Genomic DNA, 288,358 nt, shown 5'->3' on the forward strand with positions numbered 1-288,358 from the left:
CCCGTCCACATCCCCGTCCTAATGTGAGAAGTTGAACCATCAGCAAAAGAAAGATTTTAAGAAGGTCTTACTCTTCAGAAGAAAAAAAATTCAAGCACCTCATGAATTGGTTAGTCTTTTGCACGCTTTTGTCATTCTGTGTTTTTAGTGAAAGAGAGATCATGAAATGTCCTCTGCGATATTGTAATGTAACAGGGGATGATCAGTCAACAGCAACTTGACCTTATATGTGGGAAGTACTTCAGACATGACATTTGCAGGGGGTCAAGGTGGACTTTGCAATGACAGTAAAACATTCGCGAGACTGGTCATACATCATACAATGATGCAACGGCATTATGTCCCTCGCTATTTACCAAATGATTTGTCACTGAAAAACGCTGTCGGTATTGTGTTGAAGATGTCGAAGATAAAGAAATGTACTGCAAGTCTCTAGGAAAGGAAGGGAGGAGGAAGGGAGAAAGAAAGTGGTTAAGATACACAACACAGTGAAATGGATAAAATGAGGCGTGTGGTGAGAGAGGGAGGGGCAGAGGAGGGAGAGATCAGGGGAGAGATGGAAATTGAGGCGATGCAGTGAATCAATGTGCTTGTCACATCTCCATCCCTTGGGATCCATGTTTTTTAATCTAATTAGCCAGCCGGGTCTTTGTGTTGCCTGTCTATCAGCAGGGGCGTCTCAAGGTCAGGTCCTCCTTCAGAGGTCTGAGTGGAAACACCACTCCTGTTGGTATTCAATTACAACTTAGCCTCAGATTCTCACCCTCCACATCAGACCTCTGTGTTCAGCAAAGGATCCAGTGGAAGCTCACAGTGTGTGTTCATATTCATTTCAACTCCCACACACACTGCTGATGCCCTGATTACGCTGATGCACACTCATTCCGGTTTCGAGGAATATTTCAGAGCTGCGCAGACATCTGCATTTAAAACTCAATCAGTCAGTCCGTCAATAAGTCATCAGCAAATCTACATTCACATAAATCTTTCTGTGCGTCGTTCTGTCATCGAATGCACGGATGAACACAATAATGATCGACCCGCTTGAAGATACAATAATCAATCATTGACCACAGAGTTCATCAAGACACTGCTGGCTCTGCGTACCGGTTCATCCTCAGTATTTCCTTACTATTTCTGTGTTGGCCAACCTCTTTAGATGCAGACATCCACAGTAGCTTCTATTGACAGTGTTGAGATGGCGAGGGTTTTTGATTGCCACGTGCAGTGAGACTGCGACTGCTTAAGGCACATTAGATGAGCCGAAGCATCGCTAAATGAAAGATCTCCTATTCTATCGATCTCAAGAGGGCGAAGGGGAGCAGCCAAACATCAGCTCTGGCTCCAGTCTGGCCTGGCACATCGATTTTACAAGTACCTAATACAATGTCCTCCATATTGCTGCCAAGCTGGAAATGCATCATAAAACAGTTACATTACGGGGCCATTTTCTGCCTCATGACGCCCTACTCCACTGATGTTGCCCTCAATGCTGACTAGGTCAGTAAAGATCTGCTCAACACCAGGAGACCAATGGATCAAACACCAACTCAAACGCTTAAAATACAACAGGGAAAGTAGCTTAGTGGATCAGCTCGGAGCCCTTTACTCGTATGATTAGATGAAACAATAATCCCTGTGAGGAAATCGGCTCGTTGTATTCGACACATTCAAACTGAAATAGGCGACCTCAATGCTCACCAAAACCTAAAAAAAAAATATATTTTATAATTAATTATGAGAGTGTAAGTAATGACTGAATAAAAGAAGAAAAAAAATCAAAGATACAATACACTACAAAGGTGTTACATATAAACAATATGTTTTAATCTAGAGTCACAGGTTTTGAAACAAACGGCACACGAGGAGGCCTGTCGTTGTGTCTCTGTCATACACTGAAACCTGCTGTACAACATGCTGTGAATGGCAGGTCAAAGGTTCAATCCCAACAGTGTGTCTAAGTAAGTGTCCTTGAGCAAAACACTAAAGCTGTTCATTTATACGAGGCTTACAAGTAAGAATGCGCCACTCTTTCTCTTTGTTAACATGAGACTCCTCCAGTCACAGCTCAATGTCTGGCAGATGTTTGTTCTGTTTGTACCTCCGGCAGCAGACTGCTTATCTTCAATCACTACCTGGTAAATTTGCTAAATACGGAATGCCCCTTTCTCCTCTAAATTACATCATTTTCCTTTCATCTTCTTCTGGCTTGTTCACTAATCACGCATCCTTTCTGTTCTACCCCTTTGTCCTCGCCTCTATACTTTTCATTATCCTTTACCATTCTAGTGTCACAGTCATGAGTAATGTGACCTCTGACCTTTGATTTCCCCACGATTGTCTGTCGTTGAACAAGAGACTAAATAACATGAGAAAAACGGAATTGATTGCAAATGCAATGTTGGTCGGTCCACCGCTTTAGCCAAAACATGAATATTATGCACGAACAACAACTTCCTGGCAAACCATCCAATAGTTGCTGAGATATGTCTGTTTCGCTGGAGGAGGAATTGTACAAATTAAAAGGTTGACTTTTCAAATGGAAACGCCCTTTACTGCCGTAAGCTAATGAATACGGTTATAAATAAAGTGAACGCTAGCACTAGCTGAGTCAAAGTTAGCTGTGCTGAGTTTGGAAGTTGATTACTGAAACTGAGAGCGCTAGTTTGGATTTTTCGTTGAACGCCTCTGCGTTCTGCGAGGGGAAATTAACAATTTTTGTCAATGGGGTCTGTGGCGTTGAAGAGAACGATGTAACGGCTTCAGTTCCCCGTTGAAAGAGGCCGTCTGACATCGAGTTAAAGTGCCTGTTTTTTAGCCATCTAAAAAACAAATCGACCCTATTTAAGAAGCTAACAGCAGTTTACCTGTACGCTATGTTGAGTCTATTTTCACGGCTTTAACTTCAGTCAGACAGTCTTTTCAGACAGATCAAAAGCCACTCCTGGTTTACGACTGAGTGTTTTTTCCGCTAAAAGATACAGTACATACTTCACATATTTCACTGTGAGGATTTGAATACAAAAGGAACACCACCGGGAAGCTACATAATAACATGAAAACTTCAAGAAACGTACTTTATCCTCTCGACAAACACAATAAACTGTGTAGGATCAAAAAGACAATGAGTGTAACCCATAGGCATGCCCATAGACTGTAGGTGTAACCGGCAAAAAGCCATAAACTAACCTCCACACTGCAGAGGAGGGATTGTAATTATCTGTAAACTCATACCTCATATTCATGGGCTACTTTATTGCTTTTGTAAGAGCCCTATAAATAGAGAAGTCACGTATTATGTGCACTGTTAGGAAACTATTGGATTTAGCTGGCAAAATATATACTCAAAAGAAGATCACCTGTTTCTAAAGCATTTAAAAGTGACCTGAACAAAATGGCTTAAAGTAGATCGCCAAGTAACTTGAACCTGTGACTACTTTTGACTCGTGAATAAATAATAAACGTCAATTCTTGCCAATTTTGACGGCATCATATATATATATATATATACACACACACATCGTCAATATAATCAGACTTGTAGAAGCGCTGTGCTTGCGCGCCCCCGTAATTATTCACTGATTATTATTCACTCTTGCAGAGTATCATCTATTAGTTTAGTATCTTCCACAACAATCATGTGCTGCTAACTTATGGACAGCTCGGAGACCGCCCGCCCGTCCCAGCCCTCCTCACTTCCTGCAGTTTGGCTGCAGTCATAACCCGGTGATTTGATCCTGTGGAGAAAAGAGGCGCAGGCAGCTGAATGAGACACTAATTAAGAAATTCAGTCATGTGTGAACGTGGCCATGCTTGTAGCATTCAGATGAAGTCACCGCTACCTCTCCGCCCCCGCCATATATATCAGATAAAGCCTGTGCCTCTGAAAGGTTGGGACATAGTGAAGAGGGATGCTGTACTACTGACTGTCACGACCACAGCTTTAGAAGAGGAGAAAAAGCCATACAACATTTATTCTGAAGAACATACAGATGTAAATGGCTAGTCCTGCACAGTACAACTTGTATAACGCTAAACCAAGTCAAAAAGTACAACGAAAACAAGGGAAGAGATGTCAAAGCAGGACTACAAACGTTAAAAGGAAGCCAACGATTACGAAAGTACAGCTGATTTGTAAAAACAGTGTCCAGGAAATGAAACATTAGAGCAGGAGATAAATAACACAACATGAGATCTGGCATGTTTGATGACAGATGTTAACGAAGAGTCAGCAGCCATGCTAGCAGCTCTCTGCGTCGAGCTACATGCTAACGTCAGCCTGCTGAACGCCAACATGCGGATGTTAACTAGGTACGATTTGTACCACGCTAACATCGTGCTAACAGATGACTTTACGGTCACCAGATGTCCGGGTTTGTGTGGCATTGTCAAGCTGGGTGTCCCGAGCTGATAGGAGCGTGGTTTGTTCGCTTTCAGAAACATGGTCGCTTGCTGTTAGGACACAAGGCTTTCTCCTTTTGATTCCTTTCCTCGGCACAGGGAAGCAAAAAAAAAGAAATGAGAACGGCTGCTTTTCTTTCACAATCAAATATTAATTTTCTTATTTGAGTATATAAATAAATATTCAAACTCAGAATATTCCATAACCTCCCTGAAATGCAGCATTGTGTAGTAGCTACATGTTTGGCAAAAGAGAAGTCGTGGGGCTGTGTTTTGGGGGTAGTTCACATCTCTGCAGAGCGTTAAAAACTGAATCATTTTCCAGAGCTGGTTGGCGTACAGGTGTGACAGGACAAGCCCGAACAGGATACATATTCATTTTTTTTCCCCAGCATTTGTGCTTCAACTCTAAAGGTAAAAATACATTTCTTCTGTCCTCTTTCATTTCTCGTGGTAACTGAGTACACCAGGAGCATGCAACTGTTCCTATTTGCAGAGAGCACTTACGCATTTCACAGATGATAACCTCTGCTTTAAAAAACACACTTCCCTAAAATGGGCATGCAAAATAAAAATTGGCGAGTCTGCAGGTAATATGTGCATTGCCATCGATGAATTATTGAAAACCTTTTTAGCTATAAAATCGGCTTGTTCACCTGTGAGCTTTTACGGCCACAGTGATCCTGGTTGGCTGTCAAAGCAGAGCGGCTAATGGAGATCACACACGCAACACGGCACACACTCTCCCTCTCTCTCTTTTCAGACACACACTTCTCTCTGCTCTGTTGCGGTTTTATTTCCTGCAACAGACCTTTGCTTTCCAGCCCCTTTGAAACAATGTAGAACCAACGTTTCATAACGGTTGGCCTTATTGTACCAGAACTAGCATTCATGAACGCGTCCCTCGCGTTTCCACTCCAAGAACTGTCACAGTCTTTGCTTTGCATTCCTGCCCGCGTTGATGTCATGGGCGTACCTTTATGTACATATTTTCAGTGGATTCCTGTAAAGCAATCAAAGCAATAATTGCGTGGCAGTGCAGCGGCTGAATCCTTTTGGCACGTGTTGCACGTGAGTCCTGACTGAACCCAAGGCCAGGCTGAACCACAGACTGTGTCTAAGAAGTGGACGTATAGTTACCGTGGCTTCGCCCATTTGTTTGTTAAAAAAAATTCATGTGTTTTTTAGAGATGTTACTGCACAGATGGAAGATGCTGCGATATTGAGGATTCAAGTTCCGCATTTTGGCCGTTTCCATTTCTTCAGAGAGAGCGCAGCGAAGTAGAATCAAAACACTGACGAAGACATTTTTAGGTGACCAAAATATTACAATTGACTTTCATTACCGGACGACAAAGGATTTATCTTTGTTGCTGTAGTAGCAACTTGTCAATCACAAGGTAGCCACACGCTAACCATATACCCTGCTTTATGGTCTGTTTGACTATAAATGGGACAATACGTTACGAAATGAACATCATGACTTGAAACTAGTGAGACCACACGCTCATGTTTCTCAAGAGAGAAGTAGAGTGTTTTTCTCTTAGACTTCTACAATCAGACTTCTTTGCATTCAGAGGAGTCGCCCCCTGTCGGCCATGATGTAGAATGCATGTTTAAAGCACTTCCGCATTGGCGTAGATTTTTAAGAAACAGAAGTTTGTTGCTCTGGTTGGACAACAACTCTTTTCCCAGAATGCCTTAGATGAGCTAATAAAACATTACCATCAAGTACTTGCCCAGTAAACCCAGGTTTATAGTTTGTTCTCAGCTGTGATGTTTTGTTTTAACCTGCTTGACGGTAAATGTATGCGCAAATTCAATATATTCATACATTCAGACTAACTTTAGTCATGAACGAGAAGACGCTCATTTATTCAACAGGACCAGTTGGATGTTTTGGCAGCGTCAAAAACCAGTTGAACCAGGCTCAAGGTGACGTCGTCTTGCAAAAGGTTGCATATAAACGTACGCAAGCACACCAACCTTTTCGGTGCTTCGTAGTGTAAATGCGGCCTTGTTACTATTTACTGCGAGATACAGAAGATGCATGAGCCTTTCCTTGTGATGTCCCCTGTTTGTCCCCTGTTATGTGTGTGTGTGTGTGTGTATGGGCGTGGCTTTCGGCAACTAGCAATCATCTCCACATCTCCGGCATCTGCCTTCAATCACATCATCAACTCCTCCCTGTTCAAACACTCTGTCTTCCCTCTCTTCAGTTGCCAGATTTGTTGCACCATTTCCAGAGGTACTTCAACCCTCGGCCTCTCTACAAAGCAGATTGACATACTTTGTATTGTGTCTTTCCTACTAACCCTCTATTCCCTGTGCCCAGGATTCCCGTATCTGCACTCCAGCTCAGCCGCCACCGCTCACGCCACCTCACCGGCGCTCTTCCCTCAGTCAAATTTTGTTTAAAAAAAAAACGTTCCCTCCATCCCACGTTGCCTCCCTGGCCTGTGCCTGGTTCCAGCAAAACTGAACCCTCACAGATGCAACGCGAACATCCACGAGTTCTTTGCTGCCGCTGTCTTTAAAGACTCTGAGTCTTTAAAGGGGGCTCGCCCTCGTCGAGCCAAAGTATTGCAAGCGGTCGCATTCTGTGAACATCACAGCAGGAGGAGAGACAAAGTGCATCCTTGTCAAAGACGTGCACCCACCTTGAACATTGCAGAGTGCAGACACAGCTGTCACTCTCACTGTACGGGGACCTAATGGATTATAGCAGCAGCCCTGGCAGCTCGTATAGACACAACACCTCCTGCAGGAGTCCTGCCGGAACAGTTTGATATCCACCGATCACACGTAGGCACGAGCGGCAAAGTCCCGTGACCTTGATTATGTGAGGAAATCAAAAGCTGCGCCACAGTTTGGCAAAAACAGACGTTTTTAATTGAGAATGGAAAGCACGAGTCGCCCAGTCGAAAGGAGGCGCGCGTCGTCCCGCGAAGGCTGTGTGTCACGCAACCGGCTCCTCGCCGTGTTCGTCCTGCTTTATTGGTTTTGACATGTGTCTGGGCAGAGGACAGTGGTCATGTGGTGGCTCAGGATGTAAGTGGAAAATTGGAGGAATTGGTAGGAACATCTGAAAAATGAATGCAAGAGGACATAAAAAAAAATACAAAAGCAGCATTTAAATAACACTTGGTGCAATGATAATGAATAGTTGAGGTCGTAATAGCAGGGTTTGAAAATACATGTTCATAGTTCTTTATTACTTCTATTTATTATCTTCAAACAAAGGAGAAGAGTTCACAAGTAGTACTGTTTGTGCTACATAAGTTAAGGAAGGATATCTGAGAGGAAGTTACCAATCCATTGCTGACGACACATCTTAAAATGAGTGTCACTGCGTCGCATTAAAAGCAGACTTACATTTAATGTTGAGGCAGAGATGGAATGAGTTCTACCAATCAGAGTCCGGATTACTAATATTTTACTGTGTGCAACGTTAAATGAAATGTCCTCAACTGATGAAAATGGCTGAACAGCTGACTGTTCTGTCTTTGAATGTCAAGTGAAAGCCAAAATGATTAAAAACGTCCAAAGATTGTGGTCGTCTGAAATGCTGCTCTGCAAATAAGCCCTGTTCCTGTATGTCATGTGTGCACTGTCATGTCCATTTAGTCACTTCAGAAACCATCAAATTTGCAAAACACCATTTGTACCAGTGTAACCACTGAACATCGTTTTGTTATTTTAATTTTGAACTGCGACGTAATCAGCTGTTAAAAAACTCTTTTTCAGTTTTTTGGGGGGTTTCATAATATGACCGGACAGCCCGGCTAATCCACCTGAGCAAATCAATCTCATCTGTTTCTAATCTCTGGAGTCGTGGCTGATGGTTCATAAATGTTCATTGAACTCACCGTAAGAACCATAAAGAAAAAAACGGAAATAGCAGCTAGTTAGCTTAAGCTCTGACACGAACAAAAGCCGTAACAATTTAAAAAATATTGTTTGTACATGTATGCTGGTCGGGTTGTTGGTCACCAAACAATCAAACACTCAAACAAGTACACCGGAGAAGACGTGCATACTCGCAGAATACTTGCAATATGAACATGCAGCCAAAATGCACTTTTCGGTTTAATTTCTACAGCGGCTTCAGACGCTGAAAGACTATCCAGCAGGTAGTTTCAGATTACAAATGCATTCTGGATGACAGATATCAATTCTCTTTTACCACCACACACACTGACACAACACGCATGCTTGACTTTGTCACCGTTTATACAACACGTGTCCTAAATGGTGACATTTCATGTTCAAGTAAGTGAAGCATTATTACAATCTTCTGATTTATGGCCTCTGTTGTGTGTCCATGTTTGTCTTTGTTGCATCGTCATAAAAGATGTGGGTGTAAACTCGTCCATTGAATCTCTAACGGCGACATTGCTCATCTCCTTTGTGAGCGAGCACAAAGCCGGTCGCTGTACCTGAAGGCAGCAAGAGAAGACTGTCATTTTTAGGGTCAACCCCTTCCAGTCCTCCATCCCAAGAACACTCGCTCACGATTCAAAATGAATATAAAAGACGTGGCATACAAATATATAATTCAATACGCATTTGAAGATATACAATTCTATTTGAAGTCATCTTCTAAACCCGCCCGGCATCCAAAATGTCCTGTTCACGTGTTGAAAAGCATGTACTCAGAGGTCCATGATCGCACTGAAATGTAACAGCACTGATTGCTTTTCATTCCCTCCCTGAAGTTCTCTGCATTATGTTCAATATTGCTCGTGGAAAAGTCGAAACAATTTCCCTCATCCTCTATAATTGAAACGGTTTATATCTGGTTCGACATTATATGCATGACATCAACAGTTGGTGCACAAAGTGTAGAGCCTTATCAGCGCTGCCAAAGAAAATGGAAAAGTTACGCCCGCTGATTGGAAAGTGCTACTATAAAAGGATTGGCATTTATAAATGGAACGCCGTCAACGCCGTATGTTGATTAAATATTTGAAAAAAATAGACGAACCCACGCGTTAAAGCCACGGTGTCCTAATGATAATGATAATGAAGAAAAAAAAACACATTTACTGGAGTATGCATATTGCATATGCGCACGCTGTGCATGCAAAGGTATCATTCATATGTCATTCTGTATTCATGCAGCGTTCACGTGTTTACACATATGAATGTTTGCGTCGTGTGTATGTGTGTGTGTGTGTATTGGAGCTATTTCTTGGCCCCTTTCATAAGCTCTGCATGTTCCATATTGTGCATAGCTGTGGAGGGCACTCCACTCTACAGTAAGGTTATTAATAAATAGGTAAAGCGAGGCGGCGCGGGGGCGAATGTTTTGTGGCTGGAATAAGAGCCCCCCCCCTCCCTGTGGTAAGACCTCGCCTCTGACCTCTGACCCGACAGCGGGTCCTCGTGGGGGCGGATACATCTTGCAGGTGACGCACTGCGCTCCGCTAACTAAAGGGGGCGGGATATGTTCACATCATTGAATGTTTCTGGTGTTCGTGTGTTTTGTTTCTTTTTCTGCCGTGCAAAACCTCCTTAGGGGCAACAGCATCTTCTTTTTTTTGTGTGTGCGATTGCTTCCACACTTATTCATCTCATTGTGTCGAACCGAATGAGAAGAGAAATAAGACACAACGCTTGGAGATGAACGTCTCACTTCAGCGTGGAAATAAAATTCTGCAATCAAAGCCGAACCTCCTCCCTCAAAATGTAATCTTTGCAATAAAATGATAAACACATGCACCATTTTAATTACTCTTTCACAGCACTGATGCCAGGGAGGATGACGGTGGAATATGTGACCGTGAACTCAATGAAACTAAAACATTTTATTCAAATTGTACACAAACAAACTGTGTTGTAGGGGATGCTGGATAGTTTATGGGTCTTGCCTTCTGTTGGAATCTTCATCCTCTGTCTCTACCTTTACCTCTATCTTCCTCTATCCCTACCTCTTCATCGATCTCTACTTCTTCCACTACCTCTTCCTCCATTTCTGCCTCCATCTTCACCTCTACCACTACCTCTTTCTCTATCTCTATTTTTTCCTTGACCACTACTTCTTCCTCTTCCTCTATCTCTACCTTCACCTCTATCACTACATCTTCCTCTATTTGTATCTCCACCTTCACCTCCACCACTACCTCTTCCTCCATCTCTACTTCTTATTCTACCTCGTCCTCTATCTTTACCTCTTTCTCTACCTCAACCCTTTCCTCTACCTTCACCTCTTCTTCTTCTTCCTCTTCCTCTATCTCCAGTTAACGGTATACTTTCACATACACCTACAGTACACGTGTTTATTGTCCTGTTATCTTTATTTTACATTATATTGTAAATTAAACATGTTTCTGTTTCTTGCACTGTGTTGATTGTTGTTGTTTGTCTCATGTATGCACCACCCGCCAAGACAAATTCCTCGTATGTGTAACATATCTGGCAAATAAATGTCTTCCTCCTTTGTCACATCTTCTCTTTCTACTTTTTCCTCTCGCTCTCACTGCTGCATGTTTTCACAGTTTTATCAAAAGAGGTCTATTTGTAGTGCTGACTGATTGGTGTTCAACAAGTGTGTTAGTTTGTGTGTGTGTGTGTGTGTGTGTGTGTGTGTGTGTGTGTGTGTGTGTGTGTGTGTGTGTGCGCAAGTAAATCTAATGTAAGAAAACGTGTGTTGAAGTATTGCAGACAAAGTGCCGAGCAGAAAAAAAGAGTACTTTTGGTGCCTTTGTTTAAGGCATTCACTTTCAGTTTTTATACAATTGTAAAAAAGTATAACATGATGCTGTGTTGTGTATAAGGCCTGGTTTCTTCCTCCAGGAACTAAAAAGTCTGTTTCCAGAGGGCTGAATCTTTCACGCAGCGTTACGGTCCTTACAGTTTGCTTCGGGGTCGAGCCCACGGCCTGTTGTAACACCACACACACACACCGTGCAGATGCAGAATGAGCGCACAGCGGGTCGTGAACTGTTGATCCAGTCGTTTTCAAACCAAGTTGAAAATGTATACTACCGTTCAAAAGTTTGAAGTCACTTAGAATTAGAAATGTTTCAAAGAAAAGCATTGTTTTTTTGAATGAAGACAACATTAAATGAATCAGAAATACACTCTATACATTGTTAATGTGGTAAAAGACTATTCCAGGTGGAAACGTCTGGTTTTAAATAAAATATCAACAGAGGTGTATAGAGGCCCATTTCCAGCAGCATCACTCCAGTGTCCTGATCATCGTCTTATAAGACTAATTGTGCAATGATGTCACAGCTGAAACAGTCCTGCTGGTGAGAGAAGCTGTAAAACTGGTCTTCCTTTGAGCGAGTTGAGTATCTGGAGCGTCACGTTTGTGGGTTCATTAAACTCTCAAAATGGCCAGAAAAAGAGAACTTTCATGTGAAACTCTCCAGTCTGTTCTTGTTCGTAGAAGTGAAGGTTAGTCCATGACAGAACTTGCCAAGAAACTGAAAATGTGATCCCAAACTTTTGAACGGTTATGTACCTCCAAATACATTCATGTTCATTCACATTGTCTCCGTTGATGCAAACGTACACATATTCAACGCAACGCCGTCACAACATCTACACGGGTTGAGAACAAAGCCACAACCCCTACGAGACAGATTTAAATAGATATAAAATGTGTCTACTGTAAACTTGATATCAAGACATAAGCAGAAGGACGTTTTCTGTGAGAGCTTGTTGGCAAAAGTTTCTAAAAGATCCTTTAACTGTATTTAAATGGATGGCAACACATGTGATGGGTGTCGCATTCATCTGCCTCAGTGATCCACCTGGCGCTCTGTGTGAATGAGGAGAAGGAAGAGTTCAGACAACCTCTTCCGACGCCGTGACTCCAAGCTATTCTCAGCCGTCATTGTTGTCTTGTTCTGTATTCCTGCATCTGTGGAGATAATTGTACAGCAGAGCGAAGGAACAAGTCAGACGATATTTTCCTAATAAGGCTCTCTATCAGCCAGAGGGAGCCGAATCTGCACCGGATACAATTTCTACGTTTTTTTTTTTTATCTCAGAAGCGCGTCTAATGACTCTTGGTATTCGGCCCCGCGGCGTCAAAGCAAACGCACGCCTCCCCGTTCAATTTCAAGCACACTAAGCACATTTCATTTAATGATAATACACATCAATAATCATTAGGGTGTGGCATCGTAACAAATTATCATCTGAAATTGGAGGAAGCTTTTCGGCATGCAGGGACACTGTGTGAGAGGGATGGATGTCGGACTGCCCTGAGGTGTAGTTGCAATGTAATAACAAGCAGGTAAGTCAAACAACATCAAATATTAGTGTACTTTATGTAAGTAAAGGAAAACAATAAAAGCGTATACTCAAAGAGTTCAACTGGGAATCATAAAACACAAGCACGCGTCACAAATTGCATAATTATATCTATATAAAATTATAAACTGAGCCAGGAGATGCTGTCCGATGGGAAATTTAAAACTGCAAAGAGCTCCATGAAAGCATGGCTCTGCTGCAGCTCTTTTCAGTGCACTTGTTCAAGGTTTAGGTGATATGAATTTGCCATAACTTGCCTGTCATGCTAATCATTTTCATCCCCAAGACCAAGAGTCTGCAGCCATGCAGGCAGCTCTGTGAGGCTGTGTTCATGCACGCTGTCTGGGTGCTTCGAGCTAATCGCTAACAGTGGCGACGCATGCTGACGTTTAGCGGGTCAAGTGTTCCCACGTTCACCACCTCCGTTAAGTGTGAGCATGCTTTTTAAGTAATTAGCACGAGACGCAAACTCATCTCTGCACCACATGACATGCCGTTTCAGGCGTTAGTGGAGATGTTTGGGCCGAAGCGGCGGACATATTGACCAACACTGCCGCTGCCAAGGCCGATGTTCCTCGGGATGGCAGAATGTTAAAAGTCAGTCTTTACAACAAGTGCAGTGTTTTGCTCCTGTCCAGGTGGGCGAGGATGTGTCTGAAAGGGAGGCAAAGAGACGACAATTGTGCCCAATCTAAGCCCATTTTCATTGCTGTACTTATTTCTTATTTCCCCACAACCACCCTGACTGCTTCTCAGTCGCCTCCTGTGCCACTTCATTGATAAAAAAAGAAATCCCTGAAGCGCGCCCGCATGGCGGTGACACTGGATATGCATCCCAATAACAGCTAATGCCTATTTGACAGTCGACATTTAAATCGCTAGATTACCAGTATAACAAGAAACCAATACAGTATGGAGGTCGTGGATAAGAGGTCACAGCAAATGTAGTATTCACAGCAAACAAAGGAGAAGGGATATTTCATAGGGCAGGGTTATGATTGCATTCCAGATAGTCGAGGTGGGCGAAAGGGAAAGGACATGTAATTTGGAGCAGGGTGGGACATCATAATGATTTTCCTGCTAATGAGGGAGAATAGGGACACTGCGAGCGACACAAACAGCCGCCAAGGCACTCTACTTCTTCACCGAGACTCAGTGAGATTCATATTCACAGAGGGAACGGGAAAGCCTGATGCGGCCCGCTCTCAGCAGCGAGCAGCCGGGCTGGAGTGTTTTGCTCGAGGACACTGCGCCAAAACACACGGCTGTTGATGGACGCGCTATACGTGCCGAGCGGGGGAAAAGACATAAAAGGCAGTGGGAACAGAGGAAAGATTGTACATGCGCCAAGGCAAGCACTATCTGAGACAATTAGCGAGTTTTATAATGTGTCAGTTTTTCTTCTTTGAGTTCATTTCCCGACAAATGACATCCTAATTAATTGCAGGCGAGCGGCTAATAATAATTTGTCTCTTTCCAGATTGGGATTTGTTTGAAATGTCTCCGGACAAACGTTTGATGTCTTATCAAGATCAGAGCTGTATGGCTGCAAATAATCCATTGTGCGGCGATGAAAGAGTGGCAAAAGCTGGGGACTGAATAAATGGTGAGAAAGTGGCGTCAAAAAGAATGGTATCTTTAATTGAGGGATTTTATACTGGAATCATTTAAATTGTATGGGGCGAGGGCGGGTGTAATAATTAGTAATGAGTTAAACCCTGCACTTCTTAAATATACTCATCATATTTTCTTTCTTTTTCAATTCCTGAAATGGATGCTTAAACGACCTGCATGCCAACATCAGATCCTCTCTTGATTGTGTAAAAGCACTTCGACCTTTTCCCTCCTCTTCCCACTGAATCACATCCCCTCATCTTCTCCTCGTAGTGGCTCTAATATGCTTTTATCTGGGTGGAATAACTCTCTTTTTTTTTTCCCTTCCCTGGAACTTCCCCCCTCGCATGATGGTCGGCCTCATCGGCCTCCGCGCCCTCCAGTAATGGAATACGTTATGACATGAAGTCCCTGAATATTGCAGTCATGTTCTCCATGTCGAAATGAAGCACACTTTACGCTCCCACTCAAGGCACTTCAGATACAAGTCAACCGACGATGAGCATATCAGTTAGTACAAAAATAGACTTGTTTTTTTGATGTTTGTATGCAATAATTAATTAAAATAAGGAGTCTTGGATTGGTCTGGTCCGCTGCCCAGTAAAACATGTCATTGCATTTTGGCCAGCCACACACAGGTGTGTGTGTGTGTCGGTGTGTGTGTGTGTGTGTGACCCTGAATCAACAAAGACAAACTGAGTTGGATCTTATATGATCACCTGAAACTACAAATCTTCTAAGTTGCACCGCCGCGTTTCTACCAAGAGTCTTTTGCGTTTCTTTGTGTCATCTGCAATCCGCAACACACAACAAGGCCACTGAATCCTCCACGCTGACAAGGACATCCTCCTCTCTAACCCCCCCTGTCTTACCGGTTAGCAGCAGCCGCTGCAGTGCTTCACCTATTTGACAGAATAATCAGACATTGTGGCTTGTATTTGCTTCCTTACAATAAATCAATAACACCCGCTTACTTAGCTTAGCTTAGCTTATCTTCACGATTGGAAACAAGGTTAAACAGTGCATCCAGACTCTGTCCAAAGGCAGAACTCGTCCCGGAGTTATCAATATGTAAATTGTTCATTTCTAGTTATTGAAGGCTGCTGCTTGTTGCAGTGTTACCAGACATTGTGCCGTCCTTGCCTTCGAGGGTTTGCCCGGTCTTAATCCTCAATATTTCATATCCGCAGATGATGATTTCACCAAGTGGGTTAATTTATCCCTTTCTGGGTTTTTTTGTTGCGTCATCATGTTCTTGGGAAATCCAAAGACTTTGTTACATACCGTTTTTAAATCTGAGAGCAGACCTGATGGGAACTCTGACTCAAAGGCCTTTGACTTGGACTTGCAGCTTGTGAGGGACGAGCGCTATCGACTGCCTGCGATACAACAGGTGCAATGAGACCAGAGGTCGTCGACAACACCTGGACATGCACTGTAACCCTGCTTTGTTTTGTTTTTTTGCAGGTTGAACGCAGGAAGATTTCTTTGTCTGAAATGTAGATGAAAGCAATCGCGTGTCTCTCGAACGACATTGTGTACGGGAAAAGAAAACCGGGCGATTATGTGACCCGAATCATCGCACTTAACGCTTTGCGCCGACAGATAAGCGATACAGATGATTGAAATTACAAATTACTGTCCTGATTTCATTATTGCTGACGTCCCCCCAAAAAAAAAAAGAGGTTCGTGAAACTCTGCGTCTGAACACCGGCTTCATCAGCGCGCACGACCGCAGATTCATGCATGAGTCATGGCAGGGTCAGCCACCCTCATTTTCCCGACTACTGTTCCAACTGGCGGCGGTTGCCCTCGCAGGGTATTGAGGTTGGAAGTGTGTGTGTGTGTGTGTGAGTGTGTTCTGCGACAGAGTCATTCATCTCACTGGCACCTGCCAGGACCCTGCTGACCTGCGCCCATACAAAGCTTTTTAGCGAACGAATCCATAATGCGGCCGCTCTTTGCCGAGGGCCGCTGAATACCCATCGCTGATTGGATGACCCCTCAGATCCTTTGTCATGTCGACCCGCGGCTCGCAGCAATCATCATCAGGTTGCGGCCGTGGTCAAAGAAGGCTGCACTTTTTCAGACGCACGAAGCCGCAGGATGCCGTCTTTATTGTCGCATCCCGGGGGTTTGAGTCGGGGCAGCACATCTACGTGTTGCTTATCAAAACAGCATTTTGCAGCACGGCCTTTTTTTTCTTTTCATAACGATAGAAAACCGCTTGTGTAGTTTGTGTGACTGTGGAAAAGCAGGAATCAAATCAATGACTGTAAAGTCCCGGGTGCAGCAGTGAGTTCCTACTTTGTTTTGTGTTTGTCACCAACATTCCCACTTGGCTCTCTTTTTGTTTTATCTTTGTTTTATTTCCAATCGCGATGGAAATCGCCGCGCGGTGAGGACATTCGGTCAACTATTTCAGCCCGGCCCAAAAAAAAAAACAAGGTTCAGGAGACTGAGAGACATTTCAGAGCGGTAATTCTGCCCCGCTTCTCTGCGAGCGGGTTACCTTTAACCGCTCTGTCAGCTTTCTGAAAAATCCTTGGCAGGGGGAACGCCAGCTATAAAGTGTGCATTAAACAAATCTATCACGCAGCCAGATCATTGGCTGGTACTGGCATTGCTGTCCAATAATACACTGTGCTTTCTCCAATTTCAAATGACACACATGGAAATGGGGACAATAAACACATTTTACCTCCTTTTTCTCTCTCTCTATCTCTCTCTCTCTCAGACGGGAGGATTTCTCTTGTTATGGTTTAATCATCACATCTATCTCCTTCACGTTGAACACGGAAGGTTTTCAATTTAGCCGGGCTATGATTATGTTTCCTATTTCTATTCTCATGAGAGGAGTGAGACAAAATCATAAGTGTTGATGGTCTGTTTTTGTTCTTTTTTTTTTTTTATTGCACCGCTGCACTCTCCCTCACCTCGCCACCGGGACTGATTTGCGTGTGAATGTGTTTTTATGTTTTACGATTTTCGTTTTCAGCAGGAAAACCTTGAGCCCTCTAAAATGGGTTCTAGAGAACATTTATAGGTGCGCTTCATAGACAAAAAAAAAAAAGAAAAGGAAATCGCACAGGGGGGAGGACAAAAGAGAGGCGCTGCTTCTTCCAGGCGAACGGAGACGGGCTGTTAGGAGACAGGTTGCTCGGAGAGCTGTGGGATTATTCCACTGTTTCATGTTGAACGCTATCATGGGCGGGCAGACCGGTGTGTGCTAAAACCAGCAACGCATCACAACACCTATCCAAGGTCAGGCGCTTTCTCTCCGTCTCCATCTCTCTCTCTCTCTGCCTGTCGACAGTCGTAGGGAGATTTGTTCAGGAAAAAGTGAGATGAAATGTCAAGAGCAGAGTGATTGCCTGGGAGTGGGGGGATCCTAATTAAGTCTCTCTGGTGGAGATCTCCCTCTGCCTCTCTCATGCCGCCGAGCCCCGTACGAATCTTTCATCTCGCCCTCCTCGCCTCGCCTCCGAGGACGCGGCCCCGCTCGCAAAGCCAACCAAAGGACAGATGGATACAACGAAAGCGAAAGGTCAAAAAATAAACAGTTCGGCTGTGAAAGACAGACTCTCTCTCTCGGGGATCGAGACGGAGAAGAGGAAAAAACACAACCCCTGCAGGAAGGAAAAGTGACATCAACAAGTGGCTTGTTGATTAAGGTATTGACCCATCTGTGGCTTCCATAGTCAATACCATGGATGTAATGCGGTTTGTTTTTATTTATTTGCTTATTTGCTGTATAATTAATACTTTACTTTGGGAAAGGCGTGAAGCAGGAATTGATTCGAGCTGAGAACATTCGCTTGTCAAGGCCTTTGCTATGTTTGTTTTTCTCCACTTTGTATATAAAAATACATTTGGGGGTTTTCTCACCTCTCACTAATTTAGCCAATGCTTCAAACCGTAAGAGGCGCAATTTTAATTACATCTTACATTATAATAAAAAAAACGAGCTGTGTAGGAGGTGAAAGTCAGTGGCAGTTAATTTGGTTAACCATTACTGTCACAGGTTACAAAAAAAGTACAAAGCAAAAACGCTGTTTGGTTAATACAGCCGCTCAAATTGTGTGTTTCAAACTACCTTTGTAGCTTTAACATTTGATAAAATAGCTAATGAGCTGAATATTTTTGCAATTCTAAAACATCTTCAGACTGGTGGCTCAATGGCTGTTAGCTGACTGGCTGTTCTCACACAGCTAAGCTAGCTAGCTGAGTATAGGACCGTTGGTCATTCATGTTGTTGCGCACACATGACAGACCGCCAGTAGAAACCTTTAAAAACATGATATATATAATACATAGATATGATTGATTTAGTTAGGATCTATAAAATACACTTACTACTACTTAATACTCGTGAAGCAGTCTGTCCTTTCCTTCTACAAAGCTAACCTCAACGTTAGCTTAAGCAGCAAGTACATGGCCGTCAGCTGTAACTTGGGTTTGTTGTTGAATATCAAACGTTGTCAAACGTGACATGGTATATTATCAATTATTAGTCATTAAAAAAAACTAATTAATGTATTTTACCACTGGCCAACCGTGTAGCAGTAAAGCGCTATACATGGTTGATTGTATGAATATCATTGACTGATTAAGTCTGCCGCTAATTTAGGACCTAACGAACGAGGGATACATCCGTCAATCCTTTCAATAGAATAATAGCTAAGCCGGTGGTGAGAACCAGGAGGATTTGGATCCATCGGAGGCCCACAGAGGAGGCCTCTCCGGGGATGGGTCATGAGCCGCCTCCTGCAGAGTTCAGAGATCAAAGCCAACCAATTATACCCAAGTTTACACCTCTCTGTATTCATGCTCTGCACTGGATGCCTGTAACTCCACCATTGCTACTGGATGGTGTATCCCGGGTATTTTCAGTCTCATCACTCTGTGTTTTACTACTCTCAAGGTATGTACAATTGCACCAGATGCTATATCTGTACATTAGCTTTGCAAATGAACACATTTGGCTGCTCATTTAGATGCTAACAGCCACCAAAATGTGTGTTGGTGTAAATAAGCCTTTGTCTAAATGATAGCGTGGGTTAAAACCATTGACCCGCATTTACTGTGGGTGTAAACGCTAATCTTTTATTCATCTTCTCCTGTTTAACATTCTATTCATCTTATGAGTTCATCTAATTCCATTCATTTAGCAACATGCTAATTCTGTCCACATAAATCTAAACAGATCTTCATTCATGCCCAGCTGAAGCTTTTGACGAAACCAATCATGTATTAAATTGATGGAGCCCTTCATTGCTCAGTATATTGAAGTGGGCCGTATCTATAAAGGTCAAGTGCTTCACTGAAATGTACTGAGGTGCCAAGAAGTCATCCATCACACCAGACATGGATGTGGCATGCATGGTTAATGAAGGCAGGCCAGCCGTCACATGTATCATCTGGGCATAGTGTTGATGGATGGGAGCGGCGCAGATGCCTGTAAAAAGCATCTTTACTATTATCATCATCATGATCATAAGTACAGTGGAGATTATTACAATGTAGACAATAGATTGTTAAAAAAAAAACGGTCTTATTTAATATGGGGGATCATATTTAGTTGCCATATCTTGTTGGTTGTATTGATCTGTGCCTCTGTTTGAATGGATTAACAAAATGCTGATAGAGAGTCATGTTTCTAAAAATATGCAGAGATGAGTCATGATGGATGAGTCAATTTTTCCCTGTGTGACTATTGCTTGATGCACATTAAGACAAAATCAACAGTAGAAACCCGGTAAACTACTGACCAGCTTCTGGTGTTCAGGACTTGATTGAATGAGATGCAGTCTGGAAAGCGAAGAGTCTTCCACTGATGTTTATCGAGGAGGATATTGAAACAGGAATGGGTTCTGTATTATTCAATTTTCTGACTAAGCCCTCCCCCCCACACACTCCTCTCTCTCCCTCTCTCCTCTCCTCTTGGTGAAATTACATTTTCCTGCAAGTGTGCATACTTTATCGGAATCTTGCCTTTCAATTTGTGTCAATGTCCATTTTCAGAGGCTGTGCGTTTACAGTAAGTGGAAGCAAAAGTCTCATTTACATCTTTTTAAAGTGTGGTCACGGATGCCTTTGCCAAACCATACAACCAAGCAGTGCCAGTTTTGTGTACATCATCATATGCAGTATTGTGTGCAACTTTAGATTTCAATATCCTCCTGCATTACAGTGCTCATAAAGAATCCAGACCGTGACGCGCGCCTGCCGTGCACGGTCACGCCCTGCAAACGAACGTACTGGTTAGATAAGGGCCTGCATTTACTAAAATGAACTTTTTTCTCTCCTTGAGAAAACATACTGATTTAACACTGAAGGAAAAATGTATCCATGTTGGCCAACCCTCGCTGTGGCCTTTGATTTAGGGATTCCCAATTCTCTCTGTGTCTATATTCATTTGTCTAAGTGAAGTACCATCTACAATTACGGCAGATGCAGTCCTTTTGGCACCGTGCCTTCCACTTCATCACACTAGTAGAGCCCAGTTTAAATTAACTCGACTATATTTGGTCTGCTGGTGGCTTTTAGATTAGAGAGTTGGACTGATGAGAATGTTGCCAATTAGAAAATCTGCAGACCAGCTGGATAAATGTTGGTACAGAAAGCAACCCTCCACCCCCCCCCCCAGCTCTTTTCTCACTTTCTGTCATCAAAGTGATTAAATCCAAGCAGGACAAACACTTTCATAATGCTTCATCTGCTCGTGTGTTACTAAGGTTTTTGATGTCAGTGAGGGACATTAATTACACCTTACAGAAACAAAAAACAAGCCGCAGGAGGTGAAAGTCAGCGGCAGTTAATTTAGTCAACCATAACTGTCACGGGGAAAATGTACTCAGCTGCAGCTAATCAACGTTAATGCTGTGAGTTGGCCAAGCTACAAGACGGAAACCCTCCACAATTGTCTGGTTAATATAGCCGCATTGTTGAAGGGCTTTTTGGTCCCCGACTTAATATTGTGTTTCTACCATTGCTGAGCCTGATTTGATCCTATTTGCACAGCAGCGGAAGATCTGCAGGGAATATTTAATATGTATCTGACACACTGAAGTAACAGGCTTCTAAATTTGGGACGTCTTACTTTTTTTGCACGTTTAATGAATACCAAAGTGGTCGCAGTTCCAAACTATTAACTTTTCATTTGAATTATTGATGTGAATGAAAGTTTAAGTTTAAGTTTAAAAGGACGTGACACGATCCACGAGAGACAAGATGTAGCGCTCCACTGTAGTTGTTGTAGCAACAGGATCACCCGGTCCAGAGCACAGACGCTGGCATGCAGAAAGCACACAAACAGTGGATGAGTGAAAATATGCAGTTAAGCAGTCGTCATATTTTTCCTTTAAAAGTCTTTGCCATTGCAAGAGATTTCCCTTTCTCTGTAAATTCTGATAATTCGCTGCTGCTGAAAATGGGTCTCTAGAAATGGGTCTTTCATTGCGCAACGTCAAAGTTCATACCTTTTTTCTATGGGCTGTGAACTTTTTTGAAGAAAGTAACTGAAGTAAGGAATAGTTGGTACACAATTAGTTAACACGTCATCACAACACCGAGAATGCAAGAGGCTGTGATGACAAAAGATGTCTCTGAGGCTGCATGACTTTCTGCCGCGCTGAACTTTTACAGCGGCAAATATAAAAGAAAGCGTGACAACGGAAGGCAAAATGGCGTTTTGAGTATGTGCGGATGGGATTGAAATGCAGACTGAGTCGCGGCGTTCCCATCCCTGCTGTAGTTTCAGCCCTCACCAGGGAGCACCGTCAAGAATCCGCAACTATCTTTCTTCCTTCCTCTACTTTAATCTCGACCTGAGTGTTTGGTTTAACAGTGAGTGAAGTGCATCTTCTAAGCCTCGGTGAAGGAGAGACAAGGTTCTTTGAGTCCCAGCAGATCTGAGATGTTTCTGATGAGGCCCCCTTAACAAACTACATCCTTATTTGAAGCTGCGCATTAAGCGGGATCCTGGCGACGGCAGGAGACGCAAAATATGCTTCTCCGTGAACTTCTTGCTAACGTTTCTGGGAAAGCAGTAATATTATTGGTTATTATCCAAGTTCAAGACAAAAGGACATTTGAAAGGAACAGCTTGAGTATGATTCCTTTCGAATACACTTTGAATGTGTTTTTTTCACATCATCCCCTTATGGTTCAACAGCCACCTGTACAGTTATGTTTTTAATATTGGATTAGGCACAACGGAAAAGAAGCTTTGACCTGTTAAGCGTCACATACGTCCTACCTCGTGACTTATTGCTTCTCTTTATAAAAGAGGAGCTCTCACATTAATGAGGTCTGTGTACCCAAGATGCCTCAGGGCAACACTGACTTTTAGCTGTTTTCTTGACCATTTTCCTCTGTAAAGCACTCAGGCCGGACAGGACTTTATGATGTCATTAAACGTTAGCATCAGACGGCTGAAGGACTTTATCTGGTCAGTGTAGCTGCGGGTAAATTACCAGTGACACGGACAATTCAAATAATGCACGGCTCCCAGCATGTGGAGGGACGAGGCCTTGTTTACGTGGTTCTATGTGGTTCTGCAGTGTTTATCTTGATGTTAAACAAAGAAAAGAAAAGGAGATTCATGGAACTTATTGAGGGCATTCAGGTGACTTACAAACCGGGCCAAAGTAAAGGTTAACGCCCTCGAAAAAAGAAAATGGTTCACTTTTATGTTGTTTTTTGACCAGTAACTGGCATCCGCAAAAAGAAATAATAGGATCCCCAGAGCAAAAAGATTAAATCAGATGAAACTTACGTGAACAGAACAGGGAGAGAGTACAATGAATAATGTTATAACCACTGCTCCAGAGATAGGCTTTAAAGTGGGCGACAAGTTACCCCACTTTACCCAGACTCGAGTCATAAATCTAGTTCATAAATGTTGTGAATCATGGTGTATTTGACTTTGGACTTGAAAAAAAACAACCCAACTAGACATGGAGCGTAATCCAAGGTTTAGCAGAATCCTCCAATATCGATGTTCTTTTCTGGCGATAAGGTTGGAAAAACACAAAACCCATCTCCCCCTGAAAGTCCTATTTTCCTATACAGCATATTCAAAACAGGAATGATATATTGAAGGAAACTACAGGGACTCAATATGTTTGTGTTTTCCCCCGGCGTTTTGATTTCCTCTCACAGTCATGAATATCAGATGAACAGTAAACTGTACATTCAGAAAATATGTGTTGGTCCCTCACCAATCCAGGACATCTTCTTGCCGCTTACCCAATGCATGCTGGGATATACTTATGATCAATGCCTTCCCACACAAAAAAACCTTAAAGCAGCGCAAAGAAATACCAAGAAATGAAGACGATGCCAATGAAGTAATCTTCCTCATTTACCAACCCAGCCAATCAGACTATAGCCCCAAAGGTAAGACTTAAGGGAATGAGAAAGTAAAGGTTTCTCTGTGCGGGTAGCTCATCCACTGCTGATTAAAAACACCGTTTGCATCTCATTTTTAATTATTGAATGTCATTTCCTGTGGGGAGCATATTATATCAGTGTCCATACCCGAATGAAATGCAGGCAAACTGGGTAAATCAATGGCATCTCAGTCAGAGGTATCGGAATACTTCTTGCCTGTTAAAGCCCATGCTTTTGATTTAACAAGACGGCTGCATGTATACATACAAATTGTACATGGTGCAGCTTTAAACACTACAAATATTTGAATAAAGTAAATCTTGAGAATCAGCTTTCATGTCACAGTGAAAACGCGGCATTCGCCCAATGCTCAGGCACCATGTCATCGAGAACGTGTTTTCCAGGTTGATCTGTTAGCAGGCCAGTCCCCCGGGCCTCTTCTGATGTCCCTTTGACACTATCTGCTATACTGCAGTCAGACAAGCAGACTACATGACTAGAAAATCAACCAGGAGACATTATTCACCTCCCTCCCCCCCTCTCCTGATACCATCTCCTTGCCGCTTTGCTAGCCGCCATAGCATTCAGCTGCTGCTATTCAGCGCTTCACCCCCATTCATTCACAACCCACAGAGGATAAGAGACAGACAGAGTGTGTGCCACATGCATGTGAAAGCAGCTGAATGTGAGGCTCATCTGATAATCCGCTCAAAACGGTGAGGGATAGGCCATGCTCGGTAATACTATAGCAGGTAATACTCCCCTGCATGGGCAGAAGTGGATAAAGGTATAGACATCCAGGCTGACACGCTGCAGCAAGAGAATGAAGAATAATAATACAGGATGGACTCTTTGCAATTTTTGAAACAATGGTTCCTTGTTTTCATGCGGAGGAAGACAGAAGCAGTTCTTTAATTTCTAAAGGGAGACGCTACATTTTGTTGTTGTCGCTAGCTCGTTAATTAAACTTAATTAAGCTGGGTGGAGTATTGTCTTAGCTGGCAAAACGTCAGTGTTTTCCTTGTTGAAAGTGCAGAAAGTATCTTTGAAGTATGATAAGGAAAAATGTAACATAAGAGTGCGATATTATCTACACCTTACTATTAATGTTAGTCCACAAAAATAAAAGGCTCCATTCCAGCTAACGTTGGCTATGGGCCGCTTACGCATAAAGTGCCCCAATAGTAGCAAAGAGCAGGACAGAGATGCTAATGCTACACTTACAGACTTTATATAGGAAGTGGGCGTACTCATCGTGACTTCACCCATTAGTTTGTGGACTGTTGTCCGATTGATTATGACCATAGACCCATTTTTACAATATTTACTTCAGTGATTTTCTCGTAGAATTCCAGTGTGAATGATTTTTGCATTCAGAGGACTCGCCCACCTGCCGGTCAGTAGAGATAATGCACGTTTTAACACACTTCTGCATTGGCTTTACTCAACAGAAGCGATGGTTGTCGCCCAGCTACGCTCCACGAATGGCTTCAATGGGGCTTTAAATTAAAAAAATATGACTTATAACCCAGCAAAATTGAGTTAAAATGCAGCTTAGCCTTCGAAGTAACGCTGGTTTAGGTTACTTCTGTACGCAGTAAGCTAGTTAGCTGGCCGCGCTAACCTTCGTAGCTTACATCTTCCAAACTTTTCGGATACCAAGTGAGGGTTTAACAAAAGGTCACATGCAGAAATGATACTCAGCTTCATTTATCTGGATGAAAAGAGTTTAAAAAAAAACACAGACAGAAGAAAAGGCTTTTGGAAAGCGAGTGAAGGAGATTTGTCTATTGTGTGTTTTAGATCTGTGGTGCACAGAGTCTCTAAGCCGTCTGCATTACCCTTAAAAGTGTCCATTGCCTTGAGGATTCCCAGAAGAGACATGTGTCTCTGGCCTTGCAGTGGCATGGGCACGAGGTTTTTGACAAGCTGCACGAGCCTCGAGGTTGAAAGCGCTGTCTCTCTTTTTTTTCTTCCCCCCTTCCTTTCTCTTCTCTCCAGATTATTTCAAAATTTAAGAAGTCATTGTTACTTGTTCTTGACAATGCTGAGAGCTCAGCATGTCTTTACCACTCGGAGAGCCAAGACCTAGAAGTTAAAAATACTCTAACTTTTTAGAAAAGGAGTGCCACGAACAGGATTTCAGTAATCGCAGAGCCACAGCAGGAGCCACGAGCAGAGCGTCACGCAGGCATACTTTAACCCCTCCACCTTCAAATGAAGGCACAAAATAACAGATTTTGGTGGGTTTTCTTTTTTTTTCTAAAGAGGGGTACACGACCCTGTCACTGTCACTCCCCTCTACGCAGACCCTCCCTCTCAAACTCATGTAAACTGTCTATCTCATCTCGAACCGACTCTCATCCCTTTGTACATCGGCATGTTTATTCATGACACGACTCTCACTGTGGCACATCAAGAGGCTGCTGGAGGAAGAGTGGCAGAGCGCTGTGAATTTCCATGCTGACAACATGTCAAAGGCAGTCAGACACAAAGGAATAAAAGATGCCCGGATTCAATTGCGGCACAACACTTGGGACGGCGATATGAAATGAACACTCAAGGCATTACACTTGATATGTGCAGAGGCAGTACATACAAATCACCTCATCCAGGTGACGGCTGGAGCGCGGCGGCAAATTTCGGAGGAATAAACACGCCGCGCTCTCCGTCGCCGATTCACGGAGACAAGTCGACGTGACAAAAAGACACGGAGGATCAAAGACGCGCAGAGCCACAATGTCACATCCTGTCGACAAATATGGCAGACCCCGGGACTCCACTGCCTGTGGCAGTGTATGCTATCTGTAGCTTAAGCTATGAAATTGTGCCTTAATTTGTCAAAAGGAGGGCAGAGCGTATACGGAGAAGGGAGACACATGACTCACAGTGGGTTCCCTCCACGTTGGGCCTGTGTTTGAACAGGAAGAGCTCAGGGAAACAGCTCCACTTCTCCAACGCTAATGGCGCCTGAGGTTCGACATGCTGAATAAGTAATGCGGGGAAAGTAACACCGTGGCCAGAGAGCATCTTCTAAGCCTCTATACATAATTCAATCCTAAAAGGAGAAAAAAAGGGGCTCTTTTCTTCTACAGAAGGTGCTGTGAGGTTGTTGCATATCTTCATATTCAGCAAACTTTGGCAGTGGCAGAACGCAGTATTCTCTCTCTTTTTGTTCTAACAAAGGGAAAGTTGGATTAAAAAATTCCATCTTTGAGGGCAGTTGAGGATAAAAGATAAAGGATCCATGTGTGTGTGTGTGTGTGTGTGTGTGTGTGTGTGTGTTTGGGAGGGGGGCTCACTGAGTCTATTGCACTGCTACTGTAATGCCACTGAAGGATTTGCAATAATGTCACAGCCGTCTGAGAGTGTGGGAAAAAAAGAGAAGTTTACAGTTAATGCAAAATGGTATTATTCTGACATAAACATATGCACACACACACACACACACACACACACACACACAGTAAATGTGGGTAAGACGCTGGAATTACTGAGCTGTGAGGCTATTTGAATTTAGAGCATGTCTAATCTGAATATCACCCAAAATATGAACCAGCGCCTTCACAGCCTTTCAGAAAGGACAGTTTTGCTGTGCACATTTACTCTCACACACACTCTTTCTCTCTCTCTCTCACACACACACACACACACACACACACACACACACACAGCATGGCAGAATCTCTAGCAAATGCCTGTGAGCTGCCTGAGAAATGATTTGTTGGAAAAAAAAATCCTAGTGTTAATGGACTAAACATCTTAAAAACACAGCACACGAGCAACGGGTGCTCCACTCCAAAGAGGCCGAAGAAAGAGAAGAAAAGTCTTCAAACATTATCATCATCCTCATCCTCATCATCATTCACCGCCCTCAAGTTAATTGGTTCTTAATCCTCCCATCGCACATCCATAATCCCAGACCAAAATGCCTTCATAGGTTGAAGGAGGGGACACACACTTAAGGCCATCTTAATTAGACTCCAAACTTTGGGGTCTGGCACAGGTAAACAGATTAGATTGACAAAATAAACAGAGATTGGACTTTTAAACACGACCTCTCACATGTCAAGACTGGATGGTCTGCGGGCTGCAAGAGAGTCAATGAACCGCTCCCGACAACGCTGGAGAGTATCCCTAACGCTGTTTCAATCTTCTGCTTCCCCCCCATGACCGACGCTGAGAGAGACACATGCTCCATCAAACCTTGAGTATTTTATTTTTACATAAAGTGTGCTCAGTGGCTGGCAGGAGGGGATTTAGTGCCAGGCTTCCACTTCACGGCGTTCGCCGCGTGCGAGCGCAGCCAGTCAGCCGAGTTTACAGCCGAGTAAACTTCACCGCTTTGTGGCAACAATTTGAATGAGAACAGCGGCGCTGGATGCTGTAACGGTAACCTGCACGACGGAGTGGGATCACAGGGGAAGTTTGAGACGGGCGTTCACATCGAAGCTGCGATCGCCGGGGGAGGGAAGGGGCGGAGCTTTAGGCCTCACAATTTACGGTCCAATATGATCTCCATTCAGCTGTTTGGTGGTCCAGTCAACTCAGTGGCCGGCGTACTCGCTGCTCACGCAAGCGTCCGTAAGCGCTGCACGCTTCATTAACTAGATCAGCTAATCATATTATATTAGCAATTGTAATGAACAAGAGTTCTTTAAAGCCTTTTGATTCAAATGTTGTAATGCATTTGTTTAAAGTGGCCACATATTGAAAACACTTGCTTTTCCTTAAAATCCCCCCCCCCTCCCCTCCCTTTTGCTTTATCTTCATTTAGCTGCAACCGAGCTGTCTGCACATTAATATTACTGTCTGTTGTTCTACAGATACAATGACATGTACACACACATGTATGTATATATATATATATATATAATTCCATCAAAACACATTGGAAAACTTATTAAGTGTGTTCAAATGCTAATGAGAATCTAGACAGTGATGTCAGCGCTCGCTGAGCAAAACCCACGCTCGCCATGTCCTGTCGGTGACAAAACCAACAGGAGGACATTTTCAGAAGGCCGTTACTGGAGAAACTAAATCCAAAGTTAGTGGAATGCGTTCATGTTTTGTGTTACTGTGGTAATGATTCATAACGCTGCCTCAGAGACATTCATCAAAAGACATAAAAAGTGCCCCGCGGGGTTTTAAGTTGTGTTTACTTTCAGTGTGTCTCACACAGATGCATTGTGTGTATCCTTGAGGTCTAACAAATGTGGTGAGTGCATTTCCTTCCTGATAAAACATTTGCAAAGCGAATTTTTTTTTTTAATAATTGAAATCTTTGCTTGCGGTCCTTTTTTTCCTCCACTGCCTTTTGTTGGCTCCTTTGTGATCAGAGGAGGCTGGTCCACAGGAGGACAGGGGAGGTTGCTCCTCCATTTGTCAAATATTCTTTTCACTCGTCTTTGGAAAAGAGAAATGAAATCCTGGTTGAGATGCTTCAACAGTTTACAGAGCATGCAAGAGGGGAAAGGGCAGTCTATGTGAATCAGTGATGGTGATGGTGGGCAGAAGGGGGAGGGGCTTCCTGCTGTCCCCCCTTAGGGCGGGACATCTTATATCCCTTTAATGTCATTCATTCCTTTTATGCTAATCTGTTATTGGCCCAAGGCAGGATGAGGGTGATGTGGGCTCTTTTCATTCCAGTGGAGGAGTTGAAGGCGGGACTTGGACCGCTGGGAGATACTGGAGTAGAGGAAGTATCAGCACTCCATCTGTGAGGATATGAAGGCATGGGTAATAGTGAAGGTGTGGGCAGGAGCAGATCGGAGCTGAAAGAAACTGGATTGGACGAGTGTGTTAAACTTGTTGCTGTCAAGTGTTTTGTTTCAGCTCAGTGAATATGTTTCGAGGCCACAGAAGTAGAGTCATGTTCTCATAGACTTCTATACAACCAGACTTCTTTTTGCAACCAGAGGAGTCGCCCCCTGCTGGTCAGTTGAGAGAATGCAAGTGTGAAGACCCTCCTGCATCAGCTTTACCCATCCATTGATCAACTCGAGTCATATGAGGGGCAGTTGGCTTCCAGTGATAAATATGACTATAAAAAACCTGCATCCCACATTTCCCAGACTGGAACCAAGAGCATCGTTTAATCTGACCCTCCCTCGCTTGTTAATTCCCATGTACATCAAAGTGCATATGTCCACTTTGTAACCCAATGTTAGCTTTCTGTTACAAATATGTTTGTCTCCAATCTCAAGGGAACATAACCCTGATGATGTCACCATCAAGGTTATTTTAGCAGACGTGACAAAGCTCCCAGCAGAGCCGCAAAAAGACGCCACGCACTCGTACGAACAGGCGGAGTAGTGCCTCTCATGACAAGTACACTGACCTTCATGCGCAAAGTCAGAGGAGTTCGTTTTAGCCTCATTTACATCGCACTCAGCTGTGGTGAGGAGGAGGAGGAGGAGGAGGAAGAGGAGGAGGAAAGGAAGCAAAGTAGGTTTCGTCCACAGCGTTGATGAACAGCTGAGATGGTATAGTGTGTCTGTCATATTCACAGACACTACAGTGTTTTATTTATTTAGCTGACATAGTTTTTATAAGCTAACAGCAAACAATAACAATCTCTCCTCACAAGAAACTATTTTTAATCTATATTTTGATTCCTTTATTGTGACGAAAGCTCACACATTTGAGCTTTTATTAAAAAAAAAAGAAAAGAAAGAAAAAAACGTTATAATTGTGTTTTGAAAAGTGTATTATTGCTACCTTGTTTTCTTCAGTCTCAAGGAGAGGGACAGAATGTACAATGTGGCCCGTACTTATCGGGAGATGATCTTCATCCCCAAACGACTGAGAGAATGGCATTTCGGATGGGGGATGTCAGAGTCGCTATGGCAACAGCTTGTGTAACTTCCACTGTGGGACCTGAGAGTATACGAAGAATATTAATTCAGTTTTGTAAGTTGACATGCGTGTTGTCAGCTGTAGGAAAATGGAATTTGGTGCATGGTGTGTGTGTGTGTGTGTGTGTGGGTTAATTACCAGACATATGGTGACACAACGGAGGAAAATAAAACTACAATGTCGGCAGTCTCTGTAGACCGGTCCGACACGATGCTCAACAAGCCTGTTGCAGTGGTGAGAGATGTGTGTACCCATGTCTGTCTGCATGGTGCACAAGCAGCAGCACACACATATTCAGTGTTTCACAATCAGCACACCGGCTGTGCTGATTGGAAAAGATGGAAGAATGTTATTGGACCGCAGGTAACCTTTATATTATTTTATTTCTGTAGCAATGTATAGTGTATAAAGATAAAATGAGTAATACTGTTATATTTTATCATAGCAATATTATTATCCTATTTGTATCATATTTTTTAATGTCTTTTTATATTTTGTGCCTTATTTTTAATTTCATTTTTAAATGTTTTATTATTTTTTATTTTCTTTATTTTTTTTAATTTTTAATTTTTTTGATTTTTAAATTAAAAAAAAATATTATTAGTATTTTTTTAAATTTACTTCTGTGTTAGGAGGACCGAGCAAAATAAGCTTTTCATTGTATAGAATAACATAGATCTGTGCATATGACAGTGAAAACATCTTGAATCTATTAATGTCCTTTGACAAAAAAATACAATAATCCATATACAAACACCCGTTATCATCTGCATTACTGCTGGTCATACTTTGACACAGAGAATCTAGTTAATTTTTCCTGGCTAGTTTTTGTCAGTGGGATCCTTTTTTGTCAAATTTCTGTCATGCTCTTCTTTAATTTGAACCCTGAAAACATTTCGTGGCTCCAGCCGGCGCCATCTTCTTATCTGTTCCGCGGCTAGTGGCAAAGAGCTGGTTTATCTGTCCGCACACAGCGCCGGCGCCGCTCTGCTCCGCGGCGACTCCACAGATTAACTCTCCTCAGTAAATCCAGTTGGCATTTCCCAACTGGGTGTTTGAACAGAACCCGCTCTCTCTTTGTCGTTCCCGCTCATCTAGCATTAGCATTAGCATTAGCCGTGACCGCGGCTCTCAAACCCTTCTTCACTGAAACACTTAAGACGGATGACATGAGGGATTTTTGTTTTATTTCAGCGTTAAATAGTTATCGGAGGGCTTTTGTGATAGCACTAACTTTTAAAATGAGGATGTTGCTGAGGATTATGTCTTAGCGCCAAGTGATGAAATACTTCAGAAGCATAATTTGATACCTGAGAATGCTAAATATTGGATCGCAACCATCTTGCAGTGAGCGTGACTGTGGTTACTGTGCTGAATACCTTGTGTGCAGTAAGTGTCTGATTGTCACCAAGTATTTTTGCGCCCTGATGATAGGCTGTGTTGAAAGATAAGCACTTAGCCGTGAAGCTATGCTTAATTTAAGGGTTAAGTAAATTCACCTTATGGTGTTTCTCGAAGTTAAAAAAAAAAAGGAGCTCCCGCAGGAGCAGCCGAGGTGATACGAATTGGGAAGGACTCGGGTATTGTTGGGTTAAAAAAGCCCCAGCCAGCCTCCCCAAGTTGCCCGGGTCCCTGCAGCAATGCTCTGATGACCATTTAAATGACAGGCTGGTGAATGAGAGGCAGTACCTGGGAGCCAGGGATCGGATCTGTGTGCATTCTAATAAGACACCGCCTTCCAGAGGAATTGCACTCACAGCAGTCCAAGGTTAATCTAGATGTCAACACCTGCTGAGTGTGCAGTGGTTTGCCGTGGGCGAGGGAGGAGGCATCCCCCATCTTCTCCTCTGCTGCGGAAGTTTAATGTGGCAGCTGATTTCGTCCTCCCTCCAGGAGGAAGTGCACGGGTCGGTGTCGTGCATGACTGTTCCTCCTGGCACTTTGGCTGCTGACCTGCTTACCGGCGTGTTAATTGTTTCTCAGCCACTCTGGCGACACTCCAAACCTGCTCCATGACATTCTCTCAGCACCTGACGCGTTCATCTTTCAGGGTAACTCTGGAAAGTATAAAAGAGTGTTATATGAATTCAAACACAATCCATGAGAATACTTTTTTTTTTTTCAAGCTGTGACCATTTTTGGTGAGTTCTGCTCGCCACGGTGAGAACATTGGGTGTGTCAAAGGAACGAAAGGACGTAGAGATGTCACTCACGAGGGTGAAGGCATGTAATGGCTCCAGAGAAACGATAAACACTCTCAAAATATGTGAAAATATTTCAAATTTGATTTGATGTGTATAAATCCACGAATTAAATGTAAACGGAAAGTTGCACAGTATTACCGCAGGGCATATGTGGGCATAATCCGATTTTCTTATTGATATCCATACACATATGGATATCAATATACATGAGGTGAATCATAACTTCCGTCAATGACAGCACATTTACAATAACACACGACATGTTTCAGAGTGATTACATTACATGAAAATCACAGCTACAATTTTTTAAATGGTGGTTCAGTTGCTGTCTTCTTAATTACATGTACTAACTTGTATAAACTTGCTAAATTCGCATGTGCTCGCATAGCGCCTTTCTACTAGACTTAGACTTCCGACCACTCACTTTTCAGCTTTATAATAATTGCATTCCTTCGAGTAATACACCAGCAGTTAATGTGCGGCCTGAAAATGTAGAAGATAACCTTTTAATACTCTACAAACTGCAGTTTGTGCCGAGTGAGGGAGCTAGTCATCAGAGCATCATCAAATGAGTATCACCCGCTAGAACAATTACTTTGTGTTTGACCAAACACAGTATTCAGGGGGCACATGAAGCCACTAAATATCATTTCAGTCGTAATTGTCCCCCCATTCCACAGCGGTGGACTCACTTAGCAGAAACCCCCTCCTTTGTCCTGTCACTTGCCGAATTCTCCACACCACCCCTTTTGCATTTTGTCAAAAGCCATTTATTTCCTCCGCAGATCAACCTAATTAGAAAGAAGGCTTGTGGTGGAAGTACGTCTTTATTGCTGTCATCATCAATATCGCTGTCCTTATCTGGGTCACTGCGCACCGATCGACTGCATGGCAAATGGGGTGGAAAGCTCCCATTTTGCTTTCGGAGCCTTTCATGTTTCAGATGGACGTCCACTGGGGAGACAACGTGCAGATTGGATATGTGTAAACAGTTAACGGGTCTTTTTTTTTTTTTCTCCCCCACACACACACACACGAAAACACCTTGGAGAGAAAAGCTACAGATGCAGAAATAGAAAATAGGCGAGATAAAGGTTAGCCCGCCTTCTGGGGACTGAAGACTATTCAATCACACTTGATAAGAAAGCCTTGGGGATTAGTCAAAGGCATTCTCCCTGGGTGGTGAGAAGGCCTCTCCGGGTTCAGGTACTCAGCAGAAACACTGTTTACAGTGCGATAGCGCCGGAGACTGCTTTGAGGCAGAACAGAAGATTATGATTTCCCAACTTCTCAAATGGAAGGAAACATTCTTGATCAAATAGCGGTGGGCAATTTTGCATTCAAGGCCAGTACATTTGCTGGCGTGTCCGTGGGTAAGGAAAGGTATTGGATTATATCTAATGAGCATGGGCGTAGCTTCTCTTCATGTTTGAACAACCTCTTCCTCACAAATGAGCTTGCCTCCTCATCTTTGCACCAAAGAGCGGATGCAGAAAAACCCTGAGCCCCCCCCCCCCCCCCCCCCCCTACTCACTTCCTGTCCTTGTGTTTTCTATCGCGCTGCTTATCCAAGGCGAGCCGACGCAGCTGAATACAGTTCAGGATTATTTTTGACAGAATGAGACAGACCATCTTCAGTGTGTGAGGGTGAATCACTCCTGTGTAGTCATTCTGTCTTTGGAAGACGGACGAGGGCAAGTCAGACTGAACAACGCGAAGGTGAATACACTTTTAAAAGCAATTACGGAAGAAAAAAGGCGCCTTTTCGGTACATGTTTGGATTTCCGCTCAAGCAGCTCGGCCGTGTCGCAGCAATTGATGCCGACAAACGAGGCTGGAACACCGAGAAGCAATCTGACGGAAAAACACAACAATACATTTGCTTTAAATACACACTCAGCAGAAGCTTTCGTGTCGCATGCATGGGAGACCGTTCACCATAACAGCTGGTATGTCGGAGAAGAAGAGACTCGATGAGCAGATACATACTTTTTGACAACTGGAGAACCAGCAGGAGCAGCAAATGAATTAGTAATATGAACGGTCTTCTTCACATACTCTTAATCAAATGTCTCTGTTGCTACTGCTGCTTCAGAGTCTGACACTGTGCACCCGCCCCTGCACTAAGTTTTGGAACTACAGTTTTCATAATTTGGAGGCTTTTGGGAGATGTAGACAGAAAGAACAATGGTACCATGGAGGCTAGCTGTTGGCTACATCTTGACACGCGTTTCTTCTTTTTGTACCTCCCTCCTATCGGGGCTGAGGTCCTCCAACTACACACACACACACACACACACACACACACACAAACACACACACACACACACAGCCAAGTCAGCAAGGGGAGGTGAACGAGATGAAGTGAAGAATACTCAAGTTGAAGAAAACTACGCTTGTTACTGTTTGTGCAATAAAACATTTTGGAGTAAAGAGCCAGTGTTTTATCAACACATCTACGGTGGCAGTCGACATTCGGATCGGCACCACCAAACACGCCCCTAATGAATACATGCATATGGTTCATAATTCAATCCTCCTGGATGTACTTAACATGTTTACATATGTGATTGTAGTCCATTCAAAGAAAATGCTGGGAAATATGCCAACATGTATTTATAGTGTCGGCAAATGGAGACTTGCTCACAAAAATATATTTGTGCTGCCCATTTGTAATGAGTTACTAATCTACAGTGCATTAAATAATATTTCATACCAATTTTGGATACACCAAAAGGTCTATTGTCATACTTTAAAGGATGCTAGTGCCTACAATGTTTGCCTGCCATACACTAACAAACAGTGCTACTATATGCATACTCATGAATTCGATGCAAATCCAAGTACATTTGGACCAAACTTCATTAAAACAAGATCACTTTAAGCAAAACAAAACAGCACACACACTTAAGCCAGGGCTGTCAAACTCATTTCAGCTCATGGGCTCGTGTGTGTGTGTGTGTGTGTGTGTGTGTGTGTGCATTATCAGTAGCCGACGCTTATGATGTGTCGCTCCGCCTGTACAAAACATGTTGGATTTATAATATTGTGTCTCGCATCAGCTCTTCCTACTGGGAGTGCGTGATACCCTGTGGGTGTATGGAGTAGTAGTGGATTTTATTGACAACCTCAACGACTGCTTTCTCGTCCCCTGTACTATATATCATGATGACTTTATGACTTCATGACATTTTTACAAAATACCATAAACTAGGGTTTATTGTTGTATCTGTGGTTGTTAAAACCACTTGTTTCAGCTCTTTTCTCCTCTCTGTTTGGATCCATGTTGGGCAGTGAATTACTGTGATAGGATTCTGATCATACGGGCTCTTTGTTCTCTGTGGCATCGTTTCGGATGTGAGTGGGTACGTTTTAATAATCGCCACGGTCTCTGAACATATGAGACATACTGGTTTTTGGTCCAGTATCTGTGTATTAGGGACATAATATACTATGACGTTTTTCTACATACTATTAACTAAATCACTTTAGGGATCTCTGATGAACAGCAATACTTGTCATACTTTAACCAATGAGAAGTCCCTGTTGACATCTTTAGAAGCATACATTAACTAAATGACTTTTGATGCGGAATAAAATGCAACAAATGATGCAAGATTATCAAGTTATGCGAGGAACACCTTTTTTTGGTAGTATTTTCAAAAAGTAATCATCCATCCATCCATCCATCCATCCATCCATCCATCCATCCATCCATCCATCCATCCATCCATCCATCCATCCATCCATCCATCCATCCATCCATCCATCCATCCATCCATCCATCCATCCATCCATCCATCCATCCATCCATCCATCCATCCATCCATCCATCCATCCATCCATCCATCCATCCATCCATCCATCCATCCATCCATCCATCCATCCATCCATCCATCCATCCATCCATCCATCCATCCATCCATCCATCCATCCATCCATCCATCCATCCATCCATCCATCCATCCATCCATCCATCCATCTTTTCTCAGCAGATTTAGGGACTTTTAAGACTGTTGTGTCCAGACTGACCAACCACCAATACGAACATTTTGGAAAACAAATATATTGTCGACGAATATTGATTTGGCCCCGCGGCTGCTATGCAGGGCGCTGCCGTTGTTATCTCAGAAGGACCACAGTGACACGGGTGTCACACGTCCTTCAAGTGTTCTGAAAAGTACTGAACATCTTGGTGGGTCATGTGACAGGGTCATGTGATTTTGTGTTGATGGCTGAACCAGGTTGTGACAGAAATGCTGCATGTAAAAAGCTTGTTTTTTGTTGTTAAAGGTAAAGATGTACCTGTTTAAGAATGCTAATGCTTAATTAACATGTCCTTTAATGTATTGAACCTCATGTGAGCGCATTTCTTGAAAAAAACTGATATGAAACAAATCAGATAAAAACGTTGTGACGCAACCCGGTGTGACATACATAGATGACCGTCCCGGACCACAGTCCCCCTCAAGACTCGCTCTTCATCGCTTCAGAAGTGGACGGAGGAGCAGCCGGTTGCACAACGCTCACCCAACTGAGAGATTTACATGAAGACAAGCTTTTCTTTTTGTTGTCAAATTTACACATCTTTATAAGACAGGACAAAATGGAAAAGGAGATCGTCTGATTGTTTGAAGACATTTTCTTAAGAGAGTCACATTAATACAAAGATCTATCATGGAATACCAGTATTTTATATACTGCAGTTGTTATACCACATTTTTATATTCTGTAACATGTGTACATATGCCAACTTTGCTTCAAAAAGTGTTCAGTTAGTTCATCCAAGAAAACAAAAACAAAAAACAAAACGTTTTAAACAATATTCAACTCACCATGAAAGGATTACAATACCCTGCAAATGCTCACGGTCTGTGTCATGATGTCTTTAAGCGTTTATCTTTACCACAAGAGAATACACAAAAACTCAAAGCTTTGGGTAACTCGTTGGAATTGATCCTGCCTTTCATATAAAATACTTGAAATAACTGAATGCTCATTAATGATTTACATAGTCCCGAGGGGGAAGAGAGACAACACTGTGATTCTGTGGGAATTCCTGTCGGGATAATAAGGAAGTGATGTGAAGAGTTCCACTCCAAAATGCTCTGTATCCAGATACCGCATTAAAAGGAAATCGTTGCCTGAGGTTTATCATTCGGTGTCTGAGAAATCAACACAATCCACTCTGAGACAATGAACTCGTTTTGAGCACTTAATTACGAACGAGTCATAAAAAGTCATTTTGTTTGGTTTTCGTTCTTTTTGTTGTTGCTGTTAAGCCTTTTTTTGGGGGCGAAGGGGGTCATTTTGGAACAAAACTCTTCATGATTTCCAGTTCATTAATTAAATACTGTAATGGTCCAAAAAAAAAAAAATATGGAATGAAAAACGCCACACAGTTAGCTCAACTCCAGTGATTATTACTTTTGACCATCCATAAATGAACACACGCGTCTACCTGCTTCAGTGGCTCCTCGCCGGTTGTGGCAGAAGAGGTTTTTCTTTTTTTTCTTCTTCAAATCGAAGCATCAGACGGGGTGCGAAACCTCGTCATTGCTAAACATGCAAAGGCCACGAGTGCGAGGGGGGAAACAAAAAAGAAGTAGCTGTGAGTCATGTACAGTTGATGGAAAACAAATCAGAACGGTGAAATGAAATTGTTATTTTTTCATTTTGTTGTGCTCAATGGCATGCGAGGGAAGAGGCCGCCGCGTTCCTTTTTTCTCGGCTCGTGAAGTGACAGGATCCTCATGGGGGATTGGCCTTAAACGTTCGGGAGGGAGGGGAAACGCTCTCATTTACTTTATTGAGCGTGAGGTGAGAAGATCAACAGCCCTCTTGTGTCTGTGCAGTAAATATGAAGCTACGTCCGACAGCCGGTTAGCTCCACTTACGTTAGCCCCACTAACGTTAGCTTACACTAACAGTGTTAGGTTAGCGGCAGAGGTGCTTGGGAGGTGGATTGTGTTACCTTTGGATGCAGCGAGGCCATTTCCCTGTTCCCAGTCTCTATGCTAAGCTAACCGGCTCCTGGCTGTGGCTTCACGTTGAGCTAACGGATGCCAGAGCGGTTTCCGTCTCCTCAACTTACGCTCAGCTGGAAGGTGAATAAGCACACATCTTCAAAATGTCTTCCTATTCCTTTGCGCCATAGATTTTCTGAGGTTTCGCATGAGACGCACACACACACACACACACACACACACACACACCTGCAGCTGACAAATGATTCTCATTTCCCCCTGATAAAAATGCTTCCGTCAAGAGTGGAAAAGCAGCTTCCACGCTGAAAAATGTCCACGCAGGTTTCTCAAAGCGCTTGCACGTGTTGGAGGGGTGTGGCGTTAGCTGTTACGCGGCAACGCCATTAGGAAGAAGAAGAGAAAAAAAAAGCAAATGAACTGGAAAGTGAACATGAGGCTTTCATCGCCTCTTTGGAAAAAGTGTCGCGTTGATGGCTCCGACTCGTCCCCACATTCTCCACAGTCTCTGTGATTCGGCGCCGGCAGACTTTTACAACTGTACTCACCTCTTCAGTCGCCACAAAAGAAGAATTTACCAGCGATGACGCGGGTAATCCCCAAGAGGAACCTCCTCGAGATTAGGATGAAAACAAATACCATAGCTTTATACTGTAGCCACCCAGATCACAGTCAGGAAAGGAACCAAAATAACACGCGAAAAAATAAGTTAACATAATTTTCGACACATAGAATTTTACAATATGTACATTATTTTTTTTTTGTTTTGTTAAATTAAAATAGATTTGTCGGTCGTCTGATTGGGTAGGTCCTCTACAGCGCGCTCCTTTAATTTCAACCATCCAGTGTTAATCCGCGGAAAGCAGAGTTCCCATTAAAAGCTCAGTGCCGGCCAATCAGAGCGCAAGTAAGGCTACCATTGTCAAGTCCCTGCCAATAGTTTGTCGGTGACGTCTTCAGACAGGGCCGAGCCCTTTGCAACACAAATGGCAGACCCCTTCAACATCCTGACAAAAAGAAATAAATATAAAATATATGTAATATTTCTATATATATTCATAAAACCAAACCCAGGATAGATTTTTAACTCTGATGTCTTCTCTCCATAATTTAATCAAACTGTGGTCATATTCCTATTGCCGGTCCACTTCCCGTTTTGTCTCCATTTTTTTGTGTATTTTTGCAGTTTTGAGAAAAAGAAAAAAAAAAAGAAGTCTTCTTCAAACCTGTACATCTTATACGCAAGTAAACAAAATGTAAAAGTGCGTGTTTTTTTGAATACGTTTTATCCACTATATCCAAAAGTGTTGCAGGCACTTAAGTCCTTCCCAAACATTGTAGGTGTTTTTTTCGACAGTGGAGTAGGTTGGTTTGGTTGTTCCTGGATTCGCGTGGGTCCGTCCGTCTGAATGCGTTTTGTTTGTCTGGCGAGGGAACGCCCCCTCCGCCCTCCATCCTGCGGGCCCGCCGCTAGCCCAGGATGTCCAGGTAGACCGGCGTGGCTTTGCCCATGGCGAACAGGACCTTCTGCATGTCCTTAATGTTCAGTCGCTGCTGCGGTTCCCTCTGCCAGCAGCCCAGCATGATGTCGTACACCTCTTTAGGACAATTCCGTGGCCTCTCCAGAACCCGGCCCTGGGTTATGCACTCAATAACCTGCAGAGGAGACACAGGGCGGTGGAGTGAAACGTACGATTTTCACCGACTGATTGCTTTGCTTCGGCCATAATGAGAAACCAGTGACACTGAGCAGACTGTCCTTTGAGGTTTGGACTAATGAAACTGAGATGAAAGAAATAAACAGCTCGCTTTCACCTTTCAAATTTGTCCAATATTAAAAAGGGAAACAAGATATTTTTATTCCACAGCACAAAAAATAATAATACTAAAAAATATGTGAGGAAGGATGTTTTGGATCTTACTAAAAAGGGGTATTGATCCTTTCTTTGTTGGATGTGTGCTGTAATTAGTCAGATGACTTATTGCTGTCTTTATTTATTGTGTAAATTCCAAGCTACAAGCTCGAGGGTGCTTTCACGCTTCACCTCATTGGTCAACGCCGTCAATCAAACCTCTGATGAGAACCACAACCGAACAAGACCGCTCGAAAAAGGCGTCAAAAGCGCTTCCAGGTCGACTCTAGTACGGTTCGCCTGTGATTTTATGACGGCAGATATGTGATTTCAGCATGATTTCAAAAAGTACATTCGCTAATAAATGCATCTGCTGATCGTGGAATGTGTTGAAGAAGCGGTCGTATAATTGATCTGTAATAAGCCCATGTTTAGACTTTATTCATGCGCATGACGGCGCAGGTATTACCCTGATAAAGAGGCTTCTATTTGACTTTTTGTACTTTCGTCAGCTCCTTAAGTCCATTAAAACATGTGTGACAGTGATGCCACAGCAATAAGACCCAAATCATTACTGTACAAGAGTTCTGATGCGCGTGTCTCTGCGCTCCCCGACCTCCGCATCAGTCATCGGACCGGAACAATGTATGATTTATTCCCTCGGCCCGAACCAAATGAAGTGAACTACAGGTTTTGAAAGCGCCCTGACATGAATAGGAATCTATTTGTGGCTAATGACTCGGCACTGAGATGAAAAACCACGCAAAAATAAAAGCGTTTCTTTTAAAAAAAAAACCTTTTTTGTTATTCTATTAATTGTCACCACGTACATTTTCTTTACGCTTTAATCTGAAAGCAGCTCAAACGTTACGTTCTTTATGTTCTTTTCAGCGTCTGAGGCGTAGAATAATTACCATAAATTTTAGTATCATGGTGTCGTGCAATTTCATGCTCTCGTAAGCTACAGTCGCAGCACAACACGGTGTCAGAACAAAGCCTTTGATAATCTACTGCTATCTGAAGTCTAATTTTCTGGCAAGCATGTACGACAAAACCTAATCTGAGTATAAATAAAAATGATTTCACTGTGGTTTTTACTCAAGAGTGCCAAAAACAGTAAAACCCCCAAACAATACAGGATATTACAATAACCAACTGGGAAACCCCTGTTTCATTGTTCCACCTGTTGCTTCTGTTTACCAAGGTGAAGCTCTGCTTTCCCTCTATTGTTACATAAACGCCTCGTCACCAAAGGATGAGACTCCAGACAGACTTGGAGGAGGGACATGTCGTGCCTCAGAAGGGGTTTGCATCGCGTGCGTATCAAACGGTTGATCACTGATAACGCAAATCTTAGATTGCACGAACACAGTCGTGGAGTTTTAATGCTGACCCCTATCTGTCTGCAGCGTGTGACCGGGTGTCACACACTGCGGCTCTAAGAAGGAGCAGTGTGTGACCAGTGATCTTCGAGCTGGTGATGAAAGGAGCACGACTCACCAAGCAACTCAACGCACAGATAAGGAGGCCGCAGGGTCACCGCTGAATGGAAGGAGGTTGACCCTCCTTGACCTCGGGTGGCAGATGGATATCAGCAAAGTGCTTCCACGTATTGTCTCCCCTTTCTGAAGTAGCTTCAGAGTTGTTAAAAACATCTCACTTCTGGCTGCCTGGCAGTATGCGGCTCCTCATTGAAGCGACGTGTTGTTTACGCCGAGTGAAACAACCCGCGTGTTTTCCTTTTTTTCCCCCCTTCTCTTTGTCTGCGCCATTCAAACAGATGCATTGTGCGTCATTTTATACGCATTCCTCCCAAATTCAGCCCGACGTCTTTGACATCTTTGGAAACTTTGCGATCTCCTCGAGAATTTGTCATAAACTTTTTGTGGGCTTTAACAATGTTCGGCAGCACGGCAGTTCTTCTTTCTTTTCTTTTCTTTCAATATATAACAAAACAAAAGGGAAAGCGCTGGAGCCCGGAGAGCCGAGTGGAGAATGAGGCCCGTTTGAAACCGAGTCCCGTCCCCCATTATCATTCATCATTGTCACTGATAGCCACGTGTAATTGTTGCTGTGATGTATCATTGTGTAATGTGTTGGACAAATCTGAATAACTGAAGTGCAATATTCCATTCTAACACTACCTGAGGACAAAATTGCACGATAGAAATAGCTTGTGGATCTTCATTTTCTTTGGCGACCACATAATACAGCGCTCATCTCATTACATTGTCAGAAAGTTTCAGTTTAATCAGCTGAGTGTTTCAGAGTATCTCAAAATCTTTCAGCTCCAGATACTCAGAAAAGAAGAACATATTGACGTTTCAATTGTGCGTCGCATGCCAGGTTATTCTTTTAAGTCAATTGAATTTTCACAATATGCTCGCTTTACAAGAGTAATCCTAATTGAATTTTATTGATTCGAAGCAGAGCCGCCCAATGAAAAACCAAACCAATCATGGGTGTTATGTAATGCGCCGTCTTGTCTGATGGCAAAGCGGCGTCAATTTATCACCTCGTTGGGCTCGCTATGGTCTCAGAGAGAGAGAAAAGAAACAACACGAGGCAGTGGATTAAGATCCAGAATGGCAGCGTTCAATTAAATCTGCTATTAGAAGGAAGGTCAGCGATTTGAGTCCCACTTAGAAATAAACAACTGGCAGTGAGTTTTATTTGTGTGATCTGAACCGCAACCTTTACCCTGAGCCAACCCGGAGCTGTGACTTTCAATGTGTGCACGACGGCCCCGCAGGTGCCGATTGTTGTTTATATACGAGATGTTTCTCCGGGCTCTTTGTACCTCGTTGTTTCCCAGCTGAAACCAAGGCTGCTTCCCGTAGGTGAAGATCTCCCACAAGATGACTCCGAAGCTCCAGACGTCGCTTTCCGTGGAGAACTTCCTGTACATGATGCTCTCCGGGGGCATCCAGCGAATGGGTAGCATGGTGTGTCCTCCGACCTGAGGAGAGGAGGAGAAGGGGAAAAAGAAAGGAGATCTTTATTGCGCACAAAATGTCGCTAAAAAAAAAAAAAAAAAAACAGATTAGAAAATTCAATCATCAACACAACTCCCGGGCGCCAGGGGATTAAGTGTCCTTGCATGTAGCTGATACCACGGGCTTTAACATCTCGTGAATGTCTGCTGTGCACTTGGATGGAGACGCTGATGCAATACGGGAAAACGCTGACTTATCCGCCACCTGCTCTGTGTGTATTGCATTGTGAAATTCCTTAGCTTGTGATATTATTGCACTGCCCCTTTTTGTTCTTGGTGAATAAAACAGCAATGTGCAATTCCTTCTCTGCAGAAGTGCCGGCACTAAGCAGAGGATCAGACTCGGGGCGAGGCACTGAATGTGTCCTAATCAGTGTTTCAAATAACTCTCGCTTTTCAACCAGAAAACCCGCTGAATGCATCCTCGTAGTAAAGAACTTCATGTGGCTGCAAATGCAAAATGTGAGTGTTTAAACGCCACACGGGCACGTGTAACCCCTCCCTCCCGCCTCCCCCGCATTCATATGAAGGTTTGTTTGAAGCAAGGTGCCAGCTGAGACAGGGGAGATAGCAGCTGTAAGCGCTTTAACGTCTTTAAACCCCCCCCCCCCCCTCCACCGAAAACCCATCGCGGCTGGGTATTAATCGATTAAACAATCGTCCATTAATCATCCGCGCTCTCGGCTCCCATTATTAGGCATTGTTTTAAAATCTATTTCCCATTCGTGTCGGTGACTGTGCTTTAATGAGCTGGACAAGAGCGATGTGGCAGCGAGAGGCAAAAGTATTGCAGGCTTCAGCTCAGGATGCTGACAGGATTCATTACAGGGATGATGGCGGAGCTCAGGAGTCAAAGTGCACCACTGCCGCAGAGTGTTATTAACATGTTGGCGGGATTTGATGTGACGCTCGCTGGGAGCCGCTGTCCATCTACAGAGAAGTGTTTTTAACGTCGACAGCAGAATGTCTGGAAAGTTGACCGACAAAGATTCAAAATAAATTGATTTTAGAAACCGTAACGCAACTTTATTTAGATTTTTTAATCGGTGCGACGGAGCAAACACATCTTTTTTGCGACTACACCTTGAATAAGGAAAGTAGCATCGCAGCAGCGCTTTAGTAGCACTTAAATGCCACTTACTGATAGCACTTTGAAATTGTACTTTCTTGATGCTTGTTGTTCTGAGTTTGTTCTCACGCTTGAACGCACTAATTGTAAGTCGCTCTGGATAAAAGCGTCAGCTAAATGAAATGTAAGTGAGCAACCTTCATCTACACGAGATGCAGTTTAAAGCCGATGGGGAAAAAAAAAACCCGTAAGTGAAACTTTGAGTGATTATTTTGTGTTTTTATTTTGTTTATTTTACGTTCCATACCCGTGAAATGTGATGGAAATAGGGAGAATAGAGCAATATACTGTCGGATCTACACACGGTGCCAATCCTACTGTGTATACATATATCATGTTTATGTGTTGTTGAAATAAAATGCAACATTTACAATATTTATTGCTTGGAATTTGTTATCCTATTGCTTCCTCCTTTTCCTGTGATTTACTTGTCTTTATCTGGTTCAGTTTTGGGGCTTTTTGCTATTGTTATCTCCACATTTTGTTCTAGATAACATTCAGATGGATTTTTTAAGCCCTTTTCAGGTTTTTATCTCCACGTTAGAAGTGCCCCTGCAGCGTATCAGACCTTCAAGTTACACTTGCTAATTATTCCCCCCCCCCAAGAGCTTTGGACTGTGTAACTGTGTGATCGCCTCATTGAGCACAGAGCAACTGAGCAGACCTCATCGACTGAGAAAGAGCTCGAGATGCAGTGGGAAGCCCGTGGGAAAAGACTTTTAGCATTTGTTATACAGTTCTCTTGTCAAGGTGAAGTTCAAAATCAAGTCAATTTCACCGCAAGAAATTAGACGTCGATCACATTTCATGAAACGGGAATAAGGAAAAACAAAAAAAGTATATTTTTGCTATATACTGTAAAACCTACAGTACCAATCCTCAATCAAACTATTACATTTCATTTTGAAGTGACAATGTGTTACCAAAACGCACAATATTTATTGCATGAAATGTGTTGCCCTATGACTTCCTTCCTCTAGTTTTCCTGATCTGGTTCAGTTTTTTTTTAGACTTTTGCTGTTGTGATCTTGACATTTTGTTTTATCAAGATAACAATAAGATGGATTTTTAAGCCCCTTTGAGGTTTTTTATTATCTCTAAGTTAGTGGAAACGCTCCTGCAGCATATCAGACACCCATTCATCATCCATCCACCATTACATCCACCCATCCATCCACTATCACACCCATTCCTCCATCCTTCCATGCGTTCGCTGATTCAGCCATTCATGCAGCCATCTATCCTTCACAGCTCCTTTTTTTTCTTCTTCCTGTGCTTAAGGACAACAAAGGAAATCAAAAGCACCCGCCGTCAGCTCTGAAATCATCATTAGGACAACATCTCACTGTAGCTGTGTTCACCCTCGCATGGCTCCTCCGCTCTGGTGTGCAACACAATCCCATTCATTTAATCATAATATACTCTTCTCCCAACTCTTTTTTTTACCAGCTCCAACATCTGTGGGCCTTCAGCTGGGAGCATTGTGCGGCATTTGGAAGGAAAAAAAAAACTCAACCCAAGTCGTACTAATTACCTCCGAGTTCCGTAGCTCGCTCATCGCATATTTCCTTTGAAAGTCAAACACAATCTCTGCGTGTCAGCTCGACGCGGCAGATGAATCGTCTGGATTTTTTTTTTTTTTTTAAAGAAACATGAGATTTGTCATTCTGCCAAAAAGGCTGCTCCTTCCTGGGCATTTAGAGAGAACGTCCTCTAGTTCGTACACTTCATCAAATTTAGTTGCTGAGTACGAGGCTTGTTTGTTTGCCTTTTTCTTGTCCTTCATCCGGGCCCATAACCTTCTCTGAAGTCCTCGGATGGGTCGCGCACGTATTCTTATGACAGCCATTACGAAGCCTATGCGTTTGTCCTTTTTATGTTCTGGGAAACGGTTCGCTGGTTTCAAAGTAGTGACTCATGAAATCCGGTTGCACAATTCAAAACATGAGGAATGTTTGTTTTCATGTGTATATCGGTTGATAAAAGCAAACAGCCAGTAACTTCTAAATGTACCTGTTCCAAAAGGACACATGGTACATTAAATTGAACTGCAAATATTTTCAACATTTACTATATTTGACCTGTATACATGACCAAATCATGTAGTTTAGAATGAGAGACATATTACGTTAATATAGCCGTCAAAATTTGGTCATATACCGAGCAATACTTTTTGGAGAAAGTAACGTCAAATCGTCCCAATTTGACATCATTAATCAGCGTTTTGATCAAGTGTGTCGCTCATATTCTGTTGCAGTACATCTTATACTCAGCTGCTGGTAACTCACTCTTCCTTTTAAAAAAGAACCGTCACATTCATCGCCAAGCCACACCGACTGCTGCCCGCAGTGCTCTAGTCAAGACCACCTAAACCCAGACCAAGTCAAGGTCAAGACCAGAGTGTATCGAGACCAAGACCAGAGTGTATCAAGACCAAGACCAGAGTGTATCGAGACCAAGACCAGAGTGTATCGAGACCAAGTCAAGGTCAAGACCAGAGTTTATCGAGACCAAGTCAATGTCAAGACCAGAGTGTATCAAGACCAAGACCAGAGTGTATCGAGACCAAGACCAGAGTGTATCAAGACCAAGTCAAGGTCAAGACCAGAGTGTATCGAGACCAAGTCAAGGTCAAGACCAGAGTGTATCGAGACCAAGACCTGAGTGTATCGAGACCAAGTCAAGGTCAAGACCAGAGTGTATCGAGACCAAGTCAATGTCAAGACCAGAGTGTATCGAGACCAAGTCAATGTCAAGACCAGAGTGTATCGAGACCAAGACCAGAGTGTATCGAGACCAAGACCAGAGTGTATCAAGACCAAGTCAAGGTCAAGACCAGAGTGTATCAAGAGCAAGACCAGAGTGTATCGAGACCAAGACCAGAGTGTATCGAGACCAAGACCAGAGTGTATCAAGATCCAAGTCAAGGTCAAGACCAGAGTGTATCGAGACCAAGTCAAGGTCAAGACCAGAGTGTATCAAGACCAAGTCAAGACTAAGACCAGAGTGTATCAAGACCAAGACCTGAGTGTATCAAGACCAAGTCAAGACCAAGACCTGAGTGTATCAAGACCAAGTCAAGACCAAGACCTGAGTGTATCAAGACCAAGTCAAGGTCAAGACCAGAGTGTATCAAGACCAAGTCAAGACCAAGACCTGAGTGTATCAAGACCAAGTCAAGACCAAGACCTGAGTGTATCAAGACCAAGTCAAGACCAAGACCAGAGTGTATCGAGACCAAGACCTGAGTGTATCGAGACCAAGTCAAGGTCAAGACCTGAGTGTATCGAGACCAAGTCAAGGTCAAGACCAGAGTGTATCGAGACCAAGACCAGAGTGTATCGAGACCAAGACCAGAGTGTATCAAGACCAAGTCAAGGTCAAGACCAGAGTGTATCGAGACCAAGTCAAGGTCAAGACCAGAGTGTATCAAGACCAAGTCAAGACTAAGACCAGAGTGTATCAAGACCAAGACCTGAGTGTATCAAGACCAAGTCAAGACCAAGACCAGAGTGTATCAAGACCAAGACCTGAGTGTATCAAGACCAAGTCAAGACCAAGACCAGAGTGTATCGAGACCAAGACCTGAGTGTATCGAGACCAAGTCAAGGTCAAGACCTGAGTGTATCGAGACCAAGTCAAGGTCAAGACCAGAGTGTATCAAGACCAAGTCAAGACCAAGACCAGAGTGTATCGAGACCAAGTCAAGGTCAAGACCAGAGTGTATCGAGACCAAGTCAAGACCAAGACTAGAGTGTATCGAGACTAAGTCAAGACCAGAGTGTATCAAGACCAAGACCAGAGTGTATCGAGACCAAGTCAAGACCAAAGTGTATCAAGACCAAGACCAGAGTGTATCGAGACTAAGTCAAGACCAGAGTGTATCGAGACCAAGTCAAGGTCAAGACCTGAGTGTATCGAGACCAAGTCAAGACCAAAGTGTATCAAGACCAAGACTAGACCAGAGTGTATCCAGATAAGTCAAGACCAGAGTGTATCAAGACCAAGTCAAGACCGAGCTAGTCTCGGTCACCTTCAAGGTTCTTTGGATCCTCTCGATTCTGGATCTGCACTTTGGTTCTGGAGCTCGAGAGTGTGACTTTGATTTGTGTGTCACGAGGAAGTCGATAACTGTGTGTAGTGCGGAGTGTTTACCGCACAGTCATATCACCGAGCGTCCTGCCTTCCGTACATTAACCACAAATCGACATTTCTACACATGGCCCGGAGGTCAACAAGACCATTAGAGACCGCTTTCTGCAACAACACCTCGATGCTGACAGGAAATCAAAAGCCCACTCCATTAACCTCCAGAATGTCCAACTTTTGGCCTTAAAAGTGTTTCAGCCACTATTACACTTCAATTCCTGCCCCACTGGAACGCTTCCTATCTAAACAAGTCAGTTAACGCTGCAGTCGGTATTTCACCGTTTCCTCTCTTCGAACAAGACGTGAGTGACAAGAATTAGACTAAAGTGGAACTAACAATGTGACCTCAAAAATTTAGCTGGTACATATATAAAAATAAGTAGACTTTAGGTTTTGAAATCCTATTTGTTATCACAGCAAAATGCAGTTCTGTTGAATCGCTTTACTCCTCAGCACAATATGTTTTATTTCCTCACATTTATCTTAATGTCCAGAGAGGGTTTGCCGAGCACAAACTTATTTTTCAGCCCCATCCTGCTTTACATTAACACATTTACACACACGTATGCCTCAGAGACACCCAGTACAACCCTCTGCTAATCCCAGCGAGGTTTGAGCGCCCCGCTCAGCTGAATCTCAGTCTATCTCAGGGTAGTAATGTGGGGAGAGAACACTTTAGTGTCGTTTTACCTGGATCCTCCAGTCAGAAGTCTGCTTCTCTGTTACTTGCCCAAGGGCACCTGAGGTGAAAGCAGACATTTTGAAGACAGAAATGTCTTTTACCTCCTACATTTTTGGAACTCCTGCCTTTCAGCTCACTCTCTTGCTGAGCAAGGAGCCCAAGACTAACTATGATACACCACCACCACCACCGCCGCCGCCACCCTGCAAGGCAATCGAAGCTGTTGGTCTCTTTTCATCAATAGGGTTGGATTGATGCAATGGTAATTAAGAAAATTATAAATGTGAGAGGTGCTTCGAGTAAAGTTCCTTTTCTCTACGTCTTAAACAAACAGTATTTATTGACAGTCCCAGAATTCATTTTGTGGCAGCGAGGTGGGTTTGTTCACCCTTAATCTTAAATACCGGGTTCCCACTGCGAGCTAATAGCCAAATGAACATTGACTGATTCTCCACCTGCTCTCATTAGACCTGAATTGCTTTAGTATTGTACACAACATTAAGCCAATATCGATGCTGAGACCAGTTGCCCCCGTTGTGTAAAACCTCTGGGTCGAGGCCGGCCGGGTGGGCTGAACGTAAGGTGCAGGAGCTGGTGAGGGGCTGCACACCAATCTGTCCCCCCGTGGAGCTTTATAAAGATTAAACAAAATTAATTAAGTTCCTGTTAGTCTAAATGACTTATCTGAGGTCCACCCAGGCCATTGCACGCAAGGCTAAACCTCATCAGATGCATACTAATGATTCAACCGCTGTTGCCGCAGCGAGGGGCATTACAACTCTCTGCTTCCCAAATGATTGCATGCTATCACCTTGGGTTTTTGTCACAGGGCCATGGTAATTAGCTTGGAACATGGGGGAAGAGGAAAGAAGAAGAAGAAAAAAAGGCTGAACACATAATAAAAATAAAATAATTGCCCCGGTAATTATCCTCATCTTTCTCACTCAATGTCACATCGCGAAGCTGGCAATGCTCTGCGGGGAGTGAGGAATGAGTCTGGGGCTTTTTTTTTTTGCTGTGTAAACTGGATTAGTGCTCTGCCTGTCCCACCGTGGCAGGGGAGTGATTGGATTAACGGCGTGGAGAGCACAGCAGCATGGCAAGGGGATAGATTACTGGCCCAGTTGGGCTCTTGGCTGGGCGCTCCGCGGCCTGCAGGGAGCCCTGGGAGGCCCCAGACATTTTAAAGGGCCCCGATAACCATCTAGACACACTCTCTCTCTCTCCCTGCTCTAACCCCACTGCTATCTCTGCTCTCCCAGCTCAAACAGCGGCGAACACAAGTTCACTTTTAAAGGCTATGATGTCTATTAGGTTTCTACCTGCTGCGCTGCTGCCAAGTGCAGATAAAGTGGTATCTACTGGCCGCAGTGTGCCAGTGGGTGGTGAAAGTTTCTGAAGGTTTTCAAAACACACACACACACACAGACACACACACACACACACACACACACACACACACACACACACAAAGCAATTGCGACCATGCAATTTCACATTCACATTCATAGTATTTAGCCTTGCAGACAGACATGTGCAGTACAATGTGGAGATAGATAGCTCCTTAGTGTCGTTGCTGACTTTGTACCTGCCGTCTAAATAGGAAATTACCAGCAGTGCATCCCTGTAAAATAGTAACCTCGTGCATGGGAGGGCCGTCTGCATGGATTGACTTTGCTGTTTAAAGAATAACAAGACAAATCTTCCATCCGGCGCAAGGCAGCACACAGCGCGACCAAAGCACTTTGCGTGTTTCGCGCCCGGCGCCCGTGTTGTGTACGTATCGCGTTCTCACATTTGCGCAGGAGTAGACTCGTTCCCTCAGAAGAAAACCGTTCGCTTCTCCAATCTGCCCAATCTGCCCTTTAAAAAAAGCAACGGCCCAGTTCGAAAAGCCCCCGGCTTTACAGAGGAACGGGAGCCTTACTTTGCGCCCAGATTATGCACCGTTAATCTAGAAAGAGTAGAGTCGGACAAGCCTTAAATCCACTTCAGAGGCTGCGTTTTGATGGTTGAAATAGAGCATTAAGAGTCCACAGCTATGCTAGCAGCTACAAGAGCTACAAGAGGCAGCAACGTGTCAGCTAAATGCTAACGTCAGTGTGCTGAAGAATGTCACACTCTGGTTATTGTATGGTTTGAATGAACGACATGTAGCATGTTTTTGGGCGCTTTAGACGTGCCGGGAAGCAGATTTCGCTTCCTTTGAACAGAGCAGGGCCAGCTGTTTGCCCCTGGTTCCAGCATGGACGCTAAGCTAAGTAAACTAGCCGCTGGCAGGAGCTTCGTATTTATTCTTCAGACATGAGAGGGGCATCGGTCTGCTCATCGAAAGCCTTGTCAGGAAAGCTTCAAAGCACATTTCCCACAATGTTGAACTCGCTCTAACGAATGCAGACAATACGAGAAATGCAATATTTCTTGTGCCAGACTTCCTCTGAGGTCAACCGTAGCACCGCCCTCATTTCTGAAGATTTCCTCCCTGTAAGACAGGAGTGCGAGGCGAAGAAGAGAAAACAAGGCCCGTGGGGAGAGGCAGAGTTTTTTTTTTCCCACCACTTCATGCAGCAGTAATAAATATGGCCTGTGTACTCATTAGCACCAAGCCGCATACAGTTTTGAGGAGCTTGTGCTTGATAAATAATGCAGCAGAGGAGTGTCTGTTTGATCCTTGGAACAGAAGAAACCTGGGGACCATTTTTCTTCAAAGCGAAGCAGTGCAGGTAAGCAGAGGCTTCCTGGCAGAGTCAAAAAGAACACTAAGTCCTTGAAACTGAGTCATTAGATTGTAACATTTTTGCAGTGTTTGATTAGTCTGGCTCTAAAATGCAGATTGTGGCTTCAAAACTATTTTTGTATCCTAGCCCAGTGTTATGACTGTAATTGTTGTTGTCTTCCTTTACCGAACTTGGCGAGACACACGCTTTCTGTTCCTCAGCACCGGCCTCCTTTACATTCAGACGACGGTACACTCAGTGAATTGAAGAACAAAACCCTGCCATTGCTAAATGAAAACTCTCAGGCTGCAAGCAAGCCTCTGGAGAGAAGTCTGGGATAACTTTGAATAGCAAAGAAGCAGACACTGCATCTTATCCTCTGACAGGAAACTATATGTCACTGTTAATATTTTGTCTGTAATGAGTTGTTTTGAAGCCATTCCTCTGCTTATCTGGAGGAACCAGGGTCTAACATGGCAGTTTACAAGCAGCTGCCAGAAAGCCAAACTGATCAACTTTTGTTGAACTTCTGTTTTCATGCCGCAAGGAAGTGAATTTAACACAAATGACTAAAAATGCAATTAGTGTATTAAATCAGGGAGCAGCTTTCTTGGGCTCTGGATTCAACATAACCAATGAATATTGCACAAACGATACTATACCGGCTATATGAGCAGAAAACAATGACAGACGAAAATTAGCTGTCAAGGGCCATCACATTTATTTCAGTGCACACTAGTAACTCTAATTTATAGTAAAGAAGAACACTGTCACTACCTTGAGTGCAAATAATTTATCAAATAATGACATTAGAGAAGATCTGCATATCTACAGACCCGACGTGAGCTCCCCTCCATGCCTCCCAGAGACGCTGTTCCTGAAACATTTCCGGTTAAACAAAAAAAAACAGCATTTCACTCTTCCTACTTTAATGCATCGGGACCTTTTAGAGCATTCACTGCCATTTACCTCCAACAAAATGCATAATGCAGAGCCTCGCACGCTGAACTCGGGAAAACAATCCCTGATATATATATATAGTGTGAGTCAGTGGTACAAACCACCCACATGGAAGGCGCCGCCCGATGGCGGCGCCGGTTCTGCGGTCGTCTCTTTTGAAACAACACAGCGGTGCATTCAGGGGCAGGCGGAGCAGGAGGCGGGGGGTGGGGGGGATATGACAGATGGATGGGATTTAGGACAATATTCATCTCATTCTTGAGGTTGTTCCCCCCCGCTGCAAAGAGTCCTGGGAGTCCCAGAGGGCAACAAGCGGCAATGCAACTCGTCAGCGATGGGAGGATTGTGTTGTTGGCAGGGTGCTGCTATTTATAATCACTCAACACAGGGAAAGTGTCCAATAGTGTTAGTAGCTCCTTATCTCTGGGCTCTGTCAATATTCCTGTGTGTAGGCGGGCAGTGATGCTATCACAACACGCACCAAACAGCAGCTTCACAAAAGGCATGCCACACACACACACACACACACACACCACCCTAAATAAAAACTGACAAACCCTTTAATGCAAACCCTTTTTGTGGTTACTGCCAAATCCAACATAAATATTTGCAAGAAGTATTTCTCACTGCAGTGTGTGTGTGTGTGTGTGTGTGTGTGTGTGTGTGTGTGTGTGTGTGTGTGCTGAATCAGTATATTATCCAATAAATTATTCAACCGTATAAACTTTCCTCAATAAATTCACCACTGAGTTTGACGGAGGGAACCCACGTTTGACTGGAGAGAAAAAAAAACCCACATTTTTCTTTTGCTGCACATTCCCCCCTTTTTTTTGGTGTTGGTATCACACTGCGGTCCTTTTCTACCGCTAACTGCATTGTTACCGCGAGGGCGGATTGTAAATACACACGGAGACACCAGCTGCTGAGCGTAATGGGCTCGGAGGTCCACATCTCCTCTCCACGGACGCCCCGAGCAACCAGCATGCGTCTCCAGAGTAGTGTCAAGGACATGATGCGTACAGATGTGCACAGATGTGCACAGATTGTAAAGCTCTCCGAGACACATTCGGATTTGTGATTCGGAGCGAAACAAAACAAACTGAATTGAATGATCCCTCACTGGCTTCCCACTCATGAATACGACTGTGGATTACACTGCGCACTTTTACCCCACACCTACCTGACACCCACGTCTTAATACACTGTGTCTTTGCTAACAGACGCTTTATCAAAGAGTTAATATAGACGTACAGGAACAGATGAGAAAACCAGGCTCGCACAGTTCCTCGTTTCCCTGCTAATTTGAATATCCGTCGAAATCCTGCAGCTACTCTTTTTCTGTCTCTTGAACTCGCACCCACCTTCATACTATATTAGGCGTATAATTGCTCAGTCAACAACAATCCCCTGAACCATTTAATCTTTAAACGGAGCAGTAGGTATCTGCCTGCTAAATCAGCCGTGACCTGGTCTTAGGCAATTAAATGAGCTATTGTTTGGGCTAAAACGTGGAAACACACACACACAGTCGTGCCCTTTGTTTGTCCAGAGGGGCCGACCTGAGCTCCCACTGGTCCACAGACACAGTGGGAGCCGCTCAGTACACCTGCAGTCATCCTGGTAGAGGGAACCGACTCAAGTACAATGCTGACAGACACCCTTGGGTGGGCCTGGCAAAGATACATACATCAAATGAAATACATTTGTTTGCTGGTCTTTTTCCAATCCAATTTCCTTCTTTTTTATATTGCTATAACAAAAGTAATGTACTGGAAACTACTCTATTAGATGTAATTATAAGCTCATGTAAAGAGGGAGAGAAATGCCAAAATACCTCAAGGATCTCTGAAGCTAAATGTAATCTAAATGTCTTGTGGAGGGTTTTGTTTATCAGCTTTTTTGGTGAATTGAAGGTCGGGGCTCTTTGGGAAGCTGCTTTTGGTAATGCAGAGGAGCGGGGAGACATGAACACAACATCACCCCGAAAAGAAGACGACATTTCGTCTCTGCAAACGTAAACGATAACCGCGACGAGCAGGGATCAGACTCGCACCTCGCCTCCGATGTTTACCGAGCTAAACGCGACTCGGCCCTTCTATAATCGATCTCAAATCAATTCACCTCACGAGTAAAGGCCACGTGGGCGCAAATGATGATAGCCATGTAGAAGATACACACAAATTGGGAATGACAGACACACACAAACACACGCGTACGTCCTCCCAATACTTTGGCAGAGAGGCAGGATGCTGCGACAGCCTGCGTGCAAAACACACAGCACCATATCTGCCGCGGTTTCCATCAAACTGGCCAACATGAAGCCGACAGAGACTAAACATCCAATTATGCTCCTCAACACGGAGTATTCAAGACGACGAGTAGCGTATTTGTACACCCTTGATGCCAAACCCACCGCGAAACTCTGAATATGTATGTGCGAACGTGCTCGGCAATGCACTGTTTTGGATTTGTGTGGCTGGATCACGGATATGCCGTTCAGCGATATGTCACAGGGGCGCGAGGGCAGCCTTTGGTATTCTGTAAGTTAAAGTTTCACAGTTTTAAATTTAGCCGTGAAAGTTAAGTTTCATGTTGTTTGGTCTCAGCGGCCCGCTGCTTTGTTGAGATCACAGAATTATTTACGACACTTTTACTAAGATAAAGTACTCATTTTCTGATTTCTACTCTCAGAGCCACAACAGTTACACACACACACACACACAAGCACACACACAGACAAACACAATATTGGCATCTTTAACAACTCAAAACTTTGGGATTTTGATAATACACACACGGCACAGATGGTGCGCATGGTGGAGCAATGTACCAAACACTGAAGACATCTCGCACAAATGTCCTCACAGAATAATTTAATGTGTGCAGAGCTGCTCACCCAGCAGGCAAGTGGTTCATAACTGCTGGCGTTGCCCCCAGCAAGGTCCGAACCGGCCCAGCTGCCACGCTGGGAAAACAAAATCAGACGCACCTAAAGTCATTTCACAGAGGCAGGCTAGTGAAGGGATCCAGATATGCAGCAGCCATCCCGCCATAATAACCACTTATTTATTCAGAGGAATGCTAAACTCCTCAGCCCGCTACATTTGCCGCCTGGTTTGCGACGTTCAGAGTTGCTAATCTCGTTAAACACGGGGAGAGGACATTAATCGTGAGCTACACAAACGAGCCTCTGAGCATCGGGCTGGAGGCTCGGCGGGTCCGTCTCCTGCGCCACGCTGCTAAACCTCTGCGTGAGACTTGGGCTGCACTGGGGAGGGAGAGCGGCGCACTCTCCGTTGAAAAGAACGCAAAAAAAAAAAACGGGAGGAAAAAAACTTATGCAAAACAAAACAAAAAAAGGAAATCCCAAGAGAGCGGCAGTCTTCGCCCGTTAGAAATACCGTGTTTCATTTAGCAGTCCCACTCAATTTATTTTGGGTATTTTTGGACCCAATTACAAAGTATTGTGAGCTAAAATGTCTCATTTATGTGTCAGGTGGAGTCTACCAATGCTCCTGCTATATGCGTCTTTGTGAAGATGTACAGGAAGAGACAGAAAAGTGGACTTGTTATGGACATTTCTTTCTTTTATGACCAGAATGTTAAAGCAAGACGACTAGGAAAAACACATTTGTGAGGCAAAGATGTACATTTCACCCATCTGAACCCCATTGGCCGTCTGAACTCTGAAACCTCTCTAGCCCCCTTTGCTTTGATGGCAAATGACAAGCACAAAACAAATAAAAAAAGAAATCGTGGCGAGGTCTTACCCTGTAGTAGTCACTGCTGTAGATGTCCCTGGACATGCCGAAGTCTCCGATCTTGACCAGCAGGCCATTGCCCACGAGGCAATTACGGGTTGCCAAATCTCTGTGGACAAAGTGCTGGGAGCCCAGGTAGACCATGCCCGAGGCGATCTGCGTGGCGATGTGCAGCATCTGGGAAAGGCCCAGCTCTCCGTTGGACTGCAGCGGCTGTCCGTCCACCAGGATCATGGCGTCTGGGCCGTGGGCTCTGCGTGGCAAAAAAATAAATGAATCTTACTGATTTGAGGATCTAATATCAATGATGGAGGTTAAGTAAGTCTCTATCAGACTGGATTGAAGTAAGATGTTTTTTTTTTTTTAATTAGAATTATTGCTGAGGAGTTAACCGTTGTTGTGCCATTTCTTACTTTGAACGTTACATAATCTCACTTGAACAACTGGATGAGGGACCATTTAACCTTTTGGACAGTGCGTGAAAATCTTCCCGCGGCCATTTTAAGTCCCAGCATGCCCCATTCAGACAATCTTTTGTCATAAAATACGTAATCTTTTTATTTTCAAACCAAACGACACAGTTTTTTTGACTTCCTAACATGCCAATGCTTTGTTTTACTGTGATTTTTGCTGCAGTTTTCGATTCTTTAGGTCCTAATCTTTCCAAAAAGTTGTCTTATTGATCGCTCGAGAAGGCATTTTTGGGGAATCTGGCTCATATCATGCTGGATGTTCATAGTTACAATCAAAATATCTTTTAAAAGTGATTTTTTTTTTGCAGATATACATTTGATTCCCAAGACTTTGCTGAACAAATACATACAATAAACACAGGTATTAGAATTAATTTAGGGACACAGGGAAAAGGAGCAATGTTCCCTCTAATTTTTTTCAGCACTGAGCAATTTTTTTTTTATCTGAGCGCACAATTCAGCACTGTGAGCAATTCGCAACCACGCAACCTGCCGAAAATGACCACAAGCCTGCGTTAGTCATATGGGATTCAAAGAGATAACAGCAAATGCATCAATATGTATAAAGGTTGATATTTATTCAATATCCTTTATAATAGCTGGACTTTGGGAACATTTTAATGATGGTGTTTTATCAGTTTGGTTGAACTTAAAGGATCTTTGTTGAACTTCAATCACTGGTACATATATATATATATATATATATATATATATATATATATATATATATATATATATATAAATATATATATATATATATATATATATATATATATATATATATATTAGATTCATTGCTGAGGAGTTAACCGTTTAACTTGTGAGAGGAAACTTGTGCCGTTTCTTTGAACGTTACATAATCTCCCTTAACAACTGGATGAGGGGACATTTAAAGCCCTCTCAGCATGACTGTGACCTCACTGCCCTTTTAATAAGTAACCCAAAGCTTCTGAGAGTGCTAATAAAGCCTTATACCGGCAGTATTGGGGGTCTTTTCAATTTGTTTTACCTACTCAGGAAATTAGCATCACAAAGACAGGGCTGTTAAATCATTAACAAATTGACTATAACCTGCAAGCGCTCAAGCAGCTTGAATTGCAAAGACAAAGTGTTTTGTATTAATTCCACGGCTGTTATCGGAGTCATTTGGTGGAGCAGTTTGGGCCACATTTCCATTTCCTGAAGTCCAGCATGTCAGGGACTTGCCCCGAGGCTTCATGAATGTCTTCGAGGTGCTCTGAGTCGTACATTTACCAGAACAAGTTCAGTCTGGGAGGAGAGCTCTTCCCCTGCTTGGCATTTGTGGGCGACGATGAGGAACTCATTTCCTGTGAGAAGTCCCTGCTGTTGTCCTCACCTTCTTGTCGCCGTGACTAAAGACTTTGTGCCTTGCGGGAACGCTCCGCCACTCCCTCCCAGGCTGCCATCCCTTTCCCATCTCTCAATTTGGGTACAATTCACCGTTCTTGGCTTCAGTGTGTGTGTGTGTAATAACTCAGCACCACTGTAGAGGGATTAGCAGTACTCGTTGTCTCTCTACCTCTATTTCACTTGAGATCAATCTAATGGCGGCCGAATGACGGCAGGTCGCTCTCCCTTTATCTGAAGAGGTCGAGCCGGAGCCGCACATCAGATGCTCGATTCATTCCTGCTGATTCCCCACACATCTCATTTGTTAAATGTGACCAATAGGGCCAATAGACCAGAAATCAGCCACGTCTTGCACCTTGCATGAAAGAATTTCATCATTCGCGACATTGCCTTTCATTTCAGGACTGATTTCCCAACAGAAAGTCTTCACGCGCTCTCGAATCCGCACACACACACACACAAATACACACACTCACACCAATCGTAACATGTCATCTTTTCAACTATTGCTTGAACTTCAAAAACAAGAGAGACCACACACACACACACACACACACACACACACACACACACACACACGGCTGCTGTCAACACACTTCTATCCCAGACTCATGCGCACACTGACATCAACTCCAGTGAAGCTTCCCATTACCAAAGCGCTCGCTGTACCGGCATCGTGTCTCTTTTGTTGAGGCTTATCAGAGGTCACGTCCCTCGGTACAGTCTGACATTACGGAACAAAAGCACTAAAGCACTCGTGTTTGATAACCCGGAAGGCTGTGAAGTTGGCTGGATGTTGTATCGGAAGCAGGAATTTGACGAAGCAATCTCAGTTTTCTTGTTTTCCTATTGAAGCTTCACAATTACCGGATGTCAATAACTCGGTGGACACTTTCATCTAAAAGTCAAGCCGGTACCCTGAGTGAAAATGCTCCAATGCACAGGTGCCGCACAAACACACACAAAAAACCACACATGTGTACAGTTATTACGCTTTTTACCCATTGCTCATGTGATGCATTTCAACGCTAGCCTGGTATATAGAGGTGTACCTTCAGTGACTAACCGACCTGAGGAATTTGTTGAGGTCTCCGTGCTTCATGTATTCGAACACCATGATGAGAGGGTCTCCGTCGACGCACACGCCGTAGAACTTGACGATGTGGTCATGCTGCAGATTGGTCAGCAGCTCTGCCTCCCTCTGGAAGTCCTTTCTTGCCGACAGGTTGGGATCTTTAAGTGTCTGAAAGGGAAGACATGCGTACGTCACCGTCACGCATTCAGGAAAGGTAAAGATTGGATCGGATGGTCGGGACAGTCCCAATGAGCTGACGAAGTCTTTGGCCTTGTCCAAGTTTGGAGAAAGCCACCAATGTGTCTTTTGCAGTTCTTTGTTCCATTGATCCAATCATTTGTCTGATGTTAAATTCCAGTGGATCATTAAAGGAAGCGAGATATACAACTCCAGAAAAATGGACATAATAGCAATTAACATTTCTAGTTGTCCGTTTGTTGAAGCAAAACAAGTTTCTCACTTTGTCTGCCACATGAGGGCAACTTCCTGGACTTCCCAAATAGACAATAACCGCTTGAAGGAGCCATTACTTTACCTCCTCTGTGTACCGTGTGTATACTACTCATTATATGAATAGTTTCTGTCCTATTCATGTCATGTGCTGTAACTCTGTTACGTTGTCACATGATGTCTATTGCTTCTGTCCATCCAGGGAGAGGAATCCTCCTCTGTTGCTCTCCTGAAGGTTTCTTCCATTTTTTCCCTGTGAAAGGGTTTTACTGTCTTTATTTGGGGAGTTTTGAGGTCCGGGCACAGGGATGTTATGAGTACAGATTGTTAAGCCCTCCGGGGCAAGTTTTGTACTTGTGATTTTGGGCAAACCAAAATAAACTGAATTGAAAAACTGAACTACTTGTGCTCTTTACGAGGTTAAGACCAAAACCTTGTTTACCATGAAGGGGGAATATAATAAAAGCTGTTGTTGGTTCAACCGAGTCAGCCTCAACCTGCGTCTGGCCGCTACACTGTGCTGCATTGTAAGTGATACCCTGGGCTCTTCTTCTTTCTCCTGCTTCCCTCTATCATCCAATTAGTTAACTCTTTGTTTTAAATCATCCATTCAGTGCAGCCAATTTGTCCGTCAGTTTGTAACCATGAGGCCTGACAATGCCTGTAAGCGTGCACCGGTCCACCCGACTGAAATATGTTGACAACTATTGGATGTGTCGTGCAGCCATTCGTGGTCCCCAGTGGATGAATCCTAACCTGATTTGCCAGATGGTTTTTTACACATTTGGAAAGTCTTTGGAAAAGGGCACGCATTAAAACAAAATCCTTGGCAGGTGACTCTCAGAGAAATGCGTTCTTTTGGTCCATTCACCAGTTCTGACATAACTGCTATTGCATCGTCTACCTTCTTTAGAAGCTGTCATTGACGCTTGGAGCGTACGTTTGCCTCTCCGAGACCTTTCTACAAACATAACCACGCCCGTAGCTGCCAGTAGCTCCTCGCTGGACGCCGACCGGCCGAGACACTGGTGCTTCTGACACAAAACACATTACTTGAAGCCTGACAAGATGGATTTTGGTGTGATCAAGCTGCCGTGCAAGGTTAGACGACGACTACCGCTAAGCACTACTACTACTATGACTACTACTGACTAGTTGATCACCTCATTTGTCCTCTAGCGCCAAAAGCTTGATAGTTTTTCCTTCAAGTGAAATGGTTTGACAGCTGCTGGATTATTACCACGTCATTTGGCACAGATAATCAAGGTCCCCAGTAAGTTTTTGGTAATTGCATGACTTTTCTATCTATCTACTGACACCAGCCGCTTTCAAATTCCTCCTGAACTCTTTCCTTCTACCCAATAATGTGTTCCCTTTCATTACTGCCTCCAGCTCCTGCTGATGTGTTTGCCCACCTCCTTTCCTTCATCATCAACAGCACCAGCAACAGCACCAGCGTGACTCCATGGGAATAGAAAGGATAACAGGGGAAAAACATTTGCTGTTTGATTATTGGCTTTGCCCGATAGTGGATGGAAAAACATGATTATGAGTTAATGCCACGTTATGTTAAAATGTCTCCATAATGATGAAGAGATCTTTGAAACTGTGAAGTAGTCTGTCCTGGTTGAACAGTATCTTTTACACACAGTGTGTTCATGTGGGTAAGGGGGGGGGCGGGGTGCACAAAACATGTTTATCTGATTGTTGGACGAATCAAGCAAGGAGTGCCTTGAACTCCTTTGAAGTGGAGTACACATGACGTCGAAAATCTCGATGGGATGTCAGTCGGCGGCGGTATCAGAAAATATCAAATAACGGCAATAACATGCTTTGTGTTGCAGCCTCTATCGGAGGAAGAAAAGACTCTTGACACATCCTCTGGAAGAAGAAAACACAGCAAGTTGCTGCTCTTGATCTCCTTGGCCCGGAGACCTGCTTTCTCAGCACGCTGCCGACGCTATTACAGATGGAGAGACCTTGGAATGGAAATACATTTACTCATATGTGCTGCTCTTGCAGTGAAGTACTGGAGGTGGTTAAGATGTACGGCAGAGTGGGTAAAATGGCCATAAAAATCTATTACCAAATCAAACCGCACTCTTAAGGATATGTTTCTTGTCTGGGCATCCTTCCAAAACAATACCTTCAAGTGCTCGACTACAATAAATTGAGGCAAAGCGCCTCGATGAATTTTCCCTTTGTTGACCTTTAAGTGTATTCAGAGAGCCCGTTTCTGCTTCATCACAGACAGGAGCATGTTCAGAGGAAAATGCACATTGCGTTAGTGTTTTGAAAATTAAGAGGTCATTGTTGAGGATGTTTATTATGAAGATAGTTTCTTTGTTAATCCTGGAATGAAGTAAGAAAATAAAGTGACAGACAGACACCCCGTCATCTTCATTTACAACAAGGTCAGAGCGGTTTTCCGATTGGATTCTTAATTTTTATTGTCGTTGGTTGAGTCTGCAACTTCAGGGTAACCCTGCTTCTCCGTCATACAATCGCTCGTGTTCACACTGGGAGCTGGTGAGCACGACTTAATGGGCGAGCGCAGTGAAAGCATTGCTCATACAGGGTCAATGCTTCTAAATGCTTTAAGCTCTTTAAAACAAAAGCATAGTTCTCCGGAGTATTGCTTGACAGTGATTGCCCGTCCCTTGGCTGATACTCATGGGCTGTTTCTAAAGGGGAACAAAGACGGATGGAGGTTGGGACGCACTGGCCCCGGACGGGAGCCACTGAAACTGAACACATTTTTTAAAAATCTCTTTTTCTCACATTTGATCACGTTTTTTCATATTAGGACATTTCGGGAAATTTGCTTAATCGTGTTGTTTTGCTGGCCGTGAGATGAGACGATCGACACCATCCTCTTAACCCTCGTATGGTGTTCATTTTCAACGCCAGGTGTTGTGGGTCTGTTGGACCCGCCGTATTTTGGGTTCTTTAATTCAACACAATCAAACAATTTAAAATGAAAATACTCAGCAGAAGTTTTCTTCATCCCAATTAGAAGCAATATAAACAGCAAATATGGTTAATAATTTAAATCAGGTACACAATTTCCACACTTTTATCAGCCCGAACACCCTTATTTTTGTTTTGATGCAAAATGGAAACGGGTCCCACAGACCCGAACACCAAACAAGGGTTAAGTGTTGAGTGTGAAGCTCCACCGAGGAGACAGTTAGCTCGGCCTATCGTGTGGACCGGTCTCCAGTCACTGCCTCTTACGTAACGCCCGGTGGCTGACTCCTTTGTGAGCAGTATTTTTTTTTTTTTTTTACTTATTCCTCATCATGTTTGCATCATCACTGACAGGAGTGGAGTTGTGAGGTTGCTCATATCAGAAGGATTACTAACCAGTGGCTATCTGAGATAAGCACAGTGATGGCGGTTGGCCTGCGGAGCCGGGCCATGACATTCACATAAAACTGATCTACGATGACGCCACGCACCGCAGGGGCTCGTGATAGGTCAAAACATCGTTCAAAAACGGGACTCTCCCAAAATTCTGGCACATTTCACTGCACAACTATCAAATGAGACTCACTGCACTTCATGTCGTCCATGAGATGGACACTACTTTTGTTTTTCGAGGGGCGCCACATCACTGTTTCAAGGCTTAGCATCACATTGAGTGGTGATCTTTTCATCTCACACTTCACAGTGAAAGCGTATTACACAAAATGTCAAACAACCCACACACACACACACACACACACAGAAAACATACCTTGACAGCCACCAGCATCTTGTCCTTGGTGGGGCAGAGGTTGTAACACTCAGCCAAGAAGACTTTACCGAATGCTCCTTCGCCCAACTCCCTCTTCAGGATGATGTCTCTCCGCTTTATATGCTGGACTACTGAACCACAGACAGACAGGCAGGGAGAGAGAAGGAGAGAGGGATGAGGGTTAAGAAGTGACATGAGTCATTTAAAAAAAACAATTTAAAAAAGAGGCTTTCCTCAGATGTTGAACATTTTTTTTGTGGGACAGAAAGCCGTGCTGTGGTTGCAGGAAAAAAAAACTTTTTGGAGCGAGATAGGAAGCAAAGAGCAGTGCGCTGGCAGCTGTTTGTGCTGCATTGTGGGTGCAGCTGTACTTCCTAGTGCCCTATTTCACATTCTAGTCAGGAGCTCGAGTTTGTATAGACACAGTTCGAGGACGTGTGTACAAAATGATGCCGAAGACATCTTTCATTTTCTCTTTGATGTATTGGTACATCCACGAGAGATCGAACACCTTGAATATTTCAGCGTTTCTCCGGATGTCAGCGCGATGCAGCTTCTTTCGGAGCAGGTACCGAAATATGAGCTCTTGTCAAAGTGTGAACAGTGTTGTTACTGTGAACTCTGAAGTTACGTCATCGGGAACTTTGGGGTTCAAGTGGTTTTGAATCTCCGAAGCGCAAAGGAACTGCAAGAGTCCGACGAGCCGCAAAACCTCTGATCTGGATTCCTTGTTTTCTACTGTCGGCACTGAAAACAACACAACGGGACATTTTCTAATGAGCGGAGAATGGAGAAATGTCTACTTCTGTAAAATCACGGTGAGGAAAAAACGAAACAGCCGGCTGAGCATGGTGAGAAATATCTCTCTCTCTCTCTCTTTTTCTCTCTCATTCTATTTTTTCCCCCCAACAACTCACTCCACGGGATCATTTGAGAGCTTGCAGGACAGTCACTTCCAATCAGTTTGGATGTTGTGACCTTCAACCTTTTGTGCTGTGTGTCAGTGAGCGAGACACAGCGAGAGGAAGAAAGTGTGAGAGAGTAGCGAGACAGAAAGTACGGAGGCGTCAGGGATGAACTGTTACACCCTGATACCTGGCAGACTCCGAATGAAAGAGTTGGGGAGCGTGGAGGAGTTGTTGGCTGAACTGAACTGCTGTGAATGAACATGACAGTTTTTAGGTTGACCATTAATTTAGCAGCACTTGTGTAAACATGTACACACACAGGCAGATCTATTTATAAGCAGATTCCCAACAAGCGCTATAAATAAAGATGAGAGGCAATATACCACCACAATATACATCAATTATGAATGAAATTAAACAAGCATGTTTAATGCTCAGCCACTGGAAACGCGTACATAGGTGAAGGTCCAAACCTAATGTATTACATTTCAAATCAAATCATGAATCCCAAATTAAATAAAACGCGAAACCGCTGGAATTGAATTGCATTCTAATGGTTACAAGCAATCAGTGTCCAATATTTGTTTCAGCATAACTACTTATAGAGTACATAAGGAGGAATGCCACCCATTTAAAGAAGCTATTATGTTAAGTGTTTGTGCCCCCGGGCCGATTATTCAGCGTCTGTGGACCACTGTTCTCTTAATCTGATCAAAAGCATTATGAGCCTAATATTTCATTACAGAGGTAAACCAGGGTTACACAAAAACAAATAGCACGAGGTAATAACATGAATAATGAAAAGATTGAAGCAGATTTTTAATTAAATTTAAAATCAAGCTAAATCTTTTGGCCCGATTGTCAGATTCGACAGTGAGATTAATAATTCAAGGCAGCGATAGGAACGATTGATTTAACGGCCCTGCGATGCAGCTGAGCCTCCCGCTTTCCGACACACACTCTCTCTTTAGCAAAGCCACCTATCCGACGTGCGCTTGGCAGACGGGTAAACTTCCAGCATCTTCATCCGTCCTCCATCTGTGCGTTATTTGAATACGTATTACAGAAAATATGTCACTGAGGACTCATGAGCACACAAGGCTACATGCAGAAAAAACACCGATGTCCCTGCAGCGAGAGCTCATGAGCTGTTGCATCTGTTGTCCCCGGCAAACATAAAAGTGAGGCATCCTGGATCTACGAGGCAGGTCAGTGTTGCTTCAGCGTCTCTCAACACCTACAGTATTGCTATTTGATCTCTTTCTGCAGAGGAGGCAGTTAACTTTCAGGAAGAAAAACACACACACACACACACACACACCGAGCAACGCCGAAGTGTGGCTCCCCTCAATGATTACATTTCTTTTTCTGCAGCCGGAAGGCATGTTCATGTGTTTCAGGTGGGAAGAAGTTCTTCGTAAAATAGGTCAGGAGACTCCGTTTGCTGATTGGCTGGGGATATTGTCCGGCTGCAAAAACTTAAAATATCCCAAACTTTTTGCAGCAGAATAAAACGGTTCATTTCCATGCACACTGCGTGGTAGCGTAACACAGGCCGGCGCTTGGCCCCATCTCTGGTTTGTTCTCTGCTTTTGACGGTGCGATCTGCGGCCCTGCCTCCCCACTCCTTCGTCACTGTTGCTCTGCCTGTCGCGCACGGTACATATGCTGTTTTCAACGACAATAGGAGCGAGATTTAGCACTCAAGATTCCAAGTAATTATTAAAACAACACAGCTACAGGTTCCCGACAGGCGGAGACAAAATGTGGCGGAAATCTCCAAAGAAAAAAACTAAACTTCTCCTTCGTAACCGGACTGTCAATTTTGTTTACCGAGATGACTTTACTACAGCGGTAGCTAGCACGCTAGATTGGGCTAGCGTTAGCTTCAAATCTCGGTCTCCAGCTGACTTTTGAATGTTTCCAGCTGAGTCGTTCTGAAACAAGAGTCCCAGCTAGACCATCATGGCTAAAATGCTAAAACACAGTCATGTCCACTAAACAATTGGTTTGCGTCTCTGCCGCCCCACTCCTCCGTTACTGTTGCTCTGCCTGTCGCGCACGGCACATTTGCTGTTTTCAACGGCAGTGGAAGTGTGATTTAGCCCTCACGATTCCTAATAATTACTGAAACAACACAGCTACAGGTTTCCGACAGGCTAGATTGGGCTAGCGTTAGCTTCAAGAGTTGGCAAAAAGAAATCTCGGTCTCCAGCTGACGTTTGAATGTTTCCGGCTGAGTCGTTCTGAAACAAGAGTCCTGGCAAGACCATCATGGCTAAAATGCTAAAAGACAGACGTGTCCTCTGTACAACGTCGGCATCCTCGCTAACGCTAAGCTATGAATGGACCCCCGCTGTTGCAGGGAAACCAATTTGGTTTGTCTATTTAAACCCTTACCACCTGTGATCCCGCTATGATAGAGATAATAAGTCACCTCTGAAATATTTCCTCATTCGCAGACACAGATATCACGAGTTCAGCCTGACCGTTCCTCCGGGTTCTTTTCCCTTTCTCCGTTTTCTTTCCTGCAACTTCTCCAAGACTCACCAGACCATCTGGCCGCGAACATGTTGAGCAGGCGATTCATAAGAAATGTCACCTGCTCCTCTGGTGTTCCTGTCAGCCGGTATCAGAACCAGCGTTGCTAAAAATCAGTGTTAAATATGAAGACATGTCCCAGTTTTTAAAGTAGATCAGAACACGAGTGTCTGCAGAAGCTGGCAGCCAGTTTGCCGGGTGAGAGTCCCACCAGGGACACTCACACATCAGTGCTGTCAAAGCTCCATCCTCCAAAAAGCTGCCCGCCAAGAGCTGAAAGAAAACATCCTTAAGTCCATACACATTTTAATTCAAAATGTGTTTTGAATGGATTTCAAAGGCCAAATGTGTCTGACACTTTCGCAGCTGATAAAGGAACAGAGATTTTGTCTTTCTTCCTGGTCTTAAGAGTTTCCAGACTTCACATCCATCCCTCGCTGAATCCTATCTCTACTGCTCCACTATTGTACTTTTCCTCGAGAAATATTAATCTTTTACTGTAATTCTTTTCCGCGCACACCTCCGACGTTCATGATCATTCAAGGATAAGCGTCGCCCTTATTACCGCGTGTCTGTCATGCTGCTGATCCAGGTATTGAAGCTTATACTGTCGCGCGCCTTTAAGCTCCTCCGGATGGGATGGTTGGTGAAATGCCAAAACTGTGGAACAATCTGAAGGTTCTGTCTTCTATCAGCAGGTGGCGGCTCAGAAACTTTTTTTTTTTTTTTTATAGTTTTTTTCACCACACAATGTCAGAGAACAATATCATTATTTTTCTAACTTCTCCTCATAAGTTAGCGTTTGATTGTTATCCCGACTTTCACTTGCGCTTCTTATCGTGCGCAAATTGGTCATTTGCATCCGTTTTAATCATATCTTATCAGCTAGATCACAATATCTAAAATTCTATCTTTGTCTTTATGTAAATCAACCAAACTGAACCACACTCACAGATAAACTCACGTCATTGTTTCAGAAATTCACTCTTTTTTTTTCCTGACATGTTTGCCTACTAATCGCATAAAAAGGTAATTTTGCCTTCACCGGATGCTTTTTTTTGCATCTGTTTCCCCCTGCTCTCGTTAAGAGATCAGAAGTCGCTGTGATCGGGTGTTTGATGGGTCAAATTTCAGTCAGAAAGCCCAAAAATAGTGCCTATTGTTATATGTAAATGAACAGATGGGAACTCAACCAAGCTTGAGGCCGCAGGACACTATAGTGTCACTTTTTAACGCTGCCCATTTAACAACTTGGTCACCAGATTGTGAAACTTTTCAGCCCCGTTTATAGACTTTATTTCTGGGGTAAACCGGCTGATCCACGAGACCACACTGACACACATTGCCTCCAGCAAAATGCGACGACACAGGAATACATTGTCACGCTGCCGGGAGAGTAAGAGCAAGACTGATGTTGATATAAAAAGGAACCCATCCATCAGTACGCTGTGATTGCACCGAGAGGTTTTACATACAGACAGATCCGTGTCGAGGGAGACGGGGGCGTAAATAACCTGCTGTTAAGGTGACGCCACCTCACTTTTAAACCTACACCACTGTAATTTATGATACTTACACTTTAGGCCAATTTTGCTGAGAAGTATGGCGGGGAGGAACTGTACAAACCTGCCACAGGTGGGAAAATATAGTCACTGAAATGCTATTGAAATATAGAAATTTACTTTAAGTGATCTAAAAAATCCCTGCACAGACACGTGAATGAGAGAAAACAGTGATTTCTCCTGAGGAAAGAGTGGAAACCACCACTCAACACCGTGTTTAACACTCCATTTGTACCAGTTGCCCCCTCTTAACCAGCTCCCCAGGTATAAATATGGCATCCGTGTTCATTTCTACAGCTGCTAAGCAGCTGCTGACCACCTCGCTCCTCTCCACTGACGGAAAGCAAGGAGCTATTAGGGAGCGAGCCTATTGACGGTGGCGGGGACAGGTCACTTTAACCTTCAGTTTCCTCTGCAGGAGGACCTGGGCTGCATCTTGCAGCCTATTTACCCAGAGTGGCACGCTGAAAAGCCCCGAGATTAGATCTCCATCCCCCAGCTCAGCATCATTCATTTGTCGTGGCTCTCCTGAGGCCTCGGCGGCGGCAGACGTTCTCCCTGGGGGACCGAGAGACAACGCTGCCGAGCTTTTACCTAGCTAGTCAAGTCAGGGGGGAACGCAGCTGTTTGAAGGGCTTTGTTCTGTACCTGCACGCGTGTGCGCGCGCGTGTGTGTTTGAAGATGTGTTTCTCATCGTCTACCTGCCAGCATTGCGCATTCATGTGTGCGTGTAGTTTTCTGCCTGACAGCCTCCCTGCGTGTGTGTGTGTGTGTGTGTGTGTGTTATGGTGTGTGTGGTGGGTCGATCGATGCAGGGCTTCTCCTCATTGACAACATGTCTTTTGCAGGGTGGACGCTTTACCGTTGAGGCTCGGCGGCGCAACCAAAAAATGCTGAGGTCATCTCCCCCCACCCCCTTCACATGAAGACCTATTAAATACATTACTCGGATAAATAAATAACTACACATTTTATTCATAACAACGGATAAATATTGTGTCAATCGCTTCAATCTCCTCCTTTCAAAAAAACAAACAAGGGGGAGTAATTACATCAAGATCAGTGTCATGCAATCGCAGCTGAGAATGCAGAGAGAGCGCCACGGGGGGGCGATGGTTAGGTGAGAGGCACTCATCCAGCATTTAATAGCATACAAAAAGCTCTCCGCCATCGGAGTCACTGTAGCACAGGGGCTGTTGGCATGGTTGTGCGGCTGCGACATGAACAACCAGCAGTTACTGTGGACTCCCAGCGGGAATCTCTCCCCCAACCGGCTGCGGCTGGATTGACTGCTGGCCGGCGTTTCTGTGGCTGCTGCCTGGCCTTGATGTCTTCACGCCTACTACTGGCTGAACTACAATAACTAATTCTCTCACACACACACACACGTTACGTTTATTTCAAGTTATCGTAAAGTCGGGTTACAAGCCGCTCCCGCCTTCGGTGGATGTCCCCGCTGTAGCCAGCTAGCGCTGCTGCTAGCGCCTCACTGGCAGCGCTAGCTGGCAACAGCGGGGACACCGACCGAAGGTAGTAGCGGCTTGTGACTTGACTTTTACGGGAAACATTTTAGGAATCAAAGACAAGCCCGTTGAATCAGCCACGTACGAGTCCAGAGATAATTCAGTGAAATAACATGTTCTTGTCTTCGCTTCGATGCTCACAGGCCAGGTTGATTAGCTGCGTTAGCATGTGAAGCTAAATGAAAGGAGTTTACAGCACAAGCTGGTCGGGTGAACAACGCTGTCTTTAAAAAGTCATTTTGAGAAACATTATGAAATAAAAATGCCTACGATGTATAAAAATGACCTCCAATGAAAAGCAGAATAATAAAATAAGAAGAATTAAATGTAATACCTTTATAGATACACTTTTTAAATATTCTACGCAATTTAACAGTGTCTTTTATTCATATCATGATTTCTTATTTATGTCATTTAAATTGAACACTTAGCGCCTCTATGCAACTACACTTATGAAAAGAGATAACATTGTGCATTGATTTCCCTTTGACAATGGCTTCCCCCTGAGCTCAACCTCGGTGTTATTGCTGGATTAAAGTTTAAGCATTAAGCACACTTAAGCTTTAAGTACTTCACACTTGCTGCTCAGGGGAGGTTTCTTTGAAAGGGTCTACCAACACTGACATCCCAGTGCGGCTGCTGGTCCTCAAAGATGAAGTATCAAATATGTTTGTAATAAAGCAGAAGAGGGCTACGAAAAAGAACAAATAAAACTGTCGGCTGGAGTCATCAGTGATGGGAATGAAGTTAATTATAGCGCTGACCTGTCGACACTCTACATTTACGCCCAACTTTAATTGGCAGCTCTTTGGTCCGGTGTAAATGCTAATGCGGGATGTGTTTGCCGACACACCGCAGCTCCATGTCCCGTGTTTGTAATGAAACCACAAGCTGGTCTCAGCTTCCAGTGGTCGGAGCTCTGAAATATGTAGCAACGGTTTGATGTTTTTAAATTGACTAGCCTGTTTTTTCTTTTTTTTTTTTTTGGCATATTGCCGCCACTCTAGTTTGCAAAAGTAATTAAGCGTGTTTGCAGAAGCAAACATTTCCAGTGTACTCTGTAATGCATTTCATTTCCAACGCTCACTGCTTCTTCGTCTGTGCAGTTGTTCCCCACATGGGCTGAAAAGGGCACATTTTTTCCCATCAACAATTATCTTTTCAGAGCTATTTCTCCCACGACGTTTCTACTTCCTTCCCTTCTAGGCCGAGCGGAAAAAAAAGAAGCTCATCTTGGACTTTGGTTCACGATTGTCAAACCCGTGGGGCTGTTCTGTTTCAAACCATAATTCATGCAATCATATAGCCTCAGAACACGATAGCTGCCTTTCAATCAATCTGCCCTACATTTCCATTCATTTGCCCGAGCTCTCAAGCAGCCAAATTAGTCACTCCTCGACTCTGTTGGAAACATTTTAATCTTCAAAAAGCATCACCTTGAGCATAATTACGTCTCTGTTACACCCAACACAGAGGGGGCGGAGTGGGGCGAGTCCGGACTGCGACCACGCGTGACATCCCTAATAACATGGATATAATGAAAGGCTACGCGCTACACTCCAACATCAAAAGCTATTGTCTAATTTTGGCCGGCGGGATGTAACAAATCCGTAATTAAAATAGCAAGCTGAGTGATAAAACAAAGCCACTTGCTGTGAGACAGCGGATCCGACTAGATACAGATCTGTCATTAGGCTAAAGAATTGTCCTTTGCCTTTTCTGCCTTCATCCCCCTAATACGGCTATATTTCCCCGGGATTGGTCCTTTTTTTCATCCCGGGCAGAGGAAAAGAGCTGATGTCTTTGAACGTCCTAATCAGTCACGGCTCGCCTATTTACCCCAACCAAAGTCGAGGCCACCGGTTCACCCAGGAGATGAGCCGATTGAATGGCGGCACTTCATGCTTTTTTTTAAATTGGCATCAGGATGACAACTGTGACAACACTTTTCCCGGTAATGCTCCACATTTCTCCGACCTGCGTGTGCACAGGTTGCAAGGTTCAACCAGAGGGCAACGAGGATTGGATCATATATATGAATATATATATACTTTTTCTTGCTATGTACCACAGCCTGACAGCCGAGATACTTTGCCAGCATATTGACTTGAAGATCAAACACTCATGAATAATCCATCTGGTGGGGCACACTGGAACCACTGGTGTGACTCTGCAGCGAGCCGCTTTCCCATCACATGAAGCTGTTTTAACGGAGGCCAAGCGCGGCAGACAGCGGCAGCAGACCGCCCCCTCCTCCCCGTTATGGTTGCTGGAGCTGGTTTCAAAGCCCAACAAACGCGAACGCCGCGCAGTCGACTGGTTGTGGGAGCGGACCGGGACCGACCGACACATTAGTGAACTCCTGATCCGCCCAGGGGAGGATGAGTGTGAGCGTGTTTGCATTTATGTGCGCCGGTCTGAGTAGCATGCAGTGTTTGTGTGTGTGTTTGTTTGCGCAAGCTATTCTCCTGGGATAAGAAGCTTTCAAGTAAATGAATGAATACATTATGGATCGGTGGCCGAGCGTCAACAAAGCCGGCCGTACTGTATGTGAGAGCGGAGCGAAGCTGCGGGACAGTCGGGCCGAGCAAGGCCAGCGGCGCAGTGGGCCAAAAAAGGTGAAGGGTGTGGGGGGTCTTAAAGGACCCCTGGCTGAAGACACTTATCAAACCGTAGAGGAGGGAAAGTACAGTGAGATATCGTCCGATCCACTCTACCCACAAGCCACAGATTCACTTCTCCCTGCCGTACACACATAGTGAAGATACACACAAATGGACACACAAAGCCTTTTCCTTTCCCAATGTGTGTCCGTGCATCCGTGTGTGTGTGTGTGTGTGTGTGTTTGTCCTGAGGGTTTAGCATACATTCACATTCAGCGAATGATCCTCAGAAGCCATTCGGAGCCATTTTGTTTTTTTTTGTCCCCCAGCCGCTGGCGGGAAAGCAGCGGCCATCGTGACCTTGGAGATGGATTCAGGGGTTAATTTTCTTTTTTATTCCCGATGCACGCCCGTAGAATTAAATGGAGAAAATAAATAATAGACAAGGGACGCAGCATCCATGAGAAGGAGAACGTTCTGTCAAAGCCCGCGTCAACGACGCCGCCGTCTTGCAAGGCCGGCCGGTCTGATTTTTGACTTCGGGCGCGGCGATAATCGGGAGAAAGTTTCATCCGTGCACGCTGTCATTTATTCATTAGCTCGCAATCAGATCTCCTGTGCAAGGCATGAGGCGTTATAAATCAGTCACCGGCTGGCCATTAACAATTCATGCGATTCATAAAACATAAGAGCCGTCATTTATTTATCACCTCTAAATGGGATTTCCTTCCCTCTCATTGGCTCCAGCTCAGGAGTCAACTTCTGTTGGCCTGTCCGACGGCCATTTTGAGAGCGAGCCAAGATCTCAACAACGCACATCCAGGCTAAAATGGATTTCGGTGAAGCTTGATCTTCGTGCACCCACTGACGTTCAGAGAGAGAGAGGAGGAAGCGGAGTGGCGCTTTATCCCCGGCTAAATCCGTCTGGTGCGCCTGGTATCGCGAGGAAGAGGATGAGGAAGAGGAAGGGGAAGCAGCAGGCGCCGGGCTGCGGCTGGCTGCTGGCACAGTTGTTTTTCTGCTGATTCTCTTGAGCAGTTGATGTAATTGTGAGTAATTAGGCCTTAAAGTGGTCTTGTCTTTCCCAAACCTGGAACATGAGTCCCTGGGGAGGGTGGAGTGAAGAGGAGGAGGAAGACGAGGAGGAGGAGGAGGGAGGGAGGGGCTGGTACACCGATCTTGTCTCAAAAGATCCTATATGAGGAGTCTGGAACGGAGCCAGCAGATGCTGACACCATATGATCACACTGACTCTGTTGATGACACTAAATTACACTATTGGCCCCCGGGGGCCCCTGGCTCTTATCATTGTTAAGATGTAAAGTAAATTACAATGGGGATGCAACAGTTGGAATGAGCCTAATGAAGAGGTTGTGTTTGATGTCTGCCTGTCTGACCGGCTGTCACTTTACAGCGCTCAATATTTCTGTGGGAGTTTTCTTAAGTGCCTTACAGTATTAGTACACTCAGCATCTTGCGTGAACATCAGTGGGGTCCCTCTTGCGGCTTCATGTAATCAGGTAACGTGTGGCGATGGTCACCGAGGGAACACGCCGACGTGACGGAGAAGAAGACGAAGAGGGACTCACGTGTGGTCGGCTTGTTGCAGTTGTGTCCGTGCCTGAAGTACTGAGGGTTCTCCACCACGGGAATACGAGTCATCCCTATGACGACCGCATCAGGACCCGCATCCAGAGTGCAGGGGGTGATTATCCCGTGGTTGACGTGATGAAGAGGGCTGGCAGAGTCTTCCTCGCCGCTGATCACAGCTACCGGACCTGGAAGGAGAACATGAGAACGATGAGACGTTTGACAATTTGAAGTCCAAATGATATCTGACCTTTATGTAAAACTTGTTCTTTGTCACATGCGACAACATACGCCAATGACCAACAGATAAATGAGACAGTTCAACAATAAGTCGCCCGACAACCTACACAAATGTGCTTGTTGTTACTTCACTGTGCAGAATGATGGATGTAAAGAGTTTTATTTGGTTTTCTCAGTCTGGAGGCCAATTTGATTCCAGTATGCGACTTACACAAATGCGATGAGAAAAGTAAAGGAATAAAAGATATCTTGTTTGTTTCTTCTTATATTTATATAAAATATAATAATTGGATATGCCAATAAACAAGAGGGAGTTGATGACATTTGTAAGAAGGTAACTGGAGTTTGTGGAGGGTAAACAGGGTATTTCTATGTCTTTAGACTAATAGTCAGCTTCATCAAATATGACATATGGGTAACTATTGGGGAGGTGGGCAGTTTGTTTTCAGTTTTCCCGCCACAGTGGCAGTTAGATTGTGAGCATGTGAACGGGAAAAGGGTGTTTAGTTCATGCTCAGTGAGCCTGGAGAGAAATGACTTCATGTTTCTATTTAAATCCCTGTGAACTCAAATCATAAACCGCAGCAAAATGAAATTAAAATATTTAAAAAAAACACAACAAAGAAGTGTAGCTTCTGTTATGTAGAAATGTTAGCTGGATGGAAGCCAGGATGAATTGACAGATGGCATAAACATCGTCAAGCGGAAGGTCAACCGAAAGTCAAATTTCTTTGTATGAAAATGTTAATTGTTTTCGTTTCAAGTTGAAACCCCACAAATAATACTTAGGTATTTAAAAATACCTGCAACTATTTCGATGACTTGTTAATCCTTTCTGTCATTTCTCAAGCAAAGATGCTTCTGCTTCCATCTCGTCAGATGTTATTACTTTTATTTGTCACCGGGTATCTTTGGGATTTGGACTGCATGTCCAATAAAACAAGCATTACTCTTTTTATTTCTTTCGGCAGGTTGGATTAGATTGCGACTAATGATGATCGTCAGCGCTGATCAAATATTGATCACTAATGACGATAATCATTAGTTTATGAAGTGATCCATCAATACATCCTGTCATCCGGTCTCCCTGGTTTTAGCATACAAAATGAGATACTAAATCAAAATTTCTATTTGCATGTAAAGCAAGGGTTCTCGGAGTTTTAATGACGGAGCATCAATTTCGGGAGCCAGCACAGGAGTGAGAGCCGGGAAGAAGGAACACACACATTTCAGCTCCGTTATGTGACGCAGGGAGCCGAGCAGTGTATTAAATGTCGTCGGTTGAAAGTGAAAGTAGTGAATCGGACCCCGGATGATTAGAAAATAACGCGTGCATGTCATGGCACGTTCGGGGAGGGGAGGGGGGGAGCACACAGTGTTCCTGAGGGCCGTCATTGGCCCACAGGCTGCACTTTGAGCGTCGTCTCTCTCTCTCTCTCTCTCTCTCTCTCTCTCTCTCTCTCGGCTGGTTGAATTTATGGTGTCATACAACACATTCCTGTCAACCAACCTCAATTCCCTTTCTTTAATCAAAATTCGAAAAAAAAAGACATGATTTACTGTCAGCCGGAGCGATCCCGCTCCCCGTTTCCTTTCGCCGGCGTTCCTCGAGCGACACGCGCAATCTTCCCGAGGAAAGAAGCGGCAAGTGGGTATAAAGTCAACAGTCGCTGATTCATCGGCGCTGTGACAGTCAATCTGTTTACCCACAAAGTTGAGTCCCTCGCTCACCTTGACAACACAGTAAATAGTAATCAAGAGCCAGTCATATCAAATTATAGACCCTGAGCCGCAGGGGAGGCGGGGTGTGATGAAGTGAGACATGTGAGCATAAATTTATTTACAACATTTGCTCTTATGCAGGGTTTTCATAGCTGAGCACCCACTTTATTGGAGCGATGTGCACGGCAGAGCACAGGTTCTTCCCATGGGGGGGGGGTTACTACGACCAGGCCACTGGGACAAGAGGCCCGCCGCCGCAGCACTAAATCTCTGCCCGTTCATCCGATCCTCCTCTACACGGCGCAGAGATATAAAGTAGACCGCTTCAAACATCACTACACTTTCAAATAATATCATTACGGAGAAAGTTGGGCTGGGAGAAATGGGAGGAATCTGAGAGAAAAGTAAAAAGATAGCTAACAAATGATCCTAGAATTATGCTCTGCTTTTTAATACAATATGAATTGGAATGAAAACCCATCTGGTCAGACTCCAGCGGCAGATCGATGAGGCTTTGGGGGAACGCCTGGCCTCCCGCCAAACGGGCGCGCTTAAAAAACGACCGCCCTCTCACTAGATTCTTTGGGAGATGAAGGTTTTCTCAGATTTGAAGGGAAAATTGTACTTCTGGACTTCAGAACATCCCCCCACCCCCACAAAAAAAATTGCATTTATGTTACCTGAGTGATGAAAGAGAGTTTTTTTTTTATCTTTGAAGCCTGTTCACAGAATGGAATTGGAACAGGAAGTAGACGTTGTCCCCTGAACCGTCTATCTGAGAATAAGGTTCCTCTCTATTAAACCAACTTTGATTTATTCAGTGGAACTGGGAAATGAAATGAGCCAAGTTTCGGCTATTTTGCCGGTCTTTTCATCTCTCACCTCTTTTCACAACTTTTTTTTTAGCAGTAATGTGGTTCACACAGAAGGTAACTTCAGCCGTGCTCCACAAGCGCTACTGGGGCTAATTCAGACCTTGACTAAAAACTTGTATGTTTTCTTTTTGGCTCAAACTTTTCTCTTCCTCAACTTGCGACAGTCTTACGACATACGATATGTGACGGCAAATATGTAAATATCAAGTCAATTTATTACACACTCTGAATTGTGTCTTTATTCATCAACGCGTCAACCATCTTCACAATGTCAAACAGGTAACTGACATTTTGGGAAATACTTGTTTGCCCAATATTCAGATGAAAGGATCGATACCAGTGTCATGCAAGACTGTGCCAGGATCACATTTCTAGGCTACAAGGGCTAATTTCAATAACTTCAAACCATGACTGCCTTTGTTTTTATTACACGGGGGAAAAAAAACTGAACAATGTATTTTACAAAAGCAGGTTAGTTGTAAAAAAAGTTGTAGAGAGTTGCCTGGACACTACTTTGAAAGCAGCACAGTGTCTGTTTCTGCCCTTCCATGTTATTATACATATGTTGCTATATTTTGGGTGTCAATAATTGTGAAGATAAAACAATTATTTGCACATATCCCTGTTTTTTAACCACGTTGTCATCGTCAAACTGTATCTAACAGAAGAAAAAAATCTGACCTGCCTGCAGTGCAAGAACATTGCAGTAAGTATATGGACTAGCTGCTTCCATCCTTAATGCTAAGCTAATTGGCGGCTAGTCGGCATATCTACCGAACAGACGTGCTCTCGATTCTCTCATGTAACTCCCAGCAAGAACAGCGAATCAGTGCATGAAGCAAATACCAAACCTTTTAGAGAACACAAGCAGGGAAGTCAGATACTTAAAATAACTCAATACTACACTATTTATAATACTATGAGTTCTATCAGACACATGGGGCTGGTTCCCCCGGCCGCGTCTCACACACAAGTTGGCAAGAATGCAATTGATCATCAAAGGAATCGCTGCCAATGGCAAAAAAAAAAATCTAACATGTTCGGAGTAACAGAGTTTTAACACCAGTTTGTTCAGGGATTCCCGGGGAACGTCTTAGATCACAGTGGCGGGCTGTCGTTTTGAAGGTTAGGTAATTCTCATCGCTCACATCCTTCTCTGCTTTGCCAGCAGATACGTCTCTCCCGCAAACATCTTTTTGATGAAAGTCATCCGTTATTTTCCGAGAGACGCGCCGCTCCGGTCGGCATCGCTCGGCGGTCGTTGGCGTGACGCTCTTCAGTCCGCCGCTGGCGGCGGCGCAAGCCGGTGCTTTATGTTCATGTATGGAGCGGCTCGCCAGGTGCATTAGCTAATTCAGCCAAATCAATTGATCAAGGTTGACATTTGCGTCGTCTGTTTCTCTGAGTTTAAAAGTCAATCTAATTTACTCCGCAGGAGCACAGACGGAGGCGCCTGGCCCCTCCTGGGTTTTCAAAATGGACCCCGTTCATTAAGGCTTTTGTCAGAGTGCCGGGGCCGGCGGCTCCATCTGTGGACCGGGCCTCAGTGGGGAATCAAAAGAGCACGCGAACCTTTGAACCAGCCACCTTTCAGACACCGGCCCACTTTGATCTCCGGGCCTCCGTCACCTTGTGGGCACGATCACATTAAGAGTGAGGAGTAAATAAATGATCTGCTAATGTGAACGAAAAGCTTTTAATGTCCTGAAACGCCCACACACTGAGCTATTTATACATGTTTTTCTACTATTACACAAGAAGCACCTCATGGAACCTGACAAACTCAGTAAAACGTGGCAGCAGGCTGCGGGTAATCGACAAGGGGGAGCCGTTAAGTGTGTTTTCGTGTGTGTGCGCGCCGTGTCATGCGTCACACATGAAGTAGCAATAATCTTGTGTATATAACGATGAAATGGACGCAGCTTCTTTCCTCTTAATGGTGCGTCCACACCAAAACACTCGCGAATATCCGCAACGCTTTTCCGCCTGATTTTACTCGCTCGACTTTATGTGGTTGATTTGCTTTTTCGCAACCATTCGCGGCAGAAAGGGGGCGCGGCTACGTTACCCCAAATTGCCAGCACATAGCCTCGCTAGCTAACGTAAACTGACCCGGTCACGTTCCTGTAAAACTGTTTTCATTTCCGCTATCGACCACGGAAAAATGAACAACTATTTCTGCGTTATTCTTGTTGTGGAAATACCACAAATGTATAATAATATATGTAGCCGCACACAGCTCCGACTCCTCCAGGATAAATGTCTTTCGCAACTCAGAGCTAAAAAAGCGAATATTCGAAACGCTTTTTCCCAACCAATTGCGTCTGTGCATTGACTTTACATGTAATCTACTCGCACGAATATTTCGCAACTCTTCCAGTGTGAACACGGCATTAGACACGTTGAGGACACTTCATACAAACACAGGACTTTCATCCAGGAGACCCGTGTTCATGACCACAGTGTCATGTTTCCTGTACTTATGTTTTGTTAACATTTTACTTAGTTCACATCATCATTTTAAGCCCAACCGTGACGTGTCCAAACCTAACAAAGTGGTTTGACTTCACAACGTGTTTGTTATACTGCCTGCGACCGTGCCGTCTCTCTGAAACTGCACCGCGTTTGTAGTTTTGGGTGCTTTTACGGCATCAATGAAAGAAAAAACCTATTGATGCATCTTTCTCCTCTCTGGTGACATTAGATGTTAGTGGAATGTCAACACCCCATTTTATTTTCCTCAAATATACCGCACCGGTCTAAAACTCGGCAGGGGACGTTCGTCTTTGGGGCTCCTTGATTGTCTGCGTCTCCGCTTCTAAAGTAAGGGCTGAAGGTGATTCTCAGGACAACATTTTTTTTTTAAAAAGAGCCAGCGGGTGACTCTGAAGGCTTCTCCCTGTGGTGGGGGGGATACACTGTGCCAAGTGTGATTGTTTCCGTTCCACCTCATTGTGGTAATTATTTCACAGATTCCTTTCAAAGGTAGTTAATTAGGACTGGAATTAACTTGAGGACATGTAAAATGAACACGAGAACACAGGAAGCATAACTTACTGAGGCAAGGCCACGCTTCTACTTAACGATGGATTTTAAATTAAGTCCATACGTGGGAAGCGTAGAAAACGGGAATCAAGGCAAACATCATGCTTGTGTAAGAAGGTGACACAAGATGGACCGACTGTCAGAGAGCTTAAAGCTTCTTCTATGAAACTATCAGAGGAGGTTTTTTGCCAAGCAGTGCAGTGACGACACAGCAGGTTAATTAACTGAACTATAGCTGTAAATGAAACCAGAACATGTGCAACATCTTAAAGGGACAGCTCACCTCAAAATCCAATTTCCTCTGGCCATAGTTTTTTTTTTTTTTTTAAATCAATCTAGGTTTCAGTGTGAGTTTCAGAGATGTTTGCCTTCTCTCCAATATCAATATCTCTTCAGTTGGTATCTCCAAAACGAGACAACTCACACCAAAACAATGTAGATTGATCAACAGCATTATAAGGAAGAGAAACATATATGTACTTTTGATTTTAGTCTGAATTGTCCTTTTAAGACCAGCCACCAAAACACAAAATCATTTCTAATGCCAAGACGAACTACTTAGTCACCTCACATGATTATCGAGAACCATTACGCTGCTCGCTTAGTCGCAGCACATTTTTAAATCCACACATTTTGTACTGTAAACATGAAAATAAAATGCCAGTTAATTGCCAAATGTCATTACCGTGTGAAGAAACCTTACGTTTTTGTGCACATCTCAGGCGATTGCTCCCCGCGCTGCGCTGAAGAAAAACATGTAACAGGCGCGTCTGACAAATGGCCTCAACTGCTCACTCAACCTCCCACTCGCAGACGTGCACGCCGGTCGGCGGCATCCGAAGAAAGCGGCCTCCGCGCGGTGACGCACCCCTTGGACCGCCCGCTGCGTCCACTCCAGTTGATGGTGACCGACTGTGGGAAATATTGAACGCTAGGACAGCCGATATTTATGGTCCATCGACAATTTACGGCCACCCCGCACGGCTCAATGTGCTCTCTCTTTATTGTGGTATAAACAATGGCGGCCACGGAGGGGAAGGACGGCCGAGTCGAGACAGAAATAAACATGCGTCTAAAATCTGCTGTAAACCCATCAGTCACTGCATGTGGAGCCACTCGTACGTCCTCTAAAACTAGGCGCCTGCACCGCGCCGAACATTATCTGCAATGACACAGCACTGAGCAAATTACAGTTTGCGTGGCTGTATATCTGTGGTCTTGATGCTCAGAATGATAATACAACAAAACAGGCAGATTGATATTCCGAATCTGTTCTCACTGTGCCCTATCAGCTTTTATATCTTTGACAACACATTTCTCTGTAAGCTCCCTGAAGACAGACAAAGTCATTTTACACAAGTCTGAAAAGTGATGGAAAATGACATCATACGACAGACAGATCTGTTCGTGATTGACGACCACGACAGAGTCAGGATCTTAACCAGAAAATGGGACCCGCATTGTATTGCCTGTTATGCGTCCGACAACAAACTGAAAAATACAAAACATACACCAAGTGTGTGAATATATCTGAAGCCGCGCGAGTCTCCGCCATATTTGCGGCTTCATTCTTCTCTCGCGGAAATGTAATCAGAAAGGGCCAAATGAAAAGCTTGTGGCGGCGTTGTTACAGAAACTACTTTGCATCATAAACCCAGCACTCAAGGCAACAGCCCATGCAAACACACACACACACACACAGTACAAACATATGCACAGCAGCAGCCGCACACTCCACGGCTATATTTCTTGTCATGGCATTAGGATATGAAACGATTCCCCAGTGTCGAGCATCTGGTGGAGTTTGCATTGGAAATCACAAAGGAGTGCCACATTCAGCCACTGCAGCCCACAAAACGGCTTGATGACTGTGCACGTCAGTGCTGCGGCTGAAGCCTCTGCATGCTAATGCATCCCACAATCACACTGAGATGAAACAAGTGTTTAAGTGGTGGGACGGTGAGGTTAGCAGGGAGGTAAATAAAAAGTGAGGCGATATGATATGTCCTCAATGTGGTAGATTCTGGTAAGAAATGTAGTGAACATTTTGGAGGCGGTTTACTTAACAGACACGCAGCATGTCATCACATTGATTTCAAAGGCAACATTGAACTTGAATAATTCCCGATCCATAAATATGTATAGCTGGATCGGTAGCCAGACAGACAGCTACTTCATTGTGCTCCCAAGAGGAGAAAAGAAAATGTTGCTGAGTACATCAAAATGTAGCTTGGAAATCCAGGCCCAAACCAGTCTGCAAAAATCTGATTGGACGTCAGGGACAGTGCAACGCTCACTGTACTATCTGTGAAACACTGCAGGAGAACAGACACAGCGGTGCTTTGAGCCTAATGATAACATCAGCGGTCTAACATGCTCCCTGATGATGATGCTAACATGCTGATGCTTAGCTTGTTCTCTTAGTTTAGCATGCTAACACTGGCATATTAGCACATCGTTCATTTGCTGGGTTCTTTGAATTGTTTTACCTAATTCCATGGTAATCCATTCATTTCACTTAAAACCCAAACTGCCAAGCTTGTGGTGGCACTAGAAGATAATTGGATCATTGACAAAGTTAGTGTGATACATACGACAATAAAAGCTGCATGATAGCTCCAGCTGAAAGTGTTGGGTATCTACAACTCATTCTGAGGGAAATATATGTACCAAATGTCACGGCAATCTATCCAATGGGTTATTAAAACAGACGTCTGCCTCACGGTGGGGCTTGATGGAAGATCAGAGGACCTTCAAGGTCATTAGGATACAGCTTCCAGGAAGCACAAATCTCTACACAATTAGCGAGATGAAAAAGAACAACTTTAGGATTCATCGCCTGGGGACCTCGGATATGTGAACCAAACTCAATGCCAATCCATGAGGTAGTTTATTCCGAAGATAATTCAAACAAACCCCCAAACAAAATGGCATGGTAAACCAACTGGTGTTGTTGGGATTTTCAAGTCAGGACCAAAGTATCAAGTATATACAACCGGCACAGCGACCCTGCTAACCTTCTCAAAAAGCCTGGATGTCCCAGGAGAGAAGCATCAGACTCTTGTGAAGCCGAAGTGAACAAGGCGATGGCAGTTTTAGAACACACCCGTGAAAAGCTGATTCATTTTGTAATCAGAGGTCTTCCCAGCTGGTCGAGGTAACAGAGGCAAGCAATCTGTAAGGGCTTGAAATGGATTGGAGGCAGCACATTAAGGTCATTGTTAACCACTTTCTTTGCACTTGGGTGCAATCAGGTCCCATTTTCTTAGCATTCATCCAGTCTCAGTCACACACACACACACGCAAACACAATCAAATCCCTGATCCACCGTGGGTTATCAATCGATCAGCTCTCTTGTTCACTGTCTCATGCAGTCATTTGCCTTCATTTTCTCGCCACCGTTGCCTTGATTACTTTATTTCAATTCGATGGCCTTTGTTGTCAGGATGTCTCCAAAGTGAATCAAAATACTAGCAATCATACTGATAATGATTAGAGAATAAAATGCTCCTAAATGACAGTAACAGCAACTGTTCAAAACCTAAATTCCTCAATCGGCGTGTTTTACTTGAACATACTGCTGCTTCAACTTAACTTAAAAGCAGCTTTAAAAAAAGACTCCCATCATTTATTACATCTCTCTCCATTGTTTCTTTAAGTCTCTGCGTTTTCTGCCTTCTTCCTTTCTTGTCTTTGAAGCCCCAGGGGTCTTGGTTGCTGCCTCAGTTCTCTCACAACTGCCTCCCTCCATCGTATGCTTCTCAACTGAACAGATTTGTTAGCCTGGGAGGCGGAGGAGGAGGAGGAGGAGAAGAAGAAGAAGAAGAAAAAGAAGAAGACTACATGAACTTCATACTTCATTGGGATTCTGAATCCATCACTCAGCAGCAGCCCATAGTTTCACAGATTGAGCATCAAGTCTCATACCAGATGCTAATAAACTACTGGAGACTCGGAGAGGAAATGGAAGAACCACAAACCCGATCAAAAGAAGATAGACATCTACAGAGTCTACTTGCTCCTCCTGCCTCTGGCTGTGAGCAGACTCCAACATGAAGAGGCTGCTGAACCAGACGATGAAGGGACTCGCCGTCACCCGGAGGTGAAGTGTGCAAGGCTTCACTGAAAGACCTGCAGGAGACGTTCTTCGGTATGGTGCATAAATACAGGACCCAGCCATCATCCAGTCTTTGCAAGCCCAGATTAAAGAGCTCCAGGTAATGGCTTTTTTCTGCAGCCATGTACACTGTCCACCTTTTTTTGTTCTCCCATAAATAAAGCATGACACCAGCAGCTGCATGAGAAGCAGGCGTAAAGCAATGCAGCAAAGTCCACTATCAGAACTCCTAAAGGCCGCACAGCGGCTGAGCGGTTAACACCGTGGCCTCGCAGCAACAAGGTCGGGCTAACACAGAACCTTGACTCTTGTTGCGGTGTGCTGTTTTTTTTTTCTTGTCTGCGCCAGCGTGGGTTTACTTTCGGTACGCCGAGGGCTCTTGTCGGGTTTTCTCCCACACTTCCAATCTGGACAGTAAAATGATGAATTGCTGGGAAATTCATAGATGGACCTCTGAGTGGGCTTGAGCACCTGATGTTTGGCCTCCAAGAGAAAAAGCGTCCTTTTGCAGTTTTTGTATTTTATTTTTAACAAAAAAAAATAAAGAAAATGTCATCGATCAATTATTGCTTGCACTCAGCCGGCCCTGTCCTGATTTATTCTTGAAGTGTTGTGCTTTTTTTCATCAAAATACAGTATTATAGCAGAACAAGAACATGAGGAATATTTGTGAAATACAAAATGAGGTATGAAAGTCCAGGGGTTTATACATTTCATTCAAAATGAATTCATCTATAATGTATGTGAATAGATGCCAGATGCACATTTAAAGTGGTTACTAACAAAAAGAAATAGGCAGGACGAGTAAATGATGCCGACATGTGTGTTGACTCAGCAGAGATAACAATAAATGAGATAAGTTGTTCTACAGGAGAACACATATTTGAAAGCAAAACAGATTTGACTGAGAGCTTCACTGTGTTATATTCTTATATTTTGAATGGTCAGCCAGCGGATATGTAGTGTTTTTCTGATCGAAAAAAAAGGCACAAATTAGTGCAAATAAATGTATGAAAGTCTAGAAAATGATGCCCAAATATGCCTGGGGGAGGACCCCCAGATCCTAAATACACACATGGCACCAAATCCACCTTCACACTCCTCCGCCTTATCACGACCTCCTTACTTTTCGTTCGCATCTCTACATAAAGGACACACTACTTCCGGCGATGGGATTGAAAGTTGGCATTGGAGTGAAATCACCAGGTGTAGAAATATGAGCGTACTACCTAGGGATGCTGAGGCGTTCCCGAAATGTGTTTATATGACTTGGCTGCTGTACCACAGGCCGCCCATCAGCCAAGCACTTATGGAGTCTGGTGTGCCGTAAGATGATCTACGGCAGGGCCAGCTGACTTCCATCTTCTTTTTGCCGCTGCAAGGGCACCACTTCCATAATAACAGGATGTATTTATACCCTCCATCTTCTATAAGCAACAAAGAGAATGCGCCGCGGGCAGGTAATGAATGTGTAGAGGGATGGATGTATCTATCAAAGGACTGATGGTGATACGAGCGTCAATTAAACAGAGAATGGTCTTCTGCTCTTGTTCCACTCGGTTCTCCATCCATTACATACCTACTGTTCCTATATGACATATACTGCACTCTGGTTGCTCCGTGGTGAGGCGAGCAGACAGGCTCTTTAATATTTCAGGCAGACTCCGACCAGACTGATGGCTTACAGGGGCAGCCATGCAGGGCGCATAGCCAAGGTGAGCTGAAACATCAACCTCCATTCATTTGAACCTGAAAGGACCGGGACGCTGCTTTTTCTGCTTCTTTTGGTTTCGGGTAAGAGTTCACATAAGGTCTCTAACATAATACAAAGCTGGTCAATTTTTGGGATCAAGCGCTGATGTGCTGTTCTTAGGAAACTCGTTTAATGTTGATCATTTTGGAAGCCAACACCACCATAAAAGGTAAACTAATACACTGTGACAAATTGCAATTGACCCTCAGCTAAACCCCAATACCATGACGCTACACTGCCAAGCTACCATGGAGCCCGAACTGTCACTAATTGCACTCCCTGAATTGTTATTCTCTATTTTTTTTTTAAAGCTAAGAGAAGCAAGAGTTTGGTGGTTATATCCAGGACGATTCAGCAGTGAAAACAGAAAAAGATCGAAGCTAAAGCCGACAGAATCACCGTCACACGATGACCTAGACAGACATTCAGTATAACTTCAGTCGCTAGCGTAGCATAGACGTGCTAACATTAGTTGATGATGTGCTAACGTGCTCTGCTAATGTAAGCTCCACAGGTTTTTACATAGAAAGGCTGTAGGAACATATATCTCCAGCCGACCTCTCTGGGTAACGAGTATCAGGATATATGACACAACGTTTAACCATGACTGGCTCGAAGTCCGCAAAACTAGCTTGAAAATGAAGAAAATCTAAAACAACTGCATAAGAGTCTTGGGGGGAAAAAAAGGATAGTTGTTATTGTTGGCGCTACGTCCCGTTGCTGTGTCTACGGTGTATAGAGCAAAAATAAAGAATACAGATTAAAAAAGAGTCAGCGAAATTAAATGTAATGTAATAATGTAAATACATTGAATGCAAACTCAACACTTAAATGCATTGCCAGGTTTAAAAATATAAAAGGAATTTCACAAATAGCACATTTAGTCTGTGCTATTTGGAAGTGTTTTCACCAAATGAAGCTAATGCTTTTTTTTCCTCTGTTTTGGTTGTTTGTATAATGTCGTAACTTTATACAAAAAAAGTCTTTATAGCACCATAAAGGCTAAATAATATAAATGAATGCACTGCATTTCACAGAGGACATTTCCCCCCAAAGCTCCAGTACAGAAAGTAAAGCAGTAAAAAACTAAAATGTATTGAAAACACAACGCCATCATTCTGGGAGCCAATCAACATTTTTCCCCCAAACATTCAAAGCCCTTAAAAATGATTGATTTGACTGTCTTTCACCACATGCAAGCTTCTTCCAGCCCAAACATATACTGCAGGAGATGTCACGCTGGATGTAAAAGAGCGCATCGGCATTTCAAACAAAGCAAACATCACAACTTCTCCGAGGGCGACTGCTGTGGGCGACGCGTTGCGAAACGGAACGCAGCGTTACCCACAGCGGGCTGTCAATCAGTGTCATGTGCATAGGGATGCATGCTAAATTTAACTTTCCCTGCAGTCCGTGTGAACGCATCCGTGGCAATGCAAAAATGCAAGGCACTGTGGACTTGATCTGGAAGACGGACTCATTTTGAGAGGAGCTGGTGTCGTTAGCGAGTAACCGGAACGCGTCACGAGGACGACTGGTAGGAAGGAATCCAGATTGCGGGGGAGGAAAATTAAAATGTAGGTCGCCTAATCCTTCGCACTGTGACTGGGGGGCACCGAGAAAGAAGAGGAGAAGCAACCCAACTAATGCAGCCAATTAAACTCCCCCACCACCACACCCTCACCGTTAGCAAACACTTCAAAGTGCGACGATCAGCGAAATGGCAATAAAGTGAACGAGCTGGCTGCAAATGGGCTTGGATACGGAGGCTGCTGAGGCAGGGGGACTGTCAAATGATGCTCATCACACTGAGAAACCAGCGTTCCCATGTCGCGAGAGCCAAAATTGGTGTCCGACACCCTCCACACAGAGGGAACCGACGCCACGATGTCTGCAGAATTACTCCGACAAGCGCGGCAGAAAATAGCAGTTTATTCAGCGGATGGACATTTCGGTTGATGGCCGACGGGGTCGATGGCGGTGTTTGTGTGAGAGCTATTTGAGGCGAGCTGCATTATTAACGCTCTGTGTCAGGGTGCCCCGAGAAGAAAGAGCAATCTCCCAGCAGGAGCTCTGAAATGACACCCTCTCCTGACGACCAGCCTGACTACTAAATCTAAGAAAATACAGAGCTTGAGTGGGTTTTTTTTTTTGGAGGATGGGGCCCAGTGTAAGCCGAGAACAGCCGGCTCCATGGGGGACGGGCAGGAGGAGAGATTTTTATTTTCCAGCTCCAGGTAACGCTATTTCAAAGAGCAGAATTGGGGCATCTCATTACACAAAATACGTTTCACACAAAATCCCTTCCTTTACATAAAACCCTCAAGTTTTTTTTTTCTCTCTCTATCTCTTATTTTTCTTCCTCTGTCCTTTCATAAATCTCTCTCTCTCTCTCTCTCTCTGTTTCCCTTCCAAAGCCCAGCTGTTTTGTGTCTTGCTGGGCATTCGCAACGGGCCGATTTCCACACCGATCTGAGCGCCATTTAAATAAACATCAACAGAAGATGTCAGAGGGAGCCTGTGAATAACACCAGAGGCTTATCCACTTCCACAGCTTTAAAGAGGCAAGAGGAGCCATCCAGTCCCTTCATTTCTCTCTTTCTGTATTCCGTTTGAATAACCAGCATCCTGCCACCAACGCTTTGGCTGCTACCACTTTGTGCCAGCCAGAAAAGGCCAGACGTTAGCTCCCAGTAGGGCCGGCTCTCCCCTCTCTCCTGGAAAGGTTTCTTCTAATAAAGACACTTCGTTCAATGTTCACTCGGATGCTTAGTGCCGTGCAGTTGGAATAGACGCGACAGGGAAGTCAGGCTTCAACATGTGCACCTAAATGCAGCGCGGCTAAGAATAAACCACTGTATGAAACTGTCTTCGTCCTAGGGTCTGGTGATAATCGATTTGGCAAATGTGAAAAGGCAACTTCCATCAGAAGTGCATTTTGCTTTGAAATAGAGCGGAGAAAAACAATGACTCAGCACGAAATGGGTCCTGTGGCTTTCCACTTGAAGAGAGTATATATTCACAAATATATAAATATATTCATGTAAATAAAACCCTCTCTCTGACATAAAAAATCTCAGGGCCCTTCCCATATCAATCAAAAGCACCCTAGCTGCAAAATAAGGACCTCCACACACACACACACACACACACACACAGACACACACACACACACACACGACTCTATCTTCCATCTTCTTTAGTATTTGCATTGCTAAGCTGTTGGCAGCGCTTGTCATTTTGTTTCATAAGTGATCGCAATTACTATTCCAGCACCTGCGATCAAAGAGACACTTAAAGGCGTTTTTTAGACAGCAGAAAACAGCAAACACTGCTTCCCCTCTTCTGTTTACACTGATAGAGGCTGAGGCCTCGGAGGCAGAGTGGCTGTGACTGACAGAATGGGAATACACCTCCTGTTTTTAATCCCAGAGAAGAGATAGGGGGTTGTGAAGATAGGGTGCCGCGGAGAGGTTTCTACAAAAGGGAGTACTGTACCATTAACCAGTGAGCTCCCCGGCGCTTACACTGGATTAGTTACATTACTGGTTCTTTTTTGGGAAAGCTGGAAGCATTGAAGCGTTCGATAATTGCAGCACTCGTGATGAAACAGCGGTGTCTTGACTTTGTGTAACGAGCCTTTTTTTTAAGATGCTCTCTGCGCTAAAACACAGAACAAACCAAATTGAACATGACCGCGTCATCGACAGTACACGTTCCCACACGTCTTGTAAATGAAACGGAGAGAGTGGGGTGTTCTGACACTCGGGGAACTTAGACGTTACGCAGGCAAGTACATTCGTGAAAGGTTGCCAGTTTGAATCCCAGAGAGATGGAAGAGGATGGAAAGCTGGGAATATTCGCACCATTTAAAAAAACGACAGTAAAGTGTTTTCAATGCCTCACAACTGTGAGAAAACAAGCACAAAAAAATTATTAAATCACCGAATACGATTCATCCTTAATGCTACCACAAAAATGTCTGAGAATGTACGTAATACATGTACAATACATATTACTGATGTAGCATGAAACAACATAGAGTCTTCAAAATGCTAGCAGTTTTGTGAGGCTGCATTTAGACGCAGCTAACTGCTAACGCCTTCATGCTAACGGGTTCATAATAATGACATTACACCTGTTAACAAGTTAAACATGTCCTAAGTAGCACTAAACGCAAAGCACAACTGACGGGACAATGTAAAACATTGACCTGATAGAAAATTTGATACAGTTCACAAAATCTCACGGCAATTCATCCCAAATCGTTGAGATGTTTTAGTCAGGAACAAAATGGTGGACCAACAGATCAAGTTGTTGCTTGCACTGTAGGCGCCGTGAGCGCCGTTAGCTGCAAATCTATCTCCATGTTGAGAGTTGTGTTGATGCAATAGATATCCTCTTAACTTATATTCATTATGATTAATTATATTTATTTGAATTTACCATCTCAAATGGATTGAGTTTGCTTCAATTATTGCACAGCTGCGGTTTGGAAGCGCTTCTCCTCAGTCCGTGACTTCCCACTGGAGACTTAAAACACATCGAATGGTCAAAACCTTTAGGCTAAACGATTCTTAGTTTCCGTTTCCAGGCTGCTTTACTTGATTAATTAAAAGGAGGGAACCTGCAGACTGCAGATGTTAATTAGTCCATGATGAAAAAAAAAGAAGCACGTTTTCACACCATAAATCATCTCAGTGGGCTAAGAAGCAGCTAAAGCACGAGCTCTTATCTCACGTTTCAGCTGATAAGCTCCTGTGTGTGCGGCGCAAGACTTTCAACCAGTAACCTCTTCTATTTGCGCTGATGTCCAGATTCTCAGTTTTTTAGTTTGGGATGCTCTTTTTTTTTTTTTACGACACTTTTAATTTCAGTCGACAAGACAAATGTTTTATCGTCCCAAAAAATCCTGACTTGAGTTGTTTAGCAATAGCGATGATGTAGGAGTTGAGCCGCATTCTGCTGACTTTAATAAGAGTGTCAGCAATTCAAATTCAAATGTTGTTTTTCTGGTCACGATACGTGTTGTTGCATTGTGGGAATTATCTGCAGGATGGTGACATGGCCCAACAATGTGCATCATCCTCCCTGGACACTCAGAGGACAGCTCCCTTGGCCCTCCTCCTCTCACTGGAATGGCGGTCGGATGACGCTTTTTTCTTTTTCCGCGTTTCTGCCCACATTAGCATCTCCAGTTAATTGGCACCATTTGCTCAATGGCATCGCTGGAGTTTGTAAATTACTTTCACAATTGTCACTAATTATCAAGCTCGACGAGTGGAATTGGCACGATTGGTCCCCAGTGGAGCAGAAACACAACAGGCAGAGGAAGGATTAAGACTCTGGGGGGGAGGGAGAGGCTCGCTGAGGAACACAGTAGCGCCACATGCTAATGAACAGAGGATTACATACAGATGCTACTGTAGCGCTGCATCTCCTTGCTGCACGCTTGATGAGCTATTCACTTTCCTCAAGAGAGATATCTTAAATTCAAGTTTGACCCCTCCCTCCTCTCTTCATGCATCGTCCTCATTTGTAAGTTACATGGAATAGTTTGTTTAAAAGCTGGCCCAGAGAGATTCATGGCACACATCTGAAGCGACTTACGCGCAAACGCATTTTCTAAAATAACTACCAGTCTAACCACAGCGTGCTATCCCCCGGACTGTCGTTATCACAAACATGCAGAACAGTTGACCTTTCGCGGAGCGAGCTCAGTCCCGGTTAGTTAAAGTTGCTACGCCTGCTCAGCTTTCTGTTCTCGCCTTCGGCTCAGATGTACGTGCAGTTTACAGCGTGAACGCTGGAAAGCCACCGCTTGAAAACCGAAGGGAGAAAGGCCGCCGACTGTCAATTGGTTCGGCCAACATAAAGGATTCCACTAGCATTTGTTTCATCTGGTCTGTGGTTAGTTATTACAAGTGCAAAATCCTGCCACTTCCTGTTGGTCTCCATTGGATCTTATTTTGGCAAAAATATATGTCTGGTTGTGAATGACGAGAGACACACAAATTATTGTGGCAACGACAAAAACGCGCCGCCGGACAGTTCCAATCCCGCCTGTCATTACATCTTACCCGGATACAAAAGATAGGTTTTTCTGATTGGCTAATCGTGTAGCCCATTCCTTTTTTTGATTGGCTGATGACTGGCACCTCGCGGCAGAACTCCAGGGGATTCGGTAGAGACGCGTTTGATTCCTGCATGGTGAAGGCAGCTCGACTAGGTCATGTTTGCGCGCTGCGGCACTTCAAATAGCCTAGAGGTTTATTTTTTCAGCAGTAGAAATACGATCTGTGGTGGGAAGACGTGACTTAAGACCAAAATGAGTGACAGTCCTGCTCAGTGCGTGACACTTGAGAGCCCTGAGAGTCGCTGGATAGAAGCCATCAAGTAGAATACTATGAGCATAGCTCAGTCACCGAGCTGGGTAGAGAGGCCATGGACGGCCGCGTTGGTGAAGGCATTGCGCGAGAGGAGAAATGTGGTTTACTGATGCCAAGATTTATAATATAAATATAATGACAAACTGTCTTGAAGAGAGAGGATGGACCGGCGACTTGTCCAGGTTGTACCCTGCCTTCGAACTTCACAGCTGGGATCGGCTCCAGCGCCCCCCGACACTGATGAGGATAAGCGGTTTGGATAATGGATGGATGGATGTCTTAAAGAGGAAAATTATTTTTAACTGTATATCGACAATCACATGTGTGATTCATGGCACAATTCAAACTATTGACTCCTGAACACATTTCTAAATAAGGTCTCGTGGGTGAGGCGACTGATCCTCTCTATGTCCTATTGTTTTGGTCAGATAGTGTTACTCTAACCTTTGAGCAAGTGCCTTTTCCCACCTTGAGTAACACAGTCAGATAAAGTCCAGAAGCAAATCAACAGCTACCCTCCCTCCATGCCTCCATCCCTCCCTCCCTCATGCTTATCTGCAGCAGATGACAGACATGCACGGCGCAGGGAGCATCCAGTTCAGAGAAGTCTAATAATTGAGGATGGAGCAGTTATCTGAGAGACTGTTTTGTCTGACGAGCTAGACAGTCCGGCCTTCTGAAAGGCCAGACAATTTGCGCTTCAAATGTCATGTTGTGAGAGGGCAAACATGGCCTGGTGGGGGAAGGCCACGGGGAGACAAAAGCCCAGGTTAAAGACGTGCCTGGCCTTATCGGACAATTATTCTGCCAAAAACCTACCGAGAGTACAAACAATACATTAGCCGCAACACTTTGTTTTACTAGAGTATGCAAAGGATAAATAGTCATCTCCTGCAAAGCATTAATCATTGATTAAAACATGTTTTGCTCTTCTTGTTTTGCTTCTTCTTTCCGTCTTTTCTTTCCGCAGTGAGGAGGAAATTGGATTTTGCCCTCTGGCACAGTGGCAGGATCAGATTGTGGGTTGCAGTGCCGTGGATCTTATCTCCACCGCAGCTTTGGTCCAAAACATATTGCGGCTGTTCTCTCGGTGGAAATAGGTTTCAGCGGTGTTCTGCTGTTGACAGAGCAAAGATACTGGACACACACATAAAGCGCCAGCACACAAACGAGGCCCGGTCTCCCTTTCTCTCTTTGTCTGCACACATATCGACATTCAAATGCGTTCGTGGGGGCGTGTGTTGGTGTGTGTGTTTGTGTGTTAGTGTGTAAGCCGAGTGTGTGTGTGTAGGGGGTGGAAGGAGGTTGATGTATAAATTCAAGTGATGCTAGCTCTCACATGACCCAGAAAATGCCGTGGTCTCCGTGAAGACGCTCTTAAATCAGAAATCAGTCCCCGGAGGTGGTTTTAAATCAAGTGTGCCCACACACACACACACAACGCACACACACATACACACTGCATCTCCAGACCTTTAACATGTGTAACAATCTGTGCACAGGATGTGAATATAAAGGGTCAGTTCTGCACATCATGCATACGATATGACGCAATCTAAACATACAGACGCTGTGTGTTTATTTGGACGTCGGCTTCACCCGCTTACGTGTACATTTCTGCGGCGCAGCAGTAATTATACTCGTTCGTGGCTGTTTTAACCCTCCATCTCTCAGGACTGGAGCCATTCGCTTGAAGAGAGCCCGGCTATAAAAAGGTATTGAACCCACGACGGTGAAAGGGCTCAGCCCGACAGCAACAGCAGAGTACCCATTAGCTAAAACCCAGCTGAGCCAGCCTGTCAGGGCTCCCTGAGCGCCTCCTCCTGCTCCCCTCATCCCTCCTCCCTTCTCCTCCTCTATTCCGCCCCCGTCGTTCCCCCTTTCCCTTTCCCTCCCCATGCATAAAGAACGTGCTGCGTTCAGCACACTGCGTTGTGCCGCGGCGCTGTTAGCCTGTTTGTTTAGCTCATCATCACCACGCTCCCCTGGGCCACATGGAGTTTATCTCGCTGCCAGTTAGCTGCCATGAAGCCCAAACACAGGAATAAAGCCGCTTTGCCAAGCAGCTGCAGCGCAATATTACGGGCCACAACACAATATCGCGGCATCTATTGGATTTTTCAGAGGGCTCGCGAATCGCACGGCGAGGGGAGGAGAAAGACGGGGGTCTCTTCTGGGAGTCTTTTTTTTATTATTATTGAAGAACGACTGCTGAACAGACGTGACTTCACTGGAGGGAGGAGGACAAAAAAAAATGTCCCTCTGACAGAGAGGTCAAGGTTTGGGTGGCATAGTTGAGGCGCAAGCACTCGAGGGTTTTCTTGTCAGTTTTTCCAGTGACCAGAGGTGAAAGCCAAATCGTGGCGCAGCGCTGACAAACCTTGCATGAAGCCGGAGGAATGCAGTGACATCAGCTGGAGATGGGACGCACTATGATCCGTGGACACTCCCCAAGATGGACGGGGGATCGGAAGAAAATCCTCTTTTTCTTGTTAGCTACTTGGTTGCGTGCGTCGTTCTTTTTCCGTCACGGCCGCGCGGCACCTCGCCACAGACGTCAAGGTCAAAGGTCAGCCATCAGCGACAGAACAAGACATGAGCCGAGTGCAGGTGGGCCGCCCGGATGCCGGACGGCCCCAAACGCAGGCGGCGCTGCCGGGCGAGCGTGACTCACGACCCGCCGGGTGCATTCAGCCATCACGCCACGTGTAAGCGCATAAAGTGTCAAGGGAGGGAGAGAGTGACGGCGAGCGGCACCCTGACGCCATCTGGCCGCGCGCGCTCGTCGCCGGTTGACGAGCCGTTTAGCCGCCGTCGTAATTCTCAGGACGCATTTGAACCCTGGACCCTCCTGGACCCATTACCAAGCGCTGAGGTGTCGCGGGGAGATAGAGAGAGAGAGAGAGAGTGAAAAAAATACAAAAAATAAATGCAGTGACCTGTAAAACCGACATGATCTGCCGGCTTTGGGGAGCCGGTAATGACCCCTCATCGTGGCGTGACACACTCTCCGTCTTCATTTCACACCCTCTTAGAGCAGCACAGATGGCCTTGGCATTTCCTTAACAGCCTCTGAAGTCTCTTTTTTTTTTTTTTTCCGTCCGCGGATCGTGAGCATCTCCTGTTGCTGCTCACTGGGAAATATCGGAAAAGCCAAACGCCGACGACTCTGGGGGAACCCGCCGCTCGGCGCGCAGTCGGTCGGGTAGAAGTCGTCCGAGTCGGCCATCAAGGGGAGCCAAGAGCGACGTTCACCTTTTTCCTTTTTTTTTCGCACGCCTCCGCTCCCCTCGGCCTCTTTTGCGACGCGGCGCACTATCGATGCCTCGCTCCGCCGGTTGGGGCACAGGTTAATGAGGTGGGAAGAGGCCGCTGTAAAAAAATAAATAAAAAAAAAAAACGCTGCTAAAGCAGCCATGCAGGATAATTTGTCTTGCCTCAGAAGTGTCAGCTACACCGCAGCTCCCTGCTCTTTAATTCATTCAAATGAATTTTGTTTTAATTGTTTCATCCTCTGTGCTCACTAACTCCATTAGTGTGGGAAGAGAGACGAGAGAGCGAGAGCGAGGAGAGGGGATGATCGAGAGACATATGGAAAGAAAGGCAGAGAGAGAGAGAGAGAGAGAGAGAGAGAGAGAGACCCAAATAGATACGCAGAGAGAGAGAGAGATTGGAGGAGATTCACTTTGTGTGCCCGTGCCTCGATGAATAATGAATCCCCGAGTTGTGATTACACAACAATTACTCTCCGGAGCTAAAACTTTAACCATCCTCATGAAAGATGGAGGCTCCCCCTCCGTAACACGGACGCCGCCGTCCCAGAGGTGCGTCAGCGCATGCTGGGGAGAGGCTGATGGGCGACACGGGCCTGATGGGAGAAAGCAGCTGATGGAGGGACGGCGCCGGGCAGAGTGATTTTTTTTTCCTTCCTATTCTTGTTTTTTCTGCCCAGACCTTTTCACTTTTTTAGAGGCCTGAACATGTGAAAGTTGGTTGACTCCCTTGCTACTTTGGTGCGTTCATTGTTGGGGGAACTTTCGGGGTCCTGACCCCCCACGCTGTGTTAATCGTTCTTTTAATATTAGAGCCGCTAAAATGATTCAATAAACAGCAATATCTGTATTCAGAGACGAAAAGAATCACTGAGCCCACGCAGTATGCAGCGAGTGTCCTGTGTTGTAAAACTGTATACTCCACTGTGATTAACTGCCCCCCCCCCCCCCCTTACACATTTTAACGGGCCAATTAAATATTTTATTAGTCCTCTTGTGCGTTTTGGCCCACACAGTCTGTAAATAGCTGTTAATATTTTAAGCCACGCCTCTTGCTGACTAATCACAACTTTTGTAATTAAGAGTCATCATTATTTATTCATCGACACGTTCGCTTTAAGGGCCGTCAGCACACGCCACAATGATGGTGAGTGTAACCTCAGATGAATTAAGTGTGTAGGTGCCGCCACCGGCAACACTTCCAATGAGGACGTCCACTCATAATAATAATAATATCCACTTTGCATTACATCAACAAGCCAGTTATGGAAATAGGACGGCCTCGTAGTGCAATGCCAGTTTAAAATATCCTATGGATCATTATCCTACCGATACAACTACGATATGGGAGAATAATGTAACTCTTATTTGTGCACAGTATACTACTGTTACTGTTGTATAGTAGTACAATCATGACACTATTTCACACAAAATGCTGTGACTGTACTGTTACTGCTTAATACAAGCGACAGTTGAATATACTTTTGGATAGAAGTGTCAATAATACACCAATTTCAAAGTATTATCTTATTTTATTACACCTATAACACACGATTGTGGTTTTTATTACAAGATTCAATGTGTTTTTACTGTCATATGCACAGATAACAGACAGTTATTCTCTACAATGAGTTTTGCTCGGCCCTTTAAACACAGAATTACAATAAACTTAAGGTAAAAAAATATAACAAAAAATAAAAGATATAACAGTATTGCACAAAATATGATAATCCTATTGCTATGATAATACTAGCAATATTACACGGAGGTATAATCAGTGTTGAGAATATTGTGGATTACTGTCATATAGCTGAATATTATTATCATTAATAAACATAACATAGGCGAACTGTATCTAATGTTTTTTATTGTCCTTTTATAGATGCATGTAATATAATGATATTATTAGCAATATAGTACATCTGTCACTGTTTCATGTATGATCATAATAACAATATTTTGAACACACACCGCGGCGGTGATGTCGTTACTGTAGTACGCTGAATCCTGACAAGAGCGATGCCATTTTTAAACCTGTGATGCAATTTGTACAGCGCTGTCGCCATTACGTGTGGATATGTTGTAGTAAATACACTCAGTCTTATTATATGGAATGCTGTCATTACTGAAACACACCGTCACACCGCCATTGATTCGCCGAGGAAATCAATTTCAGTGCAGTCGCTGGTATTTTGTTTCCGTCAGTAGAAAAGAATCACAATCCTATCCAGCGTGGGAGCTGAGAGCATGCGGCACCCTACATTCTGCGGTTACATAACGCGAGCTGTTTGCCGGGCCTGTGGCTAGAAATCACACTGAATAAACTAGTGGTCGCAGCGTGCTTCTGTTTTTCACTATTTTTCTTCTTTAAAAAAAAAAGAAAAGAAAAAGGTATCCAGGACTCTTATCTCAGACCCCGAAAACCCACCTCCCCCCACCTCTGAGTGGATGCTCTCCCGTGTGGTATAATAAGCCCTCAGAAAGTTGAAAGGCCAAACTGGATTCATGCCAAAAAAATAAATCTGGAGAGGAACAGAGGGCTGAAATGTTTTGCTGCTGGGAGGTTTACGACGGAGCGATGCACACCTCCACGTTGGGCCGCTTCTATTCCGCGGTGCAGCCGGTTAGCTGCTCGCTGAGCGCTGTGGTAGCAGATGAGGAAGCAAACTCTCATATTGGGGCCTTGAACGTGGCTTTTTTGTTCTTTCTTTTCTTTTTTTCAACAAGGCCAGCTCCCAGAAACACGTCCCGCTGACTCGGCCTGAGTCCGCCGAGGGGCCGTGTGGTGAGACCGAGCCCCTTAATGTTCGTTTACTCGGCGGGAACTCATCAGCGCTGTATACCGCGCCGGTCTATTTCCAGGCCCTGTGTAAAATTGCAGAACGTATGAGCGCAATTATCATTATGAAGTCCTCCAGGATGGTGGTGGTGATGGGAGGGAAGGGAGGGGGGATGTATGGTTGGGAGGTTGAACGAAAGTTCACTGTGGAAATAAATGCGTTTGTGATTATGTACGGAGCTCACAGAGATTATCTCGCCGCTCGCAAAAAAAAAACATAAACGGTAACACAGCATGAATGCATCATCTTTACCCAGAACGATGGCGAGTACAACGGGGGTGTCTCGGTGCTTCCACAGGTGTTCGGACATCGAGTCGCAGTCAGTGGTTAAGGCAGAAAAGATAAATGTACAAAATCTCCCAACTGTGAATTCAAGCAAGAACCCGGATCCTTAAAAAAGAAAAGAAAGGCTGAAGAGGAAGAAGAGAAATAACAGCGTGTGCTGTGCAGGACGGAAATTAAGAGATGTGCTGCCGCAGTGAGCTCAGTGACAGTTTTTGAGTGTGAAAACTCCAAAATGTTGCGACGGTGCGCTCGCTCTAACAATATTACACTTAATTGGACTGGCGAAGGAACAAAAAGCCCCGCGTGTACCGCTCTGGGTGATGTTTTCCTGGGCTGCAGCACACAGTGAGGCCGTCCGGAGCCGTCGTGGAGCTTCGCCTGATCGATAGTAATTGAAACATGGAGATGTAGAAGTTGTCCCTGATGCATTGCCATGGACCTGTTGTTCAGTAATAAATGCTTTAAAGTGCAACTACATGTGTATTCATTACAAGACTGAATGTCTTTCAAGCAGCTGGGCTCTTGTTGCTTTTCTGCGGCTGGAAAGACTAAGACAAAAAAAACAAAAAACGAGCGAACACGATATTTTATTTGACCGGTTCCTTGTGGGGATTGAAGCCAAAAGCAGCTCTGAAAGCCGGCAGGTTGAAAGAGCGCTGCTTCCTTCTCCGCTGCTGCACCAGTGGTCTGCCGTGTGCTGAAACCATTGTTAAACTCAGAGGACCCACGGCAACCTTCTGAACTATTGATAGCTAACCCTTAAACAAAACAAAAAAAAAGAAGAGAAGAGGTTTCCACACACTGATTCAAAGTGCATTTTAACAAAACCACTCAGCGAGGCCGGGAAGTTACTTTGCAATGCGCGGCACAGATAGAGCAGAAGGACACAGAGGGCACTTAGCTGTTCGCTGACGGTCCGAGGCTCAAAATAAAATACAATAAATAGCAATCCTATTTGTACCGGGAACACGAGACAACCCTATAGGCCACCCGGCACTGTATATCCAGGGACAGGCAACGCAGCCAAACTCCCAGGGCAGGCTCTCATGCAACTTTTAACTAAGTTAAATAAGTAAACAGGCCTCTTTTTTTCTTCTTTCCTCTTTTCATTTTTCCATACAAGGTGCAAAAAGAGCTGAGGAACGACATGTGAGATGAAGCAGCGGCTGAGAGGTCGCAGGCAGCATCTCAATCCTTTTAGTGTTCGGTAAAAGCGTCCGGCGATGGGCGGCGGAGACGCCAAGGAAAACAAACACGCCGATATGACGACAGACAAAGATGAACTTTACTTTCCACACACACACACACACACACACACACACACACACACACACACACACACATATACACACACAGTATGCCTTTTTGTTGTTTTCTTGGCAGTCCCCATCTGTCGCATGCACTCAGAAGAATGAATTACAGCCAATTAAGATGGCTGGCGCTGAAGCAACGGAGCAGAGGGTAAACACCATTTGCGCCGAAAAAGAGGGGAGGGTTAAGCTCCGTTATGCCCCCGCGTCTGCCGAGCAGTTTTATATTGGATGTTTTTTGAACATTGAAAAACTACAAATTCATTTCCATTGAGTGCTTTAGCGGCGCGGGCAGTGAATCAGTCTCGCAGCACGGAGGTTTAAGAGGTGTTTGAAATGTCCCTTCAACACGTTTTCCAGAAACAGGAGAGCTGAAACATTCGGTATCTTCCATTGAGACGTCTCCAACTGCACATGATTAGTAAGAGTGCTGATGGAAACATTCGCTCGATACCGTGGAGTAAATTCATTCAACCGAGTGCATTTATTCTGCGAAGAAGTGGCAGAGTCAGAAGTACACATCAGACAAATTGTCCTCCGAATGAGTGACATGTTACCTTCATGTCACATATGGTTATCAATACACGTGAGGACTTCATGGCTTCATCATGAGCTCTTCCCCGTCGTCTACTAATCTGGCCTGACACGGCAAAAACCACAAGACAACGAGGGTCCGTATGATCCGAAAACAGAGACATCCTGATACTTCGGTCTCGTGACTTATTAGGAGACACGGCAAGTCGGTGTGTAGATATTAACATGGGAAAGAGAGTTCAATGGGAAGTCATTGGCCTTCTAGTACTACATATAATAAATGAAACTAAGATATGATTCTGAATATAACAGCTGAACAGTACATAATCAAGAGTAAATAGGTTTTTCTTCCAACACCTTTTTTTTTCTGTTGCTTTTCAGGATCCCTGCATGAGTCGACTGACCGCGTTGTCCATTTCCACCGAAACAGGATCCTCACACGCCGACATGGAAATGAATGTTAAAATCAATTATGTTGTTCAACGTGTGAAATTATCTCCTTGCCCTTTAAATATCTTTACTAGCATCACGAATTAATGAAACTGGTGCTTAATATTTTACGCGTTGCTTCGGAAATAATGTAAATTTGCATTACTTATATATATTACTACATATATACATATATATATATATATATATATATATATATATATATATATATATATATATATTGGACTTCATGCTAGTTATTATGTAGCAGTTAAAACCTTAACCATGCAACATTTTGCAAAGTCATTATAGTGTTTTTTTCTCCCGTGTAAAATGTAACTGTAGTTGTCAGATACATGTAGTGGAGGGGAAAGTGCACCGTCTGCCTGATAGGAAGCGAAGTGGAACGTGCATAACTGCAGTAACTTTCCACCACTCCGTTGCATGCTCGCTCTGTGTTGAGCGGACTATGTAGATCCCATTTAATTGAAAGATTCTTGGCCGAGCGTGTGCTCGACATCCGTCCAGACGCGGAGCAGCAGTCCTGCCGTCTGTCTGTGGACGGACGCGTCGCGCCGCTTAAGGGGCAGAGAGCTCACTGCGGCCGCTGGAGGCCAAGCGAGGCAGTGATGCGGTAAATGCTGCAGTGTGTGTGTGTGTGTGTGTGTGTGTGTGTGTGTGTGTGGGGCCTGATCATCCCCAGGCCTGGTTCAGGTAATGTAGCGGAGAGGAGGGTAAGCCGCCTTGACACACACACGCCTGGATCACAGAGGCTATAGCAGGACGCCGCAGGGTAGGGATTGTGTTTGTGTGTCTGTCTGTGTGTAAAGCAATTGTGTGTGCGTGTGTGTGTGTGTGTGTGTGTGTCAGTGGGTTCTGGTCCTCTCTGGGATTGTCTTAAATGTCTATCTGCATGTCTGAAAACCTAAAAAAGACAAACTGTGAGGAAAGTCTTTAAAACGGGGTCGCGGCTTGACCTCACGCGGCGCGCCCCGCTGAGCACTCGAGTAACAGCGTTAGGCAAATGGCTCCATCTGATTAAATGACAAACAGCGTCTGCTCACCTTGAGTCACAGGTGGCCTCCTGCCCGGCCGCTCTGCCGCTGCTCCGTCTCACCCTGACTTTCTTGGCGCCTCAGCATTTTTTACGAGTGGCCCATTTGCCTCCGTCAGCGCTTTCAGCCCCATCGTATTTAAAAGAGTTAAGGACTGAGGGCCAGATTTCTTCCTGATGCATTCTGCATTGGGGGGACGCGCCGATCCAAGTCGTTCAGTCCTGATACCTGGATGTTGACACGGACTGCTAGATACCAGTGTTTAATTGGCGAGCTGTGACCCTCGCTGTGTCGAAGTGCCTGGGATCATTCCTTCTCCTCCAAGTGTAAGGCAACACTTAAAAACTGCTTTCCTAACCTGTAACTTGTAAGAACTAAACACATGGGTATCAATGTACTGAATAATAAAGTGCACAAGAGCAACTTGGTCAAAAATATTTGACAGCAATAACAGTTTAAGTGTAAACCTTTTTGAATGCAGCAACAAATAGGTCGCATTAAAAATCCCAGTATATAATGTGTGTAGGTAACGAATGCAGGTAACGTATGCCTCCAATAGGAAGCCATACAGCAGCTGTGCATTACCAAGACAGATTATAGGGTGAGACGTTTTAGTGGATTGGATTTGACATTAAAAAAAAAAAGGAAAGTGCAATAAAAGCAAGTTTTGTGTTTCAGAAAAGCGTACATCTGTGAGCTACTGATTAATGACTCCCCGTGTCCTGCTTTTCCTAAAATAAACGTCACCCTGTGTTGCCGTCTCCTCCATCATTTGTCACTCTCTCCTGACGTGTTACCTCCACCGCCTTTGTTTGTTCACTGTATATTTTAAGCCTTAACTCGGCAGTGACATGTAGCCAAAAATAGCGCCGGCATCATCTGCTCCTTATATAAACACACAGCAGCTGCCAACAACCAGTGGATGAGCCCCAGAAATACCCAGAATGCAGCACAATGTGGCATTGATTCCCCAGCCCTATTGGGAGCCTCGAAATTAATTAAAAAATGGTTTAATTTCCAAAATTCGGATCGGGGGTGAGTTACTGTGTTGTTATGGTGGCAAACAGTATTGAACAGAGAAGTCAAACGAGAGTTTGTCAGGTTTCTGTTTCTTCGTATTTTGTTATCATATGGATTTAGGTTTTACTCATCCCCAGATTTCCTGCAGTCGGCTACAGTTTTGAAAATGAGGTCTAATGCAGCCGCTCTTAAAAAAACACACAAAATGCCACGATCTCTGCTTTTTTTTTCCAGGATATTATATTTCCAAGACAGCGAAGGTGACAAAATGATATACACTTAGTTGTATATCGGCTGCACTTACAGCAGCAGGGGCGGGGTAATTTTCTCCCAGAACATAATGAAAGATGACGGGGGAGCGTGATACACATTACTGACATGTTGAGTATCTTTTTTTTTTCTTCTAAAGAAGCATTATTGATTCCCTTGTGACAAAAAAAAAAAAATCTCTGTGAAAGACACTTCAAACCCAGTGGTGTGATTCACGGTAAAAGATAAGGCCGATGCTTGGACGGCAAGATGCTTTGGCTGGGAGGCGAGTTGACAACATATTGATCGGAGCAACAGGTTATCTACAGTGAGAATCCATTTTCATGCGCACAGAGGGAACACATGCAGGCAGGCGAAGCACCTTTCATAAAACCACAATTACAACCACATAAACGGGGCGAGAGTATATCAGTCAGAGCGGTAAATGTGCGGCGGCCAGTGGACGGAAGTGGCAGGCGGGCCTCGAGATGCTGGCAAATCAATTGAATGTATAGCTCACAAACACACACACACACACACACCCTTCAGCCACATCGAGGAAAAAAAGTCCCAAAAATGGGTTTTTATTGGATGCCCAGAAACGGTCGGTGATCAAACTCAAACAGCCAAAAGAGCCACAGTGATTTAGTGGAGCGAAAATCCATTATGGCTCCAACCAAAGGTAATGACTTCTTCAGGCCATCCAGCTGATTCTCCAGAACAAGAGCGGGAGGGGGAAAAAACACACACACACACACACACACACACACACACAGATACGCCGGACAAATCAGGCTCTTGTAGAGCACAGTGTGAGGTCCAGAAAGAGTCCACACTGACATCGCCTCCCTTTCAGTCCTTTTATACCTTCGCTCACTCACAGGGGCAGCGGAGCGAGCACGTCTCCATTTAAACTGAAGTGGTTTATGTATAGCCACCGCAGTCTGGAGACACAAACCACTGCCTGCTGCAGAGAGCACGAAGGAGATGAGGGACCTAATGACTCCGATATTCATGTGTCTCGTTCGCTGAAGGTTCTCCGTGCGTTATTCAGAGCATTCATGTAGCAGCAAAAGAGTGTTCGCTATGTAAAGGCGAGCTAATGTGCCGCCACCCTGCACCACTCGCACTATACGAAGCCGCACATGCGCCACATAACATTGACCTTACTGCAAAAAGGTGGAGAAAAACAGCGGTGAGAGCGGAACATGGTGATGTGCTCCACCTTCAGCATGCGTTTCCCCCGCTCGCAACATCACAGCCAGCCAAACGACTCGGGGAAAGAATCCGAGTTGTGTAAAAAAAAAACAATACATGTAGTCAAAACGAAAGGCTTCTCCGTCTCTCGACAGAAAACGTCGAGGTGCCCTTGAGCAAAGCGAGCAATCTTAACGCTCGGCGAGATGGGCCCGGGCGATGCAATTTTGAAGGGAAAAAAAAAACGACGCCCTGCAGTGTCCAAGAGAACTTTGGACCTCGCCATCAAGGAGAGGAGTAACGCTCCTCGCCGCTGCAGCTCGGAGAGAGAGAGAGAGAACCCAAACTGCACTTGAAGCACCCTTCTGCAGAAGAGTTGAAATAACTCCCACGGTTAACGCCGGGCGCTTCGAGCATCCAAGAGCATGAAGCAGCGGCTCATTTTGTTGGAAAGCAAGTGTAAAAATAAGGCAGTGCTGCACTGCAGATTCACGGTTGATTTAGTTATAGCTGGATGTCATGAATATCAAACTAATCGGTATACTATACGACCGTATGGCGGAGTGTAAGACGGTTACCGCATCATTTGCGAGCAGCTGCGGCAGCGTGGGTTGCCTCATTGTGCGCACGCACACACACACACAAAGGGTCATACTGGCTCCGAGTCACAGAGGTCACTTTACTGCACGGGTGTAAAACATACGGCCCGCGGGCCGGATCTGGCTCGCGGGGAGGGGTCCAGTCCGGACCGGCCAGGGTTTCCAGGCGAACAGAAGAAAAAAATAATAATAATTCAAAATTAGCAGAGCTGGGATTCAAACCTCTGACCCTCTCCTTGGAAGACAGACATGTAAACAGTTGCCATTGATGCAAGCACTGATGTTATTGTATTCAAAGTCGTTAAACATGGATTTCGTCATGAAAGCGGCGTCCCAAAGCGAGGGAATCTGCAGTGGAGAGCCCAGGCAGATAAACAGAGGGCTGACGACTGAATTTTTGGTCTTTATGTTTCTAGTTAATTGTTGAAAGACCTTAAAATAGAGTTTATCATCCAAGAACCCTCACCAATGATTTAAACAGAGAAATTTTGTCGTTATTATGCTGTGATTTTACTGGTCCGGCCCACTTTAGATCGAAATAAGCGGCACGTGGCCCCTTCGCTGAAATGAGTTTGACACCCCTACTTCTTCCCAGCACCTTTTATTTCTTATCAGGATTTCACACCGTTGTTTCTCTCGGCGTTCGAACCGGCGTGTTCGTACCGGCTTAAATTCATATGACTCGCCATGACATTACAAACACGTCCGTAAAGCCTCATTAGCTGCTGTTTAAGACTCATCCTTGATTAGAGCCAGCTTTCGGGCCAATGCAATAATTGCCACCTCCCGAATAATTACAGCGGAGGGTTCTTTACCGAGGTAAGTAACGAACTCTAATCCTGTAAAGTAGGTAATTAAGGGGTGGCGGCGGCTAATGCAACTTTACGCCCTGCTCACGGTGTGATATGAGCAACGCGCTTTGGTTCGAGGCGTTGAGGTCGCGGCCGGCACGCCGCTAGAACGTCGCGCGGATGAAAAGAGAAGAAGAAAAAAGGGACACATGCTGGGAATCGACAGGAAAGGGGCCGGGATACATGGATGTGAGATGTATGGGTGACAAACAAATCCCCCTATTCCCCCCAGTAACAGACACCAAACACCAGCAAATGCCGCCACTCATCCCGCCAACTGATAAGAGCTGCAAGTCGTCCAGGCAAACACTCGAGACTGAACCGCAGGACCTGAGCCGCTATACCGCCTTCTCTCATCTCTCCCTGCTCTCAGATCAGCGCAGCGGCGGCTTTTTTTTTTTTTTTTTGCCTCTTCCCCAACGCCAACGCCAGAAGAGACGAGCAAAACCTGGAGCTGACACAAAATGAAAGCTCAGCATGCACAAAAGCCATGTTAATCCTATTGAATTTCTCAGCGTGATCGACAGCGCCGGGTCCGCTAATTAATTCGAGATCGCTCCACATTTGCAGACAGGTTGCATGCGTTTGGGGAGAAAGGCCTCGTTCGCATGCACGCATTTCCTTTTTGGTATTGATCCAGCTGTCTGTATGCCTGCATGAGCATGGGTGCTTCGCAAGTGTACTCGCACTGCTACAGCAAAACTCCAGCGTCCTGGAACAATCATCAAGACCATTAATAGTCCATCCAAACAGGGGAAAACCTTTTTTTCTTTCCAAAAAAGTCCTCTTGGGGATGTGACTCAAGTCGCGGTTCTGTAAAAGTGCAGTAAAACTAAGACTTCTACAGTAGCGGCATGTGTACATTTTCTGATAAACAAAGGTTTTGAAGAGAGAAGACTAGCCGGGGGTTTGGATCTTCCTGCACAATGATGCAACTGGCAGAAAGGCGGGAGAAAACTAAAGCTAACTGTCTGGCTGCTTATGCGTCCGTCTGCCTATTCGCCTGGACTTACCTTTCATACCGAATTTGGAGCGCCGGCCGTATTTGTTGATGAGAACAAAAAGGACGAGGAGGAGGACGCAAGCGAAGCCCGCCAAACCCACGGCGATGGAAACCTGAGAGGAAGGAGGCAGAAAACGCTGCGTCAGACTGCGCTCACATCGTAATGCTCTCCAGATTTATGATCACCTTAAACACTGCAAATCAGAGTTTAATCTCACTAGACTGTGACGACTGCTTTCACATAGATTACAGCAGTCTGGGGGACGAAAAGACACAACTCAATACCTGTCTTGGCTGCGATGCATTCAGTTGACAGAATGTAATTTCCATATAATCCTTGTGTTCGGCGAGACTTATTCTCAGTGCGGTTTTAAAATAAAAAATGCAGCGGGGACTTTAAAGCTGTCTCATCATCTTCATCGTCATTGCAAACATGTATTCTGATCATCAAGTGACGAATAAATACCGAAATCCAATAAATAATTGTTTTCTTTTAAAAAAAGGAAAATGATCCACAAACTAAGCCGTACACTGAGCCATCGTGACATTTGTTTTACTTGTTTTTCTCACTATGATCAGTCAAAATGTCCGACATGAAAACAGCAAGTGGGTTCTTGGGGCTGGGTTGAGATGAAATACTTTGTAACACCAAAAACACACTCCTTTGAAAATGTGTTTGACGTAAGCTTCAACGATTAGCATGTCCGGCTAACTAGCTTACATTAGACAGCGGCGTATGGCAAAATGTCGGCCATTAAAAAAAAAAAAAAACATTAGCATGTCTTTCAATCTACTGGACAGCAGTGTTATGACTCGCCCGCACTCGGGGTGAACAGAGTACATCATCAACATCATTAATGTCCAAACATACAGCTCTGGAAGAAAAAAAATAAGGACTGTGACATCGTTTGGTGTATTGTAGACTTTGTTCCTCAGCTCTGCGTGTCAACACACAGAACAAACCCCCTCCAAGGGTCCTCCGACAAAAGCAGTTAGGATTTGTGTCGAGATGCGCAGCAGCTCCGCCGAGACCAGGGGCAACGTCTTTAGCAGCTGTTTCATCAACATCATTAGGGAGAAAACTCACCCCAAAAGTGTCTTCATCTGGTCGGCCCGAATCACCATCTGACGGCGTCGAAGGAGCTGAAACACAGAAACGCACAAATTAGGCATCAGCGGCTGAGAATGAAGCTTTAATGGCTGTGGTTTACTCCCACACTTACAGTAAATATGTAGTAAACTGGGTTTCACACTCATGTGGGCTTTCTTATGGCAGCATGCACAGTGTATGCACGAGAATAAGCATTTTGTTTTCCTGTCTAACATCCACTGTGTGAACCTATTAATGCAATTATCATTTTCAGGATCTTAACGAGGCAAAATGTTTTTTATGCATGTTTTGCGATAGCGCTCATTGCCAGTTAAAACATATTAATTAGTGCTTCCGTCATTCCTGTGTCTTACATTTTTATATAAATATTTCAATGTACTCTTGCCGTCGTTGACTACATGTTAGTAGAAAAAAAAGATAGATGAATTGATCAAAACGTGAGACTCTGCGAGAAGAAAAAACACCGCGCTGCCATGTGTTAGCTCAGACATGACACGCTACTTAAGCAGGTGTGTTGGGATAGATAATCGGTAGGAGGAGAGCTAGCTTGGCTAAATAGCGGAGCCGATGGCAGATGCCAATAAAGATTCAATCGAGTTACATTGTGTTACATTCAGTCAGTCTGGGGACCTGTAAACCAGCTGCTTAGACCAAAAAAAAACATTGATATCTGCCGATAAGGCTCATCGACGATCTGCAATTTTATCGGCGGCAGAAAAAGTGGTTTTGGCATTTCGATGAATGGTTAATCTGTATGTGTAGATGCTGCTAAAGGGCTTTCAGTTTGCACAACCTTAAATGCACACCTATGTCTGACATCTGTCCACAGGTTTCAAACAAAGTCTTAAAGTGAAAGAAACAGAAAATACGTTGTGTTTGTGTTTTTTTTTGCACCTATGCATGCTCATGCTTGTACACAAAGACAGTATACACAAATATACAACCATAAAAACAGAAAAAGAAGTTACATACATATAGCCAAGAGCAACAAATGTTAAATTGGGTCCAAAGAAATGACACAAACTCAAAGTCGAACACACATTTTCGGACTGAACTGGATCCTGCTGGATTACATATTAGTGTCTCAAAAGGATCCTGAAGATGTCAAGAAGCTCCATGTCGCACCTCGACAAACGAGAGTCTTGGCAAATGGCGGAGAGTTTTGTAGAGTGCAGGCCAAAGAGCACAGAGACAAGAGCCATGAAACAAAATGAACTGGTGTCAGGGAAACTCCAGTCCGAGGCCTCCAGCCAGGACATCAGAGAGTAATTGTGGGCAAATTAATGGCCGCATGGTAGACTGGCTGCCACTGGCTCAGACACACACATAACAGTAAAGTGCATTGCTCTGCGTCTGAGTCTGTGAGTGTGTGCCCTAACTACCATCTATCTGTCCCTCCTTCCCAGCTTTCATCCCTCTCCTCTCCTCCCCCTGCCCTCCTCTCTCCTCAGCAGTATAAGTATCGGCCGGCCTGTCAGTCTCCTCTTCCACGGCTGAGCTCCCTCACACACTGCCGCTTTAATGTTTCACACTCTTATCACCCAAACGCCTCTCCCTCACCTGCCTCGCAGTGTGTGGGTGTGCACGTATGTGTGGCGCCGTGAAGTCCTCGCCCCCCCCCCCCCGCCCTCCATCCCCGATGCAGCTCCGCCGGCGCCCATCCGTTCCCATCGCCGGCCCGGCTGCTTTATAATCCATGGCTGATTAGAAAGAATGGCCCTTCATATGGAGATGGAAGAAGACTCTGACGAAGGTCAGAGATCAGACCGGCCCACTTAGTTTAAGCCGTCAACGGCGAGGCTGCCACAACAGCCTGAGGCCAAACCACACATCCCGGGCAGCAGACTAACGATGCACGAGCGAGAGAGCTGGCCAAAGCATCGTTCCAGCAGTATGACTGCACTGGCCGCTTCACAAGCATTCACACGTCACCAGCTAACGCGATGGGAAACTAGCTTGTTTACGCTGCTTCTGGCTTGTTGGGGGTTTTGTCAATACGGCGAGTTGCAAGTCCCACGACAGAGAATGACTAAAACTTGTTGTCCTCTGGGAAACTACCACATGACTGCTATGTCATAGTGAGTCTCTCTGACTTTTAATTTCTCCAAGCGGTGGTATTGAGGCATTATCTTACTGTTTCAGAATTTAAGCAAACGTGAGCGTTTTTGTCTTTTTCTTTATTCGATTCGGGGGAATTTTCATTTCTAGTAACCGCTACCGGCATTACCTGAGATATGGCAACAGCTTCTCAATCCAGCTCGTCACGCGCTGTCGCTTTGTCTGTCACTTTCCAAGGCAGCTTAGCTTAGCTTAGCCTTAGCGTACCGTCACAGTAAACCTTCTGAGTTCAAACGGGGAAATCCTCACGGTTGTGAACTTAAGTTAAGCCAACAAAACCACCTGGGTCGGTTTAGGAAGATTGCTTGTTTGTTTGACCCATTCACCTCTTGTCCTTTTCTGGCGTTTCTAACCAACTCATAGAGATCTCTCTTGAATAACTTGCTCATTGCTTCATAGATACGGCCGACAAATTGGCAAAATTCATGTTTGCCTGCTATAAGTGGAAGTGTGCCTCGTCTACCTTACAGTTTTGTCACTGGAAACTGTTTGAATACTTGGCAGGTGATTGGATGAACCATCGATCAATCTTCCTGTACTGGCTTCTTCCGGAGCCGTCAGTGTTGTTGAGCCTGTAGCTGCCAGTCGCTCCGGGACGTCGATCGGTCCGTTCTCTGGCAGAAGCATTACTCAACGAGACGGAGTTTTGCGTGATTGCGAAAAATCCAGGTGCCACGCAAGGTAATCATCTACCTCCATTAAAAAGAAACTTTGGGTGGTAAATCTACCGTCAACAGTGACTAAGCGTGGCAGGGCCCAGTGAACGGTTCATCGAGGCATCCGAGCCCAGCTGCTGGAGTGGAGGCGCCGCTTGCCAAACCGGCAGGAGTAGACTGCGGCAGTCGTACAGGTGACCTCGCTGTGAGAGAATATGTAAATGTGTGAGGGTTAAGCAGGGCTTCACTGAAGCATCATCTGAAGCATCATCTCTCCCCCATAAGGAAACAAAAAGACAGAACCACAAGCCACCGAGTGGCTGCTGCTGTGCTTTTGAGGGTTTTCAGGGTCCAGAACTTAACAGATTTCTATGAACTGCAACACAAAGTCAATAAATTTCCCCATGGTTACTATCTCAACAGTGACGATCCAACATTAAGTGGTGTGTTTGTGTGTGTGTGTGCGTGTGCATAATGATGCCAGACAAACACGTAGTAACAAAATAAATGAAAACCATATAAACTGCAGGGTTACATTTGAAAATACAAACACTCACCTAATTCCACTAAGTCTGCAAAAGAGAAGACAGAGAAAGTCACGCCGTGTCAATAAATTGACACGAGGGATTAACCTCGGAATATTGACCATGGGGAGAAATTTGCCAGTCTTTGTGGGTTTATTCCCCCTCCCTGTGAACTCGGAGTGAACTGCAGACAAACAATCTACCTGACTGAACTGTGTATGAACCCCAGCTGTGATCCAGCCGGCGGGAATCAGCTCCACAAACCTACGCCCTGCGCAGGGATATTTTAATAACAAGTAAAACCCCTCCGTGCTTCTTCCACCTATCGGGTGGAACCTGTGATTCAGACAACAGGTTGAAAGAAATTCAACTCGTCGAAGACTTGTTCCAAATCCTGATGCCTATTTTTTTTTTTAAATGGGCACCATGTTAGCTCTTGGAGGAATCGGGGAGTTACTTGGCAAAATGTCTTCTTTTCTCCTGTGCTTTTATTCTAATTTAAATCTAGGAGTAGGAAGGCGACATTCAGGCAGTAAAAATGTGTTAATAACCCTTGTAAAAAATAGCGTTTTCTTTTTCCTCCACGAGAATACTCGTGTGATTATGGGGACATCAGTGCTGGCCGCTGCAAACAAGTGCATAGTTTGTCAGCCACGAGCACGACGAGGGAGGGCTGCCCAGCGGGAACGATCCACTCACCTTCTTCGGCGCCCGGGGCCATGAGGAAGTGGCCATACACGGTCTTGGTGACCGCTCCCAAAGAGTTGCTGGCCTCGAGGGTGTAGTTGCCGTTGTTTAAGTGCGTTGGGTTCTGGAAGGTCAGGCAGCCCTCCAGGTAGTCCTGGTAAAAGTCCATCTCGGTTCTGATGTATTCGTTTTGGAGGATCTCCTTTTGCTTGTAGAACCAGCGCAGCTTGGGATGGGGGTAGCCCCGAACCGTGAATTCGATGCAGGTATCGTGGCGCTGTTCGGGCTCAGCCAGTCTCAGGATGACCGGAGGAACTGCAGTGGAGAAGAAAACAAACTATCTCAATCACGTCACGGATTCAAGGTACAAATCCACACCTAGCACGAGGGAAACACCAGAATGAGCAGTTCCTGGATGCCTTCGAAGCTTGTACTGCCCGTCCTGAAACCTTGAAGACAGGATTCTTGAGGGTTTGAGTCAGATTCTTGCGTTATAAAGTTCTACAACCTTTGGGCCGATGAAAACCTGACCTATTTCTTTGAAGGACCTCAAAAAGTAAATATGCAGCAGCCTACTTAACGCCAAGCTGTTCTGATTTGTTCTGGGAACTATGACATTTAGGAGACAGGGTTCCTGCCTGAGAGTGGCAATGAGCCTTTTACATATTGCAGCAGTACACGGAGTGGTGGAGAAAAACAAACAGATAGAGGGGCTCCTCTCGCCTGAAGCAGTCGGAGGAACCTCCGCGGCATAAACGAGCACAAAGCCTCTCTTCCCCGACACGCAGCAACACACCTCTGAGTCCACGACGCCGGCAAGCTGAGAGGCAATTTATCACTTTAATACCATCAGATACATTTCATAAACAATTCATACACTGATTTGTCTTTGCGACGAGTCACACTCGCAGCTACATCATCAAAAGGAAATATTTGGCAGTCAGTATTACCTGGCAGTCTCTCAGTGTCTGATCTACGTACCAGACCCCCGCCCCAGATACATTTACCCACAAACTCCACCGCTCACACACACACACACACACATTTGTAATAATCCATTGCTTTGTCTCTTGTTGGGCTTCGATGCCTGCAGTTTCTATAGGTGTGTCAGCAATCCTATTTACAGTACATTGACTAGATCCTCTTTGATGTGTGTTTACGCCGTCATTCAGACGACCCCGCAGCAGCCCAGATGAATCCCCACCGGCAGTTTCATGCGGTGTGCTAATGAATAGAACAATATTTCAGCTTATGATTTGAATCAAGAAATAGGCCTTGGGTTCGTCGCTTGTTAAGTCAAAATACCAAAGAGCTGACGATTACAGGCACCGATTGGGGAACTTGCATTGCCAAAAGTACCTGTTTGGAAAGCCCAATGGCAAAGGTTTGTTGTTGGGGCCCGAGACACTTACTTATGACCTGTGCCTCTTTGTGTATTGTGTATGTACCCTCCAAGTGTCCATTACTGTAAGAACAATAGCCTTAAGCAAAGCAGATTTCATAGCAGCTTCGTTGTTTCCCCGGACATGTGAAAACTCATCCTGAGACGACCGAGAATGTCTGAAGCTATCGTTTGGGCAATCACTAAGTTGAGTCATTTCAATCAAAACCACAAATGTCAACCTCTTGGTGGCACTGGAGGAGATCAGCAAAGTAAACATGAGTCTGCACAACATGTGGTGCCAATTCATCTTTGCAGATGTTGAGATATTCCACTGGATAAGTGAACACTTTGTGACTTTCTGATGTGGTTGTACAACATGTCGCACAACCCACTTCTTTTCCAGCACACCCAACTCCCTAGCTGTAAACACGACACGTGAGAGTTTCCATTAATGCAGCGGTAGACAGTGATTGACTAACTTATAAATGACTGTCAAATAACTTGATAATAAAAGTAACTGTCAAATGCGTTTTATAAACTGCTTTGGCGATATTGTTGCTGCTAGACAATAGTGACAATATAGTCATTCAGTTGCACTAAAGGCTAAGGCACGAGTGCGTGTGTGAGTGTGTGTGCTGATGGTGTGGGGGCGTGTGCAAAGCTGTGATTTGGAGCGCAAAGGAAAGATAAAAGATATGGATGAGAGAAGAGAAAGAGTGAGGAGGGAGGACGATGGGCATGAAGTGAAGGCGGCATATAGCTGTGCAGCATTAAGACAGAGACAGAGAGGGAGAGGGGGAAAAAGAAGAAATTCTCCTCTTGATGGACAGTTAGGGACCGATCCATTATCCCCTCAGCATGGCTGTGACCCCAGTCTCAGCCGGTACAACACAAGTCATTACGGCGCGCCACACTGGTCCGTAACAACATGGTGTCCTTGTGGCGCTCATCGAGATGACAGGCTTTGATAACGACATGCCTTTGATCCGCGAGGACAGCCAACGCGAAGGCTAGTTGTGCAATGCTATTGAGTAGCGTACTTCTAACTACCACGCTCCAGCCGGATAGAATATCATGGACGACAATGACAGAAGACATTCGTTCCCTCGAGGTTGAACCATATGGTGATGAAGATTTGAACCTGTGAGAAGCAGCATATATTACATAGAGTTTTCCAATCCAAATGGCCTCATGTGATGCCTTGCTCTAGCTGTAGAGCTACTACTGAGGGAAGATGACTTGTGCCTAATAGAGAGCTGTGCTTATATAGTAGGACCAAAGGAAAAAACATGGGAAGATGTGTGAGTACACAATGCTGTAGAGCTGCTATTGTTCCAGGCAGCAGCAGAACAATGGCTGGCAGAAATTGCTTTGTGGTTAATTACAGTTTCTCAACAAAAAAAAAAAAAGAAAAGAGGGAACTCATCTTTGAATGCAGAGAATGTCACTTGACGGCTGGTAATTTTGCTGTCAATCAGATTACTCCCTAATCAGAGCGGCAGTTTAAGCTATTTTATGACATTTCCAGAGACAATAGGCTGCGCAGGGGAGGAAATGTAATTACCATCGGAGCATGTGGTGAAAAATTAATAAGTTAATTTGCAGCACCAGCAGAGAGTATCAACAGAAAAGAAGGAGAAGAAGGAGAAAGAAGGCCTGGAGATGTAAATCCATAGAGTGTCCGTGTGGAGGAAGCCCCGAGGACGAGATGTTGCAAAGTCAATCTGTCATTCCAGCTCGGTCCTTAGCAGCGGCGCTCCGGTAGGGGAGTGTTTGAATTGGTGACAAATCTCCCCTGTCCTGCAGCGTGATGCATTGCAAACAGCTACAATAGGCCGCGCTCTATACGACAGCAGGCTCACTACAGAAAAGAAAAATGGCAGACACCTTTAATAAATACTGCCTTTGAATACAGTCTGTCCCGAATCTGCCCTAGGCCAATCCACAGGGTAAAGTTATCTAAGAGCTGACATATATATGTAGTGTAATTCATGGTCTGGATATGAGAGGAACATCCTGATGGTTACCAAATCATTGCTTTATCATTGCTAGGGGGATTTTAAAAAAAAATCTCCCTTTTCCCTCTTTCCGCTCGGATCAAGGCTGAGCGTTCATGTGGCCTGGAGGGTATATTCTTGCTAATTGGCTACATCAATTTCACTCGGTTTGTAACTGTGCAACACCTCATTGCATTCTAAATGTACCTGCATAATTTGGTTGTTCTGCTTGGTAAAGGAGATTTTTTCTTTCCTGTTGTAAATTATTCTCTCAGACTGGCAGCGTCGTTAATACAGGATATATTTCCGTCTCCATCAGAAGTCCATCAAAGTTACCACGAAAGACGCCTCGTGCAAAAGAAAGCTTGCCTTCAAGCGTCCTCACTGTGCCAGCTACAGCCGAGATCTTTTTTGTTGTTGTTGTTTTCCATTCCTTCGTCTATGCTGTCTGCCATATTTTGTACACTTGAACTAAAGTGGTAATATAGACACGTAACCATGTCTACTACATTTTACAGCGTGTTCCTTTGCTGGCGTATTGCAATAAGTTGCTATTGATTCAAGATACATTATGATGAATTAATAAGACTGAGGTGATACAATGAGTATGTCTTCCATTCATTGACCAGAAGCAAAACAGCTAAAGGCTCGAATACCTGGCTTTTCCTCTCGCTCCACCCTGTGGTTTACACATATGGCAGTCAGTGAGGTGTCAGGCTACATCGCTAGTGGAAGGATAGCTATTGTCAACATATGTGGACCAGTAGATCTACTGTCATTAAACTCCGCCAGGGCAGCTTGGCTTGGCTATGACTAAATATGTACAGTAGCTGTTGGAAATTGATGTGTTCCTTTCAGAAAAAAAATCTAATCCAATGTCTCTTCATCACTGGATGTTAATACCAGCATGTTCAAATTGTGCCGTCTTTTGGTGCACTGGGTTCTTCAAAACCAAACCAGCCTGGCTGCCAAACCACGGCAGTCCCCAGACAAGTCGATGGCCTTTAGTTTAATGTGGATGAGCCACCAGCTCAGTGGTCGGCTGAGATTACATTCCTAAACAATCACAAAACCAGCAGTGTTCGCTGATTAGCAGCTTCAACCACGGAGCGGCGTTGGATCACATTTAAAGCATAGAAGTCTTATTCAGAGCCTCCATGAAGAGAGAGCAAATAATAAGAAACGCGACGAATGTCGGGGTGACAGAATGGTTGGTGTTTCTGTTAAAGCGGAGTGGGAAACATGTCATTGAAGAGGTAAAGCATTGACGAGCAGAGTGATGAAGGTAGTAACTGAAGTGTGGAGAGAAAGAGGAGTGAGTTCCCATCGGAGCTGAAGAGGACCAGAAACAGTCCTCTGAAATGAACAAACAATGTGAAAGGGATTAGATCAAATAGAGTCCTTTCTCTGTTACAATGTCAAAGCACCTGGTGTCAATGTAAAGTTCCTGTGAACTGAGCACTGCTGACCCAGCATGCACTCAAGAGCAAACGCCATGACGTCCTAGGACCGTTTGCCTCGCGAGGGGAGGCAGTATCGCTCTGCCTGTGCACCTTTCTGCTCAACACCAAAATATCAGTCTTTTCCTCCAGTGCCACCGTAATGATGACATATTTGGCATTTGGTACAGACATTCACGTTCCCCTCAAATTGAAATGCCGTTCACCATTGTTGCTTAAAAATGTTTCCAATACTTTGGGTTTTACTTGTGGAGCTAACAACCTTCCTAACAGCCTCAGCTTTGTGTCTAGTGCCAATAATCAAATGTCAGCTTGCTCACACTCTAAACTCAGACATTTCACTTGCTTAACTCCTGCTTGAGCATCACCATTGTGAGCATGTTAGCGTGCTGGTTGTAGCATTTAGCTCAAAGCACTGCACAGTACAGAGTTGCTGGCCTGGCTGGAGCATCTTCGCTTAAAGAACTTAAACATCTCTTTCAACTTCATAAACGCTGTAGCCAAATGCACCAGCATGAACGTTTGGGCGGCCATTTTTACTTGCAAAGATATGCTAATGACCGCATTAACATAAACATTTGACATCCTAAAAATGGAGTACCTGGAATCGATTATTAACCCAGAGTTTAAATAAAACTAGCATTAGTCGCGGAGTGTCATTACTCAAAGTTAATGGTAAATAAACCCAGTTGCAAAGTTTTCTACTTTTTGTTGAGCGTGATTTTTATGTTTTTCTTATACCGCAGGTGTCCTGGTATAATTACTCAACTATGTTCACCCCTTGGGCCAAGATACTGATTTATTTAAATGAGAAGATTAATGAAATGCATTACTAAGAATATAAGCATGCATTTTATGTCAAAATACCTCCCTCCACTTAACACATGGGCGGCATTAGTATAAACTCTGGGTCAGAGTTTTACTCATTTCAAAGGCATAATTTAAGGCCTCAAGGATTTCTTTTTAATAACATACAAATTTAAGCAATGAGGTAGAAAAAGCAGAAGCAGGTAATCTATAAGGAGAAGCCGCCAGTGTACGTCTGAAAGGTCCCAGGAGAAGTGCGACTCACATTGCACGTTGAGCTGGATGGAGGAGTTGGTCATCCCCACCACGTTCTCAGCGATGCAGGTCAGCTGGAAGTTGTTGTCGTCCCGGCTGATGTTGAACAGCGTCAGGTTGATGGAGTGGATGTTGGGCCAGTACACATTGGACTTGGGAAAGAGAGACAGAAATGAGAGAGTTAGATATGTGAAGGATATACGGTAACAAGGGGGGGGGTTATATTAAAATACTAAAATTAAAGTGAATTATTTATTGATTAAATACAAGTTCAAGTGAAGGAGTCCAACCTACCAGCGTGCATTAATCACTGCGGTGATCTCGTCTGAGTCTATTACTGCGGGATTAGAATGTAAAGTGGGTCATATTGTACATTTTGGCACTAATGTGACGAACCGATTCCCAACTTTTCACCTTGAAATAGCTAAATACGCGGCGCGTGTGCTTCCCTCCGGTTGGCCGGGTTCCCCGACACCTCACTCATCCTGATGAGCTGTACAGTATCCGTCCACCCTGCCACGTCGAGCCCGCGGCTGAGGTGACTTTCATCCGAGAAGCCTGGCGGCGCTTTCCAGACGCCGCTGTTCTCGTCTCCTCGCTGTTTATCTCCGTTGTTATTGCCGTGACGTCTCTCCCTTCCTCCCCTCCCCTCCCCCCCTCAGGGGGCCTCCGGGTTTGCCGGCTCACTGCGGGTTCAACCCAGGACTCCAAGTCTCTCAAAAAAACATTTTGCACAGCGGCAGAGCGACACGGTGAGCTCTGCCGCCGTTCCGTATACGTGAATGAGTCACAATGACATGACACACGCCCGGATGCTTTTAATTCTTCAGAGCGGGCTTCCCATGTAGCCGGAGCTGTCGTCGTAGCAGCGAATCCTACGTTTTTTGGGGGGTTTTAACCTTTTGAAAACTTTTAAGCCTCTGATTAAAAATTGCATACCCAAACAAAAAAAAAAGGGTGTATCTCTGCCACCACTAGGACTATTTGAAGAATTTTGGTGTCATAATAAAAGAGTATAATGCGAGTTGTGTGTTCAGATGTGTAAATATCAGTCTGTATGTTACTGGTTATGAGTAATTTAAATGAATTATACAGTTTTTATAGCAATATCTGCCTCAAAGGGTTAATCCATTGAACCCATGTGATTTTTTTTCCGATGAAGCGTGGGGTGCTTACATGATGAAGCGAGCGACACAATACAATACAAATAGATTTACTTAAAAATAGAAGCAATCCATATTTTGGACGCCAAGAGGACCTGTAGTTCAATAAAGTCCAGGGGACGGCAACTTCTCAGAAGTGTGGATATTATCTCCCAGCAACCAGGTGGGTCATTAGTGGTGTTATGATCAACGCTTCAACAATATTTGTTTCGCTCTGGTATTTGCGGGAACCTCACCAACAGTGTAAACATCATCACTCACAGTGTAACCGGATTCACTTTCCATAAGTGAACGCATGAATAATGGGATTGTGGAACCGCTGTGGAGTGCAACACAACACCGCGCCAATAACAATGAAGAGAGTCCATTCACCCCAGTGCATGATGGGAGGGTTCCCAGCGGGCCTCCTGCACCGCATGCAGATGAGAGTGCATGTCGCATGTGTTCATCGTAAGTACTTCATGTATCAAAATAAGAGCTTTCGAGACACCTTTATGAGTTAAGTCACAGCCGTTTAAATGTGTGTGTGTGTGTGTGTGTGTGTGTGTGTGTGTGTGTGTGTGTGTGTGTGTGTGTGTGTGTTGGCTGACCAGGTGTGTGTTGATGGAGTGCAGGTCGCCGACGGTCCAGTCCACCTCAGGCAGCGGTGATCCAGATCCATTGCAGCTCACCGTCACGTTGTTGCCCTCCATCACCAACACACTGCTGTGGCTCACACTGATCTCTGGTAGGTCTAGAAACACACACACACACACACACGGCCACACACACAGACACGCACAGTGTAGGTCCGCGTTAATACACACCTGTCACTGCCTGTGTCTACTTATTTGCACACAAAATGAATGAATCACTTTTCATTAATGTTACAGAATGAGCACAAAGGAGGCAGAGGGACACACACACACACACACACACACACACACACACACACACACACACACACACACACACACACACACACACACAGTAGATGGCACAGGGATGAGTCACCACCAGGAGATAATACTGCAGTCTACAGCCTCTGTCAGAATCAACGCACAGCTCCTCACATCGGATTCGCCCTCTGAACTCTGTCACACCTCTTCCTCCTCCTCCTCCTCCTCTTCCTCCTCTTCCTCCTCCTCTCCCCACTCGTCTCCCTGCTCCTCTCCTCTTCCCTCCGTATCACCCTTAACCCCTTCCTTCCTTCCTGCTGCTTTTACTGTCTATTCACCCTCTCCTCCTCATCCCCAGCCCTCCCTCTTCTTCTTAAAAAAAAAGAGAACACAAAAAAATGCGGATTGCACCTTTTTTCTCCCCCTCCCCCACTCACCACAGTTGTGGATGTACATGTTGTGCAGTCGTATCTTGGAGGCTCCGTTCCTGCAGTACAGCTGCTGCGTGTGGAGCCCGGCCTCTCCTCGCTGCTGCCACAGCTGGATCCAGCGGATGTCGCAGCCACAGTCGAACACAACGCCGTCCAGTTGCCTGGATTCAGAAACAACAACAACAACAACAACAACTACATCAGTCTAATTGCCTTGGGATGTAACGCAAAGCTACTCTCTCTCTCTATCTCTCAACGCCACGGACATGTCTGGGGCCATTTCGCATGCTTTGTCATCCAAAATAAATGAAAATGGAAGCGCAATTGTGAATGTAAAATCGGTCTGGGCCACGAGCGCTCACTGGCTTGCGATTGTGCGATGCGGTGGGAGAAAGCAAAGATGAACTGAGAGATGGATTCAAGTGTCTTTGGGAAAAAGAAAAAAAGAAAAAGGAAGCTGGGGACAAAAAAATCTGAAAAGCTCTCTTTGCCTTTTTGCATTTCGGAGCTGGTCTCCCACTGCTACGGAGTTAAAAAGAGGCTCAGCAGTCAAGCTTCATGTCACACTGTGCAACAAGTCTGGTAAAATAATGTTTGAATCTATATCATATACATAGATTTATTATTTAGTGGAGGGAGACATGAGAGGCGAGACGAGAGAGAGCGTACAGCTGGATGTTTCAGACGGGGATTCGTCGATGGCCTATCGTCTCGGCGGCAGTGTTTCTGCTTCCACCGGGGCGCGCGCACACTTAGCCGTCTCCATTAGCAACAGCGAGTCAGGAAGCAACAACCGTCTTCGGCTGCACACCAAAACGCCGCGTTCAAGCGCCGTCCGGCGAATGAGAAACAATGTCAGTGCAGTTACCGCTGTCAATACCAAAACATAGCCAAACCAGCCTGTGTGTGTGTGTGTGTGTGTGTGTGTGTGTGTGTGTGTATTCAACATAGGTGCTTCTATTGAAATCAACAGACCAGATGGGAAACAACGAAGGCCGGCATCGCGGCGTTCAAATGTGAGAAGGTCAGAGGTCGAGGCTATCGGTTTTCGGGCCGTGTTGGCGGCAGACGGGACTCATCTGGCTGCGTGTCCTTCTCGCGGGCCGCGTGCGGCGCCGGAGTCGCTCCAATCCGCATCGTGCGCCTCCGCTGCGTTTTGCATATGTCCAAATTGGAGGCTGCGATTGGCCAATTTTGTCAAAATGAATGCCCGTCCAAATGTCCTTGACAAAGGTCACTGAGATATTGCAGAAAGCATGAATAATGCATGCGGTGCGTCCAGCATGCTATGTAGAGTAATGAGAATAGATCTCCGCAGGTGGGGCTCACTTATTATCAGGTGTGCTGATGGTGTATTTAGAGCGGGAACCTTTTCCCAGTCTCCAGAAGGCAGCGTTCCCATTGAGCCAACAATACTCCTTTTCTCTTTAATGACATTTTCAACATGACAGTTATTCTGCAGGTGCTCTCTGATTGCAGTCAGCGGTGCATTATTTATACCATTCATGCTGACACCAATGATTAAAGTCAAATTCTATATGATTTGAAGAAAATTGCACATCTAATCTCAAACCACCAATAAGATGCAGTCCACACGTACATTCATGGAGTTCTTTAATTGCGGCAATTTGTGTTTTCATTACAGAACCTTCATTAGGTAACAAAACCGCTTTTCTTTGCTGGTGAATGTTTTCATCTGAGATGAGACCCACCTCGAAAAAAAAACACAATTTAATGGTAATTTTAAAATGGAGGGAATTTAAAGGACGGCGAAAATCTTTTCGTCAGAACGGTAGGACAAAGGCCGTTTATTTACATGACGGCGCTCCAGTTATTATCTTGGAGAGAATGTAGATGAGGCACATTGAATAAATAAAGAAACGCTCACTGCAACGTGTCTCTTTCCCCCCCCCCCCCCGCATAATTTGTATCAGAGTATCTTTCCAGGAAATAAAATCGAAAAACAGGAAATATCAAGCGTTCCCCAACAAGGTCCAAACGGTTTCAAAGGCCTTCAAACACCCGCAATGGGAGCAAGAGATGGAGTTGTGATGGAGATATACTGACTCTCCCGTAAGCTTTTAGCCATGTTGTTGTTCTGAAACCTCCACGTGTCAATATGTTCGGTGTAAATTCCCAGATTTGTTTGAAGTGAAAAAGAATATCAGAATATCCCCCAGTGCACCAAAGCCACCTTGTGTGGACTCAGAAGCCTACTCTCAATATGTACATATGTATATATATGTGTCTGTATATAGCACAGTCCACTCCACAGACAGGTAGCTCCCTCCATGACGGTGCCGGGGAGAATTCCTCTGCTAAAAAAGATTTCATTAAACGCTGAGTAAGTCGAGCCACGAGGGATCAAAGCTCACCGGAGCAAGGCCCTCCCCCTTTTACACTGTAATTATGTTAATTGTTAATAAGAACCACCACCTCCATACATTAGCCGCTATTCCTCTGGGCAGCGCCGATCGGGGCCAACATGCAGCTAAAAGCATGAAAATAGCAGGTTGCAGCACTTAAATAATACAAGCTGCAACCCTTCGTTTCAAAAGGCCTGGAAATGTGTTTTTTTTCCACCATCTACACGAGCTATAAGATAAACAGAAGGAAGAAAAAAAAAAAACTGACAGCAGGAAGTTGATAAATGTCTGGAGGAGAGCAGATTAGACTTTGAAAAGAACAAAAGCAAACAGCAGTGTGACCCGAGCTACAGCGAGCTAACAGCGTGGCGTTTCCTTGAAGCTGGCTAACGATCCACCCCGCTACTCCAGAGGAGAGGTAATGATCACCACCGGAGGCTGTTTTTCTGAGAAATATACACACACACACATACACATACACACATACACACACACACAGGTGCTTCGGCTGAGGAGGCAACGCTCAGCCACACGTTGTTGCCGGCGCGCTTTTGATCTCAGCTTGAATGCGCCGCGTCCTCTCCTTATGCTGTTGTCGGGAATTATTTGAGGTTGTTAAATCCTGTGTGTTTAATAAATCTCCGTATTTACCACGGGGCTCCTGATCTGGGGTGTGACTGTGGGTTGTGTTTGCCGGGCTTTGCGGTACTTTGGCTGAAAGACGTGCGGTTTGTTGCTCCGGGTGTCATTTTTACTACATAACAGTACATCCAGATGTTCATGCATATTGATAAGAGAAAAAACAATTTGTGGATCCGTCCCTGACTAGTCATAAGTAGACTTTTATTTCAGAGAAGTTAAGGGGTATTTCATTAACTATGAAAGGTTACAACAGGGAAATTACTCTAAAAGGGACTTTAAGTTGCTCCAAGTCACATTTCTTCTAGTTTTTTTTGATTGTCAATATCATTCTTTTGTGATTGTTTGAGAAAAAAAACACGACGTCATCTTTTTGTATGAGAGTTCAAGTACCTTACATATTTCACGTGTTACACTGAATCGTGTTTTTTCCTTTAATTTTCTCCAAAACTGTTCAGTCAAGCGCAACAGTCCGGGACATTCGGGATGAGCCATCACGGGAGGGAATCTTCCACTTTTCACAACGCACATTTAAAGTGGAGGCAAATTTATATTTATCTCGCTTTGATGTTCCTCAAAAAGGCAGCCGACGCTCAAAATGACTTCACATTTTGCACAGCGAATTGAAAAGTCATCTGTTTTTAACAAGGTACGGCGGAGAGTCTGTGTCTCTGTGTCTCTTTGTGGTCATTTTGAGTCTCTGCAGTCGTTCGGAGCGTCTCTGTGGTCGCTCGGTGTCTCTTTGTAGTCTCTTTGTTTCTCACTGCAGACGTTTCGCATCTCTTTGTTGTTGTCTCGGCCTCTTTAGTGTTTCTTTGTAGCCATTTGGAGGATCTTCTCGGTTGGTACGCGTCTCTTTGAGTGACATTTTGATGGTGAAGACGTGCCTGTTCAGTGAACCGTCCATGTTCCAGACCGCACTGTGCAAATAAAAGCAAATGTGTCAACAATTGCTTTTGACGTGTTAGAATTTGCAGCCAGCAGACGAGAGGTTAACCCTTGATATCAACAATGCTGTTAAAATAAACAGCCGCCATAGGTACCTAATCCACGGTGTGTCTGCTGTAAAGTGATTGAGTGAAGACGACCCACACGGCTGTGTCCACAAATATCTGCACAGGTATCTCCAACAATGTGCGTAGGAACAAAATTATCATGGTGGTTTGTGCCACGTATCGGAAATTAATGTGGTAATTTGGGGTGGCATATCAATGACAGGTGATGTCGTAAGTGTAATTGTTGGTATCTGAAAGAGGAAATACTGATTGAATGTTAAAAAAGGGTTTAAAATACGCTGCTCTTCCAGTTCCAGAAGCTCTCCGAGACCAAGAAATGCAGATCAATGAAATCTGTCGCGTAAAGTCTCGTGATTTTCATTTAACGGCACATGCCTGTTCCACAAACACACCACGTCTCGGTCGTTTAGCGTTATATCGCGTCTGCAGCCGCCGTTAACCCCTTTTACAGCCTTCTGGTTTGTTGACAGTCATCATTGCCTCTGACAAACTCCACCGTCTTTGGATGGAAATGAGAAAAAACACACAGATTTTCACGCTGTAAATCTGCCACCGCTAGCATTGTAAACTTTATGAGGCATGTGCTGCTCTCAAGGAAATATTGACAGGCGACAGTAACTAAGGGCGGAGCTTACTGAAGAGTACATTTTTTTACTCTCAGATGGTGATGAATAGTATCTTTTATTGAATCACTCCACTCTTATTTTTTTTCAAATTGCTATTGCACTACACTACCCATAGATCACTTGTCAATCAAGCCTCGTGGCCGGCAGTTATTATCATTATAGTGTGAAAGAAAAAGAGCATCATCTGACCATCATGCCATCAAATTGACTTCCCAGCGTCTTGACGCAGTTCATTGACAGTCGGGATCTGTTTATCGGCAACAGGCTGAATTAACAGATGTGGCCCTGCGGTTGTGATTTTTTTTTTAAACTGCGTGTTAAAAACTGTCAGAAATGTCAAATTACGCTCAGTTAATTTTGCAGCATGTGATGGAGGGGGGGGGGGGGGGGGATAAAGAATAGCATAGATCAATCAGAGGGAATACATGCGGATAAAGCGGGGAGTTGACACAGCCGGTGTCACACTGAATACTCTTCTCATCAGCGGGGGCTTTTAAAGCCGACAGCATTTCCCCCCCTCTGATCCTCGCTAAATGCGCTAAACAGTTGCTTCTACCGCACCGTTTCCGAGTTGCGTATCATCGCTTCAGTCAGCCGCGCGGTGCTGGCATGTCGCCGGACCACCGGCTCCATCGCTCTCGCGCTGCATCTCCTCCGCTCGTGTCATGGATGAAGCAGCACGCCGCCAAGGAATAAATCACCGCATTGTCCCAGCGCTGCTTTGCTGCGAAGGTGGAAGCCACTCGGCCCTGCAGGCTCGCTCGCGGCCTGACTTTCCATTTTTTTAATATATATATATATAAATATATAGACCCCTTCTGCTTTATTTGTCTAAGGAGCCAGACCTGACCGGCTTATCGACAGCACCACCTGCACTGCAATCAAGTCGAGGAGCGATGGGAGACCCGAGTCAGGTTCAGGGAAAGCTGCAGGTAGGAAAACATGGACGAAGTGAGCGAGAGCCTCAGGCTATTTCCTCTTCACAGTCAAACCCCTTGGCCAGGGACAGATATACTTGTAATGGCTTTTTTTGGGGGGGGGGGGAATTTATGCTTTTGGAGGTCCTGTCCATTGTGTATTCAGGATGGATAGTGTACAATCTAAAACTAATTTCATTGTATTTATGAGATACTTAACTGCGATTTCATTGCTAGCCGTCGTTCTAATTTGACATTTCCTCATACTGTTTGGACTGTATTTCAATGAGTCATCCTCTGTGAGGCTGTTGCACCCGATAGGGCAGCAAGTAACTACACACAAGCTGCTGTGTCGCCACACTGAAGGATCTACTTTCTCGCCAATAAGAAGCACCTGAATTTGTGGCTGCTTAAAAAAAACAACAAGTATTTGATAAGGTTTCTTCTTCGCTTCGCCCACATCCAGTATTTTCTACCAGGCGGTCTGGATTTTTGGGATGGTGACCTCTGCGGCGTCGAGGTTCCTGCTGCCCCCCCAAACCCAGTGTCTTCTATTGCACTTCCTCATTTTAATTCTCCTTTTTCCCCTCTCACAAGTCACAAGGCCGTCTTTGATGTTTTATTCATTGTAAATGTCATGTAATCTCAGCCAGAGTTTGCCCCGAGTGCGTCTGGGCCGCTAATGAAATGAAGGTTAAAATTCAGTAATTTACCTGTCACGAAGCCGTCTGAAATGTAAAGTTTGATTCATCCTAATCCACCGGTGGTCACGTCAGAAGATTACAGGTTTTTGATCCGTGCATATTTCATCCATATTCAAAGAAAAAGAGTCCTTTTTGCTCCGAGAGGCTTCAATGTTTGACTTTGCATCGCTGCCCCAGCAGCGCCCCGGAGAGGCGGGATTAAAGAGTCAAGGAACACCAGACGCACGTCGCTCCGGGCAGATCGATACCGGCGCCGAAGAAGGGGAATGTTTTCCTCTTTCTGGTTGACCAGATAGAATGATAGATTTGGCCATCCTCTTTGCCCTCCCGATTGGCTGCTGCCTTTCAGGCCAAAGGGCACGCGGAACAAAGAGGCAGAGCCGATTAGCCGGAGGCCGACGCGCGACGGGGCCGCCTATTGTACAGCCGATACAGTGGGAAGTTTTCAAGACTGGATCATTGAGATCTCGCCGATCGCGTTGTCGTTTTCCACCAATGTTAAAAGATATCGCAGGCAGCGTGAAACGTCGGTGCACGCAACCTGCGAAACAAAAGCGACTGTTTTGGGCAGCGACACTCGGCTCGATAGGGAGTGCCGGATGAGGGGAATAAGAGATGTAATGCACATTGACTGACGGGAAGTTCTTTATTTCCTCTTTAACCGTTGCCTCGTCATCAGACAGGTCGACAGTTGTTCCCAAGTGTGATTTTTTAATTTCAGGCTCCTTTAAAACTACAGAAAGCTCCACAGAAGGAGAGGGAGAGGGGAGGGGGAGGGAGGGCGTCCTGTAGAGTATAGCTGGATAAATTATTCTTTTAACAGTTACACACCTCTTTCTATCGAGCGAAACGTGTTTTTAAACCAGCCTAGCGCTTGAAAGCGGGGAATGTTGCGTTTGATTCCAAACGTGGCCAATCGCGGCGCTTTGATGAACGCGCGTGGCGCTTAATGGGGATTTCAGCGGAGCGTCACTATTTTGGATTACCTTTTTGAACGCCGCGTTTGATATGTAAATCTGAACTCTTTTCCTCATATTAACGAACAGCGGATCAGTTTGTTCGAGACGTCTTTCTTTACTGTACGAACGCATCCTGATCACGGGCTTGTCGTCTTTTGTTGTTCTGCGTTTTCATAGCACCCGGGTTACGCTCACCGTCTGCTGTGCTGCGCCACAAACTGCCCCGTCGGGGACATTAAAGTCTCATTTCCACGCGCCACTGTGTGCTTTCCATTTCCTCTCTTACTTCCACTTCTTTTTATTTACACTTTTCACAAAGGAACAATGCCGCGGAAGCAATTAGAGAGCAGCAGTTTAACAAAACAATGGACCTTAATGAAACATACATTGAAGTAATCCTTAAAAGCATTGTTACCGTAGTGCTTTTGAAGGGCTTAACTCCGACGGGTAACTCCGGGCTTACAAAGAATAAACTATTCCCACATTTCCTCGTCGGCGCAGGTCACTGTCGCCGTGTTGCAGCTTTGAAATTGCTACTCTTTCATTGTTAAAATAACATGAAATACAATTACAATAACAGCGCCTAGAGTGACTGAGATAACACGGTGTAGCGCCAGCGTCGTGGCAAAGGGCCACGCTCCCCTTTCGTCACATGAAACGGAAATTACTTCAGCCGGTTTGATCTCGCTCTATTTACATAATATCCTCGTGGTTCAGCAGCACGGGTGGGCACTTATCATTGATACTGCATTGTGTATCATTCTAATAATTAAAGGCTACGGGCGCCCGGTGAGCGCGCTTCATTTGGCACGATTGAATGATTGGCACTTTCCGAGCTAATACGGCTCGGGTGAGCGCGGAGAGACAGTGGGGAGAGTAATGATGTCAGGGCCACGTCGCGGACTGCATGCCCATGATGGAGTGACTCATTTCCTGTTAGGGAGGCCTGATTCCACACGGCTTCCTTTCCTTTTCGCGGCGCCTCGGCCTCGGCCGCGTCTGTGCCGCCACGCCACTCCGACTGACACCTCTTAACCAAACGCGGCAAATTGAATAGACGCGAAGCCTCGGTCCTCATCAGCATTCCCCCCGGGAAAAGCACGGGCGTCACCCCGGCCCCCTGCTTTCCATGTCGAACAACAAAGGCTCCGTTTGTTCGCGTCTAAAATGGTCGCTCGGGGGAGAAATGGGATTGCACATCAGAGCAAGTCGTGCTCCGTGAGCTGCGACGGTGATGCAGTTAAGGGAGGATCTGCGCTAGTTGTTGTGTTGCGTGTGATGTACTCTGTCCAGGAAAGTATGGTCCTTTTAAATCAACATTAATACTGTGACTCAGTAGGCAAAAAAAAAAACCCTGATCTGGCTTTTCTGGTATGTTTTCGTGTCAAAAGCTGCATTAAATAGTTATTAAGGGTCTTAAAGTGTGTTTTTTTCTCAAAGTTTCACAGTTTTTGTCACTGTTGGTTTTCTGGATTTATTTAACCTTTTGGAAACCGTGCGCGAAAATCCTCCCGCGCCAATATTAAGTCCCAGCATGCCCCATTCAGACAATCTTTTGTCTAAAAGGGGCAATAAGTAATTTTTTCATTTTTGAACCAAACGACACAGTTTTTTGACTGAAACTTCTTTGTAACAGACCAAAGTTTTGTTTAATTGTGATTTTTGTTGTAGATTCCCATTATTTAGGTCATAATTTTTCCAAAAAAGTGTCTTATTGACCGCTTAAGGAGGCATTTTTGGGAATCTGGCTCATATCATGCTGGATGTTCATAGTCTAGATGTTCATTATCTCTTTTAAAAGTGTTTTTTTGCAGATATACATTTTTTCTCTGGACTTTGCTGAACAAATACATACAATAAACACAAGTATTGGAATAAATTTGGGGTTCCTACGACAACTCAAACACAAGGACTAGAGGTCTAGAGACAAAATTGGTTCCACTGTTTTCAACGGGTTTAAACGGTTTATTTTGGGGCAAAATTATGAATGTGTAATGTAGAAAAATAACCTTGAGATATATAACATATCTTTAAGTTTCAATTCGGTTGATTTTTTTAATGGAAGCCTTTAGTATTCAAGTTTCCATTCAAGCAAAGTGGAAAAAAGTTGAAAATCAAATGAAAATTCTAGTTTTTACAGCGTCTGGCTTTAAATAAACAGTGTATTTTTTGGGGGAAGGTGCGAGGAGGGGGGGGGGGGGGGTTCCAGAGGGTCAGGAGTGCATGTGAGCCTCAATATATTATTATGAGGTGTATGTATGTGTTATGTTATGGGATATGTGCAATACTGTTATGTAATTGTTGATGTTGTTCTGGCTGAGGATGGATTGTTTGTTGTCATTGTGACTGTCAAGAAAACAGTGTTCCTGAAGATTTCTGTGTGACTCATAGTGAAAACACATTTTCAGGGCCTTTAGGAATTTTGATCTGAATAATCTTGCCATCGCTAAATTGTATTACATAACACACTCTGCATATGGAAGCAAGGGATTCAAAGCTGAGGCACTGCGGCAGCAGCAGCCGCAACAAGAGGAGCTTTAGTTACAAAACTAGCTTCTACAAAGGCCGGATTGGACAGCTGGTGAGACAACAAAAGTACAGAACTTGTACAGTCCAGTGAAGAATGAAATTCACAACCCAATAACAGGCACAATGAGGGATTCAGAGACCCATCTGCCGCCGCTGAGGGCCCGCAGTGAGATGACACTTGTGCAGCGCCGGCATGGGGTCCGCCGCCAGTCGCTTCCTCCGCAGGATGGATAAGAACGGGTCCCCAGCTTTTCCTCAAGATTGTGAAAGCTAAATGCTGAAAAATGCATAAGTATACTGTCAACGTAAGCAGGGCTTTCCACTCTAAAACGTCCGGCGGCGGGACTAGCCCCGGATCGGCGTCGCGCGGCCCTCTCGGAGGACCCGCCCCGCTTCTCCCTCCATGGAAGTAGCACAATAAGGAGGCTTGAAATAGTGCTGCATCGCATCCTGCTGCACCTCCGCTGTAAAAGGCCAGGAGGCTCGCGCTGTAAGTCACAAAGCAGATTGGCGTCGCAGTGTTCTCCCTGGTGGCGAAGGAGCAAACTCTTTCTCATGAACACGATGGCCGCTGAAATATTCATAACCAACAAGAAAACAGCGGGGTATGGGCTCCTTCCTCCTACACCAGACCACCTCACGTCCTGTGTGTCTTCATTTACACTAACGTTAAAAATAGTCACACTATCGCTCCCGTCGGGTGAATTTCACCTGATATAATGTACCTGATAAAAATACTCATTGAAATATACTCGAATACAACAATACAAGGCAAGTTGAAGTACTCTTCTTTTATTTTACCCGATAGAACTTCTCATCAAACGAAAAACAGAAGGATCAAAATCCGGTGAAAAATTAGGGAATCAAAATATAAATGAAGGAGCGATGAACTTTTTATTTGGTTCACTTGTTCCTGGACATGTGAGTCTTGTTATGTGAAGGAAAAGTCTTCCCTCAATGTTAAAACCCATCAGGGAAACGTAACTAACGTAAGGTGAAAATCACCCGAATACGTACTTGTTAAAAAAAACTGTGATTGGAGCAGGAAGACACGCCCACCTTCAATAAGACACGCCTACATATATTTAGACACGCCCACCTTACATCATTAAGGCACACCCACCCTCAATAACACACGCCCACCTTCATTAAGACACGCCCACCTTCATTAATACAGGCATACCTTCAATAAGACACACCCACCTTCATTAAGACACGCCCACCTTCATTAATACAGGCCTACCTTCAATAAGACACACCCACCTTCAATAAGACAAGCCTACATTCATTAAGACACGCCCACCTTCATTAATACAGGCCTACCTTCAATAAAACACACCCACCTTCAATAAGACAAGCCTACATTCATTAAGACACGCCCACCTTCATTAATACAGGCCTACCTTCAATAAGACACACCCACCTTCAATAAGACATGCCTACCTTCAATAAGACACACCCACCTTCAATAAGACATGCCTACATTCATTAAGACACACCCACCTTCAATAAGACATGCCTACATTCATTAAGACACACCCACCTTCAATAAGACATGCCTACATTCATTAAGACACACCCACCTTCAATAAGACATGCCTACATTCAATAAGACACGTCTACATTCAATAAGACACGCCCACCTTCATTAATACAGGCCGACCTTCAATAAGACACGCCTACCTCCATTAAGACACGCCTACCGTCAATAAGACATGCCTACCTTCAATAAGACACGCCCACCGTCAATAAGACACGCCCACATTCAATAAGACACGCCCACCTTCAATAAGACACGCCCACCTTCATTAAGACACACAGACGTTCAATACCGTCAGTGAGCATCATGAAGCTAAAGAAAGACTCACACAACTCAGACAAAAGCATCACAGTGAAAATAACGTAACAACAATCGCTCTGGTGAAAAATCACCCGACGTGTTCGAGGGTTAAGTCAACAAATGACTTTTTGTGCGATCACAGTGCCGCGACGCCGCCTTTAGGATCAGACCTGTGCACCGCGCTCGGACACATTTTAAGGGCTTTTGTACAACAAAGAGAGGAATTATAATGGCGTGCAGGGAGGAAAATTGATATGGAGGCAGATATGTGTGCAGGGAGCGATGATGAAGCGCTCTAATAAAACACAAACAATAGCCAGAGAGAGAGAGAGAGAGAGAGAGAGGAGGACTTACAGCTCGGAGAGTTGGAGGTGCTGGAAGAGCTGCCACGACAGGGTGGAGAGAGGATTCTTCGACAAGTTTCTGCAAAGGAGAGGAAGAGAACACAGCGAGGGTTAAACGGGTTTGTTTTACACGTCTCCTGTTTGATGTCACGTCTGCTCCGTTTCGTCTCACGATCTCACCTTCTTGTTTTTCTTTTGATGTGCTTCGGATCCAGAAAACCCAATTAGCGAATCTTTCCCCGGGTCATTCTGTACTTTCTCTCTCGCTTTTTCTGTTTCAGTTATTTCACTGTTGGTCTCCCAACTTACTGAAATATCCACGGTCCTGCTTCGCGTATGTTTAAGGTTGAATAAACTACATTTCTGTGATGCAGCTCACCGAAAATATAACAGAGTGGAAGTCTGAATAAGCTCGTGGGGGCAGTGGATATACAGGCGTCTATGGCTGAAAACAAGTGCTATTGACAGGGAAGAGGGGGAACAGGCCTGGCTGTGTGGAGCTTCAGGGCTCGGCCAACTCAATAAAAGAAAGTTGACCGCTTTCTAGTCAAATAATTCAATTGACTGAAGGAACCCCCCTCCGGCTCAGGAAGCCACTAAATTCAATATACTCGCGAGTGATCGAACCAGAAGCGGTTTAAATATGGAGGGAAATACATTCGGTTTCTGCACTTCACGAATACAACATGAGCTCATCGACGCAGCGTCGCGTGTCTCATCCCGTCCTGCAGTCCGAGAGCGACGCTCCGCCTGATCGTCGGTATCCTCGACATGGTGGTGGGGGTGGGGGGGGGGGGGGTTTGTACGAACGCTCGGTTGATGACTCACGCGCTTTGCACATTACTGTGACTTTGAACGCAACACCAGATATTACAGCTCCCGGTGTCTACGAGGGCAGCGAGGAGTCATCCACTCAGCTTCTAATTGAAGTGACACTCGCGGGGACGCCGGCGCATGGCGGGGAGATAAGAGACGGTTTCGACCGCCGATCAGAGCAAAGAAATGGAAAAGCACATTTCGGCACACAGCGAATGAGCTCAGAGAACATGACGGAGGAGCCGGACGGTCAAAACTGTGACGCGCTACGAGCGCGTACGTTACGGGGCTTGTGGGGGCAGAAGGTAGAAATACAATAAAACCAATAAATGTTATGATATGTCATCAATTTAGAAGTGACCGTCGTGCCAATGTGGATGAATACGTATCGCAGAGTGGAGGGAAATAGGAGTAAATATGTGCCGCGTTTAAAGGAGTTGCATTTTAAGTGCAGACTCGGTGGCAGGTTAATTTGTATGGAAGACCTATTAGATACTCCTGTAACCAGGAGTGTCGCCATGGCAACAGGCAGCTCAGGATGTTGCAGGTCTTTCTTATTTCCTGTGATAGCACACACGCGCGCTCACACACACACACACACACACACACGCACGACTTCACATGCCAAACACACACAGGCATGTTTGCGCCGAGGCAAAATCCTATTGTCACCTTGAAATGCATCGCGCCAATGCATCGCCGCTCTGAGGGGGGGGGGGGGGGGGCTGCGTGAAGATGCAGCTCGCGAAGAAAACCCGCGGTCCCAAAGGGACTGAATTATACACAGACGAGAGAGAGAGAGAGAGAGGGAGAGAGAGAGAAAAGGTGGGCGAGCAAACAGCAGCTCATTAGGTGATGTAGAGCAGGGGCCGCTCGGCTCGCTCGTCAAATCACACACACCCCGAAATAGACACACATTTAGACCGCGGGTCTCCAAATGAACACGCGTCATATGACAGACCCGGGTAAAGATGTCTGAATAATCATATTTTTAGACCTCCAGACCTCCAAGTTTCTGTTTTTCTTTTTTTCCTTCTTCTCGTGAGTGAATAAAAAATCATTAAAAAAAAAAAAAAAAAATAAGTCACTTATTTTGTGAGAGAGCCCCGAGGACGCTGCACAGGACCCTGGAGCCACCTTCAGGGCTCCTGGAGACACCTCAAGGTGCCCTCAAGGACTCTTGACCAACAGCAGGCTAGCAGTGCTAGCCTTCAATAGCAATGATCATAAATAGCCAAAGTAGTGTCTCGGTTGCTGAACATACACGTCGGAGTCCATTCATTTGAACTTCACAAGTAGATGTCGGGCAGTTTGAAATGTGTTCGCTTCACTTTTTCAAGGCCATGTGCATTCTTCAAACCTTGTGTGGAGCGAGCCGAATGAGCTTTTGTAAATATAGAACTTGAAATTAAGCCTCCGCAACGCCGCGACCCCCCTCGGCCCCTGCTGCTGTCAGAGCTCACACTGTCACTAACTGCACTCTGTGCAGAGATAGTCTCATTTTGGGAGAAAAAAAAAAAGTGATTGTAGAGATAAAGATAAAGATAAAAGCTAAAGCCTTCAGATCACGGTGTTCCTGTAGAGTTATGAGATATGATTGACACCACTTCATGGGGCAGAATGGTTTTAATCTTCTTCTTTAATCTTAAAAAAATCAAATATACCTATTTCAAAAAAAAATGAAATAAAAGCAGCATTTGCTTTAATTGTAAAACTTCATATACTGTTCAACTTCTGATGTCATTTGAGGACGGCTCATTTGAGTTCGGGTGGGGCTGAAGAGAAGTGTTCGTTCCGACAAAACAAATCTACTTGAGACAGCGATACACGTTTGTATACACACATTACTGAGTGACAAATATTGTTTTTTTTTTAGCACCTTTTCTCGGCGCATACAGATAAGTGAGAGCGAGAGAGTGAGAACTCCTTCACGTCTCTCCGGCAGGAAGTGTTCCGTTTTTCAAAGGTCATCCTTCGCATCTCGACAAGAAATGTCAGCTAAAATTGGATCGGGAGGGGTAAATGAATTAATAAATATATAAACAAATCAGCAACTAAGGCATCAAAGTGAACCGAATGCCAAAAGACAGGAGGTGAGGACGGGGCATTGATTATTAAATTTAAAAAAAAAAAAAATTAGCGGTGTGGAAAATGAATTAGAAAGCCGGGCCCGCTCCGTTTTCCCCGGGCCTGGAAGGACGTAGACCCACCAACAAACATCTCCACACAGACCTCCTCTGCTTTCACCGCGCCGTGAAACAGACAGGGTTGGCGTTCAGTCACTGAGCCGCCCCCGATCGTCTCCAGACACTGCTCATTTGAATAAGGAATTATGTGATTCACATGAAATTTTCATTAGGTCGGGGTGGAAAATATGTGCTACGGCGACGGATGTATCTGGGCGTTAATATTGATGGCGGCGGCGGCGGCTGCTCCCCAGCCGGAGGGCGACGAAGTGAATGCTAAGCCGAAAAAACCCGGGTTTGCTCCTCTGCAGAGGAGGTGCGACTCCTCCTCCCTCCCTCTTTAATAATTCTGTTTGGCACAGGCGCCGTCGGGAGGGCCGGGCTACTCCAGAGGGTTGGCTAATTAGTGCAGCATCACTGGTGGCTACTGTCTGAGTGTGGGGGAGCGCCGCAGATTGACATTCAGGACCACGCCGAGGAGAACCAGACAGCCACCGAGCGCCGCGTCGCAACGGATCAGCAGCGCGGACGACCGGAAGCCTACCCGTCGTCTGCCAGGCTGAGGAGAGGCGGCTAATATTTGCCGCAGCGCCGTAAACTGATTGCTTCCTTTTCCATCTTTTTTTTTTTTTCATCCAGCTTTTTAAAAAAAAAAGTTAAATCTAGTTTTTGGACTTGATTTTTTTATCGCATTTTGTATCAACCGCGGATGGATGGATCTTGACTCGTTACGAGTGACGCCGGCGACTGTAAGCCGAGGAAAACAAAGCTAGAACAAAGTAGAACTTTTCAAATAGCACCGGTGGTAATCTGGAAGAAGAAAATAAAAGTTGTTTTTCTTCCGTTTTTAAAACGCTGACATTTTCGAGAAGGTAGTGTTCTCCCACAAAGCAGCCATGTGCAGTTTAAAAAGCCATGTTGCATTAATAATATACAAGGTAAAAGTACTTTAATCTAGGCCATCTCTTGTTGAAAACAGGAAAATGACGCGTGCGATTCAGCGAAGAGTGCGTCATGGATTACTTAAAGGAGTAAATACGGTATCACAGGAACTGCATTCAACGCTGTTCAATGAACAGACTCCTTCACTCGGCTTCTTCTAGAAAAGATCCTTCTTCGCCTGGAAACGAGGGAGATTATATGTCTCAAAGACGTTGTAATGTATTTAATGTCGCCAAAGGTATTCCCAAAATAAATGCAGAGGATGAACCCTGAGAACTCTTCCAGAGCTGAACGGCCACACGTCAAACATGTGAGGAGGACAAGTGTTATAGCTGCTGATAAGATCTGCTCGTGCAGCACTTCAGCGTCTGCCTGCTAACACCCGGAACTTATTTCATGCTCTTCATCCCACCCACTGCGACCGAGCGTCTCGTGATGCGCCCGGTCCAAAGCAGCATCCTCCTCCGCACAGCCAAAGACCTGCATGCATGCTGCCTGAGCGCACGTGGAGATGGAGCATCTGTGCGTTGATATGCATGTTCAGAGCAAAGCTTCTGTCAAAGGCTGATGGAAAAAGGCTCATTGGAGATATCTTAGCCTCCTTGGTTTGACATTATCTGGGGGAAGGGGGAGATATCTCCCTGGAATTCAATTCACATTTCAATGTAGATGACTGAGAAAAAAAGAAGAAAAAAACACATGGAATAAATCGTATCACATCACATATATCTGATGCTTTTATCCAAAGCAACTTTCATTTTTGCTGTAGACACAGCAACGAGGAGCAATTCAGGGTAAAGTGTCTTCCTCAAGGACACGTTGACATGGGTCAGCAGAGCCGGGGTTTGAACTCCTGACCCTCTGATTGAAAGACTGGAATGCTAAACGCTGAGAAACAGTCGCCCCAAATATCACGTGGGTCCTAAAATATATCTCATCTTTCATAAAACTCACGCACAACAACATGACATGTGTACGTCCTCACATCCCTCTGCACGCGTGTGTTTTCTCTCAGTCTGGCTGTTGCTCCACCTCAATGTGTGGATGCTTGTGGTATTGTATCGCAAACCACGTCTCTCTGTTCGCTGCTCAGGTTCTTTGAGAAACTCCTTCAAAAACGGCGCAGTCTTTTCAACCCGATCTAATTGTAGACGCTTGTATAACCGCTGCAGAAATGAGCCTCTCGCTGAACCGTGGTGAAAGGTGCGGCCGGGGTTAGAAATGAATTGGTGTGGTAGATATTTGTACAAAAATGAAGACAAGCTGAAAAAGAGACGGGACACATTTCTGGTTTCCATGCCCACCCACCCTGACCTTCACAGGTTTAGCACACTGAGCCGCGCCGCTCTCGCTGCTTCCTGAATGGGGATTGGATTGGAGGAAAATACAGTGTGCTGCAGAATCATCCCATGAGAGTGTGATTCCACGGGGCTGGATCGCGAACGCGTGTCTCTACATGACTTCAGTGGCTACCGAGCGCATCCTGAAGGTGACTGTGTGGAAGATGAACTACGAAACCGTCTCAGTGTAATGATGATGCCTCTATCTCAGTGTTTCTCTACCATTTTTGAGCCGCCGCACATTTCTTTACGGACAAATAAACACACGCAAAGTTACAAAATGTCACATTGTTGCATAATACAGCATATATGGTAGGTAAATATTGCACTACTTACTGGCACGGAAGAGTATTTAATTACTACGCCAGCCACTATTTTGCAGGCTCAGACAATTCAACAATGGAAAATGATTATTAAGTGAAATTGGACATTTTTCCCACGGCACATGACGATCTCTCCCGGCACACGGGTGTGAAAACTGCTCGATGTGACCTTCAAACTTCGAAGGAGACCATCAGCGAGAAGATTGGCTGCTTCTTCAGAGTTTTTATTACCGCTTGTCGTCGGGTTGGATTCCACGAAATGCAAGTGCCCCGTCGTAGCTTTAGAGGGGGTTAAAGTTCAAGCTTTAAACAAAAGCTCCCAGACAACGCTGTGGTAGCGAACTGTCAATCACAGAGTAGCCCCGCCTTAAAGCGTAATATTAAGCGAGAAATAATTTTCTCATTGACTTCTATACAATGAGATTTCCTTTTTTCAACCGGAGGAGTCGCCCCCTGCTGGCCATTACAGAGAAAGCAGCCACTGTGAGGCTTCAGATCGTTGATGACAGTTATGCAAAGAAGCTACAGATCATATTTCAGACCAATAGGCTCAGGACTGACACAAACAGACAACATATTGTCTTCATTTTTGATTTTTTTTCATCTGTTTGTGTCATACGACGTCGGGAATGCCGGTGAGAGTCAGAAGTAGTGTCAGTGTTGTCGGTGTCTTGTGTTGGTGTCGTATAGGAGATGTCGATGTCAGTGGACCTTTGGTGCATCTCATTCCCGTTCTGTGTCTCCCGTAGCGTCCTGTCATCTCCGTCCTGTCTGCTAGCAAAACATAAAGGCATGAAATAAATCTCATTTTAAGATAAAGCTGCTCTTATCAACATATTGCATGAAATGCCGACATGCATCGTAATCATGCAATGCCGCCAAAGTCAACACGATACGGAGACTCGAGCCTCCCCGAAGGATTTTCAGAAAACCTCTTTTGCCTTACAAAAGAGGATCAGCTGTTCACTTGCCCTTTTTCTGATTTGTGCTATGAAAAAAAAACAAACTATTTCCTTTTATGTTTGGACTGAAAAATTGCACATGATTTTGGCAGAACTGTAACATGGGGACACTTTGTATAAGACGCGGAGCAGAAGCTGACAGGCGACTCAGTGATTGCCTCATTTGTTTACAGTCATTTCCCAAATGTCTAAGAAAATCAATGAGGTAATGATTTATTAATGTCAAAATGTGGAACATAATTATACAATCATATCCCTCCCTCGTTACACATTCAGTACACGGCCTGTCATCCGGCGCCTGCGTCTTTGGGGCCGATCACGAGGTAGGAAACAATAACCTGTCATGGCGGGTAAATCTTCAGTTACTGCTCGTCCTCCGGAGGTTGTTTTCTTTCTGGTGAAACTCGTGTTAATGCGGAATATCTTGTTAATAATTCTACACTTTGGAATTATTTCCTGGATGAGACCTAATATATAATTAGTAGTAGAGCTGAAACATCCAATTAAACCTTTTTTTTTGTCGATTTTGTTTTATTTGCGTCTATTTTAATTAATTTTGTTGCTTTTCTTTGTTTAGGAATACAGTAATATATATATATATATATATATATATATATATATATATATATATATATATATATATATATATATGATATATACAAATTAACCTTTTTTAATGATATTTATCGACACAATAAACGTAATTTTCCTGCCTGGCGTGAACAATAAAGTTCTATCAAATGTATTATATAATTATTCAATTCTATCAAAAACATGTTTATGTCCTATTTCAAACCCGCTCTCGTGTCAAAACACCTCACGTTGCTCTACCACCGCACCACGAGGACAAGCTGTAAATCGTGAATGTATAAATACCAATAAGCACGACTCGCTCGTGCGTCTTCCTGATGGATGTGCTTCAGCGAGACATTGCTTGCGTAGCATTATTGACACAGGAATAAGAGGCAATGTGCTTAAAATCCCCTCCTTAGGCGGTTCAATCACTGGAAATACAAAGAGCGAGATCCATAAATCGTGTCGGAGCAACCGTATGGAATTCATTTCATCAAACCAGCCGAGGAGAAACTTCAAACGGCCACCTCTTCATTATAAATGGGAATAGTATTCGCAACCAAATCTGCATCAAGCATAGGTAAGAATGGCTCTGGGGAAGAGGGATAAAAATAGTCAATTCTTTAATCTCAGAAAGATCCTCTGGTTGTAGAATATGTGTGCATGTGTCACGCTAATCTCGCAGCAGAATTCCTCTCATCTGCCGTTAAAGCGGTTTATTCCCCCTCCGCTGCCGAGCCGGGTTAAATAACATGAAACTGGGACTCCGATCAAAGCGCCCTTGAGCAAGGTACATAACCCTCGGCTGTTTTAATGAGTCCGACTGTTTGTCAAACGTATGAAGGCAGCTTCGGATGACGAGCGGCAGAGCGGCGTGCATCACCGGTTTTTCGAGGATATTTTCGCCTGATTTTACGCACAATTTGGACCAAGTGCAACGGAGAAAAGTCCGGAGATCGCGAAGGCAACGCTCCACGAATCAATAACTATTTGAGAGAAGACGACTTTTGTCTTCAGCTTCATAAATCCTGTAAACAAAATGCCTCGTGGTGACTCGGGGAATTAATAACAAGCCGTAATATCTCTCACTTTCATTGCAGCAACGGCTGCGAGTGACGTGGAATGATTACTTTTAATAAGAGGCCTATTCCTGCCTTTTCTGTAGCGTTTCATGAATCCTGCTTTCAGTATAATAACGCCAACAAATTAGTCTCCCTGTAGCGCCATTGTTTGGCTGACTCTAATCTCTTAAGAGCAATTTTGTGCCGTTTCTGAGTTAGTTGATAGCAAAGCGTGGCTTGATGAATGCAAAAAAGGGGATGACGCGAAAAGGGTTCTCACGAGCCAACGGGAAAGGTCCAAAACCACTGAGTCACCGAGGCAGGTTAGCGCATCAGGAACTGGGATATACACTCCTGCAATATCATCCGAGCGGTTCAGTATGTCAGCGCAATTAACGACAGACAATATTGTACACAGCCGCTGCTCGAGAGGGAGAGACGCGAGTCGCGGTTCCGAGACACAAGATAACTGAAGCCTTTAAGCCACGACTCTGATTATTTTCCTTTTTCTCAGATGGAAGATGGAGATGTAAAAATCGACCGAGCAATTGAATGAAAGTTGTCATTAATCTAATGAGACAAGCCGAGACAGCAGTGCCACCGGGCTGACAGCACTGCCACAGGTACGCGTGCATCTTTTCGCCGTGATTCGGATTGCGTTTCGGTAATCAGGCGGATGAAATATGCCGAGCCTCAGACAAAATGGCGACGCAGAACACGTCTTCGCTCCAGGAGAGAGAAAGCAGTGGCGGGTTACGCGCTGGAGCTTTCTTTTTTCTTTTTTTCCTGGCATTGGGCCACGGTTTCCCACGGAGAGAAGTTCCCTGCTGGTTCAGCCGAGGGCACAGGCGGCCATCTTGTTCTGGCCCGCTGCTTTATGAAATGCCTCTTGCTGAAATCAATAAGAAATGTTAAAGTTGATTAAAACACCAATAAAGACACCCAGGAGACGTTTTCTAGAAACATGTTCAGCCTTTCTTCAGGCCTTTTTTTCTCAGAGTGCTTTCCCAGCGAACAAGCAGGTCAACAGAGCGCGATAACAATAAATATGTTCAATCGTTGGGTGTGTTTGATAAATAGTGAACTATCCGCGTAATGGAAGAGCTTTTCTCCCTCTTTTGTTGGGGCGGAGGTCATTTCTGTTATTGAGTTTAAACAATCATTTCCATCCGCGAAGAAAGTCAAGTGTAAGACATTAAAGATGGCCGCGTGTCTTTTGCTTAAAGCAGCACTCAATGAAACTGTGAATAAGTGAGTGAGTGAGTGCATCTTAGTCATAATCCTGAGATTTCAGAAAAATAGCTGAGGCATTCTCACCATTTGGACCTCAATCCAAATCCCCTGCAGTGTGGAGCGGGCCAGTCAGACCAGAGTGCAACACATGGTGCTTCTGCATGTGCCCATTTGTAATCCCACAGTCCAGAGGACTGAGGGAAGCATTGTCTCAGTTAATTAAAGCTTTTCCACAGAGCCGCAGGTTTGGCCCCTGCGTCCGTCTTTGCCAAAATGATTGTTTCTCTCCACCAATAACAGAGGAAAGACTGCCACGGGAGCTGCAAGACAATGGACATAACTCTTAAGAGCGCCGAAAGCTTCCGCAATCAAAGCTCTCATGGCCTCGATGTGGACCTGGGGAATCCTGTGCAGCTGTCAGAAGCAGCAAAGGTGAACTATTGGAGAAAACTCAGTTTTTACTGGCTCAACTCCAAACGTCCAAGAGAAATGGTCGTCCTCAGAAGTCATTGAGAGAGAGGGAAGGGGTGGAGGGTGGAGGGGAGGGGGGGGTTGTGAAAGAGTGTCTGTAGCTGCAGAACACTGAAAAACAGAGTTTAAAATCAAGTTTGTGTTTTCTACTTTTACTTGAATACTTTTCCCAACAACATATCCACAATATGTGGTAGCGGCTCTGTAAGGCGAATGCACAGACATGCTTTGAGCTATATGCTAACATGCTAATGTTAAGCCCTTTAACATTTACCAACGCAGCCACCTCAGCTTAGCATCTTATCACGTCCACGTTTGGTATTTAGCACTAAACATGAAATTCAGATGCGGCTGATGAGCACGTCGGGAGCTTTGCTGGTATTTGGTGCTAACAAATGCTAACGTGCTGATGCGAAGCCCTTTAATATTTACCAATGCTTAGCTTAGCATCTTAGCTTGCCAACGTTTTGTAATTCCCACTAAACACGAAACACAGATGAGGCTGATGAGCATCTCGGGAGCTTTGCTGGTTTTTGGTCGTAAAACAAAACTGCGCTGGATGAAAAGCAGAGAGATCACCAAAGGGAATTTCACACATTAATGTGTGAAATGACCAGCAGACCAGAAATGTTACTTTAGTAAAAGCAAAGAGTTATTTATATGTATAAATAATTAATGCAGAGAAATGGCTCCATCAGGTATAATGGGGTCATTATACCTTAAACATTATACTATTATGTCGCTCATAAGTGCATTAATTTCAAGTGGCATTTAACTGCTGTGCTATATCTAATTCAAGCCATACACTTATAGCTGTCAAACAGCTGTTAAAATGTATTAGAGGTACCTAAAGCCACCCGGCGCCTGATTTTCCAGAAAAAACTTAAACTTAATATTCTTAATTATCTATTATAAAAAATGAAAGTAACTGTTAAATTGAAGCGCTTACGTAACTCTGTGAACTTGATGCAGCGACCGTAACGTTTCATTGAACTCGTGATAAGTTCCCCTTGACAAAGTCGGATTTCACTAACAAACACATCCACGTCGCCGTGAGGCTTCTGGGAATCCAACAATGTCCTGATGAACCCTCTATTTGTACCTCAAAAGGTAGAAAATGGCCGTAGCTCTTCTTCTTTTTTCGCCGGCAGAGTTTTTTGAAGGCAGAGGCTTCCCTGAAGGGCGAATGTTTCTGCGTCCGGCTCGTAGAGCACCAGCAGAAGCTCCTGAAGATTTAAAGCCGTAACACGCAAACATCCAGCAATGTTTTCCCACAGAACAAGTAACTTTTCTATTTTTGAACCAAACAACAGGTTTTTTTTTTTACTAAAACACCTTCCCAATATGTCAAAGCTTTGTTTTGCAGGGATTTCTGTTGCGGATTCGGATCCCTTAAGTGCTAACCTTTCCAAAAAGTTGTGTTATTAGTATGTGGGATGTTGTCAAGGCCCTGAACCACGGAGTTGGAAAATCTCGGGGTACCGCTCCAGGAGGGATTCTTGGCAAATCTTTCTCATAATCCTGCTGGATGTTCATAGTTATGACCAAATCTGTTATCAAAGTTGTTGTGTTATTTGATATCATTTCAAGTATTCGAACTCATTCGGGGTTCATATGACGACTTGAACACGGGGGACAAGAGGGACGGAAGGGAAAACGACCCCAATTGGGGCCGACTGGGTTCAAAAGGATAAATGTACAGTCAATATATTCCCATCACTGTAAAAACTAACTTTTTCACCTAACGCAGCGGACATTTTCCACATCTTCACATTTTACATCCCGACACTAATGCACAGCGGGAAGTTACAAATGTGGAGACTGTCTTGTAGCATAGCTGTGTTTTGTGAATATTTTGTCCCTCATCAATACCCTAACAGCAACTTCCTGTCCAGTCATTTGAATGCGGCGTCAGAAGATGAACTCTCGAGGCGTGTGCTCGCTCGCTCGCTCGCTCGCTCGCATCAGGAACGCGATGCCAACGCCACGTCAGCGTGAGACATTGCCAACCGAGCGCGGCTGCCAGCGCTTTATAGTAACAGAGAACCTTTCATTCATGTCAAAAGGAAGCCATCTTTCTCTCTCTCTCTCTCGCTCTCTCTCTCTCTCCGTGGCCGCGGCGTAGCTTAGCATCTGGAGACGCCGTGTGAGCATCGGTTACTGTGGAAACCAGGAGGCCATGCAGCTGCGGCGGGAAGTGAATTGTTTTTAATTACACTTGTTGAAGCGTTTCTGAGACAAAACACGGATTACTGTTTGAGAGAGACGTACGTATGTAATATAAATACGATCCCCTCATTACGTAGAGGGTCATGTCATGAGATGAGCTCCACGTCTCTTCACATCTAGCGGGTTTTTCTGTCAGACTCCTGTCTTTCCATCATGAATTGTTCCTATGGTGATGCCACACAGCCGATGAGAGACTCGGTGAAGCGTCTGCTCGGTGCCGTCTTCCTATAGGATGTCCAAACAGCTTGTTAAATACAGCAACATGTGAGAGCACGAACGCCACTGGCCCGGGATGTCAAGCGTGTACGCTTTAGCGCCTTTCAAGTTTTTTTTGTTTTTTTTGTACAATCTGATGGATGAAATTTTTCCCGTCGCCACTCCTTCCTGTTTCATTAAAAGAAGAAGAGGCAAAAAAAAAAGGAGATGGAAAAAGAAGAATTGAATCCGAAGAGAGGTTTCTCCTTGACAGCCGAAAAAAAAAACACCGGGCTCAAGGACACGCTCCTTTCCTGTGCTTCACTTACCAACACAACCATGCAAATTTATGGAAATGTAGGTATGGGCTTGGGGAATGAAGATCTACCGCCGAAGCATCTTAAGATAATGTGTTGTTATCGTGAAAAAGTGATGGCCTGCCACCGACACCCTTGGCAACAACTGCAGCAGACATATAACATGGATTATGTATGGTGGAGGAGGGGGGGGGGGGTTCAGGGCAAGGAGATAAGGTTATACATGATACAAGTCATCTATACGTTGACATTGGTATCACAATGTACTCTGCCATGGACGTGTGTCACGTTGGTGAAAACGCAAAATGGAGCTCGGCTGCAGTAATCGCATTGATGTGGGTGTGCGTCGTAATCCGTGTACTTTTTTTTTGTTTGTTGCAGAAATGAATGTAAACAAGATGAAAGAACACATGTTCATGGCATCCTCTCCCTCCCAGCGTATCACATGCGTCCAAATCAATCTTTCACAAACTGCAGTGGTGACAGACAGCGGTCGCAGTCGTCACCGCACCACAAACATTACAGAGACGCAACAAGGTGGCCACTCTGAAAATGAGTCAGTGTAAATTATTTCAAGCCGGGCAACACCTCTGGAATTCGATATTACAGAAATAATTATATGAATCCAACGAGAGGCATTTTATAAAATTCACCATGGAACTGTATCAAAATGAATAATATTCCAGAGGCAGTCAATTGGAAGTAATTACTTGACCAACTCCCACAACAATACGGAGAATTGCCTCAAAAGCATAACAATAGCAGATTAAAGCGGTGGAAATAATTTACTCTGGTCCCGCAGTCTGACGCCAAAAGAAATACTAAATATGAAGGCATTTAGAGGACTTTAGTGAAAACACTAAGAGGGATTATTAAAGATGGCAGTTAACACGGACATCAAATGGCTCCTCCTCGCTGCACTCGGTCAATTTATTCTCCGAAAACAAAGAGTCTCCTTCCGAGCGGTCAGTAAATAGGAGCAGATTTAGTGAGCAGCAGCTGTTTGTCAGCTCAACCAGAGTTGTCGTGTCTAACATCTGCACAGCTGGCAGCTTCTCTGACGCCCGCGAGCCGAATGACAATGATGAATTCAGGTGGACGGACCTCGCGCTTCTGAAACATAACCCGAGCAGGTGACATCCAAATCACGGGCGCTCCCCGCCAGCAGCAGAATGAGCACGGCGACGTTCAGGACATGAAAAACGTCTCCGCCGCCCAGCCGGAGAGAGCTTCCTCCCGGCTCGGTTACAGCTGGCGCCACTCAGCGGGCCGCGGGTCGGGCCGCCTCGCTCCATTAGCCGGGAGGATGCATTTATCCTTTCATCACGCCGCACTCCTGCAAACAATAACAGCATACGCCTCGCCGCGCGCGGCGCCCGGTCGGGGGCGGCGGGCCGCGGCCAAGTGGCGTCTCCTCGGCGTCACCCGGTAACGAGTGATGGTTTTCAAGAAGCGGGGGGGAGAAGGAGGGCGGGGGAGGTAATCACGTCGACTCAGGTGCGAGAGGGTTTGAAGCCCCCGCTGCTGAGCGCGGCGGAGGCAAAGGCGGGCGGAGAGACGATGACGCGGGGACGCGAGATGAAAAGAGGAGATGATGATGACATCACCGGGGAGGGAATTTAGCATTTGGAGGGGTTCATCTTTCTTTCGTCTCACAATTGAAGCTGTCAACTTTTTGTTTTTGTGGAGACAAACAGTAACGACCAAATAAGGGCGTCACAAACTAAATAACAAACTGTCTTCACCTTTTTGAAACCGTGCGGGAAAATCATCCCACGCCCAATTTAAGTCCGAGCATGCCCCAAAATACGTAATTTTTCCACAGTTTTTTGACTGAAAGTCCTTCGTAACATGCTAATGCGTTATTTTGTTGTGTTTTTTGTTGCAGATTCCGATTCTTTAGGTCTGAATCTTTCCAAAAAGGTGTCTTATTGACCGCTCTTGGAGGCATTTTTGAGGGAATGTGGCTCATATCATACTGGATGTTTATAATTATTATCAAAATCTCTTTTTTAAAAGTGATTTTTTTTGCAGATATAATGTTTTTTCCCCAAGACTTTGCTGAACAAATACAGACAATAAACACAAGTATTGAAATGAATTTGGGGGTCCTACAACGACTCAAACACAGGAGAAAAGAGTCTCGAGACACAATTGGTTCCACAGTTTAACTATGAAAGCAACATATCGAATACTAACAAGCACAATAGCACAATGGGGTTTTCCTCCGGCCGCTGCACAATGCAATGAAAATTGCATTTAGGTATATAATCCAAACTTAATGCCATGAACAGGTATCTAAATAAACTCACTCCCCCTCGTCTTAAACAGCTGCACAGGTGCTGCAACCGTCTCACAACACGAGGTCGCACTCTCAACTAATTCAAGATCTGAGGCCATTGAAGTTTGTTTTTTTTCCCCCCTCAGAACTCAAATACTTTCCAGAAACGGAGCAAATCACAAAACAAGCAGCGTCGAAATCAAACCGCGGCAGCCCTCCGGTGCAGCAGCCCGCCAGCCCCTTTGAGCTGATGCAAAGCGAACTTGAAAACACCCCCGACCGGGGGTCTGTGTGGTGGAGCGGGGGGGGGGGGGCAGCTGAGAAGGTGCTGAGGTGCGTATGCGGTGTGTAACACCAGGCCGGGGCTTTCCTGGATGATTGCCACTGCCGCGCAGCAGCTCTCAGCATCTCCCAGCATCCCCCTCTGCCGTGGCTGTCATACACGGCCACCTGGGGCTGCCATCTTGACTTGTTTTGACGACGGCTGGCTGAGTGGAAGGAGGAGCAGGGGCAGATGGTACCGTTAAACTGGCAGGGGTGACGTGGCTGGCATGGAGCCGGGCGTCCCCCCGCGAGGTCTCAGACAGCAGGAAGCCACCTTGACCCAGCCGTGGGCTGCCAGAGCTTAATTCCCATCGCCCCCCCCCGGCCGGAGACAAAGGGCCGCGGGGCCGCGCAGATCCGGGGCCCAGCGAAGACAGTTCAGACAGCGTCCCCTCGGTCAGTGGTTAGCACGCTGCCAAACATCCCATTAGGGATAATTCTGTGCGTCTGAGTTCAGTTTTTCTGTGCCACTAAATGCAACAAATAACCTGATGACTGTGAGCATACTAATGTGATTTTCTTTTTTTAATGAAGAGGAGGCTGTGGGGAAGCGGCAGAGGGAAGGAAAGGTTCATGCGCAGGAACCTTAACAGGAAATGGATTCGGGGGAAACGAGAGCATCGGCGTGTTCAGGCTCGATAGCGGCTCTGCTGAGGCCAGTGCTTCTCAAACTTTTTGTGAATGTTGTCGGGGCCCCACCGCCCCGACAACGCTGGAACAAAATGGTTTTGAGACTCCTCCATCCGTGCTTTTTTAATTAATAGATTAAAGAAAATGAAAATCCCTTTCAAGTAAACCAAATTGCTCCATCTGACAGAAACTAATAACATCCCCTTTGTTAAAACAATGCAAATAAGGTTATATATGTGCGAAAAATAACTCACATTTGGCAAAAAGATCACCAAGGAAGCCGGTTGGATCCCTGTTTTCTCCCCATAGTTTCATGTTGAAGTGTCTTTGAGCAAGGCACTGAAGCCCCAGAGCTTCACAGCAGCACGAAGCTCCTTCATTACTAAAGATTGTCAAATGCAGAGAATAATTCCCCCACTGTGGGATTAATAAATATATTTCTTGAAGAATCGGCATCTCCCCCCGCGCCCCACCTGTAATACCTCCGCGCCCCACTAGAGGGTCGCGCCCCACAGCTTGAGAACCACTGGCTTAGACACAGAAGGTGCTTTGAGCTAAATGCTAAGGCGAGTACGGCAACGGGCTCGCACGTTGGCTTCGTGTCCAAGCGGCCGAGGCCTCGCCGCCGGGTCTGAAACCCAAAGCGACAACGCAGTCAGTGACGACATTTGGTCGTCCGCAGAGCCGGGCCGCGCGCAAAAAAGTGTGCGCGGAGCCACCGGCTGCGTCGGGTGAATGCAGTTACTCCGCGTTTCAAACAGGAATGCCAGGACACAGTGGCAAGTTGCTCCCCGCTGGAGTCACTTCCTTAAGGGAAAGAATGAAAAACAGGCCAATGAGGAGGGAGGAAAAAATCAATTCCTAGTCCATGTCAACCCTACCGGATGCATCCCCCCCCCCCCCTATGGTGGTCTTATAGGAACTATTTGTTTTCTTCTGCTTGCTTTACGCTGAGGTGTTGAGTGTGAAGCCAGAGAGCACAGACGCAGCCTCACGCTGCGCAGGAGGAAGTGTGGGGAAGCCGGCGTGTACTTTCCCACAGGAACACCATTCAAACCAAAGGCCAGAGCGATCCTCCGCAGTCCGGGTTCGCCAGTAAGCCGACTGCGAAGCCGAGGAAGCCGATGCCAATGTTTCGCTCTCCGCTGACACGACTAAATTAAAGTGCCGCAGCCTCTTTTTCTTTAACTCCTTCGGGTTTAATTGGATCATCAGCCGAGCAGATTTAGTGACAGTCAGAGCCGAACGGCTGGCATTAAACCTGCACCTGGAAAACTTCGTTAAATATCGAAAGATAGAGAGAAAATGGAGATGTTTGTCAAATGGACTGGCGACACTTCAGTGAAAAAGGAAGTGTTGTTCAAGGAAGACGTCAAATTTTTGGTGTTTGAAGAGGAATCTGCATTCTGATGCACGACCCAAAAATCCTGCAGGCAAAAAACACCTTTTTTTACGTAAATCTCCAACTGCTTCATGTCCTGTTCATGTTCCGCTGTATTAACAGTGACGTGAGGTACAAGAACAGAGGGGTGCGATGCCCTCATCAATCATATCCACGACACATTCATCTCTGACTGACTTACAAGTGGATTAACGTGTATTGTTGTTTGTGCGGCAGAGAATGACGCACGACTCAATTTCAATCGCGCGAATGAGAAAAACGCACATCACTTAAAGAAAAAAAGGATTGCTAGACACACACACACACACAACAACAACAAAAAAAAAACAAGTAAAGGAAGCGTAATTAGGGGAGCGCCGATGTGGACGGTGATAATGACAGCAGGATGTGTGCAGCGCGGCACGCCGGCGCTGACATTTATCAGAGAAGGCTCTCCTGATTACCAAAAGGGTTCAGCGAGTCTTACGCTGTGATTGCTAACATCACTTCAGAGTCTTTTAGACATTCGGAGAGAGAGAGAGAGAGAGAGAGAGCGAGAGAGAGAGAGAGAGAGAGAGAGAGAGGCAGGGAGTTAGCACCTCTGAGAATCATCGCTGACGCCAGCCCCTCTCATCTCTGCGGCTGCGACACGACGCTCAAATACAGGTCTTATCTTTTTTTTCTTCTTCTTCTTCTTCTTCTTCTTCTTCTTCTTCTGTAAAAATGCGCCGGCTATTTTTAAGATCAATCGCCATCTCGAATGTAAAGCCGTTTAATGTACAGTCTCAATAATCCATACACGCTCCGCCAGGCTCTTGAGGGCGCACTTCATTTGATGGCACTTTACATTTTCTCCTGGGAGTAATGTACACACATGCGACGAGTCGAGATCAAACAAACTGCAAAAGCACATGTTGGAATAGAGCGGTGTGGAATATAATGTCAGAGAACAAACTACAGCTGAGGGGTTCGAGGGAAACGTGGAATTGCTGTTTTTCGGACCAATATTTCAATTTCAATTAAGTGCAAGTGAACTTCTGAGTAAACCGCCGTGACTTCCTGTCAAATAATTGACTAATTTAGCGCATGTGCATGTGGACATGGCGTACGTACTACAGTCCGTGAACGCTTCATGATACCGACCGCGCTCGTTGCTTTAGAGACCGACAGGATTTCTGACGCCTCCAGGTCTCCATTTCGTTTCAGAAACTCACGATTAAACTTTCAAAGCGCGTCATTTAGTGCTCATTTAAGTGCTTAAGGGGAGATCATGTGTTACACCTGTTATCTGCCGTACACTCAACTACCGCAGAGCTTCTTTTCCACCAGACATGATCCCCCCGACGGGTCCAGTGATGTTCCCCCCTTTGACCAAACCACTTCGTCCGAGCGTGACTGGGTCGGACGCTGACCGGCGAGCCGCTAAGTCGCCGAATCACAGAGTTTACGTCGATTAACGTGAAGCAAATACAGCCGCGTGAGGCAGAATGAAGTTAAGACGGCGTTAATTATGTACCGCAGGTTCCAATGAGGGTGGCCTTTTTGGAAAAGTGTGCACTTTAAAACAGTTAAGTGGTAAGATAATTATGGCCAACAATGTTTTAATAGATTTAAATAGTTAGTCATGATTCTAGTTAAGAAGAAAGAAATTGCCTGTTATTAAAGCTGAAATCTATGATTCTGTGAAAAGCTTCAAACAGCGAGTAAATCTGATTTATTTCCTTTTTCACATTATCAAAGTCACTCATCTATCTGTTCAGTCTCACGGCACCGGCCAGGCGGCAGACCCACAGAAACCCCCCCCACACACCCCACACACACACACACAGTAAATAGCAATCTGCTCTGCTGAAGCCCTCATCCTCTTGTCCAAACACATGTGAGGGTGTCCTCGCCGGAGTCGTTTGATTGACAGCGGCCTGTGTCGAAGGGCTTGGCGCTGTGTACACCCAATGTCAGGCCTCAGCCAGACAACTGTCTGTCAGTTCACAGGTTGCAGAGCGAGCGGGGATTGATGTGGGAGGATGGACGGAGGGAGGAAGCGAGACGGATGGGAGGGGAGGAGAGGGGAGGAGAGGGAAGGGGAGGCCGGAGCAAAAGTGCTGCCTCAGAAATCAGAGGGCCTCATCCGCACCTCTGGGACTCGACTGCTGCTGCTGCTCCAGCTTTTAGTTTTCGGGCAGCGAACAGCAAACGCTGTGATGAGAGTGTGGAGCGGGGATCACAGCGTGCGTTCGAACCCCCCCCCCACCCTTTCTCACACACACACACACACACACACACCGCTCCCCACACCGCGAACCACCACTTGAAAGCGCCTCTCGGGTCGGAAAGAGGACGGAGAGCCGCACACCGCCTGAAACCAACGCTTCGCCGAGATGAAAGCCGACTGACTTCCGCTGCTCTGTCAGCTCAGGTAAACAAAAAAAATGTTCTCGCTCTCTCTCTCTCTCTCTCTCTCTCTCTCTCGCTCCCTCCCTCTGCCTGCGAGGTGAGGATGCGGTGAACTGTCGGTGGGAGGTTCGAGGCCGCCGGGCCCGGTAAGAGAGAGAGAGAGAGCGAGCTCAGTGTCGCGGGCGCCATCGATCCGGTCGCGCCAGTTGACACCGAGTCCCTCGAGACCCGACTGTGCCCGCACTGCAGATTAACCGAAGCCCTCGTCCCCGTGGCTCTCCGCGACCCGCGTGCCACCCGCCGCCGTCTCGGGGGCCGGCGGAGCCGTCATAAAGCATTAGGCTCCGTTCGACTGCCGTGATTGTGGATTTAAAGATCGCCCGCGCAGCCCCGGCGACTCCCTGCCTCTGGGAACGGGCCTCGAGGTTGAAGGCCTCCTTTCTCCCTCTCCGCGGTGCTTTCATGTCTAATTTTCTCTGTCTCCTGCTCTTTGCCCCCCCCCCCCCCTCACCACTCTCGTTGTTACCCGCCGCAGCTAACACAGTTTTCATTTCTAAATCTCTCTCGACTGACTTCGCCCAACCCGTCGTCTTCCTGTGACCGGCTCGGTCTCGCGTCAAATAGGGATCCGTCGAAACCAGAGGACAGTGCTTCCTGGTGAGTAATGCGTTGCTGTGTGCGGTGTGTGACAATCGTTACACATTGCTAATGTTTTATTATACATTAATGCCCCCGCGTTTCATAGCCATGCATCACTCCCACATCAATTTGTCCAGACGTTGACTGAGTGAAGCAAGAAAAGTAATTAAAGCCCTCGAGAAACACAGAGGGACTCTCGAACACACACACACACACACACACACGATCAAACACACACGTGCATCTAACTTCCATCTAGTAATTTAGCCTTAAGTTGCCGTATATTATTTTGACTTGGAGGGAGATGGACTCTAAAAGCAATCAGCGTATTATTGTTGGTTCTTCACATTACTTCGATTGGTTTTGGTTGTCACTGAGATTCGGGGACAATACAAAGCAGACAGATTTATTGAAACTCACACTCCCGCCAAACTTATTTGGAAGAGAGAACAAAGGCGAACGGAAAAAAAAACGGGTACACAAACCCCACTCAACTTTCACTTCCAAGTTACGGGATTATAAATTAGACGGTTTTTTTTTACGGCTGGCTAGCGCTCCAACTTTTTGTACGAGAATAAAGCATGCAAGAGAGGCAAAGAGGGTGTGATCCGAGTGTGTGAGGACGCTATTTATTGTGTGGTCTATTGTGTTTTTCAGAAAAATCCAGAGTTGACAGTCGGTTTCCAGCTCGAAAGAAGCTGGATGCTGATAAATCATTGAAGCGGAACACAACCCTAATGCCACAACAAGCGTGAAGTTAAATGATGGACTTCCCGTGAAAGCCTCAAGTCGGAAAGCGGCCTTTCGGCCCGTCTGACAAGGCTTCCTGTTCGAAAGAACACCGGAGACATTTTGTCTTGAGGTGCGCTCCCTTCGGCTTCGGTCTATCTGCGTTTTGCACAACCGCTAATCAGTTTTCTGGCCGCGCGGAGCTCGCACTATAGATAAACACGACCAGTATGGGGCAACTGATGCGTTCCATTCGCAAGCCGGCGAGAGCGTCCCGGCGGTCAAGCCGTGGCAGATAGTCGACCGGCGAGCAGCCGAGCGTTTCCGACCGCCGCCGGCAGTCCACACAGCCGGCGGCGAGCCCCCCCGTGCTCTCCATGACACCGCTATCAGAGGGTGGCAAGCTCTTCCGTGTTTGTGTTTACACTGAGATTATAAGCCACACGCGCGTCCAGGCACCGGAGCATGAGGATGGAATGTAAATTTGAACAGAGTATACATTTATGAATAAGCTGATTCAATTTGAAATGCTTGTTCGCTCTCCCAAACCACCGCGTCTGGGAAATAAGCCCTAGCACATGCCCCGTTTGTCTGGCTAATGTGTTCTTCTCTGTTGTCGGGATGCAGTTTTTCTTATGAAAAATAGTCCCTTCGTTTTTTCTACTTCTTTTTTATTTATATATATATATAGGAAAAATCCATTTCCCCCCACTCAAGAATACAAACTGGGAAGCCAAGCAGTCTGAATTATCAAACACCGTTTTTTGGTTCACCAACTGTAGCAGCACAGCCGCTGGCACAGCGTTTGATGGTCCGTTTCCCACACTGAAGAGTGATTTTGTGTGGTGAGTTGTGGGTGTCGAGTTGTGTTTTTTGTTAAATGGAGGGGGCGGCCTACTACAAAATCTAATGTTCAATTTAACACACTTGGAAAGCAGGAACGCGACCACGCAGAGCACGGTGGGCCGGAGCCGAGTGCGAGTGGGATCTCTGAATTACTGTCGATTCAAAGCGAGGATTCCTCAATGTAATGCAAGTTAATTAACTGTTGTGGGGCTGGGAAAAAAAAGGTCTTTATAGTTAGGTCCAAAAAAAAAAAAGCCAAGATGGCGACGACCAAAAAGCGTGACGGAGACGGCCAAAACACCAAAGTTAGGGCTTCAGGTTCGCAGTCCACAAACTAACGGGTGGCGTTAAAACGACTACGTCCGGCTCTTATTTACAATCTATCAGCTGATCGAGATTATGACTCGGACAGCACTGGAGGCCCAGGTAGAAAATCCACAGCCCGCCACTGCAATCTATGGTTCAGTGTAAGACGGTGCCCAGCTCTCGAGCTAAAATGCTAATGCTAAATTGAGAAGGGACAGGGGACCGACCCAAGACAAGACAATTGTGAATTGTGAATCTTGTAGAGATTGGTCTGGCTATACCAGACCAGAGCAAAATAAACATCTGTTAGCATTAATGCTATCGCACCATGTGTTGACTCCCACAGAAGCCGAATAGCTATCATAACCGTTGTGTTTCTTTGTGTTCAGACATCCAAACACAGACAGAAATATATTCCTCATGGGGGAAGTGCGTGTAATTCTTTCCTCTGAACATTTACTTTGTCGGCTTTTGATTTCAGGGATTGTGACGTGTCACGCATGAAAAGAGATCACAGCTTTAAAACTGCTAAAACTAGATGTGGCTAGTTGCTACATGTGTAGCTCAAAATGTGTTTTATCTTAAACTGATGTGACAAGGCTTTGTTCACATATCGTCATATATTGTAAAAAAAGAGGAAAAAAAAACACAAGATATTTCTGATTGAAACCGCTCCAACAATAGCACATGCATTACTTCATGTATTTTATTATTATTATTATTTCCAGGAAATAGAAGCTCAGCATGGATGCAGTCAAGGGTTATGGTGTATCAGCATGTATTTTAAAAGGAGTGAAAGGAAAACATGTAATACACACTCAACAATTGACCCGTCAACACTAGCATCATGGCTGCAGGAACCCGTCATGTAAAAAAAAAAAAAAGGTCTCAATTTCAGTCCCCCAAACGGCCAACGAGTCAAGATGGCGGCGCGTTTCGCTTGAGATGACCTCCGACATCCCACTGGACGGTTACGGCGTTCACCGGGATGGAGCGCCGGCCGGCTGCCTCCAACGTGAAAGGGAGATGCTTGACACAGACGGCGTGGGTTTAGCGATCATTTACACCTTTGAGATGCACCGCTCAATTTTCTTTTTTTTTTCATGCGCCGGCGGAGGCGGCGGGCGGAACACTACAGAGACCGCAGGTGTCATCTGGATAACCGTTTCATCTCCTCAGCCACCTTTCATCTCCTCAGCCGCCGCCTGAACTGAATAGGCTGCCTGAAGACCTGAAGGAGCAACTCGTTCAAAAAAAAAAAAAAAAAAAAAAAAGAGCAGGAGGAGGAGAAGGAGGAGGAAGGAGGAGGATGAGGGAGAAATGGGAGTCTATTTTAAAAGCAATGCCGAGGAGGCAGTTTAAAAGCCTGGCAAAGGTAAACAGATTATAATCAGACTTCTAATTATAGGTGGTCTTAAGCTGGGCGGCCAGCTGATCCGAGTATGAAAGTGACATTTAGGACTGAAAAAAATAAGAGGTAGCCGGGAAGATTTAATGAGGGAGAGTCTCTCCACTTCCTTCTCCCTGTGGGGAGTGACCTTTCTGGCTCCCCGGTGACAACGTTCCCTCCAGATTTATTGGGCATCTCCCTCGGCTGCACTGGAATAAAGGGAAGAGTTGCCACACCAACCAGACGCTGACCTTTAATTTGACACAGGCGCACAACGCCGGGCCGGCAGCATCAAACGGGTCGCGGGGACGGGGGAGGAGAGTTGAAAGCCCCGAGACCTTGCAGTGGCGCTTTTGTTGACCGACTTGGTTTCCCGTCCGGTACTTTGAGAGCTGGATGAACGCGTGGAAGAGACGAGCGACGCTGAGACGCATCGAGTCACGTTGCACGCCAGTCACAGGGCTCGCGTTTGTAGGAATGTGCTTTTGTTGCAGAGAGTTCGATGAGCAGATTGATAGCGCTTGGTAAAGAAAAGACTCCGGCACGCAACTCACTCAAGAAACAACAATTTGTTGTCTTGGCACCTTTTTCACGGATTAAAGAACTTGAGATACGACGTGTTAGTGAGCTTTAAGATGCTGGCGGGTGGATTTAAAACATAATCTTTGGACTGTTTTTAGAGTATCAAGCTCAGGATCAAACAAAACATCGGCACAATGCAGAGCAGCTTTTCGATCAAACGGAGATCTTCGTCAGGCTTGTTTCTTTCAGTACTCGTCTTTTTAATTTGTTTTACCCTTTACGTTGTGAAGACAATGCGTTTATTTGCCCAAATATTACACTGCCACATTGGACTGCGTGAAAGCAGAACTTATGTTTGCAAGAAACACAGAGGAAATGCTACAGAGTCCCGACGAGCGATGATGAGTCAGAAAAGTCTACCGATGTCTTCTGATTGCAGAACGAACCAGAAACAAAAGAAGTTACAGTTGCCACCGAACGTTGTGAGGAGGACCACGTCAAGAGTGCATGAGGAGGACCATGTGACCTGCAGACTGACATACTCAAATGATTTATTGTTTCCCTTTTTAGGTAGAGAATTGATCCTGAGCATTGTCTCAGGGAGACTTTCCCAACACTCTTACTTTTCCTTCAATACCCCTTTTTCCGGATACAGGTGTTGTAAAATGTGGGTCATCTAATAATCGCTGTCGATGTATTTTCCGAGTGACAAGCAGGCCATGAGTCCCAGCAAAGTCCTCAAGGCCTCATGTAAAAGGTCAATGGTCGTGGACACACACAATTATCACGGGACAAATATATCAGGGGACGCGTGTCCTCACCCAAAGCCTTCGGGGGAAAGCGCAGCGTTTCTAACAATCCTGCATTGTGCGACCATTTTTCAGCGGCGGCCTAACTTTCCTCCCACTCTGTCCGCCCATCCAAGGTCACAGCCCGACTTCCTGGGCGGACGTTTGTGTGATAGAACGTAAACCGAGCAATAAACAATTAGGATTTCATGTTTTTTTTGAAGCGGGAAAAAACCCAGCGCCGCCGCGCCGCCGCGCTAAAGATAACGCCGTTCATTCCTGTTGAAAAAAGAGAAAAAAAAGCAACGCGAGACACAATGTCCTTTTGCCGTGATCGCTGGCGATGATGCGGGAGGAGGCGCAGGGCGAAAAAACTTTAAGTGGCACCAGGTGTCTGTGTAATCTCAAAGAACATTCAGAGGGAGATTAAAGCTGCCGTACAATTACCATTATCTAAAGGCATTTCACAAGGGCCCTTGTCCTTTATATCTCCTCCATCACATCCAGCATGTGAGAGTAAAGCTCGGATAAGAGTCCGTTTCTGACACAATGACAACTACAATCGATTGCGGGCTACTGAACATCTAAGACGGCAACAATGGCATCGTTTTTTTTAAAGGGTCCTGGTTGGAGAACATTCGGGGGCGACCGGAAACCTCGCCTCCTCCGTCGAGCTCGGGAACGAAGCGGCGTGCGGCGAGCCGATCGTTTAACTGAATGTGATATTATCTGAGTCAACAGAGGCAATATTTATGTATTTGTTAAGTGACTAAAAGCCATCTGTTCGTGTCTATTTAATCACCCCAATGAGCAACATTGTGATTTAGTAGCGTTGGCTTCTTTCCTGTCATTTCCCCGAAGCTTTGTAAAATAGAACTGAATGGAGAAACTAAAAGAAGAAAAAATCTAGTACTTTTAATCAAGAATGATTAACCGCCACTTTAAGGAGATCTCACACCTCAATTACACAAAATTCAGACAATTATGCTTCATGCTAAACCCCTCAACCGGCCACAACAGCTAACCCTGCTTGTTCTCTCAATAACGTAACTCTTACCTCGTCTTACCTCGTCAACAGCCTGTATTATGGACTTTTTAAATTATAAGTATTAGCAGGAAGTAGAAAGCCCAACGTCTACAACCGCCTCAATGCTGAAGCCTGCAGATAACAAAGAGCCATTACTGGAAAACAGTCCCGTTTTGTTCCGTTTGCTGGTGTGAAATTAAGATGTGAAGCCACCAAGGGATCCATTTTCTCTCATCGTCTGGTAGCCGAGTGTCCTTCCACAAACGGGCGAATAAAACCCGAGCAAAGTTTGGTGGCAAACACTCGGGGAAGTCCGGGGAGCAGAGGCTGCACACATGAAATGAACGATGTGAGAGCGGGCGAGAGACGGCTTGACATCAACTGTGGACTTACCGGCCCTGAGTTTGGTCATTTTCTGCAAAGACGGTGCAAAACTAATACTGATTGTTCCTTTACTGTCGCCTTTAGGGTACTTAGGAGGTTCGAGGCGGTTTCATCAGCTCCTCCAGCCCCAACAATAATGGCGTGGGAGGATTTGCTGCTGAGTCACCGGCGCCACGATAATGTGTTTACTTGATGAGTTGCCTTTTTTTTTTAAGAGAGAGATAACCTGCAGAAATATTTTAAAGTTGCTGGGCTCGAGATAAGTTTTCACTTTGACATTAATAAATTGGCTCATATTGAGTTAAGTAAGAGAACACATTTTCTTCGCCCCATTGAGACCAGATTAGAAAAAAAAGTATGTTATAAGAAGCTGCAACAGCAGATATTTCTCAACTCTGACATGGAAAAAAAAAAGACCAGAGTACATGCCGAGCCATTAGAGAATAGTAATATGATTATTTATGACTTTAATATTAACTTAGGGCAAAACATTGTATTGGTTTGATGCCATTTCAATACTTTTGACAGTTTTAATATACGCCTTCCCACTTTATGACAGGAATAACACCGTCTGTTGTGAGAGGAATGACCCAACTGTTCACTCCATCACCGCTTGGTGACGACATTTTAACACGTGAACACACAGACAAGAGCCGACGTTTTAATGAGCGAGCTTCAGAGGAGATGATTAATCACCGTTGGAAAACTCCTGATCCCAGACTTTACGCTAAGCTATGCTAACCGGCTAGCTTTCGCCGCATACTCGCATGAGAGACTATCGCCAAGGAAGAGCATGAGCAAATGTTTGATCATTTCCAACTGTTCAATACTGGGACTGAGAGTGTTGGTCACAGTCAAGGTAGGAAAACTTAGTTTCCAGGTCTGACAGTTCATAGTTAAAAAAAGGAAAAAAAGCCATGTTGGCATTGTCGGTTTCTGCAAACCACCGATCACCGTCTTATGGAGACGGAAAGTGGATCTTTAAAGGCCGATATAATACAAAATAGCTCAGAGAGCGGGGAATTACTTCCAGAAAAGAAAAAGAAAATGCATTTATGGCTTTAGTCCAACGCACATTGCCATCATCGTTTCTGGCGACCGGGTTGTGCAGTTAGTGTGGTCTTGAAATGTCATCTCGTCGCACTAATGGTACATCATTCACCAGGAAAGCATCGTCTCGGAGTAAATACATTTGTTGACTTCCTGTTTGCATCCTGCAAGCACATTAATTCAGATTCACATTAATTCAGAGTGCTGCTCAAATATTTGTGTCATGAGTGTACGTTATGCGGCTTTAATGCCGAGCAGTTAACCAAAGTCTGGAGCTTTGCGTCGCCGCGCACAATGTCTGTTTACCCTCATGTCATTCTGCTGAGACTTCCGTCGAAGCAGAAGAGTAAAAGACTCTGTGTCTTGCTTAAGGACACATCAGCAGGGTTTAGGGTTATTAATCATTTTGGCTGCTGCATGGATTCAATATCTGCACCATCATCACGCTAATCACAATAAAGTCCTCTCCCAGGGTATGCGGTACGCTGTAATTAGCTCTTTTTTTTTGGCCTCAACCTAAAATAGAGCGTGACAAAATAGTTTGCCTTATAATCACAGCTTTGATGCTATGACAAGAGACCGTGAGGAAAATAAACAAGGCTACAAAACACAATTGGATATCGCGACTTTCTAATGAACCAGGCAGCCCGACTGTTTGTTTGTTTGTTATTGGTGTGGTGTGTTTTACACATAATTCAGTTTCTTACTGTTGTCATTTAATGTAAAAGCTTTACTTGCTTTTAGGGTGATGCCTTATTGGCTTTTATTTTAGTTGGTTTATTCCTCTTAACCTCCAGTCAGTATTGCTGGCTGGAGAAGGAAACACGAGTAAGAAGTCACGGCCCCGATCAGTGCAGCCGGCCGACGATAAAGAAACACACCACAGCCACTGCAGATGTCGCGTTAGCTTGATGTGTCTGTGGTTCAAATATACAAGAGGGCACTGATGTTGCAACTTATTAGTTTATGGATCTGTGGATATGGACAGGAACTTAAAACAATGTGTCGTTTTTGAGCAGCTTTCAAACTAAAGTATTTCAATTGGATCGCTTCCACGTTGTTCTTCTTCTGGAGAGACGACCCGGCACAAAACAAAAGAAAAGCTAGGTTTAGCCATGAAAACGATGCACTTGGGTTTCAGGAAAACGATGCGTCGCGTGACACCAGGCTCGTGGCGTTTTGGCCGTCGCCATCTTGGATTACGCCGGTCGCCATTTTGACCTCTTGTAACCAGTGAACGGAAGTGAGCTTATTTTGACTGCGGGGGATTGACGTTAAGACGCCGTCTACAGCTCTGCTTGGTTGTAGCAGCCTGCTTTATGGTCTGTTTGACTCTGAATGGACCATAATTTACTAAACGAACATCATGCTCAATTGAAGAAGACTTGAATTTAGACATTGAGACCATAAACTCAAGTCTACTGAGGTAATAAATCAAGAGAGATGCCATTTTCTTGTAAACTTCTATACAATCAGACTGCACTCTTCAGAGCCAGAGGTTTTATATATATATATATATATATATATATATATATATATATATATATATATATATATATATATATATACACCATACCACATGATCACGAACCTGTGCACGGCGCTTCAACGCGACAGGCCCGACGTGTCTAGTTACAGTTGCGACACATACGATTGTGCATGTGTGCATGATGCATGATGCAAGCACTGCGACGCAGCAGGCGGAGAGTTGAAAAGGGGAGTGTGACTGGTGTGGGTGTCGATGACGGTCGTACGCTGCACACGTACCTCCAGAGTGATGAAGCCAACGGCCTCAATTCTGCTCGTACTAAAAAGGAGCCACCGGTTGACGGCCGGGGCTTCAAGCAGACCCGTCTGCCACGGACACATCAATGAGGTCGGCCTTCTGAGGCTAAGCTAAGGCATAAAAATTCATCTTCTTTGACATCATCATCCTCGGTGTCACCTAGCAACGGTGCATCTCGCTTGGGGGCGGAGCCAGGCTGGTTACCGAGCAAAGGTGGGGGAAGTGGAGATGTGGTGAACTCACGTGATTGATCGCTTCTATTCGTAGAAGAGCATTTATCACGTTTTATTAGCCCGAATGTGAAGATAATTGCGCGTAGTGTGAGACCTTGGAAGAGGGCAAAACCGAGCATGACGCAATACTTTATTTTGCATCACACTACGAGAGACAACGGAGGAGGGGGGAAAACAAATATTAGTTTTCAGTCTCGTGTTCGTGAATCCGTCTTCTGGAGAAACAATTATAGAGAAGGTGGGGCGCGGGGGGATTTAAATAACTTTCATTAAATGTTGATGAGCTCGGTCAGCTCCACCAATCACCCAAGAGACATCACTGCACCCCGTGTACACCAGAGAGAGGTACACACACACTAAAGGGATGTACACACACACACACACGACTCCCGACTCCCTGAAGTCGGCTCGTACGGGAGTGAGTTCGATGGTCAGACCTTTCTGTGTTGCGTTCTCAAATGCCAAATTTACTTTCGCATCCACATTATAAACCACCGCCTGCTATGTCTTCCTCTCACACATTCTCACACACTCACACACTCTCACACACACACACACACACACACACACACACACACACACACAGTGCAAAGTGCAAAGATTCAAGTCTAACAGCAGTCATCCGCAGGAGAAAAGAGAGACCAAATTGCCTCTCAGCTGACAACTGGAAATTGCAAATGGCAACGTGTTCAGGTAAAAGACTGTGAGTGAGTTGCTCACCGTGTTTATTCCTGGAAAATTGGGGAATAACAGGCTGTCACGCGGTGACACATCAGCCTTTGTTAAAGAAATTACTTTGCTGTCCGCGTGGCTCTGTGATGCTCGGCCTCCCGGACAAATTGTCCATCTGGCGAGTGTGGACTAAATGGAAGTGCGTCTTTGGCATGTTGCTCCGCCGTTTGCACAAAGAAGCGGGGGCAAGATAGGAATCCAATTATCCGAGGCAAAGAATGGATGTCTCATTTAAGATGCCGCGACTCTCGCAACAGTAATGACTGCAGCGTTGCCCCCCCCCCCCCCTCTCTTTCCCCCTCTCGGCCCCTCCCCACCTCCTCCGAGAGCCACGTCTATCAACTGCATCATCTTCTGCTCAACACCGACTCTTCGGCGGCCGTACGCCGCGAGCTGTCGGGCATTACGGATCATAACAAATCTTTTGAAGGCACGGGAAACATGGCTGTCAGAGATAGACATATTTACTCACATGGAGCGTAGGTGTGGGTTCTGAGCGAACGCTCGAGCCTGGATCACCCTCAGGTTGCAATTCATGATCGTTCTGAAATGGGGAAGAAGAGAAAAAAGAAGAAGGATGAAGTCCAGATGAGACCTAGTGTGGGCACGCACAAACACGTGCACATAGCTACACATTTTTTCCGTTCTTGTTGCACGTCTTTGTGCTCGTCCAAAGTGAAGAAACTAGCTTCGAATGCAGAAAATGGTGGACTTAAGAATCCATCTTTTAACCCCTGCAAGGAGACAAAACTCAATCTGCATGTGCACGCCCTGCCGAGCTTTTGATTTGTGAACTTTTCTCTGTGTTCAACTATGAAGCGAGTGATTAGAGCCTGCACCCGAGACACATTTCTGCATTGTGGCAACTCGGTTGGAGTGAAATAACTGTGAAATTCAACTAATCCCCATTTTGCAGGGGGGGAGGGTGTGGGTCCCCCGTGGAATCCTCTCGAGGAGTCCCGGGATTGCCGCTGACCCATTTTGGGAGCCGCTATTCTGTTCTGGGGCCACATCTAATCTTGTAATCACAGATGCTTCCCAGCTCATCCGAAAGAAGTCGTCGGCGTCATGATGACCCACCCGTTGGCGCCAATTACCTCGTCAAAGTCTGATCACACCTCCGTGGTGTTCGACATATATGTCAACACCCCCAACGGTCCCAAAGTGGGGCTTTAGGATCTTGGAGAGTCCTTGAGAGGGTTTTTTTTTTTTTTGGGTCGCATCAATAACTTCTAATGGGGTCCCAAGAAAACTTGCGAACACTTCACTGTTATTTCACTCCATAGGAACCAGCAGATCAATGTAAGAGGATGACTTTAGTTGCTTACACCTGTTACATCTCTGTTAGAAGCAGGGATTTGATCCTTGCGGCATTTAATTTGGGGTCTTAAACAAGTTTTTTTATGTTTTGTAGGCCGGACCAAACCACGTCTTTTGATCTTTTGCGTCATTTGTTTTCACAAACTACCCAAAGAACCGACTGAAAGGCCACAGACCTTTATGACTGTGAGGGCAAACGATTTTTTTTAAATAAACTAGAATAAATAAACGTCTGCACTGGAAACAATTTGGTTACTTTACACAGGTTACACATGGGACACGGACAGCAGCCTCCTGGGTAAAAGACCCAACGTACGGCCCGTCCATTCACCTCGGCCTTCTCCTTATGTGGCGGTTGTAGCTCGTTACACTTCCTTGTTTGAGATCACGTGCTATAAATATGAATCTATTTGGAAGGATATACATATTGAATTGCGACCATTTTCATGAAAAGAGTGTATGAGAACTGCCAGTTGTGAACCAGCCTGAAACATACTGGACGGATCGAAACAGGGTTTGAAGATAAGAAGATAAGGAATAAAAAATGTACTTGAACGTGCGATCCCAAAAGTGTGGTAAATGTCAATGTTTTAGCAGATATCTACACCAATAACGGGGATGAATCTGGTTATATTCTACGTTTTTCAGCTCAGCAACAGCTACGCATGTGTTTTTAAATGAACGCGTGTTTCTCCAGCTGCACTCCGCCATCTCGCTCCTTCCTCGTTGTGAGCTCGCCGTCTCATCCTCCATGTGAACGCGGGGAGTTTCAAAGGGGAGGGGCAAAGGCTTTCACTTCATCCTCAGCTCAGGTGGCAATTACTCCACCATATCTTTATAGGCAAATAGTTGTTTTCTGCGATATGAATGTTCACAATCTCATATAAAGCGCCTTAAAGCCTACACTCGTAGAGAGGCACGGGTCATCCGTGGGGGCGCTTTTGGAATATATGAACAATAAACAGTTGAGGAGATGAAACCGTACAGCGGAGTAATATATTCAATAAGTCAATGTTTATTTGATTTAATTATTGAGTGCCTTTTCAATTGACTCCAATAAATATGAATTAGATCAAATGGAGAGAGAGAGAAAAAAAAAGAGGTGACTCCCTCGTCCCTCTACGGCGCTAACAGCCCCACGGGGGCAGCAGCCTTCCCCGGGAAGGCCTCCGACTCCAACCGGGTGGAGAAGTTCCCAGACGAGGCAGCGGGGGAGAGGTGGGGGTAATGAGAAAAATGCTAATTATGTGCTGGAGATATTGCACTTAGCCTCCCTGATGAGGAGGGATCAAGGGGATCATGGGGAGAGGCTAGCTCTGACTTTTGGAAGGCGAGGGAGAATACGGATGTCTGCGGAGAGCCGGGAAAGAAAAGAGAAAAAAAAAAAAAGGTAGAGGGAGGTCGTGAGGCGGCGGCTGAGGGGTGAGAGGAATGTAAAGGATGTGGCCTGGTAATGGAGGGTAGCACAGCAGGAAAGGAGTGTGAAAAGAGATGAAAGAGGGGGGGGGAAACGACATCATAAATCCCAACGCTCCAGCAGGGAACCTCTAATTCAATTTTCCCTGCTGCTTTTTAGCATTATTTGATCAGTAGCTAAGCAAAGGGAAGGGGATGTTCCACCGGCGTGCCACCGTCGAGAATTAGAAGGCTGTTTAAACATTGGCTCGCGTTAGGATCAGAAACACGGCCTTCACCGCCCCCGACTAACACCTCGTGATCTCGGAGTATTAGCCGGGGTTTCTGTCACATCCGGGGAAGCATCCCCAAAACCGGTGATGCCGCAACTCGTGTTCTGAGCTGAATTACGGCTGTGACATGGGCCGCTCGGTGGTAAACGAGGCGGGCGACAGCGATGCGTGCTCCAAGCCTGTGTCTCCATCAACCATCCTCCCCCCCTGATATCGGCATCAACACTCACAGTCTCTGCAGTCCAGTGTACAGCTCCATGTCGACGTCTCTCAGAGTCTGCAGACCCGTCCAGTTCTCTATGTGTCTGCAAACAAGAGAGAGAGAGAGAGAGAGAGAGAGAGGAGTAAATGAGAGGTCCCCCGATCATCCGGTAGGAGAACAAACCGGGGAAATGTGACGAGTCCCGAGTTAGCAGCGTGTTGCCAGTGCTTTTTGGAATCCATATCCATTTAAATTGCAATTATTGCAACAGTTCTGACAGAGCGTCTCTCTGCTGCCTTCTGATGGATTTAATTGCCAAGAGGCAGGTTTTGAGGGGTGGGGAGGCGGGTAGGGGGGGGGGGTGAGGATGGGGGGGGGGGTCAAATAAATACCGCAGATGACTCCCCAGGGCCAACTCCGTTCAAATTCGCTTCTGGACAAAAAGCGTTTGTAAGTTATTTGTTTGTTGTGGTTTTGGAAATGAAATGGGCAACACACACAGGAGGGCACACCGGTTTCAATTAAGCCGGTGGAAATGAAGAGATGTAGGAGGAGACACGGCGAAGGCTCCATGGCTTTGTTTTGGACGTTATTAAAATGCTGAAGGGGACATAATCCTGAATGTCAGATTTTCAAATTAGTACCACAAACAGAACCACCGGCGCTAAACATATTGATGCCTTTTACGTGACAGCCGACATAGAGACACATGAATCTGAATACGTGCAAATAGAATCGCGTGCCAATAATGAAGCCGACGAGCTGAAGAGATTTGAATTTGCACAACGCACACGTCACCAGTCAGTATCAGTCCCGCAATCAGATAGTGGTTTGTATTTTAAGACAACCGCAGGAGGGTAACATTCCCACGATTGATTTTGGCAATCGGGCTCCAGCAGCACATATTTTGACTCTTGTGCATCTGGTGTTCGACGACAACGCAGTCTGTTAAATCACCTGCTTTGGTGGGGCGGAGGACACAAGTCTGCCAAACGTTAGCGGCGCTGCTGGAACCCGGTCGTGCACGACTTTACTGTTGGCCGCTGGGCTGCCAATTTTTTCTTCTTCTTCTTTTTTAGGAGGGCTGGCCGGTGGGAGCAGTTAGCAGTAAGAGAACACGAGTGATGTCCTTTCAGAGCGTTTTTTATTCCAGGAAATGAGTCTTAAAACGATGATTATATCCAGAAAAACAGCAGTTGGGGTCGTAATGTCGGTCACAGGAAATTGAGTTTGGATTTGCCAAATGGTCTGGGTCAACCAACTCAGTGCAAACAAATGCAGTCTTGTGCAGGTGGACAGACCGTTTTTTTACATTGGGTTCATCTGAGCCCAACAATGGCCCTGTGGAGCGCTCTAGCAGTGGGTATTTAGTTGTTGTATGTGAATGTATTTTCATTTGTGTTCAAGTTGATCACAATATGTCCAACATGTGCATTTGCACCTGTACTGGTTTACACGTGGTCAAGCACTATCGGATCACCCAAAATGCATTTACTGCTAAGTGTAAAGGAGCTCTATATACACACACACACACACACAGACACACACACACACACACACACACACACACACACACACACACACACACACGTACACCACGGATCTGATTGCAATCCGCTAACATGGAAATCAATCGCAGCTCTACACCATCAAAGGAAAACGTACATACAACATAGCTAGCTACAACATAGCTAGCTAAGCTAGCTAAGTTGCATGTGCGATGTATCCATCTCAACACAAACTTGGATAAATCACTTTTATGAACTACAAGCGAGACAGATTGTCACATTGTCGTCTCGCTCACACAGATCAGTCACTGGTCAAACTGTTCAGGGATCAGTTCAACGCTTATGCTAACAGCTCAGACGCACCACAACGTCTAACATCTAATGCGGCTACAAGTGGGATTGGAATCCGTCCTTAATGCCTCGATGTCTTACGAATAGCTTTTCTTTTTAATCGCATAGCTATCTGACGCAGGAAGTCCGGCTCGGCCTCGCTCGCTCACAGGACCTCTGTGTTACCTCCTGGACTGGGTCGACTCAGAGGAAAGTCCACACACTGCCGGGTTTGTATTAATCGACAAGTTGCAGTCTAAATCGTTTAGGGTGTACTGCGTATAGTGGTAGGACATTTTGAGCATTTCCAGTTGGCCAAACAACATTTATTTTGTGAATCCGTTGGGGAATCATTGATTCTGAAGACAACTTGAGAGGAGAAGTCAACCGTAAAAAATATCCAGTCGATAAACATGAACACTGCCTGTGTCGGTAAGAGTGTGTGAAGTGACACGTGTTGAAAACATCCGTGGCGTTAAACTATTACCTTCCATATTCTAAATTAATTTTGAATGAACTCTAGCAATGCATTCGTACCCCTTAAACACGTTAAGTTTGTCACACGTGTAAATCATGTCAGACTCGAGTTAAATTAAAAGACAGCGACGAGATCCGAGCCTGCGCCTCATTTAACCAAGACGTTACGGCGAAGAGCCGGAGAATGGCAACGCATGCAGCTTATGCAGACGCCACAATATGTCTGAAGACTTAATTATCTAATCAGGACTAAACACACGTTTAGGATGTTGTACCTCACATACAGGCATGTCAAAATAAAAGCACTCAACAAAATGTTTGTATGTAAACAGAAGCTACAACACAAACCACCAGAAATAAGGAGAGTAGTTCAAAGAAAATGAAGTGATTTGAAGAAAAAACTACAACTTTATTGAATATCTAGAAAAATAGCCGTCCCTCTTTTGAAATCAAACATCTAATCAACTTATTTCCATTTGCTGGAGACCTGAGTGTCATCAATTCTGTCCCAGATTGATGTATCTTGATCGATGGGCCAAATCGGGGCGATATTTAGCAAGAAAAAAAAATACTTTAGATTTGTATTAAAGGAGATTTTACTCGCAAAGGTGAGCACACGTGCTACAGGAGGAAGATTATTGATTTATCTTATCAAAATAGTAGTTTTCTCAAAGGTGCACAATGGGACACAATGGTCTAAGTGGATTAAAAAGGCATTTTTATTTTACTTTATTTCAACTTCAAGTACTTTACAGGTGACGTAAAGCAACAGCGTGCTCGAACCACTTGAACCACGTTTCGTTGAATCATGTGCTGTGGAGGATTGCACAGGACAAAAACAAAAAGATAGGCGAATAGGAAACATCTGAGCAGAATTCTATCATTATAAAAGAGCTAATGTGCACCGAATCTTGTTCAGATATTAGCAAGTTGTTTGTCTCCACACTTGTTCAGGCTAACTCGATGCACTGTGACAGCTGACAGCTGTATAATGTTTCCGTCCTCGTTGGGAACGTTTCAACAGGAATTTGTCATCTCCAGTGATTAAATACACAAAGGCAATATGATCGGCTTGCATCAGTGGGACATAATTTCAACAATATTGTATGCCCTCGTAAGATACTGATGCAATATTGTGATATTGGAAGAAGAAGAAAAAAAAAAAGGTCTAATTTATGTCAGCACAAAATGTTTTCATTTGCCGCGCCGCTTTATGCTCTGTGATCAAATTTAGCACTATCCCCATTTCCATCATGCCGGCGTCAACAAACCGCACAGAGGAAGCGGGGAACAACCTCCCCGTGGACCCGAGCATGTTGTCTGCTCACAGCGTCTGATTGTCCGCGGCACATTGAATATGCATGTGGATCAGGCTGCTGTGAAAAGATGGATATGAATAACAAAGATGCTTTGATTATACAGGGGCGCTCAATCCCTGTCCTGTTATTCCCACATCCTTGAAGGAGCCGCCAATACAAAAAAAAAATGGCACCAAAATGAAAGTCAACATAATTAAAAAAAAAATAATGGAGAGGCTAAAACGTTGCGTGGCGGGCGTTGGAGTCGACGCTCGCATCACGGCGCTCACAATGAGCGACACGGCGCAGTCACTTTAAATCGCTGCTTTGTCAAAATGAATATTGCACAGATGAAAGAAGATTTGAGCAGTGGAGAAAAGGGGGATGTGAGGGTTATTTTTCTCTTGACAACACGATTAGAATGGAAGTCTGGGTCTCTTTTTTTCTGCCTCTTCTCTCTCTCTCTCTCTCTCTCTCTCGTCTGTCTTCAATTATTTGTTCTCTTCAAAGTATTTCATAACAATCCTCTTTTCCAAGAGGACTTTCTTCTCAGAACAAATTGTACAGGCGGTTCTACCAGCGTGATCTCTCGCATACCAGCCTATGGAATTAAAGCCACCATCCATCTGCTTTAGAAAATGGCCTCCAACAAAGTACAATCTGAACTGGGTGGCGGGGCGGCTGAGCGCTTGAGGAGAACACCCTGGAACCAAACAGTAACAGATTCGATCCCAGCAACAGCCATCTGTTGTGTTGAAGCGGCCCTGGGCAACGCACTGAACCCCTCCCTACCTGCTCTCTTCTTCTGAGCTCCTGTGAGTCTGTGCAGCAGAATACGATTGGGGAGGGCAGGGAGGGTCGTGGCTTTATAGGTGAAAACAACAAATAACAAAGGCAGAATTCGAAAGAAGAGGAAGTAAGCTGGATCGCTCCGGATTAAGAGAAGAAGCTCTTTGCTATCATCTAGCGACCGCTGTCGAGGTATGGAAGTTTATCAGGGATGAAACTGTTGAGCGGGCACAGAACAAATCTGAGCAGTAATGTGCTATTTGGACTTGTAGGACATTTAGCAAAAATGGGAAAAAATGACCGAGTGTATATGTCCAGGGCTTTTATTGTGAAAGGTAAAGACAGAAGCAGTGGATCTGGTATGCGGTGCTTTTGTCAAGGTTGCAAATTAGTATTCAAGTGTTCTGTCTTGGAGGACCCCAGGAGCACCCATGATAATAATAATAATTCATATTTATATAGATACAAAGACGCTTGACACTGGGGACAAGAGACAGAGACAAACAGAACAAAACCCAAAATGGAAAGACGAAGCAAACACAAACAAACAGAACATTTTTGGAAACATAAAGAGAACTAGAGAAGCGGAGTGGAATGAGTCACAGTGGAGGACACATGCAGGGGTTTAGCAGGTAAAGGGGCGTTTTGAGGGCTTGCTTAAATGACGATATGGGAGCTTGACGCATGGGGAGGGCGTTCCAGAGGAAGGGTGCAGCAGCTGAGATCCGGCGCTTGGTCCTGATGGTCTTCAGAGTGTTTGTACCGGCGGACCTGAGGCAGTGGGTTGGGGGCGTGGAGGAGGGGGAGGGGATAGACATCGTTTGAAGTCTATCCCGTACTTGGCAGTGGAGGTTGTGTAGTGCCGGGGTGATGTGGACTTGATAACCACATTGGAGTTGATGGCGTTGACTTGACTATGTCCATTTCACACAACGGGATCGATTGGTCGATGCCTTCATTGACAAAGTGAAGATTCAGAAAAAGTAATTCACGTATCATCCGTAACATTCGTCTGAGTGAAAGACTATTTTAAATACGTGTGTAGTTGCGTAATTGCAAAACAATGAGCTGAAAAAGAGCTCGGGGGGGAAACACAAAGTCAGGTGACAATTCTCACACATTACATTAAATCCATTAGTGGTCTTAATAATTGATCAGTGCATCGTTTGTCATGTGCCGTGGGTTCAAATAGCAGTTTTGCCATTAAAGACCTTCGGATACCTTTTTAGCAAGGCACTTCCCAAGGGCGTTCAAACCAACGTGACTTCAGTCTGTCTTGAGTACGACTAGACACCGAAAGACCAGCCCGTGCCATGAAGATGTGGTGTTGTGATCACCAGAATATGATTTTCAACGCCACATTTTCAACTGAACCCATCCCGCAGCGGAAATATGCGCTAATATAAGGACAAGATACACAAGGCTCCCAGCAGCACGACAACAAAATATCGTCTGTTTCTCGGTAATCTCCTCTGATTCCGCTCAATACCGCTGTCTGTCTGTGATTTACGACTTTGTTGCGATGATCTACAACGCTCGCGCCGCGGCCTTAATGGGAAAATGTTTAATAAAATAGAATGTCTCTGGTGTGTTTCTGGGATATTGATCTACATTCTGCCTCCCCTCTCTGTTTTCAAAGCGCCAGTCTTCTGCCCAAACACTTCAGTGCGGGGATGAGCGGGGTGAAGTAGCACTCCTCTAGATTAAAGCACACGCCTCACATCAATCAGATAACCTGGTTTTTTTTTTCGCTTAGTTGTTGTTGTTTTTTCTACTCCACCCATAAGTGTTTCGCAAGCTGCTTTGTAAAGATGGGGGTCGCAATTGAAAGGACACGGCGGAAGAAGCGATGATGAAAACACGGAGGGAAGGGAGCGATTTCCTTAAACATTTACCCGCAACGGGTAGACTGGAACTGATCATCCCCTGGAATAATCCCCAGGGACATTTGGCATTCAAAGCTTGTAAATAGAAAGCACGCATCACAATCGATGTGGTTTCTCACGGAGACCAACTCCACTCCTGCTACCTCCGCGCAAATGCGATCACACTGTGGCAAAGGCAAACAGATGCCCAAGGCCTCCTCCCTTAATGTTTGGGCCTGTGAAAGGATATCCGCCTTCCATCTGTTGGTCAGAATCTTATTCATAAAACAGCATCCAGCAGGATTCACACACAAAGCCGACGGGGTACTTTGTCTTTGTTTTTTTCGGAGCGGGTCGCTGGAGCCCCGCCCTGTTTCGTGCTGAGAGAGCGACGCACACTCGGAAGCTCTGCTGCCTTGCAAGAGCGCTCAAAGGATGACGGTAGCTCTTCCTCCCTGGGTTTGTCACAGGGCAGTTGCTCTTCCTTTTGATGAATAAAGTTTTGAATGCTATATTTTTTTTTGGTTCGGGCGTTCCTGTCGCCGGACGCAAACGTCACGGAGACGTACGGGCGCGCTGCTCCTTCTCCCCGCCGCGCTTTTGACTGGAAAAATATGAAAACCGGGCAAATTGTAACAATTTGTCTCAATTACATTAACAGCAGAGCTGGAGCATCTGATATCGATGTTAAAGTGACAGGCAGAATTGACCAAATTACAGCTTTATTAAAAACGATTCCCCGAGATGGATTCAGCGCTGAGGATGGAGCCCAATTTTTTTTTCTTCTTCCCTCCCAGCAACCGCATCTAAAAATCCATGGGGACAGATAAATGAGAGAGAGAGAGAGAGAGAGAGAGAGAGAGAGAGAGAGAGAGAGAGAGAGAGAGAGAGAGAGAGAGAGAGAGAGAGAGAAAATAGCAGGAATGACATTTCAATTGATTGCATCAGTTATCGGAGGCACGGCCCAACATATGGACCGATCAAGCAAATAGTTGCTTCTACTAAGTGCTGATCTCAGTGGACGTCATTTGGGCTAAAACACTGAGCAGCCATTTTTAACTGCACTACAAAGACTGTGTGTGGGTAGTCACTGTGTGCTCATCACAGTATATCCAGTGATGGCCACCTACACGTTCTCCCTTGCTTTGAGCGCCCTTAAGTGTCCGCCTGTCAATAACAATCAGGCGCTTTTATCCGAGGCGCTCGGCAGGTTGAGAGGGTGGAGGGGGGGGTGATGGTGGTGAAGTTGAGGTAATTTGGCAGTGACACGAAGGTGAACGGATTCAGTTTGGCCGACCTTTGACTCGGAGGCTGCGACGTCCATCAGACGGTGGAGCCGATGGGTTGAATCTCCTCGCGTGACCCCGTGGTGCGTCTTTTTGGCTACGAACGCGGCGTCTGTGGCGCGTTCGGTTTCAAGCTAATTGTCGTGCGCCTCCATTTAAAAGATAGACTTCGTAAGAGCAACAAATGCTACATTCAAACGCAACTTAACACTAGTCCTTATTTTCCATTTTTTTTAAAATTAAACCTCTATTCTTTGGCGCTTTTGTGGTGTTCCATTTTAATTGTTTTCTAATGTAAAATCCGTATAAAAGAGGATCATATTCTATTCCTGATTCTAATAATAATATTCTAGTAATTGTGTTGTCCCTGGTTATTACCTCAAGTTGTCTCGCCACAAGATCTACCCACACACACGCACACACACACACACACACACACACACACACACACAATGTTTGACCACTCATTTTGTGAAGAGAGCTTTGCATATTTCAGCCTTATGGCTATTGTCGTGGTGTGTTAGTGCATGCGTGTGTGTGTGTGTGTGTGTTTGTGAAAATAATGAGCTACGAAAACCCAGATACTTAACGCTTCATATTAAAGTCTCTGGTGATTGAATTATTCTATGTGCAGCTCTTTACAGAGTAAAAACAACTTTCAGTAAATTTAGCATTCTGTTCACTTCCTGCATGCGTGAGCGCCAACGCTGTTCTGAAGCCGCGCCAGAGCCATCAGCGCAGAGTGTTGTTGGTTTTTTTTAGACCGTCCCACGGCTGCTCCCGGACCGTTCTGTGTCACCGGTTGGCCGATCCAGCCCCGGGTGGGAAACTACCGAAGCCTCTGAGTGTCACTGTTCGCTACAGGCTCAGCCAATCCGCAGCAGACATTTGGCAGGGCGAAGCGTCACGGGAGCATCGGCCCGTGCTCTGAAAGGTATCAACACTTCACACATGACTAAGCTCATGTCTTTCTGCCCAAAATGAAAATGACTATAATTAGTGCGCCATTTTGCCAAGTGTCATCAGGCTATGATCCGCTCGGGATTCGGAAAAAGTTACTCGGCAGCGGCTCCGAAGGCGATGGATCTGCAGATCAACGGATGTCCCTTCGAACGCCTCGTACCGCCGTCTGTGCCGCACAACGAGCAGAGGACGTCGACACCGTGATCCCACTGCGCACCAGTAAAATGCTCCGAATGCATTTTGAGGACTCAATCGGCGATGAACTCAGCGTTGAAATAATTGTCGCTACCATGCTAATGCTGCCATTTGTAAAATATTGATAGGTGCAGCTTTCAGCTAACAACCATTCCTCACAAAACGCATATGTACAATTTTAAATCAGTGGATGTATCATTTTAAAATCGATTGGGGGAAATTACAAGGTCCAATGGTTTTGCTGCATTTGAGTCAAATGATCAGTTTTGGTCAGTTAGCAATGTTCACGAGGGGGAATAATAGTTGATACAGACAAGCAAACAAAAAGGACGTTGAAAGAGTGGAACTATTCGTGACTGAGCAAAACACTGAGAAAATATAAAACGTGAGGTGAGACAGGAAACGTTAAAAAGATCCCGATGATTGTAATTACATTTACATTATTCAAAGCTGAGCATGAGAACCTGTACGAGGAAGCGCCTTCCACTCGATTCCCGAGGCTTTCTGCTTCCGACAGCAGTTCTCCCTCAACCCTTGTTAGAGCTCCACTGTCCTGCTGAGCATGATCCTGTTTAATCAAATAAGTGATCGTATAGCATTGGATCTCTGCCAGAAAGGCCATATACTTCATGCAAATGTGGAAGCACGGAGATATGGAGTTTACTTAAAGTGGAGACATAATTATTGGAATAAGTCGGCTCTGCTTCAAACTTGGCAATTATCCCATATATATATATATATATATATATATATATATATATATATATATATATATATATATATATATATATATATATATGGTTATGATATTTCTGGTAATACTGTGGAAGGCAGGCTAAGAGATGCAAAACAGGCCTGTCAAGATAGGAAAAGATGTTTATGAAGTGCAATTTTTTTTTCTTCATTTTCTTGTTGATCAATGTGCTACAATCAACATTAAGTTGAATTCTGAATTCATTTCAAACTCCACCAGATCTGTGATTCTTTTCCATCCATATAGGCAATGTGGATAGAAACATCAAAACAAAATATTAAATCATTTTTGGACCATAATGAGGATACATGAGAGCACAATACAAGATGGCTGCCATCCTTATGGACACATGTGAAGGACGTGTCTTGACCAACTCAAACCACACGCAGCTACCAAAGGCTGTGAAAAAAGTGTAATTGTGCATGCCGATGAGATGGCACAACAACAATTCCCCCAAAGTCCCCTAAGCACCTGTTGCTCTTGGTTTAACTACTGCATGGCGCCATTTGCACGCATGTTGAAAAGTTGCCAACCCCTGAGATATGATATGATGTGCTGAGCTAAACTCGAACAAATAAAATGGAATATAGAACTGGATGGAGTAGGATGTATTAGAAAATAGGATAGGATGTGATGGTAAACAATATAGCATCGCATAAGCTTCAAGATAGGGCAGTAGAGGCTACTATATAGCATTAAATACAGGATAGGACAGGTAATAGGAATGGATAGGAGAGATTTAGAATAAAAGATAGAATAGACTATATGGGATCCTTTCTTAAGATGTGATAAGACAGGATAAATACATGACAGGGTAAAGGATTCAATAGGATAGATGAGAATAAACAGGCTTTGGCTGTAATAGGTAAGGGAATTATACAGTATATAAGTGAATCACAAAAGATAGAATATAAGATATCAGACGATACAATAGGGCAGGTAAAATACCATAGAATAGGACCGAAGAGAAACCAGGGCAAGGTCTGTATGCTCCATATGGAAACCAGAACGATGCACTCGGCTACGTTATCACTAGCGGCCCCTGCCGGGCCCTACCGGCCGGGGGCCGATCAGGAGACGTGAGTGAGGAGACTGCAGGCAGTCAGTGGCCGTATAAAACAGGCTAGTCAAGGCGTTTTGAGGAAAGAGTGAGTCACCGCTCAACGCTGTGGTCCTTGAGCGTGCATTCACAACTGGCAAACCCAAAATATAACGCAGTTTGCCACAGCAGAACGCGGGCGTAGCAGTGGACGGACACAGAGGTGCACACTCACTCACGAAGCGTCCACACTACGGATGTCACGAGAACCGATACTCGCGGTACCTTTTGATACTAAAGTATAAAAACACGGACGATGCCTTTTTTGAGGTATCGTAAGTACCGCAGCGCCTCTTCTGGAACTGATGGGGGCAGAATACGCTTCAGTGTTCGAGTCGACGTGTACATTCAGAAAACAAAGATGGCCGCTGCGGCTGCAGCGACCGTCCCACCGCGACATGTTGGCAAGAAAGGGGAGAGTAATTTACTTTGACGAGCGCTTTCACATCACTCCGCGAGCAAAATCCCCTCTCGCGCGAGCAAAACCTGCTTATTCACAAAGCTTTAAACTGCGCTTGCGTTTCTGTTGCCTGCTCTCTCGCTCATTTTAGATTTATTTTTGACAGTGGGCGGAGCCAGTTGTCATCACTTCTGGGCATGCACAACTCTCAACAGAGATGGAAATGAGGCGGGAGGACTCACTCCTTCGCTAATTCTAAATCTGGAAAGTAAACTGAAACTTTCAGTGACGTGTGGTGCAGCAAACGCGTCGGGTGTTTTTCCAAATATTTTCATAAAAAAGTTAACGTTTCAAGTTCAAGTACATGGAATATTTCTTTTCATGGTGGTATCGAAATAAGTATCGAGAATCGTGTGATTTTACTCGTATTGGCGCCGACTACTGAATTTTTGGTATCGCAGGACCTTTTTAAAAGAATGACAACGAGAGACAGTTTCTGTGAGTCATGGGACGTGACCATTGGAAATGACCTCCTGCAGATTTCCATCGAGCGCCAACTATCCGCCACAGCTGCCTCCTCTTTGTGATTCACCTACTTATCGGCACTCAATCTTCATGTCAACGAGACACCGCGTCCCACGTTCGACCACCTTCCTGATGAAGTGGCTTTGAAAAACAATCCCGCCGGTTATCTTATCTCCCGCGCCGAAACCTTCCAGCGCCACGACGCAGGGGAGGAAAGGGAAGTAAAAGGAGACGCCGAAGGTCTCACGGTGAGATTGGAAGTGGAGAGAGAGAGAGAGAGAGAGAGAGAGAGAGAGAGAGAGAGAGAGAGAGAGAGAGAGAGACATATTGTGCGAGTGAGCTGCATTTAAGGGGCTTTGATTACAGATTACGACGCCATCTGTTGCGAACGGTGGTCACACTGTACATGACAGGCGGCATATTCGATACGGGACGCGTGCACCTCCTGCCGCGGCTCCGGTTCGTTCTGGGCAACGTGGAATAAAGACACCCCTCTCTCTCTCTGAAGGCCAGTAGTCCACTGTGGGATAAAGTTAAGTCCTGGCAGGGGACGGCGGAGCTCGGTTTACAGCACGAGGAGTGGATTAAATGTTCCGCTCACGTCCTTCATGGAGCTAGTCTCCTCCAATTTCAGGATATGATATATATCTGCAGCTGAGGGGCATCTCTCCCAGAGAATTCAATTAGGTAAGAAAAGGGAAGGGGATCACAGCGATATTAGAGGGCTGATCGGAGAGCTCCTCAGCCCTCCCAGTAATGAACCGCTCCGTTCCTCCACCGTGACGAGATTGATTTGACTAGCCGAGCTCAGGGTTCATCCTCTTCTTTTTTTTTTTTTGAAGGGGATGGAAAAAAAAGGGCTGTCTGTCATTGTGGAGAGCAGAAGTTTGAAGTTTTTTTTTCAAGAAATGGATTGAAATGTGAGTGGCGGTTGGGATCGAGCGGGCCGTGGAGTGAAGCGTCCGTACGCACCAGACACCTGCCAGCACGCCGAGATGACCGCTGTGATCTTTCCAGGCATGGAAAGACCGATCGATGATGCTGCTCTGTAGTTCCCTCGCACCTCAATTATGAGTTAAATGTTCTCTAGAGATGGCCCGTCTGATTTCTGTCTGTGCCGAAGGAATGTATTCATGATTCACTGCTTATTACTTTTTAAAAACGCCGCATCTCGTCGCCATCGCCGACTCTTTCGCGTCTGGGTACGGCATTGACGTCGTAACGTGCGCATTCTGCCGGTATCGACGCTCTCCATCTTGAAGCTGCGATATCACTTTCGCGGGCCTGAGTGTGAGCCTCGAGGATGTGGCTAATCGTGCGAGTAGAAAAAGCGTGATTAGTTTTAATAGGATCTGATAAGAATCTCTATTCGTGACAATTATCACAATCATGAGAAATTAGCTCAATGTAGTATCTACTTCTGATACATCCCCCATCCGCTTGCTAAACTTTGATCGCTGTGTGACACCAAGCAATGCAGCTTGTTTAGCAAAGACGTCCACAAATTTAAGCCACTGTCATTTTGGCTAAATGCTTCACTGTGCGGTCCAAATAAAGCTTTCTTCTCCTGACGAAAGTCCCATTTTTATATGTTTTGTACATTTATTTAGGGACATAAAAGCTATGAACAGCCTCTCGGCTTCCTTCTCCAGACAGTCCCATCAGCTGAGGGAAAGTAATTACTGGGATTAGGTTGAGATACACTCTGCTGCACTCCATCACAGCATTCTGGTCAGATAGAAGTTTTCTTCCAGTTTTAGCAGCTAAAGAAAAATGAAACCTAAAGATCTGTTAATCTTTCATTTCTTCATCTGGCAGTTCTTCATCATTCATTTTGCATTTTGCGTCACATTTTGCTGTCTAGATTCTCTGACCTTTGACCTCTTTGCAACTGGTTTGTGATGCTATGAATGCTTTGCTGCGACTTATTTTAAAAACTCACCACATTTATGTTCAGCCAAAACGTATCCTTGTATCCCCGAGGAGTTTAACAGATTCATTAAAACAGCATAATTGTTTGTTATTGAAAGCTGAGCACAAAAATGATTAAGACTTCCTGACGCAGGGTGCTACGGAGTTAGACAACATTAGCGCACACTCGCAGCGGCAACACTGAGACGGAATCTGGCAGTAAACTCAAAGCTATCATTAAATGTAAATTTCAGCATTTTAAAGACAAGATGATATTTAAATGTGCGCAGAGGAAGGAAGTGCTTTATCTCTCAGAACGCACACCAGTTTACACCAACCGGCTGTTTTGTTTCTTTACACCGTGGGGCGGGAGAGCACCCCAACATTCACTGATTATACACTGACACGCTGATGATTATAGCACCGTGGCGGCAAAGCCGCGCAATAAAAAAATGCTTAAAAAGTGGTGAGAAGCTGAATATTCGTCTCCATTTCAGGTGCACCACTGACAACGTCGACTGCAGGTGCGGACAGGACAGCTGGTGCAACGGGAGCTTTTGCACCCCAACAGATGTAGGAAATATGAGTAATGATGCAAGAAATGGGCGGCTGTGGCTCATTCGATCGGCGGCTGTGGGGAGTGTGGTCGTCCTGGGACTGCAAGGTTCACGGTTTTAATCCCTGGTTTCCCTATAGTTTGCATGTCGAAGACACTGAACACACAGTTGCTCCCCAGGCGCTTCTCAGCTGCAGAAACCAAATAGCATGTATGTGAAAATACGTAGTATGACAAATGTAATAATTATTAGGAAATGTGTTATTCTGCATGTCATTGGCTGTAGTCCACCTGGATATTATATTCAGTGACAACGCTTTCCAAATTCTCTCTACAACCGTACGTGACGAATCAATCGTTAATTGCAGGCCGGTGACGAGAGGCGAACTCGTGCCCGACCCGCAGAAGAGCACGGGGACACTCAATTTAATATATGGGTATGAATATGTAGATATTTCGAAGAAAACAGCCTCGAAAATTGACACACAGCGAGACGACATAGCTTGAGAGGCACGGGGACAAACAGAGATGTTTTCCTGTGAATACCAGACGCGAGGCTGGAGGGAAATCAAAGCAAAAGGTTAAGCTGAATCATGTGTGTGACACTTCTCCACCTGAGTCCTCCTGCTAATTAGCGCTCGGGAGAAATTAGCATTTCCGTGTTGACGAAAGGACTCTGACAGGAGGAATTTACACACGCGCAGCAAAGGAACCAGGCTCACAGCTGGAATTGGATTCAGCCGCGGTGATATTTAGCCAGGTGTCAAAATAACAGAATGTTGTTTTTCCAGGAACACAGACACTGGTTAACAGGGTTGACAGTGAGTGAAGGTGTACTGTTTTGGGGAGTAAAACACACCGACGTGTACAATGAAGAGCGAAAAAAGAACAAAAAACGCACTGCTATGTCCTCAAAACAAAGGATGAAAGGCTTTGCGTGTGTTCAAGGTTTCGTTTATTTCAGATTTTACCTTAAAGAAGAGGCCATCATTAGATTTTTGACAAGCTGAATAGAGAAAGGAGTACATTTAAAGTAGACTTCAATTGTCAATGATTAACACTTGATATAAAAGCTCATGTTCTTCAACACAATTATATTAAATTCATCAAGCTGTGTTTTATCTCCAACCGCTCCACCAGTTCCACTTCTCATGGACGTCTAGTACTACGAAAACGCACGATGAATATGAAAATGTAATGTGCACTTTCATAGCTTGTTATTTTTGTAATTGTGGTCATTTAAAAAAATAATAGCAATCCAGCGACAATGCACAGCAGAGTATACTAGCAGAGGCTTTAAAACATGGTGTTTCCCTGCCTTCAAAGCAGTCTGGCGGTCCGACTATGTAATAAACTCCTGAGGAGTTTGCTTCCAAAATCATTGCAACATTGCAGTCTAACGAGAACAAAATGGTCAATTTGGTTGAAAGGAATAGTTTGATGTTTGGGAAATTTGCCTTCTTGTCGAAAGTGAGAGGAGGAAATTGAGAGACCTCGCGCCTGGAGTCAAATAGCTTAGCTTAAAGCATACAGACTGGAAGCAGGAGGGAAACAGGTAGCGCGGCTCGCTACGTAGCTCAACTAAACGTTTCACAATGAGCCAAACAGCACAAAGGGTGTTGGTGTGAGTGGCTGATTTTCTTTTAGCTACACCATGCTAGCTCTCCCCCAACTCCCTGTTTCCAATCTTTATGCTGGCAAAGCTAATTGGCTACCGGTGGTAGCTTCATACCTTACGGACGCAAGAGGGCTCCGTCATTCGTATCTGACAATAATTCAACTCTTGCCGTCTTCATTCACACCAAAATGCTTTCACAAATTAGGCTTTTTTGGGATTTGTGTGGGCAACCAATGTGAAAGATCTCTTGGAACTGTCTCAACAATGCTTTACATTTTACTTCAGTAGGCCCACATGAGCTGGTGCAGCATTAGTAATAATTCAAAAAGACGGACTACAGAATAGATGCAGTTGACACCGTTAGTGTTTTGCAGAAGAATCCTTTCATTACAACACAACGCAAAAGGAATAAAAAGATACACCTCTTCAATTCCTTCTCTGCGAGCAAATCAATAAACATCCACTTTCTGCGGTTTAGTGAAACGAGAGCAGGGAAGTCTTGGAAGGTTCTTGTTAAATTCCTCTCAAATTTGTCTTTTTGTCTTCTGACTGAGATGTGGTATGCAATAACATCAAGGCCCCACATACTAAGATTCTCACATAAGTCTACAGTGTCAACCAATTACTTTCAGACGGAAATACGGAACCGGTGAGAGACGCAGCTCAAGGTTGTTGAATATTTGATTGTTTGCTATTTTTCTCCATGCTTCCATTTAAGTGACAGCCTCTCTCTGGAAAACGCTCACACATTCTCTGGCTCACACAGCCACTCAGTAGTCTATCAAAATGACGGTCCATGAGCGACTCCAAAGGCGTCCAGCCAGACAGTGCAACCTCAGGACACGTCTCATCAGTCTACCTCGTGACATAAAGCCTTGGCAGTTGGCTGTCACCTCTCTGTGTATGTTTTACAAGTGCTACTGCACGTATTTTGATAAACTGAGACAAGTGTATAAATTACTGAAGCAGTAATCAAAGGGGACACGGGGGCCCCTGATGCCCCTGAACATTTCTTGTTGGACCGTCATTCAAATGACCACAAACAGACGCAAAACAAAGACGCGAAATCACAACATAGAAGCTCAAAATGACGACAAAGAAATGCAAAATGACGAGAAAGGGACGTAAAATGATGACAATGAGACACAAAACAACTACAAAGACAAGTAGACGACCACTACGAAATGTAAAACAACCAAAAGAAAGACACAAAACAACGTCCGACGAGAATGTAGTCATTTTTGTATGAATAACAATCTGTCTTGCTTGTATCTAGCAGGGGTGGTGGACCTTTAACACATCTGAACCCAGGGGTCCATTGTTGCAGAATCCATGTCGGCACGCACCTATTTTATATTTCTGTTAAAAGTGGAGGAATTATTTAGGAAAAATAATGTTAAGGCTCTAAAAAAAATTCACTTCAGCCGCTCGGGAAATCTGCCCACGATTGAGCATTCGATCCCTCACACTCCTACTGCGTCCTCTCTGGAATAACCAGAGGGGAACAGGTTGATCTTTCCAGTAACAATAAAGACATTAGTGATGCTTGACAGGTGATGGCTTCCTCTGGAAATAAGAAGCCTCTCCAGTTCACGGTGTCAAATGTGGACAGCTGCCACCACAAGTCACTTCCCATGGCTGACATGCCAGTCAGTTTTTCAATCATAGTCTTTTAAAAGAAGAGAAACCGATTCCACGTGGAGGCTAATTTAGCCAGAGCACCGGATTAGTTTAACCACCAAAGGTGCCACTCCGACCAGTAATATATTCACTCACGGTTTTTGTTGCTGCTGTTGTTGTTTAGCACCGTTGACTCGGTTGACATTGACTCACATTATGTGGGGACCTCATGTGAATAATAAATTTACAAACTAAATTTATGAAGTGCATGAAATATGGGATGATGAAATGCGCTGAAATATCCCGTGTCCTGATTCTGGCTGTATGAGGTCAACGTTTGCCAGACGTTTGTCTGTTGATGATTTAGCATTGTCAAATTGTTCACAGAAGGTATTTCAAAGTCATTGTTTGTGTTGTCATCAATAGATCCTTAAAAAAAAAAAAAAAAAGGACAATGAATGGTAAAAAGTTAGTTTAAACAACATTAGTAACTTTTACTTGGATTTTTTAAATTTAACAATCACAGCTGTTAATGCAAACGCTGCATGTCCCCGAATTGTAATCTCGCCAAAAACAAAAAGCTAATTATTTTGAACAAATCCAACGCGTCTTCATGTTGATGCCTCTGCTTCCACAGCCTCCTTCATCCCTAAAGAACATCTGAGTCATAGCAGCAGCTGCAACAATGGGTCCATTCAGCTTCATCAACAATGCTCGCTCTCCCAATTCACTTCATCATTTTGGGATGCAACTGAATAACCGTAATTCCCAGTTTGACAACAACAACACAAAACACTATTTCCATCATTTTGTACTATTTATTTTTAGTAACATTTCACCAAAAAAAAAAAAAAAAAGGTGCCGGGAACCAGTTAAACAAAAAAAATGAAATCAGATTTCGTGGAGAAGGGAAGCTACATGTACCTCTTGTGCCTAAAATGTCTAATGCAGCAATAATAAGGAAACATCTCTAAACAAGACACCTTCATTTTGCCAGTATGGACAGTAAGCAACCAGAAAGATAATTGTTTTCTTGGCGGAAATCAGACGAGAAGATTGATACCACACACACATATGTTTTCTAAATACATGGAATCAGCGGGCTAGCATAGCTTAGCATAAAGGCTTGTAGCATGGGTGTAACAGCGAGCCTGATTCTGTTTGAAGATTAACAAAACTCATCTACCTGCCACCCTGAAGCTCATTAATTAACATGATATTCTGTTTCAAGTCTTTACGCCGCTGACAAGTAGCGTCACATGTAGCATGTGACGCAAGACCAATATCCATGTTCCCATCTTACTCTCGGCAAGAGGCAAGTTAGCTAATTTAGCAGATCTAGATGGACTAATTATCCATAGTTTGAGGCTGTTGGCTTGTATAGGTTTATGTCTCCTATTATAAATATCAGTCATTTGACATATGGGATGTGCGGGTACGGTTGGGTGGGGTGTGCATGGTTTTAAGAAGTTGGTGAACCACCGGTCTTATGTGGAGTCCAAATTTGTTGGAGTGGAATATGAGAAATAAAGGCTAACTTGAAGGAGAGGGTATATATAAGGAGGGATATATCAGCAGGAAGAGAGGGTCATGTCAGGTACTTCTTCTTAAAAAGATTAGTCTTTCAGCCCATGAAGGAAGACGGACTTGGATATTCTGACTGGAGTAGCAAGGTCATTGCACCAACCGGGGAGCCAGTATAGGAAGGAGAGTTGGGTCCCTGAGGACCATTTACTTTTAATGTGTTCTCATCTGCCTCCACACAAAGCTGTCTGTGTCTTTAAAAAAAAAAAAACCCTCCCGGTGCTCTTGACTGCTGCCACCGAGAGTCCTCGCCTCACTGAGAATGATGGGTGAGTATGGCTGAATGGCCTGCCAGCTCCATAATGTTTTGATGTAGTGCAATACGCACCAATAGTCTACAGAACAGAGCAAATACAGATATCAGAGCATCTGAGGCAATCAATAACTAGAGGCTGCTCAGGGACAATATAAATATATATATATAAATATATATATATAGATATAGATATAGTTCTACTTTCTTGGTAAGGTGGATTCTGCTGCGAGGCTTTATTCTGTCCTCACCGCTCATGATGTTGGTGGTTGCAGCTAAACAGCCAGGACTGTACAGACGTTCATTCATCCTGAGTGTTTACGGCCCAAACATCAGCTCACATATCGCATCAAAGGGATCTCACTCATTCGTACGGATGGGAAGCTGATGGACGGATGAGGGCAGGAGAGGGCGGCTCACTGCGGGTAATGCGTCGCTCTGCCTTGTCGAAAACACAGAAAGGCCAAAGACACAAAATCTATGTTTCAGGAGGGCTGTTTCTGGTTAACCGACACACACCACGGCCACGAAAATGATTAATCTAATAAGAAAGGGAATTTGAATAATCTGGTGCAAAAATGAGATAGGCTCCATCCCTGAATTGATCCTGAAGAGAAGCCATGCGGGGTCACGCCGACACATGTTGAAGCGAGATTTTGCTGCCGGCAATTACGCAGAATACAGGAGGTCGGAAAGCACATAAATGAACATTTTCCTTCCGGGTCCTTGAAATAATAAGCATTTACTTATTCACAAGAAGAGAAGAGAGGGATCGGCGTGGAAATAGCATCCATCAACATGCGCGCCGCGTAGGAGAACATGGACGAAGCTCAGCGGGAACGAAGGGAGCTGCATTATTCACACGGCTCTGCCAGTCAGCGCTGACATGGAGGACAGTGGGGTGACTCCTCCTACTCGATAATACATGAAGACCGATGTTTTTTGTTTTTTTTTGGAGACACAAAACATCCCGGACGAATAATAAGCAGGTGCTTTATTAAGGGCCCGGGTAAAGCGAGGTGAAGGAGGAGGAGAAGGAAGACGAGGAGGAGGAGGAGGAGGTTTTTGTGTCGGTGATGTCTGGTGGGAGTCGGCGTCGGTGATGGACACCGTGGAGGTCAGGCACACATCCTCACCTGGGAAGAAGTGATCTCTGAGGAAATTAATGGTGTGTGAGTGTACGAGAGAGAGAGAGAGAGAGAGAGAGAGAGAGAGAGAGAGAGTAATTGACCGACAGAGACAGGAAAAAAAACACAGAGAGGAGAGAGGACGAGATTAGGAGAGAAAAAACTGTTTCCAAACCACCGCCATCGCGCATTATGAAGAGGGCGGATGCAGAGGAAGGAATTGGCGATGCTGCTGCTCTCAGTGTGGCTTCAAGACGCCATGTTTAAACACGGCCTCTGTAATAAACCCTCAGTAAAACTGTCTGTTCATCAGTAGATATCTAACTGCAGCAGGTGCTTGATAATTGTTCCTTGTACTGCTAAGCAATCACACAGCACGTTGCAATTTATAAAAATGCATGTAAATTCATGTAAATTGATGGATTATGCGCGAGATACACATTTCACTCGGGTTTATTTGGTGTTTTTTCTTCATGCGCAAGTTGTTTTTGTGTTCTGCTCCCTTCGATCGCCCAAATTCGACATGATAAACTGTTGTCTACTGACTCGTGATCTACTGTAGGAAAGCAGCAGCTTAACAGAAAGCCACTGTAAGGCCGCTGCAAGGCTTTAAAGGGTTCTTCTAATCCCGGTGAAACAGCAGAGCCTTCAGTATCTTTTATCACCCTCTTCACCCTCAATGTCTCGTTTGATTGTTAAAGTGTGTGTCAGTATGTGTGTGTGTGTGTGCTCATTAGCATCTTTTAGGGTGCAATGGCCGCCTGCAGATGCAGCGGGGTTGAGGTGGTGATACGGTGGGTGGGAGGGGGAGGGTGTGGGGCAGCGTGGGAGAAAGCTGGGTCAGTCACATGGCCCGGGTCTCCTCACAGCTACTCTGCATGCTGGAGGATCTGTGCGGAATAAAAACCCGCTGCTCGCTACTGCTAATTCTCAGATGGCAGCCGTGACCTACTTTCCACAAAGACAGGCTCATGCAAACTTGATGATATGCTTATAAGAGAAGCGCCCGCCGCACAGCGCCCGGGGTGAGCTTCGCAATGCGGAGGCGGCAGGGGGTCCGTGCCGTAAAGGACCCCGATTGGCAGGACGGGCGTTTAGCGACTCCGACGCGGCCGCGAAGACGCCGTCCGTGGCGCCGACACCGACGTAGGAGTTGCAGCGAGGGCCGCGTAAAGGCTGTCACCTGAAGCCCCGAAAGATAAAGCGCTTTCATCTCAAAGTGTTTTTTGTAGCCTCAAACGAGCCAATAATTAATAAATCCGTCTATGTCGCTCAACAAAGGCGGACATTAATAATGCTAGCATTAGCAAACATTGCAGCTACTGTAGACATTTCTGAAAAAGTGTTCGGGGCTGGGAAAGCAGAACAAACACTCTGTCTCATCATTTATTCTGCTACTTCTTACCAAATTCTTTGAAACTTCTAAAAAGCACAAAATTATTCTAAATAATTAAATTATTTGGTTGAGGCAAAATGCACCCATAGCTCAGAGAATCAAAGACTAGTCGGCGTCAACCGTCTGGCCAGATCTTTTTTCATCTTTTTTTCTTTAATTCTCAAGATTTCTCCAGTTTTGAACTATTTTTTGAGCTGTATTTACATGCTCTTTAGATTTGAAAACTGTAAGAAAAAGAGTTTAAGGTCCTAAAAAAGGTTATTTGATTGATTGTTATAGACATAAAAACCCATCCTGCTGCGTCCATCCTGCATTTCTAAAATGTCTTCATTAATTGTGATAATATAACTGTGAATCTGCTTCTTAGCAAACCATTTGCAAAATATTTAATTTGCGTCTTCTAAAGACTAAAATTCCAGATCGCATCTCTCAATTATTTGATCAGATTGTTTGTGATTTCCAATAAAAGCTTTGCCTGTTTCAGATGTTATGTTATTCGAGAAAACGTCTCTTTAGACATTCACCGTTTGAAAGGATTGATTTGCTTCTGAAAGGATAAGAAAGAAAAGGTTTTATTTTTCTGAAAGTGATGAATCCAGATAGTGTTTAGTTTCAGGGTCTTGCATCGGCACTAATCAAACGTTCCCCAGGCTTCTCTCAAAAGTAAATGCATCAAACATTTAACAAAGAACTAATAAGAGCTATCTCATCAAAACATAACCGGCGAGACGTTTCTGTGCTCAGATATGAAGCAGGTCTCCGAAGGCTGATGTCAGACAGAGAGCAGCTAACAGAGGGTAAGTGAGGTTTAGGTGTAATTTATTTGTGCCTTCAAATGATACTCACACGCGAAAAGAACGCACATCACACAGACTTTAACAAAAAAAAAAAAAAAAACCTCCTTAAGAACACCCTGAAGAGCAAAAATAACGAAACATCAAGGTGACAAAGAAAAGTAAATCAAGACGACAACCCGATACAGGTGAGCAGGGCATCAGAAACCCAGACATCAAAACAAATATCACACAGCGACGAGAGAAGAGAACAAAGACGTGGATGCAGAACAGGAGGAGGTGGAAAAATAAACACACATACTGGCAGAGAGGCAGGGGAGGCAGGAGTGCTGCAGACACACACAACGTGTGTGTGTGTGTGTGTGGATGAAGGGAGGGCGCGGGGGGCGTTCCAATCTGTACATCCATCTAACATCCGAGATTACGGGGCCAAACAAAACCCTTTGACTGGGTTCCAGCTGACTGGGCATGAAACCATGGAAGTTGTCAGTTATTTTCCCAAAACATATTAATCAGAATCTCTGAAATGTGCACAGCCTACGAGCCTGTTTATCGCCAATTAAACCAGATTACATTATCAAATGTCCAAAAAGTGTGCTGGCATTTTCTGGCTGGCACGTAGCATATCGAGGAGGGATGCCACGCATTTTTATTTTTCGGCGGAGAAATAAACATGATTTTATTAAAAAAAAAAGACGAAATGAATCGGATCAGTTTACTCGCCTGTTGAAGTGGAGACAAAGATTTAAGGAATTAACCCTGATGGTGTCATGGCGTGTCCCAAACTGGAGGTGTAAGGGTTTGAAAGAAACGCAAGAAGGGAGGGTGTGATGGAAAGATGAGAGTTGCATCATGGGAAGTAACAACAGCAGTGTAATTCAGGAGGACTCCTTCGGGTTCAGCCATCATTCTGTGTTTGTCCCCGACTCTAAGGAAATGCAATGCTAAAACGCTGGAGTGTCTCTTAAATACGTGATCCAAATGTTGAAACGCTGGTTTTCATTGTGGGGTCAACTCGTCCTCCGGCACTTCAGCAGAGACTCTCAGCCTAGCACAACGTTAACTTATCAATTACCATTCAGGAGCCGTCAAATAGCAGATGTGTGGATTTGAAGCTAATCATGGATATTCATGTTGCGTTCCCTACAACATCGTGAAATGTTAACCTCACAGTGGGGTCTCCGCCTCCTCCTGCACTGCCGTATTATTTACCGCCACAATATTTAACGTATTTTTTTTTTCATTGTGCAAATAAACCAAACTAAACTACCTTGGCGACACTCACACGCCCGTGTAGGAGCTTTACCTCGGAGAGAAAACGCTGCATTTAAAAAAAAAAAGAAAAAGGCACAGCGTGTCGGATCTGGCGCCATCTAGTGGCGACGTTCCAGATTGCAACCAAAGTGAAACTTCTCCCACATGCCGGGCACGTCGGAGAGCATAAACGGCGCTATCCAGAGCCTAGCGGTTGGTTTGTCCGTCGTGGGCTACCGCAGAAAGAACCCGCTCCGTTTGCAGATATAAATTCTTTCAGGTCGACAATTACAAAAGAAAAGTATTTGATATTAAATCCTATAATACCAGTAAAACTGTTTAAAACTAGAGCTTTAAGTAATGCAGCGAGGCTGCGCGGCCGAGCCAGGGGAAACTTGCAGCCCACACAAGTCACCTATGAGCGGCCCTTTGGAAACGATCCTGCTTAAAACAGGTTTCTTTGGCAGCATCAGCTCGCTGGAATGTTTTATATGAAATGGTATCTGAAGGTGTCCACAGATCGATAGTTTCAAGCGGAGCCGAGCGGTTTTAAAAAACTGAAAAAGAAAAAGAGAGAGAACAAACTTCTCAAACTACTTTTTAAGGGAGCAGAGGAGGCTGGCGTTGAGCCAGAGGTTTTATTTTTTGAGAGGGGGTAACTGTTAAAAAGTGAAGGTGAAAACATGCAGCTCACCGTCTTCAAAGTCTGACTTCCAAGATTAATTCTGCAGGATAATCAGTCAAACTGAAGCTCACATGATGATGCATTTTTAAAGGATGGCTTGAATCCCGGGAAATGAGATGACAGTGACTTTTATTGACTGGATGATCAAGATTTTATAGATAGCAAACGATTAACTTCAAGCCGCATTTGACAGAGCAGAAAAAAAAAACAAGAAGAAAAAACACTGAACCATTTCAGAGTGTGGAAGTCTCAGTTTGTTTGCAGATAAACAGATGGCAATTTTACAATGTTCATAAATCTCTTTGATTGAAGAAAGACGAGTCTATAACCCTAATAGAAATGCGTTCTCTTTTCAAAGGCAAATAGAGGACATTGGATTTTAAAACATGTAGTGAAGGCGAAGCCTTCTGATGAGTGTTATAAATGACATAGCACACGTAATGAGATTTACATTTCAGTGACATCAACAGACTTTTTCTGACTGCGAGTTTCCATAATCTGTCCATCAGATAATTTATCCATAAGGACGCAGAATCTGAAGATAACGGGTTTTGTTTTTGGCGTCGGCAGCAGTCTGGTTTTTCTGTTTTGATGTCGATCGAATCCGTGTAATGCGAGAAGTCGTCGGCTATCGTCTGGCTACGATTCAGCTTTTTATTAACTGGACCCTTGGACTCCCAACTCCATCCACGCGTCTCAAGTTGCTAATCGGACGAGTGGATGATGAATCTGAAGATCACAGGATTTTGTTTTCGCCGTCGGCAGCGTTATCCACTAATCACCTGTAGGGCAAAAAAACACGTAAAGCACCGGCTCCCGAAACATCCAAATGTAATGCGGGAACCCATCGGCTCTCGTCTGGCTACGATTTAGCTTTTTTATGAGCTGAAAAAACTCTCAGAGAGAGTCTCTCAACGCCATCCTCGCGTCTCAAGTCGCTAATCGGGACGCTGGTCTTGGCCCAGATATCTGCGATACGGATTCCCCGCTGGCTTCACCGCAGACCCCTAAAAAGATCTGCCGTTGCCCCCCAGAGGCTGAATTGCCGGCAGACGGCAAACCTCAAACCTCTTTTCAAGACAGGAACTTTACGGCCTCTCAACAGCCAATCGTGGCTCCTCTAATAAGGACTTCTTAACAAGGTAACTGAACCACAAGTGGAGACACAAAACGCGGTTTCAAAGATCCTAGCTTGTGTTTTCAGACATATCTGGAGGGAGAAGGGGCTAAAAAATAGCCGACAAACCACGTATAGTAATATATATACGATAGGCTTGGTGAATGCCGTCGCTATAAAAGCGGTTCAACATTCCTGGGAAAATGCGGGACATAAAAAATGACCTTAATATTATTTTTTGTTGCTAGATATGGAGATAAGTGGAACAAAAACACCATAAAATACATCCACAGAATATCTGCATAATCTTTGGACATGTGTAAAAAAATGTGTGCTTGTATTTCAAGTTTGGGTTGAACGCGTCGTCTCGATGTGAGAAAAGAAATGTATGTTTTGTTATCTCACGCGCTGAAGATATTAATACAAAAACATGTAATCTTTCTATTTTTATGTGAACAACTACTTGACAGTCCCTTTAGAATAATTATGGCGATATAACATGATACAATATTACATGATACGATATTACATTATACAATATTACATTATACGGCCAGTTTATTGTCATAGTGCCGTCAAAAATGGCAACTATTATGCAGTCAAAGAGGTCTGCTAACTCTCACAGATGGATTTAACACTTCATCGTTGACAGCGAACGCATGGATGCTGGCGAGCACATGGAATAAATGGAAAAGGATGAATGGAAGGATGGAAGGATGGAAGGATGTACTCAAGGGCAGAGGAAACAAGGAGGGGTGATTTCTTATGCATGTAAAGTAGAGATTGCACAGATTCAGTTATGACACTTAACTCTCAATCTTCTTACTAAGCACACTATCAGAAGGTGCGCACACACACACACACACACACACACACACACACACACACACACACACACACACACACACACAAAAGGGAAGAACAAAATGAGGCCAAGCATCATCACCAGAGGTGGGAACTGATTGGATTCTGCAAAGAGACGAGCACCTGCAGTCGGCGCTGCACTTACACAAACCTGTCAAACCTGCTTCACCTGCTCTCAGAGAGAGAGAGAGAGAGAGAGAGAGAGAGAGAAAAAAGCCAGAAAATAAATAAATAAAAAGCCAGTATCACAGCAAAGCCTTATCTCATCCACTTCAAGCAGTGAGGCCTCTTCTTGAATCTCTAATGTGAGAGAACTGGAAAACTGTTATCTGGACTTGGCCGTTTTCCTTTGGCTGGCCGATCGTCCCGCGGTTCCCTCTGTCGTTCTCTCCAAATTATCTCTCTCTCTCTCTCTCTCTCTCTCTCTCTCTCCATTTCCCTTGCGATGAGTGATATATAGTCCTGCCGTTTGCAAAAAAAGCATGCGCCCGACACCTTCCGAAGAGAGCGGAAGAGAGAGGAAGAGAGAGGAAGAGAGAGGAAGAGAGAGGAAGAGAGAGGAAGAGAGAGGAAGAGGCCCCGAGGACAATATGTGGGCCTCCATCACTGACTGTATCACTATGGTTACAGGTTATCATCTTTAAAGAGCATGCTTTTTTTCCCCGGACAGTTCATGAATTAGCATCCGGCGAATAACTACCGTTAACAAATAGTTCATGTGTTTCAATCGGCACAGTAAATATGAAATGAGTTCTACTCTTTGAAGCCCAGATAATCAACTGGTGCTTTTGAAGCGCATCATCACCAGATACAGAAGAGAACGTGTGGTCGATTAGGAGATTCGACGCAAATGTGTGTGTGTGTGTGTGTGTGTGTGTGTGATTTTTTTAGAAATGTATGAATTTCTATCAGATGTGTAAGCTGATGCGTCGTCTGTGGGAATCTGTCATTGAGCTGCTGCTGCTGCTGCTGCCGGATGGACTTATGTAAATATACAAGATGGCCCATGTCTGAGCCCAAATTCAAGAACAAGCTGCATGAGAACACCTGCAACATATTTATCTCCAACATTTAAAACCAATTAAAGTCATAAAAGGAAAAAAAAGTGGATCTTACTATCCAAAATGTAATCTCTTGGAAGAGCACAGTAGTCACCTATACATATATATGAGGAGGTCGTGCTGCTGGGTGGAGGTTGTGCTGTCTTTGCTGAGCAGCATGAAAACAAGCGACTTGCTTTGGCGAGGGGCCACGCGATGCACAATTAGTCCTGGGTCAATTGAATTAGAGTGTCTCAAAGGCCCCAAAAAAAAAGAAGAATCAATGTGTGGCTCTGTGCTTTTCATTTTGTGGGCCGCTTCGCAATGAAAATCCAGGGCGGCAGTTTATTCTACTGTCGGACGAGGTGCGAGAGAAGATGAGTGATGAATGAGTGGAGCAGGTGTTTACAAGAAGGGAACGCTTTAGCACCAACAGCGTGCACACGTGACCTCTGACCCTTCGTCTCTTCACCAGCCGCCGTTGCTTTTAAAGTCGCTGAGCGTTCAACTGATTTGACTTCAGTGGTGCAAAGAGAGCGGATTCCATACATGTGTGTGTGTGTGTGTGTGTGTGTGTGTGTGTGTGTGTGTGTGTGTTTACAGAGGGTAGCAGACTACCCTCTAGTGGCACAGTGAAGTGAAGAGCTGTGTGACAAAAATAAGTAGTTGTCGGCCTCAGACGGATAAAAAGGGGTAAACGGGATACCAACAAAAGGGGGGACAATATTATAAAATGGGGTTGGGGAGGAGGAGGAAGAGGGAGGGGGAGGAGGAGGGGGCGGTTTTCCAGCGCGTTAAGATGTGTTTACTTTATATGCAAATGAGCCTCATCGACACCAGAGGTCTTATTTTAAGGCCCGAGCTCTGCTGCTGCTTCTTTTTTTTTTTGCCTGACTTTTCAAGAAAGAAAGCTTTGATGTTGGCAGGAAGGATCGATGCCAGGGGAAGAGAGGAGGGGGGGGGGGGGCAGACTGAAAATGTAGGCTATAATATGGGGTGTGGGGGGGGGGCTCTCTGTTTTAACAAAATCCTTCATGGATCCTGTGAAGCCCTCCTGCTATGTCCGTCTCTTTGGATGCTGGTGACCCCCCCTCTTCATCTACACCCCCGGCGTCATCTCGCACATAGTAAAAGTTATTGTCCCCCCCCTCCTCTCCCGGGTCTCGGGCGGACATGATAACCGGTCGAGCCCACTGCGCCATTTATTTCCGTTTCATTTGGCACACAATCTGTCGGCGCAGTTGCCGATATGTCGCGAGGAGGCCGGCGCAACCGAGAGGATGGTCAATGTGAAGGGGTTTGTCCGCAACATCCCTCCGTCGCTTTTGGACCACGCAGGCCTGCAGGGAGCCGCTGCGGAGGGAGCAACTTTATGAGGGCACGCGCCCGCGCACACTCACACACACACACACACACACACAGACTCACGCAATCCGACATCCACTGCAAACACACACACACACAAATCAAGATCAAATAGTTTAACAAAAGGGTGCAAGGGGATGTGCGCGAGGGGAGACGGAATAAGCGCATTCAACCTCCATGCAAGACAGATTATAGCGGCTGTCATCATCATGAAGAAGAAGAAGAAGAAGATGATGAAGAAGAAGAAAAGGACCACTTAACAGACGGGAGGAAGTGCAACAAAAAAAGTCTCAGAAATAATCAGCCAACAAGTCAAATCAGAGCAAAGAAAGCAACAGACAGCCTCGCTGAGGAAATGAGCGATTCACGATTCAAAAGAAGAAGAAGAAGAAGGAGAAGAAGAAGAAAAGCGCACGCGGCGTAAATGCGCATTTACTTACATAGAGGAGATGTTTTTGAATAACTCTGCTATGTCAACACTGGTCCCATTGCTCCCAGTGTCTTGCAGGGCGAGTAAAGGGAAAAACCTGCCGTTGTCGGACTTATTGCAATAGATCTCAGTTTGAGAGCAGGTGCAGGTCGGCGGGCAGTCCAGCATGGAGCTCAGGTAGTCCTGGAAAACACTCATCAGGAACAAAACCCTCCACCAGCAAATCCGGATCGAATGAAACCATAGATCCATGTCTCCGGGTTGAAAGTGGGGGGGAAAAGGTGGGGGTGGGGGGGGTTCGGAGAAGAGGTCCCGATGTCCTCTGGGTTAGAAGAAGCCGCAAAAAAAATAAAAAAATAAAAAAATAAAAAAACAGGAGAGAGGAGAGTGGGAGGAAAGAAGGAAAGAGGAAGGTAGGTAGGTAGGATGGTGCGTCTGTACAGAGGAGGCTCTGTGTGAGCGTTATCCGCCGTGGATGGATGCTGTAGTGTCCTTGCGCGTCAGAGATTGGGTGAAAAGGAGAGAGGAGGGTGAGGGGAGGCACACAAAAAAAGGAGAAAAAAAAGAACACTGGGAGAAAAAAAAAATGTATCCGAAATCACAAATAAGGACGCGAAATAACGTGAGGTTCCGGTCGTCCTTTCAGCCCAAGATGCATGGCGTTTCCCCCCCGGAGTGCCGTGTTGCTGCTGCTGCTGCTGCTGCTGCTGCTAAAGATGAAGAAGAAGAAGATGATGAGGATGCCGTCGTCTCTCTTCCAAGCAGGACCAGGACGACTGACTGGGGCTGGAGAGCGGAGAGGCGCCGAATGAGAAGTTGGAGCATCAAGTCCCTCCTACCGGCTGCAGTCAGACTGACACCTGCAGCAGCTGCGCGCAGCCAACAGCGAGAGAGCGCGAGCGCGTACTTATAGGACGGGAATACAAATGATGACATTACAAAGAAGAAGGATGATAGGCTCCTTGCGTTGACAATGCAGTAAATGAAAGCCAGGACAAGTGGTATTATTGTTAAGAGACATTATAGTAGGTCTCAAGAATGATCAAGAATAAATGCATCATTCATCATTTAGAATAATGTCTCACACGAAATCACTCGTCGCGGAATTCAGAGAGCAATCAGGAAAAAAAATGAACAGAACAAATACCTCTTTTATGTCAAAGTGAAAACACATCTGACCAATGTGATCTAAATGAATGACAAATATAAAGACACACATCTACAAGAAAATGCGTTTGTATATATATATATATAGTGTTGTATATATATATATATATAGATAGATAGATATATAGATATAGATAGTTTAACATATACTAACAAACATACCCTTGTGTGTGTGAGAATATATATATATATATATATATATATATATATATATATATATATATATATATATATATATATGTATATATATATATATACATACACACACACACACACACACACACACACACACACACACACACACACACACACACATAAATAAGATGATTTTTCACTTATCCTTAAGTGTTTGCCACCACATCTTGTCAAGATATGTTAAACATGCTTTGTAAAAAATGTTAATCACCTTTTGTGTCACATATAAAACTCACACAGTCTAATCTGGCCTCTGTATTTAATAATCTATACGCTGGTATTACGAGCAGTGTGTAAATCCAAGAAGTCAAACTTGACAGGCCTGACATGTGCATGCTCTGTGCACTGCGCTGCTCCTCAAGATGATTTTTTAAAGCTTTATTTCTATTAAGAGTTGAATAAACATGCTTTGGAGGGGAAAATGTATCGCGGTGTAGTTTCACAGAATAGAAATCGGCCACCATAACTTCAGATTAAGAAGTCACAGTCAGCTGGAGCGGAGATCGCCCGCATGGGGGTTTTGATGGGTTTTAATAGCATACCTGCAACCTGGACAGGACAGTTCAGACACAGACGAGGTGAGGAAGATGAAGAAAAAAGCAAGAGCACATCTGTCAGTGTTAATGTGCCGGAGCAGCCGAGTCAGAGTCCCCATGCAACCTGGCAGAGCTGGAGTTATGTAAAAGAAGGGGGGGAATGCAGCATAGCTGATAAAGACTAATCCACACAGACTCAAGGCTGGAACTGCTGCGAAAGGTGAATCTGAATACTTGGAGATGGCCAATAGCACCACTTGTGCAAACGTGCATTTTGCATTTGTCATTCGGATCCTTTTAAAAGGGCTTTTTTTGTGTGTGCATGAAACGTGAAAACGTCCAAAGCTTTTCTCACTTTCCCACAAACGCACACAGGCGTTTAATCTAGAGATCAAAATGGCTGTTTCATGCTGTGTCTTTGATTGCTGATTTCCCTGATTTGTGTTTGACACAATCTCCCCTATCACAACTGGAAGTCAGAAACCTCATCTCCACTTATTAGTGGAGATGGGGAAGTTAAAAGCAGCTCAGCTGTGATGAGCATTAATATACAGCCGTGTTGACGTTTTAAGTTGCAAAGAAAAGAAGAAAAAAGCCCGTATCGTGATATTGTGAATGCAAAGTAATTAGAAAGAGTAAAGAGGGAGCATGTTGCGGCGGCGCTTGATGCTCTCTGTGTCGGATCCTGACGATGAGGAAACGCCGGCTTCAGCGGGAGGCCGGATGAAAGTGATTTAATGTTCAAATGTAATCATCAAGGCAGTTTTTAGACGAGATGGAATCAAATTAAATCAACGTTGGTCCTGTATTGTTTATCGGAGCCCTGCAAAGCGCCATTATGGAAAATTGCATTGGTGCGATCATATTTCAATAACCTATTTCCATTTTAACGGAAATAGATTTTTCCCTTTCGAATAATGTACAATATTTACATCCATTCACTGGAAATAAACACAGAACACGTGATCTGGAGCTGCTCGCCTCCACGCTGAATAATCTGATAAGTTATAGTGGCCAATTCTATTCTGTGAAAAGCATGTTTATTCAACTCTTAATAGAAATAAAGCTTAAAAAATCATCTTGAAGCCACAGTGCACAGAGCATGCACATGTCAAGCCTGTCAAGTTTGACTTATTGGATTTTTATTACATTTAAATACGTTTTCCCCCTAAAAGTTCAATTAACGTGCTGCTGCTATACATCCAGATGTGCTCGCAAGGTTCAAGTGGGCACTGCTGAGGTGCCCTTGAGCAAAGCACCGGAAACTGCACACTGCTCGTAACACCAGCGTATAGATGATTAAATACAGAGCGCAGATTTGACTGTGGGATTTTTATATGTGACACAAAAGGTGATTAACATTTTTTACAAATCATTTTTAACATATCTTGACAAGATGTGGTGGCAAAAGTTTAAGATAACTGAAAATGCATCTCTCTCTCTCTCTCTCTCTCTCTCTCCTCTCTCTCTCTCTCTCTCTCTCTCTTTCTCTCTCTCTCTCTATATATATCTTATATATTACATATTTATATACATACATGTATAAGAAAGAGAGAGAGAAAGACAGATAATGACATATCAATATTGAATTAAATATTAATACATTTTTACAGACTACATTCATCCTTATTTTTCATTTAAATATTTTATGAAGATGTGTATTTTTATGAATACTGTATTGAACCACTTCCAACATTTCATTTATATTTCAATGCATCAATATATTTTTGCTTTGACATAATTGAACTAATTTAAATCCCATTTAATCTCCTCTCAACCTGTTGAAACCTGTGCTCGATACGTCTCTTCCCCTCTGAAAGCGCTTGAGGGCGGGCAGCTGGAAGCTTCTGACCTGATATGAAAACAAATGTTTGTGTGGAAACCCTCCGACAACGGTCATCCAGAGCTGGATCCAAATCTGATCCCGAAGCCATCGCGCTGCTTGACATATTTCCATGAAGGAGGTTCGGAAAACCTGACCATGTGGAGCTCACATCCGGACCTGAAGCCAGACCATCTGCAGGCCTGCGGGCCCCGTCTCACTTCCTCCTGCTCAATCAATTATGACCCTTTGTTGGCTCGTCTCATTTAAAATGTGTGTTTGCCGTGACATCCCCCCCCCCCCTCCCTCCTCCCCCTCCCTTTCCCCTTCAGTTCTTAAGCAGCTCAGCTGGTCTGCTGGAATCAATCAGGAACACCCAACATGACCGTGCCGCCTTCAAAGGGTCCGGGGCCGAAGATGAAGGGCTGCGCGAGCAGAGCACGGAGTTGTGGAGGACTAATGAAGTGGAGGGAGCCTTTTCTGCCATCTCTCCAAACTGAGCAACTTAAAAGACGACGCACTCTCAGATCTCTCGCGACGCCGGTGAAAAAGGAGAGAGGGAGGCGAGCCTGCGCCGCAGAAGCGCGGCGACGCGTCAGACTTTAAGTTAGCGAAACGTTGTGTCCTGTCATCAGCTCTCGCAAACAAACTGCTTCTGGAGAAGCGCAGCGGTGCGTCGTTTCGGCCCAGAGTTCATTGTAAATGAGCGTCGACGGGAAAAGCTCGCGGGGAAGCGCTAGACGAAATTTTGGGACTTTCAGATTGATTTTTTTAGTCGTGAACAATTCTGCAGCACAACATACATTTTGCTCGTTGTCCCTTAGCGTCACATCGTCGACTCCAGTCTTCAGATTTTAAAGAGTGGTACGACAACATTTTTTAACACCCTCACAAGAGAAACATTTCCATGACACCAGGAAAGTCCCGACCAGGAAATTGTCCTTAATCACAATTTCTGTGGATTACGAGATACAACAGGATGATAAATGAGTTTGAGGCTCTGCCCGGTAGCCCGGTTTTGTTATCTTTAAGCTAACTTACAGCTAGCTGCTTCCACACGCTTCCAGTCTTTGTGCTAAACTATGCTAAGCTAACCGGCCCGCAGGCTCCAGGCGAGACGTGAATCGCAGTGCCTTTGCTCGAGCTCCTCATAAATTCTTTCCTCCCTTCTCGTAGCCTCAAAACGATTCATAACACATTATTATCCAGCTTTCATATATCCACTCAAAGATCCTAGAAATTAGTTGATAATTTGCTGATAACCCTGAGTGTTCGCCGGGAAGAGTTTTACATCATGACAACGGCGATACAGCTGAAGAAGAAGCTGATTGGTGCTTGAGAGTTGCAGTATGTAGTAGATATAAAAGAGGACACGATGGAGAAGCAGATGACATTCCCGTGTGGGTTTTCATATTTCATATAGGGATCTTTTGCAGCTGAAAATGTGTTTTATATCAAGCAATTTGTCAATGTTAGTTTTCTGGACTATGTGGGGGAATCCAAAAAAAACAAAAACGGGAGACTCTTTGGCTGAGCTGCTTGCAGAATAAACTACAAACTTAAAAAACTAGTTTAAGCTCTCAGCTGGCTTGGCGTCTGACCCAGCTGGCTGACCACAGGACTGATGCCTTTCCAGCTCCTACACAGAGAAGTTGCTGTTTTTTTGGACTTTGCGCATTGATCTTTTTTTTGTCCGTCAAACGGCAGCTCTCCTGGCCCGGCTTTTTGCAAACGAGGCTGTAAATCACAACGTTTTCACACTGGAGGTAATTTAACCCCACAAAAGTTACTGAAGAGGCAAATTTAATTACAAATACAAATGATCATTGTCCAGGTTTAACTGAGGGAAAAATGAATTGTACTAAAATAATGTGAGAGGGTGTACTTCACCGACCGTCCATGATATCTTTTGCTGACACGACAGTCTCTCTAATGAGAATGGATGGATTAAGAGCCAACGGGCCCCTGCACACAAACACAGTTTGGTAAAAGGCAACTCCCTTTTAACTATCAGAGCGCCGGCCTACATTGATTGCAGTCAATTATTGGAAAGTCAGGGCAGTATAATAACGAGTATAACAAGCAAGAACATCCCCTAACCTCTCGTGGGAGGGGCGGTGCAAACACAGGACTTTCACCCAGGAGTCCATCGTGTAGTAAAGTTTGCTAATTGTTTCCACGATTGTTTCAGAAAGGTCCACAGTCCACACAAAGCTCGTCGTCTTTGGTCAAAAATAGGTCAAACCTTTCTGGATGAAGATAAATAAACACACATATAAAAAGGAGATCGTTGCCGTTATCTCTGTTCACATGGAACGTCAACCTAAGAAGTCAATACTGAGAGTCTTCATGATAAAAAGGAGTTTTATTCTCTTTAAATATCTACCACAAGCAAACCCATCACAAGGTATTTCACCTCCAGTATTTCTACTGTGAATGGTCGCGAGCAGGAGACGGACCAGGCTGCTCCAGGAAAGCGACAGCTCGAGACTGATGGGAAATGGCAGCATCGTCGTGCAGAACGGACTTCGACCTTCCCCGGATGATCACATGCAAGCCCTCAAAAGTGGCAAAAAGCAACAACATGAGGGAGACGAACGCGATGCACCAGCATCAAGGGGAATATTTTACTGCCGCGTGAACTTGAACGTGAAGTTGATCATAGTCCCATCTGGTCAAGATTTCCATCAAATATACAAGATTAAGGACCGTTAGAGTGAAAGGACTTGTCCTGCTCCTGAACCACTGATAATTCATCAGTTTATGCATAAAGTCTGTTACTGTCAGGTGGTGATTTAAAGGAGGACCCAAACAGCTCAAAAAAGTAAATTTAATTTAAAAACTCAGGCCAAAAACACAAAACTCACACAGAGGAATGAACAGAGGACACATGGTAACACACAGTACAACTCAACAGGGGCAGGAAGTGCGGAGACACAGAGGACAAACTACAAAATAAAACAGGACCCCAGAAAAACCCAAACTGTGACAGTTACGGCTCTTTATCTGAAACTTTTGGGCATTTTTGGTATTTTTGGCTTTCCATCAAAGCGATCCATGTCCCATCTCGATAATCATGTGACGCCAATTGTGTTGTGTGGTATCTGTAGTATTAAAAAATGTTGCCTGAATAGAGACTTTCCTAAAATACGAGCGGCAGCGAGGACGAAGCGAGAGTCATTTTGTCACTTTTGCCAAAAGATTGTATTCCGTGACTAAACTTCACGACCAGCTGGCTATTTATGCTTTTGTGTGAGCTCTACGCTGCCGTCTTGGCCGACTCCGTCGGAAAGAGAGATTTTAAATCTCAATGGGGCTAGCCGGGAAAAACAAAGATTGAATAAATCAAAAATACAACAAAAAAAATGAGTAGTCTATTTTGATATTGCATTATCAAGATCATAATTTGTTTTAAGAGATTAAGAAATCCATTTCCCCCTGTACTGCTCAAGACTAATGGAGGAACTCATCGCATTCGATCAATGCACACATGCCAGAGAGAGAGAGAGAGAGAGAGAGAGAGAGAGAGAGAGAGACTTCCTGTTGCCCTCAACTCCATCGTGTTGCGTCTCACTAATTCACAAGAAGAAAGGGAAGCATGGGGACTAATGTTTTATTGTGCGCACTATTACAGGAAGTATGAAAAACTATTTACCAAATTGATTTTTGAATTTTTTTTTAGAGAGGCTTCTGAGCGAGACAGCCGTTTGTACGTTGGAAAAAGGGGGAAAGTGCGAAGAGAAACGAAAGAAAGACGAGAGATAATAATTGATCATGAAGAGTGGGAGGAAAGGGGAGATGAAAGCGGCGAGACGAATTGGAGAATTTGCAAAGAAAGGCCTCACTCACAGTGAGGATGGGAGGAAGGATTTCTTTTTGTACCCTCCGAGTCACTCCGGTTCTGTGGAGGATGTCACACACCTGTTTATCAGTAGATTTATACATTGGGGGAAAAGATGAGGACACGATCCTCCTCTTAGACAGGTTCGAGCCAATAAAATGCTACTAAACAGTGTATTAAAGAGCCGAACTTCCAGCTGTTCGGAGTGTTTTTTGGGCGGTCGAGCTGCGCGTTGAGTGGACGACTCCCTGCTGTCGCAACTTCAGCGCTTGTTACTTAACTTAAATAAATTTAGGAACGAGAACGAGAGAAAGTTGTCAAACTGAATTCTTCACGAGGCTGCAACATACATCCAATAATTATCACACACCAACAAGTCCATTAGTTAAAGTGCACCACACATTGTAACCCTAACCTGAGATTTACACCACCCTCAGTGCCTCTGCCAGAAGAAGGATGTAATCCACGGTGACAGTGATGTGAATTCATCAAAAGTCATCAAATTCGTGGACTGAGCGGCGTCGCACTGAACTGCGACCATATGGGGAAGAGCAGGAAATGGATTTAACAATGTGTTTAACTGCAGTAACATCCAAATGGCAGGATGTCCAGCTAACTATCTTACTATCCGAGGCAGTAACCACATTTTGCTTCCAACGTAAAGGACTCTGTGGTCGCGTCAGTGAGCGTCATCCGAAAGTGAATAATCAAATACACTGAGAAAATGTCTCAAGTGCATTTTACTACAAAGTGTCTCAGATTTGCTCTGTAAAATGCAGTAAAATGCTACTATTTCTTGAAGAGAGAAGGGTAGATTAAAGCAATGAATGGCGGTAGAACACAATCCTCCTGACGTGTTTACCGGGTCCGGTGTGACCATTAGCTCATGATGCATTTTCAGTGATGCCAGATTGGATTGACATAAAGGCCAGGCGAGGTGGTTTGGCACTAGAAAACTTGAAACAAGGAAGGTTGAAGAAACAGGTGGACAAGCAGGAGCAGTTCAAAAAGCGTAGTCGCATTTATCAACAGAAAGTTTTTCTGAAAAACGGGACAACAACAAAACTAAAGAAAACGGAAGAAAACAAACACCAAACGAAAGAAAGCTGCAGCCTCACAGCAAGCGGCCCACTCCTCTCTCTCCCCTAACTCCAGTGAATGGAGCATCACTTTAATGGGACCCACCAACCACGAGCCCAGGTATTGGCTCAGACCGAGGGAAACAGCAGGTTTCCAAATCATACACTATACTTAAAGTACCACCGATACAAGTCACAATGTATTCATGGGCACTCAATACGGACCGGCGGGCACACCAAATAATAACTGTAGAACCATCTTCCCATACATCTCAATAGTGCCTTTCCTCCATCCGGCTAAAGTGACATAGTGACACAAACCGGCTGATTGGCAACATCCAGGCAGAACAACCCAAAGTCCTACGAGCCAATAAAACAAGCTAACGAAACTATCTTGTGTCACCTTCGTTGAAAAATGAAGGAAATGTCGATATATTAGACACTGTTAATGTTGGGGAACAGGGCCAATAGCAAAAAGGGAGAAAAGGAACATTTTCGCAGAACCCCACACCAATTAGATAAAAATGTATGTTATTGGCAAGGAGACCGCCCAATCTGGCAACACTGCTGACGTGAGTGATTGAGTTTTCCAACTTTATGACTTGTGTGACTACAACCATAATTTTAGGATTTGCAGTTTTCTTTCCCCATTGATGGTGTTCAGCAATAGCTTCATCATATCTTATGAAAATATATACATTGTCTGTTTGTAAAATCCTAATTTGTAACGTAACTGCTATAAACTATAAACGTGATCTAAATGCAGTGGAGTAACAATTACAAGATGCCCGAGAGTAAAAAAGATGCCTGAAAGGGAAATACTCGAGCCTAAGTGCCTTGAATTCACACTGAGAGAACAGTTCCTCACTGTAAACTAGCCTTTTAGCACATCTTTCTTTAATAATAGAACAACTATTTCTATATTCAGTACACACTACATCACTGGGCCTCATGTTGCATTTAGCTCTCTCGTTTGCAACAAAAGGGGCAAAGGTTCCTTTACTTTTGAAGCGTCTCTCTTTCCACTGGAAGGAGGAAGACACTGGGGGAGTCTGTGTCTGTCACCTATAATTAGAAGCAATTCTCTTCAACTGGACGGTATCTCGCCCCCCTACTGTACAGCGACTGAAGGGAGCGCGCTGCTTTAAGGTTCCTTAAGATCAACCTACGCAAACCACACCACTACTATTAGAATGCATGTTGTTCCCACGCAGACAAATCCAGGTGTCAAATGGGTTTTTAAATAAGGTGAAATCATTAGAGAATCAAATTTTTCCGTCGTCATCGACCCAGGGCCCATCCGACAAAGGCATGACCAGCTGATTAAAAATGGCTTAATCCAGTTTGGTTATGGTCAGAACAGCAGAGAAATTCAATTTATCACCCGGGCCTGTTTAAAATGTAATTACATCACAAACGTTGATGGATTTGAACAAGGCACAAAAGGTTTTGGGATGTTTTCAAATTGGCAGGGCCCCGACACCGCAGCGCCAGTCACTCTGTTTAAGTCGGTGACAGCGGCAGACGTTCTTGCCAGACCTGTTGCCCGACAGCCGCGGGAGGTGTGAAAAAAGGGAAAGATTTGAAAATATCACTCTGTTTTACTTTAGGGATTAAACTACAAAAAAAGGGCTTTGTTCACCAAAGTCCATGTTTTGGCTCCGAAACTTATGAGCCACCGTACATGCAAACGTCGTGGTGCAAAATGGCTTCTGATTAGCCGGGGGCACTTTGTCTCCCGGCACAAATCATTATAAAACAAAGAAAGCAAAGAATACAGGGATGCAGAATTTAAAGTGATGTGATCATGGAAGAGTATGGTAAAGACAAATGTGCAAACCGGTTGGACAGAAGTTATTGCGCTCCAGCAGCTGAACGATAGCTTCTTGCTAACGTCATTAATTCGTTAGCTCTGTTTGGAACGAGCGCCAGCCATTACACCCACGTAATGAATTCAGTTTTAGTCTGAGTGTGCACGGTTTGTGCGTGTAGGAATTTTCCAGTCAAAATGTGATGCCGGTGCTGCACTTGGGTGTATTGTACGTTTCATTTACGTGACCATGAAAATAAGGTACAGAACAAGGCAGTGATTCAGCGTTCCAACCTCCCGGAAACAGAAAGGTGCACTTTCTTTTACAAACCATGTCCTTTGAAACGCTTTGCTGAATTTTCAAAGAGACCTTCTTGTGTGCCGCCGTAGAGAAGCAGCGACAGGAGGAATCTTTAAAAGTTCAACCCTGATTTTCTGATATTATTTTAAGACGGGGTGGATTTCCACCTGACGAGCTCTCTTTGCACTGGACCAACATCGCTTCGAGCATTACCGACACCGCAATCAAAATTCACCACGTTCACTTCCCGTCTCGGCAGGATTTGTGCCGCTCTTTATGCTTCCTGGGGGCTACTGTGGAGAGAGCGATAATACAACAAAAAAAAAAGAAGTGATTTTTAGATGGCTCACAATTAGCTCTCTGGCTGTGTAAATTGGAGTGAAGAGATCTCCGAAGCGCTTAAAAAGACGTGGGCTTGCGAACATCAGGTTGTGCGTTTAAATCCGAGACCTGCTGGGTTAATTTGGGCTGAAAAAAAAAAACTAGCGCAAAATGCCAGCATCATGCGCTCGTCTCCTGTCGAGGTGCCGTTAAGAGATGTATTTAACACTTAAATGACTCAGCTAGCAGCCAAACTGGGAGCTCACACGGGGTCACGAACTAAACGGCTGAGGTCACACTGGGTAGATGTGAAATGGTGGAATTGTTTCGTGAACAAGGGATGGAGTGATGGTTCGATGTGAAAGAAGCGGCGTTACTTCTCACTATTCTTCACAAAACAGATTTTTCAAGTAAAAGAAATTCACTTGAAGACAAGAGAACCGGGCGTTTATAAAAATGCTGAATCAAAGGACTCATTCCTGCAGAACTCTGTATGTTTGTGTTCAAACCTGTACCCCCCTCTCTCTGTCTGTTAGAGGATTTGGATCTTTACCACAATGCTGAATTCAGACTAATGTGCTGATGTGTGAGGATGGAAATCCTGTATTCATGTGCCAAACTCAGCTACCCAGTTGCTGAGATGCAGCGGTGCGATAACCGTTAGCCAAACTCCTCTGTTAGTTCCCAGCCAAATGGGCCGAGCCCGCTGGCAGCCACAGCGCAGAATTATACTCTTATTACGTGGACATTCTCACTGTGGGATGATTAGATAAATGGGAGAGCATGCACGCCACTATTGTTGCATTAATTATTCATTCGCTATTTTCTGCTTTTCTGTTAATATCCGTTTTATCCCCCAGGATCTCGCGTCTAATTTTTCTTCGGAGCGGGCGTGCACGTCCGGCGGCGGCACGGCCACTGACCGCGAGCGCACAAGGAGTCATCGATGCCGCACAAGTCGATGCCTGCCGACTTCTATCGACCAATTACTCGCCGGGTCACCGCCGTGAGAGCAGGCCGACTGAGTTGTCAGCGGTGCCCGCTGAGCAGGCTGAGCTGAGGGATCTCGCCGGGATTGAATAGTGTGGGGGATGGGGGGCTTTTCCATTGTGCCGGGCTGACAGCTCGGTGGTGAACATCGATGCTGCGGCCCCCCCACCACCACCATCACCGCTTGTTCCGCAGCGCCGGCAGGTCACTGCCAGGACCTTGAGAAAATAAGGGAGTCAGACTCCATTTGTTTTCAGTCTCCGGTCCCCGGGGAATCAAAGGGGAAGACATTTCCAGCCGTCCCGCCCGACTGCGTTCCGACTCACTTAAGAGGTTCCTCTTCGCCTCGCTCCCTCCGAGCTTTGTTCACACGTCCAGCAGACATGGCATGTGGGACAGTTGTGGCTTAGCTTGGCCAGAATAGCAGGGGGGAGCAGCGGAGGAGGCAGCGCTGGCTGGCGGGGAGGCAGCTGAGAGGACAAACAGCACTGTGGAGAAATGAGAGGAAGCATTATTAAAAAAAAAAGAAAAAAGGCCAAAGACCCAGAATAGGCCTTTTTCCTTTTTTTTATCAAGAGGAGAGAAAATTTGCTATGGATGTGTTTGCATTCATTGCTTAGTGCTTTCTTGCACAAGTAACGCAGCTACATGCTAATGTTTAAACCAACACGTTAGCTACTGCTTGTAAATTTCCGCTGGTGAAAAGGGGAATGGAATTTTCTTTTTTTTTTCCTCGGGATGGAGTCAAAGTGGAGTAGCAATTCAGCAAACGTCAGGGCGAAAAGCGTCTGGTTTCTACAATGATTAAGGGCCACACACTCCTGGAAACCAAAGGCAGGAAGAACAACTAGAGTCACAGCAGAGAGAGAGAGAGAGACGGGGAGAGATAGCAACTACCGAGTCGTTAGTGAGACAAGAGTACAGGTGAGAATGTGCTTCCAGTCACCTTCACTACACTTCAACGCTCAGAGAGCGACGAACGCGGACAGCTGAGCATTTACAAGGCTCTTTCCGAAATGAGATGTCCATCACTTTTACAAAAATGATACCTGCTCTCAAAGAATGACTTCTATTATGTAAGTCAGGCTTCCTTCAGACTGTTACTCTCCTTTTTTTAAAAAAAAAAGGCACATGCTTCCTACACGGGCTGTGGAGAATTTTTTCTCGAATAAATATGAACGAGAATTAAATGTTTCTTTTCGTGTCTTTGGAGAGTTATACAACGTTAACGTCTTAACATTCAACATTAGGTCAACATGACAAATGCATTTTGTCGAAGAACAATAAAACATCTGCGTTGTAACAGAATATTAAGTGTTCCTCTCATTTTAGTATTCAGGAACAATTTAAGAGACAATTTGTCACGGCACAGCAAAACCAAACCGCAATTCTGCTGCAAACAACCAGCATCCATCAGTCTGACTGACCCATCAGCCACGGGCTCAGGGGCCATCCGAGTGAGGGGACCTGAACATTCACAAGACGCAATAATGACAACGCGTTTTCACTCACAATCACAGACCGTACATAAAAAGTGGACGTAGTCATCGTGACAAAACCCTGTTGGTTTGTGGACTGCCACTATGAAGCCTTGAGTTAGACGATTCCGCCGTCGCCATTTTGGATTTTTGCAACCATAGAACAGAAGTTATCATATTTGAAATGCGGAGGAGAGAGCCCGCCCTAAAGCATACGCTGCTTTATGGTCTATTTTACTCTAAATGGGACCATAACTTACTACATTAACATCATGCTGTATTAAAGACGACTTCGATACAGTCTGACTTCTATTTGCAACCAGAGGAGTCGACCCCTGCTGGCCGGTAGCGAGAATGTGTCACGTCTTGGGTTTTGTTTTGTTTGTTCGCTGCATAGTCCCTTCTGTTTGCTTACCTGATCCTGTTTTCTGTTCCGCCTGTTCTCGATTTTCTTTTGTTTTTTCTTTGTTCTACATTTTTGACTCCCCTGTTAGCATCCCTGCTTTGTCGTGGACTTTTTTGTCGCTGTTGATTGAAATAACTTTTACATCGCTCCTCCGCTCTTTTGTCTCCCTCTGCCTTTGAGTCCACCCTCGTTGCCCTTTTTGCCCCCCGTACTCCCGGGCTTGACAGTACGAACCAGCCCTGGGGCAGGAGACAAACAGGGTTTAAATACACTGAGAAGCTGCAGGGAGGGAGATTCATTAGGGGCGAGGCAGACAATCACAAGGGCAGAAAGTGACGTGAACAAAGGACACAAGAGGCAGAGAAATTCTAAATAAAACAGGCAACAAACTAAACAAAACCCCAAGACGTGACGATGCACGTTTTAAGACACTTCATTGGTTTCACTCGGCCTACTCCAAACTGACAAACCGCTTGGCGTATGAGACATTTTAAGCTAATTCTGGTGTAAACCCATCCTGCAGCAGTATTAGAACGGCAGAGCAAAGTATAATGGCAGGACTTTCCCCCAGGGGACCGCTGTTCATGTCACCGGGGAATTCAAGTCAACATTGAGTCATTTTACCTTAGTTTTGTAAAATGGCAAATGGTCCCGTACTGGTACAGCGCTTTTCTCGTCTTCCGACCACTCAAAGCGCTTTACACCCATGACATCATTCACCCATTCACACACTGATGGGAGGAGCCACCATGCAAGGTGCCATCTCAATATTATCAACCATTCATACACATTTATACACCGTAAGCACAGCTACTGGAGAGTGTCTTGCTCAAGGACACGTTGGCGATCCACCAATCCTCTGATTGAAAGACGATCCTGCTCACCACTGAGCCACAGTCTGCGTAACTGCCAAACTTCGCTAACGCCCCTATTTTCTGTAAGAAACATACTTATTTCAACCCAAACCATGATGTTTTCCAAAATGTAACCCAGTAGTTTTGTGGCGCAATACGAAGGGTAGTGAAGGGTAATTAAATCTACGTTTGAAGTATATTTTTAAAATGTTGTGTTAAACTGACAGGTCTTCCAAATGAGACGCCGGAATACTACCGATATGGACTTTCCAAATCTGCTGAAAGAAATCATGAATCTGTACATCTCCTGACCACCGGATAGAGGCGACCTTCGATTTGGGACCTGATCCGGTTGCTGATGCTTCGACTCGATGTCGACACCGGCCGCGTGGGGAAAACAGCAGTGTCAGTAGCACAGTAGACGCTTCAGTCCTGCATCAGCACACAGGATGCGTTTTGGGCATGAGCCCTGAGTGTAGGTCACCCATGTTTTGGCAGCACTCGCAGCCCAATGCGCCGCCGCCGCCGCCGTTACGAGTGCAAAGCAGAAGTAAACAGACACGACGCCTGAAACGTGCATCCGTGTTCACAACTGAAACGATGGAACGGTTAGACATGCGCGAGATGGACGGCCACACAACTGTGTGTTGTTGAGAGGGATCGAAGTAAAAAATGTGTAATGCATTAATACCCAACAATAATTCATTCCAAATGCCAACTAACGAACGCAGAGGATCTTAAAAGGAGCTTAAGGCCACAATACTGTATTTATGATTTGACTTCCAACAGTCTTTTGGCCTACAGGTATGTCAAGCTCCATCAGAGGATTCCAGCATGTACAGCGTTGCTTCGCTAACCCCTGGGCCACCGCTAACTTCCTCCATGTTACAACCAGAGCTTGGCTTGAGGGTGAAATTAAGTTCATACGCGAGGTTATTTTATTCAACTTCTCTGTGAGGCAGCAAGCGCATAAACAGATGTCTAACCTCCCCGCTTAACTTTTATTTCTTTTTTTTTTTTTTCTCTCTCTCCAGCTTGTGATCTCATGCCAGGAATATAGAAATATGTATTACATCTAATTAAAGCTTTCTGCGGTTTGCTTTTGACCCTCATGCTTCGTGCTGTTTGTTTCCCATTAGTAATGATCGGAGTGGAGCGCATTCTTTTTTATTGTGGACGTCGATGCTCACTTGTAATATGGACTGAGTGATTCATGTTCACATTTAACCTTCGATTATTTCCCTCCCGCTGCCGAGTTGTGACGGAGGGCTGCCTGTCGGTCTTGCGGGACAATTTTCGCAGGTTGGAAAATGAAAAACGGTGACCTGGTTCCCTCTCAGCCAGCGTCTTCAGTAGTTTGGTGCGTCTGTATACTCGCAGCGCGGCGGGTGGCGTCCTCGGCAGCTCCCTGCAATTAGCCCCCCGTGCATGGCGGCACATATATTCTCTGTCAAGCGGATGTTTCATCAAGTAATGGGACATCAGTCTCAAAAAGGGAACTGTTATTTGACCCAGTGAAAAAAATGGGTGTGTTTTTGTTTGCGTTTGGACCTCCACCGACCAGTCTTTGAACACATCATACCCTGTAAGGTCACGTGTCCTGCCCCAAGTGCCCGGAAGAGTTATTTCATGACAATGGCAGCATATAATAAAAATAAGAGGTTTGAAGTTTGAAAAGTTTAGTGGCTTTTAGTTTAGTTTAGTGCTTTCGGAGATCCATGAAGGACAATCTATGCTTCTTTTTTTTTTTTTACCACAGTCAGCAACAGAATTAAGGGACCTGCTGAGGCCTGGAAATGGAAAGAAATAAAGCGTGCTATTATGGCCGTGTCACCTGAGGGTCGTACTGTCACTGGAATTAAGAAGAAATGGTTCAATATGACTTAAAGAAAACAAGCCATAACAGGTGATGTTGCACTTTCAGGCATGATAATGGATTTTCTTTTTCCCCTGGACATCACTGTGCATAAACCTGCATGTGAAGAATCGTGCATCAGTCTCCACTAATATCAGGACGCCGTCTAAAGACACGCTCTCTTCCACAAGAAGTCAGTCAGCCATGGTCACACTGCTCACTGACATTATTATTACATAGACAAATCAACGTTCAATTACAGCATCCTGTTTGTCGGTTCTCAGTTTTGAGACGTTCTCATTGATATTGAAGCCACTTAAGAACGAATCTGTTCGTGGCAGCGGGTTTCGCAAGAAGCTCATTGCTATCAGAAAGTATCGGGACTAGCGAAGGAGATTGCTTCGTATCAATCAGCCCTTTCATAATTATCCAGCGTAGACGGGCTATGTGTGCAGTAATGTTCAGAAAATGAGCCTGACCAGAAACGAAAGGATTGAAGGGAATAAATAGAAATTACAGTTTGGAAATGAAAAAGTCATTACTTTATTCTTCCAGAGGCGACATGACTTCTTGTTACTGAGACAACTTAAATTAGTGGCTTGTCACGGTGTGGTCAAAGAGTCCTTAAATGCAGAATCCAAGATTGAACTAATTCTTGGGTACACTCCTCCAAGGAGCTTATGTCTTCGGTTCGGTTTCCCAGCAGGATAACGGACAAACTACAGGCGGTTATGGTTAACAATTCCTACAGATAGTAAGCTGGTTAGCCGCTCGGGTCGGCCCGCTTCCCTGACCCTCTGCGGCAGAACAGAAATCGGCAGAAGGAGCCACACAAACTTTCCCATTGTACACATTTCAATTTCCGGCTTGAAAGAAGAGGTTTAATGTAATACCGCCAATTTGTGGGAACACAATTATAGTTTATAGAAAAAGGACTAAATCCTCAACACCTTTCACATAAATCCCGTTTTTGTGTATTTAAAAAAAAAAAGAAAAAGATGCCGCTCGCCTCATTTGCACCGCGGTGCCCGTCCAAGAGAGATGCTTGTTCAGCAAGAAGACGCGGCGGCAATTGGAGTGCGACATGCAGACAAGCAGACAAGGTGTAATCCATAGATAAACAGTGACAAGGAGCAGGCAAACGGATGGGGGGGGAGGGGCATGCAGGAGTAAAAGATGGCTGTGCCTACAATGCGGAGCGCTCGGCCAGCCAAGTCAAACAAGCCAGCTGGAGGGGTTTGCTGCCACAGCCCCATTTACATTACATTCTACATTCACTGGTTGATTGACATGGAGGCGCTCTGGCAGGGATAAAACAGCAGCCTGTGTGAGGAGCAAGGGCATGTTTCATGGCAACAAACATGATGCATTATGGATTACAATGCATTAAACATCGCTACTTGGTAGTCAGATGGACAGATAGACCGACAGACTTTTTATTTGTCCCTGAAAACCCCAAATATATATGTATTTTTTTGTCAAGACTTTAAATAACTGATTTTTTTTTCTTCTTTTTTTTCACCGCAGCCAGCAGCCATTTTCATTCTGCACTAGCTGCGACTCTGACTGGATAAGCTAATCAGCTCTCGCCTCAGGGATTACATTCCTTATCATATCTCTGCCACCAGTCAGGTTAAGCATGCTGCCACATTGTAACTCTTTTTTAATAAAGCTCCATTTTAAATCAAGATTTGGGTAAAGCCACCCACTCAGTTAATTGGTTTCTATTATATTAGGATGGATTGTATGGCAGCCAAGTCAGTAGGACTGGCTTGGGCTAAAGTGCGTGCCGCACTGCTGACTCACACACGTGCACGCACACACACTGCAATTTGCAGCATCATTGGAAAGTACTTGGGAACTACTTTAATGCACGTCTGATAAGTGTCGGGGAGGGTGCGCCGGGCTTGGATTTTAGTGAATGTCATCACTTTGGGTCACAGCGACTGTGTCGATGGATGGCATCAGCCCGGCTGCTATGATCCGAGCCCAGTGGATTGCATTACGATCGGATGCCATCTGTCCAAAGGCGACAACAGTTTGAAGTCTCCAGTGAGTTGTTCTGCATGTCCCGGCATTAGGGAACACAATATGAAATAGAAAAGTAGTATTCTGGGGTCCACACGTACAGGTTTACATTTTTCACACAAAACAAATATGGATTTTGTTTATTCTGCCGTTGTTTGATTGGAAAAATACAACCTCCTCCATCGTTTACAATACAACAGAACACCACTTCCTCTGGTCATTCTTCAGTCTGTTTTTACAAACATGACACCACCCAGTCTATTAACATTCACTTTTCTCTTTTTTTTTGGCTTGAAATCAAATTGAAACGCACATACACATAAATCTTCCCTCATCTGTACTTTTTTATTTTTTTATTTAGATATAATAAACAAACACACATGGACACACACCGTTCTTCCATACCTTGAATATATAATGTTATCTCACTGTTTTGTCATCCTCTTGGTGTTATGTGTATGTATTGCTTTTTTTCTTACAACATTTTCTTTTTTTTTAAATAAAAAAATGTTATTTTTCAGAACTAAAAGGTGTGCCATATTTTTCTCAAAAGCCAATCAGATCTAACAGGGCTTATTTTCCAGGAGGGGGTCCTTAAGACAGAGCGTTTTGGTCAGAGGCCGATACAGGTACATTCAGACAGTACTTTTGAGAAAAATAATGCTTTTTACACATGTTTAGAATAAAGCCGAAACACTATGAACCTGACAATTAGCACGATATGTCTCCTTTAAATGCTGCTGTCAAATTATTGAACCTATATCAAAACATCAGACACATAAAATCTAATAAAAAAGAAGTACTGCCCTGTTATTTGAACCGCCCCACACATCAGACTAAGCAGCACTCATGGTACCAGTGCAGAGTCTTAAAAGAAGTCCCTTAAAGAACCAGAACCAGTTACCGCTCGGCTCTTCCCATCACGCTGCACAGAGGACAACACCAGCAGTGTTAGTGTGTGTCTCTACACAGTCGTTGACAAAGCACCACAGGATACGCAGCCTTTTTTTTTTTTACCAGGAAACCTTCTGGCTGTTAATAAGAAATTAAATAGGGCATGAAATCAGAGTTACATTTTGCTGCTGATTTGTGTCAAGTAAGTTTCAGGCTTCAAGTTTCCAAATGTGATTACACAGTTGCAGAGGTGCACAGGGTGCAGGTCTGCTTGTCGGCGACTGTGTGCAGTGACTCGCTTGATTATGCTGTTCCTCTGAGATGTGAGGTGGGAGGAATAATCCAAACATTAAGAAGCTCCTACACAGATTACGAGAGGCCTCGTCGCTGCATGCTCTCTCAACAACTTTCAGCTGTTAGACAAGAAGAATGGCCGCAAAAATGAAAAACTTCCCTATCAGCATTATCACACAATGTATTACTTCTGCGCATGGTGCTATTTTCTCCACAATGAACCTTTTCGTGTGAAACCCTTCATTGATAAAGACAGCGCTTAGCTAGGTTTCAAGTAGCCTAGCTGTGCTTTTAGGTTGGCGAGGGAGACTGAGCTCGCTCCGAAGAAAACGAGCGCTCACCTTCGCCTCCTTCTCACAACCCCCAGCGTCCTTCGAGGGGATTAATCGTTTGCTCACAGCAGACAAACACAAGCCAGCCGTTCCCCACGAGCGTTCAGCTGAGCGTCCCGGGAACTCTTCCTGCGGCAGCGCTGAACATTTCAGACTTCCTTGAGCAAAGTGTTTCAAAATAGACTTGATTGTTGGGTTGTTGCACTACTTGTGCACTTAAAATATGAGAATAACATGTGTGTGTGTTGTCGTCACAAGATTAAACTCACCCCTGAGACGTCTGACTGAGCACCCTCAAAAAAAAAAAGTCTATTCAAGTTTGTTTCTTTCGTCGTACTTTAAGAAAACAAGCGAAAAAACAGCGTTTGATCGCCGCATGCCAAAGTAATTAAAAGGACATAAACTTAAGTCGATGGGTGAAATCAATGAATTAAAACGGCGAATCACTGGAGCGGTTTTATTGGTCTGCATGTCAGTCACAACGTGGAGGGGGAGGGGGGGAGGGGTAAAAAAAGACACCTCTCACTCCTGTCACCTGTCTCCATGCCCGCTCCATGAACAGCTGAGGCATGGGAGGAAAGCGAGCTGTAGGTGCCTTTATCACGCTCTGCAGCTCCTGCAGTCTGTCGCTGCTTTTAGTTGAGAAAAAACAACAACAACAACCCTCTTCTTACTAGGGAAGCTGGAATAATAGAATAATATCACTGTGAATGAGCAAACATAGCCAAGGGCATTATGGTCCCTGTCATCCAGTGGGTGGTGGGCATGGAGTCATCCTCTTTTGTCAGGGGTGGGAGAGCTGGTCCTAAACACATCCTTTTCTGGCACAGAAGGTCGTCACTATCTTTGTGTTCCAACTGCGGCTCCGGGGAGATACCAAAAATATCTGTAACACTGGCGGCACCTCTCTGCACAGAGCGCGCTGGCTTGTCCACTACACGTCTGCTTGGTGTTGAGGAGGGATGACTGCTAATGGAGTTTCACACCACTCTGTCCTTGGCACATTGTTTTTGTTTCTGCAGGTAAGGGGAAATGGCTGCAGCAATAGAATTGTTACTGACGATAAAACAATACAAATGGAAGCGGGATACTCTTTCATTAAAGTGCACCAATTCCTATTTCTGTCGAAATAAATCTGTCAGATTATTGAGTTAAATTAGAGGGCCTCAAAATGAAGCCACGAGAAAATTAGCACCTAATTCTGCAGTTTCCCTCCACTCTAGTGAGCGTCATAGCATTTTAGCTAACTAATGCTACATGTTCACCTTGTTTTCAACTGCTTTCCAGCAGGCATCAGTTTTCAACAAAAAAGAAACGCTCTAATAAATCCACTGTCCACTTCCTGCCAGACACTGGATTTATTAGAGCGTGCCACCTCGAACTGATGACCAGTTAGCGGTGGCACATTTAGCCGAAACAAAAGCCAGACATTTGCTTTCAGACTACAGGCTAAAATAAAGGTCGCGCCCACGTTACTGTACTCCGGGTAAAGATCTCCATGAAGAGGTGTCAACTGGAATTCCGTAATTCACAATGTTTTGGATTTTTTTCCTTCTGTGCCACCGGACCATCTGGTCGCAAACATGTTGGAAAAAAGGTGATTCATGAAAAACGCCATCTGTCCCTCTGGCGCCTTAGTCAGACGGTATACTTTAGCTATTTCTGACATCAGCGCTAAGCATGACAGATTCCTCCGGAACGTGTGAGCTTCCCACCACCTCCTCACTTCAGATCCTGAGCCCTTGCGGATGACAAATCGGACAGCCGTCATATCCGCAGCTAACTCTCAAACCCGGCACGGACACCAATGGGCTCCGTGCTAAATATGCGATATCAGGGTGGAAGGAATCTTTTCTTTTTTTTTTAAAATCAGGAAACAAAAGTCAGCATAGTCAAGTGAAAGTTTATCACAGCCCGTGACGACAAAGCATCGGCCTCAAAGGGCCGTACATATGATTAACAGTGATGTGCCACGCCCGGGTGTGGTGGGACATAAGCTTAGGCGCAGAGAAAGACAGGAAGCAGGTTTAGGGAAAAATCAAGGTTCACAAAAAACAGGCACAAAACTGGAACACTCGACTATAACACACACGGGTAAATAACGACGACAATCTGGCAGGGGACAAGGGAAAGCAGGGAAGTATGTATATGAGAGGGGAAACACCGGTGTAGGCCATAAGCAATGAGGAGACACACATGCACAGTCAGGGACAAGGCATTCAGGGGGCAGGAAGTGCAGAGACACAGGAAACAAGAGACAAACTACAAAATAAAACAGGGAGCCACCCAACACCATGAGTGTGTCTCTTACCGAACACTTTATGAAGTACACTGCAATGCAGTGCACTACAACACAGTGCACTAACACCTGTAGTGCACTCCGTCGCTGATAAGCGCTGTATCAAATGAAACACTTACGTTAACCACTTGGCGGAAGTGACGGACGCAAATCTGTTGGTGATACCCGCGAATCTAAAACTGACAAAATGAATGCACTTCTTGCCCTCTTTTTGTCCCTCACCTCTTTCTCCACCCCATGTGGAAACTTACTCCACAGTCGCGGCAGGAGGATATACATAAACTAATGAAAAGCTGGCAAAAGGGCTCCTCCTCTTCCGCTACGTAGCCAAGATGGCGCCCGTTTAGTGCCAATAGTTTCCATTGTTTTACACTGAATTTTTTGACCGTTTGCAGTGAAAGTCAGTGCTCCAAGTGTCTGATAGTAGACACGGCCCACCACGACATGATAAGGAACAGCAGAAAAGCAATAATACAAATGCATCATATTAGTGAGAAACTGCTAGCGACGTATTGCAGGAAAAAAAATCGGACACACAATAAAAACAGTAGCAGCATTAGCTTAATGTACAAAAACCTAATATAGTGTAGCGACCCTGTACAGGTATCTGTTGGGCGGGGGGGATGTTCGGACAGGGATCTCGCTCTCTCTCTCCGGCCAATCACAGGAAAGCAGCGTCTGTTTGGTGGGGTTGTGGCCTGTGATTGGTGGAGCAGGGGGAGAGGCGGGTTTTTCGGGGCTAGTACGTGTGTTGTGGGTTGCTTTTAGGGGTAGTGTGAGGAAAACGCTTAGTGATCTAGAGTTAGCGAATAACACCATTACCATATCAGTTGTGTGTGAACCTTGGTGTAATAAACCAAGAAGTGAATGAGACTAACGTCTGTGAGTCTTCCTGGCGTGAACGTTACGGGCCGAGTAAGTGAGGTTGTAGGATGATGCTAAAAGATGTGAGGTCAACTGAGGTCGTCAGAAAAGGCGCTTGGTAAGAGAAGGCCCGACCACCTGCTGATGTTTTTTGTGTCTTTACCTGGAGACATTTTGAGATTGTAAATCCCGAGTAGGTCTATGTGGTGAGAAGTACGATGGTGAAAGTCTGTGTCTGACCTCGCGCGTAATGAAATTAGAGCAGCGGCAACAGGATCAAGTTGTATTTTGTACAAGTCGCAGTTTGCTAAGAGAAAAGAGAAAAGTGTGTCGCAGTAATAATCGTGCCTGAACGGGACAAATGCACAAACGAGTGTTTCAGCGTCAGCCGTGGGAAGAATGGGATGAATCTTGACAAAGCTACGGGAAGTGGAAATATGCAGTCTGAGTAATATTGTTGGTACATTCTTCAAAGGAGAGATTGGGATCAAAGAGGACATTGAGATTTCTAATACTTCGGCTTTGTGAAATTGCGGAACAAGTCGTGTTTAGAGTGAGATCACAGAATTCATTTGTTATCTGCGTCGGACCCAGAAATAGCATTTCAGTTTTTAAAAGAAGGAAGTTTGATGACATCCATTGTTTGATTTCTGATATGCGGCACACCAGCTGATGAAAAAGCTGAATGGAGATATAAAGTTCATCAGTTCATCTGCACGGACAGAAGCTGGTTTGTAACTGCTGATGAACGTACCGAGGCCGAAATAGAGAACCGAACCCAGAACAGTCTCCTGCAGCACATAGCTGGCCTTCCTGTGGTCGGATGAACAGAACAAACTGATCTGTGATATGAGCATGATCTCAACCAGGAGGGAGGGAGCAGTGGCAGGGAAGCCAAGATGATCCAGAACAGCGGTTCTCAACCTTGTTTCAGTGATGTGAAATCTGTGAAATGTGTTTTTTTTAGGCGAGGACCCCCTGACTGGAGCAGAGCTATTTGTGTTGAAAACAATCTGTAATACACAGTGATCAGCTGTGCCATCAGTCTGATTTATTATGGAATATATAGAATTCAGTTTATGAACTTACATTTGTCTTGTATTAAATACAAAAAAATGTCTACTTCATATTTTATTTTTAGGTATTTTTACAGTTTAACAAGATCCTTCAAAAGTAAAAAAGAATAAAAGAAATGAATCATGCATCTGGTCAAGATTTTTTTTTTAAAGCAAATAAATAAGTAAAAATAAGAAAAGAAAACAATCAAAACACTTCAACAACGCTGTCAGTCGATCAAGTCAACCAAAAATTCAGTCCAACAAACAGATATATAACAACAAACATATTCAAAGAGTTCTATTCACAGGGTTTCTTTAACTTAACTTTGACTTAAAAAAGATATATATATCTTGGTGAAACATTGTCTTTTTGCCTTTTTTACTGAGCCTTTAGAGCCATTTTGTCCATCGAGCTATGTGTGTGTCCTTTAAATAACATTTTTCAAAGGATTTTTTAATGGATGCTCCTTTTAAATATATATATTTTTAAATCTCACGTACCGCCTGGAGTGCCTTCACGTACCCCCGTGTGAGAACCACTGATCTAGAAGCACCGATACGGAAAGTGAGCCAGAATCTGAAAGCGAGTAGGAAGCTATTTACCACCTTTATCTGAAGCCGGACGGATGAGGGTCACACAGGTGAGAGGATGAGAGGCGATACTTGAACAAAGTCGAGTCCAGGTTATGTCTTTTTTTTTTGTGAGCCTCCAGATAACCCCTCTTTCTAAAAGATGAAGGCACAGCTCTGCTAATAAGAGAGCTGCTTTATTATCTGTGCTCTGAGAATTGAAAAAAGGGTCCTTAATTAACTCAGAAGGACTAAGGTTGAGTAAACAAGTAGTTGGTGGGGAGAAGAGCACCAGTTTAGAGAGTGTATCAGGGGGAGATTATCCACAAATGGCTGACTCTTTTATGCAAAATACAAACGCCCCATCATCATCATGGTTTTTTTTGTGGTGAAGAATTTCATTGACAGTTACAATTTTACAGTTTTTTAAGTTCAGTTACGCATTTAAGTGGTTATTTTTTTGTGATTTTTTGCATCAGGCCAGAGCGATACGCTGTGCTACAGCAGCAGGCTATGAGCCCACGCTTGGTTGGTGGCACAGGCGGGCTTGTGACCAGCAAAGCCTCTTCTGAGTTAATGTTTTTCGAGATCGAGCTGGCCGTGATCAGACTGTATTGAGCTGGATGAGCGCCACATCTGCGGTTTTTCCTCCGCTCTCTTTTTTTTTTTTAAAGTGCTTTTCATCTCGGAAAGGCAGTATCAATGCTATAAGTTTCTGGCTTCCAGACAGTCGCTTCCCCTTTTAGCATGCTCGACTGGCTCTCTGTGATTAATTCATTATCGTTTCCATGGGACCCCTGTTGATGAAGTCAGAGTTCCTCGTGCTCGTTCCATTATGGAACCATACGCGGCCTCCACTTTCCATGCAAACCATCCTCCGTTTGCACCGATTTTAAACTGGCGAGAGCTTTGAGAACAACATGAGTGGGCGTGTGTGTGTGTGTGTATAAAACTCCATATCTATGTGCATCTTTGAAGTGACCCGAAGGTTAAGCTTTACAATTTTCCCATAAACCAGATTTTTTTTATTCAGACAAAAAAAAACAACAAGCACACGGTCTTGAATCGTGGCTCCGGACCTCTCCAGTGTCAGGATGGAGGACATTAGGAGGAGAGGAAGTCGCGGGCGCTGGAGCGTAGGCCCGAAGGCAGAGTTGGGATAACGGAGCGGTGGGCCTCGTCTTCATCACGGCAACAGTCAAGGTTCTTCCAGGGTTCTTTGATGTGGGCGGCTCTGAATAAGCAGGTGGGTGGACTGGAAATGTGTTCATTAAACAGCACTGGAATGACTACAGCGAGGACTTTGATCTGGGGAGAGAGAGAGAGAGAGAGAGAGAGAGAGAGAGAGAGAGAGAGAGAGAGACTTGCCAAGAAAGTACTTTGTTTTGGAGAATTATTCAGTATATTTAGTTATTCCTTGTATTTATGTTTGTGTTAAATGTAGTTATTTTTAATGGGGTTTTAATGCTTTAATGTGGTCCTTTTACACTGTATGTGTCATCACTGAGGGCTTTTCCTCGCTCTTTCTATGTTTACCGTATTAATCTGAAAGTCGAGGGACTCTGATGTGAGCTTGGTGGATCGCTAATATGACACATCCAAAACTCCTTTTGGTTTTCTGTCCTTTCAAACAGACTAGGACAGTAAACCAGCGTGTATTTTTGTTCTCATCGTGAAACAAAGCCGACAGACTTCCACTGACCAAACTGCTGCTCCCCACTGCCTCGCATTCGTCCATCTGATCTCCATGTGTTGCCAATTTCAAAGTCCCCTGGCCAGTGAAACACAACTAGCAGATCAATAGGCGACTGGTCTGTGATGGCAACAACTTTGAGAAAGTTGGGCAGCGCAGGGAGGCAGCGGGACGCTCGGGTCATTTTCTGGACTATTTTTAAAAGACGTCCAGCAATTATTTTCCAGGAATCTTAAAGAATAAACACGCACACGCGTGAACAAATACATTGCCGGTTTTGTTAGCCAGCATGATTTCAATCATGGCATTATATTGAAGAGCTTGAATGTTTTTTTTTCCCCCCTGTTGAACATGATGCTGCGTTGCGTGCGATGCTCTCAAGGTGAGAATCAAACGCTGGAGAAATTGCTCTTGATTTACTGTTTTGCGCGAGAGGCGCCTTTTGACCCTTTTTCTTCAGCTTTCCATCTGGAAGTGAGCCGCGTGTTACCACATTACCGAAGGCACTTGTGAAACAGGGTATCCCTTCGTGCTGGAAGTATAGTATTCAGCCGCCTCCATAAATAGCGATACCGATAATATCTTGCGTAGTGTTCGGATATTCTGCCGCGAGAGCTGTGGGCGCGTGGAGCTCCCGGAGGAGGGGGAGGGGGGAGGAAAGTTTGTAATACAGCGTGATGTGTCGCTTGACTCCGGGAGATGATTAATGTGGATATTAATGAATCGACGACGCCAAAAAAAAAAGTGGAGTGACCGATAATTCTACTCATAAAAAGAAGACGTTAACCATCTGGTCGACTCTCAAGAGGGAAGCGTCGTCTTGTCGCTCTTTGAAAAGAGGGTCGCCTCACAATGTTGTATTTTTCTTCTTTTTTCTACAGAAAATCACAAAGTTTGTGCTTCAGACTGCAGTCATATCCACTACAAACTATCAACGACCCCTTCAAACAGCTCTACCAGAGTATACAAACACATAGAAACGGCTAGCTGAGTTGAATTCAGTTCAACTGACAGACGGAGAGAGAGAGAGGCGTGTAGAGAGACATCAATGTGACTCTGACATGGAAACAGGGAGGAGACTGATGAAGACAGACAGAGAGAAAGAGAGGGGGGGGGGGGGTGTTGTCGGGCAATTCCTGCATCGTCTGAGCAATCAGAGTAATGCAGAACGCTGCAGAAGGTGCATGCATGTGTGTTTTTAGGGGAGATCAGGTGGAAATTAGGTCATACTGAGATATTTACAACCCGGTATAAAAGTCCTGACCAAAAAAAAAAAAAAATGTAAGGCGCCACGAAAAGAAAATGAGGCCTGCTGACTTGACAAAATATGAAAAAAAAAAAAGTCTGTCCCTTCCCCAAAAGCCAGAGAGCAGCAGTGCCTTGATCCATCATCACCTCAGCGTGGGGAGATAATAAGAAACCTCATCTGCCCTTTCCCCATCCTCGGAAATCATTAACATAATTCCGTATTAATAAGCGCCCGCCTCCGCTTCTCCGCAGCCGAGATCTAAAAATGACCCCAAAAACTCTGACTTTGCTTCCTCTTGCTCTCTCACAGGGGGGGGACGGAGATGTGAAGGGTTTTGTTGGGGGTGTGGGAGGGGAGGGGAGGGGACGGAGTATCGGTGCTGAAATATCCCAAGGATTTGCCATCCCGCTCCTGGTAGGAAGAAGGGAAGCCTTTGGTGTGGCGATGGAGTCGTGTTCTAATGAGGCTCGTTACACAGCGATCTGTCCCTGCCAGACGAGAGGTGGCATCGCAGAGCGGCAGCCAAAACCTGCTAAAACACTCCTGCTGCTCCCCGTTTGCTCAGCCAGGTTCCATCGCAGCCAGCCCAGTGCTGCACTTTGTGGCTGTACGTCCACAGTTTCAATTATTCATCGGCCCGCAGCACCTCGCGCACAGAGTCGGGGATGCACATCAGCCGCTGTTAGCGCTCAATAACCAATTGTTTTGTTTAACCGTGTGGTTTAACCGGTTTGCAAGTGTAAAAATGCTCGAAAATCTGTCAACGCACGTCAATTATACATTTTAATTTGCTGCGCCGTGGCAGCGCAACTGCAGATGTTCAAGCACCATTAGCATCAGCGATGGCTCACGACAGACAATGCTTTAATTTATTCATTTATACACAAGTGCTGGTTTTGGTCCTGCAAGTGATACTAAAAAAAGAACACAGACGCAATGAAACATAATAATAGTATTTTACTTTCCGATGGCAAATGATATGGTTATAAGGTTTTATTTATGGCCCAAAGCCCAGGTTTATGGAACGTCCCCTTTTAAACCTCAGGTTATATCTTACAGGTTTTATTGTGTTGTGTGAATGCTCATACTTGTGATTCATTTCAAACATTTCAGATATTTTAATAGGTGACCGAGAGAGACAGGATTTGATCTGATGATCCATGATTGAGACATGTCAGCGTTTGCGATAGTGAATGCGACACATTTTAGTTTAGAAGTGTCAGAGATGTACAGCACAGGGCGTCCGCCGGGCCCTAGATTATCTCATTCCCGTGCTTCTGTGTTCAGACGTGAAATTCATAACATGCTATCTGTTTAAGCGGTGTCTTTTTGTCATCCGGGCATAAGAAATGTGAAAGTCCCACCGCCCACCTACTGCTGTATCCACAGGGCGATAACAGAAAGGTAATATTTGGCATCGGAAGTGAGAGACGGAGCGTCGCTGGAGGAGCACTGATGAAGAAAAGTGTATTTACTTGTCACAGTATGATTTCTAATTGAGGCGTAAATTATTGCCCCCGCTTCTCGAGCCGATCTCCTATTAAGCTTCACGATCAATTTCATCATTTTAATTCCAGGTTCTAATGTCCAACAGTGCACAAGCAATGATGGTTATCGCGCTCGCACAGTTTTTGAAGACGGACCTGGCATGAGGAGAATCTCCTGGTTAACTGCAGGTCGGTCCCACGCCGCAGTCAGTCTTTACTAAAGGTGCAATAACAAAGACGTCGCGCTACAAGCTCAGCTAATTGTTTGGAATAATGTTCACTTCCCGGCTCCTAAACGAGCAAAGTCATTGCATGTTCACCTCCTCGCATCGCTTCACTTTATTCGGAAGTGGGAACGTCGCGTGGGTGGATGAAAAACGATTCATAACGTATTTATATTTACTTTAGCTAAAAATAGATACAGCTAAGAGCCGCATTTACATTAAGCTAACGCTATTTTTCAAAGCGACTTATATTTTTGATCTATACAGCGTACACAGCATTTCATTCCCATGTCTGGACTCTGTATATATATCTGCATAGTACACACCATAGATTTTTTGGAAAAAAAGAGGATAAAAATGTATTTGTTTTGTGTATTTTGTGAATCCTGTACCTTTTGTAGCGGCGTTAGCAGGCTATCCGGGCTAACCCTCTAACGTTACACCAGAAACATACTCTTGTGTACTGCACAATAAATGCAATACACAAGGTAAGTAAGCATGATTCAAAACATTATATTTTTAAATCAGCTTTGCAGACTGTCAATGAGGAAGCAAACACGATGTTTGTCGACGATACACACACACAACTTTCATTTGTTTTGAAATCATAGTTCATTTAAGTGATGCTAAGTGGTGCTTTTAATAAGGCAAACACATCGTGAGCTCAACCTTTCTTTATGCATATCCAAGCTACGTTATGTTATCCCGTGGCATTTCATTTAGCCTCGTGCCGGGTTGAAGTGTTGATGTTAATAGGTCTAATTTACTGAGATTGCCCTCGTGACTTTTACATAAAAGTGACTCATGTGCTTATTGTAGATGTGAGACCAACAGATTAACTTGCCTTCACATCTACCCAACGAGGAGCGTGTCTGAAAAGGGGCTTGTGTTTCCACGGTGAATGGTAAAGCACCAATAAAGCTATTCATTCTTGTCAGGGAGCTCATCATGTGTCATATCCATTCTATTAAGACTGCCTTGTAGTCTCTAATTGATTGCTGCTGCCTGTAAGTTTGTTCGAGTTGCAATGCATTGTTCTCCATTTCTTCACGGCTCTAATACCCCAGACACCTGAGGTTAGTTTACAGTATTTCCTTACAAGAGAAACTGAGAGGAAAGGCCTCATTACTCCTGTGGACCAAACCACTGACACTGCAGTCGGGAGTACGATGAGCGATCAATGACCGCTGCATTAAGTCCACAAGTCCTTTGAGGGACAATTGGGACCATGCCACAGTAAAATGTGGAGGATGAGTCAAGCAGTGAGCTGACAGAGAATAAAGCAATTTATTAATGACTAAAGTTTAGTATCATATACCAACGAGCAGTGGCGAGCCGTCAGAGCCAGCTGGGCCTTCTCTGCTGGACTAAAAAGAATCAAAGTTATAGCTATTTTAGAATTAAATAAATACATTTTTTTTAATTTTAAGTTTCATATTTCATAATGTAATTGTTTTTCACAAATACTCTACATGTATTATAATTATTTTTTCCCAATTAGCTCATGTTCTCAATGAGCAGCCTGGCCTAGTTGGTCAAGTTGGTTGCGCTACTTTAGCTTTTAGAAGAAGAACACTCTAACTAGAAGAAGAAGAAGAAGAAGAAGAAGAAGAAGAAGAAGAAGAAGAAGAAGAAGAAGAAGAAGAAGCTGTATCTGGAGACTATTCCCTGTGGGCTCTGGCGGTGCATCTCACCCTGCTTGTGTGACATGCGCGATGGAAACTGGAAAGCCGGTCCTGCTTAGCTCGCCGTTAGCGCCTCCCCTCCATGCTCGATCAGCTCAGCAGGCGCGGTGACAAAACCCACGGCCCGCCACTGCCAACAAGTGTTGCGTTTCATTTCACTGGTTATTCGTATACTGTGCAAGCTGACTTAGGCAACGAGGAGCGACAGCACCTCACCCTCAACTGGAGCCCCCTCCTGCAACCAGACATGAGACCGGGGCGTCTAGTGGCCAGGCCTTGACCCGTGGTGAATGGTCGGGCATGATATATCTATATTTATCTATAAAATAGATGGATTAGACCTAAATTATGACCTGATTAACTTAATCACTTCATTAAAACTACTAATAAAGCCTTGTAGACTAGCTGCAGTCAAACAAAACAACCAAGGAGATCTGTATCTATCAATATGGATCATCAATGAACGGCAATTAGTTTCGGTGGACAAATACAACGTGATCTGGGATCTCCAAAATTAATATTTGCTCCCTTCTTTTTCTCCTTTCGTGATGATCCGAGCCGTCATAGGATCCGATCCGTGAGTGTCATGATCCTCGACGCAGCGCGGACGCTAAGACACGGCACTTGTTCTGGGACCGAGCTCCTGGAGAGGTGCTCGACTCGCCCTTTTTCCCGGCGTTGCTGAGGGTGAGAGGCGTGAGGATACTCTCGAAGCGACCAGCTTAGCGCCGCTGTGTTGGAGTTCTCCCCAGAGGGCGGCCGAATCGCCTCCATGCGAGTCGCTGAGAGGAAGGCTCAGACTGTCGTTTGTGCCTACGCACTACTTAAGAGTTCGGGTTCTTCGCTTGTAAGAAGGGAAGTAAAAGTACTTCTAATCATGTGGTTTGGGATACTTCAGATTTAATTTGTTGTTTGTGGATCGACTGTAAAATATCTTGGAGTCTCTTTGCAAAATGTTTCATATTTGAATGTAATGCCTTCCCATCACGATGAATCAAACCTACACTCTCAAATGATTTGACCCAATTTCAGCTTGGACTCTGCTAGTCGCTGTTTGCAGCGTTATTGTGTTTCCCCTTGGTTATGTATTGTGTTGTGTGATTAACTCTCTGTCAGAGACAATAAGGCATCGAGCCTGAAAGTGGGTCTTGCTATTTAGGCTAAAGGAGACTGCTGTATACCGCGCAACACTCGCGCATGTCGGCCATAAACACAATTCACAGAAACATGCAGATTTTACACGTCGATGTTGCGCATGTTAATCTGCATCTTAATGTCTAGTATGTGTCTATAATGTCTCGGTCCTGGCCATTGCTCCTGTTATCTCGGTCTGTGCGAATACACAAGGAGCTGAACGTGTGCGACATTTTATTAACGCCGTAAAACACACGCATGTACACAATCAGCTGGGAGCTGAGAGGTGATAATATAGGTGGAAGTGAGAGGTTATAGTGGACAGGATTTACCAGCAGGCTGCTGATTAGCCCCAGCATCACCCCTCTAACACACACACACACACACACACACACCTCATTTAATCACTCCTACATACCCATCTGTACTGAGAACACGGAAATAGATGCCAGATTTGTGCACTCGTTAGTGTGTGAAGTTCTGCACGTAACCGTATGTGAATGTACATGTGTGTGTTGAGCCGGATTTATAGATGTGCGTCAGAGATGTGGAATAACCTACAGTACATGTTTTTTTAATGCTGTTATGTCAAGATCATATATCTCTTTATCTCAGAAATTACGTCGTTATCTCGAGAATTTTTTTAATTTTTTATTTGAAGATGATTATATTATTGTCTCGTTATCTTGAGAAAAGAAGCTCTGTTGTATCAGGATAATGTGTTAATTGTTTCGTCATCAAGTTATGAATACAATTAATTCATTATCTTGTTTACTTTCGAAAAATAGATTTTTTATTTCAGCTTTGTTATCTCATATCTTGTCTTGAGAAAAACTTTAAGAATAAGCTTTGTTATTTTAAAACGTTAATTATCTCTATCGCAAAAAAAGGTGGGTTATCTTCAGGTAATTATTAATTTATCTCGTTATCTCAAGTGAAAGCGTGAGTGATGGCATCTTTTATAAACATTACAACGAATAAGAAGAAACAACCTTTTGTTTCCTCCAGTGACAAGATTAATATTAGATGATTACATCGTTATATTCAGATAACAAAGTTATTTTTCTCGAGACGGCAAAAGAACTAACTTATGATTTCAATATAACGTTATTGAAAAACATAATTGATAGCACCAAGCATCCGTACATGCTAGTTACAGCGGGCTAACTAGTTGCAGTAAGCTAACTAAAGAGCATGTTAAGTTTGACTCAATGTAGATTTAAAGAACAAAATAACGGGAGCAGATTAGCACTGTAATGTACTGTTTAACAGGTTTAAGTATATCAACGTTATTAGGTGATAATATGTCAAGGTTGTGCTAACAGCTTGTCGCAATGCCCCAAAGTGACCAAAAGCAGCGTTTACTGCCGGCGTTATTGAGATTAGCATTCGCTAACATAGCGCGCAAATCAACGGCGCTGCTGATACAACAATGCTGCAACTTCTCTTGCACTTCTGTGGGTTATCTGCCGCAGTCAAACCTATCCAGTAATGGTGAAATGAAAACAGAAATGTCTTCTTCTTCTTTTGCTGGATTAGGTCCCAGAAAAGGTTGCTTCTGCTTACAATGCAGATGAGTTAAGGTAACATTTACAAACTCAAATTATCTCACATCTCACTTTGGGAAACAAAGTGGGTGAGCAATGAAACTTTACCTCCTCTATCCCAACGCAATTATTACAACCCCATAATGGCAGGCATTTTAATTGGTTCCTGATAAGTAAAGTGCATTTTTTAAATTGAATTGTGATGCTTTAGGATTTCAAGTCGTGAGTCAAGCCCCTGAGCGCTGACGTCAGTCGGGCCGGGGTGATGATGTGTTTTAAGAGTGAAACAAATAAGTGATGGCCTTTTCGTCTGACCCAATGCCACCGTGTTGCCACAGGAATAAAAACGACACAAAAATGAGACCGCCGGTGGCTTCTGGAGCGATAAATGATGCGCGACAGAGCTATCAGGTGACGAATCTGATGTTGATTATTGTCACAGAGAGGTGATCGGGGGAAATGATGGCGTGAATTCTCACACTCTGCATTTTTAATTTCCGTAGCTTGCTCTTGATGCGGTTCCCGAAATGAGTAACACGAGGACATTATCATGTAAAATAAAGATGCTCCTCTGTCTGTTTTTCCACGGATCCCGTTCATCCTGATGCCCTCATTTCAGCTTCACTGAAACCTAAACAGATTTCAGAATCCATTGTGTACAAAAACACCTCCTCGTCTCTCCTCCACACTCTTTATTTCCCATCGGCGGATGAATAATTAATTCCTTATTCAAAAGGAAAAGGGCAGGCAGACTCACAATATTGTCTGAACAAGTGCTTATAACCCACAGACCATTGTCACGTCCATGTCTCCCAGGGGAGCAATTCCAACACAATTTACAGAGCATGAACATTAGACTGTCAGAACGAGGCCAGAGCCCCTGCTTTCCCAACACAACAACTCTGGTCAACTAATGCACAGGGGAAGAACAGACATCGGGGGAAGGCTTTGCTTTCAGGTAATGGCTCTTAGCGACGCCTGTTCATTAAACAGAGTGTCTGAACAATAGCGCTGGACGTAATGCATCTGCTTCACACATCCTGCATTATTCATGAGCGCAGAGCAGCTTTATATTCAGAATGGGTTAAAAGCTTGAAGATTGTCGAGGGACTTGTTTTTCTGTTCAACTCGGAGCAACCGGTGCAATGGTGAGATCCTGAAGGGACGCTGATTAAAAGCTACAATAACCGCATTTTTCACAGTAACAAAGTAGCGATAAATACATAATACATACTATATTCTCATATTGCAATCACCCTGTGCCTGTCTGTCACCCCAGTGTGCTTGTTTATGTGTACGCTCAGGCCCAAATCTTTCTGTTTGCCTTCAGGTGACGGTATGCTCCATCCACTTAGCACGACGTGCCGTCCAACTGTGTCTGAAGACAAGTGTTTAAAAAGCTGTTCAGCCACACTCGAAAGAGCCTTAAAGTGAGTGTATGTGTGCGTGTGTGTGTGTGTGCGTGTGCAAGGGGGGAAAAAGAGAAGACACGATAATCATTCAAAATTTAGGATTACAGCACACACTTTAAGGACAATATTTCCTCGGAGGCGTTGGTGTGGCACTCGGCGGTTCACAAGAAAAGAGAAGGAAGTGGTTGAGTGGGATATAATATAATCTTTTAGGAGAGAAATCCGGCTCCTGCGTTCTTACTAAAGCTGCAAGATGTGGCCCTGCTGTTCGGGTCGTCTGTTTCCGGAAAGAGGTACAGAATTTGTTGGATTATCCGTCCTGATTTCTGCTTGTCGAGCGTTGTTGTGCGACGTAAAATACATGTCAATTTGTGTCTTAAAAAGAAATTCAAATGTCCTCTCCGAAACTTGTCCGCCTTTAGCTTAGTGTTGGCGACGTGCAACCGTAGCGTGGTTCGTTTATTGCGTAACCCGGCGATTTCATTCACGCCTTAAACATCATAAAAGTGGTCTGAAATACATAAAAGATATCCTGCTGAACAAAACACAGAACTTATTCTCTGCAATAATCCAATATCTAACTAACGTTAGAAACGAGTTGTTGAAAATATACGAAAAGACTTTCAAACTGCTTTCCACCATTTTTGTGTTCAGGATTCTTTGGACAGGCCTGGAATCATAATCAAACAATCAAAACAAATTTGACCACAGCAACGACACTCCAGCCTACAGTTTGCTAGCCGTGCTGTCCAAGTCCCGGTGGGCCACCACATTTGTGGAACGGTGGACAGTCCAAAAACTTGACACTTCTACCGCTCGCCCGGCCTTGAATGTCTCTTTTCCTGCCGACTTACTTTTCCCCCCGCCAAATTTTTATTTTCATCTTTCAAAATTTGGCTGGTTGGTTAATACGGCATCTTTCTCACTCATTTCAGCCATGGAAGAGAGCGGTGTGGGTATGTGGCGCCAGGAAATAATCTTCCTAAACATGAAAGTTTTGGCATTTCAGAAATGGAAAACTCACTTCCTAAATGCCATCTTTCAATCTTTGAATTGCGTGAACAAAGCCTCCAATCTTTTTCGCAAGTGGCCTCTCTCTCCTCTCTTAAAACAAAAAACACATTCACACAGCCTTGCCTTAATTCAATTCATCATAGATATAACCTTTAAGCTAAATGCAAGAATAAAATGGAAAGTTTTCCAATTAATTGCTTTCATTTTCATAGCTAGAGAATGCACATCTCAACAGCTGTTGGGTTTCTGAGGCTTCCAGGTGAACAAAACAACAAATGGTGGGTCTACCTGGACATTGCCCGGATTACACAGTAAACTTGCTTCATGTGATGCATTTAAGTCTTTCAATCACCAGAAACTCTGTGTGGACAACTTTTGCATGTAATGACAGTCAAACATCCAGCTGACAATAATCACTTTTTGTTCTGTTTTTGGTCTCCACCAACTCCTGAGGGAAATATCTGACTCTTTAGCAGCTAAATGCTACATTCACTAACAAAGACAAACGAAGGACAATAGCGACGCTTTACAGAAGGTTTATTGCGAGAGGGTTGGATTAAGGAAGCGGAAATCGGGTTGAGGAAGGAAGGGATGTGGGTCGAAAGATGAAGGGGTGATGGGAGCAGGAACAAGAGGGGTAGAGGGGTACGCTCAGAGAGACCGCTGGCGTCCGGTGGCTAGCAGACAGAGAGAGAGAGACAGAGAGAGAGAGAGAGAGAGAGAGAGAGAGAGATGAACTGAGTCCAAGAGGAAGTGAACGGGTTCGTTGTGCTACTTAGAGCGCGGTTAATTGGCTGAGTTCGGCCCGTGGTCTTCGTCCCCAAACTAAGTTTTCTTACGATACTGTATTTCGTTGCTAACATTGACGAGTCGCGTGGCGCTGAGCAGGAAGTGAACAGTATTTTGATGGCCCTGCTGCTGAAGACACGGTTGACCGAAGACTGGACTAAAACTGTCAAGTTGGCTTTAATGCCAAAACAAAGCGCCGAAACACGCTAAAACAGAAGAGTCAGGTGATAATCCTCCAAGGGTTTGCAACTTTAACCGATAGCGTACACATTGCACATTGTTATGTGTTCTTTACTCGTCATAAAAATGCTTCAGGCAGCTTTAAAAGACAGTTGATCTGCAGCCGACTAGCGGCTAGCTAACAATCCAGCCGCTGATCAAAAATGTATTGAAACGTTGACATTTGCGGTAATAAATTTTGCCACAGTGCTTCACACAATCTGGACTTGTCTGATCTTCGTCCCTCACGACCGCTTCGTGCAATGCGGGACGTTTCCTGCGCCGACAGGAAGCGGTGAGTCGCCAACAGCGCCGTCCTTGACCAGCGTGGACGCCAGGAACCCCGATTTGTAGGAGAGGGATGGCAGCGGCGCACGTGGGTGGTGGCAGGGTATCCAATGTAGGCTCACTGAGACCAAGGGAGGTGAAGAAGGATAGAGGAGACAGGGCTGACGAGGAGGAGGAGGAAGAAGAGGAGGCGGTGGAAGTGGTGTGTTTGTGTGTGTGTGATGGTGGTTGTAGGTTGCCAGAGAAATTGCACAGCGAGATGCAGCAGAGGACTATAAATAAAAAAACCTGCTGCCAGCACGGTGGGCAACCTCCAGCCAGGTCGGAGTCGTTTCCATAGCAGTAAATGCCATTTATCTAATGTATTGGCCTATTACGACCTCTCCTTTATGTGTTCCCGCTGAGGGATCCCCTGCAGTCTCGCAGCAGGGCCACCGGCGCACAATTGATTGGGGAGTCGTTCTATTTCTGCAAGCAACCCCTCACTCATGCTTCTGCCTCTTCCTTTATCCCACCCTTCCCTCTCTATCTGTCTCTCTCTGCCTGTTCCTCTTTATCTCCCTCCATCTCTTCGCCTTTTTCTGCCTCTGTCTCCTCCCTCTCTCTCTCTCTCTCTCTCTCTCTCTGAGGACTGGCCACAGGCCGCTTCTGCAGGAGAGAAGAAAAAAAAGGAGAGAGAAAAAAATCAATAATATCATTCTAATTCAAGCTGATTTTAAAAAGGCACAGGGCCAGCAAACCATTTCTCCCCAGACTTATCATAAGCCCGTGTTTTTCCGCGCCGCTTACTTCCTGTCGTTTGGTCCCTTCGATCTCCTCTTTAGGGCTCTCCTCTGGGCTCCGCTCGCCCAGCTCGTCTGAGCAGAGTTGAGACGGTACATTTGAGGCCGACAAATTTGGCAAAGCAGCCGCGAGTACGTTCAAGAGATGTCCGTGTCTGTGATAAGTACCCCAGATGTTGGCATACAAAAGCACTCCTGCAACAACACGGGCAGAAGCCTGCCTTAAACGTAATTTGAATCTTTCATAAGCTAGGCCAAGAATAAAACAAGTAATTATGAATTCTCAGAAGCCCAATTCCTTAAGAACAATGCAAGGGGGATGGGAAGCGTAATGCAGCGGTCCATTAAGCACTCATGTTTATTCCATTTTAAGTCAGCCAGTATCACTTTCGTAATGTAATTATTGCAAATAACCAATCTCTCTCCCCCTCCGGCTATACCAAACCACTAACGCTAACCCCCCATCGCGAAGGAAAAAATGCATATCAGCATGTTTTGTCCAATCACAGAGTCATTTGTGACGCTCAAACGCAGTCCAGTCGGATGTTTGAGGCCTGGAGGTGCCGTCGCAGTTCAATATTAACGAGATAATTTGATCAAGCGAGCGCCAACGCAGACGTTTTGGGGTAGGGTAACTCAGTCAGTATGGCTTGTAGTTGGTTTTCCAGAAGCCTCTTTGGAAATATCGTCAGCTGCAAACTTGTAACGTGCAACGCAGCGAAAAGGGCGCTCTTAACTATTTAGTACTGTATTTCAAATTCCAACAACCTTTGTTTATAAAAGCATTTTTAAAAAGAGTCCGACTGCTTTCGACAGTTTCAGGATGTTTTTTCGAGTACCAGACTTTTACGTACATTAGGGGCCGATCACACCAGACGCGACTCTCAAAAACGCGCCGCTTGCGAAACCATTTTTTTCTGACGGTACGACGCTTTTCAGGCGCGTCTTTTTAATGCCACGCGTTGCGTTTTTCTCGCTTTTTCGGCGCGATTAAAAGTTTAGATATTCTTATTATATATGTAATATACCTTTTAGGCGCAAGGTGTGGAGTCCCACAGCTCATCACTGTCACGCTCAGGTAAGGCAGCCAATAGGATTAAGCAAGCGGCGGGCTTTATTCCTTCCTGTTTGTGTGGTATGAACAGCGGGGAATTCAAAAGAAAATGGCGACCTCCGACGAGGCGCTGATATTACCAGTATTTAATTATGAAGAGCTTTATAATTCTAGATGGAAACACTACTCTACTGGTCAGAAGACGCTCAAACTGACTCCTGCTCAGCCGAAAGCACAACTGAAAGCACTTGTCATCGAGACGCAATTCGTGGAATAGATGGTGGTGAATTCGCCGTACTCTTTCCAGGTCCGCTCCACAGGCGCGCCGGACAAAACCGCCTCGACGAAAAGACGTTTTTGAAGCGGCGTCTGCCGCGATCGGCCCCTCACTCGACCTGTTTCGAGATATCGCCCTGTATTCCTGGAAAACGGATTTTATTACAAGATGATTTGCAGGTGAGAGCTGCAGTTATTTAATGAGTAGTTGTAATGTTCACAGGGCGCCACTTGTACTTCATCTCACATGAAGTCGCCACCGATTTGTCGTCTCTCACATGCACCGAGTCGGCCTGAGTCGGTCGGTGTCGGTTTGTCCCACTGCGAGCTCGAAAAGCTTAAAAAGACACGAGAGGCCGTGTGCTTGTATCACGCGATACATCTGAGGATAAGGACTCAGTTGGTTTTACCACAATTGGCGAACATAACGGGGTCGTCCCTGCGTTCCCTGGCTCCTCTCTGTAGGAGATTACCGTGGGTTAAGGCCCCGGGTCGAAAGAAAGAAGAGAGACGGATTCACGGATGATAAATGCTTCAAATGTATTCCGCCGCTGTGGAGGTAACAATGTCGACCGGCAAGAAAACTGTCCGCAAAAGGCGAGAGTGTCGGTTTCATGGAGTACGACAACAGTGTACTCCATGAAAGTCTATAAGCCGTCGGTGGGTGATTGCAACACAACTGACCCAGGGAAAGGCATTGAACCACATTGATCCGAGAGGGGAGGAAAGCATCGCTGAGAACATAAAACCCTTTAAGAGGAGCATACTGAGCTGGGGACCAGAGGACCCAGGGAACAAAGATACGCTCCAAACAAAAGCAGCACCGGCCTGATTGTTCATGTTTGACGTCTTAAGGCTGCTGTGTGGATACCAACACTTGGAGTTGGCACATTGGCAGCTAATTTGGTTAATTAAGATGATTGATAATTAATTCTTCCCTGCTGCCAAGTTGACGCGGCATCGTGTGAACCAAACTGATGATGTAATTATTATAATATTTCATTATTATTGTTAATATCATCATTATTATTATTATTAGAATCAAAAGCATTTTAGTTGCCAGGTATGTTACACACACGAGGAATTTGTCTTGTGTTGCATATATTAGACAAACCACAACAATCAACACAGTGCAAGAAACAGAAACATATGAAATTTACAATATGAACAGAAAACTAACAAATAAAAACATAACTAACAAATGATATTGAAAGGGTGTGAAAACAAATTATAGGAGCAAAGAAGACTGGCCCACAAGACCTAATTCATTTAGACGGAACAATTGTTATTTTTGCCGGATTATGAGAAGAAATCCAATCTGTTTTCTTAATGTCTTTTTTTTATTATTTAGCTTTTGTATATTAGTACGAAGAGTAAAGAGAAACCAGAGTCAAAATCCTTGTATGTCAAATTTACATGGCCATTAAAGCTGATTCAGAGTCTGATGAAGGTGTTTACCTGCGCTGCAGTCAGCTAGTTTCTTTACATTCGGCTGGTGCACACGTCTGGATATTACAAAACGCTCTTCTCTTCAGCCGTGGAAAAACACTTATTAATTAAATGCCAAAACACAGGCGGATGTTAAAAAGGTTAAGTTTGCGTCTCTGGATTTAATTATTTTGGATACAAGAACACTGCTTACGAGTAAGTATTTGTATCCCACACTACTGTCACTTCCAGTGATCTGTACATGTGAAGAAGGAAAGAAGACTCTTAGCTCGCCAATGAAGCGTACACATGATGAAAAAAAGCAGGTTTCTCCAGCAGAAGGTGGACACGTGGGGTTCTCGGTTGTTTTCACGTTGCCAGACGATTGGACTTGAAGTTAGGTGGGTCTGCTGGAGTTGACCGAGGTCAACAAACTGCCAGGAGATGATCACGGCGCCACAAAGCTAATGTGTTGATCAGACAGATTTCAGTCCGTGCAAACCTACGCACTCCTCTCAAGACTAATCAGGCATGATAATTAACACTACCTGTGGGGGTGGACCATCGGTGCAGAGGCCCTTTAAGAAAACCTGGTTTCTCCTTTTTCCATCAACAATGAATGGCAAAGTAAATCAAATAAATGGCAAAATCAAACTCCCCCCCCCCCCCCTTATTGCTATCCAGTCTGAATAAAAGTAGTTTTGTAATTTTTCTTCTTTTTTGCATGCTTTTTATCATCATTAAACTCACTTCTGGTACATGTTGAGGCGAGAAATCTCCTTTAAGATCTAACTATGTACATTTAGAGTATTGACAATATTACGAAACAAAGTTTTCTGGCGGATTGACAGTTTGCCTGCCAGCCAGTCAGGCTCACAGACCCTGCTGTGAGCTCGCTGGAGCTCTCTGACGCTCCACATGAGGCCGAGTGGATCTATAGCGGTGGAGCGAAGCACAGTGGGGCTCGCTTGAGGCTGTTAAGGGGCCGTGGGATAGAGACAGGGGGCGAAGAGCATTTTGGAGAACCAGAGGACTTTTGTGTAACGGGTCCATGCCTGCTGTATCGTCCGGCCTCCAATGTTCCCGCACCTCTGGATGTACAGCACTCCAACAAGCCCTGCGGCCCCTGACTCTCCTCTCACCAGCTGGATCGGCGGTCCAGCCCCCCCGGTGAAGCCTCCAGTGTTTTTCTTTAATTTAACACACTTGTGAGAAGAACAAGAAGGATTAGTGGTTATTATTATTATCATCATACATTTATATTTTCGTATTTATAAGAGGCTAGCAGGTAGGTCATTTCTTGCCGCAAAAAATGATCAGACGTAAATTCAATGATAATATGAGAACATTTAAAAAGAAGCTAAACAAAAACTACAGTCCAACTAGTCCTCTGTTGTCGGGTAGTCTTCATTTGGACTATGACGAGGAAAAACATGAGCCGCCGTAGCCGAGTCGCCCCGTTTAGCTTGTAACGCTGGTTAGCAGCATAGCTAGCCAGATGTTAGCCGTTAGCAGGCCGTAGCCAACCAGAGGCAGATGGGCATTTTTTAAAAATAAACAGATCTCCTTAATTACACTGTATCATGTCTTTTAATAATTAATGCATTCACTGTATGTTTCCGTATCTTAATATATTAATATATATATATATATATATATATATATATATATATATATATATATATATATATATATATATATATATATATATATATTAATATATATATATATATATATATATATATATATATATATATATATATATATATATATAGAAGTATGTGTGTGTGTATAAAGACACAATGAGCAATACTATTATCATATTTTGTGCAATACTGTTCTTTTATCTTTAATTTTTTATATTTTGTGCCTTGTTTTTTTTTAAATTTACCTTAAGTTTATTGTAATTATGTTTATTGCAAAATAAGCTTTTTATTGTATAGAATCGGTGTCTGTTATCTGTGCATATGGCAGTAAAAACATCTTGAACATCTTAAAACAGTGACATCATAACTAAGGTCAACTTGCGTGACACATCATTACACTATGGTAAATTGCTTGGAAAGTTACGTGTTTGTTTTACTTTGTTTTTCCCTAAATTACCGTTTTTTTTATCTGAATTTAATCATGACAGTAAAAGTTAGAAGTAAAGCAGTGGGTCGTGACTATTTCTAAAGAAATGTTGTTTTTTTTAGCATTAAAATTAAATGTGTATTTTCCCACCTTGCTTGATGGAGTCGAGCCGCCGCCTGTGAGCAGTGAATTATCGGTCCACTGTCCCCGTCTTCATTTCGATGCGTCAAAGAGTCCAGGAAACATTTTAAGTTTTAGATGCAGCCGCCATTAATTATTGCTGACGGTAAACATAACACATTCATATGTTAATGGCGTTCACGATACTCCTCAAACACTCGCCTCGGCCATTAGTTTGGCCGAGAAATGAAGATGAGCTGTGCTGAATAGAAAATGGCCCGCGCGGACCATCGCTCTCCCCGTAGATGACCCCGAGAAAAACAGCCTGACAGCCTGTTTATCTATCGCTTCACTTTAATAGTCGGCATTTACCGTCTTCCTCAGACATGTTTTCCTCGTCATATTCCCCAATAATTGGCAACCTGTTCTCAATTTGCATGATGTCTCGACGGGGGCCCCTCGAAGGAACAGACAAGTTCTTAATTTTTTTTGATTCATCATTTTTTATATTACATTTTTTTCAGACTGCTCACATGTGAGACAATTTCTGGGAAAAACAGACAATTTTCTCATCTACAAGGAGCAACGTTCACTTCAAAACTAGAGGGAATGTCTGTTGAGAGAAAGTGTGGAAGCCACTAAATCTATCAAAGGAGGGGGACTAAAATCTTACGTGGTGTATGAATGTGGATAGTCTCACAACGAGAGTATAAAAAAACATTTCTTACAGCGTATATGTGGATCCTGTGAGGAGGTGGAATGATGATTAATGACTTGTTTACTGCTGACTAACTGCTCCCTCACCTCTTATTTAACCCGTTTTGTTACCTTAATTTCAATAAAATCACATGTTATTTGGTGTATATAGTGTATACTAATGTTTCAGCATTTTGGATGCAGTATATTCATGTTGTTGTTGGTCAAGGCAGAAAAACACCTTTGTTGAGGTTATGAAACGAAGCATTTTTGACAAGTCCTTGTCTCTCGGGGAACGCCGTTCCTTGCCACATTATCACAGTCATCTAATTAACTTCCTCTCGGTGCAGGCAGCTGTTGGTGTGAAGTGGGGTGGAGGTGATACCACGAGAGAAAATGACGCCGACACAAACCTCGCACTCGCCAGCCGCGTGCACGGCGCTGCTGGATTATCCCTGCTAGCAGCCACCTCGCATCACGGTCGATACCAAGTTGAGCGAGTGCACATTTTCCTTCCGAGCAATTCTCTCACCACACCATTAGTTTGTCAGCATTTTGATGCTCTCTTCAGGCTGGGATTAAAAACGGGGGGGATTAGCCTTTGCATTCGCTCGCTGTGACTTTAACTTTGTTTTACCTCCGGTTAGAACGAAGAGCTTTATCGTGGTTTCACCAGAGCTCTGTTTGTATTTATTTCTTTATTTTTAAGATTTACGTGCGCTATCGAGTACACGAGCTTGATACGACTGTTTACACCTGCATGACATGTAATGACAGGAATGACGGAGTCCTGCATCTCCTGGAAAGCTTTTGGCACATGCTTCACGAGACAAACGGCCACAAAGTATTTAATGGCTTTTCATTTGTTAGCCACGGAGAGAGGCGCTTTCAGTCTGATCTCACGAGGAGCACTTTGAGAGATTTGAGTTTAACGTCGCAAAATGCCTTCCAGCCCACAAAATCTGATATACCAAAAAAAAAAAGAAAACGGGGCCGCGGTGACGGATGTCTGTCTCTCCCCTAGTACTTGCGTACCCTGCCGCCCCTATCAGCAATATGGGGGCCATTAACATGACAAAAGACTCCCATCTGCACAACAAAGCACGCTGCAATGATACCCCATTATGACCTGCACATTGTCCCGTCAAAGACATCCAAATGCACGCATTAGTGTAGAGACACAAACAGATTTAGCCCATATGGGAAGATTTTGAGCTATTATTCACTATTGATTTATAGAACGGCCTCCCGTCTCCCAACACGCGATTCTCAACCCGCCTTTCTCGATCAATCATACCTGAGCGGTTACCAGCTACAGGTGTTGCTCCGGGCCAGCGGGCTCTGCAGTTGCCATCTGTTTGGTTTCTCCTTAACCTCCCTACAATTCATTCAATTTAATAAGCCCGTGCCCTTTGCGGTGACAGTGTTATATCCATCCATGTAGAACTCTGCAAATACAGATTAACACAGATGGCTCAAAGCTGTAAACAAAAAGTCTCTTCCTTTCACCTGAATAAAAACAAAAACAGGACGCTACTTGGAGAACCATCTGTCTGATTGGATGCTGCTGATGACAAAGCAATATACGATGACGACCAATCCCCCCCCCTATCAGTGTTCATTGATTAATCGGCCGGTATCGTGCTTGTCAATGAACATTGTGTGGAGCACAGCTTCTAAATTGGAAAAGAAAAAAGCAGCAGCAGTTTGTTGATCTGTTCGTTCTTCTGGCGACAAAAGTTGGAGGCTACTGTCCGACCCCCACAAGCTATTGAGTCTGCAATGTACGAGCTGCGGATGAGCTTTCTTTAACGGTCCACCAACGGCCATATGCCAGTTCATCCATCACCCGACTGTCCCGACAGCCTCCAGAGTGAAGCTTTCTTTTTAACCTGCAGGACCTGCTGTTCAAAAACCTCCAGCAGACGTAATTAGCGGCCCTGACGGCCTCTTCTTCTTCTTCTGCTTCAACCCGTCCTCGTCCTGTTTCACCTGTCAAACCGCCGCGTTCTCAAGGCTCAATTAAAAAGGACAAAGCTGGCCGTGTTCTGTCTTTAATATAGTCAACAAACCACATTCCTCGATTACGTGTAGCGCCCTGAAATGTGTTATTTTATGTGTTTTACTGTGGATACAACTGTGTCCGTTTCTAATCATTTACTTTAAATGTGTGTTTAAGGTTGTGTTTCTGGACAGTTTGTTTTAATGCTCTTCCTGTTTATTAACCCTCCTATTACCTTTGGGGTCAATTTGATCCCACTCAATGTTTAACGTGTCTAAATAAATAGTTGACATTGGGTTTTTTGTGCTTTATATTTCATGACTTTTCCTAATTTAATGGGGACAACTGGGTAAACATCAAATTAACATAATGATATCTTTTTAATGTCCTGTGTTCTTCAGGGTCAATTTGACCCCAAGCTTTTTTTTCACTATAAGAAATATCAACATTGTTTGTTTTGGATGATATTGAGGTCACTATAACATACAATTGTTTCATCTTCAGGAGGTTTTAGGGCCCTAACCTTGCAGAAAGTGAGCATTGTTGTGTTTTTTGTGTGATATTACTGTTGGAGTTTCCCACGACTGCTCATTTTTATTTAAAACATGTGAAGCATTGCAATAAGGGATCGATGTCAGAAAGTAGTGTCCATGCCATTGAGAGAATGTTCTGCTTACATCACAAATGAACCTTTAAAAAATGGCCAACAGTGAGCAAAATCATTGTAGTTTTTTTTTATCAAACGTTACTCAAACGGGAGTAAATCCAGCATTTGGGAGGGTCTATTTTCAGCTGCGGATTAATACACATGTGGTGTCCTGTGAGTAATTCTGGCCATCAAGACCGTACATGTGGGATTGAAGATAAACTGCAGTGCCCGTGCACGTTCGCAGTAACAAAGAAACGTGTCGCCCGCTGCAGCGGCTCGGCTCATTGATCTGTCGTGCATTGTTTTCGGAATAATATTGCAAGACATATGAGAGAAGGTATAGTCTAACTTGCACAAAAGATAAAATGTTTTTTTTTTTAAAAACAAACAAAGCAATTGTCATGTTCCTGTAATCATGTCTATGTTCAAATCCTGTCTTCAGAGGCATAAAGAAACAAAAATATCAGGGTGAATACATCACAGTAACAGAGCGACATGAAAACCTTTTTAAGTTTGGAAGAATGGTTTCAGAGAGAAAAAGTAAAGGACAAAGATTCAAATAAGCCATTTAGGAGGAACTCTGCATCAAAACAATCAAGCAAATTAATTAAAACCTCATCCCTGTCCTCTGAGCTGCGCGGTGTCATCATGTGGCCCCTGCTAATTCAGATAATCAATTACTTTGATCTAACACTTACGTTTGTCACTTTTGATAGCCATGAATGCTTAATCACTGTCGCGGCGCTCGGGGACCATGAGCCCGGATCATCATTACGTTTGCTCGCTTGTATTGTTGAGCGTCCGCGAGGGCATTCCACCTGAGGGATGTCGCTCCGCTGTTAAATGAAATGGGAGCGTTAACAACAAAAAAAAAAATGGGGGAACGCAGTTAAGTGTGGGCACAGAGGGGGCCCCCCGATAGCAAAACAAGCCACAACGCTGAGTGGATTTTAATGCAAGCCACAGTTTAGTGTGCATCTAATTGCTGTGATTACGCGGTGATTGGGTTATGTAGATTACACACCTGTTTTGGCGCCCCCACCACGGCCAATTGGTATTCGAGCGAGCGGCGGGGAGTGACTGACTTTGATTCGGGTTTAGTTGAGCTTTCTCTGGAACACAGTCAGGGATTGGCACTCTGAGCCTGTGGGGTGTTTTGGAAACTGCAATAAGGAAAACCCTCAGAAGAGGATCAACCGGCGCTTGCTTACTTATCCTGATTTAACGTCTCTCTCTTAGGAACATGAGATTTGATGCATTTAGTTGTTACTCAGATCGACTTGCAGTGAGTGGGCAAAACAGAACGAATGTCGAATTTGCACAAATAGGAATGCAGGACACTAAGTAGCCTGATGATATTCCTGGGACAGATGCTCTGAATACATCAAGAAAACCCAGCAGAATGAGTAAGGTAGTTAGGCTATTTCTTTCACGGAGTCAGAAACAAGGAGGAAGATGTGGGTGTGGGTGTGGGTATGCGATGCAGCGCGGTGATTCACTGGTTCGCTGACCCAGTTTGGAGGAACTTCAGCATGTGTTTCAACAATTCACCCTGACAACCAACAATATGACCAGCTCCAAACTGGTCACACTGTAGAGTCTGGCTGTCAGGGCTGTGAGTGTAATAATGGTCTCTGTCTCTGGGTTATGATGGATGGAGCGCGACACACACACACACATGTACACAGGCTTGTGTGCGAGTCCAGTTTCCAGTCGGTATCAGGGGTGTCAGTCCAACAGGCATTACTTCCTCAGGCGTTGCTGTTCTGGCTGCGGCAGCAACGCAGCAGAATGATGCTGATGGCGTATCGCCTCTTCGGCGGCACTAGCCATCAACTCAGCTACTTACAGTTAGCCGGGCTCCTCCTACTCTCATGTCCACAGCTGACACTTTAAAGGCTACATGGTGGGCAATCCATTCCCGCTGTCCTCATTAAATAGACTGTGCTGGTATTTTGCTAACACCGTGACAACTTCCAGGGCGAGCTCGGTCTCCAACTGGACAACGGGTTGCTAGCGGTTGTTTTTTTTGGGCTCCATCGTGAGTCCTTTTTACATCGATACCTGGTGATATCGTGTCCAGTAAAAGCATGAATGACACAGTGTATACAACAAAGCTCGAACCTAAAAGAGCGTCCTGGGATGTTTTTGTTCTTCCAAAAGTTGCTCAGTGTATATATGCAGTGAATAAATGATGAATTAAGTGTCTGCTACACTGAGGTAGCATGGTACCCTTCTAAGTTAGGCACGCCTTGTTTGATCCAAATGCCAAAATTGACTATATTGAATTGAAAAGAAGACGCATGCCTGTGTCTGAGTCGCAGCGATCACATTTGGCGCCGTCGTTGCTATGAATGCGGGTGTGACAGCCTTTATGGCGGTTTTGCCTCTGTCAATTTTTAAATTGCATTTCTGACCAAGTGATCCTTGTCAGAGGATGGGACAAGTAAAAAAATGCACAACGACGAGGGTCTGCTCAAAAGGGGAAAGTCCGAGAAATGGATCGGTACTCAGCTAGCTAACATAACATGTTAGCAAGCGAGCACAGGCTACATATGAATACTGAAAAAACACTGTTAGATAGCGTAACCCCAGCAGTGTGGTAATAAATCTATCTTAAGAAGAAGGAACCATGTCGGCTGATGAACAAATGCATGTCGAGGATCTTCAAAGCTGCATTCAAAAGCAACATAATGTATCTGATTTAAAACTTTCCGAAAAGGCGCAGCTGCATCAACTTTACGTTAAAGTTCCTCTCTCCCAGGACTCCTGAACTACCCACTGCACTCTCTCTCCCTCTCTGTAGTGCACTTGGTTAACATGATTTGATCCAAACAGAAAGAACGTAAGAGAGCCGCATTCGGAAGAGAAGGACGCAGCTGAAAGGGAAATGAGTCAAAATACAGCTACGTTAGCATTGAAAGAGAGATGGGGCTTCGCAGGAGTTGCAGAGCGCTGTTTACTCGCTCTGCCGTAAGGCCGTGATTAAATATTGAACCAGATATCTTGCATGGCCAACAGGCTTGTCATCAGAGCAGAATCTGTTCCCCGGCCTGTAATGAGGCCTCCGAGGTGCCGACGACCACGACGGGGACGCACGGAGGACGGCGCCCCGACAAGCATGGCGGTCGTGGGCATTGCGAGGTCATCTGCGGATGCTCTTTGCGGGTGTGTCGGCTCCAGGGTCTTGCTGCCAGCTTAAGGAAGAGATCTTTTCACAAATAGCAAGTTGCCTTCCATCTTGGACTTGTATGAAAGATCTCTGCAGGGCCCTCACACCCTGGACACAAGCTGTTCCACATCCTCCTCTCTGGGGGGCGCTACAGAGCACTGCACGCCAAAACCAGCAGACACAGGAACAGCTTCGTCCCACTGGCCGTCACTCTGATGAACAATTAATCAGACACCTCCACCCGCACTATCTGGACCACTGTTTACTAATTTTCTGTGTTCTTTAATGTCTTTTTCTGTCTTTTTTATATGTATCTTTTGCTTATTGTATACTAGTGTGTGAAACTAGCGTCAAATTCCATGTATGTGAAAATTTACATGATGCTGATTCTGATTTCTTTCCAAAATGGAAAACTCATTTTTATGTCTATCACAATTTATGTCTGATTATGATCAAACCCACTCACTGGCTTAGTTCCCACACTTGACATTTCCCCGCCACAACCAGAACACAACAAAACTTGAGCTATTGTGTGTATCCCTGGATTAAACTACACCTGCGTCGTATTACTCCCCCTCCACCCTCTCCCTCACTATTATCATATTCCTTCTGGTGGGACGCCACAGGACGAATATGATAACGGTCATTGTGAATTTATTTGCTGAAGAAGCGTTTGCAGCCAACGGTGCATAATCACTTGTGATTACAGGCGGAGAGCCGTCAGGGCTGCTGGCGAGGGGATGGGACATTTGCATAATGTCCCAGAGCATGTAGCACAGGTGAAGAAGTCAGTCATTTAAAAATGGACAGAGCTTTGGAGACACTGTGATCGCAGGCCGCATCGCAAGAAAGATGGATGGGGCCTCATTAAGACCTCGCCCGTCATATACGCTGGCTAGCACAATAAATGAACCATTTTCTGTCATAGTACAAATAATAATGCTTTGTCCCAATTCTCCCACTCAAACACTCCCCCTTGTTTGAGAGAAAGAAAGAAAATAACAGCTTTTATAAAAGTAAAATAACTCTACTATGGAAAAAAGGATTTTAATAGATCATTATAAGCCAGCAGCAAAACCAAAAAACACGTTTGATGACGAGCGTGTGGAGGGCCATCGTGATTAGCTGCAGTGCCAGTTGCAATGCTGGAGGCAGAAGGCAAAGTTGTTTTTATTAGGACACATTTTACATGCTTCAAGTGGTTTACATAATCAGAAGAGGACACAGGTTAGCAGAAACAGGATAGAAGTAATGCTCAAATAGAAAATGGAACCCCCTAAACAACACGAGGAGGCCTTTAGACAGAATAAACACGGCGTAAACAAATACCTCGGACAAACGGAGGCAAACAGAAACTTGTGTCGGAGGGAAAACTGTTGTTTTCAGGAGAAAAATGTGTGTTCTGAAGCCGTCAGCTGCTGGAGAAACTCCAAAACAGAAATATGTTCGGAATCTCTTTAAAGCTTGTTAGAAGCCTTGCATCTTGCCTACATTTTTGGACGAGCCGCAGCTCGGAGAGCAACCTTTGATTTAACCCGGGGTGCAGTTTGCCGCAGTCCCCGAGCGTATAAACAAGATGGGATAAAAGTGTGGATAACAGTCTCAAGGTCTGTAAAAGATTTTTTTTAGAGCGCTTTTATCAATTATATGATGCTAAAAACAAGACTGAACAGCCCTATTTACTTGAAACAGCAGCATACACATATGATTTTACTAAAAATGTCCATGGACGTGTTAAAAAGCATGGCTTGTTGCGTTGCTGGTGTTAAGTTAAGCTTGTTAAACCCGGTGCTAGGCAATTGAGAGGAGAAAGCATTTTTTTTAGAGCAGGAGAAATAAATAATAATGTCTCAAAGCTGAAGATGAATAGAACGAGCTTGAACCGCAATGCTGAATAACTGGAAATACTATAATTTTCTCTTAACCTTTAAAAACAAAAACAAAAGCGGGAAAGAGATGGCCGTCAATCACATTCCCATGTTTGACAGGAAGAAGAAGACAGGGAGTCAACAGCCAAGCCAGCAGCTATATGTGACTCCACTAGCAGGAGCTAAATGTCACAGTCATTGGTTTTGTATGGACCAATTGAAGTGTTTCACCCGATGGTTGCGCTGTGTACGTGTGGACAAAATTTCACGCCGTTCCAGCCAAAATGTGCCAAGATCTTTCACTCACATCCACGGCTGTGAACCTTAGGGTGGGTCCGGAGGAGGAGTGACTAAGTGAGGAATGTATGAACTATGGAAGGAGATGTTGACATGATTGAGAGAGCTTTGACCTGCTGCTGGCACTCGTTAAAGTCATGGGCTTCACCAAAGGTTGTTAGGATCCAACGTCTGGGAACCATGAACGTCTGCAATTTTATCAACGCCACGACAGGAAAAGTCAACGGCTTCCTCCTCTGGGGACAACGTACAACATGTAACAGCTCCTCCAACGGTCTGAACCAACCAGGAACAACATTGCCATCCCTAGCACAATGCAACTTATTGCAGGGCTTTAATGTATCGGGACATTGGCAGGCATTTCTTTTATGTGAAGGAAAACTGTGTGGTCTCTTCTCCAAAGTTTCAGGTGGATACAGTCCGGATTTCTTTGTGAATAACGCTAACACACAAAGGAATTGTTCCCGGATTTAAACGGGATGAATGCAGGAGAAATTAGTGTCAGACAATTGTCAAAAAATTAAAGTGAGAAGAAGCGCGAGCGACACGATAGTGAGGAAGAACTTCTGGTTTAATAGAACAGCACAATGATTGATGGTTTGATATCTCGGCTGAATAAAAACAACAACAACAACACAGGCATCATGGGGCCATCAGTATACAATCTTCCCTTCTGTTCTTCAGCCCCGTGGCCCTATACTTTCAGGATTTGAGAGTGCAATAAAGAGACCATAGATTCAAGGTAATTTGCTCCACAATGAGGTGAGACCCAGAGCGCTCGCGGAAGGCTTGCCACAATGCCAGAGCAGTTAACCTGTTCATCGGTCAAAACAAACAAGCCACAGCGTCAACTTTTATCAGCCGAGTATTTTATAACCTCGGCGCAGAAATAAGAGCCTCTCTTAGTGGTTTATAGGGAGGCCGTGTTGAATGCTGGGAGATGCGGTAGCCCGCCTGAGCTGCAATCGCTCTGATCTACAGCAATCTATTGATCCGGCAAGCTTGTCCAATCAATACAAGGGAAGAGAAGGGGGGAAACAACATTAGAGGAGAAAATAGCCTCTTTAAGGAGGCTGAACAGCGGGAGAGGGGGCTGCGTACACATTTTGATAGGACAGGTAGTGTATGTGGACGCCGCGCGCACGCATATAGGGCTTGATGAAAGGAAATGCATTTTTCCACGGAGACCAATAGAAAAGCTCTGTATTATTTCCTTAGGAGTGCCAGGAATGTAATGAGAAAACTAGCAGAGGGAAGGAAAGAAAAGAAGAAAAAGCAATGGAGGGGCTGGTTGTGATGAGATATGAGATGAGGCAATGAAGCATGGCCGCCGCGCCGCGATTGAGTCATCCGAGTTAGGTGGACATACCGAAATGCGTTACCGCTCCCGTTGGAACAAATCGGGGCCGTCGGGGCCGCGCACAGATCTCGAGGGCAACGGGACGACCCACCGGATGAAATTAGATTAGGATTGTAAAATCACATGTTTGATCCACGCAGCAGCCGGTGTTTCCACCGACAGCCGTGTGCACATGGGTGTGTCACGAGGAGGAGCTCGCCCGTCTCCTACGGATTTAAAACAGCTGTTGGCAAGACAACCTTTTTATACTGAGCGACTGTTCTATGGATTCGATTGTGATTTGGTTTTTATTAGCAATACAGCTGGCACGTAATACGAAAAACAAATAAACCATCCTGACTTTCTTTTTCTTTTTTTTTTGCTTTCGAAATAAAGTCAGCCCACTTATGAGCATTGTAAGTGAACAGGCTTTCCAGTCCGTCATCGCCAGTGCACCATTTCTGGATTTGGATGTAATTTGATAGACATCATTAATTCATCATAATAAGGACAGTCCTGGAGGGTTTTTTTATATATCTGCTGACGTCAAGAGCCAGAGGAAAGATTTCTGTTCTCAACTCTGCAAAACCATTTGATTCCTCATTAATATGCTCGAACATAAGATTCGGATTCAGATTTTAACAAATTTAGCAAGTACCTTTCTTCCGATTGTGATCATGCTGCATAATTAATCGTTGCTGGACATGCATTGTGATTCGGCGTACTCGCCAACAGCATGAAGTTCTGTCTCCCATGGAGATTTGAGTGATTGACTCCAGAGATAAACCTTCTTATTGACCCTGTAAACTGACACATTAGACAAAGGATTCCACAGTCCTTTCATATCCCATTTTCATTTCATTCATCCACCAATCTATATTGCTCTAAACAAACCAAGTAGGTGCAAACAAACACCTGAAGAAAACAACAACATGCAGCTCTGTTCTGAGTCTGCTATTTTACTTTTCGACCCGAAAACCATGCAGGAAATTGACGGAGTGGGCAGGTTGATGACTATCCTTGTACCGCATTCTATCAGAGGCCACAATGATAATAAGGACAGGCCGACCAGCTTTATTGTGTTATATTTGACAATTTCTGAGAAATTGTACATGGTGCTCATATGACGTATTTATTTTCGAATAAAATCAATCCAATCCCTTCGGTCGACGGTCGGTGTAACCCAGAGATAGAAACAGAACCCCCTCCTCTTCATTCACTGTCCATTTCTGTGAGAAGGAGCGTCGTCTCATGGCTAAAGTGTAACGGACAGATGCTGAACGTGGATGAGATATAAAACCAGTGTAAAGATGTCCCTGCACCCACAGACAGCGCATTCAGGTGTAGGATGGATGCGCTGGAAAGCATGAAGAAAGATTTTAAAAAAAGAAAGTGCAAAAACAAGTGGTACTATGTATGTCAGACATTAATATTGTTTCATTGTAGGTTCATAAAAAGGAATGAACAGACTTAACAAAGAATTGTTTTAGCTTCCAATAGGCGTTAAACAAGGCAGGAGTGAACAAAGTAAACCATGTAGCTGCAACTGTACTTTTTATATTATACGTTCCATTGTGAAATGCAGTATGGGTCAATAATAAAGCATGATTGCATATGAAACCCTAAACAACATTTTAAATTGCATTGCCACAATTAAGAAAAATGTTCAATGCATTTTGTCTCGACCATTCAGCACAAAACTTCATTTGGCCACGTGGCTACAGGTGAGACAATTCTCCTGGTCAAATTTGAAGTTAGAAGAGATCTTTCTATTGTCATCATAACTTCTTATCTCACAGGTGATAAGACAATTAATTTCTGCAAAAAAAAACTAATGTTGCAAAAGTCTGAAAACCTTGAACGCATCTAAATGAGCTTCAAAAGGTTCATTAGCTAACAAGCGAGCTAACTAGGGCTTCAGCTAGCTAGCGTGACCCTGTTTGTGTCTGACTCGTGCGAACCTGTTATCAGCTGGATAGCATGTTAGTCGCTACCTCAGCAGCTACAGCAGTTCCACGGCTAGTTATCACACGTGTTCCTACCTCGCATGCCCCCCTGATTGTCTGCCATTTAACCGGCTGCGCTTTTGAAATGTAGCTAATGCAGCAACTGTTGTGCGCCGTCTGAACGTCCCCACAACCGCGACCTCATCTCCCTGAGCTAACCTTTCATTTTTAAATGTCCTAGGTGCACTTAACAAACCTATATTTGAGCTCTCATCCTTCTGCTGTTGAGGACAATCATTGTGTGGGAGGAGAAGAAGAAGAGCAGCTCGATGCCTCGCTCGCTGATTTACTTCCTGTTCTTCTCCATGGCGGACTGCTTTTTCCAACTATTCCCTTGCTTTGAATGTGTTTTCAATAGTGTTCTGCTCAGTGGTACAAATAACAAGTCTAAAAAAGAGCACAGTTGCAAAACAATGCGAGTTGTCCCCTTTTAAGCCTGAATAATTGAAGTTGATATATAATTAACGCGGCCATGCTTAAAATCAAAACAAAGACTCCTCTCCACGGTACACATCACACCGCTGCTGTTCACCCAGCGAGTCCATGGGACGGCACGCTGAGGCGATGTTGTTGCAGAGGCTCTCTCTCTCTCTCTCTCTCTCTCTCTCTCTCTCTCTCTCTCTCTCTCTCTCTCAGTGTGTGAAAGAGAGCATGTTTCTCTGTCTTCATCAAATAAAGGGCCTTAAAGTGCTGACACTGCGTTTTAAAAGGCAGTAGGGCGAGAGAGTTCAGGGCTGAGAACTCGTTCAAAAGGTTGATTTCCAAATCAATCACATGGGAAATGAATCAACACTCAATAAACTACTTTCTTAAGGAAAGTCACTTTAGTCCTTTGGTGGCAAAAATGACATGTTTGTTAGCGTCATAGGAGACAAAAGATGGAGCTAAAGCTATAACAACGGGTTAAAGTTTCGGTTTTCTTTCACTGCCAGCTTGGAAGCGCACGCACGCACACAGCTGTTTATCATGTATTATCATAACTTATTTACGAAGAATGATTGTTTTGTGAGCATTACTTAGGCACTTATGTGCACTTCATCGTTTGTGCAACGGAACATTTTACATCTGTTATCCCCACTATAAAAAAACGCAATAAAGTAATTTTGTTCACAACTCATTGAATGTTTAAACTGTCCTAAACCTTCTCCATTTGACATTTTTACTCCCGCACACAAAATCTCCTCCATAAAAGCTTAAAATATTACATATTGTAAGACTCAGCAGCAATTAGCTTCCATTCTGTGACGAGGGCCGGGCATATTTTACATTGTTAGGGACAGAGGAGATGCAATAGCAGGTCATTGTATGAGCATCTAATTACGCCACTAAGAGTTTCCCTCCATCTAAATCATGCGGCTAGCGCTTCTAATAGGGTCCAAATAAAGTCGGCTCATTTATGAAGCAGTTAATGTGTTCAGCAGAACTCCAGTTGTAGGCCATGTGTTTGTGGCCATTATGCTGTCCAAGACAATGATTCTAATTTTTCAACAAGCTACAGGGAAAATCCTCTTCACTGCAGTTAGTTGCAGTCTGTGGAATAAAAAGTAGCGCAAAGCCTCTGAGAACATCTCAACACGAGTTTGAAAAAAGAAAATATATATATATTTGAAGCAACTATTTATTTGGAGGATAAGGCATTAAACACATTTGCATAATGGGAGCAGTGTGCTGCAGCTGGCTCGCAACAACATCAAATCATACGGGCCTAATTTCACTCTTATCGTTTCTCTGCTGAAAGAGGAGCAGCGAAAATCAACCGTTCATCCCTTTCACATTTATTAGCACGACTCTCTGGCGCGAGTCTCTCAGCTGCCGCTGTTCATTTAGAGAGCGTGTCTTCTGGGAGAGATATCATATGTTGTTTTATGAGTGTGTTAAAAAGCGGCGGCCATGAAAAAAAAAACAAAGACATACCGTGGAAGCGACCTTTTAGATAAGGTGAGACAAGGCCCTCAGGAGTGCTTGTGTTTTAACGGAGGTGTCCTAACGTCATAAAGAGATAAAAACGACATCTTCCAGATACGAGACACTTATTGATGCGAAGTGCACGGGGGCTAAAAAGAGAGGGGTGTTGGTGACCACAAGACTGCCTCTTTCATTTGTACATTTGTCACCGAAAACCTCAAAGACGCTCAGAAATGTGCAGTTTAATTGTCAGAGGTGGGAGCAGTACTGCAATATTTTACTAAAAGTAGCAATCGTACATTTGTAGAAGTTCTTTTGCATTAGTAAAATATAGAGAATTACAGGGGAAAAAAACAGAACTGGGACAGAGCGAGGAAGTCTGTGCTGCAGTGAAATTATGTTTTTTTTTAAAGGGACTCTGGAGCTCAGAAACACTACTGCTTTTGTCCACAGGGGACGCCAAAATCAAGGTAAAATGAAAGTTGCTTGTAGTAGCTTTAAAATATCCAAAGTCAAACATTTTACTGGATTATTCTATATCAATGCATGTGTGTGAATTACTTAAATGTGGCGGCTTTTAAAAGTTCAGCCCGTTGCTTCTACGTGTACAGGCGGGTACGTTAGCCTCTAACATTACGTCATTATTTAATTGACTTTGTTCGTAGAAAGGATTTTAAACTAAGTACTAAAGCTGTCAGATAGGAGAGAAAAGAGCATTTGCCTCCAGAAAGCAGCACAAGTGCGTTCATTCGTGTCATACATGTATTTGGAAATGACAGGTAATACATTAACAAGGACAAAAACAGCAGTCACAACAAAGAATGATGGCCAAAGCTCTGAGACGCGGTGAGCGTATACCAAGGGCTGGAACAACAACTGCCTACTTGCACAACCAGCAGACGCAGAGCAACACAGGAATCCCATTGGGATGGAAACGCTGTCTGTTGGAGCCAATGACGCTTACTCCACTCATGTAGCATCGCACTCCAGTAGAGCTGTCGGGCTCCAGATAGACCGATTAAACAGAGGGTTGAAATCGATGTAAACAGAACCAGCGATGTCCTTGTCAAAATGCGGCGCCTGCATTGCCTAAATGGAACTCGACCGCCGACAGTTTAGTCGGAGGTGTTCGGGTGCTATGCTAGCAGCTAGCCTCAAGCAGAGACGACGTGATAACAACCAGCTTAAGTGTTAAGACTAGTTCCAATTATAATATGAGAGCTACTGTGATACCTGGTTAAAAGGAGACCATGTAAAGAATTTGGGTGCCTAAAAAGTGGACAACAACAAAGAAATGCACTAAAAGGAAACACTAATTATTAAAAAAAAAAACATCTCCCACGCCAAATAGTCCAAATGTAACGTCCCCTTGAATGTTCAAAATGTACAAAAAAAAAGTCAAATGTGTACTTTTGAATTGCAAAATGCATGCAATGCATCGACAGAAAACCCTGGAAAGGAACCAAACTCACAGACGCGGCATCGGGAAATGGTAATCGGGCCTCTGCTTGATTTCAGGCCCTCTACTCAATAGTTATGGTCCTCCAATCACACTGATTTCCTTGTTCACTTCAGAGAGACAAAGTACAGCCATAAAAAGTTAAATGCTTTTCCTCCTCTCGACTAAAGGCTGATGGCTCCTACATTACTACTCAGTCTTCCTCACACAAACCTATAATAATCACCATAATCATCTTCATCTGGTTCCCCTGGTCCCGCCCCCTTACACCTATAATCCTGGAGAAAGCACATCACCTGACCGGTGTTGAATGTATCACATCTTCTTCTTTTTCTTTGAGATTTGAGGCGGTTAAGTCGGCCCCTTAACTGCGTCTATATACTGATTCTAATCGAGGCTTTGTGAGATTATGCAAACAGTGGATACGAGTGCACTCGAGGATAAACCTCACAGGGTTTTCTTGAGGATGAAACCATCTTGTGATTATATACATGTCGCCTTCTCTTCACATTTGTGAAGCAGATTTCATATGCATGTTGAGTCTGTTTGTTGCTGTTGATGGAAGTCATGCAAGGAATGGACCGGTGAAGTCAGAAGTCTTTCCACACTGTGTGTTTGTTTGTGTGTGTGTGTGTGTGTGTGTGTGTGTGTGTGTGTTGTGTCACGACTTTGTTTCATTCCACAGGAAGCAGTACATGATGGTGGAATACAATGGTTACTATTGTACTGTTACCACTGTCGGAGGCACGCTTCATCGCATACATCGCTTTGAGACGAGACCTTTCTCTTCCCTCTTCCTCACTTCCAGACGATGAAAAAACTGTCCAACTGAAGAAGTAATTTCATCTCACATCGGCGCCTCTCATTGGATTTTTTTTCCTCAAACAAGTGAAATACGGCGAACATTTTTCTCCTTTCCAGCTCGGTCGCTCTTGCACATCAAGAAAGCCGAGGTCAATATACTATTGTGTGTGACTTTGGTGTCACTCGATTGAAGAAAATTATCAAATCGGAGGAAAGTGGAATTGTCAAATGTCCTTTTTCCCATCTTTAAAGAAATAAACATGATTCCCAACACATACAATATGTTTGGACTCATAGTTTAGCAGCTTATCTCTTCTTCTTCTTCATCTTCTCCCCCCCCCCCTCCACCATCCTCTACCTCCATGCAACTTCACACTCCATAGAGCCCCAGCCCTTAGGGCCCAGCGCTCCATCCTCATCCATCATCCTGAATAGAGGGAGGAGGGGGGGGGGGGGTAAATTCACGTTTCCTTCGGGCGGGAGCCGTGGCAGGAAGCTGTCAGACAATGCTGATTGATGGGCGGGGTTACGACAGGGCACCTGGGCCAACGCGCGCACAGCTCATCCAGGGAGCGCGTCGGCTCCTCGGCACCGGCTGGGCCGCTGCCGCCGCCGCCATCTCCTCCACGCCACCGACAGCGCGGAGCACAGAAGGTGCAGCAAAGGCGGTGGAGGCACCAACAGGAGCCCAGTTCTCCGTCGGAGGGGCGATTCCTCCATCGACAGCGGTATAGTCTCATGGCAGCAGCGAGGGAGTCGTGCAGACACCCACCACAGGGAAGGATGACACATACAAACACAGACACTGACGCTGCTGTTGCGATACAGTAACTAAGCAACAGGAAACCTCACAAACTGACCACTGACACCACATAGTAATGGAAATATGGGTTAACGTCTCTCTCTCTCTTTCCTTTCTCTCCGTCTCTCTCCCTCTCCCTACTTTTTTTTCTGTCAGACCCCGGCAGACGTGACTATATTCCAGACTCGAAACCAGCTGAACGGCGCCTCGGCTGCAGCTTTCACTTCCTCCACCTACTCCTTCTCTGCAACACCATTATACGCCTCCTCTTTCTGCTTGTGTTCTGTGCAGCCCTCTCCTGTTCCTCTGAAATGTTCCACTACAGTGTCTGCTCTACAGAGACTGTTTTCCTCCCTCCAGCTCCCTGAGTGTTTTGTTTTCCACCCCCCATCCTTATTGTCCTCCACCTGTTTTGGCCTCTCCAACCCCCCCTTCTCCTTGCCTGCACTCCCCCACCTCGTCACCTCGTCGTCGTTGTCTTCCTCCACAGTCCCGTCACCCCCCCCTTCCACCACCACCACTTCCTCGTCCATCTTCATAGAACTCACCTTCTCCTTCACTGCCCCCTACGAGACTCGGCAGACAGGTGTGCATTTCACACGCTATTTGTTTCCCCTGTTTTGTCATTCTACCGGGCTCCAGCGGTCACCATTAATAACCCCGGTCCCTCTCGCTGCGTGTTCCTGTGCCTCCAGGCTGATGTTTCCTCCAGCCCCGTTGGCAGCGCTGCCAGGCTCGGAGCCTAAAGGTGCACGGAGAGAGATGGAGGAGGGAGATCGGGCCAGACACGCGGGTACCAAACTCCAGACAGCAATCTGCACACTGCAACGCGAAAAAAGAAAAGAAAAAGGTGAGCTCCCAGAATACTAATGGTCTTAGAGGAAGTACACAATGAATTAGAAACAATGTCTCAGGATGTAACAATAAAATATGTCGCGTCCTGTTGTTCTACAAAAGGTTGTGGAATTCATTATGTGAGTTAAAATAGTCTGCTGCTGATAAACCAGATTCGTTGGGTCAGGCACAACTCCATGGGTTTATTTTAGAAGTTATATTGCACTATATATATATATATATATATATATATATATATATATATATATATATATATATATATATATATATATATATATATATATATATATATATGCAGTACGTTCTCCAGCATGCATTATCTTGGGTATCTGGGTCAGGAGGTGTTTTCTCACACAAATACAGCAGATTGGTCAGTGGCCCTATGTGTCAAACGATGTAAGTACCCTCGAGTGTCAGTTCTGCCCGTGTCAATTTCTGCTCTTTCAATACGTGCTGTGTCTTTAAAATAAACGTTTGTTTTTTATAGGAAACAACTGGGTTATATTTCGGGTGGAAACAATGTGATTTGGGTTCAAATAAGCATGAATGAAAATGAATGAATGAAAAGTACTTTATTAATCTCCAAGGAGAATTTTTTTTTGTCAGAGTAGCAGCATCCCACATCTACAGACATCCAATGAAGTAAACAAACTAAGCTAAACACACAAATCAAATTAAATAAATAATAACAGGAACAGGGATAACAGATATATACAGAAATGAGAAATAAATATATATATATGTATGAAATCAAATGAAATCAAATGAGATAAATATATACATACATATATACATACATATACATACATATATACACATACATGTATATACACACATATACACCCATATACACATATACTTGTGGTCTACACACATACATATATACACATGCATAGAAACACATACATAACAAGTAACTATATGTATATAACATATATCTAATAATGTATATACATGAGTGGTATCCATATATATGTACAGTGAAAATGAAAAATTAGTCCCCAGATCTGGACTCGAGGGATTTATTGTATAGTTTAATAAGTTTAATACGTAGTCTAGCAATTTAACCCATTGAAAACTGTGCAACCAATTTCGGCTCCAGACCTCCTTCTCCCTGTGTTTGAGTCGTCGTAGGAACCCCAAATTAATCCCAATACTTGTGTTTATTGTATGTATTTGTTCAGCAAAGTCTTCGGGAAAAAATGTATATCTGAAAAAATACATTTTGATCGTAACTATGAACATCAAGCATGACATGAGCCAGATTCCCCAAAAATGCCTCCTGGAACGGTCAATAAGACACCTTTTTGGAAAGATTGGGACGTAAAGAATCAGAATCTGCAACAAAAATCACAATAAAACGAAGCCTTGGTCTGTTCCGAAGGAGTTTCAGTCAAAAAACTGTGTCGATCGATTCAAAAATGGAAAAAAAAATACGTATTTTATGCCAAAAGATTATCTGACTGGGGCATGCTGGGACTGAAAATGGCCGCGGGAGGATTTTCGCGCACGGTTTCCAAAAGGTTAAAACAAGCCTGCGTCTACTTGGCTTTGGGTTCACACCGGACATGAACAACAGCCTCCTGGGTGAAAGTCTTTCTTTCCTCATTGTTTCCGCCATAACTACAGCCACGTAGCGCTGGACCGAGCTGCCGTATTTGACCCGCCTGGGAGTCCGAAAGAGCTGGGATGACTGTCACGCGCTTCAGTGAACGTCATAAAGGCTTTTTGTGGCAAGCAAAAGCAAGCTTGGCGCCGTGCAAATAAGCCCCCGAGAAAATCAGCTTTCCCTCGCCCTTATTAGCGGCGCCGGCTAGCGACGTGTTGTACACTCGCGCCGCCGTCGCTCTTCTTTCTTCTCCCGCCTCCTTCTGTTTCCGCGACGCTCGCTCCCTTCATTAGATTCATTCGACTGACCAAAGCCGGGCAGTTACCGCCAGAAGTCCGGCACGGCGAGCTGCCGCAGCAGAGCAAAACGTGTGTGTGCGAGTCACGTGGGCGGTGCCCGTCAGACACCTCTTCTCCCAATTGAATTGGATGGAGGCGGCGAGTTAATGAACGGCAGCACAGAAATTGTCCTTTTTTTTTCTTCATAAAATGTGACGTCCTGTCACATGTGTAAAATAGATGTATCCGCCGTCTCTTATTAAAGTTGACACTTCCTGCAAATCTCAGCCAACAAAAAATCATGTTAGCCTACAGATAAGTGAGTTTTTAGTTATTTTAACTTTGGAAATGATTAATTAATTGGATTGCATAAGGGCTGGATGTGTATGGAAGCCCATTTCCGCCACGAAAAAAAAAAAAGAGAAACCGATAAAGAAATTATAAGATAAAAAGTTATAATTAGAATAACTGCGCATGCACTTTAGTGACACTGGCTTTTTCCCTTCCTGTTATGTGCGCTGTCATCACAGGTCTCTTCATCCCCTCGCCGGTCTAACCATGCAAAACGATACGCAAGCGTAACTACTGACGCTTTAGCTCGACAAAAATTAACACTGCTATTACTGTAGCTGTTGCATGTGTTTCTCAAAGGGGGCTATACCGGCAAGAGCGAAAAGCTATGAGATGTGATCTTGCATGATTATGACTTTATTATCTCATAATTTCGACTTTATTATCTCATCATTTCGAAATGGGCTTCCATAGCTGTGGGATTCTCATTCGATAAAATCAACCTCTAACTCCGGAGAGGACAAAGTCATTTTCCCCCGGATTTGAATATGCATGTGTGTTGATCTGTGTTGGCCCCATAATGGACCGACGGGGGTCATCAAGGTTGTTTCCATTTTCTCTGAACAATGTGCACTGGGACAGTCTGGAGTCAATAGTGTGGGCTAACACCGCGACTTGCTGCCAACCTTTGATTGTCTCTTTGTCTAATATAATTTCCTGCGCCGGGCAACTGTTCCCCTACGGCCACGGCAACAAATACAATCAACAAGCCCTAAGTAGTTTATTTAAGCTACCATATATTCACTTGTGGCAATTCTGCACCTCCCACACAATGACATTAGTTTCCTTTCAAGGAAAGCTTTTGTGATGCTCCGGAATATTACATCACGACCTTTTCTATCTTTAAAAAGGAAGGAGAGTGCTTATCTGATTGGTCATGACTGAAGCCAGATGCGGGGATAATGCATTTCTCTAAATCCAACCTAATTTCCAGCTGCACGGTTCGCCTCCGGCCTCAAAATTACCCAAAACTCAGTTGCCGCACCCTGTGCACTCACATCCTGCGCCGCTGATTTGCAGGAACAGAGCCCACAGTGAAATACTGGGGACATTTCTTCCTTTTCGTAATCATCTGTTTCGTGACAGCGGCCTTTCTTCACCGTTAAGCTGCACTCAAACAAGGTTTTGTGTTCTTACGATCCTCCCTCCTTCCTTTTTTCTTCCATCACTCCCTGAAACCTTTCCTGCTCCTTTCACTTCCTGTATCCTCCTAATGCTTCACTCCAGGTCTGCTCCACATCCTCCCCTTCCTTTATCCCGTCCTTCCTTTCCTCTCTATAAGTCTGGTTCAGCGAGGTCATGAAGGGATCTGCGTCCCTTGGCCTCCGTGAGGCAGTGTCCGGTTGGTGTAATTATGATGGATGGAGTAATTTCCAGAGGCGCCTTTCGCCAAGAGGGTTGAACCCGCCGTGCTTTCTCTCGGCTTTAATGACTTTTTAATAGAGCTCACTCCCAAACCTACATCACAGCCAGTGAGAGACGGCGGGCGAATCGCCGCCGTTAAAGCAGGTAATGGCACAGCAGGACATGGGTGGTCTGGCTTCTTTAAAAGCAACAGCCCCCTTAGGTAACAGCAGCCTATCAGTAGATGTGTGTTGGGCTCCACTTTTAGTGGCTCTTAACTCAGTTGGACTCCTCAACTCTAGAACAACCTGCCGGAGGACTAATGCTGACAAATCCTGGTTTCTGTCATCGGGGCCTTTGAGACGCCTTAATTGTATAGACTGAGTTAGGCTGAGAGTACAACCGTTTTTAAGAAAAATACACATATATACAATACATATATAATGATTTTGCAGAAAAACATAGTATAATTTGTATTGATTTTTTGTTTTTCAATGAACAATATAGCAGCTGGAGGGTACACATCATTTAATTCATCACAATTTTGATCTTTATTTACTCATGTACAACACCTGTCTCAGCAATATTCTGGTGAGCTGACCAGTAAAACCACATCTTAAGGGTAAGGTGTCTTGCTCAAAGGTACCTCAACCACTGCAGCTGCGTTGTAAAGCTTACGCCCACAAAAAATGTCTCATCGGCTTCCTTTAATTAAAGGTCTAGTGGTCTTTAAACACTGCCCTGTGGTGCCTCGACTTATATGGCAGGGGTTCTGGCCGGAAGGAATTCCCCAATCCCCCAACCCTATATATGTAGTGGAGTGCAACGCCAAAAAGTAAAGAAAAAAAGTACTTAAAGACATGAAGGTAAAGTAATTTTTTTTTAAAAAACCTGACTGTACAATAGCAACCTTCAAACTAAAATAATTATATGAAAAAAAGAAAGAAAAATCCCACATCTGATATTTGGCCTCCGGACAGCATGCTGTGTATGAAATATAAGATACCAGAAAGTGAAATGCCCAATTCTTTCTTCACACATCAACTGCTTTTTGAAGCTTGTTTTTTTTGTTTTTTTCGCTGTCAATTGTCACAATAAACAGAGCCAAGAATAATGACAGTTTGGACAGTTTCAGTGTCTGTGACTATATAGTTGTCTGTGTGTAATCAAGTCCTGAGGCAAACTGCACAGTGACTTCCTCTTCTTCTTCTTCTACGCCGGTAAAGCAGCAGCAGCTCCTTGTTCTTCTCCTGTCTCCTCTCCGATTGCACAATGTGAGGTGAAAATGTCTCTATATTTTCTGAGACTGCTCCTATTTCGGTGGCCTCAGTCTTTGTCCGCGCCGATTCATTACGTGGTAAATTGTAGATGGCTCAATGTTGCCACGCCAACAGGGTCATCTTTTGTGTGTTTTTTTTTTCACCCGGACTGATGTCTTCTTGTGTTGTTTTTGAGATTTGAATCTGTAAAGAGTTTGAGATGGCTTGAGGTAGGAAACATTTCGTTATGAGTCACCAGAGAGTGATTCAGTGAAGTCAACCAGTGCGTTCAAGGCCTCCCTCATAGTCTCTGTTGCACATCGAGTGCGGGATCTTCTTGTCAAGACTGAGTGAAGTGACCTTGTGTTGCTTCAGCATCATCTCTTGACATCATCTCTGGCTGGCGACTCTGCCACGAGCTTGAGTACTGCCGGGCGGTGTTCTTCCTGAGTGGCAGGAGTTAGACAGATGGTACAAGGTTTTTGAGAAAGAGAGATTACAATGTCAAAATGAAAATAAGTCAGGCTTTCCAAAGAGAGAAAGCTTTTCAAAGATGATGTAAAACTGCACAAAATATATGTTGCAAAAAAAACACGTAAATTGCAAACCCAAACTCAAAAGGATGTATCTCTGCAACCACTACGGCTATTTCAATACTTTTGGTGTTATAATAAAAGGCTACACACATGAGATTTTGTTCAGATGTGTAAATATCAGTCTATGTGTTACTGGTTAAGAGTCAATGAAGATGACACACAGAAAAAAAATTAAAACGTTTCAGGCCTATATATAAAAAAATCACTTTCAGGATGATTATTTCTTTGAAATGATGCAGCTGTAAGGTCCAACTCCAACCCAGATCACAGCACAACATGTGAACATTCATATGTGAACATTCTCTCTGCAAAGGTTGACTTTAATAAAGTGAAGCAGAATAAAGTTAAAGAGGGTTTAATACAGAGAACATTCAGGCGAGGACTCCACATTTTGCATTGAAGCTCATTTGTGCACATCGGTGACATTTGAATCCTGTCATGTACCAAACCATATATTTTACTTGTATATGACTTATGGTGTTCAATACATCTAAACACATCAGTTTTGGGCTTTTTTTTTTCATAAAACAAGCTATGATTTACAGTTTTATGTAACAATCGCTCAGGGTTTTAAGGTATTTGACGATCAAATATTTCTTTCTATCACACACAAACACATTGTGCGCTGATTTATTCCTTCAACTGATTTATTCTTTCAAATCGCATTACCATTACCACGGTTACCCTGCCCGAAGCGCTGCAGCGGGGTCGACTTGTAACGGGCCCATCGCTATGCATTTGTCCGCCTGTCAGTTGTACCGCCGAGGCAACAACGTCGTCTGTGTGTGCAGAGAAGGGAACTCTTTGTCGGCATTCATTCGGAGGAGTCGTGTGGATGGAGAGGTTCATGTATGGTTGACCACAGATTAAAGATGGTGGAGAAGAGGTTTCCATTTTTCGGGGGAAGAAGATAAATATGTGTGGCCAGAGAGCACATATGTGCACTTTACTTACCTTTACTCTTTTAATTATCATTATTGATCCTCACCCCTTTATTTTTATTTTACTTGCATTGCTACTTATTTACTGCACATTACTGCATTTATTTATTTACCTGCGTGTTTTTTATTCAATTTTATACTTTCACTTGTACAGTTAAATGTTCCTTGTTGTTGTTGTTGTTGTTGTCTTTTATGTTGCACCCTACGCCAAGACAAATTCCTCGTTTGTGATAACTTATGTGGCAATAAAACGTATTCTGATTCTGATGTCATTTATTTTCAACAGCTTCTAAAATCATTCATAATACATATTTATTTGGGACTCTCTTTGTTGTGCTCACAGGTGAGACTCGGTCCACAAACATACACGTATTTGTGTTGAGTTTCGTCACGTTAGTAGCGCCATGTTTTGATTGTTTAGTAAGCGTTTTAGTACGGAAACGGCAGGCAGCTAAATGCGGCTAATTAGCAACAGATGCTACTCGCGCGCTAGCCGAGTCGCGCCAGTGTAGTCAGTCTTGTGACAGCTACAATACTGGGTTAGCAACTGGGTTAGCATAGGCTATGTTATGTCCGGTTTGTGTGTTTCACAGCTAGTGTTACCCATTTGTGTTTTGAAACGTCAGCCAAAGAGAGACGTCTACAGATTCACAATAGATACTTATTGGGGACTCTCTTTGTTGTATTCACAGTGTTGATGAGAGAGACAAGGAGAATAAATTAATCTGGAAGACACTCTGAATCTCTGGTGCCGTGTGTAACACATGCATACTGACATCATGTCTTTTGAGCACGTTCTTAATCGACCCCTCGCCGACCCCCGTAACCTGCTCCTAGTTGTTGAAGCTGTCGTTGCTAACCCGGAGCCCACACTGTCACTAACTGCACTCCCCTGAAGATGTACGATTCAATCTGTGGGAGAAAGGGTTTCAGAGAGAAGTAAAAAGAAATACAGTCGAAGGACATATCCAGGATGTTAGACTGATTCATCAGGGGGGGAAAAAACAGGATGACAGGATAGAAGTAGAAGCTGAAGTCAGATCCCAGTGCAAAAGTGAACTACAACATCACCTGAGCACAGCTGTCGGAGCTGGCCAATGCTACACCACTCTGCGTTCAAGGGCAAGATTTACCGATGGGTCAGTTGCTCTTAATGCGTTTTGTACTTTTTGTCTTTTCTCGATAGCGACACACACACACACACACACACAGACCGATGGGCTTTGACAGACCACTTGACCGTTCGGCAACGGAGCGGTGCAAGGATGACATATTTTTGAAGGCCAACACCCGAGAAAATAGAATCACACTGGCTCCCGCTGTGGCATACGCTAGTTTATGATACTTGCCTTCAACAAGATCTTCACAAATGAAAAACACTTTTGTTGTTTTCGAAGCGTTTAATGCAATCGGCATAAGTAAAAAGGCAATAACATTTTGTAGTCTCATTTAGCCACTTTTAGCAACCACCTTTTTAAAACATTCAAAAACTTCAAAGTTCACACAAGGGGTAAAAACTAACGTATTTTATACCGTAGAACTAAACTTTAAAAAATCTCTTACTCTTCTGTGAACACCCAACCTTGTTTTAGGCGTCTATCCAAGAACCTGTTTGAAAAAGCACATTGACTTTGAGACGAGGGAACCGGCGGTTCCGAAATTGAACTCATTTCCGGGTGTGAGGTCTCATTCCTGCAGCACACTGCACCCGCCCCAAGGTACACTGATCAATTAGTCACACTGAAATTACAATTGTTTATATGTGATGCAAATCCCCTTTCTATCCTTTCCACAATTGAGCTGTTTGCCATATTTTGCAGTCGTGATAATCGCGGGTTGCTGTTTTCGTCGGGCGGTTTGTCATCATACATTTCTTTATTTAGACACAGCAGAAGCCCACTGTCCATTCATGCAAGTTTATTTATAGACCTTTCCATTGAAGGTTTGGTCCGATTAAGTGGACTTATTATCTTACGCGGCATCAAGCAAGTATTATTATCGTAGGTAACAGTAGTTTAATATGAGCATGAATCAAAACGATTCATATAGCTGCAATCAGAAAGCAGTATTCTCCAAGGCCATGCCATGTGTTTTTTTTTTATTCTTTAAAGAGACAGGTATACAGTTGCCTTGTGCCATTGGGGTGCAGTTTCACTTTCACAAACAAACAGCAGGAGTGCTAACCAATATTCTCTCCCCCTACTGGAGTTTTCTCCACCTCTATTATCCCTCCTTTAGCATTCTCCTCCACATCCTTTTACACCAACGCTCTCCTTCTTCCACAGAGTTCTCCTTTGCAGCCCCCACCAGCACCGTCCCCATCACAGGTTGCGGGCTGCATGACAGACTCACATGTCCCCTCCCATTAGCTGATTCCTGTAAGTGTCGGCCTAGTTTGGTGGCTTTACTGTGTCACCATTCACAAGATTCACTCCTTGACATAAATATCTCAGGAGTGTTGCTCCTTGTCTCCTCCCGTCGCCCTACACCGACACACCGACCGCCGTTAACTCGAGCGTGACCTACAAGCGGAGAGGTGCTCTTTAAAAACGCGCCAAATCTGCCCAAATCTCACTGCGGTCGAGCGGCGCGCGGCAACCCGAGACACCGAAAAGCAGCACGGTCAGCAAACTGTCTCGGCCCCCCTCCGCCTCTCCGCCACGCCGCCACAGTGCTGAGCTGTGGACTTGTGGCCTGTAAAGAGGTTTAGGTGCAAACAAACAGCCCATTTAGTAGCATCTCTCCTCCATTTAGGCCGTCATTATGGCCCTCAAGGCCCTGGCTCAGCACTGAATTATGAATTAAGTTGTCAAGAGAGCCTCTGCTTATGAGCTGAGGGGGTCATTTAAATTTAATTTGAAAAGGGATTCTGTTAAGAATGTATGCTCAGCAACCTCCTGTGGAAACTTCTCCATCGGAGTGAAGAGGGGGTAAGTACTGACAAGGGCAAATTAAATAAAAATGGCTGGAAGAGCATTGACTAGCTATGATAATGCATAGTGCATGATGGGATGAAAGCTTCAATACACATTGCCAGAAACGGTGTTTGAAATCATTATCAAAGTCGGAGTAAATGCCTAGAGTTTATCCTCTTTTTTTTGTTGTAGACGAGCTGTCTTCGCACGCAGATGTCTTCGCACGAGGTGTCGCTTCACCTCGGAGCATTTAAAGTTCTTCTGCGATGATAAATAAATAAATTGCAGTGACATTTAAAAATCGCAGAGCTTTACAAAAACAAAATGCGACCGTTGAAAGATCTTACTCGGAAAATATGTTCCAAGGAAGTTTTGGAAGAAGAAGCAAAGTTCCTTCCACCGAATGGTAACAAACGCGTCTGTTTGAGGAGACTGATGTTGGCTTGATTTGCCTCGGGAAAACGATAAATAGGGCTTTTTGATTCTGATTCTTTTTATGCATTCAACTGCAGCTATTGGTCAAATTGGCAAGCGTTCTTCTTCACTCGCGCAGAGGCGGAGAGAGCTCAACTCACTGCAGCTCGAGAGGCCGAAGTCGACGGAACGAGAGCAAAGGGAGACAGCTTCTTGACTTGTACGGCGGCGCGTTGGCTCGACACGTTCATTCTTTTTTAATGCTTCACATGAAGAAAAACGCAATGTTAATATTAATACTTTTCGGTGTTGGAGTGTTCAGACAAATCGAGACATTACATGACGCTGTGTTGTCATGATGTGTATCTCTTGCAGCGTTTCGCTCTTATTCTCTGGGGTTAGGATGTTTATGCTAAGCACATGCTTTTATTTTTCATTTGCCTGTGTTAAACAACCCCAAAAATATTGCATTTGGCTCTATCAGCCACCATACGTTTAAAAATAATTGCACGATCCAAGCAAATGTGGCCGGGGCAGGTCGAATACGCGATCGCAAAATCATCAACGGATTGATTTTGTGTTATTGAAATCGCTCCACTACCGGATGCCATCACAGGTTCGGTTCACAGCAGATTGCTCTTCACTCCACGCGACTCCGACAACCTCACCTGACCTTATTGACTCGGATGTGACCCCGAAGGGGTGAACAACCCACAGAGATTGAAACGCGCGAACAGAAACTAAGTGTTCTTGACTGATTGCTTTACGAGGAAGACGCTGGAGTGCAGCAGTATGGGGGAAAAAAGGAAGAAGAAAAAATGCGTCTTTACACCGACTGCCACCATGCATGCAGTATACATCGCAGACTAACATCGTCCCTCAGGCCTTCCTATCAAAACCTGCGTCTGTTATCATCAGGAATGTTCAGCAGCACTTTGAAGATACAGCAGACTCCTCCGTCTCCTCCGTCTGCGCGCCGCGCTGTTTGCCGTCTCTGTCAGCGACGTCCTTACGTGATCCTCCACGCCGCTGACAACCTTCCAGTCGAGACTTTGACTTTCCTACCTTTTCTGCCAGATGTTTGATCCCGCTGCAGCAGCTGTTGCCCCCACCGCCCTCACCCCCGCCCCTCCGGGACGTCGGGCGAGAGCGGGTGCCAAAGCCGAGCCGTTCAGGAGTCCCTCAGGGACCATTGATCGTCATCAGAAAGGTCTTTGGAAGGGGACTCGACCCTTCACAGGCCGCTGCCAACAAATTACTCACACCAATCAATGAACGCATTGCGTGTGAAGGTCCCCCCTTCTTTTTTTTATGTTTAGAAGTGTCTAAAGGCCACTCGTCTGGTTGGGCTTCATTTGACTTTGTGTTGGCATGTTGTTGTACGTTTGCAGCTCTTTGATCACATTGGAATCAAACCCCTAATGCCCCCCTCTCTCTCTACATTAATTCAGTGTTTAACCAGTGTACTTGTTCCAGCCTTCCTCCCATATGCTACCACTGACCCGGAGGTGTGACGACGCCCCGGTCCGCCCAGTGGGTGGCGGTGAACCGCCAACCCCGGCAGCCAATCAGACGGCCTGTATGGCTAGGAGGAGGGGAGGAAGAGGAGGAGGAGGGGTGCTGCGAAGGGGTGACAGTGATGGAGGAAGTAGAGGGCAGCGAAGGGGTCGTCCAATGCCATCTTACCGCACAGTAGGATGTGATCTTAACCCCCCTGTCCGTTCACACTCCCTTTTTCCTCGCCCTGCTTTCGACCCTCGCACCCCATTTGTCATCCATCCATCCTCCCCCTCTCCTCCCCCTCAACGCAACCCGCTCAACAGTCTGTTTTGGATTGACAGCTCCCGGGGAAAACTGTGGGGGGGGGGACAGGAAGGAGGTGGCAGATCCAGACAGTCAGAGGAGGGGAGGAGGACTCGCCCTGCAGGCCGGAGGTCTGGCTGCCAGACACAGTGTGAACGTGTGTGTGTGTGGGTGTGTGTGTGTGTGTGTGTGTGTGTGTGTGTGTGTGTGTGTGTGGTTGTGTGTGTGTCAGTCACAAGAAATTAGAGAGAAGCAAGAAATAAATTAGAAGTGAAATAAACAAAAATTACTCAAAATGACTGCGTCTTACTCAACTATCCATTGTATCACTTGTACAAATGTATACATTTATTCATTTTCATTTTAATTGCATGCCATGAGCAAAATCACAACAGAATAAGCAAAAATGAAAGCGACTGAGCGAGACACAGCTTTGGATGGAGGGATGGAAGGAGGAGTGGGAGGGAGGAAGGCGACAAGGAAGGAGAGACGGAGGTGTGGAGGACCACAGCAGAGTGGAGACTGGGACAGGAGGAAGCAGGAGGGGCGTCTGCCATCTCCAACTGTTCCATCCCAACAACATCACACACACAATCTCACAATCTTCCTACATGCAGATTCACTGGCGCTGTACTAAACAGGAACAGCCAAAAGTGAAATATGAAACATTTAGTGTGGTGATTGAATGCGTCGCTTCAAGTAGAGCTGCGGCGCCGTGGCACGCTAACGGATCGTCTTTCATCAATTGGTGTCTGCGCACTTTAATTTGCGTTTTTCTAACACTCGGGCGGCGCCCGTTTTGAAGGTTTGCTCGATCGGGGATTTTGCAGCTTTCTTAAATTCCTTCAGTCTGAACACTGCGCTGCCTTGGCGAGCTGCAACGATGCGTACCGCACGCCGGCGTGACAGTTACCACTGTAACCGGCGAGCTGTACCCAGCATGCCGCACTTTTCCTGTTACGCTTGTCAATTTGAAGTCATGGAAGTCGCGTAGTATCATTTAGTTTTGTGTGAAACTGCTCAGTGAACTACATCTCACGTCTCGCGCAATGGTTGTGCTAGCTTTGCTCGCTAGCTAGTGAGCAAAGGTGTACCAAACGTTACCTTTGCTAGCTAAGTACCTTTGCTAGCTAAGTAGCTAGCAAAGGTACCTTTGGCAGCGTCTTGGGAGTTTTGAGCTAAAAACAACCAGAACGATAAAGAACAAAGCAAGAAACGTTTTGCGCTGTACAAAACTCCCAAGACGCTAGCTAGCAAAGGTGCATGCTACCTTTGCTAACTAGCTAGCAAAGGTAGCATGCACAAATGTGGCGTTATCTTACCTGATGTGTTCTATCCAGCGACTGTTTTTTTTACCAGGTTGCAAAAGATTTGTGTGAGGTTTTCACGTGGAAACACACTCGCTGTAGCTACAAAGCTACAGCGAGAGACGCTACTTACATCCCAACAACATATATTTTTCGGTGTGAAGTCTTTCTGGTTACTTATTTTCATATTCTTAGACACTTTTACAACAAACTGCCACTTTCGTGCCATCTTTTATACATACAAAATAAGACCTTGTGGTTGTCAATCAGAAAAGGGGCCGTGTCACAGTTCATAGAGGTCGCCTCTCAACACACAACAGTGTCTACATCATACTAATAAATGTAGGAACAAGTTCGCCGTCAATACTGCGTGTCGTTGTGTCCTTTAGCAAAACACCCACCAAGTGAATAGTAGATTAAAAAAAAACCATGCACTTTATGTTCCAAAAATAAAATACCATTCATCACTATGTATAAGCATGTACAATGCATCTCGATCATTTCTGCCATGCTGCCCCGAAACGACACCGCAGCTTTCACATTCAGGAAAATACACTCTATCCTGACCGTCTGCTTATGATTGGAGTTGAAGATGTTTATCCAGCCGCTGGAGAGACAGAAATCCCATCTCTCCGACAGGACAGACATTAGTGAGGGCAACGGGTCGCTGCAAAATACAGCTCTCCTCCTCCTGCAGTCCGCCTTTCATGAGTGTCACAAAGCCCTCAGCAACGCAGCAACGCAGCAACGCAGCAGGCGGCGGGGTTTAAAGAGTCTGCTCTCGAGTAGTAATGCCGTGCGAGGTTGTAAAATGGCTACCGGGGGTAGAAGTAAAAAAGTTCTCGGGGGTTTATTTTAATTGCACTGAAAAACACAGTCACACAGTCCTGATGAAGCTGGATTGGTAATCTTTAAATACTCAGTGTTGCCAACCCTTTTGCAATGAAAGTAGCTAGCAGCATTCGCTACAAAAGTCACTAAATCTAGCTGTAATGAGAATTTCATCAAACATAATTTTAAAAGTAAATGTTTTTAAAGAAGATTACCAAACCCTCCAGGTCAAACTCTTAATTATAGCTTAGTTTGGGGTTAATTTGTTGACTATTTCTTCATATAAATAAGTCAAAGTCTTAGAAAACAACATGTTTAAAGGGCCATCTTGCCATGTCCTTTTTTTCCTTTCCACTCTGCACTGTTTTGTAGACAGATTGTTGTGCTTGTTCGAAGGGAAATGTGGGCAGTGTGGTTTGCTAGCATAAGCTGGCTAGCTGCGCTGAGGTTGCATCATAGTTTGTCTTTATATATCTCTATACAGTGGTGCATTGTTTCAAGGTTATTAATAATCCAAGACTACCTGACTGATGTTTCAGATCCACAGTAGACTTGCACAAAAAGGACTCAGGAAGACAAAAATACATGAACTAAACCAGTGGTTCTCAACCTTTTTTTCAGTGATGTACCCTCTGTGAAATATCTTTTAGTACAGGCGTTACTACAGCGCAAAGCATTTTGGGTTGAAAAACGGTATTTTTCGATTTAGTATAGAATATACAATTCAGTTGATAAACTTACACTTATATTTGATTGAATATGTAATAAATAACATTTTTAAATGGATGATAAATAAACTTTTTTTTTAATCTCATGTCTGCTACTAGTGGATGGAGGTTACCAAGGGGGATGCATTTTTTTGTCATTCAAAAGGGGGAGGACTCCTTAAAAACACACACTCCACCGTTGTTACTGTTTGCGCTCCTTGGTAGGATGTTAGTAGCGGTGCAGCGACAATGCAGCTGGATCTAATCCAATCTCTGTACGAGCGAGTGAGTGAACACGCTTGAATGGTGAACAACAAAAAAATAAAAATAAAAAAGGCAACACTTTCTCTTCGCATTGTGCAAAAGGCGGAGCAGGACGGGGGCTGAAACGCGTGCGTGGTAAGCTGGCGGTCACTGAATGATTAGGGGTAATAAATATAGTGCGGTGCTGCTATAGCGCTGCATGCTGGGAGAGTGGAAGGTGGGCAGGTTGGTTAAGGAGCTTAATGTGGTCCGGCTCGGTCGGGATCCAGAAGCCTTGCTCTGAGCCGCGATCCACTGCACCTGCACGTCTCGACGGGTTACAGAGAGGCTTAATAAGCTTTCTTTATCAAGTTGTTTGGTAAGCTGCTGTGGACGACCGGCCTGCTTACATCCCTAGATTTGCATTAAAGAAAGAAAAAAATATATACTTTTTGGGGTCACGTTTTCATTGATATGTATTTTTCTAAAAGGTTGTGCAATATAAGAACACCGAAGAGGCGATGCCCATTCGGTGGAGGGCTTGTACCCACCGCCGACAGTGCCATAAGCGAGGGTGCTATTATTAGCGCAGGACATCCTGATGGAGCTGAGCCCCTGAGTCTGGCAGAGGCCTCACTCATTGCATTCAACTTCAAAGGATCGTCAAGAATGGGGTTCAAAATATGTCGGCGGCTGCCTTTAAAATCGCTCTGAAATCCCCAGAGAGAGCGAGGCCGGTTGTGAATGTGACATCCGCTGCTCCGTGAGCAACCGTTACCAGCAGCGCGGGGTCGGGGGGGGGGAGGCCTGAAAAGCATCAGCCGCGCCTCATTCTCTGCGTTTACCGTCTCTCTTTTATCCTCTTCCAGGGGGGGGGGAAGAACTGCAAGACCTTTCTTTTGACATTTGTCATCTCGGCACTATCATGCGCTTTCTAATTGGACAAAGAGGGAGACTATAGAAGGCGGGGGGGGGGGGGGGGGGGGGGTTAGCATCGCTCTGGCAGGAGGAGAAGGGGAGATGCTTTACCGAAAGTGAAGCAGCGATTGTCTACCTCGGTCTGTTGGGAGGTCCGACAGAGACTATTTGGACTATTATTGTCTTTGACATGTAAATATTGGGACAGATATTCTTTGGTTATTTCACAGCATGAGCCGCCAACCGGTCGTCTCTTTTGAGCAGTTCAACGAGGGTAACTGCGGGATAAGTGCCTTGCTCTGAGCCACCTAGACTGGTTTTCCATCAAGAGGGGTGGGGGGGGCGGGAGGGGAGACATTCAGTCCCTTTCAACTCTCTGATGGTTTCAGGATTCAGACTGACAACCTTCTGATCCTAAGCCAATTTCTCCAACCTGAGGCCCTTTCATTACAACCCTGGGAAAAGGCGCTTTCATCAGGCTCCCCTTGGAGATGAAAGCGGCGACTGTCGCTGCGTTCTTTTTGTACCTGCGATTACGCCTCGATTGGACGTCAGGGGTGGGGGAGTAACCCAGACGGAGAGAGGCCTCCTCTGTGAGCCGTCAGAAGAGGAAGCTCCGGCTCCGTGTGCAGAAACGGCCTCCGTCACCTCACCCTGACCTTCACATCTCCACAGACGGAGCCGGGCCGCGTTGCACTCAAGCGGCCACGGGCTTTCAACAAGCCCTGAAAACTAAAGATGGAAAAAGGAAAAAAAAAACTCTAATGCCAACGTCTACAACATTAATAACTCCTTGTCCCGGCAGACACAAATAGAACGAAACAGGCTGATCTGAGAGGCTGGGTCGGGAACATCAGAATGCTCTTTACCCAAGACGAATTATCGGAGCTATTCCAGAGGAACATTTGCCTGCTACGGTGGATATTTTCAGTCTGAGTAAAAGAAAGCCAAGTTGATCAGAAAAGCTCTCTCTCTCTCTCTCTGCAGTCCCCCACCCACCCCCTGAGGTCACCACACAGGCGTAATTACATGGCTCCTCACCGAGCTCCTTCTGCGGCGGCGGTGTGCTAACACTGCCATCTGCTGGTGGGACGACGGAAACCTGCCGGAGCTCCACCGATCGACCTCCAGCGGGCCTGCCGCCGGCGCCCGCGCAATGCAGCGAGTAAGTGTGCACGCCGGACGGCATGCGACAACTTTGTGTGTGCTCATTAACTGCTGCGGGTCTAAAAAAAATCTAAGGAAAAACACACTTTCAGCAAGATGCCCCGCTCCAGGTCGTCTGATCGTCATCACGTGTCATCTGCCGAGAGATCGGTAGAACCTGCGTTTTTTTATTTAAATCTTACTATATTCTAATTCGCACGAGTTGACAATGACTGCAGGAGGAAATATGAAAAAGTGAGCTTTTCCTTTGCGGAGAGTATGCGAGCCGGCGTCTATTTGTTCTCTGAAACCAGAACACAACAGATGGTGAGGATGACCCGTTTTTCCACTCGTACCACCCAAAAAAAAAGCAAACTTTGTCTTATTAAGTTACACTGTGCACCACGCAACTCCCCATCTTCTGAGGCTCGCCATTGGCTCTTGAGAGGAGGGGCTTAGTTTATTTAAGAGTCACACTTTGCTTGAGAGCCTGGAGCCGACTGAGAGCCTACACAATGTCTGTGGGAAAAAAACTTTTTATTTATCGAACACAGCACATACATCGGATAAAAGAACACTTGATGATACAAGACGACGGGTGGGGGGGGGGGTATATAATTGCACCGAGGCCGTTCACAGGCCGAGGACGACGCGGTCGACCTTCATCTTGTACGCCGGCTTCAGGTAGTGCTGCAGCTCGCTTCTCGTCGCCCACAGGAGAGCGCCGCCTGGGCCCGGGGGGGGCCCGCCACTGCCGCCGCCGCCTGACAGCACGGCTTTGAAGAAGAACACCTTGGTCCCGACCGTGCTCTCCGTCCGAGCGGCTTGGGGCAGTTTGTACTTGTACACTCCGCAGGGCGCGTTGCCGAGGAAAGTCGCCTTGAGACCAGCTGCTGCTGCGGGAGGAGAAACACAAGGCGGGGGGGGGGATCTAGAGGTGAGCTGAAGTGCAGATGTTCCCAAGTTAAAACGCAGCTTAAGCTGTATTAAGTGCGGTACTACCCTTGATACTCTTGTCCTCCGCGGTGACTTCCCCCCCCCTTCCCTCAATAAAGTTGTAATCAAACCTCACGGAGCAGTTCGCTGGCCGAGAACTGCCACTGCGGGGCCACTTTGAACACAGAAGCCCCCACGCGTTAATGTCAAGTGCCAAGTCTTTAACGGGGGGGTGAGTGATGGGGTTGGCACGTTAAGCGTTCACGAGCGGCGCGGTGGAACAGTCGAATATGTTCCACTGGCGTTTTGTGTCAGTGCTTATAAGAGCTAAAAAAAGAAAGGCTCGGAGAGAACAAAAGATGACTGATAAACATCTGGCGGGACGGATCATTACTGGTCGGGGTGTCGCCTCGCAGCCGTGACCCCAAAGCGTCCGTCCCGTCCCGCCTTACCGACTCTCGCCGATACGCCTCTCCCCGCCCAGTGACCACGCGATCTGATCTCTATCCTGCGATCAGATCGCATCAAACTTTAACGATCCGGAGGATTAGAACTGGGTCACGACAGCTAAAAGGGATTTGGGATTTTAGACCCGGTGATGGTGCAGCAAATGGAGCGCGTTGACAATAAAGCAAACCTACAAGCAGCCGATGTTCAGGATGTGGATATGCAGCATCACGCTGCCTCAGGCAGCGACTTGGCGGCTAATCGAAATGCATTGTGACCCATTTTCACGCGTCCTTCTCACACCGCAGGACACTATTTTGTTTATAGTTCATCTTTCCGGTAATATATCCACTTTATTGACCGTAAATTAAAAAGGTAAGGCAGTAAAGCTCTCTACGGTTTCGATCGGTGAAACAGCCGCAACAGTGACTTTAAGTAGTTGATACTGCTTAATAGGTGTAATTTGACTTTATATTGACATAAATGTAGAGAAATAAAAGGTGAACATCATTGATACAGTTACAGTTTACATGGAAAGTTATGGACTTTAAATGTACAAAAACAAAAGAATGAAGCAGTTAGAGAATCGCAGGCAAAGATGCAGAGGGAAAAGTTAAGTCACCTTGAATCCTTCGCACTTGACATTAACGCATGGGGACACATGGGACTTTACGTTTCTGATGAAAACCATGGTTGTCTATTGTTTTATATATAGACAGTTATTGCTGTTTATCTTCATGAGCTGCATCAAACAACAGAACTGAAAGAAAAGGGCTTTCAGTGCCTTCCGAGTCAGCAAAAATTGCAATGGTGACACAAAAAACACTTGAATACTTTGCTCGATACTTTGACGGTTTAAAAGACAGTTGACTGAATATGAGCTGCAAAAGAAAAGCCACGTTACCTGGCAGCGAGGCGAGGGCTCGCTCGGCCGTCTGCCGCAGCGTCTCCCCGTCCTGCCACCGGGCCTGGGGCAGCAGCCACAGCGTTTCGCCGGCGACCTGCTGCTCGGCCAGGAGGACCAGCGAGTCGGCCAGGCAGCGCTCCGGCGACGTCACGTCCTGGTCCACGTCAGCTGAACAACAGACGAGACCGTCAGGCGCCGCTCAACGGCAACAACTCTGTCTCGTGACTGTCTGCAGTGCATGTTTTTACACAGACTTTGGAAATGTCAACTGGGAATTTTAAAAAAATATAATAATTTAAATGCAAATTGGGAGTGCTGGAGCGAATAGATTTTCGTAATGTCAAAAAAAACAACTAAAAAAGTAATACAAGTCTCTTTCCTTCCTCCCTGGTAATTTCCTTTAAACCCACATGTGCTTTTGGATTATTTCAATTTCGTTTCCATTCTGGTTCACCTGATTAAAGATTGGCGCCAGGAATACTATCACATACTTCACTTCAAAAGGGGCCAGTGGGTGGCATTTCATGTCTGGGGATCTATAAGCAGAGATGGGATATGATATTCATAACTATGTTTTCACTTGTGGAAAATAACCTGAAATTAATGTGTGTATATACATATAATATATGTATATATATTATATGTATATACACACGAAAGGTGATATTTTGTTTATTTATGTAATTACAGGTATGTATTATGGTGTGCTTAATGTTAAATTGTCCAGTAACAAGAGAAAAGCCCATATAAGGGTAATTTAGCTCAAATCATATATATATATATATATATATATATATATATATATATATATATATATATATATATATATATTTGTTAGCTTCGAAAAAAGCCATTCATACAAGGCGCAGGTCCTCTTCCATGTTGCACCAAATCCCTCACGCTGCCCCTTTAAGTAGATTTTCATGCTATTCTCAAATAGTTTGTCTCATGCTGACCTGTGACCCTCGGAGCCGGCTGAAAGATCTTCAGCTTCTGCTCCCAGGAGTCTTCCAGGTCCTGAGCCAACACGATCTCCTGGTCCTCGTCCTCCCCATCCGAGTCGTAGTCGTCCGCCTGCTTGCGACTCATCCTGTCGGCGTCCTCCAGCAGCCGCAGCTCGTGGTCCGACAGCAGGCTTTTCTCCCGCTCCATCTGAGGATCGAGTCAGAGCAGTGCCTCTATTTTACTGTGAAATCTTTGCTGGGTGTCATCTAATGATAATCGGATCCTTTTAAACATTACTCTAATTTACTGTGCCAGCAGCTGTCATCACAATACTCCTACATGACTAATACTTATTGTTCTTGTACAGATGCAAATCAAATGTAACTCATAAGAACTTGATTGAAATTTAAAGTCTGATAAAATACAGTTTTTTCAAATATAACACTAATTTCATTCAGATTCAAATTTGCCTTGCAAGTTTGCCTTTAGTTTTGTTATTCATGCGGGCAACATAGTTACAACACTATATTATTTCTAAATATAATCCTAATAAAAATAATAAAGGAAGCTTGACTGCAGTTTCAACAATTGTTTGTGCTGGAAATTACAGCTTTATTATTTATGAAGTGTGAGAAATCCATGGAGAGACAGGATCCTATAAACTGAACTAGTATATACTCATATTTACATAACTCTCATTACTCCAAGAGCCTCCCCAAGAGATTGAAGAGAGTGTTAAATTAAATGTTAACGTTACACACATATTTTAAAGTTTCTGAGACCCATTACACGTAAGTGGGAATCATATTTGCCACTGCATGTTTTTTAAAATCATGGTCATATACTGTATCTGTAAATATGTTTGGATGGTAAAGATGGCCACATGTTGGCTGGAACATAATTCCACGGTCTACACCTGTATTCCGTGCTGAATAAACGCACCTGCTGCAGCATCTGATTGAACCGCTGCTCGATTGGGCTGCAGTCCGCTGAAATGACCGGAAGCCTTTGCAGACACACGGCTGCCATTAAAGTCCACGGAGAATCCGCTCTTTCTATCACAATGCGGGTCTGAGGAGTCGCCCGACACGCAGAAGTGCTGGAAAACGGACGAAGCCTCGTGTTCCCGACCGATGTCCTGCTAAAGCAAGACAGAAACTGTAAGAGAGACCGACTCGCCATCCTTCTACAGGGGGCAGACATCTTTTTTGTTACGTTTACTGTATATCCAAAAAATCCTAATCCTGGAAACTATTTAGTTAAACAGGAGGTCATAGATAATGGATGGAGGAGGTTTCAATCATGTTGTTCTCTACGACGGTAAAATATTACCACCAGTTCACAATTTTAATTGTTTTCTTTTGGGTTCTCTCAAATCTTACGTAAGAATATTTTCAACTTGAAGGCATCAAGTGAGGTTATTTTTACGACGCTTTACAAGGCACATGAATGCAGCATGCTTATTCTTTTACCCACAATTCCCCGCAGCAGGACGAACGGTCTATTCAGATAAAAGTGGGGGAGGCTGATAGTTGTACTTAAAAAAAAAACAATCCGTGCACTCTACGTAGTGCGAAGATATATTCCAATATTTATATAATAGTATTTCCCAAGTCTCCTTATAAGTGCCAACTGTATTTATAGTGTAATACTATTGTATATATTATAATAATGACCTCGCCACCCCTAAAGAAAATACAAATATCCCAGGTCTGCTCAGGTCCTCAATGTCACATTTGTTGTGTGTGAAGTAGCTAAGTATCTGACAGCGAATGTGTTTCTAAATGTATAAAACATGTTTAAATTAAATTGTCTATTAGCTCGTTCTGTGGGTAACGTGGGCCAACATCTTTCTGCCTCCTTAAATGCAAGCGGAAGCTCTTTGAAGGCGGTGTATGGGTATGTTTTACTAGCATCCTCGTTAGCTAACGGCTAACAATTCTGATAGTGTTTTGTACACCAGAGTACATAATGTCGAGATGGCTCTTGTTTTGATCTCAGCAGTACATATTTGTGAGCTGATTTGCAAGCCACGCTGCTTCGTGACGATGTTGCCCATGCACATTGTGTGTTTACAGTGTTGGAAGCGTCGGGTTGCAGCGGACACTGTGTGCCAGTGCAGTCAGACTCCAGGAGACCGCAGCGTCCATCTCAGACTCTGAGAAAACCTTCAGAGAGTCGAGGTCAGATAACGACACACATGCTTATGTACATGTTCGCCTAGTGAGAGAATCAATCTGGATTTGTTTTCTTTCTTCTTGTATTTCTCCTGTTAATGTATGTGTTTTGCTTATTGCACGTTGAAGAGATACTAACCCAAGTCTTAATCCTCCAGCCATTTATCTCCACTGATTGACCAGGAGAGTTCACTGAGATGGGGTGGAAAGAAGTTTGAGGAGTTGCCAATCGCTCACATTAAAGCCACATACAACAAGTAAGTCGAAAACTGCAAAAGTGACTAATCATACCAACAAAACAGTGATTCAGTAAGACCAAATCATTTAGGATAAGTTATGTCGATGGATCTCAAATTGTACTTTTTTTTGGAAATAATACAAAAAAATAATAAGTAAATCCTTTATACAGCAGATTACTGCACTATAATAATTACTGGAACATTAACATTATAATGTCCACCTTTTATTCTGCCACGACAAGCCAAACATTCAGTTTTTTTTTCTGTAAAGAAAACCATCTCTAAATATTTGCCGTTTTCAAACTGCTATTAAAAATCAAATGGCCCAGTGAATGTAAACTGTCCTGTCCTGCACCAGCACACACATCCAGCTGACGGAGACCACGGGACATTCGCTGGTCCGGACGTCCTGCGGAACAGAGGGCTTCAAGAATATCAAGAAGTCGACGCCCATCGCTGCGCAGACCGCGGCCATCTCTGCTGCTGCGGTACGTTTTTTACGCCTGTATCTACGCCGTGAGGGGGTCGGCTTCAGCGCGATGCTCGACAGCACGCTACGATTCATTAGGCCTGCTTTTCCTCTCTCATTTAAGACGGATTAGCCTTTCTTCGACTCACTTAAGAGAAAATTATCTTGGGCATCGGAGTGAACATGGGTACCGTAGCGGCACGCAGCCTCCCCATACACACAATATAGCTGATCTGTACAATCACTGCTACATGGTGTGAAAAGAAAGGAGGGAGCTCGAGTTAACTTTCACCTGCTATTGACTCCCTATGAAACCATGCGTGACACCATCCGATCGTATACTGAATGGGTTCACCACCTCCATCTGTTTGAGCTTGTTTAAACGGGATTGGAGGGCGTGTGGTTTTAAATACCGGAGCTAAACTCCGTAATCACGAGGCCATCTCGTCTCCAGTGCGTACGCTGTCGGGTTTTCAAGCTGCTTTACGACGGAGCGAGCTGCAGCGTTTAGACTCGAGCGCATCGTCGGTGCCGCTGCCATCATTATAACTATAATTTATGATGAATATTAAAGCGTTTGCTGCAGGTAAGCTGCCCTCACTGAGGAGAGTGACAGAGCGCAGCGGTTTGGTGTTAAGCGCTCATTGGGTCTTTCTATTAGGCTGATTTATGACGGCTGCTGGCTGGGTTAAGGTCACGCTGGTTCGCGGCAAACACGCCGGAGAAATGAGGCGTATTATCATCGCGCTGCCACAGATTTTACCGCATCGGCAGATTATTCTGACCTCTGATCTGCCGGGTCAGTTGTTGTGGAGGTTCGAGAGCAGAAAATGGGAATGTGTAAAATATATTTAATGGGAGCTTTATCTCTTGATTGGAAGCCCAGATGGAAAATGACAACAACTCTCCAAATAGATTAGAGGTTGACAAGGTCATGCAGTTTAAAAACGAATAAATAAAATGCCAATCAAGAATCCCACAGTGGTTTTGTGAGAATGGAGATGAAGAAGCAGCAAATCCTCACAACTGAAGCCCCAACTTGTTTTGTTTTAACTTTACAATCAACAAGTTGTACTGCAACAAAATGTGTTGTCATATATAAAGAAATTAACACAATGGAGTTCTACCAGAGGGTTCTTCTCCAGCCTTTCTATGGCGTGTCTGACTGATGGGTGGCTGCTCGTGTAGACATGAATCTTCTGCATCTCCTCCCAACAGAAAGCCATAGCAAAGGGAGTGACATTTGTCCGCGTCGTGGTCAAAGGTATCGGCCCCGGACGTCTGGTGAGTCGAGAAAGAAAACTTGTTTTTATTGTTGGCCTTGTGATGCCATTAAAGTGCATCTTTAAGCCCCCAGAACGTCTAATTCAACCTTCTACAAATCTTTTATAGTGTTATAAGGCTATTTTCATAATTGTTTCTTTAATTTAGGCTATAAAATATGGAAAATGAGTCAAAACGTCAAAGGTTTTCGTTATTAAAACCGATTAAAGCAGCAACTCCTCAGTTAATTGCCAAATGAATGTTTCTTCATGAGCCAAACTGGCCTCGTTATTTTAAGTAACAGGATAGCAGTATAAAAAATAATACATGTGTTGTGTGTTTGAACAGTGGCAGCGCTAATAAAATGAATTGGAGTGTTAATTTCAGGCCGTTTTGAGGAGACAACTTAATCTGTTCCATCAACTTCGTTAATGAATGTTTTTCCTCCCGTGTGCAGTCCGCGATCAAAGGCTTGACGATGGGAGGCCTGGAGGTGGTATCGATCACCGACAACACCCCCGTGCCGCACAATGGCTGCCGCCCACGCAAAGCCAGGAGGACATGATCCCCTCCAGCCGGGAAGCACCGCCACCAGGAGGAAAGCGCTTGTGTCGTAATATGCTAATAAAGGCTTATTTTTTTGTTGTAACCTTTGAGCTCAGTAATTTAATTTCATCTGCGCCGCGACTGTTGACACGCAAGTACAGGGGCACGCTGGCGTTCATTAGACGCTCGGGTGTTTTGGCTCTGTGTGGGGAGGGAGTGAGAAACAGCTGGTTGCCATGAAGACTGGAGATTTAAACCTAGCTGCACCAGAAAAAAAAAACACACACAAAAAAAAAAACACCTGAAGTCAACACACACACCAAAAATTCAAACAAAGTTCTCTTTATGGTTTACTCAAAAAGGTACAGCCAAAAACACCTGTTTGCACATGATTCATAAATACATTATAGTAAAGCTCTGAAGAAAACGCTGGCTTTTACAGAACAGTCCGGGATGAGTAGGAGTTCAAATGGAAACGGGGGAAGTGCGACAAACATGCACCGAACCCGTACAGCGGCAGCGTGACCGTTACAACAGATCCCCTAACGTGCATTTGTAACGTTCAACGCTTCTTTGACTGAACTTTTTTTTTTGGATATTTAATATTCATCTGTAGCGCTCTTTGCACAGTGTGCTATAGTGTCTTTATTTATGAATTATTATTTACCTTCCAAAGACAAGAAACTGAAACTTGGAACACCGTAGATATCCTGTGACGACATACCGTAAAAAAAAGAAAAAAGAAAAAGAAAACAGCACGCTGCTCTTGTTTAGTGCAAATGCTCGGGTCCTTTCCCTTCTGTCATACATTCAGGAGTTAAAAAACAAAACAATAACTGATATCTTAGTGACTTTTCCAGTAATGCGTTTCACCTTGAAAGATGCAAACCTAGCGACCCGCTGAGCTCTTAAACTGAAATAGGGACATCCATTAATCACGAGCTCCTGCAGTTAAACTGTGATTGATACGATTAGCTTCAATGGTTAATTTTAAACTGTGAGATGAGAGAACTGCTTAGAAGTGATTAAAATAAAAACAGACCCCAAAAAAGTTTATCGCGTGAAGCTGAAGAGTCCCACTGATGTGGAGAAATGCTGCGCGGTGAATCCAGACTGTACTCTTGACGCAAAGACCGACGATGGTTCTTTGCACTCGGACGCTTCATTTAATATCAACACTTTATCTTTACAAACATAACCGAAAGAGAAATTAGCCCTTCAAAGTTTATATGTTACACAGAAGAAACTAATAGGATACATCAGTTGAGCATGTGAACTCGTCCTAACGTAGTACGCCACTAGCAGTAAAAAAAAAGCCTGAGATGTTAGCAAATTACGAAAAAAAATTTAAAAAAGGGACTGTTTGGTGATGCTTTCCACAATCTTGTCAACTTGGCGTCTGTTCTTCAGCAATATTTACACTGAAAGAGAAAAATTCCCTTCCCTTTCAGACAGCACCCCCCCAACACTTAAGTGGTGCAGCTGAGAGACCAGTGGGTTCCCTTTGCCAACGTTTACTCTGTCCCTTTCATTTAAGCACACCTCATTAAGGAAATACCATCCCGTAGAACAATCTGCATCCAAATTTGACGAGGACGACATCAGGCGGCAGCACATGGGAGCCCAGAAGCACCCGTGCTGGTTTGGGATCAACCATTTCATCAGTCAGGTGGAAGGCGGGGGGGGGGGGACGACGACGACCCTTTTGACAAAAAGAAACACGCAGTACTCACACACAATTTGCCCAGCGCGATGCGATTGGCTGGATGAGCTCAACTCTCGACTGCCTGTCGTTCCCAACAGCACTGATGCTAAAGGGACTCCCCAGCAGCGCCAGCACAGCTTGACCTGTAGCTCGCCCTGACGTCTGGCCTGCGAAGGGGCCAAGAAGGCAAAAGGACCCGATAACACATGGAAGAAAAAAAACATCAGGCTGTGACTGACAAAGGACATTTCCAAGTATAGGACACTTCTGGAAAGCATTTGAAACAAAAGTTGATCAGGAAACAAGCGACGTAGAGCAGATGATTCATACTGCAGACTTAAAGCTGATTGACTTTGAGGAAGAAAAAAAAAAGAAAAAAAGAAAAAGGTGCAGTACTGAAAATAGAGATTTTATACACACTAGCTATACAAAAATACATTTTTTTTTAATTTCAAATCGCACTGAAGTCCTTCCTTTATACAAACATCGTAACTCTGGATCTCGCAAAAAAAGAAAAACAACAATCAAGTCACTAATTTAAGAGATATTGTGGACTCAAACCAACACGTCACAGCTCCAGTCGCAGCTTTCCCCTCATCTGAGGTCGCCCGACACCTGAAGCATGAAGAGAGCAACGGCGCTTTGGAGAAAAAAAACAACCACCACGAAACATAAATAACAGTGCGGATTATATTGCGAAAAGTGAACACCGTTACAAGCTGGACACAGAATGACGGCTGGAAGTTAATGAGAACGGAGGGGGGAAAAGCTAAATATTGGCCAACTGAGGATTTTGAATCAGGCTGCCTGATCCTTTCCCCTGACTGATAAGGACGATGTAGCGGTGATGAGAGTAATGGACAGTATAAAGCAACCGAATTGAGCCCACGTCGCAAAAACAACACGTCACTCGTATTCTTTACAGCAGCTGATTTACAACTTGTGAAGTGACAACAGAGTCAACACAACTGCAGCGACTGTGGAGGCAGTCGCACGTCAACATCGAATGGCATTTCATTCAGACGTTCGTCCAGACTGCGCTGCGTGGAAACGTCACCAGCAGCTGGAGCGCTGAACAAAGTGTCCGCAACAAATATTGTTGACGCTGCCTTGACAAAGGCACTTAACAGGCGCAGACTGTCCAGGGGAAAACTGTGGAAGCGGAATGGGCGGGGGGCTTGACAATGAAACGCACACAAACACACTCGCACTGATGTCTTGCTGTATTTCAAAACAGCTCAAGCGTTTGGTGCCTCTTAAATATTGCACGATTGAAGAAAAAAAAGAGAGACGCAGCATGGAAGTTAGATACTAGAGAGATGAGGAGTGATTGTGCATACAGCCCTCGGATTACGATACGTGAAAGGGACTATCGGTTGGCACTGCCGGATAAATGTAGGAGTGGATTGGAGGACAGGAGGAGTACCGCAGAGCCCCCCGCTGAGGATAAAGCGAGGCCTTCTATTACTCTGCATCACTTCCCCTGGAGGTTGCTGAACTCCATGTCGTCCTTGCGGCGTTTCTGTTGGGTGAAGAGCGAGCTGAACGGGTAGAGTTTGGCTTTGGCCGGGTAGCGCTGGCCGGCGATGTCCACCTCGTAGTCCCCGCGGTTGATGAAGTCCGGAGTGATGGGTGTGGGGAGCCCCTCCGGGCCCGGCGGCGGCGACACAAAGCCGAGGCAGACATGGCGCTCCAGGGTGTAGCTGTAGGCGCTGCTGGTGGTCGTCCCGGCCAGTAGGCCGTTGCGGTAGATGGGCTCGCCCCACCACGGCCACAGGTCCAGCTCGGTGTCGTGGTCCTCGAGGACCAGCATGACGAAACGCCGGGACACGCCGTCCTGACGCTGCTGCAGCAGGGCCTCGCGACCGAGGAAATCCGTGTCCTGATGTAGGCACAGAGAGAGAGAGACAGAGAGAGAGGCCAGAAGGAAGATAATTAATCTACAAACAAATCGACAAACAGTCCTGTTGAATAAACTTGACTGGTAAAGACATCGATACTGCTGATGACTACTCATCTGAAAGCAATCTGTGAACACGCTGAGGTCCGGTCATCAACATTGTGCCAACTTGCAGACAGCGGCACACCTGATGTTCTATTGTTTTTAAAAGCGCCACTTGTGGTGCCTTCTGGTGCAGCTTGGTGACCATTTTAACAGATGTTTTAAGCAAAGCAGATGGCTTAGCGCCTTTCATTATTCTGCAATCATCCGACCGCTTTAAAGTAGAACTTGAGTTACAGCCCCGCGGCTTTGTGGCTCCGCCAAAAAACAAGTTGTTGTTCATAACCACGTTTGTCCAAAAATGTTCTTACTTTTACTTCAACATTTTATCCTGTTTTTTCCATATGGATTATTGAGCCCAACATCAGGTTGAGGCCACAGGAAGTTTCCACCACCAAAATCTGAACAGTTCATCCTTGAGTCCAAGTGACATTTGAGCTAAAGAAGTTCTTGAGATATATTCCATAGGATGGGACGGAACGGGAGGTCACAGTGACCTTGACCTTTTGACTACCGAAATCAAATCAGTTCATTCTTGATGATCCTTGGCTGTTGTCGGTACAGAGTTATAAGAAAGGTAGTGCGTCAATAGTAAACCGTGTCACCGTCATGGCGTAATAGTTTGATAGGCAGAGTGAGGAGTTGCTGTTGGCCCGAACAAAAGGCTTTTTAAAACCCCAAACGGGGGGAAAAGCCTCAGTCGGAAAATCCACACTGGCAGATAACTGGACCGGCAACAAACCTTGTCGAACTTAACCCTGAACTCTCGTCCGCACTGCAGTGGGGTGGTGAAGGCGTCGAGGTCCTGACCCCAGAAGGCGAAGAACTTCTCGATGCGCAGGCTGCGCAGCGCGTAGTACCCGGCGTTGCGGATCCCGTACTTCTGACCCACCGACATCACCTCGTTGTACACGTGCAGCGCATACTGTGGAGAGCGGAGGGGAAATGCTAATGTTAGCCGTACGGTACGAAGAACTTTTCTAAACCTCACCAACCATCCTGTGGAATGGTGACTGGACTCGTGTGTGTGTGTCGCACCTCTATAGGTATGTAGAGCATGAACCCTGGCTCTCCAGTGTGAGTCATACTCATCACTCGGATCCCATTGGCGTAGCCAACGCTCATCTCCTGTAAACACACATGCAAACACAGTTAAAAATGACTTCTGCTACTGTTAGCGACACTAACGCGCTAATGCTATCACCACTATGATTATAATTACTCTATTCATGTTGTTGAAACTAGATTTTTGGTTTCTTACCTTACAGAACATGGAGGGGAAATGGTCCGGTGTCATGGAAACATAGGACAGCTCAGCCAGAACATCCATGGCACGAGGTCCAATCAGATTTAAAGCTGTGGGCAAAGCATTAGGAGTCATAAACACTTTACACTTTCGGCCCTAAAAAAAGTTCAAGTACGACTAATCTAACATAATTCATAATAACACAAACAGTTATCATTATTAGAGTCTGAAAGAACAGACAAGAGAGTTTGTCACGTATTTTATGTTTTCAAAACCTGAGCTAATTCTGTAACTGTAGGACATTAACATCACCATCAATTAATATTTTGATTGTTAGTGTAAGGACATACTTTCCAAGACCATGGGTAAGTTTTGGGATATTGCTTCTTAATTTGTGTCTTTCTTTATCGTATAAAATAACGTAGTCCTAATGTTGTTCACATTTCAGACACATTACAGATATGCAAATTAGATTTTTGGACATGTATATAACCCTCCACCTTGTGCCCTTTGTGTCCGATTGTTAACACCAAACCCGCAGAGCAGAGAGTGGATGCGATGCTTTGCCTCTTTCCAGCGTGGGCACTAGATGGCGACGTCGCTGCAGGACATAGACAGCCAAGCACTTACCAGTGTACTTCCAGCTGACGTCCTCCAAGTGGAGGTTTGGGTCGTTGGGCATGTGCTTCTTGATCCAGGACCAGCAGTGGACCTGCTGGTCTGTCGGAGAGACGATAAAGAAGCTGGAGGCGGGACAGAAACAAGTGTCATTTTTTTTAAATGGTCGCTGGTCAACTGCACGTCAATGGTATGCTGTTGCCGAGGTGTTTACGAACTTGTTCTTGCTGATTCGGACAACGCTGCAGTCGTTCTCATAGCCTCCCCTCTCATTCAGCATGCCGGTGTGGACGATGTGGCCGACGGGGACGTCCAGGTCGTTGGCGCACAGATGTTGCAGGAGGTCCAGCGCCTGGCTGTTTATCGACTATCAGGACAGACCACAAAGTTCTGCTTAAATGACTTTACAAAACTTTACATCACTCATCGACTGAATACCAGTCGATATGGAATGGCACAATTGGCCATGTGAAGTGTACGGTTAGAAGTCTGAACCTCAAAAATGGAAAGTACAGCAGCAATTTCCTGTCCCTGCTGATGACTTACAGTCAGCTCGAACTTGGTGAAGGAGGACATGTCGATGACACAGACGGCCTCTTTGCAGCATTTCACTTCAGCTCCAACAATGTCAAACCAGTCTGGCTTGTAGAATGTCTTACTCTGGTCCAGCGATAGCAAATCTACACACACAGACACACAACAGGTTTATATTTTTAAATCAATTGAATTTACTGAAACTTATGGAGGATAAAGAGAATGTAGTGTTGCGGATGAGTGTTCCGTACCTTTACCATGAGGAACAAAGTATTTGGGCCTCTCAAAACCATGTTTCTCCATCCAGCGAGCTCCCTGGGTGTCCAGTCGGTCATAAAGAGGGCTGGTCCGCAGCTGACGACCAGTCTGAAAGTCCCAGCGCGGAACCTTGAGTTCGTACAGCAGGGCTGCAAACAAACAACCACACACACACGTTGGGAGACATAATCTTACAAGAGAAAAACTGGAAAACACTTGACTTTAACTCCTTTAAAAGGGTGTTGGAAACACTACATTTTGAATCCGTGACTTGTGGTAATTGGGTAACAAAAGAGGAGAAAAAAAAAGAAAAAAGTACCGCATTGTGTGATTGAGCTGTTGTTGAGAGACGAGCAGCGCGCTCATCTCTCGACAACAGCTCAATACTTTCTTTTCTTAAGCTATGTATGCTGTTGTTAACCAGAAACAATAGAAACGTAGGCAGTAGTTTTCTGTAGGTTTTGTTTGGTTAAAAAGGAAATGATACATTCAAATAGCTATCAGTTTATGTAATCGTCCTCTCAAAATCCACCAAAAAAATAATCTGCAGTGGGAGCTCGTTAAATCAGGTGGGTATTTTCCCAAAGTTAGGGGCCTTTGATACACAACATTTCTCAGACAGTTTGTCCTTGCTGAACTGCGACGGAAGTAAAGTAAAGCAAAGAGATTTTG

At 44.6% G+C, this 288,358-nt stretch overlaps 4 protein-coding genes across 10 annotated transcripts in view; 1 reads left to right on the top strand and 3 right to left on the bottom strand.

Annotated features, from left to right (window-relative positions):
• Positions 1-37,370: 37,370 nt before the first annotated feature.
• On the bottom strand, positions 37,371-196,162 carry ntrk3b (neurotrophic tyrosine kinase, receptor, type 3b). 5 transcript variants are annotated; one of them, XM_068576761.1, is made up of 18 exons: positions 195,421-196,162; positions 166,336-166,410; positions 163,570-163,641; positions 133,018-133,086; positions 121,074-121,228; positions 120,349-120,491; positions 118,606-118,747; positions 112,705-113,007; positions 112,039-112,053; positions 108,684-108,739; positions 107,607-107,709; positions 74,810-74,998; positions 64,083-64,210; positions 59,889-60,061; positions 56,984-57,227; positions 56,110-56,178; positions 43,382-43,540; positions 37,371-40,384 (listed from the first exon to the last, which is right to left on the bottom strand). In XM_068576761.1, the coding sequence occupies exons 1-18, from the start codon at positions 195,660-195,662 to the stop codon at positions 40,199-40,201; spliced, it is 2,523 nt and encodes an 840-aa protein (XP_068432862.1). In that variant the 5' UTR covers positions 195,663-196,162; the 3' UTR covers positions 37,371-40,198. The 5 variants fall into 5 exon arrangements, with proteins under 5 accessions (XP_068432862.1, XP_068432853.1, XP_068432869.1 ...); XM_068576752.1 differs by having other exon boundaries at positions 64,083-64,213; XM_068576768.1 differs by lacking the exon at positions 112,039-112,053 and having other exon boundaries at positions 64,083-64,213.
• Positions 196,163-273,925: 77,763 nt separating this feature from the next.
• On the bottom strand, positions 273,926-277,832 carry mrpl46 (mitochondrial ribosomal protein L46). Of its 3 annotated transcripts, none has more exons than XM_068575229.1 (4): positions 277,572-277,832; positions 276,641-276,836; positions 275,682-275,852; positions 273,926-274,284 (listed from the first exon to the last, which is right to left on the bottom strand). In XM_068575229.1, the coding sequence occupies exons 1-4, from the start codon at positions 277,830-277,832 to the stop codon at positions 274,028-274,030; spliced, it is 885 nt and encodes a 294-aa protein (XP_068431330.1). In that variant the 3' UTR covers positions 273,926-274,027. The 3 variants fall into 3 exon arrangements, with proteins under 3 accessions (XP_068431330.1, XP_068431321.1, XP_068431313.1); XM_068575220.1 differs by having other exon boundaries at positions 273,926-274,287; XM_068575212.1 differs by having other exon boundaries at positions 273,926-274,290.
• Positions 277,833-278,350: 518 nt separating this feature from the next.
• On the top strand, positions 278,351-281,426 carry mrps11 (mitochondrial ribosomal protein S11). Its single transcript, XM_068574611.1, has 6 exons — positions 278,351-278,528; positions 278,708-278,812; positions 278,965-279,063; positions 279,404-279,533; positions 280,733-280,798; positions 281,235-281,426. Exons 1-6 carry the CDS (start codon positions 278,425-278,427, stop codon positions 281,340-281,342), a joined length of 612 nt encoding a protein of 203 aa, XP_068430712.1. The 5' UTR covers positions 278,351-278,424; the 3' UTR covers positions 281,343-281,426.
• Positions 281,427-281,649: 223 nt separating this feature from the next.
• Positions 281,650-288,358, bottom strand: part of pdpr (pyruvate dehydrogenase phosphatase regulatory subunit) — a 12,104-nt gene continuing 5,395 nt past the window's right edge. The window contains exons 11-18 of the mRNA XM_068576809.1: positions 287,680-287,835; positions 287,441-287,574; positions 287,113-287,261; positions 286,907-287,019; positions 286,292-286,386; positions 286,069-286,158; positions 285,773-285,955; positions 281,650-284,910 (exon numbers count right to left, since the gene is read on the bottom strand). Of these exons, the coding sequence (XP_068432910.1) occupies positions 284,503-284,910; positions 285,773-285,955; positions 286,069-286,158; positions 286,292-286,386; positions 286,907-287,019; positions 287,113-287,261; positions 287,441-287,574; positions 287,680-287,835 (1,328 nt within the window). The 3' untranslated portion in view covers positions 281,650-284,502. The remainder of the gene's footprint in view (positions 284,911-285,772; positions 285,956-286,068; positions 286,159-286,291; positions 286,387-286,906; positions 287,020-287,112; positions 287,262-287,440; positions 287,575-287,679; positions 287,836-288,358) is intronic.

Source organism: Clinocottus analis, unplaced genomic scaffold, assembly GCF_023055335.1.
Source record: "Clinocottus analis isolate CAN_PGR_092001 unplaced genomic scaffold, fCliAna1.0.p SCAF_1, whole genome shotgun sequence".
Classification (NCBI taxonomy): Eukaryota; Metazoa; Chordata; class Actinopteri; order Perciformes; family Cottidae; genus Clinocottus; species Clinocottus analis.

Bases quoted from the DNA above. Each gene is read 5' to 3' on its own strand.
- mrpl46 (XM_068575212.1), bottom strand. From the start codon at position 277,832: ATGTCTGCCCCCTGTAGAAGGATGGCGAGTCGGTCTCTCTTACAGTTT. The intron at 276,837-277,571 runs GTGCGTTTATTC...CTCGATCCTCAG, and splicing joins TCAATCAGATGCTGCAGCAG to ATGGAGCGGGAGAAAAGCCT. The intron at 274,291-275,681 runs GTAACGTGGCTT...CTCCTCCCGCAG, and splicing joins AGCCCTCGCCTCGCTGCCAG to CAGCAGCTGGTCTCAAGGCG.
- ntrk3b (XM_068576752.1), bottom strand. From the start codon at position 195,662: ATGGATCTATGGTTTCATTCGATCCGGATTTGCTGGTGGAGGGTTTTG. The intron at 56,179-56,983 runs GTAAGACCTCGC...TTGTTTTCCCAG, and splicing joins ACAGCAGTGACTACTACAGG to CGTGGCAGCTGGGCCGGTTC. The intron at 43,541-56,109 runs GTGAGCAGCTCT...TCCTCTCCTCAG, and splicing joins ATGAACCACTTGCCTGCTGG to GTCGGAGGACACACCATGCT.
- mrps11 (XM_068574611.1), top strand. From the start codon at position 278,425: ATGTTTAAATTAAATTGTCTATTAGCTCGTTCTGTGGGTAACGTGGGC. The intron at 278,813-278,964 runs GTCAGATAACGA...TTAATCCTCCAG, and splicing joins AAAACCTTCAGAGAGTCGAG to CCATTTATCTCCACTGATTG. The intron at 280,799-281,234 runs GTGAGTCGAGAA...TCCCGTGTGCAG, and splicing joins GTATCGGCCCCGGACGTCTG to TCCGCGATCAAAGGCTTGAC.